The following is a 288,358-nucleotide window of genomic DNA, read 5'->3' on the forward strand; positions in this document are numbered from 1 at the left end:
CATGAGTTAAGAACAATGTTTATCTTGAGCTCAGTTGCTATTACCAGCAAGTTTCACAATTTCAACAGTGATTCCTAGTACAGTGTCACAAGGGTATGTTTGATGTCTTGACTTAATGGGTAGCTTCAATCGATGTTGTGCCATGTTTCACTAAATGATAAATCATTCACCTGATGTACTGAATTTTATTACAAGGACAACAATCCAATAATCTGTCTCTTAGAATCTGAAAACATGCTTTCCCTGGGCATCACTGCTTTTGTTTGGAAAAGAGCAAATATTCACTTCAACTAGGAAAAAGTATAGCTTATGAAACATTTGAAGTTCATTTTCCTGTTTTCAAAGGAAAAAGGAAAAAGGGAAATTGTCCACAGCAAAATATCTCCTTTACTGCAGCCTTCCTCCTAGGAATTACATGATACAACATGCTGGTTTGTTTTTTTTTTCTGATCCACAGAACCTTGTTTGGAGGCATGCACCAATAATTCCCCCTAGTTTATGATGTGATGGGAGTAACACAATAAGCACATCTTGTGTTTTGATCTCCTTATGTCTTATACTGAGACAGTGTTGTGAGTACCATAAAGTGAACCCAAAAGGGACTTCTCCCACACTTACCAGAAAATGAGCTATGAGCATAGATGTACACCACACCAGCCACTGCAAATTCAACTGCCTGCCTGCAATCTGATTTCAAGGTTTTAAAATGAGAGAGAGAGAGAGAGAAAACGTGTATAACCGTTCCCATCAAACTGCAGTAAAATGGTTAAAACCACACAGCAAAGTCTAAGTTTTAGGCCTGCACCAACAGTCAAGGCATTAAGACAAGTCACAACTATAATAAGAACAGCACCAAGAAGGGCATATGTTGTGATAGTTTGATGTGGGGGGGGGTGTTGTGGTGGCAGGAGAGGGGATTTGCTCCCTGTGCCACCAGATCTGAGTCCCATCCCCCTTGGGGGGCTGAGCCAAATAGGCGCCTCTGCGAGTTGCCCTATTTAAGTTGAGACAAAGGTGCGGTCTTTTGGCGGTCTTTTGCTCAGGAGCGAGGAGAAGGGTGGAGGGCGCTGCCCTCGCTCCCGGCTCCCAGCCGGGCGGCTGCTCGGGCCCGGGCCGGTGCCACGTGCTCAAGATGGCGCCGGGGGAGCTGCATGGGGGACTTGGGAAGCACCTTGCTCCCGGGGTGCCCGCCGGGCCGAGCTCCCCCAGAGAGGATTAAGATCTAAGAGAAAACAACCACAACGACCAGGTCAGTCAAGATGGAGCAGGAGGAGGTGTGCTGGAGCTGAAGCTTTCCCTTGCAATCTGTGTGAAGATGGCAGGCAGCCCCCCTGCAGCCAGGGTGTACTCGGTGGAGCAGAGACCCACTCGCGGCCCGTGGAGAAACCCACGTCGGGGAAGAGATGCCTGAGCCCAGGAGAGGTCCTGGAGCAGGGGATGCACGACGAGGTACTGTTAATAACAGGCATGGAATGCACGACGAGGTCGTGGAGGCATCTGGAGTCCGTGGGATGACCCACACCGACGCAAGTGGCAGCAGCTCCCTAAGAGGCCGAGACTGGTAAAGCCCGAACTGGTACAATCCATGGGGAAGGATTGCAATCCTGCGGGCAGGACTTATACTGGAAAAGTTTGGGGATTTTTTCCTCGTGAGTAGGGGACCCACCGAAGCAAGGGAAACATGGTGTAAGGACTCCTCCTCCTTTAAGAAAGGAGCGGCAGTAACAACATGGACGAACTGACCTGCACTCCCCCATTCCCTGTGCCCCTGCGCCGCAGGGGGGGAGGTAGAGCCAGGAACAAAAGGAAATAGGGGGTGGGGAGGCGTTGTTTTTAGATCTGGCCTTGTTTTCTCTTTCTCTTCTCAGGTAACCAGTTTCGTTCCCTTGTGTCTCTTGTTAAGTAACTGTTAATAAATTGTTTTGTTTTAAGAAGAAAAGCCTGAGTCATGTTTTGCCCGGGACCATAGTTTGTGGGTGCTCCCTCTCGGTTCTTGTCTCGACCCTCAGTCCAAAAACCACGACATAGGCGCAATAGGTTTTGCCTCAGGTAAAGCAGTGATACATTCCCCCATGCCAAAGCAAGCCAAAAAAGTACTAAAAGAAACTTCCCATCAACACATAAATGCTCAACTCCTGTTAATATATGTGAATGGGATGAGGAAATGCTTCTTCTAAGCATCAGGGGGAAAAAGGAGAATTTTGGTGATGCTTGAAGGATTATTTTTGTGACTTCTGTTTTTTTTGTTTGTTTCAAAGAGAGGCTGATTTTCTGCTAAACTCCAAGAAGTGGATATGAAGGATGACAGTGGAAATGATTCATTACTAATCTTGAACTCTTAGATTATTTGACTAACGAAGTTGACATCTTTATCAGTACTTACTATTTAACAGACTGCACCTGTATGTGCAAGTAGATTACATGTGAAAGGCCACAGCACTGATAGCAGAATTAATCAAATTATTCTGCTTTCAGACTAGAAAGATTCATTCCACAAATTACACTCTCCGTAATTATGCCTTTATGTCTGTGTCGTGATATTGCCCACCTATTCTTCAGCAAATTGATTGTAATAGTAGGGACCAAGATGCAGGTCTTAAAAGAGGTCCAGAAACCATAAGTGGTGCTAACATACCTCTTTACTGAACACAAAAGGAATTTTAAAGCACCTATAACAGTTTAGGGGACGCTTGCAAATCTCTTAGAAGGATCACAGACTTGATTCAGTTCCTTCCTGGGATACCCAAATATTTAATGCACCATAAACCATATCATACATCATAAATTCATATTCATATATCTCAAGTGTTTCATATATCATTAAAAAAATCCAGAAAATGGCTTTCCAGTGGGCACTTTCTTCTAAGCTACTATTCACAAAACAGTTTAATGTTTGTGTAGATGCCCAGCTAAACATATTGAGCTCATTTCCCAGCTATGTCGAAGGAGTGCACTACACGACTCCAGTAAAAGCATGCATGAGCATGCCAGCATGAGTTTTAACAGCTGAAACCTCCATGCTTCCAGTCTCTACTAAGTTAGAGTTGCTAAGACCTACATACATTTATGTAGCTCATCAAAAGCTTCAAGACACCTGTGACTCATCGTGCTACACACAGGTTCTCTGTCCTTCGATGGTGTGCCTACTGCCTTTCACAGTGCCCTAAGAGCCAGCACGACAGCCTTCCCTCTCTGGAAGCTGTCCCTGTGCTGTGTCTACCTCTATCACTCACAGAGCAGCTTTAAGCTGGTAGCATGGCATGAAGTAACTCATGCGGAGCACAGCCAACGGCTCAGGCCTCCACTAACAAATTTTTGCACTGATTTAATGTCACGTTGAACAAATGCGCTAGTATGGTTCATTAGACTGATAATGTAATAAGGAAGCTCAAAAGAGTCATAATATATGTAATCTAGGAGGAGAGCCAGATTGTGCAGAATTGCTTATCTAAATATAGAAAAGCATAACTATTTTCTGTAGGTTGAAGTCCAGCAATGAGACTAGGCCAACTCAAGAAGCCTACAAAATTGAGCATACCAAAACCATATTTACTACTGCAGTATTAGCAGGCTTTTCGTGTAGGAAAGCAGATGCTTATGTGCAACTATTAATCTTTGAAGAACTTGAGAAAATACATACATCTTTAATAATTGGATACTTCTAATTAACATCTGCCGATATAGCACATTCAAGAGATCTTGATTTAATACATGGTTATGGGGGCACTCTCAAAAGCTTAGAGAATCATCAATCATGACGGTGAATTTTAAGTACATTTAATTAAAGTGTTCATTTGTTCCAGTTTATATGCTCTGTCCTGCTCATATAGCACACACTCATAGACACCTTTCTTTCTAAAACCAAAACAGTTCAGCCAAGAAACCATTCAGGAAAATGACATATTTTCATCATGTTTAAAACATTTAATTTGCAAAGCTTGTGTTAAAATGAAGGCAGGCAAGTAATGATTCTTATTTAGGAGCTCAGTCATGGTCTGATAAATGATTTGATAGCTGCAATCTAACTAGCACTGGTGGCAGCCTCAGTTACAGTGTGACAGTAGCTGTGGCACATAAGTAGCAGTGTATTAAGCCAAGGACATTCTTGTTCCCTGAAAATCAATTTAAATACCATCACTGAAACTATGATTCGGTAAGAATTTACCTTTGAGTCTCATATGTTTCCTGAGGTCCCTTCCAACCCTAACCATTCTATGATTCTATGATTATAGATTATAGCTGTGCGGTATATAAAATACCAGAGCTCTGTCCTGTATAAAAGCTGTCCAGCCGTGCTACTGCACCTCAGCACTGGGGCTACAGTGATCCTAGGACTTTCTCTGCACTATGTAGATATACTCCCAGTGGAAATGAGATGGTCTGTGCAGTGAAAGAAACCAGTGCATCCCCATCTCAGGTGAATGCAGGTGCTGTGAAGAGTGGAGAGACATGAAGGTTTCCTCATGCTGGACCCAGTTCTTAACAACTGCCTGGTCCAAGACATCTTGTAGCTCTCAATGCCAAATCCCTGCACATCAGCCAAATTAGATATGTAATTGTTCTTCTAGAGACAACTGTAGGCATTTCTGCTTTGTATCAGAAAAAAAAGCATAAGTTGCATTCAGCACATTTTTACTTAGAGATAACGTAGCGAACAGCAATTCTTTGAACACCAGAACCAACGAAGCCCAATTTCCTAAAGACCAGTGTCTGATTGTTAGTACTGAATCTAAATTGTAATGTTCATGAGAAGTCTTTTCTATATCTTGTATATTTATAAGGGCTTCTCTGGGCTGAATTCTCCCGTGCCTAATAGCTCACACTGCAGCTTTTTCCATAGTTACAGACTTTTTTTTTTTTCCACTACCTGATGAAACCCACAAGATTTTCTTATAAAATTGGAACCAGCTGCTGCCTTAGGGCTTTTCACTCACTAAAGGATCATTCTGCTAAAAGGAGCTAAATAGAATAATGCAGATATGCATTACTCTGAGTGAACCTGCTTAAAATATTCAGATTGTGAGAACCATTAGGCATTTTCAATAGTAATAACTGAAAGAGATCAAGAATTTTCTGGGAAGCATTCTCCTTATAAAAGAGTTCAAATGTTGCCTCTAGTCATACTAAATAACCAGGAAGTTAGAGAAGAAAAGGACTGTGTAGTTATTGAGGCATCCAGTCAGAAGTCCAGTATTGTAGATTTTGACTTCAGCTAATCCACCTTCGTTTTCAACAAGTGTGGACTTTAAAATTATGTCTGGTTTACAGAATTAGAAACAGATCTCACTGCTCTGCTTCTTGTTCTGCTTGGGTTTATTCTTTATTTCAGAGAAAGTCAGTCTCTTACGAGACTACTATGAAAGCATGAGACTAGTATGAAAGTACTTTCCTAGCTTAGAAATTATGAAAATTTTCAATTCATCTTCGGTTTATAGAACGGACAGTTACGCCTTTAAATGATGGCAGGAATTCCTTTGAATAATGGACAAATTCTCTAAATAAGTGGTTCTTTGAGAGATAGAAATGTCCATTTGAGAATTACGATGAGGGCTCACCCCAAATACCCTAACTTGATTGCACAAGCTCGTGACGTAATGGTTTCTTGCTTGGAGGGTCACAGCCATCTATCAGTCTGAAAATGATGTATGTCCAGTTTGCAGCACCCATATGAAAACTCCTTACTGTCAGAATCTCATGTTTGCCTGCAAAATTAAAGATTCAAGTCCGAGAATGTGTTCTAATAGCTTAGCCACACTTTACGAAACACATCTGATATTAACATCTATCTTTGAGAATAAAAGAGAGTGTATTCACTACAACAGTCAGGAAAGCAGAGAAAAAGAGCTATATCCCCCCATAGCTTTTTTTCTGTCCCTCCACAACACATTCTGTGGGCAGATCAAGCTAGCAGTGGCTTGTCATAAGTCTTCTCCTTCTCCACAGTCACGTTCTCCACTGCCTCAAGTAGACAAACAAGCTTTAAGCATTCTCCATTGCGATGAGCTGAATTACTAGCATAGTCTTCTTATTCAAGTCTTCAATCCAGACCAATAACAAATGTACCATTTTCTCTATCACAAGGTTTCTCTTCCTCACAATTTGCTTTGGCAGCAATGGTGCGGCATGTTTGGTACTCTTATGAACCTGATCCTCTTATAACCCATGCACACAACAGCTGGAGGCAAAGCTAGCTACGTCCAGCATGAACTGCATGCTCACTACCACAACACGGCACATTTAATTTAACTTTCAAAGGAAATTTACTCGGCCTCTTAGCAACAGACTTCCTAGAATCATTCAAGGAATGCTTTGAACTTGTGATATGACTTATTTGCCCAGATGCTTTCTTGGTTAAAATCCCAGTGACAGTGGAAGTGAGTTCTCAATTATATGAATGCAGAGCAAAGGCAAGAGGGTTGCTGTTTCATAGCTACATGCAGTATGCCCTGTGCATTTCTACTAGCATGCATGACATTTAAGTATGGTGATTTATTGTTGAAGGGTCAAAATTATGGTACTGCAGACTACTGTATTTTCATTTGCAGCAGTTATTTTTACCTAAATATTACACTGGAATAAAACATGCATTTGCCAAAATACATGAAAAAGGCCATAAACATGCAGATATTCATGTGTCATCCATGAATTCAAGCACTTCCATGATGTCAACTACAGCTGACTGGGCACACTTCAATATGACGGGGAGTTTTTGATGGAAAATGGGTGGTAGAAAATTGAAGGATGGAAAACCAGAGTAATGACAGCAGTTAGCAGAGCACTCTATTGAAAGAGCAACAACAGAACATTGAAATGATGGACAGAAAAGTGGCAGAAAGCAGGGTGTTACAAAGCAGGGATCAGGTTGCCATTCTGATTCTTTGGCAGGTTTGAGAGTTGCCTGGTGAAGAAGTGAAATTATATTATGAGACCCAATGCACCCTATTTGTGTATAAAGTCAATAGCAAAGTATGAAGCCTGATTTCCTGCTACTTGCGTCTTGAGCAGTCGTCTCCATCCATGCAAAATGAAGGTGAGAGTTTTCAAATCAGATTTTGCAGAATTTCCCACCCTCTTCAAAGTCACTTTTCAGTAATAAAAAGGCAAGTATTCAGATGGCAGTGAGCAAGAGGCTCCACCAAACACTTCTGCCTGCTCAGTTCTGCATATGACAGCTCAGCCTGGCTTCCTAGGGAAAAAAAATCTGTGCCTTTGCCTTTCAGGTCCATTTTCCCTCCACAATCTCCTTCCCATTGCTTCTAAATCCATTAGCCCATTTCAAAATATCTTACCAACTTTCATAAAAAATAGTGACAGGAAAGGAGAGGAACCCACATTAGTGTCTCTGCTGAGGCTGCAATACACCTTTAATGTTATTTGCTTAATTTAGTGGAAACACTGACCTTTCAGCGCATACAGTTCAGAATCACCCCCAGCATATGTCACTAGCAGCTAGGGAATGGGAAACAATGAATGGAGGATACTCTGTGTACCTGTACAAGATATGGAGTATTTCAGGAGTGTGAAGTAGTGGAGCTTGTGAGAATATATTTCAAGTACAATTGAAGGTAGTTAGACATAAAGGTCTCCAAAACATAAAACAAGATCCACTCCAGAAACAACCTGTTTACAGTAAGAATATGAAGTTCCATGACTGTGCTTCCAGTCCTAATCAGCTTCCACATCTAAGTCATCATGTTAGTTCATACTCCATAAAACAGCGCATTTCATTGTGGTATTTATGCAGTATTTTTTGCATTCTTCCACAGATTTACAAAGGACCTATATAAGCAATTTAAGAAAAAGAGTTTTAGTTTTTGTTGTTTGTTGTTGGTTTGTTGGGTGTTTGTTGTTTTTTTTTTTTCAAATGAGAACAATGAGAAATGTGTTCTAGCCAATTTAGGAAAATGTGAATATGTAAATTTACACTTCCAAGATGGGGTTTCTTAAATATAATGCCAGTTATCCTATGCTACAGGAATTTATAAACCAGCTACAGTTAGTATAAAAATGTCTAACGAAATATTTCAGAAGAGATTATGACATGTAACCTGCCAATTGAGATTTGATATACTGCAGGGAAACCTGAGGACTTGACATGTAATTTTAAAAAAGTTAGATTTCCTTGACTTAAATAGCACCTCATGGTATTAATCAAACCGCACAGAGCCAGCATCTTCAGGTATGCAGAATCTAAAGCAGAGCAGCAACACATGTGTGCGCAATAAGAATCTCTAAAACTGTGCATCACTCAGGGAATTATTTCAAAAAGTCAGTCTCTTACTGGTTGTTATTTCTGAAGCTAGTTATGAACCTAGAGCTGTTTCAAACATTCCAGTAAAGCCAGCGTGTTAGTATCAAGATGCTCATTTAAATTTACTCTGCTTTAGTGAACTTTTATCACCTTAGAGCCTAGCTCCGAATCAACTCTGCTTCCTGGAAGGCTGCCTTGGAACCTGGAACCTTGTTGCTCTTTAAAGATCACTTCATCCAAAGATCGTCTAACCTGCCCAGGATCGTGGCTTGCCATGTCTCAAGCAATCTGCTTGGTAGGTCTCTGGAGTCCCTCACGCTAGGGCTGACCCCCAGGTACTGATCTACATTCATATAGCCCTGAGGCAGGATCCTGGAAACCTGGGAACCATCCACCTAATCAAGGCTTTCCTGCAGTTTTGCAGCAGCAAGGTGGAACCCAGCAAGAGCCCTCACTCACCAAGCTTTCAAGCTCATATATCTTGGGCTTGAAGCCTGACGAACCTCATATGGGCTCACTGTGCCGGTGTCCAGGCAGGGCTCACCCTCCACCACTGAATTTGTCTGCAGCTTGTGAGGGAAGCTGGCATTTTTGTTACTTGAGCTGCTGCCACTCTGGTTGGAAAAAGCAAGAGTTCTCATGCACAGGAAACTCTGCTCTTCAGACAGCTCTAAGGAAAAATATGGTTCTTTCCCAAAAAGAGTTTACAAATCGAAACCATTACCTAGTAACAACTTCATTATTGTTTGTCTTCAAGAAGGTTCCACTTGGGCTAAGTGCCCCACTTACACATCACTGCAGTACTCTGTTCCAGACATTACAGAGGATAAAAAGGCTGTAGGGAACTGTTGGGGTGAAGGCTAAAGAAGAAAGCAATTAGGTTAACTTATTACTCTATCAGATTCAAATACAATCCTATAGAAAAAAAAAAAAAGTCTGCATAAACCCTGAAAAATAGCCGAAAGCAATTTGTGGAGGTTTTTAGCTTGCTGGTTGTTTCGTGTTGCAAGCCAGGAGCAGAACTATGTGTTATTCACAGCTGGAGAAACATGGGCTTAATATTGGCTCAGGGTTTGCCAGTGATATCAGAACATTTCATTAAAAAAGGTAATGTCCGGAGGTTTTCTGCATCTCAGTCCTGAGATTTAATCCATGGGGAACAAGTTGAAAATTAAAAATCATGACGGGAATGAGAGCTCCAAGGCCTAACACTTCACTTGTGAATACAGCAACTTTAAAACAAATCATCCACATATAATTGATCATATTTATCAGCAGCACAAGCTTATCTGACATGTGGACGACTGTGTCAGTCTGGGAAGCTCGCTTCCCAGTTCCCGTCCCAACGTCAGAGCGGGACCGTGCTGACTGTGCATGGTGCAGTGCCCAGTTTGAAAGCCTCAAACTGTGTGTCAGGAAAATTAATCTCCCTGTAGTTCCCCCAAGGACCAGTTAGAGTACTAGATACAGAGGAAGCTCTCCTCCCAAATGCTGGGCCCTACCTCTCTGCTCCGAGTCTCTACCGTCTTCTACCCGGCTGCAGGGGAGGAGCATGGGGATTGCCCTTATAATTAGAAGCTTCATACCTCTCACAACTAATCACAGTCTGATCCTCCTCTCTCTGCAATTGGCTTCCTCCCATTGCAAAATCCTCTGCTCCTGGATGTTTCATTCTCCCTTGCTAATAGAGAGAAGTATTTAGCTGGTAATTCTGAGTGGCTGCTGAACATTCCTCCTTCCAGTCCTTGCTATTTTCCTTCAGCTTTGACCTGCGCAGAAAATGCCTTCTGCTTATGCCTAAACCATTGTGACAGATTTCTTTTAATTAACCTATCATTAAATCACATTTGACATAGAGCAGAAATAATTTGAAACGAAAAGCCTAAAAATCCTAACTCCCACTTCGCCAGACTGGAGAAAGGCAGACAGATTGCTGCCTGCTACATAAACCCCAGGCAGGTACTGCAAACCGTCAAAGGGGCTTGGAAAGGACGTTTTCCATAACAGCCCTCCTGGCAACAGAGAGCCCCCCGCTTGTGTGGCTCTGCCTCCACGGGGACGGGGAGGAAGCCGGGGCTCTGAGCCCTACCTGCCCGCTCAGCGCTACGCACTGAGCAGCAAGCAACTGCGAAAGAGGCAGTGGATGCTTCCAAAGACACAAAAGCCATCTCCTCGGAGATGGTATTTAGGGAAACACATTTGTGCACTGCAGAGCTTGCAGAGTTCAAAGCTAGAAGGCAATATTTGATCACCTAGACAAGCCTCGTGCTAAGTATACTTTCAGCTACAAGCATCCCCTGGCTCCCCCTATATAATACATTCAGGAAATGCCAGCTCTTTAGAGTGACAGGATTGGCTTTTATTCGACTGCTCTTTTGTCATAAACTTGGACCAAGCTACTGCAACTTCTAGAAAGAAATAGCAGAGCAAGATTAAACCAGGGATATACCCTACCTGAGACTCATGAGCAAAGCTGAATCATTTCTTAGGTTGTGACCTGGCATGGGGCCAAAATGAGGGATCTCAGTTTAAAGGTCTGTGAATAACACTGGATAACATTTTAATTCAGGTCCTGTTTTCAAAAGAAAACCAAAACTATGAAGATTACATTACAAAATATGATTTTTTTTTAAATCAAAACACAAGCTAAAGTAACCCATTACAGGTGGTTGAAAAAAGACTTTTGAGTTTGCAGAAATCATGGCCATCTTATGTTGCAGAAAGAAGAGCTCTATATCCAAATGCTGCAGACTGGAGCTCCAGGAGCCACTCAGCAGGCATTCTGTCTGCTTGACGTAAAAGCCAACCAGTAGATCTTATCTATTTGACTTCTACATATGAGGAGATGCCCAAATTTGAAATAAATCAGTTTGTACAACTCTGATTCAACGGTAATCATATTGACATGGCTTTGTTTAGTTCCAGTTTGGTTTCTATTTGTGTTCTGTTGTGTCTAAAATCGATTTTAGCTCTGACAGCAGTTACTATTCTCTTGTGCAGATTTGCTCAGAATAAAAAAAAAAGTACTAAATTTCCACCCAGAGAAGAAAGGAATAATGAATCAATTTTTACAAATAGCCCAAAGAACCCCTTCAAAACCCATCCAAGTTGTGGCTAATTTGACAATGGCATCTTGCCCATGATCTGTCTTTCCTGGCTATGTTCACGCTCAGCTCCATTGCTGATTTCGTGATACCCAGCTCTGTAAGTTTCCACTTTCTGTACTAGAAGGGAAAAGGTTGCCACTATTGCCCCTGTGTGCAGCTACACATCATTCCTAGACATGTCTATAAGATAGTCTTTAAACACTAGAGAGACTACTGTCCCACTGCATCCTCTGGAACTGCTGAAGACCTTTCCAGGAGCCCCTCTAGAACCCAAGACTTGGAGAAAGTGTGATGGATTCTGATCCGTGGCAGGAGGAATAGAAAACGTATTCTGACCTGGAGAAATCTGATAAAAGGAAACCAAAACCTGCAAAAGAGAAAAAACCACCAACCTCAAACCACTCTTTAGGAAGCATGGAAAGCTATTCCATCATTCAGGAAGTCCCTAATCCAGACCAGACTTGGTCTGAACTGCGGTGGGCTATGCTATTGCCAGATGCTGTTTCCAATGTGATTTATTTTTAAAGAATATTAGACTTGGCCACGAAGCTGCCTTTGTTTGACTTGTTTTCATCTAGAAGTCTTGGGTGATGGAAAGGGCTTTGGGAGGGGGTTTGCTCTTCTCGTAGAACAGAACCATTTTCTTTTTGCCATTTGTTTGACTCATCACTGGGAAATCAGGAGACATTTCCAGACCACCTGATGTTACATTTTGGTGTTGCAATAACCAAGAAGATTACACTCAGGAAAACAATCAACTATTTATTTAGACAGACCGACTTTGATGCTTTGATGACAGCAGTCCTCCTGTTACTGGTGCTTATTGTAATATCTGCCCCTACAAGTGAGGAATAGCCATTAAACCAGCCTGTAAGAGTGTCCTAGTTTTAGCTGGGACAGAGTTTTTGTTTTGTTTTTTTTTTTAACAGCTAGAAAAGCTCCATGTTTTGGTTTTACTCAGAGGCTCACTCTGAGAAGAACGCTGATAACAAGCTGCCAAGGACTTTTCAGTGTGCCGGAGCGCAGAAGCACGGCGGGATAAGGGGGGAGCATAGCTGGGACAAGGGGGACACGATTCCCCTTGTGATTTGTGTGGAACTTAAGACTGAGGGCCAAACTGGCCAATTAGTATTCCATATCATGCAGCGTCATGCCCAGTATAAAAGCGAGGGTCAGCCGGGAAGAAGGGCTTTTGCGCTTTGGCTTTTGCGCTTTGGCTTTTGCCGCTTTTGCTCTTGCTGTGTTTTTTCGCTCTATTGCTTTTCTTTTTTTTCTTTCCTCTCTCTCTCCCAGTACTCCCACTCTCGGAGTACTATCTCTCCCTCTCTGCCCCTCTCTATTTCGGGGCCTCGCGTTCGTCCGGGATTTGCAGTTTTCAGGACGAGACGGGCTTCGCATACGAGGGGGTGGTGAGCACCTACATTGTATTAAATCACCTGTATTAAATCACTCTTATCTCAACCCACGGGTTTCACGTTTATCCTTTAATTCTCTCCCTCATTCCTGGGGGTGGGGGAGGGGGAGTGACCGGCTGTGTGTGTGGGGGGCGGTTCAACCTAACCCACGACAAAGAGGATCATTCTCTTCTCCACAGGGGAGTGTCTCTAGTGCTGCTGCGGCAGGAACTGAAAGCCCTGAGTTGAGCTAAATGTGGTCCTGGGCTATAAGCAAGGATTGTGGGAGCCCCCAGGGGAGTCTGGGCAGGACTAGCAGCCTTGGTGGTGCCTTCAGAGGCCTGAAAAACACAAATCCACTCTTCTTTCTTCCAAAGGAAACAAATGTGTGTGCCACATGAGTTCACTGATGTGGTTGAGATGGTCAGCAGTGGTCTCAGAAGATAGTAACTTCTTGCAACAGTTAGATTGTGATTTTGAATGATCCTCCTGCTGTATATCAAGATTTAACTGTACCTTTCCAAACGTCTGCCCATCTTCTTTCATCTACAGCTTCCTCTGTCCACCTTCTCATCTCACTCCAGGGAGGTGTTTGTGAAGCACTGCTTCACAGAGGCCTATGGGCTCATCTATGCAAACCAGATGTGTAGTGAGAAGGAAGAGGTCCAGTGTATTCATAAGGTTGGTCTTCATAGAACCATAGAATAGTAAAATGGTTTGGAAGGGACTTCAAAGATCATCTAGTTCCAACCCCCCTGCCATGGCCAGGGACATCTTCCACTACCTCAGGTTACTCAAAACCTCATCCAGCCTGGCCTTGAATACCTCCAGGGATGGGGCATTCACAACTTCTCTGGGCAACATGTTCCAGTGCCTCACCACCTTCAGAGTGAAGAATTTCTTCCTTAGATCTAACCTAAATCTGCCCTCTTTCAGTTTAAAGCCATTACCCCTTGTCTTATCACTACAGGCCCTTGGAAAAAGTCCCTCTCCAGATTTCTTGTAGGCCCCCTTCAGGTACTGGAAGGCTGCTAGAAGGTTCCCCTGGAGCCTCCAGACTGAACAACCCCAACTCTCTCAGCCTGTCTTCATAGGAGAGATGCTCCAGCCCTCGGATCATCTTCGTAGCCCTCCTCTGGACCTCCTCCAACAGCTTCATGTCCTTCTTATGTTGGAGCCCTAGAGCTGAACACAGTACTCCAGGTGGGATCCCACGAGAGCAGAGTAGAAGGGGAGGATCACCTCCCTTGACCTGATGGCCACACTTCTTTCGATGCAGCTGCAAGCTGCAAGCTCTGGGCTGCCAGTGCACGTTGTTGGCTCCTGTTGAGCTTCTCATCACCCAGCAGCCCCGAGTCCTTCTCCTCAAGGCTGCTCTCAGTCCCTTCTTTGTCCAGCCTGTACTTGTCCTTGGGATTGCCCCGACCCATATGCAGGACCTTGCACTTGGCCTCATTGAACTTCGGGACGTTCACACAGGCCCATCTCTCCAGCCTGTCAAGGTCCCTTTGGATGGCATCCCTTCCCTACAGTGTGTCGATTCCACTGCACAGCTTGGTGTCATCAGGAAACTTGCTGAGTCTTGATGTAAGGTGTTCTGAAGGATATCCCTGCAATGAGGGCGAACAATCCTGCTACAGAAAGCTTAGTAGGAAAGAGATTTCTCTTTCATTCAAACTGTTTCTTTCTTCCTCTTATCTGATCAGCTGAAACAAAACTCTGAAGGAAATCCTTCCCACATGGTATGCAAGACACTGGTCATCAGGATAGCCATACATGTTTCACTTTTTTTCTGGTAAACAGAGGAACCACAAAGGCTTCCCTTCAATTTCCAAACACATGGATGTAAGAGCAGAAAATGAGTGTTTGTGAACACAAAAGCCCCAAGCCTAGAAAAGGAGCAAGCTAAGAATAGTTAACATTCATTTATGAAGGAAAATTAAATAATGTAGATCCAGTCATGTAAACATGTGTCTAGGTATGATAACATACCTCTATGTGCAAAAATTCTTTCCCAGAATAAAGATATTATTACTGTGGACTCACTAGCTCAATAAAGAAATTTGTATTCCAGAATAACTCTTCCTTTTCAAAAGAAGATCAATTGCTTTTTCTGGAGCAGTGTCTACAGAGCATGCACACGGTGTAGCCGGAGAACTGTGGGAACTCGCCTATCGACTACTCTTTCTCAGTTCTCCCAATGAGCAAGCCCTGTTAGTGCCTGGAGGTGTGTGTATGAGAGAGAAATAAAAGAGTCTCCCTTAATCAATAATAATGAAAAATCCAACATTAAAATCTCACAAAAACACAGCCTTCGAAACCACTCACTGCATCGTGAAAAGCTCCCAAGAACCTATTATTTCATGAGCATCTGAATGCATGAACTCTGTTTTCCTACAGCTCTGTCTCATCGGCTTCACTGGCTGCAATAGCTAAGACACAAGCTTCAGCTGAACTTTTCTCACTGATGTGACGTATACACGCAGATTTTGAGGTATGCAACAACACAGGAACTCCTAATGCCAACTTTGGTATGCTCTGGGCACAAAGGGACGCATTTTAGCAAAATTGTAGGAATTTAATTATCTTTGAGAGTTTTGCCCACCTCACATTCAGCTGAAACTCATCAGTGGGTTCAAAAATTAGTAAATTTTGAATTTTTAATTAGTTTTTTTTTAAAAAAATGTAGACGCATGCACACACAAGGGGTGGAACATATGGAATACACAGGTATCTACATTTCAATTGAGGAGTAGCTGAGGAGAGGAATGGGTTGCTATGGAACTTTTTTTATTATGTATAAGACACAGAAGGGAATTTCCCTGATTGACCATAAAGGTAGACTAGGCTGAGTAGCACAGGCACAGCTGTCTATGTCACAGATGTCCAGATTTCAGACAAAGTGCATTCTGCTGGTGGTTTCAACACAAATCCTTATTTCCATAGAAAGCAAACCTTGAAATCAGCACCACTTAGGACTTTTGCTACTGTGATACCCATTCAGAAAACTCGAGAAGGTAAGTTGGGAGAAGATGGTTGATCTTTCTTAAAATTCACGCATCTATATGTTCCCAAGCCAGTGGGGAAGGAAGTAAATAAAACGGGGAAATTAACACAGTAAATGAACGTTCGAAGTTCAACCTAATTTTCAGCTGGTTGTAATTGAAATCCTGGTGGCAATACTGCCCAATCTGTTTCTTGGATGGCTTTCAAAGAATTAGGAGGTCTTTGAATTAACAACAGGGAAGCTGATAGACGTTGTGTTGGAGAGCCTTCATCCCAGCAGCGAAATGTGCAACACTGAAGGCAGAGTCTCAGAGCTATAGGATGAGGTGAAGCCTGAGCAACACAATGCAAAGGGCAAAGATATGGAGGGACTGTTACGAAACCTGAGAAAGAGAGGAGGGCTTGAAAAGGAGAATAGCTTTCTAATCCAACACCTAAAATATAGAGGGGCATCATTGACTGAGGGAGAGAGACTTCCTCCCATTGTTGGGAATGATAAAGGACTTTCCATTGAAAAGCAATAAAGAAGAACATTAAACTCTATAGGAGGGAGGGAGAGGCAGCAGGAGTAGGAGAAGTCGTGATCACAGCCTGCTACCCCATCAAGGCCTGATGACAAAAGCGTGAGAGTCCCCAAGCTGAGAGGGTCCTAACTCCCTGGGCACTGCACCTCTGCCATGGAGTTTGGCCCTTGGCAGGCCCCCCAGCACGCAACAGCGAGGCTGGGCCGCGGCTGTCAGGTTGTCCACTGGACTCGGGGAACACCCACGTGTCCTGTGTTGTGTGCCTGCGCCCTGCCAGAGCGGGCGAAGGGGAAAGGAAAAGAGGGGAGGGGTGGTGGTGTGGGTGTACCACCGACCAGGAGAAGGTGGGGGGTGTGGGGGGTACCATATGGAAGCGTGTATGTATACGTGTGTGTGCATTCCCGCCTGGGAGGGAGGTGTGTGGGGAGTGTGAGGGGTGTGCTCATTCCCTGTATAGGAGTGTTAATGGGGGTGCACCCTTGTATGAGAGGGGGATCCCCTGCCTGGGGGGGCGGTTAGTGTGGGTTGTGTGTGAGCATGTGTGTGTGCGTGGGGGTGTGTGCACCCCCTGCCTGGGGGGGTTAGCGTGGGCTGCGTGTGTGCACCCCCTGCCTGGGGGGGTTAGCGTGGGCTGCGTGTGTGCACCCCCTGCCTGGGGGGGTTAGCGTGGCCTGCGTGTGTGCACCCTCTGCCTGGGGGGGTTAGTGTGGGCTCTGTGTGTGCATTCCCTGCCTGTGGCATTGAGAGAGTGTCTGTGCGTGTCTGCGTGTGTGTGTGTGTCGGTGCGTGTGCATCCTCTGCCGGGGCGGGGGTGCGGGCTGTGTGTGTACATCCCCCGCTTGGGGTTAATGCGGGGGGGGGGGGGGTGGTGGGTGTGTGGGTGTGTGCGCGCACCCCCTGCCTGGGCAGGGGAGCAAGGCGCGGGCGCGGTGCGCGGGTGTGCGCGCAGCCGGGCGGGGGGCGGCGCGGCGCGGGAAGCGCGGGGAGTGGGGGGGCGAGGGGCGCCCCGCGTGCCCCGGCCGGGAGCGGCCGTGCCCCCCCCGCCCCGCCGCCGCCGCGCACAGCCGCAGACACGGGCGACCGCGCCGGCAGCCGGCAGCTCGCATGCAGCCGGGGATTACAGCGGGGCGAGGGCAGCGCGGGCTCGGCTTTTATCCCCCCCGCCGCCCACCCCCCCGTCCACCCCCCCCGTCCCTCCTCCGCCCGCCACCGCAGCCGCTCGCCGCGCTGCTCGTTCGGCGGCTTTTCATCTCCGGGGGTAGGAGGGAGATGCCTTTGCCGTGGTTTTTCCACCTCCAGTCCTCTCCGTGCCGGGGGGGGCGGTGATGTGGAGCCGCGAATGTAGAGCAAAACCCTCCCCGGCAAGGAGCGACCAAAACAAACCTCTCGCCGTGGCTTTGGCGGCCGCGCAGTGCCCGGGGAAGCCCGAGCAGCCCCTGCCAGCGCCGGGGAATCCCTCCTCCAGCCCCCGGCGGTGCCCCGGGCGCCCGCGGAGCAAGGTAAGCGGACGAGCATCTCTCCTCCGCCGGGGGCTGTCTTTTGGGTTTATTTGTGTATTATTATTTTATTTTTTTTTTTAGAAACCGAATCATCCACGCCTCTCGCACTGATGGGAGTTGCAAGGGCGGCGAAAACTGCCGGCTGGTCCCTGGCGGGCTCCGGCGTGCCCGGGCCGGACGGGAGCGCGGTTCTCCGGCGGGGGAGCCCCGGGGTGCCCCGGGCGCGCTCCGCCGCGCAGCGGCGGCCCCGGGGCGGGGAGAGCCCCTCGGGAGACGGGGCGGCAGGCTTGGCGGGGCTGGACGGGCAGCGGGTTGTCTCTCTGGCTGCTTGGATCACTTGGAGGGAGAATAATGCAGCCCTCACGCTGGAGCGGTTTGCAAACCGCCGCTTGTGTTTTTGTTCCTTCAGAGCTGCTGAAGGGAGGAGGGGGAATGACATTTCGTAGTATTCTACCTCCTGCCGTGGGTGAGCTTTAAAGATAGAGGCTCGTCATTTGTTTCCGATGCTCTAATCGCGCTTGTGGGAACCTGATGATACAAAACATCAGCGTTCTCGGTAGGTCGGTGTCATTCGGATTACTCCACGTACCCGGGAACTGAAAAATCCCCTCTATCAAAGAAGAAAAACTGTGGCATTGTCCTAGTCTAAAATATACGGACATATATGCTTTCTGTAGATAATGTAGCATGCTGGCAGTCCCCTAGATTTAAAAACCAAACAGGCGTGTTCACTGCTTGAATTTTACAAACCATTCTGTTTCTTATATCAGAATTTCACTGCCAGGGCAAAGGTAGACCTTCGCTTGTACCCTGTGTATGTACTGTCCATATTTATAGTAGGTCTTGGACTTCATTCAACTCAAGTTACATAATGATTAAGATATAAATAAGCAGTATATTTGCAGTTTCTTGGACATTTTAATTCATTGCAGATGAGACCATCTCTAGCATCACTACCAAAATTGGCACTTTTTAAACGTTTGTGTAAAAAGGGAAGTGTCAATAGCATCAGGTGGAGGCAAGCTTCCTTAGCAAATACACAGTCATCAAGACCTTGCTATTAAAAGGCCACCTAAGCGAAGGATTTCAGTGACCCCCATCCTGTAGCTCTGAGGAGCTGCCAAGATTGGTTTAGAAGAGGAAGAATAGCAGTGCGGCTGGACAGGCTTGGGAGGGGGGAAAAGCCTGTCTGGTGAGGAGGTTTTGTGTTGAAAACACGAGGAGTTCAAGTTTGCTCAGCTGGCGAGTCGTACCCAAGTTAGTGCCGAGCTAGCACCCAGCCTTAGAGGTCTGAGAAACTAATTGTCCTACCAAGCCTGGGGTGCGATCCTTCTCCCAGGAGTTTTATTAGAAACTTCCGGGCGAGCAGGGTCAGTCAGTACATGCCGCTTGTGAGATTTGTTTGCTCTGGGATCACCTGAGATGTACTAGCAAAGCTCTGCAAATCTTTGCCGGAGGGATGAGGCGCAGTACACAAAAAAAAGTTTGTTGCTGGTTCTTAATGCCGCTGTCTTTTCCATTCAAACAATAGCTGATAAGCTGTCAGTTCCCTCAGCCTTATTGGAACTTGCAGCTGCCTCGTTGTGTTTTGTTGTGGTTTTTTTTTTTTTTTTTTTAAAAATGATGCTTCCACAGGCAGCTCTCACAACAGCGTTGGAATCGCTCTCACCTCCTGCTTTCTCAGCTGGACGCTGTAACCGGGGCTCAGCAGGTTGGCCTCATTCAGATGTATTCAGACAGTAAAAACGAAAACATCTTCAGCTGGAGATGAGGGAGAAGTGCTGTTTGGAGCAGCATGCTTCGGTCTGAGCATTTCCATTGGCTTCAGCATTTTGAAATGTCCTGTTGCCGTAACGATGCCATATCATACGTATTTATTTATTCATGCTCAGCCTTTTTTTCTAAGTGCAAGTTAATTGGCAAATTTTGGCTCGCTGTTCAAGGCAAGGCTAGGAGTCGAGATTCTCAGTAGCTTTCTTGCCAATCTTTGGGATTTTGCCAAACAGCTTGCTACCGTGACTTTTAGAAGAAAATCTTGGTCTTATGTGACTTCCTTGAGCTCCATGTCACGACATGTGCAGGTAAAATATTTTTTGTGGTGCTACTGTATTTAAAGCTACCTGCTGGAGGACATTTCACTTGGTGTTTTACTCCATATGTTGTTCTTATATAAACAGCACGTTGGGGAGGGGCTGTCTGATATCGAGTCTGCATGGTTTAGAGGAAAGGAGTCTTAGTGACTGAGAGATGAGGTGTGTGGTGAGGGGCAGTGGCTGGGAGCCCTGCAGAGCTGTGGGATCCTCCTGCAGACCTCTTTGAAGGCGTTTGGTCTTCCAGAGTACAGACCTGCTGCTCCCAACAGGCAGAGCCCAGGAGGGAGAGAGGGAAGCACTTAAAGTTGTCAGCCACTTCACTTCAGCTTCATCACAGCAGACATACCCGCATTCTAAAAGTGATTTTTTTTGGGTGTTTTCAGGGGTCATTTCTATTAACTCATCAGGTTAACTGCATAATCACTTCTGACCCAGCAACAACATGCTCACAGCTCTTAGAGTTAAATAACAATCGCCCCTTTTTCTATAGTATTGCTTAAGGATTTTTTTTTTGTCTTTAGAAATAAGTTTTTTTACTTAATAGGTGTCTGCATATTATAAACTTGGATGTACTATAAAAACAGGCCGTTGTTTACTTTGTTGGGTTGTGCTGTTTCTACTCTTATCAGGATGTGAGCACCCTAAGAGAAAATGTTCTTGATTTCTCACAAATAACTGGCATCTTTCTCTTACAGTTATTGCTGAGGTAGTGGCACTGGGTATTTAATCTCTTGGATTTTATAATCAATCTCTGGGACATGTTATCTTAAGTCACATTTTAGCAGGTATAAATGAGTGTCTACTTCCTAATGATAATGCTAACTGTAAATCAAAATACGCTTTCCAATTTTTAATTGCAGAGATCTCTAAGATGCACAACAGTGTTCTATGGGATACTGTGAAAATAAATTGCTTGGGACATTATAGACTAGATTTTTTCCTACTGTAAATGTAGATTTTTGTGCAATCCCATCGCTTCCTATGTTTATCTACCTATAATTCTCTGGCTATATGGAAAGCATTTGGAAAGAATTTCATTATTTTGATTTTTTTCTTGAGTATTATGCAATTTTAGATATCGTGTTGCATGCTATAATAAATAGATTGCTTAGTGATGCTCAGATTCAATCTAAGTAAAATGCATGTATATTAAATCATGTGATTAAATATAAAAAGTGAACAGAGAAGCTGAATAACGTGATTTTTTTATCAAACAGAACTTGAAAGTTTCTCATCTTGGTTAGCTATAGGTATAAAGACAGTCCTAGTATAGCTTCCCGAATCGCTAAATAGCATACAAGCCTTAGATATAATATGTATCAGTCAAGATATTTAAAATCTGTTAAGCTTAAAACTGTCTGTATTCTCCATTAAGGCTGGAAGGACTGGAGAGGCTACTCTGCTCTTTGTCCTTCATGGTGCTTGTTACAGCGCATGCAGAAATTTCAGTGCATGTTGCACATTGGCATCCTCCTGAAGTTTCACTTGTTTACTGTGCAATACATTGTTTTCTTCCAAGGCTGGACAGCTGGAGTATACTGAGGAGTTTTTAAACCGAGGAGCTACTTTTTTCACCAGCATGAAAGTATGCTGATCTTAACTGCATCATCAGTGAGCAATGAATATTATTTCGAATGTTCTTGTTCATGGGTTGTGGTGACTGCAGGAGCAATATGGAAACAGTAATGGAAAAGTCTTAGGCCACTAAAATCTGTGGGGTTTTTAATTTATTTGTTTCTAACGCAGGAAAGCTATATTTAGCCGTAATGGCAGATCAGCTGTGACTTAGGTGTCTGGCTTCTATAAGGCCTTATTCCTCCTCCGGATGACTATAAAGAGTAGTCAGTAGCATCACTGCTGGCAGCAGCAAGAGAGTCAGAACCAACAATCTATTAGCTAATAAATAATATATGTCACGCTGGCATAATGCAGCTCTGAGCATTTAGGAGTAGGCTGTGATAAGCAGCAATTGTAGTCTTTACAAGGAACAATGGCAATCTACCAATTTACCTCTCATAATACCATGACAGGGGGACCGCGGTGTGCTGCAAAATTGTGCGAGGGCAAATACGGTCCGAGCCCAGACGGAGGGGCCGAGCAGCTCTGTTATCACGGCACCGGCGTGCGACACAGGAGAAGCCTCTGCACTGGTCAGTGCTTCTCCCTGGGAAGTCACGCTCGCTGTTGCAGGGTATCCTTCATGCTGCCATCATATTTGGGTATTAGCTTGTTAGGAAATAAACATCAGCTCTTTAGGTAAAACCGTGTAACGAGGAAACGAATGCGAAGCCGTGCTGATAATTAACTGAACAAAGCTCTCAAACGTAATCTTCTTTGATGACACTGGAGATGAGCTTCTCCCCCTGATTGCCTAACAAGTTAAGAAATAGAAATCAGTTATGGCGGTATATTTCAAATGCAGAATAAATTTGCCTCAGAGCATTAATAAGACATCTCAAGGCAGTTCATAAAGTACTTTTTCACAGTACCTCATCAATAGTTAACTTTTAGAAAATTAACTGTATTTTAAATATATAGAGGTAAAAATTACAGCCAAACTCAACAACTCAAAATGAGGCCATAATGCTGCTTTCTACAGAGCTTTCAGTTGTGTCTTTTGCTCCCTTAAAATATGAGGTTTTAGTTTCCTTACAAGGTTGATGACCTCATCTCAGTTGGATGTACTCTCAGATGGCTGAATAATCCTGCTATAATTTCTGGTCATACGTTTAGTATAAATTTGAATGTATTTGAGACATCCTGGGACAGTTTGAGCAAAAAGTGCTGGCAGGCTGCAGGAGCTAGAAGAAACCCGCTAATATATTTACACGGACTGAAAACAGCAAACTGGCCTAATTAGCCTCGAAATCATAAAGCTATGAATGACACTATTGTATGTGCTCATCCAGTGGTTGCTGAGATTAATAGCACACAGAGCTGATCTACCTTGACATTAGTGCCATCTAGAAGGTCTCGCCTTCTAGAATATTTTCATCTCATGCCTTCTTCGTTCTCGTTATTGCTGACATGGAGCAAACTTCCTGCCTGGGTTGGCCTTGTGCTTGCATTTATACTCAGGACTAGCCTGGCTATCGATAGTTAGTTGCTTTAGTCTCCATTCAGGCATGTCGTTAAAGAAGTGCTAGCAGTGCTGGTATCTGCTGTTCACCTTGAACTAAAGAAGGCATGAGAAAGTGTTGTGGGGTCTGAAAATGAGGACATATTTATAGATCACCTAGTAGAAGCAAAAACGTTTGGCTTTTGTTCAGTAGCCTTGTGGTTAGGGTACTCACCTAGAAGTAGGAAATCAAGCTTTTAGGCCTTTCTTAGATTAACATGATGAAAACCAATATTTCACCTCTTGTAATTTAAGATATCCCCCAGCCAAAGGATTGCCCATACCCCTCAGCTACAGACTCGTGCCTGTTGCCTTTCGAGTGCAGGCTGCCTCGTTCTTGCTCAGTAGGAACAGGGAGGGTGGTGTCCATCCCTGCAGCCATCCTGGGGATTCCTGGTAGCAGCAGTAGCCTACAAATATAAACCACAGATTTGAGTCCTCAGGGATGAATGTGGTCCCTAGGTGAATGTTTAATAACCAGACAATTACATCAGTGCATTGCTCCCACCACCTCAAGATGTATTTTGGAAAGAGTGGACCTTGTTCAGTTCTTCTGAAGGACTGGTTTTTATGTGCCTCTTAGAAGAGGATGTTTCCAGACTTAGAATATCATGTGGGTGAGTTGTGTCTCTTTTGATCCTAACTATGCACTGGGCCTGTTTGGGAGTTCAGAGTGTCTTCTTTCTGACCGTGAAGTGTTGATCCTGCCTTAGAGGTTCCCACACCCTTCTTTGAACTTGAGTCTTGCATGTTTAGTATTAGAAACCCTGAACTAATGGCTCTGATGAAGCACATTTTTTTAAGAGGATGCTGTGGCTTTTACAAATACATTTTGGCTTGATAGAAGTAAATAAATTAATTTATAGTGGCAGTTTTATAAAAATTTCTCTTTTAATCTGTCTTGACTTCAGTATTACAGCAATAGTAGCTTGGGGTTGTGCATGATAGCGAGACCTCACTTTTGTCTATTGTCAGGTAAATTTGAGGGTCAAAAATATCACTACTCCTGGTGTCAGCTGCCTTTAGGCTTGACATTCTGCTTTCCAAAACTTACGCTGTCTCTACTCATGGTAGGTCTGAAAATCAGAATGAAAATGAAGTGTAGCTTCTTCTTTGCAGTGTGAAACTGGAGTTCCCAAGAGCAGCACTCCCTTACCCAGTCCCCAAACCAACTGTGCCTTTGTGCAAAATGTGGAGCTAAAACACTTTAGACAACATTGAGAATCATAGTTTTCTGCTTTTTGGATGACTGCTTCTCTCAGATGGGCAAAATAAGATGACAGGTTGTCATAGGCCCCGTTGCAACAATTCATAGTATTAGGTTGGGGCTTTTTTTGAGGCATTCCATAGTTTAAGACATCAAAATATTGAAGGGCTGCATTTTCCAGAATCAAACTTGAAATTTGTCTTAATTTTTAATGATGAAAGCTTTTTGTGAAGACTTGCTGATGCTGTGACCTTGAGGACATTTCCAGCTGCATACAAAGGTGCTTGTCAGAATTGAGTCACCCAAAAATCAAGGCTTTGATTGATTCCCTCCAGCTTCAGTTCTTCTGTGAAGCACCAGAGATAGGAATGTAGGCTCTACTGCTGGGTAGAGTCACTGGGTTGAGACAAGCATCTCTTGAGCAAACCTGCCCATCTCAAACTGAAATCTTTGGCCACGTCTCTTCCTGTCTGCTGTCTAGGTAGTTCTAGGCTTGCCGTTTTCCTTGAATGAATCAGCGAACAGTCCAGTTAGAAAGGGTTAAAAATGAAATTTTTGACAGAGGCAGAAATTGAACCAAAATGTTTTCATTTCCAAAGAAGTCACTTAAGAATATGACCATGCTTTCCTTGGTTGTAGATCTAGGATGGTGGGGTTGTATGTTTATCCTCTATTAGAAAATTCAGGCATTATACTAGGATTCTGGATAAAGTCCCAGAGCCAAAGTTTTGGATGCAGTTTCATTCAAAGAGGGGTAAAATCTGACCCTTCTGAACATGCTTCATTGCTTCAGATATCATCCTCTATGCATATAGTATAATATTGTATATTGTGTAATATTTCCCAGCCTAGAAAACTAGAATTATTTTTCAGTACGACATTGTGCAAGTTTTTGTTCAGGAGAACAAAAAGACATCTGTGAAGTTCTTCAGTGCTTTCAGCTAGTTGGCAGCAATGTTATTGGTAGGGAGCAGTGGAAGATTGAAGGGTTATAGAAGATAACATGTTTAGAAAAGCCCTAAACTAATTGTTTTAGGACAACTGATTACAATAGTGCCTCCTCAAAGAACAAATGACGTGTTGACAATCTCCTCCATCATCTTAATGCAGTGCAATGCAATTAGATAAAAAAAATCAAGTAGTGGATGAATAAATTGCAATTTAAAGTTCTAGTTTATTAACATTAATGTATTTACTATTATTACTGTCCTGTATATATAATATCTGTACATTCTCAAAGAATTGTATGGAAGCACCAATTAAAACTGTGGATCTAGAGCGCTAGCCGGGATATAAATATGTAGTCTGATTAAGCCCTGAAATGAGGATCTTACATAATCACATTTCTGTAATATCTGTTTGAAATTAAAGAAAATGATCTGCCATTCGTCCTTGTACTTCTCTGTGACAGCTCATCCTCTCTGAAATTTCCAGGGAAGGCTAAATATGCAGTGAAAGACAGTATCTTTGGTGAAAGCGATAACTCAGCCCCTAGCAACCGAGTGTAAACATAAATACTAAAGCGCAGACACCACAGACAATTACATCCTAAAGAAGAGATGCTTCAACCTGGGCTGCAATGGAGATGCAACTGGTTTTGTAAGCTGAGCAGGAACGCATTGTGATTATTTTGTAAGGATCCTATAGCCACGCTTGTCACAAGCACCAACAGCAGAACATTACTAATAAGGAAAGCCTAGAGACCTAGAGCTGGTCTGAAATAAAGGCTGGTGGGGATCTGGATTCAGCACTGGGATGGACTGCAAAGCCACATTCCTTGATCTGTTGAGACTTTAGTGCAGTCCGAGGGGATGCTCCAAACCCAGCTCGCAACTCCAGAGTTGCGGTGAGTTCCTACTCAAAAAGGCCACTTGAGTCCAAAATTCCATACGAGTCTTTAGGTAAAATTACACTGAATGCTGTCCAGAGTATTCAGCCTTCTGGTGTAAAGTTGTCCACATGACTTGCAGTGGAGTCCAGGGTGCACCTACAAGGCTTTGCCTTGATTAAGAGCTCCAGTAAGTAATTGCAAGTGCTGTTGGGGTAGTTAGAAAACTCAGATAGGCCAAAACTGCCAAGCTTGCGTGACTGCAAGATCTTACAAATGTTTTATCAGTTATACTGTCCCTCTTTTTCTGTCTTCTGTCTCCTTACCTATTTCTGTCTGGTGTTTCTTATCCAAGGCTTTTAGGGAATATATAAAGCCTCTGAGTCGGCTGCTCCGCGGTGAAGTTCAGCTCATCCATCTAAAAGACACTTCTGTGCTCAAGATGGTGAGAACAGGGAGTTAGCAGACAGACCGATTTACTTGATTTGAAAAGCTCATCTGTAAAAGGCCCCATCTTTTTTGAGTGTTTCCTGCAGATCTCTGAGGCTTTGTGCAGCCAGCATTAATTTTTCACATACCAGAAACAAATCATCTCTCAGGTCTGTTATGAAACATAAATAATCATCATTTTAGACAAAGTAACGCCCCAAGAGCCGATTTTGCAGGATTTATTCTCAAACCATCATCTTGCTTTCCACAGACCAAACCATCCATAGCTGTAAGCAGAGCTCTCAAGGCTGCAGGTTCAATTTGGTCTTAGCTCATGGAAGGATCCAGCTCTCTAATAGTCCCCGTCACCCATCAGTGATATATCTGACCATGGTTGTGGTCTAGCATGAGCCAGCCATTCCTTGCAGGGAAGCTCTGTCACAGGGCAGACAGGCTCAGACTCCATCTTTGCCCTTTCAGGCCACGTGGCTTCAAGTGGTTTCAGCCACTTGGCTCCGAGGACTTGAGCCTGCAGTTTGGACAATCAAAGCTCAGCTACTTCTCTCCTGTGCATGCATGCATATGGATGTGAATCTGAGATGTACACACGATGCTCAGGAATTCTTTGATGTGTTTCCTAACACTTGCTTCCTTCAGCTTGCCAATCCTTAGCTGTATGAGGTGTGACTTCTGTAAAGGTGGGAAATGGAAATAACGCTCGTTTGAGCGGGGTGTTTTTCTTCAGAGCTTTAGCTATCATCTCAGCCATTTTTTTAAAAACCCGAAATTAAGGGAAAATGCTATTAATAAAGATCCCACAGTGCACCATTGAGAAACTGCAGGTCTTCATATTTTGAAACAAAGAACAGACATTTAGTATCTGAGATGTGGTAGAAGAGATATAACAGCAAAGCGGAAGTTGGAAAAATTAGAATCATACAATCCAATAAGCTGACATACAAAGCTCTAAAAATCTGTTTACTCAGTAGAAATGTGTTAGTTTGTCACAACTAACTTGCTCTGTCTTTTCTTGATTAACTTGCTGTATCCCAGGTTAGAGGCTCTAAGAATCAGACGCTGAGGTGAGCATAGGCTTTCTAAGGCTTTTTAAAGTCATAGAATCATAGAATATCTCCAGTTGGAAGGAACCCACAAGGATCATCGAGTCCAACTCCTTGCTCTTTGCAGGACTACCTAAAGCTAAAAACTAAATCGTATGACTAAGAGCATTGCCCAGACACTGCTTGTGGTCTAACAGGCTTGGTGCCCTGACCACTTCCCTGAGGAGCCTGTTCCAGTGACTGACCACTGTCTCAGTGAAAAACCGTTTCCTAAGGTCCCATCAGAACTTCCCCTGATGTTATGCTTACAAAAACCTAAAGCTATTTTTTCCAGAAAGTGTTACATATCTGCATTATATACAGACTGCAGATCTGATTTTTGTCATGCTTTAGTTAAGTCATTTTTAATAGCCAAACAAGTCAATGCAACAGTTATCTCCCCAGATTTTTCTGGATTTCAGTGAGTGTTTTTTCCTGGGAAAGGAAAATATAGTGATCTTAGATTTTCCAGACCTGAAAAAAAATACTTTGAATGGGATCACCCAAATGATTTTATTTAATAATTTCAAAATGTCTCATTTTAATCCAGAGTTTTCTTAACCTTTAAAAAAAAATAAACATCAGTACATTTAGAAGCAGAAATCTAGATTTTGTTTAAAAAATGTTGAAGACAGACTTTCAACAAATTCCGAAAACTTCTTTCATTTGTTTCCAAAGTAAAGGAATGAATTAACAATCTTTCCTTGCAAACAACTTGACAAGTTTTGACAAAAGGACATCTTCTGACAAAAATGGAAAAAATTTGTCTCTTACAAGTCAGAACAAAGCAAATTTGCTCCCCTTTCCTGAATGCCTTATGATACAGACTTTTCTTATGTACCACATACTTTTTTCCTTGCAGTGCTTTCAATGCCCAGTGAGGACATGCTCCAACAGTAAGCATGCTCCATGTAGCGTAGCATCTCCACCTTCTTTGGCGCAACTTGTGTGGCAAAGATTGGGAGGGAAGTTTATGACAGAGGCGTGGAAAAGTAGCTTGGATGTGAATCTGTTTGGAGCGAGGTCTTGGTCGTGCAGGGTTACAGCTGGGCTGGCCCATGGATAGGGTTGGCACCGCTCGGGCCAGCTGGCACAGTGACCTCTGTGCCTGTGGTTATGCTCACCTAGGCTCCAAAGCAGATGGCTGTGGACAAACTACTTCTTAGGAGCAGACCTTGAACCATGCTGACTCTCCAGCCATCCCTGCAAATTATTTTGGAGAGTCCTAATTGTGCCATGCCTGGCAATGTGACAGCACAAGACAGCCGGGTTCCTCTGCCTGAGGGTTTGATCTGCTCATGTAGGCATGCCCATCAAATGTGATAAAAATGCGAAGGACTCTGAAAAAAAGCAGTGCTCTTGGTTTAAGCAGCCAAAATTATTGGATACTTCTGGCATCTATGACCTTAATTTCTCCATTATAAAACGATGGGAATAAGGGCCTCCTAGTGATGTTGAGATGGGAAACTCTGTGATACTCTGGAAGCTCCTTGAAGGAAATTCATCACTTTGTATGTAGCATTGGGTTTGCAGTAGGACATGATAAATAACATACGAGGCCAAATACTGAATGAGAAAGATGAAAAGAAATGGTAAAAATTAAAAAACCCATTCAGTTAAAGCAGAAGGGCTGTATGCAAATAGTTTGGGGGAAGACACTTAACCTTCGTTCTGACTTTCCCTAGCTTTTTGAGTAGTAGTCTTCGTAGGTTTGACTTTTATTGAATGCAAAGAGTTGGCTTTGGTTTGGAAGAGTTTTCTTCAATAGTACAGGTATTTTCCTATGAAGTCATTTTATTATTGCAAGGGAAGAAAATCGCTTTCATCTGGAGTTGCTCTTATTATGTATCTGTGGTTGAAATTTGTGTCTTTCTTTACTGATTGCTAAGCAGTGCTGGTGAGAAGCGGGCAGGCATTGCCTGCCTGCCGAGGGGTAGTCACATTTGTCACTAGCCCGTGGTGGGCAAAGTGCATGGTGGAGTTGCATGCAGCCAAAAGGTTAAGGCAATAAACTAAATGGAAAAATATTTTAAGCCTTCTCAGGACGAAAATTGCAATATCTGAAGAGTTAGATACTAAGTAGCTAAAATCCAGAAAGATTATTTAATGAACTGTGAAGGTAACCTCACTTGCATAATTTTGTTGTAATGAAAGATGTGATTTTGTGTGAAGTTTATAATGTGGATTATAAAGTTAAAAATATTATGTAGCTAAAGTAGAGGCTATTGATTACATTTTTGTTAAAGGCACAGTTGAATACAGGCACTGTAGTACAGGCTTGGGGAAAAGCTACACAGGAAGAAATTTTTTGAAATTACTGGCAGAAAACAAAAGAAGGTGTGAAGAACGGCACTTATAAAGCAAACTAAAAGAATATATTTTTTTTTTTTAAGTTATGTAGTCTGCTGCTTGTATATATTTCAATGAAAAGAGCTCTGGAAAAAAGCAAAATAGCCCTCATAGAATCATAGAATCGTAGAATGGTTAGGGCTGGAAGGGACCTTCAAAGGTCATCTAGTCCAACCCCCCTGCAAGGAACAGGGATATCTCCAACTAGATCAGGTTGCTCAGGGCCTCGTCCAACCTGGCCTTGAACGTGTTTCAAGATTCTTCATTTGGGAAAATGCTTTTTATTTTTGATCTTTTCATAGTGTTACATGTTCATCCCTTGGTATATACATACGTACCACCTTGGATCCAGTCATCTCAACACTAAACTTAATGGTGTCTCAGTGCTGACTTCAGTATGATCACAGTTAACCAGGATTTTTATAGCTTTTGAGAAAAGCCATGTTTTCTCAAGTAGGAAGATGCCACCAATAATAATTATACTGACAAATTAGAAAATGGTTTATCAGCTTTGGACCAGTCTTGGTGACACTATGATTTTGCATTGTTTAACAAATCTGTGTGGTAACTACACTGCATAAAAGGTAAAACAATGCATAGTCTTGCATATCTTTAGTTTTTGTAATCAGAAAAGCAAATGAGAATAGGATTAACCTAAGATTAATCAGATCAACTGCTTGATTTGTACTGTGTTTTGTTCGGTGTTGCTAGTATTAGGGAACACATATTAATTATAAAAGAATACATCCCTGAGATTCAATAGTGAATAAACTAGTGAACCTCTGTAGAAATCGCCTGAAGACTTGACTGATTTAATGGAGAATGACAGAACCTCTCCAAGAATTTCTTAAGTTCTTGTGTTTTGTTGTGTAAGACATCCTTCAAGGAGAAACATCATTGTGCATTAAAGTCTAAAAGGATTTTTTCAAAATAAGTTGTAAATATTTCCTCTGTGGAGAGATATCCTCTCATAATTGCTGAGTGTTTATGTGGTTGCCTCTATGTCAGAAGACTGATAAATGCATCACAGACCACTAGGAGATGCTTAAGTGAGGAGACCTTGCAAAGACCTGAGTCCTCCCCTTCTCAGAAGTCCTCCCATCATCGCCTCACGTCTAAGGCAATGAGGAGGAGGATAAAATCAGAGAAAAACATCAGCCTAAGGTGAAGAAGAAAAACAGCAAAACACAAAACAAACACAACAGAAGGGGATATATGTTATATAAACCTACTGATGTCAGGGCTTTGATTTTGAGATGACATTTATCTTTGCAAGTAAAGTTATCAGATTATCTTTTTCGTGAATGGAGGTAAATGTTACAGGCTTAAACTCTTATGTAAATAGGCACAGAGGTGCTCTGGGTTGTACAGGGAGATCAGGAGGGAGCTTCACTGTGCAGTGCTGGAGGCAGGATGGGAAGAGGCAGAATATTTTGTTTTTGAAGTAGCTTCAACTTAGCAGTGAAAGTGCTGATGGATGGTGTTTTGGGCTATTGCCATCATGGGAGTTAACAAAACAGTGAGTTATGCGCTCAACTGAAAAAAAAAAATGGGTAAATGTAAATATTATTCTGATGGGTAATTTTCCTTTTCCCTGATGGTTTTGGACATGGAAGTCTGTTAATACCTGTATCAGACATGGCTGAGCATTATTATTTCTTTATCTATTGGTGGAGGAACTTTTAAATTTTAGGTATAATGAGGCCTAGTAATTTTAATTTTATACTAGCAACATAGTGAATCCTGTCAAAAGCATCTCAGATGACATACTGAAATAGTTCTTTATTTTTCCTGGTACTTTTAGTAAAGGATTGTTCTAGATCCTCTCTGCTCTGGTGAGGATCTGGTCTTTGTGACCTTCTAACTCCCTTTCAAATTTCCATCTTTTTTCATGGTGAGTTTGTACCCATTTGTTCTTGTGCTGTCACTGTCCTTCAGTACAATTAGTTCTTCTCCCTCCCTGGTATTTACCCTGATGTATTTATAAGTAACAATCCCTTTCATCACAACCTTCATGCTTACTCTGCAGAGAGGATCAAATTCCATTCACATCAAATGCTTTTTTAAAGCTGGAGTTATTTCACTTTAAAAAAAAAAAACAAACCCCAAAAACCCCAGACTCTTGAATGGTTGATTTACAGAGAACAGGAGGAGGAGATGTCAACTCAGGGAAACTACCAAGGAGGACTTTCCTGCTTCGGAAGAGAAGCTTGTCTAAGCATTCTTAATGTTTCTCCCTTTGGGCCATGATACCATTGCTAGGTTATTATTTAAGCTCTGTGTCAGATAATTGACCATAGTAGAGGTGATGGGTGGGTTTCCTTCCCGTTTCATACTGATATTCCAAATTTGGTGATGAACAGCTGCACTCCAGAGTTCTCTGAAGCGCTAGGCACAGGGAGTGAGGGTGCGTTTGTGGATTATTAAAACTGAGATTGCTGATTGCTGTCATGCAATCATGTCCCTGCAGCAACTTAACAGGTCAACAAGTGGGACAGAGAAGAGCCTTTCCGAGGAGCCAGGGAATGGTATGCACAGCCCTTGCCTACGTAACATGTATTACTGTTCAGTTGGCTGCAGAATAGTTAGGATTCTTTTGACCTATTTGTAAAGAAATCAACACTGTGTGGTGCTAGAAAATTTGTCTTGTCAGGATGGCAGTTGAATTGTTTGGTGAGTAACATTTGACCATGAAATAATACGGCAAATCAAGCTTTGAGTTGGGAAAGGGAGGGAAGCAGTTTGGTTTCGCAGGAGATTTTTATATACTCTAAGTGTTTTATTCAATTTCAGAACATGTCTCGCAAATCTGAATATTCCCTTCAATAAAAGGAAAGCTAGCCTCTGTCTCACTTTTTCCTTATGGGTATCCCTACAATCTTTCCATTGGCACACCTCACAAATTACTTGCTAAGTAATCAGATTAAACTAACATGGCTGCATCAGAAACTGATTTTTTTTAAAAAAACAAACAGTAAAACAACAGAAAACCGAGTCCTCTGTACTCACTGTCACGGTTGATTTTAATGAATGCAGAAATTCCAGTGAATTTTTCCTTTGCTTAAACATGGTGCTCTTAGCTGTTCCAGTTGTTCCAGTGATTCTGTATACTATCACAAGAGTCTCACTGTAGAGAGAGCTAATTACCATCATTAAATTTTCATCTGCATATGAAAGCGTGGAAGGAGTGAGGCAGAGAGAGACTGGGGAATATATTGTACGTTGCAATATTCTAATTTTTTTGTCTTTTTTAGCTTCAGGAATGGAGCTGTCTATCTGAAGAAGACTCTGCCCAAATATTTGTAGTCTCCAAGCTCATTCTCCTAAAGACCTGGGTGTTAAAACTGAATCCTTTGCAGAATGGCTGAGAAGGCTCCACCAGGGATCAACAAAAAGTCTTCAAGGTCTACCCTTTCTCTGCCTCCAGAACCGGTGGAGATCATTAGGAGCAAAGCCTGCTCACGGAGAGTTAAAATAAATGTTGGTGGTCTCAACCATGAAGTGCTGTGGAGGACTTTGGACAGACTTCCAAGGACACGATTAGGAAAGCTCAGAGACTGCAATACTCATGAATCTCTGCTGGAAGTATGTGATGACTATAATCTAAACGAAAACGAATACTTTTTTGATCGACACCCAGGGGCTTTCACTTCCATTTTGAATTTCTACAGGACAGGGAAGCTACATATGATGGAAGAAATGTGTGCTCTTTCTTTTGGCCAGGAGCTTGATTACTGGGGGATTGATGAGATATATTTAGAATCTTGCTGCCAGGCGAGATACCATCAAAAGAAAGAGCAGATGAATGAGGAGCTGAGGAGAGAGGCAGAGACAATGCGAGAGAGAGAAGGGGAAGAGTTCGATAATACCTGCTGTGCAGAGAAAAGGAAGAAGCTCTGGGACTTGCTGGAGAAACCCAACTCATCTGTGGCAGCAAAGGTAGGATAAACAGTATGCTCTATGCAAAGACAATAGAAAATGGAGTCATGGCCCATGTAACTGACATGAATGAATCAACAAATTTCACTAAAATATTTAGAGAGAAGAAGAATCTAAAAATCTACATATCATGAAGTGAATGCACCCAAATCTGTCCTAAAACCCACTGAAATCAGCAGAAGGAATCCTGTTGGCTTCAGTTGATTTTAGGCCACTGCTACATTTTACTTTTGTTGTATGTAATCAGAAACATCTGTGTGATTGTTAATGGACTTCACATTAAACTCTTCGATGAAGATACAGCCAGAGAACACTACCTGCTTTTTGGTTAGAAAATCATTTGGTTATGAGAAACATACATTGTAGTATTGCTACTTGTCCTGTTACAGGCATTGCATAGGTGTGGTATCAGTATCTCAAAAGATATGCTGGATAGGTTATCAGAGAATAGTGCCAACAGCCGCTGTCTGGCGTGGTTTTATGTTGGGCAAGGATTGCAGTGTGTTTTCTCTTATACTACATTTTTGCGATCAAGAATTAGAGTGTTCTGTATAAAAGTCTTAAAATACTAAAGCACATAGGTGTACACGTATATATATATATGTGTTTGTGTGTATGCATATGTATATAAGCAAGTGTGTATTATATGCATACAGATATATATACACATGCATACATACATACACATATGTAAAATTTGTGTCAGTTGAGGTAGAAATGGGAAACATTGAGATGAAGCCTTGTTCCAGTACTGCTGCCTCCAAACAGGCAATCCGGCAAAAGTCTCACAGTGGGAAAGTTTACCCTTGTTAGGGAAACGGGACTGCACACACAGATGTTGGTACTGCCAGGTAAAAGAAAGATTCTCTTGCTTCTTGAGGAGCTTCATTGTTCTGTTTATGATGTGAGGTGCTATTTAATGAGAGGAATATCGTGGAAGCTTGTGTCCAGTTTGAACCACTAAGAGCAAAAATGTTGTGTTTAGATGTTCCTGTTAAACTTAACAGTGGCTTTGTTTTCTTCTGTTACTGATTTGTTATTGGATGCAACACCATTGGATGAAGGTAGGTATTAAACTGTGATGGTGAGATGGACAAAAATCAGGATCCTGGCAAAGATTTTTTCTTGTGATAGCAACTTCTTACTTTTGAGGTGCAATGCACAATTGTTTTTATTTTAGTTTTTCATCGTGGGCTGCATAACTGTTTAAGCAAGGACTTACTTTTGTAAAAACATGATTTATTGTGTCAGAATATAAGATTCATAACTGGAATAAAAGCTTATAGGAGAAAAAAAGAAGGTATTCAGAATATTTTAGAAAACTAAATGAATACATTTTCTGCTTCTGAGATACATATTCTGGGCCATATGTTTCTCTCCAGGAGAAGGAGCAGAGGGGAAGCAGATGGGCATAAGTTATGCCAAAAAGGGTTCAGGGAGGCCGTGTTACACATCGTGATCCCCTGGTGCAAGCTAGCATCCATCAGCCCCCCCAGCACTTTCGTGACACAGCTACTACACAGTCTGCAGGAGTCAGGGACCAGCTTCTCAGTCCTGCACAGCTTGAGACACGGCTGATGTGGTCTATAACAGAGCTCTCCTCCTCCCGGGTGCAGGCGGGAGGAGCAGCACGCGGAGCCCCGCAGCTGGGACGCGCCACGCACAAGCTGGGAGGTCGCCTCAGTTACATCCCGCACCATACCTGGCAGGCAGGTTGGAGAGGAGAGAAAACCTGATTGTGTATTTGTAGAATCTTTACTCATTTTCTTTTTTAATGTGAAGAAGACAGAAATTGGCTGCAGGGCTTGAGACACATGCTTAAGTAGTGTTTTCCTGCAACTAGGTAGGAGTCAACACAGTAAGATGGACAAGATGAATAGGGTGAAGCTATAATACTAATTCCTAGGTTCTTTGCCTATGACCCTGATAAGCATTTGATTATTCTTTCACTTGGTGGATAAATGCAGAAGTGTAGGACGGTTAAACTTGCAGGAGTGCCTGCCATTGACCAAACACTTCTCATAATTTAACAGTTCCCTGCCTTGGATTTGCTTGAAAGGAGTTAGGCCAGCTCTGAGCTTTTAAGAAAATCCCCCTTTGGCCACTCAGGCCAGATTTCTTCTCTGGTTTTGCAAATGAAAGTGGCCATTTCTTTTATTTCCCAAGATGTCTAAATATTTATTTACCTTTTTATTTCCCTTTTCCCTCATCTCCTGTTTGATTGAATGTTAATAGTTCTAAGCTTTCTTGCTACAGGGAATTTCACATTGCTTTTGTATACACGTTGCAATGGTTTTCATTATTTCAATTGCCTTGTATCTAAATTAAAGCCATTTTATGTTATTTCTGTGATTCTAGCAGCTGGAAGTCACCATATTACATGCACTTGCTTTCTCTCTCTCGTGACTCTCAGTCTGTAAATATACGTGTGAGCCAAAATTATAGTCAGATACACCCATGGCATCTCAAAGACGGCTGTAGAAACTTGGCTGAATGACACAGAGGAGAGCAAAAACTCACAGCACATTCAGACTTGGGGAACATAAGCAAACAAGCAGAGCTGCATGTAGAACAAGATATGCTGCAATCAGTTGGATATACTTCCTAGCAGTCTGGAGCCATCACAGACTGTGTTAGGCTCTATGGCAAAGTTTTATCTGAATGTTTAGATAACATCACTTTCAGATTTCTCATCTTTTGTTCCGTTACGTGTAAGTTGCTACTTTGCCCTGAAACAAGAGGCAGAACCTTCTTCTTTCCTCTGTAGGAGTGGAAAGGATGGTGGGATTTCAAGAGTGGAAAGCTGGGAACCAAATGAGGAAATCTTTCCATGAAGCCTTGAATTCAAATATTTGCTCCCTTTCGAACTTCTTTAGAAAGAGATGAAATCACGTCAATGTCTACAGCTATCCTACAGATGCCTGTTCAATCATTCAGATCCTGCGTAGCGCCCAAGCAGTTGACAAGAACAGCTTGGTTTTTAATCCCTTTCACGTAAAAGATTAGGAATGTGAGATAAACACTCAGGTGTGGTTTTGATGTGTGGCTGTGTCATGCCACTTCTTGATTCTATTAAGATCTCTCCTAGGTCTGATCCAAAGCTTACTGAACTAAGAGGGAGTCCCGCTTTGGATTAGGCATCTCGGGACAAATTCTGCTCCTTTCGAGGTCAACAAAGGCATGCCATTTACTTCATTTACAGCAAGGTGAGACACAACAAGGTAATAGTGTATGAGCAGCAGGTATTGTACAGGATCTGTGACAATAAATAGGAGAGAGCAAGAAGTATGTGTGACAAGAAATGAAGACTATGGTTGGCTAGTAAGAAAGCAATACTGTAGGTCAAGTGCTGTTGCATAATACAGGCACACTTTGCTATGTGAGACTTTTAGTTTTAGTAAATGCAAGCGTGCATCTCATCTCAGTCACCAATGAATATATTTTAGGCGCAGCAGTTCTTGCTTAGTCCTCACCCCAGCAAAGCTCTCTGTGAATTCAGTAGAGGTTTTAACTGAGGCATATAGGATTTGCCTCCATTTTCCCATGTTCTCATTCATAAGCTTTTTAAGTAGGATTAAGACAAAGATGTACAGAAGTTCGGCCATTTCAGACATGCACAGTGATATGAAATGAGGCATAGTGCTGGGAATTAGGAAGAATAGGATTTTTGTGTATTCTGTATCTCAAAGAAGTCCTAAAGCCACAGAGTTTCACGAGAGTCTGACATTGTTTGATTCAGAGTAACGTCTGAGTTTTTAGACCAGGCATGCATTTATATCCAGTATTTTGTGAAAACTCTGAAAAAAGTTATTTTACTAATTCGTAGTGAAAAAAACTTCTGATTAGAAGTCTGGATTAGATCTTCTAATAGAAAATAGATTAGATTAGGTCTTCTGATTAGAGTTGCTGGATCTATAAAAACCTCCTTAGAGCAGTAGCAGCTCTGACCAACGTATCAGTGGTAAGAAAGTCCTCAACGGATACCAGAATGAGCATTGATTTTGGTGGATGTGCCTTAGTGCTTACAGTTCAGCATCTTTCTGAACTGGGATATTAAGGATGAACCTAGCTGAGCTGATGCCTTTTTAGCTAAGTCTATGTTATATTGTTCTGTGCAGTGCACTTAAAATCAGAGGAGCCTTACTATGGAATGACTGTGAATCAAATGAACCCATAAATTTAATGTTTCTTTCAAAGTGGTAATGCATGAGCTCTTCCTTTCATTCTTGTTTATAGAATCTAAGAGTCTGATTCTTTTCTCACACTTGTTTTATATTGATGAAACTCATTTGGACTAAATCCTAAATAAATATGGGATGTTTCTAGCGCGGATGATCTACTATAAATATGGAGTGAATGAGGTCAGAAATAAGTGGAATATCTAGGAGAAACTGAGAGCCAATGTCTGCCTAAAGATACCGACTGAATCGCCTTTCAGCTACAAGAGTATTTTAAGTACCTTACAGTAACGTTATCAACAAACATCACTCAGATTTTCCATTTGGTATTTTATATCACAGGTTGGCCCTTTGGGTACCACTGGAGAGTAATTGCTTGAGATCGATTATACAGGTCTTTCTTGTGCAAGTCATTCTTTCTCATGTGATTATTTCCTTACAGCTCAGCGTGATTGCTAACTGATCAATTATAAAAGGTAGTATAAGTAAATTATTAAACAAATTACTAATCAGTAACACTCTGTCCTTGATTTTTTGCATAACCTCTGTTGATGTACATCCACAGAAGGTTAAAATATTGACCTCTGTGGCTCTCAACATGAGGTTTACCTTCTTTAAAGTTATAGGAAACGTAATGGTGTTGAAAGTGTTCTCTTTTAATTCTGTTTGTCTCACTGCGTGGCTCATTTGTCTTTATTTTATTTTGTTGATTTCTTTTTCTTGGGGTTTATTTTCTGGTCATTTTTTGAATTTACATTACTGACTGCAACATGAGTATCCCTGCTTTGTGAAAAGCACATGAATTTATCATCTGACTACTGGATTGTGGGTTACAGAAGTATAATTATCCCAAGTCTGACTGCTGCATTCGGTAACTAATCCTCCAGGTGAAAAAATTCCTTTGGAAAAGAAAAAAAAAGAAGCCCGAAAGGACCTGATTCTTATTTTCTGTAAGTCTGTTTTATATATAATTCACACTGACTCTCATTCTTATTTAGACTTTGTAGAGCAGCTTAAGAATGGTCTTGAGGTAAGTGCAAATTAACAGAGTCACTGTGCATGACTTCAGAACAGAGCAGTGTGTTCATATAAGACATTTCAGTATTCCTTTGCAAGTCCTTATAAATTATCTCTTAGATTGCCACAGAGTGTTCATTCAAGGGCAAACTCTTAATTAATGGTAAGCTACTGGTTCTTTTTGGGTTGAAGAACACATCATATATGCTCAGAGGACTTCAGGAAAACTTTTAGCTGGTTGGTTGTATTGCAAAGAGCTATCACACCTAAGAAAAGGGTCTGTCTACAGCTGAATGTTTGCACTAAGAATATTGAAGCGTTCAAGTGAAATAAATACTTTTTCTTATTTCTTTCAAGTGAAAGAAATACTTTTTCTTATGTTTACGTCCTTTGTTGTGTTATATGAGCAAAACACTCTGCTTGCTTATGTCTTTTTCTCAGTTTAGGTTTACATGTTCTGTGTCATCTTGATTTTGTTAACGTTTCTGCCTACAAAAGCTTATATTCTCTGTGCTTTCCCATCTAATTGTAGGCCAAGGATGAAGACGACAGAGAATTGTCTGTTTTTGAAAGTATGAAGAACGGCTTTTGTACTATTTTGTAATGACCTAGAGGAAAGCTGGAGAGGGACTTTTTGCAAGGGCATGTAGTGATAGGACAAGGGGCAATGGATTCAAACTGAAAGAGGGCAGATTTAGATTAGATATAAGGAAGAGGTTTTTCACTCAGAGGGTGGTGAGGCACTGGAACAGGTTGCCCAGAGAAGTTGTGAATGCCCCATCCCTGGAAGTGTTCAAGGCCAGGTTGGATGAGGCTTTGAGCAACCTGGTGTAGTGGAGAGTTTCCCTGGCTATGGCAGGGGGTTTGGAACTAGATGATCTTTGAGGTCCCAGCTCTAACCATTCTATGATTCTATGATTCTATTTTAATTCCCACAAGTTTTTGTATTGTGTATTGTATATATTATATCTCATATCTCAGGGCATGATAGCGTTCTTTGAAGATAAGTGGTGTTTTCTAGCTGACGTGTGGGTTGAACTTCTGTTTGACCTCTGGTTTAAACTTATTTTTGGGGGGAATCCTGTTATGACCCTTTATCTGAATGTACTGCCAGGAGTGTTACAGTTTGCGTTGTCACTCCCAATACTTTAAAGACTGCTGAAACTAAGTTATGGTAAAGCATAGGGGATGGTCACTGGTAATAAATATGTGTTTTCATCTCACCATTGTTTCTGGGCAGGACACTTATTGCCACTCTTTGCTTTTAAGGTGAGGTTATGTTTTGTGCCAAACAATAAAGTCAGTCAATGTGACTGTAAGACAGAGAGATTATATTTGATCCTAGTCATTCATATTTAATAACTAAAGTGTTTTAATGTTTGAAAGATAAGTGAATATATTGTTTTTTCAATAGATACTATATCAAGGAACACAGTAGACTGTCAGTAGTTAATTGATTTTGTTTTAAGAGCTTGTATATACTCACTGCTGAGTTGGTCATTAAAAGATTATTTACCTTCTTTCTACTTCTTATATGAAGTATCATGTAACCCATGATTCAGCATTTTCGGTCAGCCTAAGAATCATGGGAATAGAGCTTCTATCTGATTTGTCTTGCTCCAGAGGTGTTTAATACCTCAGTTACATACAGGTTCCCTCCAGCCTCTGTAGTGTGCTGAAAGGTCTAGCTGTAAACTTATTAAAAGAACTTACTAAAAACTACTGTTGGAATCAAATGTGTAAAACGTCCTTTGAACTGACCTGTTTATTATTGACACTTAATTCTCAGTAAATCAGATGCTTAAATTTTGGAAGCAGTGCCAGGGGCAAAGATGCAGTGAGTCATATTCAGGCAGTCTTACTGCTGGCTTCAAGCACTGGCACCAGAGAATATCCCTGTGCATTGTATGAACAGAGGGAAGGGATCTTTCCTTCCTGGGGCTGTGAGAAAGGGCTTCACTGACTCCGGCTTTATGGGTACATTAAGGAAAATTAAAGAGGATTTGTGATGAGTCTTGTTAAAGGGGGAAAAGCGGTGAGAGTAATTATATGAAAGATTGGAGAAATCCATTTGCAAATAAGATGTAATTCGTAACGTTTTGCAAAACAAAGTTTTAAAGCAGCGACTGGAGCATGCCTGCACTTATGACACCATTCACAGAATCACATGGTAGTTCTTGCACAGAGAAACGTGTGAGGATTTAGAATATACGAGATTACAGTCAATTACCAGCAGGAACAATCTACATGAGAACAGCTATTCTATAATAAAGCAGGCCCTTTGCTGTAATGGATAGAGAGCATTATTCCAATTTACTCCAGCCCCATGTGTGCGTCTTAAGTTAGGAGACCAATTTAACTCTGCGATGACTGCTTTTTTTACTTCTGCCCATATCCTTTTTTTCTACAGTTATTACCATGAATTGAGTATAGTCCAGCATCAATTGCATATATCTTTTAAAATATGTACTGCAGTATTTCTGGTTAGGATGGTAATGTTTTGTGCATTACAGCATGCCCCACCGTAACGTCAGAGGCATCTCGCAAGCTGGATTGTCAGCTGTGACATGTCACTTAAGCTGTGTCATGCCTGAGTGGACAGACCAGGGTGTTGTGCCTTTCCCTTCACCCAGAGGCAGATCATATGTCCGAAAAATGTTGCATTTCCGTTCCATGCTTTCATAAGCAGCTGCCAGTGCATTGTCTTCTCTCATGTAAGATATTTGGAAACAATCAGATGTCAGGGAGATACACTAATAAATTAAATGATGTGAAGGTGATGTTATTTGAAGGATTATCCAGACCAAATCCGTTGGAAGCTAAGAGTTGCACTTACTGTCTGGATGAACAGGCTCCATCTTGCTTTTGTAAAGCTGAGAACATAACAAATCTGTGTGATAACCTGCAAACTGGCCTTTCTGTTTGAGTCCCTGATTTTGTTGTAAGAAGTAGAAGAGCAAAAAACTTTTCCCAAGTGACCAGGAAGCCAAAGAGATTTTCGCATGTTGCTTATTTCAGAAAAAAAAATCAAGGTATTTATCATGAGCTTTCTATTTGATGAAGATATATGAATATTTGACGCGTAACAGTGAACCCCAAGTCCTTTGAGGGAATATTGAAAACAAGCATGTGACACTGGCACAGCTGTTTCAAAGTGATTTTGAGATCAAAAAAGTATCCCAGTAGAGTCTTTTTATGAAGCTAACACAGTCTGAGCTTTACATGCCTTGGTATCTCAGTCTTCGGGGATGCATGCAAGAAGGCCAGATTTTCAGGTGGGAGAAGCGTATTTTCATTTAGGTGTGGATTTGATTTGCACCAGTTGGGACCCCGACAACAGCCCTACGTTCGATGTTGTTTGTTTAAGTGTACAGTATCCTTTCCACGTGAATGTTACGGCGTCGTGAGTGAGTGAATACCTGTACTCCATGTATCATACCTGAGCAGGGTCTTCTAGCGTTTTTGAGCAACAGTGAAAAGGGGCCACTTTGAAAAGCACACTTAGGCACTGTTACTGTTTTAAGTCTACGTAGTAACAAACTAGCCCTTATTTCCAAAAAGTGCATTTGATGGTGTTGGAGCTTTTAGACATCCACATCCTATGTATAAGCATATATAATATTGACAGATGAGCCTTTTTTTTTTTTTGAACTCATAACATTGCACAATGAGAAAATGAGTGAGAAGGTGGAGGCAATCAGAGCAGTGGTTTTCTCTCGGTGCTTAAGCACCTACAGACTGCCTGAATCCTATTTGCTGAGTTTTCAAGTCCTCTTGTAGCTACTTGTTATAAATATTCATACAGGATTTTTTCTGAAGTGTTAGGAAAGGCGAGACCCAGAACATGGGATGCACACCTGAAGTCTGAGGAAATTTTTATCTGAATGACAAGGTGAAATCCTGAGGTTGGGCAAATCTTACCTCTTCTCTGAGTCTCAAGTTCATTCCTCACGGAGAACCTTTTATGCCTGCTGCTTGTGGGAAATGGTATTATGTTCCCCTAAGCTCCTGCCTAAAATCTGACCCTTCACTCAACTAATAAAAAAACCTTCTAGGATTATCTGAGCTTTTCTGTTCTAGCCTCTAAAATGCAAGTTAAATAAAAGTCCAACAGGAGCAAAGTTCTTCACAAAACAGCTCTTACAGGGAGATCTTTTTTTGGCCAAGGGCATAATGAGCTTCATTGCAGAAGGCACTTTTGTTATCCGGAGTTCAGTGTCTTCACTCATCTTTCATTGGGTCCCTCCTGATGCAACCGCAGGGGTTAGATGCTGCTTTAAATAGCTCAGGTATGGCACACGCCAGAGCTGTCCCAAGGACAGCCAAGTTGCAGTGACAGTTTCGGGTGTCGCTGGCCTCTTGCTGAATGCGCCATTGGAAGGGGTAGCTGCTGACGTGCTTTGGGACAGTCCAGCTTGCCTCGATTTAATGTGTTGTTAGAGATAGTATTTTTGGTGAACTCCTGAGATGGTCCCATTTTTTGTACTTCCTCAGTCAGTCAGGCTTCTGTGACAAACAACAGTGGCATCAAGTTTTGTTCACAAACTCATGTTTGCATAGGTTTTTTCCCAAGCACTATAATCTCCTTTTGGATTCCTCACTGAAGGCTCCTTGGGTGATCTGTCTGTTCTGCTTTACTGAAGCACGCACCATTGTGGTTGGCTTTGGGGAAGGTTTTTTCTGGAGAATAACGGATATTACTAAATATAAAGTAGTTAAGGTAGTTCTTTTGCAGACTGCAAGAGATCATCTAAAAGTGTTTCAGGCTTGTTCTGAGAAGAACTGTGAACTCATTTCCATTTCTATTACTTTCACAAAGCTTTTATATTTTTGTGTGTTAGCTTTTGAAAATTCTGATATAAATTCTTTTGTGAAGTTAAATGCCATTAGAAAAAACTGTTCCAAAAGGTATCTTGGCCTGTGGTCTACGTATGTATGCAAATACATTTTATGACATTATAGCACAGGCAAACTTGGCTAATGCCCCTGAATTCTGTCAAAATACTGGCATTGACTTGAAAGCGGTTTAGACCATTCCTACCAGTGTTCAGCACAAAAAGGCAAAACATCCAATGTGAAAAGAGTACATAGTTATATGGCTGGTCCTGTTTGACTGAACCCTACAGCCTTTATCAGAATTCAAGCAGGAGGGACAAATGACTGAGACATAGTTTAGAGCTGAGACTGTAAGTTTGAGCTGTATCTGATCAGAAGTCTGTTCTGTACTTAGCAGCCCTTCAGGCCAGCATGGTACAGTTTAGCCTCTTTACTGGCAATACGTAAGGTAATTGCAGGAATGGCGAGCACTTGTGATACCGTGGCAGGAATTATAACTAGCCACTTCGGCATCTCCAACTCAGATGGCTGGAATCCCACTTAAAGCTCTGGGGATGGGTAGGCCATGCTCATGAATCCAAAATGAGGATCAAAAGCCTGGAGTCATTCTGAGATGCTTCTGCTGTTTTCCCCTGTGTGCTGGCAGAACACTTAATAACCCTTCACAATGAGCACAGGTGGCTTCTCATGGCTCCCCTTTGGACCATGACCTGCGTGTGGTTGGTGTTTTTTTTTCATCTTGTGTTTCAAGATTTTCTACATCATCTTACAGTCTGCGGTGCAATTTGCTGTGTCTGACGGTGTTTAGCTGAGGTCAGGACAGTGGCACCAGGTCCATGAGAGAGCTGGTTCCTCAGGAGGTAAGCCATGAGGTTGAAGGTCCTGTGGATCACCTTGATGAACAACTTGTGTGTTGGGAAGAAAGAGAATGCTTCTCCAGACAGGATTAGAAATCTAGGTTGGTGTTCTGTTACTTTCATATTTGATATACGAAGGCTTGAAGTTGAAGACATAAGTATGGTGTGGTTTCATGCTAGAGTGAAGTTCACTATAAAAGCCAATGTAATCTGAGAAAAGTCCCAGTCATTTTTGAAAGAAAATAGAATAAGAAATCTCTACACTTCTACTATTTATTCTGTCAAAGGTCAATAAATGATATGGGAAACAAAGCTGAACAGAACTAACCAATTGTTTTAGAAGGTATATAAGCTGAATCCTGTGAACTGAATGCTAAGTAACAGAGTTTCTCTGTGTCTTTTAAAATGTTTTTTTTAGGTTGACTTAAAAGTGGATTTTTCAAAATAGTAAAGCAAAGAGAAAAAAAAAACTTTGTAAGACGATTTATAAGGCTTAGGATCACATATATACAGATAGGAGCAATTTCTTAATTGCTAGTTGCATTTCGTTCCTTCTGGTAAATACTGTATTTTATAAATACTTTTGCTAGCCAACATTTGACCCTCAGGTTAATTCTTGTACATGCATCAGGGAATCTGATATTAGTTTGTTGTAATCTGAATTTTAGGCGGGTATATTCCGCTACCCGATGGTGAGGTTAGTGTGCACAGATTTCATTCTACACTACATATGGGAAATTAACCCAAGATGCTGTAGCTGGTGCTCTAACAGTGAAATGGTGAATAATTCCTCTAGACTTTTCAATAGCTTCTTCACTCTATTGAATTCAGGAGGAAACAATGCAGTTTGTTACATACTTGTATGTGTAGTTTTGGATGAAGTAAGCGTATTAAAGAGAGAGTTTTTCAACTAGACTAGCTAACTGGAGATGAGAGATCTTGGACTGAAGGATAATCTGCTTGATGTGTGTATTATGGAGAGAATAGATGAGGGCTAGACATGCTCTTTAGGAAGGAATCTGAGTACTTGTTAACACCAGCAGTGATGGGATGGTGGGACAAGTCTGGTTACAATTTTATACACTGATGTTAGTAATGCCTGTATGGAAAATAAGCTATTCTGAAATGCTTTTCTTTTCTGAAAACAAATGAATTTCCTTTGAGGAGAGCTGGTGTGTCTGACTCACAGACATCCTTTTCTCTCAGACTGATTTCTGTCATTATTTGAAAACTAATTTTTCAGTTTATGAGGGTATGAAATTAAAAACATAAGCCTAATCTCAGAAATATCCATTATTGCACCGAATCCCTGATAACATGTCTGATACGTTTCAGCAAAACCACACTCACATTAATGTAACTTCAGCATTTGTAACTCTGTCATCATCTGTTTCCTCCCTAATTTGATTTAAAACCTAAACCTAAGCCTGGGTTCCTGAGAAGGAGGCTATGAGTGACAGAGAAGTGGTTAACACAGCACGGTTGCTAGCAGGGTTTTATTGCTGCCAATCTTTCATTGAGGTGTCCTCCCCCAGGGCTTCTCTGGAAAGGGACGGTGCAGCTGCAAAGGGCACTGTGCCGGCACAGATGTCTTCTGCTTGTGAAGTCAAGCTGAAAGTCAGCATGCAAGCTGCAGGAGAGCCCGTGTCAGTCATTGCGAGCAGGAGGCACAACTGCAAACCATTCAATGCCTTTCTCCCCCTCCCTTTTGGAAAGGGAAGATGGGAGGAAAACTTTCAAAAGCTTTGCACCTTTCTCCATATTCCAGTTATGTGGAAAGAAGTGTTATCCACTGGGAACTCAGCTGAACTCGAGTGGTCTTTCCAGGAGGAGCAGTGCTTTGAAGGCATACACTAATCAGAGGACCCCTGTGGCAGCTCAGTTTGCCAACAGAAGTGCACATGGTGGTTGTTCCTTGTTCTCACTGGATGATGATTGACAGCAGAAGCTGTTCTATCTGGTGCTTCCTCCACTTCTCTGTCATAGGCAGATAGCACTTATGGGCATAGAAATGACACTGAACCTGCATAGAGGTACGCGAGCAAAACTCAGAAGAGCAACGGAGGTTTTTTAATTGGATTTCCCCTTTTCATTTCCCATGTCTGTATAAATACAGTTTTCTTTTCCCTATTACACATGCATGAAGGGGCGTTAGGAAAGAATCAAGCAAAAACCCACACTGCTGTCTTTCTGTTTTCTTAAGGTCTGTATAGAAGAATCTCACAATATTTTTACTGGTTTTGCTAAAATATTTGCTTAATATTACCATAACTGTTGCTTTAAAACTTCTCTAAAGTGAAATCTCCACTCCAGAGGGATGTTCACCTAAGTCTTCTGAGGTGTCTGTAGCAGAAGGGCAAGCACTCATTGACTCTGGTGCACACTGCCGTAACGTTGATGTGGCGTGTAAGAAAAAAAGAAGATACATTTTTCAGTGGATGAAAAACCCTGATAAATTTATACAATGATGTCAAATACTTTGGCATTCATTGTTTGGTGAGTTGTCACAGATAAGGTAGATTTCCTAGGCTTAAGGGTGCTATTTTGAAACACAGTTGCTGTTAAAGGAGATTTACAGTACTCTGAAAAAATGAGAGTGGGATAGTAGATCAAAACGAAGAAGTAAAGCAGAGAGCCAGGTTGTGTCTGAACAGCAGAAGCAGTCTTTTCTTCCCCTTCTAAGTCTAAGTCACCAGATAATTTCTCTAAGGCTAGAAGAGATCATCAGAAAAGAAGATCAAGGACAAGGTAGGGAGTAAGGGAAAAATAGTCAGCAAGTATCTAAATGTGCTGAAGTCCTAGTGCTTTTTAGGGTTTTGACACCTAAAACTCATGGCAATATGACTCAATTCTTCTTAAAAACTGTTAGCTCGATATCTCACCTAACTTTTTGTTTCCATTTTCAGACCTTTTGGTCGAAAAGAGAAGGTAGTAGCCGTATGATTTCATACGAAGATTCTCCAGTTTACCATGTCTTAATTCATAGCACAGAACTTCAGAATAGTGACAGCTATCTCCTGAAAGAGAAGGTCTGACGACTAACCTACTTGTGAAAGCAAAGCAGTGTTTTCTCCCAACTGTGTAGGACAGAATTTTAAACTAAGCAGGGGACAGCTGTTCCCTCATGTTTAGTGACAGCTCATGTATACGTGTTAGGCACGTGTTTACAAAAGTTACCGCACAAAGGGAAGTGCTCTGCAGCTGTGCTAAGTCATATAAGCATGTCAACACACCAGCCCAAATCAAGGGGTACACGTTGTGCTTGAGAAAAATTTATTATGATATTGTGAGCTTTTTTTGTTGTGTACATCACTCTCTGTAAAGATTTAGTGTCACAAGCTCGCCTCTGGGGTGAAAACACATCTATTCAAGAAAGCGTGAACATTTTATAGGATTTGGGGAGTAAAGTTAATGAGCCTTGCTTACAAATTAAATGCAGACAAGTAGATGTATGTTCTCATCTGTCCCTAATGTCGTTGTTTTAGTACTGAGTGGCATGTAGTATTGAGTGACTTGAGATTTACAGTCGTTGGACAGAGCAGAGAAGCCCTGTTGTACAAATGTGGACCTGAGGTACACAGAGGCTACTTTAAAGTCACAGAAGGTCCATGACCAAGCAGGAAGCTGGATCCAAATCTTTCATGTCCTACACAGCCCCCTCCATCTGGACCATCTTTTCTTCCTGTAGAAATCTGGTCTTACATATTTTAAACTTAAGGCAGGCAGAGTTTATCCTCCCTTACCATTACTAATTAAATGATGTTCTCATTTAATAATACTGGCAGAGATGTTCAAGCTTACAAGCCTAAGGGACTCAGATGTCTTGTTTCAGTCCCTTTTAATGGAAAAGAAGCTATTTTAGCCAATATATTGTGGGTGTTTCTGCATAATGGTGTACGTGTCAGTTGATCCCAGAGTCTTTTGACATGTTTAGTTCAGTGCTATTGTTTAAAAGAAAATTTATAGATTACACTATACTTATGGAATTCAACTGCTACTTATCGTAGTAACCATTTGCCTTTGATCAGATTTCTACAGTGTAGCTTGAAAAGTGAATTAATATTTAATTTAAAGTCAATAAAAAAGACTTTGTGGGTGGGAAAACAGAAAGGAATGCTAAGAGCAGAGATAAAAGAGTGAGAAAATCTTCAGATGCATCCAGACTTTGCTTTAGATATTTATCCATAGTTATTGATTCTTAATTTCATCCTGGTCTTTTGGCTTGAAAATTGCTTTTGTTTAGTAAGCAGATGTGAAGCATCTCCTCTGAGAGGCTGCAACCTGTGTACTCTTCCAGTATACTTTGGAAAAGCTGAGTTCATGATCGGTGCCATCAGCCTCCTTTGGATTCAGAAGAACAGCATGTCCTTCAAACAGTCTCAGTCCAGTTACACGATTAAGCCCTAGCAGCTCATCAGATGGGGTCAAATGTTTGTTAAACTGAGAGATGCATCTTACAGGTGGAAAGAACCATGAGCAGAACATGTTTACAGGAATGAGTTCACTGGCATTTGACGAGAGGCGTGTCTGAGTGTCCTGGGAGGAGAATGAGATGAAGGAAAGCCCAAAAAATTAATATTCAGTGACAGAGAAAATATCTAGGAAATACTAAATTGCAAAGGTAGTCCAACTTTGGACTGAGAGGCATCATGGTTTAGTAGCAGGTGTCAGAAGTCTCCAGTCCTCAGCTTGCTGCAATTCTCAAACCTTTACTTACTTATCTTTCTCCTGAAGGTCATTTGTTTTTAGCTAAAGCGCTCTTTGCAGGACACCAGCCTTTAGGAGTGTATGATGTTGGTCTGATCTGTGGGGAGCTTGGATGCTCTTTTCCTGTGGCGGAGCCAGAGCCTGTTGCAATGTCTCTCCAGGGTCTCTCAAACTCAGTATTTTAAGCATGAGATTTGATAGTGATGCAAAAATTGCCAGCGTGAAGGTCTTCCCATTTCCCTCTAGCCACTGTTCCTGTAATGTAACAGTAATGGACCCATGATGTAATGGTAATATTTAGGTGTGACTGCCTAACGCTACCTACTTGTAAAGACATATCTGTATAGCAAAGCTGAAACTGTGGCACTCTCATTGTGAGGAGAGAGAGGAAGAAATTAATGAGATTATATCAGGCTCTTCTTGTTTCCCCTGCTCATCGAGTGTTTCCAGTGATGCTTCCTTGCACCTGTGGTTCCAAGCAGAAAATGTAGGTATTTTTATTGTCACAACTACCCACCAGAAAGACCCAGAGCTGCCAGCTTTTCCTTCCTCAGAGGGACATAACGATAATAAAACACAAGCCCTACAAGAAGATCTCTTTGCCTGCTGGTTTTGGAAGTGAAAATGATCTCCTATCAAGAGCATAAGCTTCCAGAGCATAGTCAACATCTCAGATGCCTTTGCTACGTTACTGGGAATGTTTTTACTAACAAATAGGTATCTGTGAATATAGAAAATGTTGAAGCAATTTAACATTCACTATGGAGGCTGATGTAGCTTCATTACATGCAGAAAGTGAGTCCTGTGTGTAATGTTAGGTCAAGATGTGGGGCTGTAAAATAAGAAAAATGAATTTTCTGAGCAGTAAGCCTACAGTAGTACTTAATAAGTGCCAAAAGCATCTCTTCCATGTGACTGCCAAAAGACGGAGGAAAGCAGTGAAATGAAACAATAAACAATTTCTATGGCATTTTTAGGATTTAAAATTTTATTGCAAATTTTCCTCAAAATTTGAAATTTTGAAATGGGACGCAAGGCAAAAATTCCTAAGCTAATTCCAGCTAGTCTGCCCCAGGACTTGCAACTGGTTTGCTGCATCACCTTTTGGTGCTACCCTCATATTTTAATCTTGGTAAGAGGTAAGGCTTATTGATTTGAATGCAGGGCCATGCTGACAACCACAATGTTGCTGTGTCTTGTGGATGGACCAGCACATTCAGTGATATTTGATTTCAGCATCAATTTCTGTAGTATCAAATTTGCATCTTCTTTGTTTAGCGTGTTGTGAAAGAGAAGAAACAAAGTTTACTGCAGTTGGACAAGGGAAAGTCTAAGGGTAGTGCATATTGAGTCAAGACAACAATTCTGACATTCAGAACAGTAAATAATTTGTCAGATCTACCCTGCTACTTGGATGGGACATTTGTTTCCTTTCCACTGTGACTCGTGATCACAATTAATCTTCATTACGGTAGTGTTGCAGCAGCCAGTAGAGAATTAGTATGTACACCACACTGATCTCAGAGAGCTTGTAGGTTGAGTAGGTGATGGGCAGGAGGGAGAAAAAACATGTGGGTGCAGCAAATGGCAGTTGAGCAGGGACGTGGTTACGAGTTGGTGCTGTTAGAACGTGCCAGCTGGGCTTCTGGAAGTTCAATAGCCCCTGACATTTTCTTGGACAATATATATAAACGTTCTGTGAATGGAGTTAACTTTCCTTAGTTTTATCTTCACCTTGTTCCAATTTCTCACTCTTGCATGGCTCAGAAAAAGGTTGAGCTGGGCATTCTGAAAAACAGAACTGATGTAGTAGGTAAGCTTGGATAAAGTCTTCACCTTACATTTCATTTAGTCATTCCTCTGTATCACAAACAAGTGAACTGAAGACATTATAGAATTTTTTTTCAGAAAAGTAGGAAAATATGACAGGTGAAGAAGCACACAAAATTAGGGTGATCATGCATTAGAGAGAACGTAAAAAAACCCCTCTTTCCTTAATTAAAAATAGGACAAAGAGAAATAAAAATCCAGTGCTGACAAAGTACTAATTAAGCCAGATATGTAAAACCAGACAGATCAATATATATTAAGGTGCTATGTAAATCATATAACTCTAAAAAAATAAAGCAAATGGAGTGAAATGCCTAGTTTTATTTGAGGATATTAGCCAAATAAGTGTTTAAGAGCCTTGATGGAAGGAAACCCATAAACCTGTAATATTAAGCTACCGAGTACGTATGAATGGCAGAGTAAGTCCCACCATTGGAGGAAAGCTCCTTTACATTAGAAGTTAAGAGTTCACACTATCAGGAGGAACCCAGAATTCCAGATACAAACAGAAAGAATGAAATCCTGCAGCTGTACTGCCCACTACTCCATCTGGGTGAGGACAGAGATTGGGAAAAGCTGTAGGAAACTCAGGAGGCTGCAAAGGCAAAAACCATATGATAACGTGTTATACAAAGAGCAGATTTGTATAACACGTTATACAAATGTATGAATGTATGTTCAAAATATAACCCTAGAAAAACTATTAAAAATGAGCATATTGTTTGGAAATTCGTCGTCACTTGCAAATCAGTAATAAAAAGGAGCCACTATGGAAATACTTAATTTCCAAATAAAAGATTCCCTAAAACGAAGGAAATTGGCTGGAAGTGACTTGAAAGGAGCAAGTATGGTGGTGATGGGGAAGACCTGGTGCAACTAGATTAGCACCTATTAAAAAAAAGTTATCCTACACGCTAGCATGGTAAAACAGCTAATTGAAGGGGTTTATTGCAAATAAATAAGCCTTCAGAAAGTGGAACTCATGTCCAAACCAGAAAAATAGAGACTATAAGAACAAGGAAAGATCTCTCAAATGCTGGTATAGGCAGCGAGACGGATTTAACCTTCAGGTCTGGAAGTCCCTAGCCATGGACTGCTGAGGTTGGGAGTACACATGGAGGAAAATCTTCCCCTGAGCTCTTCCCTTTTATACTCTTTCCCTGGCACTGGGCATTTTCAGACGTGCGATAAAGAGCTAGGTGAGCCATTGCTCTGCCCTGGCATGGACATTTTTGTGTACGTTCCTGTGGGAATACTCATCCTCCTTTTCATGTACAGCCATCGCAGTGTGCTAGGAGTTCTCTGAGCAAGAGGGCATTGCTGAGCGCCTTTTGGATATTTCAAGGTCAAATGGTCCCCGAGCTGAGTTTTGCGTTTGTTTGCTTGTTTCTGGTTAACAGTGCTATTTCGGTGGCTTGAGTTTATTTATTCAAGCCGTGTCCTTGTGCTGTTCGTACCCAAACAGTTGATCAAACAAGGTGTGACTGTAGGGGCTTTCTGTCACTCTGCAATGTGAAGGGGAAGCGGTTACCCAGCGCAGCTCGGAGATGAAGTTAATGAGCAGAAACATGGTCATAAAAAGGCACCCAAGGGACACGTCAAGAAAAACGCACCGTCCTCCCCCAAATATCACAGCAGCTCCCCTTGTTATGAGGCCGGTGACAAAGCACAGCTGGGGCTCGTTTCTGACAGCACAGAAGACAATGCTGTGCTGCTCCCTGACAGCTGGTTAGCATCTCTGCTATGTTGTTGGATCTGCACGAGATACTGCTGTTTTTCTTTTGGTAAAGCCAGGTTTTGATTTTTTGAGTTTGTCGTGTTTTCTTTTTTCAAATTTTTTTGGTGGCTTGAAAGCATTTTGCTACTAGGCTTTCTCAGGGTCATAAAATGTTTGCATTGAGAAATAAAGGAGGCTGGTTTTTCTTTTGAATGCTAGTGTGAATAATTGACAAATAGCAAAGAAATGAGCCCTCATAAATCATAACAGTCCTTGTGGAAAGCAAATATTGAGCAGGCGCATGTTAGGGAGTGTCTTGTGTCAGATCTGCTTTCAGGCAAGGCCGATGTGGAAGCCTTCCTTGTTGTGCTGTGCAGTAGCCCTCGTTCTGTCCTGTGGATGCTGATTTCATTAGGGCTTTAGCTAGAAACCAAGATTAATTTGGAAGGCACTTACCCCTTTGCTTCCATCCCTGCAGTTTGTCAGACGGATGTGTGAGTGGATAAAAGTTGACAACCATAGAGAATGAGTTCAAGACTGGAGAGGATATTACAGTCCAGTAATTTCCCCCTCTCACTCCCTGTACCACGAGTTTCCCTGTACTTGCATTTTTCAAAATTATTTCATCACTAAAATTTGGGGTTTTTTTTGTCCTGGATTTAGAATAGAATAAATCCTGTAAGTAAAAGTATGGCAACACTTGAAATACCATAAGTGGAGCTCATATTTTTATTATCTGGACTCTTGCATTTCAAATTTTCTTTCCTGCCACTGATTTCATAAAAATTCCATTCCAGGAGTCTACAGGTACTGAAATATGGCAGTTGTTAGAGGACTTCGTTGTATACTCAGCTAGTGAAGCAAAGGCAGTATGTGATTAGGAAATCTGCTAAAGAAAAATAATCTCTCAGTTGTTTGTCCTTTAGAGTCAATGTCTTCAGAGCAAATTTTAGTCCCTGAGTAGAGATTTTTAGAAGATCTAGTAAGAGAATATTTATTACCCAGTAGACTTAAGTATTTTAGTGCAATAAAATGAAACAGAACTCAAGGTATCAATCTAAAACATAAAAGAACAGTTTTTTTCTGTATTTTACGGCATTTAAGAAATGTCACTTCACATAATACGTGGTGGTTTGGTTTCTCCAACAATAGGAAATAAGGTGATCTGTTTGAAGGAAAATGACACGGTGTCTGGCTCTTTAGTCGAACAACTTGTGCAAATAAAAAGAGAATCAAAAGAACATTTCAAGTGTCAGCAGGTCACGTGACAGGGAGTGATCCTATTCATCAATATTTTACAATCTCCCAATGCCTAGAGACATTGTATAAAGCCAGAAAAACCCTCAATGAGATCTTATATATAATTTCAGGAGACAAAAGAGCTATAGAAGGCAGGAAAGGTTTCCTACAGTGAGCCCAGAAGCTGAGTGATAACACAGTCTCAGTTCTGCAGTGGTGCTGCTGGGGGTGGGCGACCTGACCAACACCCTGAGCAGCATCTCACCAGTGGCCCCCAGAGCCCAGCCCAGGAGAGAAGCCACAGCCCTGCCCTGACACGAGCTGTGTGTGCCCATTGGGTCCAGTTTTAAACCCGTGAGTTCTGTCTTTTTATACATGTGTATGTATATATTTGTGCTTGTATGTATGTATCTGTAAATATTTAGATATAATTGTTGTCAGCGGCTTCCAACACTTAGGGAGAGGACAAGAAAACATAAGCAGTTCCTTCAGAAATGTTTATGACATAAATCCCAACGTGTACCACTTTGTAATATTTTTCCTTAAGTGCTTGGTAGCTGGACTCCCATTACTCCAGCTTTTTCAGTTGCTGCTGAAATAGCAGGCTGTGGAAGGAGAGTTTCTTCCAAGGTTTGTTTTTTCACTTGTAAAAAAGTGTAAAGAGTGGAAGAGGAAGCAGTGAACCATCTAAACTCACCCTGAACTGTTTTACATTAATTGAATTTTACATAGGTGTCTAAATCATTTAGGTACTGAGCTTTAACTTTGAGGCATTTCGTGCATTTTTAGAAAACGTCGGCTTACTTGGATTACTCAACAACATTGCTAGAGAAAAATGTACATCAGCTAAGATTGAATTCAGCCCTTCTTTATGTCAGCAGGAGCCCTGTTACTCGGAGCTAAACTGGCTTTCCAGACCCAGTCCTGCTGCAGGAGAGCTAGGGATTCATCCCTTCTGCCTCCAGCACCCAAACCGAGGTGCCTGGGTCAGGAATCTGGTTGTCTCCAGGTCCATCTTCATAGCTAGGGAAAAGAGGAGCCCAGCAGGGCTGAGCACAGCCTTAGATAACATGCCCTTCTCCGCTGACTGCAGAAGGAGCTCGAGGCTCAGGTGGGTGCCTTGGTTCAGCAGCATGGACGTCAGGCAAAGCACTTGCATGACACGGATAAGGATTTGCCAAGTTGTCTTCTAGTACTGCATCACCAAATGCAACTCTCAAAAGTTTAACAGCAGCATACCTAACTTCACCAGAGGTAGGAGAAAGGGAGGACAAAGCAGGTTTTGGTGTCCTGCTCCACGTTCACGGTATTAGTTCAAGAGACCTCTCAATTTTCTCTTCCTGAGACAGCAAGGTCAGTTGTCTGCACAGTTTCTCCCGTCCTCTTCTGTTTGGATGGAAGCTGCAGCTTTTCCAAAATGCTGATAGGAAAGAGCTGGATTTGGCACAAAACTTTGAGGATTCTTTGCAAACAACATCTTCAATTTATGCTGAAATAAATGGGAGTTAGATTTGTCTCAGTGGACATCCATCATCTAATGGGCTACAACATCTTAAGTGCACAGCAGCAAACAAAGTGTGTTCCACAGAAACTTAGCCAGATACTGGAAGACAGCAAAAGAAATATTCATGCTTTGTTTATTTTTAATTTTAAACTGTCCTTAGCTTCTGAAAAAAAAGTTTGCAGCTAGTCACACAAAGGCATGCTCCTTCCTGAGAGCTGTTCCATTGCATTATACCAACAAAACAATACATTTGGTGTTCTGCATACCACATACCACTTCTTAGAAACTGTCATAGTCAATCTTCTTGAAATTATGACAGTTAATGTTAAAATTCATGATCACATTGTGTACAGAATAAATAGGGAATACCTTGTTCTTTTCATCACATTGTGTTACTTGTGGATTATATTTTGTGCATATTACTTGGTCTGAACTTTAGCATGTACATAACTGCAAGTCATCTCTTAAAATTCAGCATTTGAGTACGATGATTGGTTTGGTGAAACAGATGAGATACAGCACTTTTTTGTCTCATGATCCACCATCTGTAAAACAAGCAAATAGTGAACCACTTTTTTTCTAAATCCTCAAAATCTCACTTGGGTCAGACTCGCTTCTGTTGACGGTTTCATATCGATGTGATAGATTTTGTTATTCATTTGCCTTTAAGGTAAAAATGTTTTGAATTTCAAACAAGTCAAAACATGCTGAATTATTCTAAACAGGAAAACTCTGCTGTTAAATGGTCTTTATAGGCACAGAAACATAAATAGAAAATAAGTCAAAAAGTTTTATCACACTATTAGGAAAATTAGAAGAGATTCAAAGACACTGTGACAATGTGATAATATACATGTTATGCCTAAGGGAAAAAATGCCAATATACATCTTCATATGGTCTCTGGTAAGAATGGTGATGTTATAGTCTGGTCATTTTCGCACTGCTTCCTTAGGATCAGGAATGTAATATCCAAGCTTCATGTGGTATGATCAACTTGGGAAATGCATCTGCCCTACCCAGAAGTAGCTAGTAGGATATTTTTATAGATCAAAACATGGACTGGCAATGGAAATGAAGAAAATACTGTTTTCTTCTCATCAGCTACTACTCCAAAGTTACATCGCACGTGCTCCACGTAAGCAGCACACCTGTACAATGTTGCTGATTACAGCTGTTCTTGAAGCTCCTTGTCACAGTTAATGCAGCACTGTAAACACTTACAGAGTACAGCCAGGTCCTCCGTCCCCTCAAGTGGTTGACTTTGATTCAGTGACACAGAATCTGGAATTAAGCTGCTATGTTTAATTGATTTTTTGAGGATCAGGTTCGTTTTGTCTGATTATCTCCCTAGCAGTTGCTGCATTGTTGGGAAGGGAGCAGAAGCTTTTGGCATTGGCCATCTTAGAGTTTGCTGACAGGAATAATAAGGTAGCTCAGAGCCTGCTGAAATGCTGGTGGGATAGTCAGCAAATCACTTTTGACTGTTTCGAGCTGGAGCCAAGTGTTTCATATTTACATCATGTTCATCTGTGGAGAATTAATCTGGTACTCCAGAAGGGTGGAAACTGCTTAAGAATCTGTTACACTGGGTCCCAAACTGCCAATACTGTGGATGTCACGCTTCCAGGAATAAAAGCATATGTGCTCATTTTTAATTCAGAGTCTCTAAATATGTCTTCTGCTGTGAGAATAATTTTCTAGTCTGCATAAACTTTTCTATTACTGTTTCTGTTGAGCAACGTAGGGACAGACAGTGTTCTATATTTTTCTGAAGTGAATCACATTGCTATAACTTTATTTTATTAGCCATGAGATAGTTTGGATGAGACGTATTCTCGGCACTTCACACGTGCTGTATGTTGAACTGGCAGCATAAGGCATATGGAAGAAATGGTTCTGCTCCAACTAGAAAACTTTGGTTTGCTTCTCATGTTGAGACCTAACATGAGAAAAAAAGTACTGTGAGAAGGAAAATGGCAGAACGATGGACAAAGATCAAAGGACATCTGACAGGGGGAAAGGATGGCAGTTGGTTTGACAGCAGAAGAATCCCAGAAACTGTATCTTTTTCTAACTCTGGACAAAACTTACAAATTACTACATTTTGCAAGTTGTCTTATTCATGGCTCTTCTGACTAGATGAGGACTGGCCACTGACCTGATGTGTGTTGTTCTGACCTTGTGCCAGCCCCACTGTCAAAGGTGGGTCCAAGGCCCTGAATCACTGAGTCAGAAAAAATAGTCTTCATTGTGGACTAACGTTCCTATTAAGACTGAAAACAGCTAAACTACGTTTTGACTTGGACAGAAATGGAGAGAATTCAAGTCCAAACTGTTAAATGGGAGGAAATGAGAACTTTTTGCCAAGGTTTTCTGCAGTAAAAACTAATTAACCCTGCAGGGCTTGCCTTGTTAATTCTACTGAAAAGCCATTGCCATGAGCAATTACACACATATTTACCCATGCGCAAACATGCACACGCATGGCTGTAGATGTGTACAGAAATGATGCACAATTGTTATCTTGCCTATTTAGTTAATAATTCCATGGAGAAACAAAGGAACTACTGTACGTGGTCAACTCTGGCCTTGTGTTGACTGAAAGATAATGGAGAAAATACCCTAGAACAAGGAGAAACTACAACTTTACTATTCCAAAATTGGCCTCGTAATGGACTCTTACTGTATTCTGGCTTTTAAATGAATGGTTTTTGTTATATGCTCTCTGGGATAATAGTTGCTTTTCTTTATGTGGTATGTGATCCAGCCTCTGAGGACTTTCTGAAAACTTTCTTTAAATCCATTAAACTTATCTCTTAAGAATTTAGCACAGAAGTTTGAGCAAATGAAAAGAGCAGGTAGTTTTCGATATGCTCATTAGTCACCCTTAAGGGTGTTCAAGGGATGTCTTCAGCATCATGAATTTGTGTCACGATCTAAACCAGCATGCTTATGTTAGATCTGGAACATAGGATATCAGGTTTACGGCTAGACAGACATATCAGGTAAGTGGGAAAGTACTTTAATTTTTCAGGTTGCTGGGAAACAGGCATATGAAGGAAACGACAATATTTGCCATTACATTTTAATACTGCCTTGTACACATTTTTATAACATGAGCTCACTGTAAGAGCTCAGTGCTGGAAAGACATGGTGCAGCTGAGTGCAGTGAGGTAGGCGCCAAACCAAATAGTGCTAACGTGGGGTTTGGATTAGGTATTTACTTGCTACCTCTCTGAATTTACAGCCTATTGTAGGAAGCAGAGCTAGAACACAATATGCTGTGACATGCAAAGCTGTCATGGAAGGACAGGTCTGAGGGCTAGAACTGAAAATTGTCACTGTTTTGACAAATTCACACAACTAATTTACTGAGAAGTGGTGTCATTTACTGAGAGCTGCTGTTGCCTCCCTCCTCTTACTCTGTGCTGACTGTGAAGGCTCTGGGCTCTGAGCTTGCTTTAAGAAATATTGTCAACACAGTGAAGCAGAAGTTGTCAACAGAAGTTCAGGAAAATCAGAAAATCTATCAAGAGTTGCTACACCTGGCAGTGTTTTGTTATCTGTTAAGTAGCTGGCCATCTGAAAGTATAACTAGCAGGAACTAAATCAGCTCCTGCTCAGAGCCGCAGCGTGCAGTGTAAACTGGAGTGCAGGGGCTTACCACGGCAGTGTGTCTCTTAGCCCATCAGTGACGTCTGATAAGCATGGTCACACGTCTGTGCCAGCTAATACTATTACAGGACTCCAGAGCGGTTGAACGGCAGGCTGGCAGATACAGTAAATACCCATATGGTACGCGTGGTTACTTGTCCTTCCTCTCCCCTCCACTTTTGCTTTCCAGCACCTATGCTTTAAGTTCATTAAAAAAGTTCATTAAGACCTGAATTTTGGAGGCTGTCACATTTATTCCGAATAGTCCTCATCCTTTCCCCGTGTATGCAGAGATTATAGGTTTAAACTCCCACACCGTTCCTGGGATAATGACATAAACTCAAAGCATAAATGTGGACTATCTAATTTCAGTCAGGTGGCAGTAAATTTTCCTGCATAAATACACCGCGTCATCTTTTTTTGAGGAGGAAACAAAACAACTAAATACACTACTCACGTTAACCTCTTTGCTAATGCAGAACATCAGCTGCTACTTAAAGAAGTTTTCATTTTCTTTAGCTTCAATTTCTCTTCACAAGTATGAAACAGTGGTTACAGATTATATATCCAGAGCAGAGATACGTCCAAGAAAGAGGGCTGAAAAAAATTATTTCTTGTATTTTCCCCCCTGTTCCATTCAGTCCTGATCACATATTCTGAAATAATGCCTGCGCAATGGTAGAGCATTGATTTTTCTACTGCCTTAATGTGTATATTTATCCCTATTAATTTTTCTTCACCTGAGAAGGGGCAAGAACAGGGGATGGGAATGCAACAAGAGCTCTCAGCAAATCCTGCTATAATCATCTTTCCAATGGAAGAAGAAGTGCCTGTCTGAAGCAAGACAAACACATTTGTATTCATCACAGCAAATTTTATCCCAGGTGTAAGTATGAGAAAATATCAAGAATTATCCTGAGAAGTATGTGTACCTGTGTTACCCAGGCTCAATTTCTGTACATTATTTTATTGTGTTGTTTTGGAGTAATTTTACAAATGTGGGACCTTAAACAAGAACTGTGTAACTAAAAGTGGTATCCTGCCATCTGCATTCATACCTTACAGCATTGACATCAGCAAACTGCTCACAGAATAGAGTGAGAAAGAAGTAAAATCTGGCCCTTTTTGTATATCAGAATGAAAAAGATGTTTAAAACAGATTGTGTAATTATCTTTGAAAGTGGATCTTTTCTTAGTCTAACTGAAGGATTATGATGTATTTTAGAGAGATTTTGGGGTACAGTGAATATCTGACAGATAAGGTGATTTCCTTGCTGAATTAAGCTGAGCAGAGGACTCAGAAGACATGAACACTGTAAGTGGCTGTAATCTGCTTTGATGGGTTTAGAAAGTCAACAGACAAAAATAATACAAGAGGTCATTAAACAGCAGTGTGCAAGGTTTGGTGTCATCAAGATGTCTGATGCCATGTGCTGGATGTCCTGAAGTATTCACTGAACCTAGGTCATGAAACCCAAGGCAGGATATTGACAACAGAGTAAAGCTTGTAAGATCTATGTGGAGAGGCTTAGACACACTATGAGATTATGTTTGTCAGTTGAAAGAGCGATGTCAAAGCCCACACAGGCGTAATTAAACATTTTGAAGCAATATAGTAATTTCACAGATTCTCAAAATGTAGGATGGAATACTGGGTTGGTTTCTTTATCCTACAGAGTAGTATTAATACAGTCCAGAATACCTTGAAGCTCTGTACTTGAAATTGAGCTGGAAACTTTCTCAGAGAAGGAAGTTTCTGCAGATCTTTATTCTATCAGTGCTTTCGAATTGATGGTGAATGTTAAACAAATGATTATGGTTTCTCCTGTAGATAAGTGTCTCAAGATAACTGGAGGATGATTTGGTTCTGAACTTGCCAACTATGATCTAAGATTTCTAGGCAGATGTCCTTAACATGCATTTTGAAGCTGGCTCTGTGTAGGGAAAGCATAGCATTCGCTTCTTCACTGTTTTCAGTCACAGAACAAAAAGCAAGCACTGGATGAGTGGTGTTCAGAAAGAGACCTCCCATGAACCAGCACCCCGCTACGCATAGAGCAAACGACCGACCATTTGAGGGGCTTGGGAAAGCTGCCAGCTTTCATATTTATATTCCAGGGTTATATATTACATATTTGTAAAACAGGACATGTTAAGATCACAAGAAAGTGCATTTCTTAGTACAAAGAGGACGCACACAGCTTTTTCCTGTATTACAGAAGGGTGTGTATAGGGAAAAGACAAAGGAAAGTTAAGAAGTGAACGCCCAGGACTAGAACCAGTTCTGCCACAGATAGTCTGACCACGTCAAGGTCAGATGCAGATAGATCAGTACAAAATGTCCTATCAACTGCCCTGGGTTTTATTTTTGCATATTTTGACAGCCACTCATCAACTGGAAATAAAAATATTTTTCAATTTCTATAAAAGCATGTTTTCTGTACAAGTTACCCAGTAGTTATGAAAAGCTCAGAGATTTGCATGACAAAAGCCGCATGAGTAGTTAATAACTAGATAAAGCATATCATGTTACAAGGAGAAGGAGCAGGCAACTGAGTTTCTCTCTGTTCTGTCATTTTGTCTGCTTGCTTACTTGAGGTTAGTTATATGGTCACATTTTGTCCTTTGTAGAGACTTTTTTCATTATTTGTCTGTGTGTGTATTGAAGACTTCCACATACATAATAGAAATAAAAGCATATAAAAAAAGAGCCAAACATAGATATGGGGAAGCTAATCACAAACTTGGGCAGAACAGAATAATTAAGAAACTTTATAGGAGGAAGGAAGGAAGGGTAGTGAGACTAGTACAGTTTTCAAGTAAATTTTAAACTACTAGGTGAGTCTTAAATTGTGTCTTTCCTTCTCAAGCTGTATTTGTGCACAGCACAATCACAGGTTTTCCGCTCTTTGCCTGTGTATCTATATACACCTTAGTTAAAAGCTGTGGTCATGGCTGCCCTGATAGAAGTTAATGAAAATCTTCTCTGAGTAAGGTCTTCAAGGTATTTTTTGATACATTGCAATAAATTACTCTTGCCTCTCTGTTCTCTTCTTTTTACAAGCTTTAATGAAACTATAAATTCATAGACCTCCTTGCAACAAAGACAAAACCAGTGATACTAACATAAATCTCAGGTCTGTTCCTTTTATATATAGAAAGACGGTGTCTGAGGACCTAGACCTGCTGCTCTGCAGTATGGCTGGAGGCTGACACTAGAGTTGCTGACCTGAGGAGATTCATTCCGGAGTGGAAAGGAGCCTACCCTTTCTTTCCATTGCTCTGCAGAGGGGTGAGCCATTTGACAGTGACATTGTTCCTGGTGACCTCTGGTTGTGTATGACACTTTGGAGGCTGGTGGCAGGAAGCATTTCTATGATTTCAGAAATGTTCTCCAAGCTTTTCTCGGTTGCTCAAGGAAGTCCTTCAGAAAACAGGTTGGCCCGTGACGAGGGAAACACATTTTTTCTGGAGTCATCCAGAGCTGCCTTTTACTTCCTTGGCTCTCGAGTTACCATTGCTTTGTGGGCATGAATATGTACAAAAGGCAGAAAAGTGTGATGCATTTAGGATCTCCATGTAATCTATTGAATTTGGTTACACATGGGGTACATTTTGATAGGACTGAGGCACTGCTTTTCTCTTAGCAGGTGTTAACTGCTCTGGGGAAATATTTGTCTGCACATTTTCATCTCTGAGAAATACACTGCAAATGAAAAATCCCTCTTTTCTGTGACCCAAACTGTATGATCCAAATCCACCACCAGGAAACAGAGGTTTGAGTACCTAAATTTTGCTGTTGACATTCATATGTTTTGGGAATAAATTCTGCCTCCAAAGAGACGCCTGTCTTCCCTCAATTAAGCAGTATTTCAGGCTTCTAGAGCACTCTCTCACAAGCACCACAGATTTTATGCGTGCTAGTTTTTGTTTACCCGCTGTAAATGACAGATTAGCATTTAAATGCTTTTGTCCCAGTTATATCTGTTTTGGATGTCAAACCAAACAAGCCATTATGTCTCCCTCAAAATAACACTCACTGTTGTTCACAATGATTTCCTGCCATTTTCCCCACTCTACAGGAGCAGCTGAGCAGGGAACATTTCGCAGTACATATTGGAATCTAAATTTCTTCTGAAATCTATCATTCGTGGCAAATTAAGTCTAGCACGCATTCAAAAGGCAGTTGCATTCACTAAGGAGTCACGGAGGCATACTTGGAGTAGCAGGCATTTGTTAGTATAGTTTTTCCCTATTTTTCCTCTTTTTTCCTATTTTCCTTTTTATCCTGTTTCCTGACACTTCATTTTTTCCCCTCTTTCTTCAGGTTATACTGTCCTCCATCAGCCCAGTTTCTTGTCTTCCCTCCAGCACTGCAAGTCCTCCTCTCTTTGACCTTCTCCAAGAGTTTCCATACCCTTTTGATTTTTCCTCCCAACCCTGTGCTCAGTTGATTTATTCTTTCCATAAGTTCTTTGTCATTTATGTCTTGTACTCTGTCCCTGTATCATTTTTTATTTCCTGTCTCTACAGCAGCTCTATCACATCAGTAGATACAGTCAGAGATTACCCAGTCTTCTGATTTCTAGACTGTCATGACTAGCCCCATCATGCAGGTACATGAACAGCCTGACCTTGCTGGTTATCTTTATATGCAGGAGATGTCTGTGAGACAATCTCAAAGATTTCAGGAAGTCCCTTGTATTCAGCACAAGTAATTCTTGATAATTTTTGCTTTTACGTGAAGGAAGTTACTGTCTCATCATGCAGCCATTCCTCTGGCAACGTCATACAATTTTAAAACAACTACATGACATATTTAATCAGTTCACCACACTTTACATCTAACCTCTAGCAGGAGTTTGAAAAATACTTGCTTAAAAAGAGCGAGTGGTGAAGATGTGTGTTCAGAATTGGCAACAGCAGCACTGCGGGGGAGTCTGCAGCACCTCCTCACAAGGACCAGTGTAAGATCTGCGTGTGGTCCTGGTCCCTGTGAGTGTGTTGGCCCTCTGATGTTATCTGGGTTTGAAGAAAAACATCTAAGTGACATCAAAGCTGAAACTCCCCCGATGGTGGCTTGATTTGGCACCAAGGAAGGGCGTGCTGTGCATCTCTCATGGTGTTTAACTGTCTTCAGAAAGAGCTTTCAGAGTCAGGAAAAGACTTTATAAATGCAGTTTGATTAGTATTAGATACAACTATCAGATTTTTATTAGATAGGTTAGAGATTCCAAGACCATCTCAAGCCCATTTTTAAATGCAGTTGCCCTCCTTCATTAGTGTTTGCTTTTCAGCCCATTCCGTCACTCGCCCAGGGTGTGCAGCCCTGGTCTGTCACACACAGCGCAGGTTTGCCGAGCTGCTCCGGGCCTTTCCCACATCCAGTCCACCTTCACCTTTACAAGTGGACTGCTGTGGTGGGGAAGTGCATGGTGGTTGGTCACCATATCCTGCGGCATCCCTCCGAAGGGGCAGCGGGCGTGCACATGCCCCTGCTGCGGGATTTCCCCACTCCCCTGCTTTCCCTTCTCTCACCAAGTAAAAGTGTCTTCTCACTGAAATCTGTCATATTTTTCAGAGAGGTGTTTTTCAGAGGGGGTGGAACTAGATGATCTTTATGGTCCCTTCCAACCCAAACCATTCTATGATTCTGTGATTGTATGTTTTGAATCCTGCTGGTAGAGATGGATGGTCAACAAAATACAGTGATCTAAGACTCCCGCCCTGTCAGCTGGTAACAGCGCATCCAGCAGCCATGGGTGTGCAGCTGTCCCAAAGCCATGGCCAGAACGGAGCCCTGCCTTGCAAAAACGAAGCAACAAGGTGCTGAGGTCTGGTTCTGCCAGGTGACATGGCCATCCAGTCACCATGCACAACTTAACTCTCACAACTTAACCAGCAGACTGCTCACAATAAGTGAAGGAAAGAGGTATCAGCTGTGATTTTATTCCCAGGTGCCGAGTGGCTGGTGATAACAGGAGCGTTGCCAGAACTTGAGTTTGAGAAGCTGAGGTACCAGCTGCTGGAAAGGCACGGGGTGTGGTTATGTCTGACACGGGGCCGAAGGGTGCAGCCGTGTTCCCACACATCCGCTTGTGCTCACGCAAGTGATTTTGCTGAAGTCACTGCACTACTTGTACGAGTATGTGTTTGCCAGCGTCAGTGGCCAGCAACCAGGACCTTAGTGCTTTCCAGGGCTTCTCAGCCACCTTGGCGGTTTCCTGATGGGCTTTTCCCTGGGCTGTTGATTGCCTGCTCTGCTTCAGGTTTCCAGGCACGTCACGTTCCCAAAGGGATTTCATTTGTTTCTGTTGGTAAAGCCTGTTGGATTTCCACTTCAATTTCATCATAGGGTACCCAGCAGCCTCCATGGTGTGCAGAAAGGGAGTTTGCCCTGTTTCAAAATACCCTAATCTGTTCAAGTCTCATATTATAATTGAAAACATGTAAAACCGTGCTCTGAGCCTGACAGCATTTGAGCTGTGACTTATGTGCAAATTTTCAGGAAGAAATTTGTTTTGAAGAAACAATCATGCGTGCTTGCTCTTAAGCAGATGCATTACTCTCTGCTTCATATGTAAATAAATTCTTGATGTGACAGGTCACGATCTGAAGTAATAAGACTTGAAAATATTGTAAATTAGAAGCTTTTGGGAAAAAAAAAACTTGCTGAGGAGAAATCGTAGCCAAAATAAGAAAAAAATAGCATCATTGCTCGCATGTAGCCAGCTTTTTGCCCAACCTCACAATCTTTGTATTTGTGTGATGCCTAAAGCACTGCAGAGTCTTCAAAGCTTGTAATACAGTGAGAGACACAGCCTGTCAGGTATACATACTTTATTAGAGATTAGAAAAATCCTGGCAAAATATTCAATACCGTTTCTCTTGACAGGAAGGCAGAAAGAAAAAAATCCATTAAAAAGTGTATATATAGACGTATGTATTTAATGTATAAATCCATATATTACACATTTTAAAAATATATATAAATTTAAAATGTATAAATATTTAATATAGAAATACATTTATGTCTTTATTCAGGAAACAACACATCCAACACGCACACAGATAGAAACACTTCATTTCTGCTTAGAGACTGATGAAGCAAACCAAAAGCACTTATTTTAGGGGCAAAAATGGAAGGTTACTGCCTAGGAAGCCCAGAACGCTGACACTTCAGCAAGCACCTGGCCCAGGAAGCCCATAAACGTACTGGCAGCTCCCCTGTTTGTCCTGGGGCACTGGACATGGGCAGGGGTGCTGCACCAGTACTGCCCCTGCGAGGTTTGCTTAGTTAGGTGGTTTCCTTCCTAAGATGACTTACATTATGTTATAAACTTGACGAATTAATTAAATGCCCACTGACTGCAGCACTGATTCAGATAAACCTGAATGTCGTTGGCCGGCTGTGCGTGCCTCATCCTCCATGTGCCTTTTGGGAGGTGCCTGGCTCACCCTGACAGGGCAGTGGGCTGGACCCCGCACCCCAACACTGTCAGTCACCCTATTGAGGCAAGAAAGGTGGATTTTAGGCATTGCAGTACCCAGCTGAAGGCACTTCAGTGCAGGCTGAGGACATCCAGCCCCCTTCTGACAGCGGGTTTTCTGTACGCGCGGACTTCAGAGACTTCCTAGATGGGGATGGAGCCCATCTCCACTTACTAGTAAAGTGACACTGATGTTAAAGCCAAATTAAAGTTTGTAAGTTTTAAATATAATTCACAAGAAAAGAGATTTCAGAGTTTACAACCAGCCTAGTAAATAATGCAGTAAAAGTGAAAGATGCGTTTTAGGACAGTAATTGCATAATTCCCATACAAAATGTGCCATTTTCTGCATTCCTAAGTGCCACATACTTCTCTAGTCATAGCTAAAATGTCTCTTCAGTAACTATCAACTCAATTCTCTTGCTGAACTAAAGCTCTGTCAAGTTTTCAGAAATCTTCTCTGTCTCCCTTAGACTTCTTCCAACCTGCCCTGCAAATGTCCTCATTTCCTCTTTGTTTGCCACAGATGACTGCAATCCAATTTGCAAGGATATTTTCTATTAGGGAAAAATAATCACATTATAATATGCATTTTAAAAGGTCTGCAATCCGAGTAAATTTTTTAAACCTAATTAAGCCAAATATATACATGTACTTATAGTTCATTTCCCAAATTTTGCTCAATGTATATGTGATTCCTTTAAGACAACTGTGTAAAACTAGCCTTTTTGCAGATTCATGAGAACCATTTAAAAGCCAAGTTAAAACAGGCAACATAAAAAAATGGACTGTGCTAGGGTATTGTTTCAAAATGTATTTGTAATAAAAGTCTGAATTGCAACATGCAGCTATTCATCATTTTGTCATTATTCAAGGTTCATGATATCAGAGTCCAGGAGCACTGGGACATGAGGACATTAGATTTATTTGGGCTCCATTCAGACATATTTTAAGGCAGGCATGGAAGCAATTAGTGTTGCAAAACAAGCGAGCTATCCCTCACCAGTATTTTAACCAGCTGGGGAGCATGCAGTGGTGTGGGGAATGATTCCAGCCATCCCAGGTGGGAGGAGGGGAGGGCATGTCTTCTTCATCGGCAGCCCCAGGTGGGGAGGCAGAAGCAGTAAGATGCAAAGGGCGGGCAGCTCTGTCTGCAGGTCAGGAGTTGGGTCACTGCAAAATTATTTTTTTCCTCTTCATGGCCCACGGGAGCTGTTTGGGATCACCCCATGTTCACAGGGTGTTTGGCAGCTGGTGGAGGCTGAGTGTTTTGACCTTCCTCCAGCCGTCTCTGAGCAGCTCATCAAAACCTTGGTATTAAAGAGACTGAAACACTGTCTCCTGCAGGCTTATACAGATAGAGCTAAAAAATACGGACCTGACTCAGTCTCCACGGAAGCATCTCATGAAGTGTAGCATCTTCGGATGGTACCTCACTAGATATTTGAAAAAGTGCAGAGTTATATTTTTGGACAGTCCAAGAGATATATGCAACATACACAACAGGAGAATCTCAAAGGACCCAAAGATTCAAGTAATAAAAGCACAGGTGGAAGAAAATAATAGATAAAACTTCTATATTATAATTATTTGCACTCACAATGATTTTTTAATCTAATCATATTAAAGCATTCATTAATGAAATTTTACAGTGACTGAAGTGCTGTGGTATTGTCAGAGCTAGCCAAAACATTTAAAAGAAGAAAGGGGAAATGCAAAATGTCAGAGCGCTTTCAGACTTTGTTTTTCATAGTTCTTCAATAAAAATGTATTTTAAATGATCGTTCATCTTTTAAATACAGCTCTCGTATTCAATGGAAATGAGGAATTCTGTAAAAAAGTAAAATTATTAAAGTGCCTCTGAAAATTCTGCTAAAAGTTTGAAAATTCCATAGTATGGCAGAAGATTATGAAAACAGACAAATAGACTAACCTGTTTCCTGCAGCTTTATGAAAAGCAACATCAGTTTCCAAAGCTGCGTGATATTCAAGGGAAAATAACAAAATCCTTTCGGTATCACGTTTATATTTCTGTGGTCTCGCTGTCATTTTGCTCAGTGTAAAACTCCTATCTGCTATCTGAAAATCAATGGCTGGTTTCGCGTGGCCCTTTAATGTCAAGTTCAGCTGCTCTGTATTTTTAACTGAAAAGAAAACTCAATATTTATGACTTTTTAATTCCTTTTCTTTAAAATAAACTCCTACTATGGACCCAGGAGATGAGAGTTGTCAGGGAAAAAAAAGAAAAGCCAAGTGGTACAGAAGTGTGTAAAGAGGAAAGAAAAAAGAAAGAAAGAGAGAAAAACAGTGTTCTTTTCTTCTCTCTTAAGACATCTCATGCTCTTCTTTTTAAAAGGCAGGATCCTGTAATATCTGAAAAGTCGAAGGAGGTCTTCTCACTGCCACCTTGCCCAGCAGCACAGCGTATGCATCACATCTATAATGCAAACATTGGTGCTGCCTTGGTTCTGCATTTGATACCAGGTTTGTCTGAGGGTCTTCTCTTCGAATGCAAGCCCAACCTTGCAGAAGGAGTTGCGGGGTGTACTGGCACCATATGAGAGATGAGACATGAATCCATGTGTTCAGTTAGCCCTGCATGCAGCATGTCTGGGCCAGTCATGTCATGTACACCACATCTTTCCCAGTGCCTTGAGGCAGTGCGGTATAGCTGACATCAGACGTAGGTGGATTCATTCCCAGACAGCTCCAATACTATGGGTTTCCCAGCACAAGGGAAATAAAAGTACTATGTGCAACTCCATAACCATGCGTTGACCTTGCTGCAATGCTGAAGCAGAGGCTTGTGATGATGAGCACCATTCTTCATCTCCTAATCAACCTGCACATTGAGAACCCATGCACGCATACTGCAAAATCTGAACCAAAGCTTCCTCAAGTCCTACAGCAACATTTCCCTTGGCTCTGGTGGAATTTGAATCAAATCTATGGTCTCCTATGAGCTTATGCTGACATTGTATTTTATGGTCTCTAATAACCAAGAAGTAATATGACTGAATCTGCAATGAAGTTCTGTTCTTGGTGACTGCTGTATTTCCCCAAATATACATTAATGGTGGTCCTCCACGTACATATAAAGAGCTTAATTTTCTCCTAAGAAACTTTCTAGGTTTTTCTTGCAGTACGTCGTGACCGGCAGAAATATTTCAAGTCAGTCACTTTATCTTGTCTTAGTGTAAACAGCAGTATCAGGTGCTGTAAAAGAAAGACATTGTCCCTGGACTGAAGTTATGATAGATGGGTAAATAAAGTCCTGATTTCCACACAGATTGCTTTAAAATACAAAGCTGTAGACCTAGCTTTTCAGCTAAACAGAGAGATGGTAGCAAGGATATTTACTATGATTATGTTTTAGTCGTAATTGCTGCAAATGCAAATGACCAGTTAGATGTATAATTGGCCATTTGATAGTTCAGCCGTTATTACTGTATATGAAATCGCAGCCATCATATAAAATTAAATTCAAGTTTCTCATAGTTGATCTTTTAATCCTGCACATGCTCTCAGCTAACGTTTCTCTATGTGAAACGTTTTTCACTGTTTTTTACTTAAAAACATTTAACTTGTAAACGATTGGCATTGTTTGCTGAGGTGATGCTTTTGAAAAATATACATTGTATTGCATAGTACCAAGCTGGAGTGGTGGATTGTTCTCCCTTGCCTAGTTTGCAGTTACGGAAGCAGCAATTTACTCTGGGCGCTGAACTGCCGCTCACAACAAAAGCATTTCAGAGAGTATAAACCAACTAGCTGTAATCCACATGCAGATCTAGGGAGCTCCTGTGTCTTACACCTTCAAGGAATGATCCAAAGAATCTGTAGACTTGTGGGGGAGTTTGGGGAAATCCAGACATCGTGCTCCATACAATGTGCTCCATAAGAGTTGCCACATCTTCACGGTTGGTTGCAGACCGTATGATACTTAATGTGAAAAGCTCAGAAACAAGTGATAGTTAGGGTCTCTGCTCTAATTTTTAGGTTATTTTCTATCATCTGTCTTGTTTGTGGGAAGAAACTTAAACACATGACCCAAATGCACTGAAGTCAGAAGGCTAATCCATTTTCTTTAAACTGTGTTATTATTTTCTTTTTAAACTCATCTTACGTTTTCTGGGAGGGTTTGAGGTTGACTTGCAAGTTGATTTAAATAAATGGGAAAAAATGTGTCTCTTCTAAACTCAGATGTGAGCAGGAAATTATGATACTGATGATACTAGACAAGTTTAAGTTCTGGTATGTCTTCCATTCCATTTTCTGAGTGGGGCTTGTCTGCTCCTTTAAATAGGTTTCCTTTTCTACTGAAATAGGCTAGACCCTGGAAAGTCTCTGGGGAGAAGAGGTGGAGCTCTGTACAGCTTCCCAAACAGGACCTGAGGGACATCAGTTAAAGTTTCTCGTGGGAATAATGGGAGGTGTACTCAGAAGGAAATTAAATGAATATGATTTAAGATCTGTTTTATTTCTTTCTGTCATTCTTTCCGGTAGTTGTTTTAGAAGAAGTTTGAGAGGTTTGTCTGGAACTTTGTTTCCTCTTCAATATTAACCCCACATTTCCCTTTGTCCAGGTTGAAGCTGTCTTTGGTGGGCTGCTTATCTTCTTGTTTTTCATGACAATGTGATGACAATACTGATGTCATGATGATGTCATGATGATGACAATCAGTATTGATGTCATCAATACTGGTGATGACTGGTGCTGTCTGAACATCAGGAGACACTTTTTCACTCTCACTGTGAGGATTGGCCTGAAGATCCCTAGCTCATTCATTTATTGTAAAACTTTCAGCCGAGGTTCCAGTGACAGTGTACTGGCCCATGTTTTGTGGTGCACAACAAGACTGACACAAGCTCGAGAAGCTTGGTCCTTGGAGAACGGCAAGTATCCCTGCTCTTGATTTCTGCTGAATCGCAGACTCCTCTGGACTGGAGAGTTACTGCCTCTTAGTGCAGTTGGGGTGAGGGGGGACCTCCTGGGCGTTCAGGGGGCCCTCAGAGCTCTCACAGCCTTCTGAGTTTGTCAGCTCTACTTTATGTAGTACGTTAGATGGTTTCAGACATTTGCCTTGGCTTATCCGTTATGCATCCATACATCCTATGTCAGGACTAGGCATCAAATGCTAGTCCTGTGAGATATTTTCACCAATCGATATTGTAAGCTGACTTTTCTCGAGAAGCATTCCCCTCCACCCATCAGTCAAGCCTGATGTGCTACCTCTAGCATTTTCTTCTTTGGAACAGAAGCTTTTGGAATCGCCATACTAGGATATCCATCTTGTTCTTTCCTTTTCACTAAATGGATCTTACTAGGAATTTACAAACATGGTGGAACAGATTCGCATTTACATCGAGGCTATTTTACCTAGGGAGATTCACAGTGCTGATTACCTACGGTGATAAGGGAGATTCACAGTGCCTGGGAACGTAGCTTGTAGTAATGCTATAGGAATCCTTAACACTGCCGTAGTGGCAGAAAATGATGAGAATTAGACCCGTGATCTTGTTGAACTGAACTTTTTCTAGAGCGTTGTTTCTCTTTTCAGTGGTTTCCAAGCTTGGAAAAACCATTTCTGATGTAAACCACTTAAAGCTTATTATTGTTCTGAAAAGCACTTGCAGTCTTTCGTGAATAAATTTGTATAATATTAGTTCAGAATGATTTGCATGACAAAAAAATACTTTTACACAGTAAATTGTTTGTAGAAAAGCCACAGTGAAAAGAGCTGATTGGTGCCATTAAATTAAATAGCAGCAACCTGCTCTTCCATTTCTGTTCTTTGCCAATAATAAGCTCCAGTTTATTGGAATATTTATTAATTAAAATGTAAATATTCCCTGACTGCTCCTCTTAAGAATATTTTGGATCTGAGTTACAGCAAGCCTAAACCTGCTAACATAACGGAAAACAAATGCATGAATGCAGTACAAAGGCAAACATTTTTCTTTTAAAGCTTATTACTGTTGTGGTCAAAGATATAGTTGAAAAAGCCACTGCTTCACAGATACGCAATATGAGTATATAGGAGTCTTCTCATAGGTAATGTTATTATATCACACTTTTTGGCTATGCCTGTCTGGCTGCAACACATCTGTAACTGAAAGGTAACGTTGGAGGACACTGTTATCTGCAATACTGCACTGAAGTACCATGATGATCACAAATAAAATATTTTTAATCTGAGTTACTGCTTAAGAAACCTAAAAAGGTAGATTATCTTATGGGCCTTAGATTTGCATAGAACTAAAATGAGTTAAATGCAAACAGGCTAACTTTTGATTAACCAGGAACTGCAAGGACTGAAGAAGCAGCAAGTCAGTGCTCAAATTCTCAGCACTCGAGTTTCATCCAGCTTCTTGAATGGGTGTTGCCCATTTTGTGTCCTGTGCCAGGACCAGAGGCAGTGGGCACACACTGAAGCACGGGAGGTGCCATCTGAACATCAGGAAACACTTTTTTACTCTCACTGTGAGGATTAGCGAGCACTGGCACAGGTTGCCCAGAGAGGGTATGGCGTGTCCATCCTTGGAGATATTAAAAAGCTGTCTGGACGTGGTCCTGGGCAACTGCCTCTAGGTCTCCCTGCTTAAGCAGGGGAGTTGAACCAGTTAACCTCCAGAGGTACCTTCCCACCTCAATCCTCCTGTGATTCTGTGTTTCTATGCTTTGCAGCCTGGGACGGTTTTTGTGCTGCTCCAGCTACTCTGCAAAAGCCAATTCAGATTTGTCCCCACTAGCTAACACGGATTGCAGAGTATCCATAATAGGAATTTCCAGATGTTAAAGGAGAATTCACTGCCTGAGCATTCACACACTACTCAAGGAGTTGCATGCACATCACCCAAGGTTTTAACTACTAGGACTGGAGTCCCTTCACAGTGGGCAACTCCTCTCTCACACACACACACTCACTCTTGGATGCTTCTTCCTTCAGGCTCGACCCTAGGTTTCCCGTTGCAGATTCTCAGTCACCAAATCTTAAAAAAAATAATTTATTCAGATGTCACAGCCAGAAAAAAACAAAACAGAACAAAACCCAGCTTGAGCTGGGTGCCTCCAGTGTCAGACCCCCGCCAAAGAAATCTCTGGACAATTATACCCTTACAGTGTATGCAACTCGCCTCTCACACGATCTTCATGCGTTCTTCGCACACCCTTTTGGTCCAATGGTGATTTCTGGTCTGGGGTCTTCTAACACCTTACTGGATTCTTTCTCTGTCTCCAGACAGGCCGTTAACTGTTCTTAACTTTCCGAGTTGCAACCTCTGCTGGCGATTGTAGCCTCCTTATCTTCTGGTTTGTGCTTCTTGTGCACCTGCTCACTGGCGAAACATGGGAAACTGAGAAGTCCTAGACTTAGCATAAACGCTGCTTAGCGACAACCAAAACATCAGTGTGTTATCAACACTGTACTCGCACCAATTCCAAAACACAGCACCATACCAGCTACTAAGAAGAAAATGAACTCCATTGCAGCTGAAAGTGTATCTAGGAGAATAGCTTGTGGCCTAAGGCTTCAGCAAGTCTTGATACTAATGCTAAGCAATGGATTCCATTTGAGCTAGAAAATTACTACTACAACACCAGATATCTCCATGGATCTTCTTATATCTTAGTGTGTACAGTCAGGACTAAAGGGAACTATATGTTTGCTCACTCTGTCCTGTAGCAGGAGGAAAGAGGATGGTGGGCTCTTTGGCTCCTTTCCTTCTTCTTTTCTGACAGCTCATGAGATTGTAAAGGATTTTCCCATGAAACAGGGTCATCAGATCCTACAACCTCATTGAAATCACCAGCCCCAGGAGGTTTTGGATCCAGCTCACAGATTAGGAAAGGCAAATATCTGTGGGGTTGAGACAGCATTTTTAACACTGAGGGTGAAGAAAGGAGAGGGAAGGAGAAGGGATGGAATTATCATCTGGATTTACGATTGCTTTCCCCTTTCCATGAAAAATCTCTCTCATTTGATTCTTCCTGTATTTCTCTTGCAGGTATCCTCTTGCAGTTCCTCACCTTCCAACCAGCCAGTTAGGTCCCCAGGGACCAGGCCTTCCCACATGCAGCCCACATCATGAATGACTCTTCCTTTTCTCATTTTCAGTGTGGGCTTCTTCCAGTTATCATTATTTGCTTTTGTTGAGTGGGTTTTTATTTTATTTTTCTACCTCCTTGATGCTGTGAGTAGTCTTACAGTCAGAGGCAAGCTGGAACGGCTGCCAATAGTGTAAGAAACTCCTCCAGAGATAATGAGACACCAGAAATATGAAAGGCCTGTAATGAAACTTCCCCAACACCAGCCAGATGGGAATTTTGAATTGTCTGACCTAGGCGATAGTGGGAAATTGTGATTAATAATAACTTTCTTTATTAATAGGGAGATACATGTGCTCTGAAGCAAGGGAGGACACTTTAATCCATCTTTCCTACTTTGATCTCTGTGTAGTAGGGAGAATTTATGGGTCAGTTTGGTTTGGCTTTGCATTGTCGCAGTACACCAATGGTTTTTACTCTCCTGTTCTTTTTATCCAGATGGGCTGTTGTTCAGGACGTGGAGATGATCATGCATGACAGAAGTAGAGCTGCATGTGGGCTCCTGTTGCAGTACAAAGTCCGCTGGTACTGCTTCTGTTGCTCTAGCCAGCTGTGTTGCTGCCAGTCACTTTGCATCAAAACATGCCGTGTTCAAAGCTAAGAGGAGTTTTCCTGTCGTCTTCCCGTGCTCAGAGACTAGCACTGTGGTTAGGGATGAACTGCTTAGCATTTTCTGATGTGTGTCTCCATGCTTGAGCATGCAGATGGTTAAAATAAGTAACAGATCCAGCAATTTAGGAAGATATGTGAATTTTATGCTATTATTTCAGGAGTTTCCACTTAAAACTATTCTTTTGGCTATTAAATATATTCACTTTTCAGTTAATTTTATCAGCTTCCAGGCACTGTACTTCATTATCAGAGAGCACTTCTCAGGACCAGCCTCTCTTCATCGACTTTTGAAATGTGTAGCAATCGATACTGGGAGCTTAGCAAAAGCAGGTTCTGTTCTTGGAGTAAAACTAAAAATAAAACCATGGAATCATTTGTCATTTTTCTTTCAGACGCATCTCATGTAATCTGTCTTTTCTTGTTGGTTCTCAAAGGGTGGATTTTGCTTTGCCTGAGGTGCTCTGAATGCAAACTGGTAAAATCTTGGTATCAAGTATCTTTTTCTGTTATTGCTCAGATTAGTGTTCACAAAGTAGAAACCCTCACTTCAAAGTAAATGGCATTTTTCAAGCATGATAAGGCCTTTATTTCCATTTTCACTCCAGCTATTTAAATCACTTTTTGTCTGACTGGTGATAAATACGTCTGGCTTGATTCTGTAGAAAAGCAGAGGTGTTCTGAAATGATGCTGTTTGGGAAACGTAGAAGTCAGCCACGGTGCACAGGAATCTCAGTGTAAACCATTTTAATATCCCACCCTTTCAGTTTTTTTCTACAACACCCACGCATTTTGCACAGATGGAAGGATGTGACAGATCATGGAATTAAGAAACCAAAAGCTTTTTTGTTAAATTTTTAATCCACTCCTCCCACACTTCCATAGTTCCTTGATTTACAGTTTAATTCAAAATGAATGAACTACCAGTCTTTACTAGCAAGCATCTGTTCATAGCATGTGTTAGCTTCTAGCCACATGTCTGACCCTCTAATATTTCTTTTATTATTCCTTAAACAGGCGGGCCTACAGCAAGCAGTATTTATCACCAGACCATCACATCATCTGGGTATTATTGTATAAGCAGGCTTTGGCCAACAATGCTCATGTTTCTTTAAATCACTAATGGTACCATCCTTACTTGAAATGATCTCTATTTCCTTATAAGCAAGAAGGAATGCTTACTGGGAGAATGCCTTTGCTCATTTTGCGAAATGCCTAGAATAATAAAGACCACCGTAATAAGTAGGATAAAACAGATAAAATCAGAATTAAAAGACAATGTGGGCAGCTGTTTATAAGTGACAGATAATTATGAGCTGCATGGAGTTCTCACAGTCTGCATGCTTCACACCTCCTCTCTACCTATTATCTGCCTCACCCGACACAAGAAGGGGACTTAGAAGCATCTCTAGCTACTTCTCTCGCATTAAAACAAGTTAACTTTGGTCACTTCTCACAGAAAATAACATACTGACTAAATAGAAAATTTCCATCAGAGATGAAGTAGAGGAGCAATGAGCATTCAAAGGGAAAATAAGTAAATGTATTCATGTAGTGCTTTTAACAGAAAAAGAAAAAAGCTTGATTTCCTGACCAGTTACTGCCTCCGGTTAAGGACTTGCAGAAGACACTCTTGGGCTTTTGGTTCTACCTGCTGTGTCTCTCCTGTGCCCCGACTATCGAGATTCCCCACCAGCAGGAACTGGGGCAGGAAGGGCTTGACCAACCTGCCTTACTCATCTCTCAAACTCCTTCCACCACTTTGGAAAACACACATCAGTAGCTGAATTACTTTGTGGCAGGGAAGGAACTTTGTAATTAATTTCTGGACATTGAATTCTGACAAATGTAACCTGGTTATTAATGTATTTTTCTGCATTGATCCTTGATTTCTAGAATTAGCCAACTGGTCATTTAAAAGATACATTCATTTCGCAAAACAAAACTTAAGTATCTGCTTTTTTGGGTTTTCTTTTCTGGTTTATATTTCTCAGTGGTAGGATATGAAGCACCTACTTGAGATACTGAGATAGGCACTTCCCTTTTGGGGATGCTTCTTATTTTCTGAAATACAAAATGCAAATTAACACTTACTGAGTCTCTCTCTGTCTCATATACCTTTAATTTCCCGAGTTCTTTGCAACTCGTTTCTGAGCCCAGTTGCAGTTTTAGGCTCAGAGTAATGACTTTGAAGTAAAAATATTCCTACTTCTTGTTTGCACAAATACACAGGAGATTATGAACTAGTAAGGAAGTATTTCTATTTTGCAGGGCTTAAACCTAAAGGCAAGATCATTCCTCCTTGTAGAAAAGCCGCAAGGAAGTCCTGGGAGAATTTCAAAGCATGTGCTGTTCTGATCTGTGAGCCTAAAGGGTTTACTGCTGCCCAGAAAGTAAGGACTTCAGTCATACAAGATTATGTATCTACAGAATGAGTCATACAAAACTCTATTTCTGTTTTTTTCTGCTGGAAATTTTCCTGGTGGTCCCTGTTGCTTAACTTTAGGTAACACTTCAGCTAGTTCCTTAGGAAAGCTGGACTAGACTTTCCCTTCCTTCATGGTGACATGAACCCTGATCCTTCCCAACATATTTTGGTCCTTTCTCTCAGGGGGGCTAAGCTAAGATACAATGTGGCATGGGAATTTAGCAGGCACCATATGGATGCAGACAGGCAGAGCAGGATGTAGCTGCAACAGCTAGAGAATAAGGATTTAGAGGTGCCAGCCTGGAAGGGCTGTACTAATGTATGTCTAATCCAAGCACGCTGCTCCTTTGTTAGTAATTCTCTGAATTTCTACAGGACACCTGATATCTCCTTGTTCAACTCATTGTAGTGAATGTGACAGCACAGCTAAGAGGTATTAGATAAATTATCAGCAAGTAAAGTAGCTTGGTTGCATTTAATCTGTACAGAAATTAGAAACCTATTTTGAGAACAGTTTCCATGCTGCAGCATGGAATATTAGCAAGACAAATTGAGCAAAGTGCCTCTTTATCATCCAGGTAGTTGTAATCTTCTAGTTTTGTGTGTGCTGTAGCAGAGAGCTACTCTCCTTTGTGTTTCTGCCATACGTTAAGGCCGAGGAGCGGCAGAAGGATTTTGCGCTCCCGGTTTATCTCATGACGGTGGTAATGCTGTCTCAAGGGTCAGCCAGGCTTTTCAGTTAAGAAATAGCAGCTCATGTCTAAACTTTGATCCTTTTCAATTAATTTGAGCATCATAGAACTGTCTCCACACTAGATATTTGCCATTAAATAGTGCACGGCAGAGGGAATGAAACTGCTGTGCATGAGGCTTTGCTGAAGGGCTGTGCCCTTGGGGCTCCTTGTGCTGCAGGAGAGGTCCACGTGCAATACGGCCCTTCTGGGGAAGGGGCTTCTCAAACTGTCGGTGTCTGCACAGCCCCCTGAAACTAAAGAGAAAGGACTAGCCCCTTAGCTTTGACCTCTTCGTAGTAGGAGTCAAATATTATGTGTTTCTGCTTTCCACTCGACGTGGTTCCTGCTGTGAATTCACCTGTCCTTCAAGTCAGGAAAGTCAGATTACATGATCTGCCACATATTCAGGGAGTTTTCATCTCTTCCTCTTCCCTTTGGGGTTGCCAAGGCTAATGTTGTTTCTTGTCAGGAAGTTTTATCTGGCTCTTACTCTAAATGTTTCCATTCTTAGCTGCGTGCTATGATTTCTAGCATCACACCAACAAAATTCATCTCCAGAGTCATATATTTATAAAGTACTACAGGGTTCCCCACTCAGGCTGCTTTTAGCCAGCTACATGTTTAACTCCTCTGGTCTCTCCTCGTGAGTCAGCGCTTTCCCCCGCTTCTCTTCAAATATCCCTCCATTGCACTGAGTATTTCTGACAGCGAGCAAAGCTCGGTGCTGCCTTGCTGGGACAGCCACGTTAGGGGCTTATATAAAGGGAACACCACGGGGAGCACCAGGCCACCTCCCTTTCTCCTGCTGTCGTTCCTCTGCACCTCCAACACGGTTTTGCTGCAATTTTGCATTGCAAAATCATGTCTGAGCTACTGTCTATGGCATTTCCAGGCCCCTTAGCATTCCTGCCTTCCTGGCTCGCTCTCCTGCTGGCTTTTAGGAGCTTTCTAAACAGGGAAGAGCTGCCAGCGTAGCTGAAGAGAATGCAGAGTCCAGGAGACAGAGGTTCACAGGGGCGGCAGCATCCTGCTGGTTCAGCACAGGTGCTGGTGGCAGGGCTGCTGCCAAGCCTCCTCACCCAGGCCAGTGCCCAGCACAGCTGCATCCATTTACTGCATCCAGCATAACTTCCCTTGGGAACTGATTTTCTGGAATAAAAGTGACTTGACTTGAGAGTGAAGAATTTGCTTTTATTCGAGTGGAATGGCTGCACAAGGGACATATCCTGGTAGTTTTAATGGTGTAATTGTTCTCTGCAGCTGTATGGGCAGATCTTCACATGTAGAGAAGCCTTGAAGTACATTCCTATTTGTGTATGGCTCTGCATTTTCCCAGAGTAAATCGTAATTCACCATCAGTCTGTTCATGTTTCTAATCTTTATAGACCCCTTTGCGTTACTTTATTATCAACACTTGGATACTCATCTCCTCTCTGTTTTGCATTATGTGCACATTTCATTACCAGAAGTATTTCCTTTTTCTAATGGAGATACTCAGCAATAACCATGTCTTGCTCTGATTCCTGCAATCCTCAGTAGTCGCATTCTCTCTACGTGATACGTAGTCATTCATCATCACCTTTTGTTTATGTTTTCAACCAGTTTTCAATCCTCCTGATAGTGTTTATATCCAGGGTAATTTGTATTAATTAGGAAAGTAAGACTTGTTTGGAGAGACTGAGAAATGCATTACTAAAATTCAAATAGCATCTGCCATGCTCCCTTCCCTTCCCTACTGAATGCCTTCTTTGCCTCAGTCTATACTGCTGGAGGCTATCGTACTGCTGGAGGCTATCGTGATGATCTCCAGAACCCTGAGGCTCCTGAGGAAGTCCGGATAGAGGAGGGGTCTACCCTGGTTGATGAGGACTTGGTTAGGGACCAGTTAAGCAACCTAGCCATCCATAAATCCATGGGTCCTGATGGGATGCACCCGCGGGTGCTGAGGGAGCTGACAGATGTCATTGCCAGACCACTCGCCATCATCTTTGCTAAACTGTGGGGAACCGGAGAGGTGCCCGAGGACTGGAGGAAAGCAAATGTCACTCTGGTCTTCAAAAACGGCAAGAAGAAAGACCCACGTAACTAGAGACCGGTCAGCCTCACCTCCATCCCGGGAAAGGTAATGGAACAACTTATCCTTGGTGCTGTCTCTAGGCATATCAAGGATAAGAGGGTCATTAGGGGCAGTCAACATGGCTTCACTAAGGGGAAGTCGTGCTTGACAAACCTGATAGCCTTTTATGAGGACATCACCCAGTGGATGGATGATGGTAGAGCAGCGGATGTGGTCTATCTTGACTTCAGTAAGGCATTTGACACAGTCTCCCACAGCATCCTCACAGCTAAACTGAGGAAGTGTGGTCTGGATGATTGGGTAGTGAGGTGGATTGTGAACTGGCTGAAGGATAGAAGCCAGAGAGTAGTGATCAATGGGACAGAGTCCAGTTGGAGGCCTGTATTCAGTGGAATCCCTGAAGGGTCGGTACTGGGACCAGTATTGTTCAACACATTCATCAATGACTTGGACGAGGGAATGAGTGCACGGTCAGGAAGTTTGCTGATGGCACTAAACTGGGAGGAGTGGCTGACACACCTGAAGGCTGTGCTACCATTCAGAGAGGCCTGGACAGGCTGGAGAGTTGGGTGGGGAGAAATTTAATGAAATACAACAAGGGCAAGTGTAGAGTCTTGCATCTGGGTAAGAACAGCCCCATGTAGCAGTACAAGTTGGGGACTGAACTGTTGGGGAACAGCACAGGGGAAAGGGACCTGGGAGTCCTGGTGGACAGCAGGATGACCATGAGCCAGCAATGTGCCCTTGTGGGCAAGAAGGCCAATGGCATCCTGGGGTGTATTAGAAGGGGTGTGGTTAGTAGGTCAAGAGAAGTTCTCCTCCCTCTCTACTCTGCTCTGGTGAGGCTGCATCTGGAATATTGTGTCCAGTTCTGGGCCCCTCAGTTCAAGAAGGACAAGGAACTGCTTGAGAGAGTCCAGCGCAGGGCCACAGAGATGATTAAGGGAGTGGTGCATCTCCCTTAAGAGGAAAGGCTGAGGGAGCTGGGTCTCTTTAGCTTGGAGAAGAGGAGACTCAGGGAGGACGTCATTAATGTTTATAAATATGTAAAGGGTGACTGTCATGAGGATGGAGCCAGGCTCTTCTCAGTGGCATCCAATGATAGGACAAGGGGAAATGGATATAAGCTGGAACATCGGAGGTTCCGCTTAAACATGAGGAAGAACTTCTTCCCAGTAAGGGTAACAAAACACTGGAACAGGCTGCCCAGAGAGGTTGTGGAGTCTCCTTCTCCGGAGATGTTCAAAACCCGCCTGGGCGCGTTCTTGTGTGATCTGATCTAGGTGATCCTTCTCTGGCAGGGGGATTGGACTAGATGATCCTTTGAGGTCCCTTCCAATCTCTAACATTCTGAATCATGTCTGATTCATTCATTGCTTTTATTAATCTATCTGACAAAGTAATAAAGTCCGCCCAAGACTTTTTCTTCATAATCACATAGTACAATTCCACCATCCTCTAAATAAAGACTTTTTTTTTTTTCCCCTGTAAAATTACTTCTGTTAGTGTACAATCAGTTAATCTAATCTTAAGTAGTGTAAGGAGTCATTTCTCAGGTAACGCTTGCTTCAACCAGTGTAATCCAGTATAATCCCAGCTGACATTCTCTGTGCCTTAAAGGAGTCTGCTGTAGCATTCAGCCTCAGATGCAGGTGCTTTTCATGTGTAAGAAGGGAAGGAGTGTCTTAAATTGGCAACCCCGCCGAACCAGACTGCCATTGGGTTTCGTATGGACTCTCAATTGCTTGCCACCATTAAGGTGAATGAAACGCTGAGAGGATTCCCGTGAAATTGTCTTAGGGTCAGCCTTCTGTTCTGATACCTGATCTTCAGTAAGGAGAAGCTACAAATGCTCTTTCTACATTAGCACAGTTAAACTGAAAATCTGGGAAAGGTGGGTTTTAATTCCCTTTTCTTGAAGAAGGTTTTTGCATTCATGCAAAACATTGATATTAACTCGTTTGTGCTTCTTAACTAGCCTGGGAATTGAAGCTATTTAATTTTCCAAAGAACAAGGCAGAATGAAGCAGAAATCTTGAGACTCTGGTATCTCTCTCCTTCTGGATGGAGGAGTAAGTAAAAGAATTTGTTGCCTCATATTCAGTGGTCCACTGTAAAGGGTAATTTTTTCTAAAACAGAAATGAAATGCCCTTTGGAAGTATCATCGCTAACTATAGAGAAGCCTAGACAACTGGATGCCTACTCCTCAGAGGAGTAATACGTGAAATGTATTAATACAATTTTTCCCTGGTTTTGTCTCCTTCAGCTGCTTGTGACCTCATAGACCTGGAACTTCTCAGCAAGAAAAAATATGGGCAAACTCAAGACGTAGGGTTTGTTTCTAGATAAGCTAGCCTGATTTGGTGGTGCCACTATTCACAGTGTGGTTAAAAGTATTCTGAGATGATGATGCCCACAAAGAGAGCATTGCGAACTAGATCTGAAAAACTGGTTATGGATGTTTTCTTGCACAGGTGGTGAATACAAAGTTGCAGCATTAGGTAGGAGACAGACCATAAAAGCATTCACATTATTTAAAAAGTTTGTGCTGGAAATACCTATTTCTGCCTTTTACAGCCTGACACCTGACCCATCCCTCATTTTCTGACCGTTCTTTCTGAGTGACCTGCCCTCAGATCGACTCTCAGCAGTCAAGGAGTACTTGCCATGAAGTAGATATTAATTGATACTAAACTACTATGGGAGCCTATAGGATTAGATTTCATAGTCACATAGAAATTAAACTGAGCACGATTACTGGCACTACAGTAGGTACCAGAAGACATAATAGTCATTTGCTGTCTTGAATACATTTTCTATTGGTGCGCAGAAAATTAGGAATGCAAGTCATTTAAGCGATTGTTAATGGAATTTGTGTATCTAATTAATTCTTCAGGGTCCGCTCTATGGAAAATTGATTTAATTGTGTCATGGATTGCCATGTTGGTCAGGTGTTTGAGTGACACTGTGTGTAACGCTGTTGTTTTAATGTATCAGTTAAAACTGATGTTTAACTGTGCAGGAATTTGCAAAAGCAGTAATTACTTTTGCAGATTTGCTTACTAGGAAGGAGATGTTTAATAGCCGTAGCCACTATATAACAGAGCACCCAGAATCAAGAAGTCTGGCTCCAGCCATCTGCTTTCTCCATAATGCCCTCCAGGAGTGAGGACAATGTGTTTGTCTTGGGGAGACAGAAAGAAGCAATTCCTTGTATTGTAGTTGATGTTGTAGCTTGTTTCATTTTTGCATTCAGTGCCTGAAATAAACTACTGAACCTACTCTGTTAATGCAAACAGAGAAGCACAGGCTGAAGAGGTTAGTTTTGTTACTCATCTTGTCTCCCAGCTTTCGTTTCACTTCCCAAAATACCTATAGCTTTCTGCAGTATGAAGTTATTGATAGATGTGTGGTAAGAAAAGTCTCACGACAAATGTCATTAACACTCTAGGATAAGATGTAGTTTCCACCCACTCCGGCTTGGTGTCCTGCAGGATATCTTACTGCCCTCCTGCTAGCAATAACCACTCTCTTCAGTTCGGGGGCACTTGGTCTACAGCCAGTTATGTCCATGGTTGCCTTTTAGTTGACCTCCATGAAGGCTGAACTGGGTCCCAGTTGCCAAAGCATCCAGGAGAACATCTCCTGGTATCCATTTACAGGTTGCTGGTAATGAGAACATGCTCCATGGTAGTCTTGCTTTTTCAAAAGGCTAGTGCTGATTTTGTACACAGATGTCTATTCCCATGTTAGCCGCCTGAAAGAGACCAGACCTCAGGAGGCCAGGAAACAGCTCAGGTCTCTTTTATACAAAGGTGTGGTCCTGATAGCTCTGGCCACATGAGCACTGCCTGTGCCTGTCAGCTTTAAACTGCTGTGAATGAGCAGTTCTGAGAGAGGCTCTGTTAGATCTAAAGTGATGCTTTCATCCTGATGTAAGCTTAATATTGATAGTGTATTTCCTTTATTTCGAGTTGGCCATGCAATTGCTCCAAGATGTACTCTGAGAAAGAGACATGGTTTCTCCTGACTGTAGTTAGGTGAGGGGCAGAGTGGTAACAAAGATCACCCTTTTATTGTCCTGAAAGAGACAGGTAGATCTTTTGTGGTTTTGTGCTTACAAGTTAAAATTTCAGAATCAAATGTTTTGCCACCTCTGATTTTGCACCTAAAAATATTGGATATGTGTCCCCAGCTACTTTACAGTGCTTGGTGATCCCATCAAAAGGGATTCAGTGTGAGACTTACCGTGCAGTGGCACTGACAAAGAAATAAAGTGTTTTCCCATTTTAGCAATTCTGAGAAATTTATCAAATCTAATACCACCTGAGTGTAGGCAATGTGGAGTAGGAGATTATTCACAGAGAAGGAGTGCCCTCACCCTTTCTGAAGGGTACAAGAGGCTTCCCAAAATCCGGTAACAAGCAATATCCATATTAGGGTACAAAAAAGCCACAGCTACAGTACGCCAAAGCAAAATAGCACGAGGGATCATGTTTTTCTCCAGTGTGCTGTTTCACAAGGGTATTTATTTTGCCCACTAGATTATCCCATGAGGAAGGATTTTCAATATGTAATAGTGGATACATAGACCAACCCTACTGCTTACAGTACCATTGCTGCTCCCGTTATCGCTGGCCATCATGGCCAGTGGTTCTGGTAGCCTGAAATGTGAATGACATCAGCACAGTGTAGTCAATACGTGCTTCTAGCGTCATTGTCATAAGGATGCCCTCAACCTAGCCAGCAATGGGAAGCATAATTATCACTAAATTACACAGTTCAGGCACACAGATAGGTACGAGGCACAAGAATGCACTGAATAATGAAAATCAGCCTGCTTGTCTTTGCTGGAAAGGTTTTCTTTTTTTTTTAGTGAATCATGTTAATGTTGTTACATAATTAAAAACATTCAAGAAATGCATTCCTTTTCCCTTTCTCTGAAGGAAAAAATTGTGTCAGTACTTTCAAGTGTGAGAATCTTCATTAAAGAATTACTCTGTTATATGCAGGTTTAATTATGTCTAACAGAACTCCAGCTCCGATACCGATATAGATAAATACTTCACAAGGAGAAGATAAAGCAATGCAAGCTACTGAATCATCTGGAGTGCAAGAGATCACACTTCCAAAAGTCAAAGGAGAGGTTTTTGGTGTAACACTGACAAAAGTTGTCATTAACTGAATTTTTTGACCTCTCCTTCCCAGAACATCTTCCTCATTGAAGTATAGATATCTTAACTATTCTATAGGTTATTTTTTGTCTCTCTGTTTCCATTAAATGTGCACAAGAAAGCAGTGACAAATCAGAGAGATCGAGTGCAATATTTGAAGCTAGTTTGATTCTCTTAAATGACAGTCTTGCTGTGGGAAGGAAATTATTTCAGATTAATGAAAGAATCGGAAAACTAGTTTGAAATCTCTTTAATTTTCCTTGGTTTGTTTTTGGTGTTTTTTTTGTTAATGAAGCTCCCATTCCAAACTGACGCGACATTTTCAATCCTTGGATTAGGAACAAACGGGAGGAAATAGGTGTGCGTAGGCTTTTTACCTAGCTTTGAGATAAAAGCCCGTAGCCACCTTGCCCAGTTGGTGCGTGCATGCGTCAGCAAGGGCATCACATGCTGGGGCTGTTTCACAAATGACTTAGACACAGAAATAGCAGGCAGGTCACTGAAGGACTTCACCAGTGGCAGATCACTTAATCAGACTTTACGAGTCGGCTGCTGAACCTGTCCCTCCCCTGCCGCCCCAGCAGCGCCTGCCTCCACAGGCGCAGTCTTAGGGCTGGCTTATCCAAGGATTGAGCAACTCAGCCAACACATAACCAAGATTATTGGGCTGTGGAGGAGAACCCTTGTAGGTTACGAGGCTTTGGAGTTTGCACAGCTGTGATGTGCATGTCTTTCCATCGTTCCTGTCTCCTCTTTATTTCTGTTTTTTTTTTTCCCCCATGCAATCCAGAAACAGTTCAAGATATTCCTCAGAAATGTCTAAGCAGAAAGAGACATACATCTTGTTTATTTCATTGAGGAAACTCATTACAATAGGAAATATCACGGGAAAATAGACTGGATGCCTGAGTAATCCACAGGGTTATCCGTAGTTTGACTGTGACCTATTGTACTTATCCTACCAGAGGCTTAAGAAGTCTTGTTCTTGTAAAATACAGTTGAAAATCAGACAAACTGAGTCTGTTTGCTGCAGATTTGCACTTAGAAAAGTAGCGTGGCAATCACAGAAACACACAGAATCACAGAATGTTATGGATTGGAAGGGACCTCAAAGGATCATCTAGTCCAATCCCCCTGCTGGAGCAGGACCACCTAGATCAGATTACACAAGTACGCGCCCAGGCAGGTTTTGAACATCTCCAGAGAAGGAGACTCCACAACCTCTCTGGGCAGCCTGTTCCAGTGTTCTGTTACCCTTACTGGGAAGAATTTCTTCCTCATGTTACAGTTGTGCCATGTGATTGTTGGAATGACGTTTTGTTCAGTTTGGTGGACATACATGTGACTATAGCAGTGTGAAAGTATCCACATGCATTTGAAGACACTGTGTACAGTAACACCACGAAAATTGGCAGTGCTCTTATCTCAGTCAAGTCAATAAAATGCAATAAGTACAGGAGAAAGAACAACTGGATTCACATGGATTCACAAGCTTGTTTTCAGTGAATTATTATTTTATGCAATAATGCTCTATTATCCGCATTACTTTGCACATACATAATTTATATTTTTTGCATAGGAAATGCGTTTCATTCCTGGATGAGCTCCCACTTTTGTGATGTCTGCTATCCTAGCTTACCCTGGGAGCTAGAGACTCCAGAGCTATGGCTCTCAGTCTTTGCAGCTGCTCTCTAAAGAGACAGGCGTTGTGTCAGGGGCTCAGTATGTTCATATCTAGGCGTATTGCAAGCTCCAATCCACTGCGTGCCAGAACACAGAGGGACAAATAATGCCCAGTGATGAATGGGCCACATCCAGATCTCCTGCCGCATGCGGAGTGTTTCCACAGCTAGACCTTTTCATCACACCGCTTGGTTTTCCGCTTGGTAAATCAGAAATAACTCCGCTGCTGTACAGTTTGAAGAGACAATCAAACAAATCAAGTGTAATTTCTCGAGTTGTGAACCAGAATGAAATGCGTAAAGAAAACAATTTCTCTCTGAACAAAAAGAACAAGCAAGTGAACGAAAGCAGGAGTGTTGCATTGCTTTTTTATTATCTCAAAGCAGTGTAATACTGGTGATATATCTTTACCAAAATGTATTCAATTATGCATTGCTATAAATTGATGTATTTTATAATTTGTGTAGCATTTATCATTACACATAATTTGATTATATTTTGATAGAATCAGGAAGTCCGTGTAAAATAATTGGGCTTGGATGGATTTGGAATGATAAAGTTTTTCCTCATCCATGCATTTTTATCCATCTAAGGATAAAAAATAGGAGTGATGCACAATGACCAACATTTTATTTGCATTGACATAAACCTGCAAATTCACCAGTGAAAATAAATTTTATAATAAAGATTGTGCATTTTTGGCCCCATCCAAGTAAACGTCCTTGTATTCCCTATCAATAAATAATGTTGCAATTTACTTTGCTAATGATGATAACTAGGGCATATAAAATGCTAGAAAACTCACTCTCAAGATTCATTCAGAGAAACCTGAAAAAAAGCAAACCTTTTTTGTTTTCTTCAGTAGCATTAACAATGTCTTTATTTACTTTTTACTGGAAATCCTCTTCATCAAAAGATGTTCATGGAATTAAAAAAAAAACCAACCCAAAATGGTGTACATATTTTTATGTTGGTGTTTCAAAGGTAATTTGTCCAAGCCTTGATCTTGCATAGATATGTTTAGTCATTAAATCAAGGAAGAGAAACTATGTCTCATGACAGATGCCTGACTATAGCATCTGCTCCTCTACTCTGCTCTGGTGAGACCCCACCTGGAGTACTGCCTTCAGCTCTGGGGACTGCAGCATAAGAAGGACATGGACCTGATGGAGCCGGTCCAGAGGAGGACCACAAAGATGATCCAAGGGCTGGAGCACCTCTCCTCTCAACAGGCTGAGAGAGTTTGGGTTGTTCAGCCTGGAGAAGAGGATGCTCCAGGGACACCTTCTAGCAGCCTTCCAGTACTTGAAGGGGGCCTACAAGAAAGCTGGAGAGGGACTTTTTACAAGGGCATGTAGTGACAGGACAAGGGGTGATGGCTTTAAAGTGAAAGAGGGTAGATTTCAATTAGATCTAAGGAAGAAATTCTTCCCTATGAGGGTGGTGAGTCACTGGAACAGGTTACTCAGAGAAGTTGTGGATGCCCCATTCCTGGAAGTGTTCAAGGCCAGGCTGGATGAGGCTTTGAGCAAGCTGATCTAGTGGAAAGAGTCCTTGTCTGCAGCAGAGAGGTTGGAACTAGATGATCTTTAATTTCCCTTCTAACCCTAACCATTCTATGATTCTGTGAGCCCCTGTTATGTTCAGGGGTGTTTGTCCTTGAACATTGCAGCTATACTAGTAGATATGGAATTTAATCTCCAAAATTATGGTTTCACCTGTGTAAATTGATTCTCTATTATACTATGCAACTAATTGTATGACAGGGAAGCATTTCTAAAGTGGATGGGAACCGTCATACACCCTGAACAGCTAACTTTAGCTATAAAATATTTGGGCCACATAGTTTGCAAGCTATCCTTCACACAGCCCCATAATATTAATCTGGGCAGTTTTCTGGGGAATCTTTACAGTCTTCAACTTGACAGTCAATCTTAAATGCCAACTTTTTCCAAAATACCAAAGCAAGGCACATCGTAGTAGATACAGTATACTAAATTTTCATTAATGATGGCACCTATCAACTGTTTTTTGTCCCTCGTTAAGCTGTCCTGATTTGAAGCAGTCATAAAAGAAGTCTGAAGGATGCCAAGTCGTATAAATATTACGTTAGCTGGGACAAAGGGCTCAGTTACGGCTTCCCCATGAGCCCTGTTCATGAGGCAGGGCGTTGGATTACTACCCCAGATGCAGCAGTCACAGTTTGTTTCTGACTTTCCCTCCGTTCAGTGGGTGGCCTGGCTTAGAGGGCATGCTCGGGACCAGCTTCATATTGGCGGTGATGATACCTTGCACCCACGTATGATGAGACTGGAAGCAGCTACCGGTCCTTCTCCTGTGGGTGGCTGCCTGGAGTGGATGAGGGGAGGGGGAATGCATGTGCTAGATCTGCTCTCCCTGGCGTGGAGCCTAACCATTACCTCTGTCACGAGGTAGCAATGACCCCCGAGTCAATATTAGAAACAGTTTTCTATGGAATGCCACCGAAGTGTAAAATACAATGCCTCTTGCGTGCCAGTGCAGCTTTGCTCATTTCTCATCATGAGGGTTCTTGGCAAACAGATTTACTGATGAACATTCACTTGAACTTTAAGTCTTAAGCCAGTATTGGAGAGCATCATCAGATAACGAAAGTCATATATCGGCTTTCCTCATTGGGAACGCAATTCTGCGCTATGTCTATCCAGCCAAAGATCAGCAACCTGTCGTGTGGGCCCTTTATTTCAGGTAAAGTCATTCACATGTGGAAGAGCTAACCCTTGCAATGAACTACTTCAGATTAGCCGCAGCTAAAGAGTTATTTTGCAATGCTGTCTACCAATTACTTCAAAAAATGAAAACAGTTGAAAAATAGCAATCTGTTCAGGAAGGAAAAAAAGAGTTATTTTTTGAGGGACACTTTTTTGTGTACATAGCACTCTAGTGCTGTCTATAAACCCAAGGCTACACGTTTTATTCATTACAGTTCATTTCGGTTTCTTCTTTTAATTATTATGCGACAATTTCTTTATTAAGGGACATGGGCTTAGAATTTCACACTTAGTTAAACACCACTTAACCCCCTGACACAATCTGCATGTATCCTATTAAGTGAAATTTTTGCTAATACTATTCCAGTTAAGCAGTTGTCATTACCATTCACTATCATTAAGCTAAACAGGTTCTCTGGGACGTATCCTAATAAGGCACCATCCTGATTATGCACATCCTGATTAAGAGAAGTATGCACTATTACACTTACTTGTCTGTCCTGGGAGGAAAGGACCTTACATTCCAGAATGCATCTGACCTTAGTGTTAAATGCAAGGCATTCTTGGATCTGGTGAAACTTTGCTGAGTGGCAGCCCTTATTTTGTGCCTTCATTATGTGAAGTTGTTGCTGGAATTATCTTTCAAAAAAAAAAAAAAAACCACGTGTAGTTTGCTTCATTTTGAGTTTGGCCCCCAGCTGAACAAGTGGAATTGTCCTTCTGGGTGGAAACCATATTCTTAATGACACTTTAAAATTCTATCCACACCTTTAACCAATTGATTATGATCTAAATATTGTTACTTCGTTGTAACTGGTTACAGGGTTTAATTTCCTCATTGTTAATGGACTAGTCAATAGGAATTATGCTCTTCAATGAAAATTGTGTAATGCTTTTATTAGATCTTTCCAGTCCAGAGTTAATCTCAGTATTTATTTTTAATAGTGTTTGTGACATTAGCAAAGTGATAACTTGTTGATTGCACCTTCCAAATTAAACTATGAAATGAAAAGCAGTGGAGTTATTTTTTCAGGTTGGATATCTGTTCTTTTCATAATCTGAGATGTAAGATATATCCTTTCGTAATCTAAGGAAACACCTGAATGAGGCATATGTACACCGTGTGCTCAGTAATCTCAGTGCAGATTTTGTTTGACAAGAAGCTGATTACGAGCGCTCCACTCTGAACATCTCACGGTGCACAGGGGCTGCACACAAATGGATGTATGTAACTGGCATCCTGATAAAAAGCGCAAGGGTCCTTAGAAATAACTGGAGTCAATGCCATTTGCCTCTCTACCTGCAGGCAGGTAGATGACCCAACTTACTCTTCTCCGTGGCAGGTTCTTCTGATGCTCTCTCCTTTGAGTGCTTCTGTGGCGTAAACCTCAGACTCGGCTCATACAGCTTTCCTGGCCCCATAAAGCACCTGAACGAATCAGGTTGTACTTCAAGTCATTTTTACAAGGCTTTGTCACTATGTGCATGGCTTGGCTGCAAATTGCTTATTTCAAGCAAGTCGTGAAATAAAAAGTGGCTGTACCGAGAGTGCTGAATGCCAGAGCTGACTCTGCCTCTGTGCCTTAGAGCCACGTGTGCTTGAGACGGCGATGCACAGCACATTTCCCAAACTGAAACACAAACCTCTTTTGGCACGCACGTGCATCGCCACCTGAGTTAGCAGCAGTTCACCCCCCGCCAGGATGGGGACTGAAGCCATCTGCAGCTGCTCTTTCAGATACTTGTTCTTGGTCCTCTGCTCTGGAATTACCAGCATTTGAACTTCTGCCAGCAATTAAAGGTAGTTAGCAGTCCCCTGGTCAGTGGGAATACTTGGAGCCAGGAATTGCAGCAGGTTTTCAGTCCTGCTGCACAGCAGGAACAGAGATATTGGCTGAGGAGACGCTGAATGTGTAGCCTGAGGCCTGATGGCATCTGCTCTTATGACTTGCTGCTGCTGAAAGGTCCAGTTTATCTGACTCTCTTCCCATCCATCCTCTTGGCCATACAATCCTGCGTTTTCTATTATAGCCCTCATCAGACCTTATGGAGAGCCGATTCAATGACTCAGCCTGGAGGAAAGCTTAGTTTTATTCTGCCCCGTTATTCTACTTTCCTCCAAAAACAATGAATGAAATCAGCTTACAGTAAGGTCAAGTGAGCACCAGGCCTTGTAAAGAGAAACAGCAGAAGCTTGCACTCAGGAGCAAAAGAGGTGGGAAAAGAGTGCACTGGGACTCCACTTTAGTGATAGCAAGCTGTTAGATCAGCTTATCTAGCACGTCACTGTCTGGGGAATTGCAGAAATACAGATTGACAGTATCTACCTCTTTCCCTTGGAAATCGCTATCATATTCAGAAATGAAGCTGAAGAGAATTTAGCTATCCCCTGCTGAAGGATGGGCTGACTTTAATGCTTTGAAGGAATTACCAGCTGTTTTGCAAAAGAGTGAGTGGGAGCAATATTTCTTCTTTTGTCCCAGGTGAGCCGTTGACTCCTGCTTTGTAGAAACTTTTGGGAATTCAGTATTGCTTGCAAAAATCACTGGTTCGTCTTTGCTTACTCTCCCCAAAAATGGCATGTTGCCTGGTCATTAGTTCACTTGTGGTGGCTAATTTTTTTCAACTTCTAATTAGAACAGTCATTTAATTGGAGAATTTTGTCCTGATTGACACATGCCAACTGAAAAGGGTCTGTTCCTGTACAGCAGTCAGGATATATGCTAATTAAACTTCCACCATGATATGGCTTACTAAGTATTTTGTATGAGACTGGTTACTGTACTTTCTAATTCATGCTCAGTTCAGTGAGAAATATTTAACTCTGCAACTTACTGTCAATAGGTTTTCTTCTGAGATTCTGACTTTCTCTGTAGGAAGCAAGAACTCGTACATGTCCAACAAGTAAAAAGTGAAAATGGTTCAGGTTTCCTCTTCCAGGCAGACTGGAAACTCTGAAAGTGCTTTCAGTTATCCAGCGGTGAGGTTGGATAAACCTGCCTGAGTTCCCCTGGGGCAGCTGGATGAAGAAGAGATGCAGAGGACGTGAGGTGGAGATGCCCATGCGTTGGGTTACAATAGAAGACCTCCTAGTGTCCCTTTTTTATGGGATTACGCACCGAGGAATGAGTTAGAGGAGCACCACCAGCTCTGGTGTCTCTGAACATGGAGAACCCATGCAACAGGCAGGGGTCCTGGTAAGACTGCAGACTCTTTTGCCCCCAGCCTGGTCCCTTGGGCCAGCTGCAGTGGTTTGGTTGGGCCACTCAGTTCTGCGCGTGTGTATATGCCCCCAGGAGAAGGCAGGTGCTGGTGCTGTGCTGCCAGGGTAGGAGCTGTAGATGTTGCAAGGTTGGAGCTTGAGGTGGGACCAGATGAGTGTTTTTCACTCATGCAACTTGAACAGTGTGTTAAATGTCCTCTGAGGGTGTTACAGCCTCCTTTCCCGTAGCACCAATTCTTCATGCCAGCCATTTCATCCCACCCTCAGGCTGCAACAGCATCCCAGGTTTTCAAGTGCTCTGCATCCTGATGCTGTGTGGCAGCTGATACATTTCTATTACTGAACCTAATAAAAACAGTGGTTGTCATGGTTTACTAGCAAAACTTTAGTGCTAACTCAGAATCATGGCAAAATGCCCAAATAGCCTACGCTCTGCATTCTGTACAGTCTCAGAGTAGTTATTGGTAATTGCATCTCCACCCCCTCCCGAGCACGTATACTCCATGTACCATCCAATTCTTCACATTTATTATTCAGGGCACTTTTCGTTGGAGATTATTGCAGCTAACTTACCAAGAAAAAGGACAGTCAATGTCTTTAAAATACAATATTCTCTTTTGTTTATGTTTATCTTTCTGCAGTCCCACTTTGCAATGCCGTTTCCTGAAACTCATTGCTACTTCCCCATTCCATGGGGACTTCCGAAAGGTTAGCTGGTGTCACAGGGTCATATTTATAGCCTGATCCTATGCCTAAATATGTCTTGGACAGTCAACTCTCAAATTCATATGTACCTGAGCTCTGCTTATGTGACAGGAGAACACAGCTATAAATTAACAATTCTGTTTATATAACAAATCAGATTATTTTTCCTTACAGGCAAGAACTATATGGGAAACTATATGTGACCTCTGTGTAAAAAGGAACATCTGCTTCCATGAGCTTAGAATATTTGTGACATGAGATTAGCAGAAGCAGTTGGGGAGCAGGATCTCCTGATTCACAGTCGTCGTTCTGAAATCAAAAGCAAAAATGATAGACTGACGTTTACCTCTGGGTCAAGATTTTCCTCTCCGCTTTGAAATGTTTCTTTTCATTCTTCTAGAGTTCACATATGCACTAGCTTAGGGCTGGGGCTTTTGTTTGATTCTCACTCAGCCTCCGATTGAGAGGATCATAACTTAATACATAGTGAACACGTCTGCTTAGGAGCAATTTAGTGAAAGAAGGGGAAAGTATGTTGCTTTTGGGAAGTTTTCCAAAATTTACATTTCACTTCCAGGGAAGCTGGAATACTAAAGCTGTGACTGTGAAGGGGAATTGTGGAGTGAGGTATTTACCATTCAGTACTAACATTTCTCGTTAATCCCTCACTGTTAAAGATTCCTTAAGGTTGCAATCCATAGCACCTTTGTGCCTGCTGAAGCCAGTGAAGACAGCTCTGAACCACACAAGCCAGCGCTATAAAACCAGCAACCGCGTGGTGACTTGGCAGCTGTATAGAAACGGCAACTGTACAGTTATTTGGCAGGAGGCCTAAATGTTGCTGACACATATAAATTTGACTGGATACTCTCACCTCCAGTTCAAAATGTCTATGTTAGAGTGCGTCCAGTCAACTGCATTTCTGCATCTTCACAGAACTGAGCTGTTAATCTAATCTGGTATGCTAAATTGTTAAAATGACCCTATAGAAAGTGATATTCAAGGCTAGTGACGTGTAGACTGGGCAGAAAAAGAGTGCCTGGGGTAAAAACTCATGAAGGGTTTGTTAGTGTTTTGATCACAGGAAATGAATCTATGAAAATTAGGTCTTTATTTTATTAAATACTACTGAAACCCATAAGAACAGACTGTTCTTCACCTCAGAGAGCTGATAGACTGTTAAGTAACTCTGTCTTACCTTGATGAGGAGTTTGATGCATAATTTCTGTAAAGTGATATTGTGTACCACAATTCACTCCTATGAATGGAGCTCTCACAATATGGTGCAAAATAGATAAGGCAGAGAACAAGTATGAGAGGAGAAATATACCTGACCTCTTTACACAGGTGAGAAACTGAGACACAGAACAGTTGCAGAACTTTTAACAACGACCCATGGCCTCTGAAGCCTCTTGAGACCTTCAACGAGGTTGCCTCCATAGCAGATGCTGTAACTTCATTTTTGGGAGGCTGGGTACGCAGCTTAGTTCACGAAGCGGACTACAAAACTTTGTCTCATCTTGAAACTCCTGAACTCCAAAAGAGTTATGTCCCTGATGTCCATATGGAGTTGGTGGAGAGAGTGAGACATCTGGAAAAGCAATCCAAAATGCTTCCATTTTGAACAGGGCAGGATTTGGAGCTCATCAATAGGAAACTCTGGACCCTTGCATCAGTCATGATCCTCTCTGAAACTTCAGTGTCTAAGTCAGGGCTACCTCTCCATGAAGGAGTCAGAGGCCAAATCTTTTCCCTGAGGAGAGGGATCTGTGCCTGTTCTTTGAAAGGAAAAAAGAGTTTGATTCTTTTTTTTAAAAAAAAAGCAGTCTTAGGAGATGAGTCTTCAAATTGTAACCCAGCCTAGTCAGTAGTCTTGGAGTCAGAGACTTAGGTCTTGTGTCCTCTTCAAAAAGAGCAAAGAGCACCACATTCACATCAGCCCTTCAGCAGAAATCTAAATCCTGTGTAAGGCACTTGCACCCTTCTCAAGATCTGGCTCCTGACTTTCTGTGGCTATGGCAGCTATACAGGATGTGAACTGCTAGCAAGGTGAATCTTTCCACTTGCTAACAGCAGTGTGAACTTCCACAAAAAATGGGCCAATAATTCAACTTTTACATCTTCCTTTCTTTTAATTTTCTGTGACATGAGCAAAACTAAGACAAATATTAATTTTATTCTGTACTATAGTTCTATGGGGAGCATAAGTGACTGGCAATATCTAAACAGTATGTCTTTGGATTCTCTTTCCTTTCATTGCATTTGCTATTAGCTTTATAACCATGTCTTTACTGTGATGACATTTGGTATTAAAGGAAGCTTTTGGATTATAAATTAGATTTAGCTAGTAAAAGCCATGTCATGTCTTTTATTGCATTTTTCATTTGGTGTTATTATTTTATGAGAATTCAGGCTGTGTACAAGCTTCCAGCAACTGTAGATCTCCCCTTCGCACTCACATGTCTAGTGTTGTTGGGAGAGCGAGTAGGAATAGAAACGAATTACCATCGGTTTGGAAGCTACAGGAAAGTTCAGCAGGTCTCAGATCTTATAATTAAATTAAAAACCCTGGAGAAAAGGTTAGTCCGGGGCTGCTTTTGATGGTAATTCCCAACCAAAATTGCAGTCAGGGGAAGCAAGGTTACCCCCACTTTTTGCAAATTATCTAATATGCTTTCTGTTAAAAGCAATCACTGAATAGAAACAAAATAGTTGCAGCCATTTCTGTGGTGCCTGTTTACCTCTCAGCCAGACATAGCCCCAAACCTAAACCTCTTTGGGAGCAATCCCCTAGTCAGAGAGTACCCAGAATCTGACTTTGTCACCAGTTCTTCCTGCAGCCCATCTACTTCAGACAGGCAGGCACATACTAACACATAGCGACAGTCAATACTGAGCTCGTTAATTCATGCTTCCAGTTTTCTTGGTGCAGAAAAACTCCTACTGAAGAAGACAGCAACGCAGTTGTGAAAATCACTTCTGCAACAGTCCCTCAGAGTGTTAGGGTCCAACAGGCTAGGCTTTTAGCCTGAGGAAGCCATGCCGTGAACAAAGTGCCGTACCTGTCGTGTGTGTAATGGAGCACAGACCTTCAGGCCTTGTCGCACTGCATGGGGTCACACCAAGCTCCTGGGTAAACCGTGGAAAGGTTTTTAATTGCAAAGAAACCTTGCACAACAGAGCACAGAAAGGTGCGGAGAGAACTTCAGCCAAGCAACTATGGAGAAATCCAAGATGAAATGATATATTTCATGCACAGTTATTCAGGAAAGCTACACGGAAATATGTATTATGCATGGATTTCTAACATATACTTATTTTTTTTCTAGTCTGATCCTAGCACTTCTTAGGACAAGTAGCATGAGTTTAACATACATGTCTGTAGCATACAGGAACATGGATAAGTGCTCCACTGCGATCCTTCAGAATGTATGTGCTGCCTCTAGGTAGTAGAGCAGCTGGAGGAAGGTCTCTGCATGGCCAAAAAAATGGCAGAACTGTTCTTTTGGGTCCTCCTCCACCCAAGGCAGCTACACAATGAGAACAGAGAGGGGATGTAAAGGCAATGTGCACAGGGCTGTGCGCACTAGCTAGGTCATACCTATTGACAGAGGTGAGTGTGCAAGAAAGCAATTGAGGTTTCTCTAGTCTGTATGTGAGTGAGCTCTCACCTGTGCTGCAGAGCCCTCTAAAGCCTGCGTGAACAGAGACATCAGTACGTACAGCATTTTAAAAGAGGGATTTCCTTTTCTTCCACTTCCTGTAGACACAGAGCACTTATTTTTAACGGATTAAGTTCAGATATCTTTCTCTTTTTAATTTGCTAGAATGTCTTGAGGCCAAATTATATTTTTTTGTGAGTTATTTCTGATCAACAGACATCAAGTAGAAAACAAGACGATATTGCATGCATTGTCAGAGCTTGTTAGATCGTGGCTATGTTGCCAATATACTAAGGCAGTGTTCATTGGGCCATTTTGTTGGCTGGAATACATCATTTCCTACTGAGAGTTTTCATCCAGAGAGTTTTTTGTGCCTAAAAATGCAGCAAATGGTAGCAAAAGAGCAAGCACCAAATGTCACTGTCACCTTGCCAAGGTCTATCTTTGTCGCTTCTAGACTTGGTTCTTTCTGTATATATTAAAAGTAAATAGCTCCAAAGCTCGAAGTGCAGGATATCAGAGTAAAAGATAAAATACATGAGTTTACAGCACTGTAGTGGAGATTCTTTGTCTTTTTAAAGCTATTATAAATGGCAGATGTCATCTTGGCATGAAATATAAGGCTCCCCGGCTGCCAAGGAGAACCTGTTTATTAACACTGCAATCATTCAAGCTGACAGTTTTGCTTAATAATACCTAAAGTAACCCTTTGGAGAGTAAGTATATAGCATAGATGTCAACATATATTTTCCAAAGCACTGATTTTGCTGTCAGCCTGTAGAGCTCCGGTGTTCTAAGGGTTAAATAACTGTTTATTAGTTTTGATTTTCCTTGAGATCACCGTTTCATAGAATCATAGAATAGTTTGGGTTAATTTCATAAATGAATTACTTCGTGTAGGTTCTTTAGAGTAAAAAATTTCAAAGGCCACATTAGTTTCTTTTAGGCTTGTACAAGTGCATCAGCCTACCACTGCCCGTAATAGAACAGTCAAAAGTACTGTTTATGTTCCTGTAAGGGGAAAGCTTTTGCAAGGCTATTTTTAGGACTTAATGAAGTCAACACTGATGCAGGAAGCCTGAATAAAGCATTATGTATGTATGTAGGTGCTATTTACATATATACAGTCTATTTCTGAACATGCATTAGAAACCTTTGGTTTCGCCTGCTCAGTCGGTGTATTCGCTCCATTGCGATCGTAATTTTCTGCAGTCAAAAATAGGAGGTCAAACAAAAGGCATTATGTAGGCTTCAGAACTTCTGTATACATTGATCTGGTATGAACAGAATTTAGCTTCTTCTCTTTCTGTTTTTCCACTTTAGGCAAAAGTGTTGCCATTTATTATTAAGCAAACATTAGAATAAGAGTAAGGAAAGTTTATTACCTGAAACCTGCCTTTTCTTTGCAAAGAGATTGTCCATGATAGAATTCTGGTATTTCAGTCTCTGAGTATAAACATTCACATAGCATCAATCAGATGCCATAGATGCTCATATTTTTTTTTAACATAAAAATTTTAAGCAGTTCTTTACTATGAAACCTCAGATTACACTAACTAAAATAAATTGTTAATAATTCTCATTCATTTTCATAAGTTGTGCTTGTTCGAACTTCATGCAATTTATAAAAACATTGTCATTTTTATTCTTACATTGCCATTAAAACTCCAGCCGTACTTACTGAGTTTGCACTGGGTTGTTAACATTGCTTCTAAAGGCACCAACAGCAGAAGAAAATCTGATGACTGTTGGTACAATTGAAATGCCATATAATTTAGAATCATGTCAGGGAAATGATTGCACAGGTCCCCCTGTTTTAATGGAACTTCATCCCCACTTAAATGTTTACTTGTTTGTTCTGTTGTGCATCAAATATTATTCACAATCTTTAGTCATCAGCTCTTAAAAATCCTCTTCCACATTGTTATTCTCAAAGCCGTCAGTATTTGTTTGCTGTTACCATTTCTTTTTTTTTTCCCTAAGGGATATCTTTCTGAAGACTCACGTAGCAGGAAGTATTTTTACTGATTATATTGAGAATACTTGTATAAAAAATTGCAGGACTAGATCTGGAGATCCAAACCAGCAAGCACATGAGCACACACTTCCTTTTAATCCTGAGAACAGACTCATTAAATATTTTTCTCCTGTGGAAGTTGCTGAAAGACAAATAACTTAGTCTGTATTTGGCTAAGCTAGTCCTATTTACTCTTTTAAGTTTTCCCTTATAAAACAATCCCTACAGTTGAAATTGAAATTGAAATCCATGATAATTGTGTGAAGGCCTTCAGGGAAGACTATATGCCTTCCCTCGTCTGAAATAGGTTTTGCCTTATAGTTGTGGTTAGATTTATTCTGTAATTTAACTGGAATCTATTCTGTAACTGGAGTGACAAAGTGGTGCAGAAAACACGTGTTCAGAGATGGAAACTGGTGTAACAAATTATTATAAAGCCTCTTTTGATTCATTGAGGTTTCAAATCAATGGAATCCAAATAAAAAATGTCCAAGGACTTCTGGGGCCTTATGGTCAGATCAATATACATGTTTTAATGTCAGTACAGTGACTGGATGCAGCTCCTCTTTTTTATAAAATGAAGCTGTTTGTGGGCATCCCATACCCAGCTGAATTATTTCTTCCCAAATAAGAGATAGATAAGATTATTTAACACTTAAATAGAAGCAATAAATGTTAACTTGGCCCTTGACTATTTTGATTCACTGAGAAATTTGCTTCCAATATATTATTCATTTGAAATCTTACATTTAGTGTAGAAATGTTGTGTCTAAACTGTAAAGTATATGCTGATATACTCAAGACTGAGATTAAATAAGATAAATTTAAGAAGGACACATTTCCCTAGGGTAGGTTGTGGGATGAATGGCAGAGCTCTGCAAGTTAAGCATAAGACAATAAAAACGCTTATATAACAATTCAGACTACCAAACTCTTAGTTTAGAGACAGAAGAATATGCATATTTGCCATACCACTAGCTCTATTGCTGAAACAACTGGTCAGTCTGGTTGGAGTCCCAGCCACCCAGTCTTCACAGGACTCTTGAAGCAGAGCAGTCCTGTACTGGCTTGTGTTACCAGCTGTGTTATGGGCTGTGTCCCCTGACAAAATCTAGCTCTTGGGTAGCTGGTATGTGGCTGTTGATAGATGTAATGTAAAAAATAAAAAATAAAATTAAAAAAACAGGCAAATTTACAGAAAGCTGAAGAATTATAGGTAAGGAGAGCTAAAAAGAAGAGTAGTAAAATATAGATAGTATGTGCTGGAGATACTCAAACCCCAGCTGGACATGGTCAAGCACAACCTTCTGTAGTTGGCCCTGCTCTTTAAGCAGGAAGGTGTTGGACAAGATGATCTCAGGAGGTCCCTGCCAACCTCAGTGGTTCTGTGATTCTGTGGAAAGAAATCAAAGTACCCGTTCAAGCCAAATTTAGGAAATATTTCTAAGGCAAACATAAAAGGCTCTAATCTTCATACAGAAGCCACTCTGCAAAATATCAGCATTTTTGAAACTCATAAGAACATAGTAATTGTAAGAAAATACTAAGGTGGCTTTAAATGAGGTTCAGGTAGGGATTAGTCAAGAAGATTTAGCTTTTGTCTTGTTTACACAGTATATTCAATCCTTTCTGGTTTAAGGTATCACTTTTTATCACAAGAGAACATATTTGAATTTCCCCTATTTTATGAGAAAACAAGGCCGTGTTTCCTTTCCAGCGAGTCTCAGTTAACACTCTGATATCTGGTAGTACGATCTCTGGGCATGTCACTGTAGTCTGACTTTTGTTTACTTTGTGCTGCTCTTGCTGGCATTGACTGTGTAAAATAAACAGTGTGGAAAATTGAATGATACAAAATAAAACCTGGAATTCAAATTCCATTTGAACTTAACTGATTCTGTCACTGCACAAACATTTATTTGGCGAAAAACATACATAGAAACATAAAAGCTTTCAATCTCTCACACCTGTCGTCAGCTGGTAAAAACAAATAACTTTTCTTGGTGTTCCCTTCATGCTGAGGTTTGGTGTTCCGCTATTTCGAATGATGAAGCTTTTCAAATGCTACAGCTGCTGTTTTCGTGCATCTTAATTTGCTTATCAGCTCCTTGTTCCCAGTGTCATGCATCCAAAGCAGCACTATCAATGTCCCATCAGACCTATCAATGTGTTCTGCTCTTTTCATTCCTATTCAGATTTCTTGTTTTTTGTTTTTACCTTCTTGGCATTTACTCTGAAACACCTTTGGACAGTTTTTCTATGGATAACACTAATCCAATCAATTTATTTCCTAGACTGGGCATAATCACAGCAAGCTCAAAGCCATTATCTTCCAATTTGTATCCCTGTCTCAGATCTGAAGGTCAAACATTTTAATGAAGTAGTCAATAGATAAGGTAATTGAGAGACTGTTCTATGCAGCTCAGTATTCTGATGTCGGTGCTTTACAGGGACGTCCTCATCTTCCATGCTGACTCCTGTGAGTCTCTTGATGTAGGGAAGGGTAAACCTCATGGAGCAGATTGGTTCTGTGCAGCCAGTTCTGGTTGAGTCCTCCTGGCTATCTGGGGTCTCAGGCAGAGAAGCAGTGCCCATATGTGGCCAAGTGTGTAACTGTGCCCAGATAGGCTGCAGTTCAGGACCAAAATTACTCTATTGCAGCTTTCCTTCAGGTGACTGTCTCACTTTTTTAATGCCAAAGTAGCCCACATTAATGCCATACTTAAACACAAGCTTTTACGAAGCAAAATGAGCGACAAAAAGCCTTCACTTAAGCACAAATATGTGTAATGTGTTCATAAACCATAACAAAAGAAGTATGGAAGGTAATCCACTGCTAACGACCAGTAGGGATGGTATTATCAGTGTTTGCATGCATGTAGCCCAACGGCATCAGGTGTGTTAGTGCCAGAACAGCTCTCTTCCTGTTCTCTCTAGTTTTCACAAAGATGAATCTAAACTGACAATTTTATCTGTCCTATAAAAATGTCTCTTTAGCATTTTTAATTTTCACTCATCCAAGGTGCTGTGTCAGAGATGATGGACAGACATGAGAAGAAAACAAAGATGTCTGAAGGAAATCTCTCTCCTGTAAATATATATATGGACCCGTATGGAGAGGAGATAAAACATACTTCATCTCAGTAAGCATTGCTTGTTGGCAGACCGAACCACCCTTCTTCTAGATCATCTCATTATTACAAAAGAGGGCTGGGGTTGAAGAAACAGTAGTAACACCAGCAGGCTGGATATTATCCATTGCAAAAGATTAAATGAGAAAAGTAGACCTGGCTCAGATCAAGATCAGGTTAAGCCCCATACTGGGGCTGTGATCAAAGAGCTCTTTGCCAGACACCTTTAGCACTGCAAGCTGCTCACTGGTGATGGTGAGGTGGTCAGGAGTCTCCAGCACTGCCTCTCTCTTCAGCAGAGAGAGGCCACTGTAGGGCTAAATGCCACAGTGTGGCATTCTCTGACATTCAGGGTAATTGAGGGATGATGAGGGCAGATTTAGATTAGATATAAGGAAGAAATTCTTCACTATGAGAGTGGTGAGGCACTGGAACAGATTTCCCAGAGAAGCTGTGGATGCCCCATCCCTGGAAGCATTCAAGGCCAGGTCGGATGAAGCTTTGAGCAACCTGATGTAGTGGAAGGTGTCCCTGCCCATGGCAGAGGGGTTGGAACTACATGATCTTTAATGCCCCATCCAACCCAAACTATTCTGTGATTCTATGAGTCTATGATTTAATTCACTGTATCCCATGTAGCAGCCTTCAGTGGAGCTTTGCCAAGCAAAAAGAAAGCCTCAGTTGTTCCCAAAACTCAAGGTAGGAGTCCTGGAGCATTTAGTGTTGTAAGAAATGTCAGATAAGATCTTTGTTTGTGAGTGGTTCTGTTTGTTTTGTTTATATCAATATGAAAGATGTCCTAAAAAGCCTGTCTCTTATTCTCAATGGCAAAAAGCTTTCAGGGGATTACGCTTTTCTCCTCGACTCCATTTTTGGTGCAGTGTTTTGAAAAATGAAAACTTTTTTAAGGACAGTCACAAGTACTAGGGAGATGCAATGGCTTGCTTTGGACCAGATGATGATAGCTGGAAAAACTGGGCATGCTTGAGGGCAGAGCAGTCTTTCACTGCTACAGCACTGCTATTACTACTGCATTTTCAAAAAAAAAAAGAAAAGTAAAATTGGAAAAAAACAATAAGTAGTTTTTCCTAAACTTTCTCCAAATGGCTCATAGAACAAATAGCCCAGCAACAAAGTTTTAACTCAGACATCATGTTAGACAGTAAAATTTTGTTTTCTCTAGTGAATAATTAATAGACTATGAAAAAGAAAAATATAAAGAAGAACTGGCACAAGCCAAGCTTGCCTGCAGGACAGCAACACTTCTTAGAGCGTTTGGGGAGTGGTTTGGAACTGACTTTGCTGTTTCCACTTGCTCTGTATCCTGTTTTGGGAAGAGTATGTGACTAACTTCAAGGTGAACTACTGTCTCACTCATGGCTCTCTCTCGAATGCTGTGTGTACCGAACGGTGTACGGATGGGGATTTTATGTTTATTCGTGTGGTCAGTGGGATCACTAAGCTGGTTGGAGAAAGATGATCCAAATGGTATGGGTTAATATGCCTGAATAGGTAGAAGAAGAGTGCACAATTTATGATAAGCACTGGTCCTTTTTTCTCCTGGGTTATGATGAATGAGGTTTATATAGAGATATTTGAAGAAGCACAATGAAGTTTCTTAACAGGTGTTTATCTTTGAGTCATGGAGTAATAAAGTAGAAGAGACATGAAGAGAGCGCTTAGCACATCCTCTGGGCACAAAATCAAATACACCTGCTTTACTTCTGACAAGCTTCTGAATTTTCCTTAGACACCTTCAGTGATGGTGTCTTCACAGCCCTCCCAGGCAATCTGTTCCGATTTTCCTACGTGCTCCTTGCTGAAATTGAAGGCTGTTACATCTTGTCATCTCCACGGTAGATGGGGAGAGCTGACTGCAGCAGTCCTTTTTCACTAATCTGACATAAATTGCATCCTGCCATCCCTCAGCCTGCTCTCAGACTGAGCAACTAATACATATTTCCTCATAGGTCATGTTTTTTAGGCATCTGATCATTTGCATTGCTCCCTCCCAGCACTCAAAACTGTAAGACACACTAAGAGCACTGAGTGGGGGTGTGAGAAATTGCAGCCTCCACAGAACTGAGTGTAATGGAAAGGTTTTGAAGGGTTCATGGCAAAGATAAAGGATGAAAGTGTGCCTTTGAAAGCAGATTGAACGTGTTGGGTGTCATTGGCTCTGCATGTACTACTACATGTATCTACTGATACATGCATATATGTGAAAGTAGTAGTAGTGGATGGAGAAAGTCTACAAGACTTCAAGCAGGTTATGTTTCTTGTGTTGGGGAAGGGAGAGTGAGAGAATGGCTGTTAAGAGCCGATTAATCATACTTGAAGTGTTAAGAAAACCATTTCTTTGCAGTAGAACTTGTGATGTCTACCAGAAAAGGAGAGACTTGCGGGGTCAAAAAGGCAAAAACTTACATGCAATTCTGAGATATGAGATGATGAAGGCATAAAGTATAGATTTATATGTATGGATGAAGAAATATCAATGAATGTAGAGCTAAAGTAAGGAGTAGCTTAGAAAAAATTGTTCAAGTGCTTCTTGTCTGAGTTGCCTAAAGGCAGTCACGTTGCTTGTTTGTCTTTCTCTGCATCCTTCTCTCCGTCAGTCCTGTTATCCTCTCTCTTATTGCAAAGAAATTATGAACAAATTTGCCAAGGAAATAGGAGTCCCTGGAAGCTTATGAAAATCAGTGACTAGATAAAGAAGTCCAAGAAACTGGCCCCAGGGAAATATCCCTTGATGCTGGTTTTGGTTGTTTTTTAGCAGCGGGCTACGAGGTGATGGAGCAGGAGGTGGCAGAACCATAGGTGCTGCAGATGGGATTTATCTTTAATTTGAGGTTTGAGTAGATCTGTCTTTTAGGATGCACTGTCCATTGCTCTTGGAATGCCTGTCTCCCCATTGCTTATAGAGGGTGCAGGGATGACCAGTTCAGGTCAGACCTCTGTCTTTCAGCAGAGGCCAGGTGAGACGAAGTCCAGCTTGGACCCCCACAGAGGCGTGACAGGGGAACAAGAGCAGAGGGAGCAGATGGTGGTAAAGTTGGACCTGGAGGGAAGCAGACAATAAAAGCAGCCAGGGAAAGTGAAGAGAGCACAGAGGACAGCTGAAGGGAAAATGTTTCGTTCTGGTGAACTGGAGAGGAGTTGCAGGCTGAAAAAGGCCCTGTTTACAGAGAAGAAACCCTCAGAAACTCCCATTATTTCTCCCCAGGTCCTCTCACTGATGACCAATTTCCCAGAATGACTTCTCCAGTCCAAACTTTCTACCTTCTGAGGCTTGTTTACAAACAACATGGTACAGTATTTACAGTCCTTCTGAATTACATTTAACTGATGTTTCTTCCATACCACTGCATGTTAGTAGCAGTGGTGCCAAGTTCTGTAAAAGACTTGGTAGCTTGCACAATTGAGCTGCCACCCACACTGGAAAGCCTCCAAACATTTCAGTAAACATGGGAAGGTGCTGGCAGTTCTCTTTCAAAAAAGAAGCCTCAAAATGATCTCGAACTTCTCCAAGGGGACAGTGTACCCAATACATACACAAGCATATATTATGTATGAGAGGAGTCCAAACATAGGGACCAACTCTGAATGTTGGACTTAGAATTGCTTATCTGGTTTTAGAAGATGGGTCTTGTCATTCTTTAATGAAACCATGGGGAGCTCTGAACAGAAAGACTTCATGCTAGGGCTAGGAAGATCAGTTTGGAAGAAGTAGGAGTTAGACTGGACTCAAGCCAGTTCTCGAGCTATATTCTGTGTTTGAAAGGGCCTGCTTCCCATTTCCTGACTACTTACAAATGTTTTGCCTGTATTGACATCCACTGAATGACACTTCGTTGGGCCTTTGTTGGACCTAACTCAAGCTCGGGGTCATGAGAGCAGAAGCAGTAGCATCTGAGCAGAAGGATCTAGAGTAAATCATTTCTCATAGACCTTGAGGCAGAGAGCTTTCTAGGGATGAAAATCTCAGGAATACTTGAAGACCTTTTAGACACTATTAGGGCTCAAAAGGAGAAAGATAAATCCACAGCACCACATGAAGATTCCGTAGCTGGAGCCTTGTTGTAAATAAGGATTTCAAATGTGACAAATTAAATTTCTTTATCTATTTACATTTATAAGACCTTCAGCCTCAGTAGGCCAAAACCACCTCATAGATATGTTGGAAGGCAAAATTTGAAGAATCTCCATTGGAGACAGGGAGTGCTAGATGCTGTCCCAGGAATTCTGATGAATGTTGGAGCCCAGGTCCTGCTCTAACATCTGCTTTGCCCACCTTAGTTACTTTCATGTCAATGGACTCACTCCTGTGAGTAAAAAGATCAGAATCTGGCCTTGAGTATCTTATTCCTGCACTTTTAATTCTCCATCTTTAATAATTTTTAAATCAATCACATCAAAACAAATGAAAGAGACTTCCTGAACGGAAGCAATTTTTTTACTGCACTAAAGTCAGAACCGACAGGAAATTATTAAATAATGTGAAGTCATTACTGGACCCTGGTGGAATAATTCTGACATTAAGCTTTGGAAGACTTAGAATATATATTATTGGAAAACAGCAGGATCTTTGCATTTTAAAGAAGAAAATGGCCACATTTATAAAATTCAGTTCATGTTTTGGAGAAGAAAATTGTTCTCGAAAAGTCGTCAGCCTGGGATTGTTAGCATAATTACATGCAACGTCTTCTTATGTTTTTCTGAGAGAGGATGACAGATCTCTCAGAGTACTAGGCTAATAACTCATAAACATAAAGAATTGCAAAATGTAGTATTCACAAATAATCGGTCTACTCCTGGAACGTCTAGCTAGCTCCTCACAGAAGAACCCGATCTGTTACTGTGACAGTTGATTCGCAATAGGCGATAGAAGCTGTTTCCCGAACTAAATTAAAAAAAAGCCCAAAACCGTAAACCCACCTCAGATTCAGATTGTGCTTATTTAACGAGCTCCCCATCTGGATTCCTCTTGATTTGTAGAAGTTGAGCTTATTTCAGAATTTGCAGCTTAGTGTGGGAGGTTAGCTGAAATCCTCTGTAAAAGCCCTTTGATTTTACTTGAACTACGCGAGGAACATTCCTCTGCCTGACAGCATCAGTCACACATGAGGCAGCACAAGGCACGCGGAGGAAGCTGCCCCGCTGCATTGCTCATTGGGGGCGATGCCGAGTTGGAAGAATCATGGCTATTTCAGCTGCCTAAAGATCATACGGTCTATGAAAACGTTACAGCGAAGAGGCTAAATATAGGTACGAAAGGGTTTGCAACCCTCCGTGGAAATTAATTATCGATGCCTGTTTCAAATTGGATGAGCGCAGGGATTCAGATCCCGGCATCTCTAGTGACAATACAGAACAGCGTAGGAAGGTTGAACCATGAAGCCTGGTTGAAAGGAAACCTCCCCTTACACATCCCTCAGCATTTTGGTGGCAGGCTGTCATGACAGTACTGAAGCCACAGAGTGCGGGAGGATTTCTTCTGAGATATATTACTGGGTGCCATTGGAGATCTAACACTGGTAATAGTCCCAGAAAAAAAATGTAATAGAAAGCAGACCATCCTAATGTATGTTTTTATTCCTCCCCTCACTTTTTTTTTGCCCTTTTCTGCACTGTTATATTTAGAACAGTTTCCAACTTGACCTGCCACTTCCTCCAAGGAGGCATTGAACAAGCTGTCTGAAGAGGGTGGTTGTTTGTCACTGTGAAGTAAGACCCCTCTGCCTCTCTGAGACTCGGGTGTGAGATTTGCTTGTATAAAGATCACGAAGTGGTGATCACTTCGTTTCTGTCACAATCGGGCAGTGCAGTCGCTTTTTAAAGCCTTGACAGTTCACTGAAAATTAACCTTATAAAACGTCTGATTAAAAGATTCTGCACAAGTTTTCAATGTTTTAGGACTGATCTGCATTCAGCTTTCATGCCTGATGTTGCTAAATCACGTCCCCTAAAGTAGACAGTTGCTACTTATATTTTATGTCACTAGTGATACGATCATTCTGCTGGATCCATGTCTTTAATGCTGATCTTTGAGGACAGTATGAGATAACTGCAGTACAGGTCATTGCATTCAACCTGTACTTGTTATGTGGATAATCTCCAAAATTAGTATACAGTTTTAGAACCAACTTAACTTTGTAAGTATTCTTTTACCTCCCCTTTTCCTTCTTACATCGATTTTCTCTATTACTCTGATGGGTTGTAACCATTTTGATTTTTTGGTATGAACTTAGGCAAAGACGAAAATGTAAATATGATGTCTGAAACCCCTCTAAGCTTCCTCTAAGCTCCCCAGTGTGTTCTGTTTTCTTTGTTTTTATTAAAAAAGCTCTCTGAATTCAGGAAACAAATCCATTCTCTGCAAGCACATTGTCTGTACTTGTCAGCAAACTATGGTCCTGCACCAACGTATCCCAGCCTCGAGAGTTTGGAATTTGCTTCAGGCTTCCTTAATCATGTCATTTTAAGTTCTTTTTCTTTTTGTTCACCCTTAAGCACTTCTCTATTCCTAGGAAGTCCTGTATATATGGATATTTTTGCATATATGTGGCGTCCTGTATATATGGATATATATCAGGGCTAGCAGCCGTAACAACAGCCTTGGCTTCATGCAGTGGGCTTTTGAGATAAGAAACAGTGGTCTTTAGAGGTCATTTTGTCTGTGGAATTGAACCAAACTGGGGTGGATTTTGGGGAGAGAACATCTGTCCAGGGGAAAACAGACTCTTTTTCTCAATGATTATTTCACAGTGGATGCTCTCCAGGTGAACTGTTCAATGCTGAGGGAGGTCTGAGGTGGAACCGTGACTTTCACTGGCAGTGTCTTTGATTAGCCCGTATGTGTCATCTTGCTGTTAACATTAGTGATAAAGAAGCACTGCAGGGGAAAGCTGAGCTCCCCAGACAAAGTCTGCAGGATAGCTTTTTGCAGAGCATAATAGCGTGGGAGTTGAATGAGAAGTTTTTGCTTGAAACACCTGGTAATCGGCCCTGGCACACACTCGTGCTGCTCCATCTGACTTCTGACCATCAACCTCTAAGTCTTAAGCAGCACCTGACAGGGTTTGTATGCAAAACCCAGCAGCACCTCAGTGCATGAAATACAGCAAGTTCTGCCTGTGCCACCCCTGAACAGTGCCGCTGCCAGCTGGAGTAGTCATAGAGTAGGCAGCGCTCTCCTGCCCTGATGCAACAGTCGGTACGCCTCCGAATCCCATGATTAAATATGGTGGTTGTTCAGAAATAACTCCGGTTATTGTCCCTGTCTGATAACCTGGTACTTGTTTTGCAAAGCAGTAGGCAGTGCGGCGTGGGGAAGCGACGCGAGCTCCATCAGCATGCTCTAGGATAGAAGAAGTGGATTCTTGGCTGTGAAACCTTCTCCTGGCATTGTTAGAAATAAAAGCTTAGATTACTCTTAATGTAGCTTTTCTAGAGCTTGGGGAAAAAAGCCGTCTCGCTGGAAAACATCACATTAATCCTCTTTGCCACTCCTAGCTTGCGCTGTGGCCAGTAATCTTTCTCATTATTTACTCACAGCCAGACGGAAGTTGCCCATCCCCTTCTTTTATTTGTAGCTCAATAAAACAGCCTTTCTCTCAGACACCCACATTATTAACTAGTCCATGACTGTTGTGAATTTGCCCTTAGCATGAAAAAGCCTTGCTCTCAAGTCTGTTTGAAAGATCATCTTTTCCCTGGGAAGAGAGGAAGAGGGAGTAGATGTGAGTGTTTATTTCCATGTAACTTGCAGTCATGCTTTTTCTGCATGTCCACAAGGGTTAACTTTTAGCAAAAGTATACTCACATAAGCCTTTGGCTTTCCTACATCCAGTCACTTCTGGTACTGCATCACTCTCCTGGGGTAAATGGACTTATCAATATGAAATGGGTGCCTCTCATACTCTGGTCTGTATCATCCCATCATTACTGGTTCTCTTCCCTTCAGAGAATAAACTCCAGTCTTGGGAGTCAAACTGTGGAGTTCTGACTCAGGCAAAATTTCTTGTTGTTGCTATTATTTATTAATGATAATAAAATAATAATGCATCATTATTTATGTATTGGATTATTTGTATTTAGAGCATGACTGTGAATCTGCAAGTCTCTTAAATGCAGAATAAGGAAAGGTGCAGGTCCTGCTGAGTTGTATATCCTGAATTAAATGTATCTAGTCACTTGCTAAAGAAGATAGGGAAAGAGATGAGGCAGCAAGCTCTTAGAAGATAGCTCAAATGAAGAAAGCTTGAATAATTTCCTTTAATTTTATCCTTGTAGAAAAAAACTCCAAAGCATGTTACTTGAGAGTGTTAAAAAATAATCTTATTAAAGTTTCCTTTTTTTAATACATGGTAGATTATATTAAAAAGCCAGAGAAAATGAAGACTAACAACTTGTTTTCTTTGTAATACTATTTTGAGGTGAAAGGTACTTTGCCTCATAGTTCTGTCACTAAGTTTATGCAAGGTTAGAGAGCAAGAAGTGTCATTAACAGTACCAGTTTCAGGGTCACCTGGATCATCTTGCTGTCATTCGTCTAGGATTTCTGTGTTTACATTGAGATGTTCCATATTTGCCATCCTCAGAGGATACAAATAATAATGTATCATTTATTTCCTCTGTTGAATAGTTTTTCTACGTTTTTCATTTAGGGAAAAGTTTTATTCTTTGATCCACACCTCCTCATGGTTTTTTTTGTTTACTGCCACCACTGACAGCCTGTTCTACATCCTCGGTGTCCAGTGAGCTCCAACAATATTGTAGACCAGTTTCTGAAACAACCTTGTTTCTGGTTAAAAAATGGAACAGTCTTTATTTCTTGGTTAATACCCAGTAAAAGGGCCTTGCAGTACTTCGTCTGAGACACTGTTCTTCATGGTGGGTCCTTGACCAGGTGTGTTTGAGTTCTCAGAAGGAGGACACCTTTAGTCGCTGTATTTCCTTATTTGATTTTTTTTTCCTGTCATCATGCACTGTTATTATCTCATCTTTTATCATCTCTTCTTTCTGAACTTACAGAGTGGCTTATCTTAATGTTTTTTTAAGAAAGCATTACCTTTTAGTAAATAGCTTTTTCAGTGTAAAGCATTCGAGCAAACGATTGTGTGATACATGGCCTAAATGTCACATGAGCAGCACCTAGACCTCACTGACCTGAAAAGCAATAGGCCCATTGAGAACTGAGACTGAACCTGAGTCTCTTGTCTTGTTCTTGTGGTTTGCTTTCTGTTCTCTGGACAGTTTGGGTTTTCTGGTTGCTTCTTTCTAGCCAGTGGTAACTGTATACCAGATGTCCTCTTTCTGCCATGACATTAGCAGCTGCTGTGCTCTTCGTCATAGTTGTGTGATAGATCCGACCAATGTCAAGTACACGATGATAGAAAGAGAACAGGCATCTTAATCTTGATATTCTTTCTGGATTATTTAAAGAAACAAATATTTTTTAATAAATAATACAGTAAAATAAAGAAAACTAACCCCATGCTCTCTATACCTCCAATAGCAATAGTAGAATTATACTAGCCAACAATTTTGTCCAGTGAGTCACATATGTTTTCCTAAAGTCACCATTTAAATCTGCTACTAGTAGGTGAAAGCTTGGAAAACTAGCTTTGGTCCCAGATTTAGCAGCACTGAGGCTCCTCTTTGTGAGAAGCCAGGTTATACTTTTCACAATTTCTTTAGCCAAGAAGCTGAAGGGCAAGGCTGGAACAGAGTCCCACTGGCAAAGTCCTGGGCATCATTGCTCATTTGTCTCATTTGAGGAAAGGAGCCTCAAAGCTCTGCAGTGCCTCCCCCACACATCATCCCTTCGGGAGGGAAATAATTATGCTGAGAAATTAGACCAAAATAAGATTCCCTTAAGCATAATTTAACCCCAAGTTGTTGCCAGGAATGTGACAAGGAGACAGTAAGCACAGGCTGATATATATTTTTAATTCTTAGAATGTCTTCTAGTCTTGTGAAGAAAATGGCTATTCACTGTTTGTTCCTGCTTTTTGGTTCTCTGGGGATTCGTCTGGTTTTTGTCCTTCCCACCCTTTCATTTGCAGCAGCTAATCAAGATGCAGTTGTCAGGATTGCTACATCTCAGTATAGCCCTTTGTAGCTCGTGGCGAGCTCCAGCTCACAAAAGCATCAATGCACATGCACAAGGCCAGTCTCTGTTAGCATGTGGCCTTAGTGTGGGTTTATTAGCTTTAAGTATGGGCTTCAACTCCTCTGAAACCAAGACACAAACATGTTGAAACACTTTTCTAAATGGGAGCAGCCTACTGAACTGGGTCCTGTTTACAGACGGTTGGAACAGACTGTGCCTGGCTATTGAGCATCACGGAAGAGGATATGCACAGACGTAAATCCATCTGCAAAATTTGGAGGATGATTAAACATTGTCTCCCCATGATGAGCCAGCCTTGTACTTAATGATGATAGTGGTGAAAACAAACCTAACGCACCATTTCATCTGTTAATTTTGCACAGCTCATTGGAATTGATTTTATGACCCTGTCATGTCTCACAAAAAAAACGATGTCCAAAATGCAAATTTATGACTAAAAAATGGCTGATGCAAAGAAGCAATTGGTAAAAAAAAAGGTTTTGAGGGGATATGAGTTCTACAATGAGATCCGAAGAGGAAATATAGCATATGGCATCCAAAACATATTTTGTGTTATGGGTTGCTCAAAGGCACGTGTTTCCTTTTTGTGAGAGAAAGCTGGCTGGTGTCTCTACTGAACTTCAAGGTTTTTATTGTTATTCCTAATTATGCTATTTATCTGATGACCTAATCAAACAGAAAAAGTAAATCATACCTCTGACTTTTAGCAAAGTCATAAAATGCCTGTGTCCTTGAATTTAATATTTCCTAATTGCCAGTTGTCCCCCCAAATAATTATGTTGTAGATTTATTTTTACAGCCTGAAGTCCTGTTCTAGGACAACTTCACCTCTTGAATTTGATGTAGATGTTTTAGAATTTTTAAGAAAGATGGTTACTGTTGAATTATATAAGATTTCATATACTAAAGTGGACCATTTTATTCCCTGATACAATCTGAGAAGTTAGACAAGCTAAAGAACAGATTAAGTTGATTTAGGATGTCTGAATACTAACATGCTGGAATATCTGGAATTACCTTCTTTCTTTGAATATTTGGGAAAAGAATGTTAGAAATAACATTAGCAGTGTATGCTAGATAACCGCATTTCTCCAGATGGCGGTATCCATGGGCCCTGAAAGTAGACTTGAGTAAAAAAGATTTTCTAAATCTCTGTCCTTTTCACAGATCACATATGTTAAATGCAACACTGATTTAAAGATTTTAGAAATATACTCATTTATTATTCAATATTTTGTGTCGATGTTTAAAGCTCCTCACAGTGTTCCAATTTGTTTTGATGAGTTGTTTCACAATATCCAGGAACAATCTTATTTTTTGGTTATATGAGACTCTCTGATCTGTCTTCAGATAGCAAAATATTTTCTCTACTCGATTCAAAAGTAGTTGCCTTCTTTTCCTGGGCCTGGGATGTGGGTAATATTTAGTAACTCATTAAATCATATGACCTAAATAATTTAATCAGTTATCTAGCTCAGATTTGTGTAGTGAAACACCAGCTTGTAGAGCAGACTATCACAAGCATTGGCCAGAGGGAACTAAATACCCTGCAGCATAGCTGGAATACACTACAGCAAAGCTGGAAACTGGTTTCCAGTCTCTCTGCAGCAATGAAAGGCAGAGCCTCGGGAGCGAGAGGGTGGGCAGATGGGGACGGCCATGGAGGCTGGCTTTGATGAGGGTCAGCCCCACCGACTCTTCCTGCTCAGCTTGCAGACACCCAGAGCAGCACGATGAAAGGCGATTAAGAGACTCCTGTGGCCATCATCTTCCAACAGTGTATAGCGTATTTTTGGAAAACTTTTATGAAAAACGATCTTTTTCGTTTTCATTTTAGCAGGTAATCACACCAGACCCAAAAATCTGCACGCTTACTTCTGTTGCTTCAGAAAAGTCTCTGCTGGCAAATCAACCCTAGAAAGAGCTGGAGCAAGATACTGTCCCCAAACTTTAATCTATCTCTGTGCAGCAATTAAACAAACCAATATATGTGAAGCTGTATAGAATTCCTTTGTTGATAGATTTTTAATAAACAGAAAATGTTTGCCTTAGGCTGCAATTGACAGAGACATTAGTAATTTATCCCTTAGTGGCTTATCTTCATTAAAACATAAAAATGGCCAATATTTGCTGATCATGTTCTTTCATTTCAGTGTGAAGGTGTTCACAAATCAGGAATTTCTGAATGGGGTTTCTAGATAGCCAGTCGTACATTCTGGTTAAACTAATCTTGTTTCTTCCACATGGACCTGTTGGAGGTCCAGAGGAGGGCCACAAAGATGATCTGAGGGCTGGAGCACCTCTCCTATGAAGTCAAGCTGAGAGAGTTGGGGTTGTTCAGTCTGGAGAAGAGAAGGCTCCAGCGAGATCTTATAGCAGTCTTCCAGTACTTCAAGGGGGCCTACGAGAAAGCTGGAGAGGGACTTTTTACAAGGGTGTGTAGTGATAGGAGCAATGGCTTTAAACTGAAAGAAGGCAGATTTCAATTAGATGTAAAAGAAATTCTTCACTCTGAGAGTGGTGAGGCACTGGAAGAGATGACGTGGAGAAGCTGTAGATGCCCCATCCCTGGAAGCGTTCAAGGCCAGGTTAGGTAGGGCTTTAGTTAGTTAGTGGAAGGTGTCTCTGCCCATGGCAGGGGGGTTTGGAACTAGATGATCTTTAAGGTCCCTTCCAAGCCAAACCATTCTATGATTCTATGTTGCTCTCACTCAGAAGAGAGCAAAGTGACGTTTTCTCAGGGTATCTAGTTGTACAGAAGGGAACTGCATTTATTTGTCTTGTAGTCCTTTGGGACACACCAGGACAATTTCTGAGGGAAATTACTGAGACTAGTTTTGATCCCTGTGGTCTTGTCTGGTAACATTAGGCAATATTTAAAAAAACCTCAACCAAACCCTTGCAATGAAGCAAGTGAAATGATCACTTCTGAATTACTTGAAATGATTCATTTGCTATTGAGCTTCATGAGAGATGAGCAACTGTAGGAGTTGCCCAGAGCTTGGTTAGAAAAACATTGAAGTCCCAGACAATAAAACGTAACAGGCTATTCCTTTAAACCATTGGCAAGTACTGCTGAAATAGCAATTCTTCATAATGTTTCTACAGATTATTTTAAATGACCTCTGCCAGTTTTATTAGGTTTATAGTGACCTAGGCTGCAGCTGTTCAATGTTTAGTCACATGCAAGAATAATAGTAGCTTTCAGAGAGCAGAAAAGTATGGAATAAACTCTTAATTTCACCAATTTCTGTGTTCTTATGGAATCCATCTTCATCTCCTTCCATCTACCCAAGCAAGTGTGGCTCACTGGTGCCTGAATATTTTTTTCTGACAATAAGCAATGATGGTTTTCTGTCTTTCTGGCTAATGCCGTACTTCCTGCTGTATAGCTTACTAATTTGGGCTTTTACAACAAATACTATTTTTTTTCTTTTTAGTGGATAACTTTGGAAAGTGTTTGTTTTAACTAGTGCAAAAAAAAATAGTAATCTGAGGCATAGAATCTAAAAAGAAAACTTATGCCCTTAGCATGCATAGTCAGGATCCAGCTTCCTAATTAGTAACGCTTTACAAGCATATATAAATGATAGTCCAAAAGGTGGAAAGAAGAGAACTGTGCTATATGCAGGATTGCTGTATACAATTACATAATTCAAAAAAGCACGGGCCCCAATATAATAAAATGGATAAGAGTAACAATAAAAATGCTCAGATTTGACTTAGAATTTTTTTGTCGAAGGGTTTGAAGTGCGGTGTTTCTTGATTCTAGCTAATTACTAGTCTTGAAAACTCCCTTTTAATTTGAAAGGAGAAAACAAAAGGATTACAGATTCAAGTTTGAACAAAAGACCTCTGGTACATATGGTTCTGCAAAGACTAGGGTGGGATTGCTCAGATACGTCGAGACTGTAAGACCTGACCCAAAATTAGTCATTATTTTTGATCTTCCTGCCAGATATTTTGGTTCTGGTGTTTGAGAACATGCTGACAGTCTTCATCTTGTAGCTGATATTAGTGATGCCCTTGACTAGCTCTTGCCTCTGTACTTGTTCTGAGTATTTTAACATCAGAAGTAAGTTTGAGTAATGATTGATTTGCTAGATCAGTCTGTGTGTACTGTGAGACGGTCATTCATTTCATTCTTATGCAGAAGTACTTGCTACTCAGCCTTGTGGCCAGGTGATCCTATACTTTTAATGTATTTTTCAGTATATCTTTGCACATTAAGTTATAAGATAACAAGAACAGCAGAATGTAGCAGGAGGTAATAATAGTCAATGCTATCATAATCTCACAAGCAGGAGAAACATGGTAAAGCACTTGCATAAAATCTGGACCACTGCCCACCTGAAGTGACTTTCACCAAACCATTTCGTTTTCTGGTCCCACATATTGTCAGTGAAACGTGAGCAGTGATGCTGACATGCTTTGTAAAAAAGTTTAAAAGCCACTGGTGAAAAGTGTACTCTAAAATGTAGCGTTTTCAATATATTACACTGCAGAAGATGAGGAGATTATGGCTGTCTTTCCTAGGATTCAGATTGCTTCAGACTTGAGAGTCTTTGCTTGCTTCTGCTAAAACCAGGTTTGAAAGTCAAATATTGTATTAGGTGTCCCATTCACTGCATATTCACATTCCTAAAGTATTTTCATTCACATCCTCATCCTTAACATTATACAAAATAAAATGACATTTCTTCAACATACTTCCAACCATCTACTTTCTGTTCCCTCTCCTCCTTTAAAAGCTCGGACTCCATTCTGCATGAAATTCATTTTGGAGCCCTGGGTCAGTCTCTTACACACACACCCCAAATAGATGAGAGTAATGTCAGTAGTAATTGGGAGTGCATATTTCCTCAGTGTGGTCCCATCAGAGGCCTCCTCCTGGGGTCTATGACTCAAGGCTCTTAAATGTCAAAATGATGGCATGAGAAAGGAGAGGCTAGTGGGGTTAGAACCTGGGCAGACAAAGGCTCATTTAAAGATTGCATTGGGCTGGAGAGTGTTCCCAATGGGATATTGAAATTTGGGTTTGTCGTTGGGGAAGAATATATGATGTGGGATTCTAAAGTCCCTTCCTCATTTAATTTTAATTGAAATACATCTGGAGGCAGATGCTGAAATAAAAGTGTAGCTAAGACACCCTGAGAGCAGTCAAAGGGAGCTTGACCACCTCACTCTCCAGTTGATCACGCTTCAAGGGTAAACAGGAATTGCCATAATGTCGTGCTTTATTAAAGGCTAACATGCGCCTGATGATGTGCAGGCAGAGAAGGAGTGGGCATAAGTCAACACACTTGCATGCTTCAAATAAGTAGACACTATCAAGGATGCATCACTGTACCAGGATCATTTGAACCCATCTGGTTTTGTTACACACGTAGACAGAGCATTAAAGTCAAATCTTCTGCATGGAAATAATCCAAGGGTATGATACTTGGATAAGTATCATATTCTTTAGTCTCTGCTATCTGAAAGAACAAATAAAAAAGCAACTAAAGGGATTACAAATAAATCACACTGGCCTCTTTATTCTAAAGCCCTTTTAGCTGAATACGTATTAGTATTCAAAATTGCAGTAACAATTCCTATACTTACCTGGCAAACTATTTCACTTGACTAAATCAATGAATAAAGTTGATTAATTGCCAAAGCTGCTAAGTTTAGCACAAGCCACATTTTACTTCCTCTCTTTTGAGCATATACTATGGCCAAAAGCGGATTTTGTAAATCCTACACTGAGATTAATCATGTGTTGTGTTCAAAGACAAAACAGAGCCCCGAAATTACAGATTGGGGGAAAAAAAGTATCCTGTGTTCATTCATTAAACCTTATGCTGTTTTACCACAACTAAATAAGTCTTGCTCTCATCATAAGTAAGGGTGCTTTCTTCACTCTTATTTGAAAAGTTTACATAAGGTATTTATATCTCCAGGAAGACGTGCCTGAATCTAAACCCAGTTCCCTCTAGTAACACATGTTGACTGAGCCTTCGGTGAACAGAAAAGCCAAAGGATGAAATTCCTCATGAAAACTCCAATAAACGTGGACAAATAGTACACATATGATATTTACACATGGAACTGTCTAGGCTTGTGATATTTTAGAGGACAGATTTTTTTGTTTATTTTTTTTGTCAGAGCCTTTTTCATCTTAGTGTCTTTTCTCTCCCATTTTCAGGGAGTTATCTCTGGCGCTCTCAATCCCATGGATTCAGCGAGCCATGCATTTTACAGAGAGATACTAGAGCTCTTGAGAAAGGGAGGGGGTATTTTTCTGTTGAAACCATCCTCCCCTCAGTCTTCCCTGTTATTCATATTCTAATCATTCTATTCACACTGGTCCTCCCCTCAGTCTTCCCATCCCTCCAAAGCAGTATTAGACACTTTCTCAGATTAAAATAACTTGAAAGTAGATGTGATATTTCCACCCAGTGCTGTGACCATGCTTTGCTGCTCAGTTACAAAAAACAATGGAAGTCATCAGTGAAAAGCAAAATTTGGTGCAAGTACTTTTTGAAATAGTTTTATCTGTCATTTGTATTTGTGAATACGGTATATATTGTGTTACATACAAACACATAAATATGTTCAAGTCCCTCCATACTCACACATATACCTTTTTATCTCTTTAAACAGTATGGTTAGAGATCACTTTATATATAAACCCACATACATACACACAGCTACACGTGTTAAATCAATTTCAATCTTCATAAAGCTGTGAGTAGTACAAGCTGCATGATTTTCCAGTACAGTGCCAGATGTGATCCAGTAACAGTTTAACCAGTGACAATATATAGTTTTGGAATGCAATACAATGCAGCAACAAAAAGGTTAATGTAATTGAATGTAATGCAGAGAGACATGGGCCAGATTTTGATTTTTAACTCCCAGAAGACACAGGTTTAGCATCTTCAGGAATACAGAGTTTTCTGCACCCCAGATAACACAGCTGCTCCTCCTGTCAGCAGCCCCAGAGTAGCTGGTAGAAAAGAGTCTAAACCCTCTTCTTCTTTTGGCATATCCTCAGATTTCTGCTGTCCAGGTGTTTTCCCAGACAACTGGTTGTCTTGTTGTTTGAGTTCCTTCTCAGCGGTAAACCACCATAGGAAGAAGGGATTAGAGCAGGGAATTGAGGTTCTTATTGTTATTAGCACTTACCCCCACCAGGGAGTTTTTATATGGAAACTTTACCCAACAATTTCTGTCCCATCTTCCCCAGCTGACAAGAATGTTCTAATTAAACACAACTGTTGTTATAGTAGCTGTAGTGAGTCTGTCAGCCTGAAATTAACTGGTGGAAGGAAAACCGTATTTCTGTTGAAAACTCCTGCAAGATCTAAAAAGACAGTAAATAAATGGTAAAATAAAAGGATTAAAACTAATGCAATTAATGACTGGAATTTGATGTGGTTAATCCTGGTTTCTGCCTTTTATTGATGGAGAACATCATACATGAGAAGTTAACTGAATGAATTTTATTTCTTTATAGTCTTGGAACCACAAAGGAGAGCAAAGCAAAACTAAAATAAAATATTTCTCAAAGAAGAAACAAGAATTATTGGGATTTAAAGGACAGTAGCAAGAAAAGTCCTGGTAGGAAATAAAGATACATCTCATAACTAGAAATACCCTTGTTTCTTTGCAAGCAGGAATAAAAACAACAGGAGCAACTCATTTTGTCTGTAATACCTCTTCTTAGTGCATAACTTCCTGAAAAATGATGCTGCTTTTCCTCACATCCCTTTCTCTAGGTATAATCATCCTTTAAGTGTGCATTGGACTTGTTTATTTTCTTAATTCCTCCTATTGCTTCAGCTTTATATTCGACAGCTATCTTGGCATGATGGTAAGGTTTCAAACTTTCAGTTGAAGATCATTTTAAGTTTCATTTTCATTTTATGTAAGTAGTTAAATTAAATAGGAGGGCTAGAAAGAGAGATAAAACTCAATCTCCAAGTACATTAATAATTCTATATGAGGTATACAAAGCTCATACTGAAGCCTAGAAGAGATTTGTCTCAGAGAAGACTTTAAGACTCAATATTTATTTAATATGTGGTAGCTCATGTCTGGAGATGAATAACAGAAAAAAATACCTTTGTTTCAAGAAAAGAACCCAAATAAACTATTTATCTCGTGAATGAAAAAGAAACCAGAGCAAGTTGTTAAGGAGACAGAGAGTCCTGTTGGCTGCCATATTTGATTATAGCTCAGATAAATACATTATTCAGGGCAACCTGTGAAGGTCACAAGCAAATCACAGCTCATCCACTCCCAGTAGACTTAAAGAGATTAGAAAGAAAAATCTCAGAGAAAGAGAAGATTTCGGAAAGCGTTCCCTTTGGTTTCATCAGTCCCAGGTATCCCCTGCCCTGCATTGCCATTCCCCAAGAGCTGCAAACATCTCTGCAGTCCACGGGAGCCACGCAAGTGCTCTCCCACATAGAGCCCTGGGGATCCTGGGCAGGTTCCCCAGGGACTGGCAGGGTGAGTGACACATGCCCCTGGTGACCGGCATCCAGTAGTCCCATGAGATGACAGAGGAGCCAAGCAGCTTGTTTCTTTTGCAGTTGTAGCCACGTGGCATGGTTCGTTAGCTTCACAGCAATTAGTGTCTCCTCTTTGACAGCACTGCAGTTCTGCTGAGGTTGGTAAGTGTGTTGGGACAGGTTTTGCTTCGGGGTGAGTCTGGTGTGAATTCCTGCCTCTTCCCCTACAGTGTGGTGCACTTCTGAGTATCCACCCCAACGGTGGAGGGTGCAAATAACCCACAAAGAGGAACGTCTCATCACATAAAACTGTAGTTTGAACCCGTCACAGCTATAAGGTCACATGCTTATAGCCTGCTCGGGCTGGGTGTTATAAGTATCCTGCAGTGTGCTTTTGTGCTGACTGACAGCAGCCTTGATGACAGCAAAATGGAAATGCTCTTTGCAGCACACACTCAATATTTGTGCGAACTTGACCCTGGCCTTTTGTTCTGAGTTTCTTTCACTTGATTCAACAACAGTAGAATAAAAAAGAAAGAGCAAGTACTACACACCAGAAACCGATGGACTTACGAGCAAGTTCAGTATGAAATACGCTGATGGAAATGTGGAGGTGTTTTGATGACGTGCTGCTGTAAAACCACTTAATGGTGCAGCGAGATAGTTCATATCATTAACATTTACAGACTTATTAAGGAGGATCCTTATTTCTGTGCCACTCTGCGTCATAGATGCAATTAAAGGGAACATTTGCTTACTTCATTATTGCAGTAAACAAGAATTCATAGCCTTTCCATAATCGTCTTCTATAGATGTACACGGGTGTAAATGTCTTTATACATGTATATAATATAACTTCTAACATACATAATGTACTGACATATCATATCTAACATATATATAATACTTTGTAAAACAGATGCACCGTATACATTGTAGTAATGTTATCTGCATAATATTTATAGGCATATTATGTATTTCCAATTCTTCCCAATTACAGGAAAGTAAAACACTGCAGTGCTTAAAAACGTGTATAAAATGTGATCAGATTAGTTGCAGAAACCAGTGACCAGATGTTATTTCTATATAGCTGTACTGTAGAGGCATTTCAAGGAACAATACTAGTAAATGCAGTTCAGATGGTTAGAAAGGTGGGCAAGAGTTTTTGTTGTAGGAGGAACTGGCAGTTGGCGGTTAGAAGAAAGGATTTTTCTCGCATGGCCTGACACCTTCCTGCTGTCTGTAGCAGACGGCTGTCCAAGAGCAGTGGTTTTGCCGGGTCCCAGGAGGCCTGCAGAGAATGGGCTGCAAGCCCACAGCTGGAGCCAGCCGCCAGCTGCTGCGCTGAGAGCTGTGCTCCTTTTGCAGACAGAGCTCATGATAATCTGGGAGAAACACCATCCTGCATCTCCCATCTTTAATCTCAGCAGCATCCAGTTTGGGGATAGGTTTACCGACGGAAAGGAATATTTGCACCCCTTGCCCTTAGCACCACTGGGCTCCTTGTGACTTGCAGCATGCCTAGGGTGCTGAGCATCCTCTTCCTCATCCACATCTGTACTGCAGCTCTTCCTGGAGTCTATGCAGCAAATAGTCTGGAGAGCTGAAAAAAAACATAAACCGCAGGGCCAGATTATAACACTCCTGATGTAGTGTTACTTAGACACATGGAGGGAATTTGTGTATTCAGTGTCCCTCTTTGGCACAGTGCTACTGGAGTTGGGGGGAAGATATCCTTAAGCCCATCCTGCCCACTGGGACTAGTTGAAATTGTCCCCACAGTCGAGAGGCCAAGAATTACCGTGGAAACTCTTGCAGCAAACTCTTGTGTCAAAGCAAATATCTCAGTGTTAGTTAACAGATTTAAAAAGATGCTGATTGAAAGCACAGCACGCTTTGTTCCCTTTCTGAGGTCACTTAGCTAATCTGCCCAGTAAATCTGCGTGATGCACGTGTTGCTCTCTGCTGACCTTAAACGTTCTTGAAAAAGATGGATCAGAGAAGAGTTTAGAAATGGCACAAAATATTCTCAGCAGTGGCCCTGACTACTTGATATAGCTGTGAAGAACAGGTGACCCTGGCAGGGTTTTTGCTCTTGAAGTTAATGAAAACATGCCTGTCAGAACAGTTCCTGAGCAGGAAACTCATGACTACATGGTGCCATCTACAAGAGAGTCCGTTTGTCCTATAATAGCAATGTGATCACCAGAAAAAGCACCACATTGTGATCCTAGCTCACTGGCCTGATGGTGCATAGGTCTGTGTTCTTGGTGCTTCCCCTTGCTTAGGATGCAAGCTTGGATGAGTCACTTCATTGCTTGATGTCGCTGCTTCTGTCCGCTGTCTCTTTCTTGTTTGTAAAAATCAAAGGCTCTTCTACCTGTCCCTTGTTTTTGTTTGGCCGTATAGACAACCTGTGAACATAACTTTCAGCTTTGCCATATTACCTTTTGTCCAAACCCTGTTTTTTAACAATCTCAGTTCTTTCCTCTAATGGGATATTTTTATTCTTACCTAATGGACATTGCCTCCTATTTGGGCGTAATCAGCAATTTTTGTTAGTGTGCTACTACGTCTTGTGCCAAATTTATTAATACAATTTTGCAAGTTTGTTTTTAATTTGCAGATCATCCTTATCTCTCCTCTTTTTATTTTTTTCAGACATATTGCTTATAAACACTTGGCAGTGTTAGTGCAACATATGTTCTGACATGAATAATTTAGTAGTTGTACTAAACCACTATCATCTTGTATGTATCAGTCTGAATATGCTGAATATACTGAGTACTGATTAGTATGGAGACACTTGCTAGAAAACAGCACTGTGAGGATGAATCTAACACAGAAAATATTTCACATGCAAAATGTGTTCAGCTTTCACAAAAATATGAATAAATACTCTGCTTATTTTTGAATAAATACTCTGCTTATTTTTGAATGACTCCTTGTAAATGGTTGTTCTTTCACAAAAGTATAGCAAAACAGGATTTAAATTTACAAGTAGTACAATTAGAAAATTTGGCAAAACATCGTTTCATACAGCTCAAAATTTACATGGACTCAGATCAAATTTGCCAAGTACTTTCAGCTGCAAACATGTTTAGGTTGTTGAGGAGGAGACATCTTGACAGAGGGACAGATAGTGTCCTTTCTGCTTTTTCAGAGTTCAGTGATTCATGTTGTCAAGGAAGACATGGGAGAGCTATGTTCAGTACTCTTCTGCCTGCATTGATTTGAGCTATGATTCTCTCACCTCAACAGAGCGCATTAACCATCAGGGTAAAAAAAATTCCAATTTGTGTTTCCTCGATATTTACAGCTCTGAAACATATTTTTATATATACTAAAACATCAGCTGTCAAGAGTGAGAGGATGGCCCAGCTCAGTGGCTAGTTTATTTCGCAGGAGATGCAAATTCGAAGCCCTTCAGGCAGGACTTGAGTTCAGGTCCCAGAAGTGTCCCCGTCACTGGCTGTTCTGGGTGAAGGAGGCAGCAATAGAGGTGCAGCCGGGCCTTCATTCCCTTTTGTTTCTTGTACATCTGCCATAAGGTGAAATCTTTTGTTGCAAATTAAAGAGATGTTCTGATGCAAGAACAGTTTGATAAGAAAATTGTGTTGGTTTACTTTGGCAAAACAAAATGGGGGAAGAAAAAGATGTTGTTTCAGTTTGTTCTAAGTGGAAGAAAGAAAAAACCAATTTTTTTTTTTATTGGCACTCTTAATCCTTGTGTAGGTCATTGGTTTTAATGGGATAGCTGAACCTGTGTCTGTGCTGCTGCGGCTTAGCATGGAGCAGAAAAGATCCCTTCCTCCTTTACAGAGTGAATATCCCTAGAAAGAAAACAGTAGAGCCACAGTCGCCCCCATCCAGGTGCTCCGTCCCCTTCATGAGAGGCAGAGAAAGGCCAAACCATGGGTAAAAGAGGTAAAGAGGAGACTGAGCACTGGGGCAAGTAACTGGTTGTCCTTGGTGTCAGCTGCGACAGAGTTAGTTTTTCTTTTTAGCAGTTGGGAGAGCTCTGTGTTTTGGATTTACTCTGAGATTCGTTGTGAGAAGAATGCTGACAGCGCACTGATGTTTGTAGTTGGCACTGAGGTCTCAAGGACTTTTCAGCTGCCGTGTTCTTCCCAGTGTGCAGGAGCACAACAGGATGGGGGGAGCATGGCTGGGACGGGGGGTCCACAACTCTCCTTATGATTTGAACTTAGATTTAGGATTGAGGGCCAAATTGGCCAATGGAGTATTCCATATCATGCAGCGTCGTGCCCAGTAGATAGATGGGAGTTGACTGGGAGGAAGGGCTTTTGCTCCTCCGAGGGCTGTCACCCTTGGGGTCTCGGAGTGCTCTCTCTTTCTCGCTCTCTGTTTTCGGGCCTCTCGCTCGTCTGGGATTGCGGTCTCGGGACTTACCTGTTTTGGCATCGTTTACCGGGACAGGTCTTGGTCACTGGATGGTGAGCAATTACACTGTGCATCACTTGTTTGTATATATTATTATCATTATGCATACACATATATACACATGCATTATTGTTATTATTAGATTGTTCTTATCCCAACCCACGGGTCTCCTTTCCTTTTCCCCTTTAATTCCCTTCCCCATTCTCAGCAGTGGGATAGGGTGGGCGAGCAGCCGTGTGACGTGTAGTTGCCGATCGGCCTAACCCACATCACTTGTGGAAGGCTTGTGACGAAAAGAGACTCGACTCCAAGGTTCAAGCAAACGGTTTATTTGCACTGCACTGCGCTTGCAGGTTTAACTGTAAGGTTCAAGATAACAATTTACTTGAACCGCACTTGCAGATTCAATGCGCCGCTATTGCAGGTTTTTATGGATATAATGGAGGAGTGCACTATTCCAATTTAAAATTTAAAATTTAATTTTTAGGGTTCCAATTCCAATTTAAAAGCAAGATATACACTATTACAATACACTATCACAACACACAAAAGAGTCATGGAATGCACTATTACAGCACACAAAAGAGACGACGCACAAGCGCACTAGAATTAAAGCTGCTAAGTAATCACTTACCCCTCCAGGTAAGGGCTCTCAATCCCAGGGAAGTTACCTTGGCCGGCGTCCCGATCAAGGGGGGAAGAATCTCCTCACAGACCAGCTGTGTAGTTGGAGAAGCAGCTCCCGATTCCCAACCCAAATCGTAGGGCTTTTATCCCCTGATTTACGTGACTATGTAGGCACTATGCCAGAGGGGGTCTTTGGGGGTGTGACAGGGAGTTTCCCCTTATCGATCGTCTGAATACACAAAGTTGTCTGAGTACATAAAGTTGTCGGCTGAAGCAGAAACCTTCCAGCTTCCCTTTACCTTATCTCAAGCAACTGGACAATGGTTGGATTGAGATTCAGGGCATATTCTTTGTTGAGGGATTTCAAGGCTCAGATCAAGTTTTGGTTCTTTGAATAATGCAGCACTGACTCACCAGACACCTCAGGGCTGAGCGATCTACACAGCTCCCCGTGGGTCGTCTCTGCCTCAGTGGCTGCGTTGCTTCTACAAGCCCCCCTGTGTCACCTGTGTGCTAGGCATTGCCGAGAAACTTGATTTGGATCTATGAGCTGGATGATCCATACAAGACTGGAGCTGATTCCAGCTGCTGGCTGCCAGCACAGAGCTGCAGACTGGGCTGCAGGGAGTTTGCAGCCGCCTGGCAGCGCGGCTGCTCCGCCTGCCTCTGCCTGGGTCTCAGCTCCCCTGCAGCCCCTGGACAATTCCCTGGCCAGCAGCTCCCCAGCATGTTCCTATCTGCGATGTAACGAGAAGGACCTGCTCTTGTGCACGGCTGCCTATGCCTCCTGAAATGCGGGAAAATGGCCGGGCTCTGTTTGCCTCTCCTTGGAAAGTTGGTAGCCAACACCGCTGCAAGTCAGCGGCTGCTCCGGCTGTGTTACCTGTGTCCCTTTTGGGATTGCTTTTTGAGAAAGAAGGAAGTGGAGGGAAGCCCTCGGCTGCCGAAGTGCAGCCATTCAACTTGTCAGAGCCGCTTTCCTCGGCTCCAGGGCCGCTGGAGCGTGCGATGTGAGTTACTGCTTTTGACTCCGCTCGGTTTCCTAACGGCCAGTTGAGGGAAGGATCACCAGGCAGGGCTCCACCACCTCATCTGACTGTCACTTTGCAGCGTTTGTCATGAGGCCCAAGTGATGAGGGACTGACTCGCGTGATCCATCTCTCCAACTGCAGCGGGACTGCTCATCCAGCGTGTGTGCTTCAGCAAGAGCAAGAGTAGATCAGCCTTGCCCCGAGAGACTATGTGAAGGAAAATATCCTAATTAAATGTATGCAGGAGGCCACTTTTTATATAAGTGCCAAAGGAATTTTATTTATTGTGAGGGCTACTGTTTTGATCGCCTTGTTAAAAAAAATGCCAGCAGTCTAACATTGTTTGGCCTTGACAAATTATCTTTTCTTCTTCCTTGCTGTCTGTCTGAAATAAAAATGATGCCCACTTCTGTTTAAACTCTAAAAATACTGGTTCCCAGTAAAGAAATCAAAAGAGATATTGTGCCTTTCATGAAGAACAAAACAAGCAAAACGAGTAAAATTCCACCACTGCACATACTCATCAAAATGAATTTCCAGAGTGATAGAGGAGGATATTTCCATCCCATTTGATGCTTTTAATTGCAGTTCTTATGAATGGTCTGAATCTCTCATACCTGACTTGCAGCACACAGTGAGTTATTTTTAGCAGCTGTAGCCCAAAGCTACTGTTGCTACTCTACAGTGGCTTATCCATAGATACACTTTCCATCCTGTGGTTTCAGGCTCAGTAGGTAAATTAAGTGCATTACCTGATACAGCATCTTTAGTAGCAATTAACAAATATTAGACAAATACTAACTGAAAGGAGCCAGGAGGAAGATAAATGCAGCCAAAGAAATTGCCTCCTCTTGTTCAAAGCCTCTGTAGATACATAAAACCCAGAAAGAAGAGATTCTTTTTAAAGACAGTATAGAGGAAAGTACTTCGAGATTTACGTTTCTGCTAAATACACACAAAAGGAATGCCACTATTATTTACTTCTAAAGAAAAAGAAGTTTTTGCCATTTGCAAATAGAGGTTAAATTTTGTGTAGAAAAAAAATCTGTTTCTGTTTGCTTTGGGGATTTTCAAGGTTTTCAGTACAAAGCAGTCGGTTGAAAAACCAGTCCTCTGCTGCAATGAATTAGCTTCTCCGTTACAGAGCGCGTTTTCATTACGGCGAACAATGGAGGCTGCTGGGTGGATTGCGATGAGTAGCTGTACATCGAAGCTGCATTTATCTGAGGGCAATTCATGGGTTTATAATGGACAGCAGGGCCTTTGTCTTAGCCAAGAGCCTTCCTGTGAATAGCTCTATGATTCATAGCCAAATTATAGTTGCTTCCTACTCCCATGGCCATTTTAATAGCAAGGTTCACAAAAGGCTCTCTTCAAATGTTAAGTGGCATTAGTGGGCTTGCACCCATTTTTTTGCACTTGTTAGAATCAGGTTAAATAAATAAGAAGTCACATTTTTGATCCTTGTAAGGATTTCTTGTGAAAGATTAAGTTCAAAGCACAAGTATAATGTTTAGAATCACTCACGTTTTTCTGTCAAGTAAAGCACGATACACTAGAAAATCCATCTAATCAAGGATAAAAATCTCACAGATGTGTAGTTGCAGATAAGCAGTTAAAAACACTTAAAGGTTTCTGATGAATACTTTATAAGTATTTTGAGATCCTTCAATGCAAATGACTGTATACTCTGTGCATGATAACATCGTGGTGGTGCTAATAGTTGATAATCCAGACCCCAGCCTCCATAACAGAGATAGCTTTGGGATGAATCAAAATAAATATGTGTAAAATGATGTTCATAGTAGTAGTAAATGTTATCTCATAGTAGCATGGAAGGCCACCTCAGGATTGAGATTCTTTTGTGTTATGCATCCACCAACAGAAAAAATACGGTCTTTGCCTAAGATTGTATAGTTCCTGTTTAATTAACCCACTGTTTTTTCAAGCTAATTTGTGTAGCTTCTGAGGGCAACCTGATGTGTGACTAATAACTGGCTCCATAAGTTATTTGTCCAAGTTGTGCTTTAATTAAAAGTGAGCTCTGTTTGCCTTGGAATATACAGAGGGCAGGTATGATGCTGCAGCCTGACTGTTTGCTCAGTAGATTGGCAGAAGCTTTAATCTTCCAGTCTACCCAGAGGTAAACGGGATTATTGCTATTATATGCCACTACATGTATATATATATATTCTACCAGTGGATGAGTTTAAAGTCCCGTGATTTAAGCCTTTTTTAACTCAACTCATGCTGGAAGAAAGTGAGCAAGTTGAAATTTTTCAAACCTCCCATTTTTTTGACTGTGATCTACCCTGAAGAGCATGGCCATCAGACTCATTATTCTTATCCTGGACTTGGACACGAGGGGTTTGTGAGATGAAAAGAATAGAGTTTAAATCTGGTTTCAGTCAAATGAACACTGTGAGAAGTGGTTTGCTTCTTTCTAGGCTGCTTGGTGTGGCCAAGGGCATTCTTACAGCACAAGGACAGGATGAGAAAACTCAACACCCCACTAGAGAGATGCTGAATTGCTTCAGATGGAGAATTCATTTCAGGCTCTGATTCAGCCTGGCACTTGAGCACGTAGTTTTGCAGCAGCTTCAGACAAAAGTGTTATATGATGCTCTGGTCCTAACAGTCTCCGGTAGAATATGCACATGGTAGTTGCCACCTTGCACTTGTCCCCTGCATTGGGATGGAATGTCCTTCTGAGTTGCTTCAGTGGATGGGCACAGAAGGCCACAGTGAAATGATAGGTCAAGAGGTAATGGCTTTAAACTGAGAGAAGGTAGATTTAGATTAGATCTAAGGAAGAAAATCTGCACTCCAAGAGTGGTGAGCCACTGAAACAGGTTGCCCAGAGAAATTCTGGATGCCCCATCACTGGAAGTGTTAAAGGCCGGGTTGGATGAGGCTTTGAGCAACCTCATGCAGTGGAAGGTGTCCCAGCCCATGTCAGGTAGGTTTGAACTAGATGATCTTTGAGGTCCCTTCTAACCCAAACCGTTCTATGAATCTATTATTCTATGAAATGCAAAGCTCGGCACTGCCTGAAAGAAGTACAACTGTCTTTGAAGCTCTTCAAGCTTTTCCTACAAGTAAGAAAAGTTGTAAGTTCTCTTACAACTGTCCTTTGAAGCAGACAAGACCTGCTCTAGATATGCTAGAGGGAAAACACTTGAGTTCCTGTAGAAGAGGAAAAAAAACTTGGCTTCTGGGAGAGCAGTATTGGTTCTCCTTATGGATAAAAATGAACATGATTCAGAAAACAGTTATTTGAACTACCCAAACTGAATAAAGTGTCCTGTTTTTAAATCCTCCTGCTACTTAGTAGTGAATGAGTGAAAGTGAATACATCCAGTATGGCGTTCATCTGTTGTCTAAGAGCTACATAAGGTGTCTTAGTGTGTGAAAGTGCATGTCAGAGACTCCTTTCCAGTGTTCAGAAACAGTTAGAATCACAGAATCACAGTCTGTGATTAGATTTTCTGTGTTAGATTTTCGCCTTTTGGAGAAAACCATGGGGAAGCTCAGGAGGATCTCAGGTGAAGTTCAGGTGGTTCACAAGTTATATACTGGCCTCTGCTAAACAGTCCAATTTGTCTCTTCTTCAAGACACTTTAATGAAAACAGTTTGATCTGTTATTGACTCTGTCCATATTCTGAAAACTGGCCAAGTGATGCTGACTTCTGCTTTCCAAAGGGTTACAGTTCCACATAATGATAAACGACGGGGGAGCATTACCGGTAATAAACTGTCAAGGTGCCTGATAGACAAAAGGTAAATGAAAACAAATAGCTCATATTGCCTAACGAAGCTGGCACCATTTCAAAATTAATAGGGACATAAGATTACCTTTTCTTATCTGGCATGTAAGCTGTTTAACTAGATAGGTTTCTAAGATACAGATGTAGAAAAGACAAGTTCTACATTGTGTAAAGTCTGATTTTTCTTGTTCTTAGTGATTGTCAGCAACATGAGACTATAGCATTGTCATGGTAAGCAACAATATAAGTTTTTTTTACAATGCTGTTTTCAGTAGGAAAATAAGATATCTCTGCAGTCTTTCAGCACAAGTAGATGAAGACGATACAGGGTCAGAAAGGAGTGTAATTTTTCACAAAAAGATGTAGTGAATTAGAAAGACTTATAAGCAATAAGAAATTAAAAGACTAAATGAGAGATGGCAAGAAAGCAAACACAAATGGTTATGGTAGAGCAGCAGGGGCACAGGGTAGCATGGGAGTACCTGGCTGCCAGGTTGAGCCTGACAAGTTAAGAAAGGAAACTAGGAGCTCATTTTTACCCTTGGAGCCACAGACACAAGAGTATGGGAATATTTGCAATTGCAGAAAAAAAGTACCTAATGCAGGTAGATTTCCTTGGGTTATATACCCAAGGCTCACTGTTCATCAGTGAGAACAGTCCTGCTCTTCACAGCCCTCTCAAGAGTCCTGCCTTTGTGCAAGAAGACTGATTAATGTGAGCTGGTCTGAAAGTAGTAAGTGCTGTGCACTGTGTATTTAACCAACTTTGATACATCCAAGACTTTCTAGTCTTTCTGCAGTTGATCCATGCATATTCATCAGCTATTTGTCAGTCATGTTGAACAATCTGGCCTGTCTAATATTCAGAAAATTCTAAGTCTTTATGCAAAAAGCTCAGGCAGTCAATATTACCACAAGTGGTGCCCTCTCCTTTAGAGTGGAAGGACTGGCAGCCGTGACTTTGGACCAGATTTAGGTCCCTGTGGCTAGGCATCATGAATACTCCCCAACCCACAGTATCAAGGCAACATCATGAAACTGAAGTGGTCTTGATGTTGAAATGACACAAGCTTTCTTTTTGTTCAGTGCAGATGAGATAATTGCAAATGGTCCCTACTTACCTGTGAACATATTCCTCCATCAGAGGTGATAGCTTTCACAGTCAAGCTGGGCATTCTGAGGCAAAATCTGCAGCCAGCATGCACCAGCAGCAATTATTCTCTTTCAAGACTGTTGCATTAAGCCTCTTTCATTGTTAAGGCTCATTCTATGACATTTGTGCAAGTGCAACTCATAATCTGCATATTATCTGCACACGGGCAACTGAATGTTTGGACTGAAGTATTAGGGTATCTCACTGAAAAGTGAAAGCTGTCATCCCTGTAAATTATTTCATGGACAGATTTCATACAGAAATATGGCCTTAATAATGCACAGTAGACTAGACTGCAGTTGCAGGAGAATGGACATAATTTCATCCTTCTAGTTATAGAGGGCCCTGTTCAAAGCCCAGATGTTAGAAATTACTGGCTATTGACTTCAGTGAGTGTTGGAACCTACCTATCATAAGTTCTGTGATCTGGGGGACCATCTTGTTGGGATCAGAGGAACTATGCATGGGCACAAACTGAAACACATGAGGTGCCGTCTGAACATCAGGAAACTTGTTTTCACTATGAAGGTGACCAAGAACTGGCACAGGTTTCCCAAGGAGGTTGTGGAGTCTCCATCCTTGGAGATACTCAAAAGTCATCTGGACACAGTCCTGGGCAACTGTCTGTAGGTGGCCCTGCTTGAGCAGGGAGAGTTGGACCAGGTGACCTCCAGACATCCCTTCCCACTTTAGCCATTCTATGACTGTGATTCAGATTCCACCTAGCAGGAGCCAAGGCATCGGAATCTGGCCTTCAGTGGTTTTTATGCAGAGGAAAGTCATCCCATCTCTTAAAATGTCCTATCAAAAGGTACTCGTAATGAAATACATGGAAACTGAAATAGGATTGAAGTAAGTAATTTTGTCAACAACATTTAGAATATAACTTTTTGCACTCAATATGATTTCCAAACCAGACCTGGTTTGACTGAAATGATTATTCTTCAGGGATAATGGAATCTTTGATTTCAGGCACCACTTGAATTATGCATCAGAATTTTTTTTTTTTAATCTGGTCAAAAAAAAAAGCAATTGCATTTTTTCTTTTTAGGAACAATCTGGTACTTCTATCTTCAAAGCTGTTATTTACATATCAACAGCTTTGTTCAGTTCCTCTGTTCTTTGGCCAAGTGTGAGATAACAATGAAAAGCAGAGAAAGGGGTGGCAACTCAATCGAGTCAGATCAAAAGAGGCAGAAAAGGAGTAAACAGGACTATTAGGAGGAATAAACGATGGTAAACAGAGCACAATTACGTATTTTTGTGTTTTGTTTAATTTGGTTTCACATTTCTTTGTTAATTGTAAAATCTTCTCAGAAGTCTGAAAATAATTTTTTCCCCTCTAACCAACTTGGTCCTTTTCCATTTGGCAGATACACTGTTGGGTTTATTTTCTTCCCTCCGTATGTTGAATGGTAATAAAATAAATATATCTGTTAATGGTTTTGTGTAGGAACAACTTTTCCTGTATGCTATTCTCCTAAAAAGCTTTTGTTGCCCTGTGATGGCATCATGGGTAATAATAGCTTGTCGAGTAAACTTCTAATGAAGTAAAAATTAAGTATGTCACTATTTACTAGCAGCCAGTCATGTACCAGAATAGAATTCGGTTCTGGTTTGGTATCATTTTGGAGCTGTTGAACCAGGTTCAGATATGAATTAAGATAAAAGAAAAAAGAAAGAAAACACTGAGAAGTGGAAGACTGATTTAAAGAAGAGGACAAAGGCATGCCCATTGTTTTAAATGGCATGGCATCAGGCATCAGTGCACAGCGCTCTTTCCATGTTGAAACAAAGTGCTCTTTTTCAGAGCTTGTGGCTAAACATCTTAAGACACTTAATGCATTTAGAAGCAAACCTCCTTTGGTAATGAAACCAAGTTAAGAAATTAAAGCATTGAGATAGAAAGCTCTAGCTGGTGAAGGAAAAAGGGAAGGAGAATGACAAATCAAAGTGAAAGACTTAAAAAAAGAGAAAGGTGATGAATGGTAAGATCATTCTTGTATCACACTCTTATCTTACCCTGTGACTTTCCTCAGGTCCAGTCCCTGTATGCACTCACACATTAGTTAGGGGTACTAGCCAGTACATCGTGGTGACATAGTTTGCCTAATGCAGGGCTAGGCTGAGTAATAAGGATGCTGCGTTGTCCTTACTTCAGGTGGGATATTAAACATGAAAAAGGACCAAGAGAGATTTATTGTCTTCAGGAAAAATAATGTGTTTTAAAGTTCTGTGCACGTCTCAGTGACTGACAGCTGGTGCAGATGTGAGCTACTTTTTCAGGCAAGCTTACAAAGGGATATTATAGTGGTGTCTCTGGGCACAGGAGCTGGCAGTTATGTTCTTGAGCTCTTTTCCTCCACCTTATGCTTTCTCATTCTCATTTCTCATTTCTTACAGTTGTGGAAGGACTAGCTATCACGCAGGTGACTAGCTATCACGCAGGTGACTCGCTCTTCTGTGCCTCTCAAAGCTGTTTGCAAAAGAGAGTAAGCACTTTTACACAAGACACTCAGTAGGAAGCAGAGCAGAGTCTGAAAGAGCGTATGAACTATGGGTACAAGGACTGTTTCAGCTATCAGTGAAGTGCAGCTGTCTCTGAGGCTGGGTGCAGCTTTGAAATAATAGGCACCACCACTGTACAATGTGTCAGGATGAAGAGGGAATACATTGCTCCTCTGAAAAGAGAACTTCATACTGAGCTGAATGTAATTACTCAAATGGACGTCAGCCAGTGCACCTGGGCTCACTCACCGTAGCAAACCCTAATTCCTAAATAGAAATTCAGGAGAAATGTTCTGTGGCACTATACAAATTCTCAGAACTGTTTGTATAGTTTATATTTTCATCTTCACTTTCACAATGACACTTGCTTTTATCTCTGCCACCTAATGATCAAAAAGAAGCTTCTCTACAACTTTATCAGAACTCTGCAGCAAATTGAACTGAGACACCAAGATGACAAATACTTTAATCTTTTTACTTCGGATATGTCAACACTGGAAAATACAATGGATCACATACTCAAGTGTTGTACATTGACAAAAAAATATCAGCTTGGTTAATGTTGATTTTTACCAGCTGAGGATCCAGTCCAGTAATCTGAAGTGTATCAAATTGCTGACAAAATCCTGTTTCTTCTTTCTCACGGCTTGGACAGAGGAATCTCAGTCCCACAGAGATTGGTCTGGTGTATTGGGTTTGCGTGGCAAGGTTTTGGTAGGGGGAAGGCTACAGAGGTGGCTTCTGTCAGAAGCTGCTAGAAGCTTCCCCTGTGTCCGATAGAGCCAATGCCAGCCGGCTCCAAGACGAACCCACCGCTGGCCAAGGCCAAGCCCATCAGGTTCTGGGATAGCATAGTTAAGAAGAGAAAAAAAAAAGCTGCACAACAGCAACTGTGGCCGGGAGAGAGGAGTGAGAGTGAGAATATGTGAGAGAAACAGCTCTGCAGACACCAAGGTCAGTGAGGAAGGAGGGGCAGGAGGTGCTCGGCACCAGAGCAGAGATTCCCCTGCAGCCTGTGGTAAAGACCATGGTGAGGCAGGCTGTGCCCCTGCAGCCCATGGAGGTTAATGATGGAGCAGAGATCCACCTGCAGCCCATGGAGGACCCCGCACCAGAGCAAGTGGGTGTGCCTGAAGGAGGCTGTGACCTCATGGGAAGCCTGCGCTGGAGCACGCTCCTGGCAGGACCTGTGGCCCTGCGGAGAAAGGAGCCCACAGTGGAGCAGGGAAAGAGTGTGAGGAGTCCTCCCCTTGAGGAGGAAGGAGTGGCAGAGACAACGTGATGAACTGACCGCCACCCCCATTCCTTTTGCTCCTGCGCCACTGTGGCGGGAGGAGGTAGAGAAATCAGGAGTAAAGTTAAGACTTTACTGGGGGAGAAGGGAGAGATGGGAGGAAGGTGTTTTAAGCTTTGGGTTTATTTCTCATTACCCTATTCTGATTTAATTATTAATAAACTAAACTAATTTCCCAAGTTGAGTCCGTTTTACCTGTAACAGTAGTTGGTGAGTGATCTCCATGCCCTTATCTCCTTACCACGATGCTTTCGTTATATTTTCTCTCCTCTGTTTTGCTGAGGAGGGGAGTGATAGAGCAGCTTTGGTGAGCACGTGGCATCCAACCAAGGTCAACCTACCACAGCTGGCTGCTCACATTGGAGCAGGTGGACCAAAATGTTCCTGCTTATCCTCCACATTGGCTAAAAGGGAGCCAGCAGTAGACCTGAAGCCAGTTAAGAGCCGTATTGTGCCTATTAGTACTTTAGCGAGAAGCTAATAAATGTCCCTGGGAAAGGTCTGGCTGACATCTTCCTTGTTGGACGTATATTCTGCCACAAGACCACCAGGTTTCACCTTCTAAACAGTGGCACCCTGTGCTTTACCCATGGCTACTCTCTTTCAGTGCTAGAAGGACCTTCCAGATGGACAGGATTGTCTCAGCTGCAAAAAGGAAGAGTGTTCTTGATGGATAGGTAGGTGATTGTGGAGGTGCCTGACATCACTGCCCCAGCTGAGGAATAACATCAGGCCATAGCTCTGAAGTAGTCCTTCTGTCACATGAAGTTCCAATACTACTGTGCTGAAGTCCATTCATCTGGGGCTTCATTTTCAGGGCCAATTATCATCATCCATTGCCAATAAATTTAGATAGATGGCTAAGCCTCTAAAACCTGGGGCTTTAAAATCAAGCGGAAGAAATAGCTTTCTCCGGATATGACCTTAAATGTGACTGCAGTTCAGCCTGCTACACAGCAAAGGAAGGTTGAAAAGTAGATAAGTTTGTGAAATTTCCTTGTGATAGTCACAAAACTTAAAGTAGCTGCTTATTAGAGGATGTAGAAGATCTCATCCACTACAATGATTTGTAAGGTAAAGCACAGGACATCAACTCTTGTAAAAAATCTCAGAGTCCTGAAAGTCAGTTGAATGTCTTTTTGAGGAAGAAGAGGCTGTATTAGCCAGGGCAGCATTATCTCTAATGCACTCATTTCCTCCATAATTGAAGTCATTAAAGTACAGATATTTGGAAGTGTGCTGGAGCATCAGATTGGACTTTTAGCCTTTTACCAGTTTTCCCTTCATGTTCTTTCTGAGGATCAATCTGCAGCAATTGGCTTAGACTAAAATACCCTGCTGTGGCTCGTCCCCTGCATGGACCCTGTAAGCAATATTCCACAGTATTGTACTTTCATTGTATTTCCTATTACTATCCTAAGACTGAATATCTAAATGGGAAGGAAAAGAAAACAACAAACTGAGAGGAAGACCTGTCACATCTAGCAAGGCAGCCAATACTGGGCTCTGATAACTGTCAAAAGGAAGGATTCTGACCTCTGATGAGGTTTTATCGAATTTCTAAGTTTTCTGTATTTCATCAGCAGGTATTTAGAACTACACTTTATAGATGAATCATATTAGGAATTCCTGATACCGGTATGTGTAAAAGCAGTTGTATGTCTTGTCACTGTATTAAAAATAGATGTCCCAATTATTTGGAACTGGAGAATATTAGATGACACCAGTCTTTGTATAGGTATGTGATATTTGGATGTACTTTTCTGGTATATTATAATGAAATGAGACTACTATCTAGCGCTGAAAACTAAGAAAAATCAATGAACCTGAATCAAACTAATTCATTAAATTGGATGAGTTAATGCATTTCTTGTGGATGATGACAATAAATCAATTCCCATATAGCATGTTATGTTTTCACTTCAGTAGTGTTTCTCACGCAGGTGGATGCGCGTAGCAGCAAATTGAATTCAGATCATGATGGCCAGAATAGGATGTCAGTCACACCAGCCTCAGCCTGCCAGATTTCATTTACACTTTATAGAGTTCCTCCACCTTTAAACCTCTGTATCTGAAATACAATGGCCTTTGCTTTTCAGAGTCATTCTTCTTAATCCGTCTTTGACCCACTTCTGACCTCACAGCAGTTTTTCATTGTATTTTACACTATTTATATTCGGATTAACTTGATTTACAGGAAAGGAAAATGGAAAATATAAGAAAAGAACATTTTGTGGAGATGGCTTGACTCACACTGAGGTCAATCTCTGTAATTTTACTGAAGCTGGTCGGTATATTCCCAAATATATTTTAGTAAAATGCGTGCATTTACTTTTCTTTTAATACACAGAGCTTTCTATTTGGGAATTGTAAAACCTGATCTCAATATATTTAGCCTAACCAGTATTATAGAACATAACCTTATGTTTTTGTATATGTATTAATGAGGATTTACCAATTCAAGCTGGTGATGTAGCATTACGTACCCTGCACTACTTTCCATCTTAACCACAGCATCTCTGAGTGCTATTGATTCTTTGTGTTTTAAAGAAGCTTTCAACTTGTTTGGTTTCAAGGGCACAACAAATTTCAAGTAGGAGACTGTTTAAGGAAGGCCAGATGAGAATGTGGTTTCAACAAGTTCTTGTCAGAAGTCATATCTAATGTTTAAATTAAACTTTTTTTCATATTCGTACCCAATCATTTCCTCATTATCTTTGGTGACTCTAGCAGAGCCAAATATCCAGCATGATCTAGGCAACTATCTGAAAGCATATTATTATTTCAGTCTATTTGAATTCAACATTGTGTTGCAAAGCATCAGATAAATATGAGGTATCCAGTCTGGAATACCTCGTGCTGACAATAAGGAAAACCTCTTGTTTGCAGGTTGATACCGTTGTTCTCATGTCACGTTTTGTGCTTACCAGCTACTGGAACAACAAAATTGCAAACCTTATGTTAGTGTCTCGTGTTTTCAGCAGCCTTCAGGACCAGTCAGTCATATCAACTGGGTGCTTTATATCTCACAGGGACATTTTCTTCAGTTTGTCCTGACTGAGCTTAAACCAGTCTAAATACCTGTGGAATCCTCTCCACAATGGATGGAACAAAATCAAAGGCATCATATAGCCCTGATGTGGAGAAAAACATAGTCTCCAGATCCAAATTTTAAACCCTTGGTTCACCTCTGTCACTAGTATTCTGTGAAAGGTATATGGGATTCAGCCTACCCGACTTCAGAAAGCTAAAAACATCTAAGCCAGATGTCCATGGTCTCTTGATAGTCATCACCAAGAGATGGAAGGCTCCAGAGGGTCATGGACCCAATCCCACAACAGGTATCTCAAAGAGGTGCCCCTCTCTCTGACTGTAAGCATGGCCTCGAGGACTAGCTGGTACCATCTGCCTGGCTTCAGACAGTTGACATTAGGTAGGATGAATCTCTCCCTTCATCATTAAGATGTCTCTCACATGTCTTGATAAAAGATGAGTAAATTAGATCTGATAAAGAGAGCTGCCTGGTGGCAGCTGGAACAATAATTTATGAGTTTCAGTCCCACATGCAGATGACTAGGCTGTGCTCCCTGTCATTGCATTAGAAATCTTTATTTTTTCTAATAGATTTACTTCCCGAAGAAAATTATGGTACACTGGAAAGACTGTTTTGCATTTCTTATCTATGAAAATTAAGTTACATGGGACTTTTCAGGATTCACCATATAGAGTTTATGCTTCTTAATATGCTCATGTCAATAAAATATATAGCAGTCAAAGATGGCTCATGTAAGATACAGAATAATTAGTCATTTATATAACTCACCATTGTACAAACCAAATCAGCTTCTATATAAATGTCTAGACAGCACATTAGTGTTTTTCCTAGCCAGCCCAAGAATATATAACTAGGAAAGATAGAAACTCCCTGTTAGCACTTGCCATGCTTCTCACTGTCATTTGTATTTTAGTAGATAAACCCTAAGCGTTTAGGTCCCAAATATTCCAACCTGTCTGTTCAACATATGAGCTCTGTTCAACAGACAGGTTGGAATATTTCCATAAGTTACATTGAAATCAGTATTTGTGCAGAGTGTTGACCTCAGAGAGATTTCAGATGTCCCTCAGTACTGTGTAAAATTAAGGCCTGGTCTATTTACAGCATTGCTATTTCAAATATATTACTGACTAGTTCATAGTATACTTAACAGAAGACTGCTTTATGGGCAAGATACTTAGACTGAACATAGCATTTCATTATGTAAATGGACAGAGTGATACAGTTTGGGCCAAAAGCTTTTGTTGGAAACAATCAAAATTCTTGCTTTAAGCAGCTGTCCCATTAAGGGCTGAGGTGCACACGCTTGTTGCACACTGTGGAATACCTTATGAAATTTATCATGGGGAAATGAAGGTACTAGCTGAAGAGCACATACACGTGAGTGTCTGATTCAGCCTGAAGGACTTGCCTGTGTGGCATAGCACTGACAGCTTCACCCAGGGCCAGGATCAGATACCTACATTAACAGGGCTCTTTGCCTCTTAACGTCATTTATTAGCACGAAAGCACTGGCTCAACATGGTTAGCGTTAACCAGATCCTTACCCTAAATCACTGGCACCACCATGGATACTGTGGCATTAAAGAAAGTAAAAATTTAAACAGTTAGATCTAATCTTTGTTCACTAAGGCAACGTAACAATGGATATTTTTTTCCTTGTTGTTCTTCAGTGTCCAGATGGAAATCAAACATCAGGCAGATCAATATGGCAGATAGACGTTTCAGATCTTCTCACCCAGACAGAGTTCTTGGTTCCGTTCATTTCCAGCTAAAGGAAACACATATTTCAACTGAGAATGGAGCATGTGCTTTCTTGTGCTTGCCTTAAAAGCCTGTGGGACAAGAGGGTGGAGTCACAAGGGTCCTAGAGACAAATGTACTGATTTTACCCAAGAGCCCATAATTATGGTCCTTGCTCAGGATGACAGAAACTACAGTTCTGTCCTATACTCTGCCTCAAGCCCAATTTACGTCACTTCTGATTGTCCTTCTAGTAAGCAGCATTTTCCCTAATTTATTCTCCTCAAGAACACATTTTCAGGATTAATAAACAGTTTCACTGCATAGTATTTTTTTCAGTGGCAAACCAAAGAGAACAAAAACCAGGAAAAAGCCAGTAATCCTGGAAATAGTAAATATTAACAAAATATGATTGCAACCCAGGAAATGTTTAGCTACGCATCTGAAATTTTTCTTTACAAACTCTATTCATGCCTGCAATTTGCAGAACAGGGATCTATCGTCATGTGTCCTGCTATAAGTAATTAAAATTCATATGAATTAGCTTTTTAAATGCTTCTAAGACTCAGAGGAAATAGTGGTAGCTTTCTCTCAGTCTCTATATGTAATGTCTGTATCTGGCTTTTGGAGGTTCAGAGGTCAGAAATAAACTATAGCAGAATGTGTTCATTCTACTGGTGTTTTGAAACTTGATTCTGGATCCAAATTCTGTGGCTCAGTCCCATCTCTGTTCTTTCTCTGCAGATAGTTGGGAAAAAAAAAAGTTGGCTATTTATTGCATTGTTGCTACCCACACATCCTATTGCTCTTTTGGAAGGCTTCCTAAATTCATTACATGGCCAAAACTCCCACTTAAGTTATTTGTTTGCTTGTGCAGAGATCAAAAAACAGATCAGAGAACAGAATTGTCCATTGTTGTAAATATGTCAGTTATTGGCTTGCTGGAACTGTGTGTTTTTCCTCACTAATTGAGCAGAGTCCAGACAGATCGGAAAATTCAGGGAGAAGTTACAAGTCAAAGCCCTCTTGCATATTTAGTGACCACATCAGAATAACCAGAATTGCCAAGGGCCATCGGTCTTCTAGATTGAATGGGAAAAAAGAAAATGTTTATAGTGAAAGGAAAATGAATTAATCAGAACTTTAGCCTTCAGCTGTCAGCACCAGAATATAATGTCAATACAATGAGAGTTGCCTTTGACAAACCTCACCTGCTCTCATCAGCCCTATTTGCAGTGCCTGACGCACAGATCTTTACAGGAACAGGATGATGCCCACCAGCACGGTCCATTAGCTGTGGAAGTTGTTGCGTTGATTTCAGAATGCAATGCTGCAGCAGAAAAGGAGCAATACTCTGGTATCTTTGCTGTTGACTGTGCAAGGCTTGGTACTGATTTACTTCCAGAGAAATATTCATCTCATAGGGTAACAGAAGCTCATTTTCCTGATAAGTCTAATAACCTACTAGTATATTTAGGAAAACACAGTGTTCTCGGAAAGATATCACAGAAAATTAGCTAGGCTGCAGTACCAAGGCTGTGATTGTGATTCTTGAGCTTATAATTTGATTTATGCTCTTAAGACTAGGCAAGTATGAGGCTCGGGAAATAGTTCTATTAATGCTTCATGAGAGACAGGGAGCCAGGCTGGCAGCAGTCTTCGACTGCTCTAAGTTATTTGAAATAGAAAAAAGATAAATTTTATGCTCTACTGAGTTTATATGAGAAAGTTTAAAAAAATATTTTTCTTTTTAAATAGTGAAATTTCTAGAAGTGAATGGTAAGCTGCAGCTGCTTCATGTCGTCATAAATCTGGGGGTGAATATGTCACTTCAGCTGCTCTGAACTAATGAATTCAACTGGATATGCCTTGTTTCCGCATATATTGGAGGTCATACTTGGAAGCTAAAGATGCATGTCAAAATAGATGTATGAACAACACATCCCTTGCTTAGTGCAACTGGATGCCACCATGTTCCCCTCCTCTATGGACCATGAACTACATAAGATAATCAGGCCCTATATTAATTGTATTTAATACAGGATTTAGAATACTTTTTTCAAATTCTTCCTATTTTATATTTTCAATGAAAACCAGTCTTGTAGTTTTTGTCAAACTAGTCCTGCCAAGTTCATGATTTTGGCAGAGAATTCTCTTGGACTGTCATAAGAGAGTGTTACTTTGTGTTGCCAGTTACTCACATGGGGTCTCAAGTATGATTAAGATGACTGCTTTTGGTGTGTCACTGCTTCCGTCACTGCGAAAGCTGAGGTGTGCAGTGCATGAGGCAGGGGACTGCTAGAGGAGATGGTATGCTCTTATGGTTAAGATGACTCTCATCCAAGGAAATCGGACTCTTTCCTTAGTTCTTGCTGCCTTCTGTGACTTAGTGAGCAAGTCACATAAACCAGAGTTTGGACAGTCTGTAATGGTGGGTTTCTCAGTACTTTAGTGCCTAGCCTGATTGAGGCCTGGTTCTAATTTGGAGAAGTATGGGCAATGCCAACCATAGCAGAACTTAAGAGAGCTGTTCTTAGGATGTATTAAACACTGTACAAATGTTGCCTGTGCTGAAAAGTCAGTCCAGTCCTGGTGCATCTCAAAATGAGAGCTTAAAACTCGTAGATACTGTTAACATTAATCTGTATGTGTCTCAGTACCATCTCTGTAAAATGGTGCTGTTGTCTATCTCCTCACCTTACAGTCAAGCAAATATATAAATAAAATTTGCAAATCACTTCATGGTTCTGTGTGTACCACAGAACAGCCCAGGAGTGTACCTATTGTATTCAGGAGAGAGCTTCTACTGAAGTGTACACAATATATTGAGCAAGAAGAAAATAGAACATCAAGTGCTATTTAATGCATGCACTGAACAAGATAGGAGGCATATGGAAAAAATCATATATGCTCAAGTCATTAAAAACTATTCTAATGCTTGAGGGGAAGAGTAAATAAGGGCAAATGTTGAATAGAAACCACTAATTCTAGTATTTCCTAAGGTCTCAGTGCTTGATATCTTTAAATTTATTAAATTCTTTCAGTGAAGCAGGGAGCGAGAGTGTGCAGGCATGCCTGCTTTCCACATTTCATATTTCCTAACCTGCCCCATATTCCTTGCTGACGCATCACACGGAGACCCCACCAGCTCTCCCACTTTAAGGTAGTTGTGTTGCAGCTTGGATGGAGATTAGCATTAATTAACCACAGACAGTACTTTTGCTCATTCACTAGACCATGTTCTCTCTGCCTGCACCCAATTAACCTTCCTCCATGAGTCCAGAAAGCAGAGTAGAAGCTGTATTGTAATTCTTGGGTCATTAAAAAATCCCATGACATTTTTTGTAAGAGTGACTTTGTTAGTCTCTATGTCCTGGCCAAATCCCAATTTTGTTTAATTACTTGAATTATTTAAGAACTGGACAAATGTTTTCATTGTACATTTTACTTAAAATGTTATGGAACACATTGAAGAACATATTCAGAAATATATTTGTGAGTGATTCAGCTAAGTCTCTAAGGTGGGCATATAATGGCAAGAAGTTTTCTAAAGTACTGTAGAATTAGTCAAAAAAATTATCTGATACTAATCAACTGGCTTTTTTGCATCTCATCTATGAAATTTCCTCTGGAGTTCTATCTGAAAGGTGTAATATTCTTTTTTCCTTCTTCTCTAGCCAGTTCTGCAGTGTTGGTAACGTTGTTCAAAATAGATATGCTTATTTACATTACTCCTGGAAATGATACTTACCTGGGAATCTTACCAAATAAAATTTTCTTGCCTTTATCCTCCTTTATTCTATGAGCAATCCTAGTAATTGCATATTAATTCTTTCCTTTTAGTGTAACTCCCTCCGTCTCACTAGTTCAACAGGCTTTAAAGACTCGTGGCTTTAAGCAATGCACTGATTAGAAACTGAGCTGTCAATCTTTCCAAATCCCATAGAAGACCTTCCTTCTGTGGGTGAGCTTGGACAAACCGTTCATTTCTATACAGAGCATGAGAAGAGTTCCGGATCAAGGATTGCAAAGGAGAACCCATTTGCAGTATGCAATCAGGAGTTTCATTGATTTTACAAACCCCAGAAAATCCACTACTTATTCTTAGTGCTTTCTATTGGCATTTTATCAGTTAACCACTTGGAGATATATAGACATTGATAGAATTCTTTTATAACATGGCATTTGCCAACATTGGGTAATCAATGCACTGTGTTATTCCATTTTTATGTTTTTACAGACGCACTAGCAGACCTATTTTATGAAGGAGGAAAAATAAATAAAAATATTGATCCAGGCAATTATGTCGTATACTCTTGTACCTTCTTTCAGCTAGCAATCACAAAATGAGTTCTTCATCTCATTTGCTTATGGTGATGGTGGGCATAAATTACTAGAACTGACCAGCCTAAAATGAGTTTTGCAGAAGTCACTGTTCTGTGTAATTGCAATGTTCCATGTAATGATGTATTTACTAGCAGTGCTTGACTGAGACTTAGAGTAATAGTACTTTTCTTCACCAAATGTCTATAGAGTAGCATGGTAACATTCGGAGGCATTTTTTCTTCTTTGTTAGAAAAGATTGTCTTTATCCTAAACAATAGCGTTTTAAATGCTTTATCCTTATGTAAATATGTTGTCCAATACAGTATTTTAACCTCTGTGTCCTTTCCACTGCATAGTTATTTTTTTCTTAAGGGCCTGAGGTTTGTGCAGCCTGCTATCATTTTCAATGACAGTGCAAAATCATTTTCAGCTTGATAAGGATCGTTATATGGAAATTAAAATATACCATGTCTTTCATGGAGTCTTTGTCATTGTTCTTTCTTCTTGTTGGGACCAAAAAGAAATGTAACTTAAATGCCATCCTCTCTGAGTAGAAACTATTAGGTGCTCTTTTGTTGAACCAGGATTAATTTTTTTTCTTGCTACTTAAGAAAAAAAGCAATGGCACTTTATTTTGCAGGGATGTCTGTAATATACAGCTATGATTTTATGTAGAAAACTCCTGCTGTCATCAGTGTACATCCACAGGCTGTGTTGTTCGAATGGTTCCCCAAAATTGCTGTGAACAGGAAGCAATGTCCTTCCTTAGGATATGAGCATTAGAACTCAGCAGGAGTTATATTTGACCAGAAATGGGGCTCAGATATTAAAATTACCATATGGATTCCTTGGAAAGTGAGGTGTGGCGAGTTACGGACAACATCCTCCCTGTGACTGTAAGGCAGTCATTTCACAAGAGAATGTGTAAACAGAGGTAATGGATGTACCACCAACTGTCATGCAGTTTGTAAAGAGATTTATCATCTCTCTGAGTAGAATTTCTTTTTAAGATTTTCCTTCCTGTCAGCATTTAAATGCTTCTGGATTTCCTCCAGCCCAGTGTGCCTACCAGCTTCATTAGTTGCTGCTTCTGGTCATTACTTAGTACAGCCTGTTCAGCGGGGAGCTCTTCTGACCAGCTGCTGTAGATTATTCAGCCACAAAATTCAGCTGCCTTTGGACATTAACCCAAAACTGAGCAAAGTGCCCTAGGCCACACTGAGGGGTCACAGAGTAAAAGTCTGTGTCTAAGGTTTGATTCTGTCATCTCTGTGTTTGCCTCTGTCCTTTTCCATATGGTGACATGACAGAAGTCCAGCCACCGTGTTCTCGCGTTGTCCCGTAGCCTGCTGTCCTGGTGAGAGCCGCCATAGTATTGACATCCAGAAACTGATTTTTATATAACTTTGGGAGTGTAGTTAGTCAGTCAGTGACTTCAGTGGTTTAAGAAAGGAAGTAGAGAGTCAGGTCTATAGTTACTGAAATGTAACCTTCCTCTTCAGGCCAAAACTGAGGCTCTGGAAACGGTAATTCAGAATGCTTCAAACTCAAATTTCATTTTACTTACAAATTCCCAAGACACATTTGACCTGTGTGAGAGCCTCTTCCAAGAGCTAAATGAAAAATGCATTCTTGTAAATATCATTGAAATTGTTCTCAGGTTCTTCTCGTGCTCTCGGCCATTAGCCCCTTCCAGAAAATTATTTTCAGATTCTTTTTCCTTCCTTCCTACAGACATAACTGGTTTTCAGCCTCTGAAGATGTTATGAGCTGGCTTTATAAATCTCTTTAAAATATCTTGGCAAGTCATAACATGGAATTTCGTATAGTTGAAGAAAAATATGCCAGACCATCCTATATTAAAAGTATATGGGACTAAATGTGGAATGTGAAGGCTAAGTTTCACCTAAGGTTTTTTCCTTTGCATATGGTATGCACAGGGAGAGGTGTCTAAAAATAGCCTAATATTTGCTTCTTACCAACAGTAAATATATCGTGATTTACAGTCTCTAAAATGGAAGATGCTAGCAAGTCAAGTCATTAATGTTACGTGCAAAAGAAGTCTTCAGTGCTGATGCAAAAAGTTGCCTTCATGCTACAGAACAGACCTGTGGAAGATGTTTTTGTATAAGAACTTTTTGCCCATAGACTGGCAGATTATTCCTTATGTGAAGGGGAATTGAGACTTATTCCCCTGAAAAGAGGTAAAACAGGTAAGAGTTTAGAAAGATGGTATTCCTTCCAAACCAGGAATCAAAGATACTCCATGCTGGGATGTAATTAAATATACTTTAGGTGAGGTAGAAAATGGAATTTGACAAATATTTCTTTATTCTAACATAACACTGGTTTTATTAACATAACACTGAGTAATGAGAAAAGATCTGCATATTCACCTTACTAGGACTGGATTGTGATCTATGTGTCTATTTATACATACACACATACACTAACACCCCAGAGCCCATATTTTTCCCAGTATAAATTACTGCAGCCTAGAATAATTTAACCAAAGCTCTTGTATTTTCCTGAGGAGGCTTACTTAGCTTCACCAAATGATTACGTTACAGATGTTCGATTTTCAATTTACATATTCCATTTTGTATGCATCTATCTGATGACTTTACTCATAGAAGGGTCTTGATCCTGATTTTGTTACACAGATGCAAGAGAAGTTGACATCCACGTCCCATGTGGACTAGTCAGAAGATGTGGAAGAAAGGATGAACATTTTCTAGAAAAAAAAAATCTTACTTTCTCATCACTGGAAGCTAATTTTCCTTAAAAGCTGTTCGGAAAATCAACTAAAACCTTTCAGATTTAACTGGATATATGGTGGCCCCTCCTTATTAGCACATGAGCTACAAGCTCAGCATCATTCTCTCTCTCCATGATAACTGACACTCAATTGACCTTGATTTGCAATAATTTAGACAAAATTAGGCAGCTTCAAGAAGAAAGACTGAGGGAGACTCCTCATTCCCTATACTACACGTACAGTCTGATGGCTAGAGTCCTGTCTTCAGAGGACAGAGATACAAAGTCCAATTACTGCGCTGAATCAGTCAGACAAGATTTGAGCAGGAGGCTCCCATCTGCCAGAGAAATACCCTGCTCATTGTTGGAGAGCTTGAGTTATAGAGTGCAATGGTACCATGCATGGTTTGCGTAGCTGCGTCTTCCTTGGTGTTTAAAAGACCATTGAATCTTGTTATGAAAGTAGTCCAGAATTTCTTTACTTTCTGCATTTTTATCATAAGTGGCCCAAAATTATTACCATTCTCAAATATTCTTCTCAATTTCCCAAAGAAAACACATTGAAAAATGATGCCTGCATCAACTTTTTGCAAGGGCATATAGTAACAGGACAAGGGACAATGGATTTAAACTGAAAGAGGGCAGATTTAGATTAGATATAAGGAAGAAATTCTTCACTCTGAGGGTGGTGAGGCACTGGAACAGGTTGCCCAGAGAAGTTGTGGATGTCCCATCCCTGGAAGTGTTCAAGGCCAGGCTAGATGGGGCTTTGAGCAACCTGATCTAGTGGAAAGTGTTCCTGCCTGTGGCAGGTGAATTGCAACTAGATGATCTTTAAGGTCCCTTCCAACCAAAACCGTTTTATGATTCTATACTCAAATGAGAATTTTCAGTTGTGTTTATTTTTGTTCAGCTGTGCGTTTTTGACTCACACAGGCCCAGTTTCCATGGGTAACTAAGAATACTTGATGCCAAGAGCTCCTAAATATGAGATATCATTTTAGCCCTGAAGAAGTTGTGTAAGTTCCTGCTTTTCATTCTTTCATGCCCTGCCACTTTTTTTTCAGGCAGTAAAGCTTTCCAACAGTGACCACAACTCTGGTACTAAAGCCTTACAAAATGATTCAGAGCTTTTACTGTCCCCTTCAGATAGATTAGCTGCAGAAGAAGACATGCCGCATGATGCCTTCACAACTGTTTACTCAGCCTATCCAGCTGACAGGGTGCTAACTGGAACTAACAGTGCCAAAATGAGAGTTAATCCTCTGGAGAACTGTAGAGGAGACATATAGTGATGTAACTTGATTTTTTTTTCCTTGCAACACTTTGGTTGTGTTATGAATTATCCCTCTTAAATACAGCAGAAGGTTTAGGCAGAACTAGTGGAGATGAGACATGGATGGTGACACGGCATTATTCTGTTACTTCAGATGGATGCTTAAATTTGTAGTAGGGTTTTGGTTAGTTCTAAGCAAACCCATGTATCATCTCCATTTAGTATGTTCTGGTTTCGTTAGAAAAACAGTTTTGGATTTTAAATTTCTTTTGAGGAAGCTAAATTGGAAAAACTCCCTCCAAGTGCTCGTCATTGCATGCCAGCTCTGAGTCCAAAACAATGACTGGCCTCGAACAGCTTTGAGCCCCAGCGTAGTGGGGACTTTCAGACTCAGGAACCAGACAAACTCTGCTTCAAAGTAAATTCCTTCAACTACATCTGTCAAGGTTGTAGAAGCCTCAGCACCAAGTCTTTTCATCTACTGATCCACTCCTATCATGCCATGTATGTAAAAACATTTTCTTCAGTGCTCATCTGGTGCTGTGCTGGATTTGTTTGATACACAGCCATGCTGACTATCTGTAATGATACCCTACCATTTCGTTCCCTAACATTTGATGTCCATATTCATTTTTCCAGGGATTGTATCTGTATAGTTGCTTATGTCATCCACTGCCATTTTAGAATGAATATTAGCACAACATTAACTCTTTTCCAGTCTCTGAGTATCTTGAAAATTGAAAGTTAGTCTTATATCTTTCAAACAACTCTACAAGGACTCCTGGGTGCAAGTGTTTCAGGGCTGCAGCCTGAAAAATGTTTATCCTCCGTACATGCTGTTTGATACCGTTATCAAAAGTGCTAGACAGTACTTCATCATGCTCTTACAGTACTTCATTCTGCTGCCTTTTGAAACAGTACAGAATCATAGAATCGTTCAGGTTGGGAAAGACCTTTAAGATCATCAAGTCCAACTGTAAACCCAGCACTGCCAACTCCACCACTAAACCATGTCCCTAACCACCACATCTACATGTCTTTTAAATACCTCCAGGGATGGTGACTCAACCACATCCCTGGGCAGCCTGTTCCAATGCTTGACAACCCTTTCAGTGAAGAAATTTTTCATAATATCCAATCTAAACTACCTCTGGCCCAACTTGTGTTAAATGCTTCTGCCTACGCTACAGCATTATACACTGTCTACATAGAAATGGATCTATGCCAGTCCTAAATTTCTTCTATTCCTCTTTTTTATTTTTCATCACTTATCTCTAGATTTTTCCATGTATTATAATAACCTCCTCTATCAACCTTCTGCTATTTATTGTATACTGATTGTTTTTTTCCTTTCTGCTCTATTATTTTTACAAGTTCTATTCTGACTGTTACCTTCATATTGACCCTGAATTTGAGTGTGTTTTCAGCCAAAATTGTCCTTTACTAGAACTGAAGGTCTCCCTTAGGTTAAGTCTCATCCTCAGTGCTCAACGTCTAGAATGACAAAGTTACAATTACAAGCCAGTGCATTAGCAAACAATTTTATCGAAAGTATAAGGATTAATAATTTGCATTTTGTGTTGTGATATTCTGCAAAACACCATGTTCTCTGTAAGGATGAAAGTTAATTCTGAAAAGTCAGAAATGAAGAATGATGGGATTTTTTTGCTTTCCTATTGAATTCCTGTATTCATGAATCAGTGAATAGAAAAAGTGAATGTGTCATTTTTTGGTTTTGTAGGTTTTTGTTTGTTGAAAAATCAGCTGAAAAGAGAAGTGTTTGAATAAACCACATCTCGGTCTTTTACAAAAATGTCATTTTTCAGATGGTCCCTCCCTGGCTGTTCAGAAAGGTAGAAAAGAAACTGACATCTATCAAAAACTCATCAAATCAAGAAATTATTCTAATAATGAATATCACAGCCCTGAAGCATATACTCTCAATATCACTTAAAGCTACAAAACAGGTCTTACTTGCATCAACACAAGTATTGCTTGGCCTTGTCCCTCTCTACAGCTGATCCATCAGTCAGTCTAGAAAGCAACCAAAAATGCCACCAATAAAACATGGAAAAATTTTGAAGTAATCAGGAAGGAGAGAGTGAGCAAGACCACTGCACTGGTATGATGGCTGGCACCTGGCTGAATAGGGTCTCCTACCCCGTCAGAAGACAATTCACCCAAGTTGTCCCTGAGCTGCTCCAGTATCTGTCCCTATCTGCCTCCAGCACGTAGGAAGTGAAGTAGTCAATGAAAGCTGCTGCTTTTGCATCAGCCTTCACAGTTTTGCTGTGAGCCCAGTGAATTGAAGGAGAACAGATGTGCAAGCTCATTAATATCTGTTAGCTGTAGCAGATGTCACACACTTCATACGGTGCAACATATTCCCTTGCAGTCTAGCATATGCAATAGAAAATATGCAGTGAACATCAGTGTTTTAAGGAGCCAAATATCATGCTTCCTTTCTCAATACCTCTGCCAAATGTGTCAGTGGTCTAAGGTATGAATTTAGCTAGTGTTTTTTAAGCTGGTTGTATGTTGACAAACAGAGTAGGAACTATATTCACTTGAATAATAAGAGCATAATCACTGGAATTCACAGCTGCATAGTAGACGCAAACTCAAATCAGAGGCGGGAAAAGACAAAATATCTATTATAGTTGATAATCTTCAGATACCTTCTCAGTAATCATCTAATCACTCACAATAGAACAACTGTCTTCCTAAATCAAAGCTAAATGAATATTGATGCAATTAATGTGAAGAGTAACCAAAAATTTTTATTAATCAAGAGCCAGATCCCTCACTCAATACCTGAGAAAACTTAATTGTAGTTTCAAAATAGCCTTGACTATCCAGTTCAAGGGCTATTCTTGACCAAATTTGTTGCTCCCAGTTAAGGCAGTTAGATCCAGTTATGCCAGAGACTCACGTAGCTAAATATTCAGATTATTAGAAATGTCAAGCTGACAAAACTAAACTGAAAGAAAGTAATTAAGCTTTGAAACTAGACAACTGAATAGCGTTAAGTCTAAATGAGTAAGTGTAATAAATGCATATATTTTTTAATATTCACCTGCCACTCACTGTTTTTTTGCATTTTTTTAGCCTAGCATAAAGAAAGTTATTGAAATGATAAATAAGATGAAATGGAGCAGGAAATGCAGACTTTAACACAATTTCTTTTAATTGAAGTAGGTTTTCCCTGAGGGAGGACAGTGCCATTTAATCAGATTTTTCCTGACATTACATTTTACAAGACTGAGGTTTTATGGAGATTCGTGTCATGAATAACAAATGTGCTGTTTTGTACTTGTGTTTCCATGAAATGTGAAAAATCTCATCCTAGAGCTTATGTAGTTTAGTCATTTTCAGCTACATTAATATCTTACCTAAAAACTATTTAAAGCGCAGTGTTTTATGCAGGGTTTCTGTAATGAAGGAACCTTTTCCCTCCTGTGCTCCTCCTGTGAGAGAATATTACTTATGAGGCCAGGCGTGAGGGTGGAAAGGAGCCTGTGAGCTTTGTTAGGAACCAAGAGGCAAAAAGCGGAGGTGAGGCTTTTGGAAAAGACTGGTCCGAATGTGCTTGCATGCCACGGCTCCGCGCATGAGTGTATTTTTCTGGAAGCTGATTGCGGCGAGCATTCCTTTAGGAGCCCGCCGTACCCCAGCCCGGTTCGCGCTGGGCCGCGCTCCCGGGGGCTGGGAGCGGGTCTGGGCCTGCCGGGGTACGGAGCGCCTCGGCCGCGTATGCGTTACCCTCGGCCGCCTTCCTGCTGTCTGAGCGCGTTCCGAAAATCCTGCCGTAATCACTCTGTGAAAACCTGCTTTAGCATTCAAAAAAAAAACAAACCCCAAAAATCTCAACACGTTTTCTGCCAAAACATGGCGAGTTCCAGCTCTCCGTAAGCATGGGTGGGTTTAGCAGAGGAGAACTAAGTCATTTGAGCTGTATCCCTCCTCCCTCATTACCCCATCAGCTCTCTGATGAGGTCACCCCCTCTGTTGCCGGGTCAGGTTGCAGGCTCTGCCCGAGCTAGTAGCCCAGCAGCCCAACTTGTGGCCCAGCAGCCCAGGTCTTCAGCTAAAACAGACTGCCCAATCCAACTAGCTAAAACGTGCTGTAGCTCATTCGGCAGAGGACCTCTCGACAGGACTTGGCTGCTTGCACTCTCTCTTGCCCCTCTTGCGACTGAGCCCTTGTTCCTCATCCTTCCCGCAGCCCACCTGGTTCTGCTCCTTGATCCTTGCCCTTGCCTCCGCTTGCCTTTCTGGGCTCTGGGCCAGCGCATCCCCCCGCAGCTGCCAGTTCTGGCTGGCCTTGTGTTTGGCACCTGGCTCTGGTGTCTGTGCCCAATGGCCCGTGGGCTGGGAGAGGGCACAGCTCAAAGAGCAAATCTCCCTTGTGGCACTGATGCTCCCGGCTCACAGGGCAAACTTGCCTGGTGCTGCTGAAGATGGAGTCAGAGGACTTGTGTGCTGCCACTTTGCAAAGTATTTCTTTAGCTAATCTCAGGTGTGTTCCTCTGATGCTCAGAGCAGCATTTTGGTTCGTCTGTCAGAGTCAGTGGTCAAAATGGATTGAGGCAATGTCGTCCCCTCTGTAGCAAGCAGGGTGGGATATGGGCACATACACAGCAACAGAGCAGGGGCAGCTACTACCTTGTAAAATACCAACAAGTAGCAGGCAGTATTATGCTGAGAAGAGATCACTTCATTACTTTACTATAATATATTCCTATTAAATACTCTTCAAATGATGCTAGCTATTCCTATTGGATTCTGTTGTGGAAAGGCCAGGGAAATGAAATAAACACCAGTTAGAAGCTTGATCTTTTTTTCCCCCCAATACAAAATAGAACACTTCTGGCAGAAAAAAATACCAGAACACATGCTGTAGTGCTATTGTGTGGTCGCTAACCCTCAGCATCAGAAACGAGACCTGAAGGTTGCACTTTACCATTGACTAAAGCCAATCCATGGCAGTTCCTAATCTCAGAGCACACAGAGTTGCTCTTTTTGCTGTAAGGCTTTCTCCGTTACAAGCAGAACGGGACAGAAGCAGCACCTGAGGGGGATGCACCCCACAGATTTGCAGGGTTTTTGCTCTTTGAGGGCACTGCTGAGCAGTGGCAGCACCTGCTGCCTGTCACAGCTCATCCTGCCTCCCAGTCCGCTCCTCGCAGGCCACATGTTTTTATAGACTAGATGTGCTCCAAAATCTGAGGATTAAGTTGCTTTCCACATGACAGGTTAACCAGAGGACACCAGCTTATAAGAATCTTCATTTGTTTGATTTCCATATGTCTTAGGACTAAAGTCTTACTTTGGATATTCACTTAGGGAAGAAGTGAGGGAAATCCACAGCTGCAAAAATAATCCCGGAAAGATAAGTCACTGTGCAGAGAGAGAGATTTATTTTAAAGAGTACAGAAGTTGTACAATTTGCCTCTCGTACAGATCTTTTTTTTTTTCTTTCTTACGGCACCCAGATAGCTTGCAGCAATCTTTCTGAGAACCATGAGGACCTCGCCAAGTGCTGTCGTCCTCTCCTGAAAACCAGTGGCGGCAGCAGCAGTAGCTGAAAAGCTGCTACAACATGGTCTTCAGGAGCTGGCCCTGCTTCTGCTCTGGCTGGAAGCAATCAGCAAGGGACGACATGGGGAAGGCATCCTACCTTACCAAAGGCACTTACTCTGCCTTTGAGCATCGCATTTAGTTCTTCATGTGTAACACAGTGGCAGCATGAACTCAGAGCCTCACAAAACCCAGGCTTGTTCACTGAGCAGCTGCTGTGGTATGCTGCTTTCTGCCTTAAAAAACTCCTCTGACCCCTTATTACTGGGAACTCTATCTGTAGGTCTCATAGGCAAAGTTCCATCCCAATTATACTAATGGTAAGGGAAAAGGAATAGAGATAGGGAGATGAGCTGTTTTTAAGCCATGTGGATTATGTTACTGTAGACAAAGAAACAGTCACTGAATCTAATGAAGAGAGAAGGATATTCATTATAGATGAATCAGAAAAGAAAAGGCTGTGATGGAAGGTAAATATTGTTTGGGAATGCCTGAGTTTGCCTGTCTTGACTGTCACCTACACTGTTTTGGTTCACTTCTAAAAAATCGGGCAGGCAGCTGGTGATGTATCTGAAAAGTGTGTTAAATTTTATTTCTCTGTTTTATGAGAGAAATCAGTGGGCACAGACATAAAATTGATATACAGTGCAAATATGTAATTTACTGTGTTTATATAAATTATTGCAGGATATCACTTTGAACAAAGACATTATTTTAGCAGTAGTCAGAGAATTATTCATACTACAAAATCACTGAGTTTCAGAAAGAAGAAATTACGACCAATTGTTGTGACTCAGTGCTTTTCATATGGGATAATCCTGTGCTTTCCTTCCCCCTGCCCTGCTAAGCTCACATAGATTTTCGGGGCCCCAGATGTGGCCAGGCAGATGCAGTCCTATTGTGCCAGGGCAGGCAGTGGCTGCACTGATGGTCAGCAGCTCCTGAACACTGGGCCATCCCCGTCCAGTGCTACCACCACTCCTCCAACCCTGAGAGCCGTACAAAGCCGATAGCCTGCAGACCTAACATCAGCATGACGGAAACCTACCAAAGTGAGGGGAGTTACACCACAAAACCTCTCAGCAGCCTTGGAAATATGGTGGCAGTCACATCACGAGCTGAAGGTGACTGCCTTTCCCCCAGTGGCACACCAATCAGAGATGCTTTGACTGTAGCTAAATTCCTAGGGTGTTGATTTTGGTTGCCAAGGGATTATATGCTGGATTTCTAGCAGGTGTCAAGCAACAAAGCTCCACTGATCTACATGGACCTTTGCTGGACTTACATCCATTAAAGAGTCCCTTCCCCAACAGGAGCATTGGGTTTAATACCCAGCTCCAAGGCAGCTTTCTCTGTAGCTTGCACTGCAGAGCCTCTTTTTGAGCTGCTGAGAAAGTCGACTATCAGCAACAACTCTGAACTTTGCTTTAATACCTTATCATTTCAATAAAACTTCTGTGCTTCCACAAAATAGATGGGTTTTATACCACATAAGTATCAGTGTCTCTTACACTGCCAATTAGACTTTTGCATTACTGAGTTGAGAGCATCTCTACTGCTTCTCAGGATGCAGTCATACAAGATGTAAGAGCTTATTTCCACCAAAATTCAACAGATGAATTATTTTCCCAATAACCAGAGGTGGAGTTAATTCCATGCTAGGGTAGGATATAGCCCAGAACAGGCATTTGAACGTCTGTTCCCCTGACCCAGTGATATTTTTGTTTGCCTAGCATAATTTTAATTCTTTGTACAAAGATTTTAAAACTCTGTGGTACAAGGACTTGACCCTTGCTTTCCAATGTCCCAGATGAATGCCCTGACTGTGCCGTTACAGAGTGTGTTTCTTGCAATAGCATCTGTTGGAGCTATGCCATGTTTAAATAATTGAGTAGTTACTAGGGCACAGCAAGAGATACCGAGTCTGTAATCTAGTAGTCAGGAATCCCAATTGGGCTGCTAAAATAGAAATCTCTCACAGAAGTTGAGAGCTGAAGGAAGTTGAGGTGGGTTATCTTCCATTTTAGAGGAGAATCCTAACCTCTTATCATATCCTGACATTTGGGCTTTCACTGGAAAGGTCTTAGTTTCAACCCAGGTGGAATGGGAAAAATATAAAATCAGAAACTTTTAATGGACTGGAAAATTATTTTCCACCATGCCCTAGGAATAATCATAGTCAAATTATAAGGAAAGAGAGAAGTCATACATCAATGCTGCATATGTTTTATTTGAAAGAAAGAATTGCATGCTGCTTCAGTGTTTCACAGAAAGCCCACTGCTAAGTATCAATGAAGATCATGCATCACACACTCATCTGACCTGAACTGGCTGGTGGAGTATTGCCACTGGCAGGATCAGGCCAAAAGTTTGTCAATTGCTTCCACTTTTCTGTTTCAAGCTGGCCTTTGGTGTACACAATGCAGACAACTTAAGCAAGAGGCGAGATCTAGTCCTTAAAATACTATGTTAGCTGTGGTGATGTTCCTGCAGTCTGCTTCAGGTGGACATTTTGGCACTCATCTCTCATTCAGGTCCCCTCCTAGAAAATGCACAACAGAATGAGGAGCAGGGATTGTCAGCACAGTGATAGAGTCTTCTGTAATAGAGCCAGTTCAATAACTAAATCAAAATATCATTCCTTTTCTTAATTTAGTGCTGTCTGCTAATAATTTCCTCATTAACTAGGAATGCAGAGTAATAGGCAATGTGCTGCTCTGCATGTTAATGAGATTTCCAACTTTGCAAGCTGTTTTCTATTACTGTTCAAAGTGTATCAGCAGAGTTTCCTCACAGTAGCTGCCATTATACAAGGATGTTCCTTCTCTCAAAAGTTGAGAGAGACAATCTTGAACTCACCATGGTTGGCAACTGCCAGGATTTGGTCTCAGAACTAATCTTGATGGAAAACATTAAAATTAGTAGCTATGCAAAATGAAGATAATAAGACTTCAGCTTGTCTGCAGAGCAGCAGTGATCACCAGCACCCGTGAAGAAGACAACTTCTTCAAACTCACATAGAGAAACAACTATTCTGGCCAGAACTCATCCTGCTACACACTCAAATCATACTTATCTGAGGCTAAAGCACTAATGAAGTACAAGGGCTGAGAGATGAAATGCTTTTAAATCAGCAGACAAATATGAATTCAGCTGCAATGCAAAATCTGAAAGTACAACCTCAAACAAATCAAAGGTTTGGTGCTGGAAGGGTTTAGCTTCTGATTTACCAAATAAAATCCTAGAAACAGAGATGGAGATAAAAGGTATGCAGTATTGACTTCACATTTATTGGAACTTGCCCTCAACCTGACTTGTTCTTAAAATAATTATTTCTGTAGACAACCTTGGATTTTAAAAGAAGTAAAATGGATTTTCCTTTCCTGTTTCAAAAACCATCAAAATTCCACCTGCAGGGAGCTTGCCATTTTCAGTGGAAAATGAAAAAAACCCCATAATTTTTAAGGAAGTGGAATTAAAATACAAGTGATTTGAGCAACCACAGTATTTATTATGCTGTTGTGAAAAAAGGTAGTAAAAAAGCTTCTGCATCAGTGTCCTCCACATGACCTCTAGCACATCAGTACAATCCAGTTGCAATTGCTCCTGCAGCCAAAAGCATCAACAAGCATGAGGAAGGTAGCCAGAGCCTAGTCTCCCTGCTCACTCCACAGAGGACATGTCAAGTGAGATGCTTACATAGCTCTGGGCACTAACAGGCACCAGCTGGGTGGTCAGTGCTGTGAGGGTGTACTTTGCAGCTTTTTGGAGCTACAGCTGAAGTTACAAGTAAGTACGTTGCTACCAGCACCCTGGGAGGGATGCTTGGTCTAGGCAGAAAGCCTTCATCCAGACAAGCTGACGTTACTACAGGTCCCTCTTACCCACAGCTCCCCTGTCAGCCAGACTTTAAAACTGTCTATTACAATTGTCAGAAGCAGGAATAGTGGAAGTTGTATGTCTGGATCAATCATATAAGCTAGATAGGATTTGACAACTTTGGGAAAGATTAAATTTAGATATATCAAGTTAAAACACAAAACCACAACAAAACCAAGTTATTTTCAAATGCTTTGCTTCTTCAAGTCCTCTGAAAATTTCCTGTGGAGAGGGGTTATTCATCTGGTCTCAGTTATTTTAGATATTTGCTGATCTTTTTTAAAAAAATTGCATGCCGTGCTATTTAAACAGCAACCTTTAAGCTGTTTAAAGGAGGAGAGTGCAAAGCACTGGATTAATCTGCTTACAGCCCATATGGCCAGATGTTCCAAGGACTGTGGAGGAGCACAGGTCACAGTTAACTCGCATTCAAATGGCTTTCTCAGCAAGAGGGCTTTATTCCTCTTGATGAATCAAACTGGATGGCACTTGTATCTTTGTAATTGATTTCAATATTCTACTGTCAGGAAGAAAAATCAAGTTGCAGTATGCTATTCATGGGCACATCCTTGAGATGGTGGGGAGTTGTCCGGTAAATTATTACACTACTAAGTCAGGAGGATCTAGGCAGGAATGCATATTGTAGTCAAAATGTGAGGAGGAAAATAAATTTCTGCTTCTCTGTGGGAGAACAGGGTATACAAAACTGAATTTTCTAATCTAATGAAAGGAGGCAGAAGGGTGATGACTGAGGAGGAGTGTTATTATAAATTAAAATGAGAGCCTTTACAAGCTGATAAATAGAGCATAATGAATAACATTTTTAAGCATCAGCTAATTTAGGAATGCTGTTAAGCCTTCACCCCAGCCAATGCTTGTGACTTCCTTTTCTTCCTAACGGATTTGACCCATTGTGTATTGTTTTACAAAACCGCCTTCTTGTCAAGTGGCATCTTTGCTTTTTATATAATCTTATTTGTGTTATTCTTCACAGGCCCGTTCAAAATATTGACTACAGTCTCTTCCCTAGTATAGAATAAAGGGGCTTGCTCTTTCTGTGGTCTCTTTTTTTTTACGTCGGGGATAGAAACAGGCTATAAAAACTAGTATGTCATTAATTTGAAGATGGTGTAACACTAATACTCCTGGTAGAGCCTTTTAAAAGAAGTAGAAAATCAATACAAAGTTGTAATTTCTCAGCTTACTGGGCTTCACAGCATCCAGTATAAAATAGATCAACATTTGAGTTTGCTGTTGCAGGAATGTGGTGATTTCCAAGTCACCCAGAGGAACAGAGACAACATCCTTGCTGCAACCCTGGTTCTCCGCACAACTGAAGTGATACTGGCATTTTGCATACAAAATGGCTTTTGTGGCTCGGATTGTCTGCATTCAAAAAGAAACATTTCAAGCGTGGGGCAAAACCGCTGCGTATTGCTCATCATTGCGAGGTCCGTAATAAATGGCCCTAGTGTATTGTTACACAGTTAGTGGGGTTTATGAGGACTGCTGATAATTACTGTGGTGGCTGATTGGGTTCAAAAGGTTGATGAGTGAGCAATCAGTCGTGGCCAAAGGGATGAAGTGGAGGTGAAAGGACAGCTAGCAAACGTTCAATCAATGCGTTAGCGATCAATAAGGAGTTAATTCTCAATTTCTTTTATGTTGCCAGCGTGGGCACCCTACTGCTCATTTGAAGCTACTTGAGAAACTTTCATTCAAAATTTTAGACTCTCTGGATTTCTTTTCAGTGCTTGAATGGGTATTTGCAAATTGCTGACAAAGTGGCAATGAGCACTGGTGAAGAGTTGTCTAAGGATAAACAGGCTTAGCGAGGAGGTAGAGGAAAATTACAGCAAAGGCAGCCTGTGATCACTAGGTAACAAGGCTATGTGAAAATAGTCTAACAGCAACTTTTGGAAACCAGGATCAGGAAAGCCAAGGCACTGGGAAGAATTTTAACCATTTAATATAGGATGGGGGTTGCGATAATGAACCAGTACAAAGACATTTGGAAACTTTCAGATCATTTACTGGGAGCAATATAATTAGGAATCAATGTTTTCTCTGACTTTCTTCAGTATACTAGGAAATATGAAATAGTCATGCCATGCAAAATGTCTGTAGAAAAAGAGTACTAATTGCCATGCAATTTTTATGTACTGTATCTACCACTGGTGCTAATTAGGAAATTTCAGATAGAACATTTTTCTGGCAAAAAATACAGATTTAGCAAAAAAATAAAAGAACTCAAATTAACTTTTTAACCTTTTGGTAACAGAAAAATTTTCTATTTCAAAACGGATGTATTAATTTTTTTAAACTTCACACAATAAATTATAAAGTTAAGAAGTAGAAATGTAAACAAAGTGGTTTAATTCTGTCTAAATAAAACATTTCAAATGATGCTGCTATATTTATCAGCATGCAATTATAAAATCATAATACAGTAGTCAAGGGTATAATTAGTACTTTGACTCTGCCATTGATGAAATTGCTAGACTTTTACAGTTGACTTCATCAGCAAATACTCTCTGAAAACAAGGAATTTAAGTTATGCAAACCACCGTGTGTTAAGGATGTACACAGCATTTTCAGAATGGAAGACGTAATGAATCCCCTTGAAATCGCAATAAAATGCTTCTGATTTCCAAAGGGAGCAGATGTGGATACCATACCGTCCTAGCCAGGGTGTCGCAACATGTGTAAAATTGACTGAACTAATTAAAAGTTACTGTCATAGTGAGGTGATTTGCCTTTTAGTTCTAGTGACTCAAAATTTTACTTCTCCACATTTCTGCCTTATTATTTAAAAAATGCATATTTCTGTATATATGTTCTTTTTCCTTTCTGAAAAAAAATGCACTAAATGTTCACGATTAGCTCTATAATAGCAAACCAAAGGTCAAGCAAAATGAAACATTTTGGGTTTCATATAGCTGCAATTCCAGTTTTAACCTGGAATTAAATTGTAGCCTATTATATTCAAGCCCGGGACAAAATGCTTAAGAAATTCTAGGCTCTTTTGTAGCACTTTAACTTTGCATTGTTACCAAAATATCCCTTTTCACTGGATGTTGATAGAAATCTTCTCTCTCATGTAAGGTAATTACAACAGGATTCAAATCTCTTCAAATCTCTTCTCTAATGGTGTTCCTGTAAGTGCAGGGAGTGAGTACAGAGTGGTAAACTGTACTGTACTTAATGTGCACTTTTCATGATGTAAACAACATTTACTGGAACATTTCTAAGACTCTGCACCAAGTGAACTTAGTCATTAAAAACTCGTTATCTAGACAATTTACAGTATTTTGCACTCAGTGGAACAATATTTGCTATTTGTGTTATGTTGCTAAGTGAGATATACATGACATCATTCATTACAAGAGCTGACCCAAATGAATAATTGACCCTTGTTTCAAAAAAGATTATCTTCCCCCTTTTGTTCTTTTTTTCTCTTCATGATCCTTCAGTCTTGAACAACAGTCTGAGATAAGAAAATAATGAAACATTGAACAAATCCTTTGGAACTAGTAAGAACAATGGAAAACCAGATCAAGTCTTGGCAATATCAAGATAAATGTCAACACTCCCCTTGATTTTTAATGTTTCATTAAATGTTTGTTCTTAACATTGTCATTAAAACATGATGTATTACTAAATGATCTGTAGAAATAACTATTGTATGAAATGGTAACTATCCTTAGGCAAATACTTTTCAGTTATAGCAGTTCTTAGAGGCTGAAAAGAAGGTTATAGCAAGTCATTAGAAAAAGCATTTTTTCACTCAATAGCTTATCCTTTTTTTTCACACTGTTCTGGTTGATCTAGTAGAAGATGCCATCTCTCCGCAAAAACCTCTGTGCCATGTATCTTTACACTGTCACAGCTACAGTAGCACTACTGCTCTGTCATGTAATACATTAATAATTTCATGCCTATAATACCCTAGAATAAACTGTCCCAAGACAAAAAGTGATTTAGTGGTGCGGAACTGGGAGGCAGGGTGGTGACGGCATTCCTTTTTTGCTAGGAATCTAGATCATTTACTGGGTAGAAGACTATTTGGACTTAACGGCTGGAGGTGCCACTCCTTCCTGAATTTTTTCTTTTCATCATATAGTGCTACATCCTTTCAAAGCTCACTATCTGACACTTCCATTTTGTCTACCTAAAAGAAAATGTGAGAAAGTTACTGTTGCTAGAACCAAAGGGGTGGCTGGGTTGGGGGATTTTGGCTTTGGATGAAATCGTGCAAAGCCCAAGTGATCTTTGGAGGAAGCAGAAGTTAAGTTTTTCATTAAAGCCTAAAACCCCCTTATAACAGCTAAGAGTGCTGGGGCACTTGTGCAGTACACTGCCACCCTGCCCAAAGACATCCTGCTTTTCCAGGATTGCCTTTTGCTTTGCAAGGCAGTAATTTGTTAGCTCATTTGTTGGGGTGAGAGCACTTGAGGCTCTGTAAGTATAAGATGTCTTTTATGAAGACATCAGAGAGACATGTTGATCCAGCTAAAAGTCATTCAGCCAGGATTTCCAGGCATTTCCGTGGACACACGGATAATGCATTGGTACCAGAGTGCTTTCTTCTAAAAAGTTCTAGAAAATGAAGAATATCTGTTTTTTGGGCAGGTGTATTAACAAATGTATGAATTGCATCCCCAAACTGCTTGTCATAGTTTAGAAGAAGCAAAATCCCTTTGCTGCTGAAGCTACTTCCACAAAATGTTTTCAGAGAACAACAGTAGAACAAATTCCTACCTCTGGAATGTAAGAAGTTTTGCTGTATTTTCAGTCACATAGTCTATGGAGATGTAGCTTTCATAGCAACCATGTGGAATGAACTTCTCTTGTCCTGCTGCAGGTCTTTATGAGACAAACAAAAGGAAACTGACTTATTTTCTGATTCTTTACTGGGCCTAAAACCATCAGGACCCATTCTTATAAACCATATGACTTGAAATAGAGGAGAATGATTATTGTTTCCTGCCAGCCTTGGCTAATGGCACCCACAAAGCAGTTCAGATGGCCGTGGTATAAAGACATATTGAAAAATTAGTTTCTACAAGAAAACACACTGTAACAATTATTATGTTTTACAGTGGAAGAGGTAAAACCAACCTATTTGCTCAAAACAAGCGATTAATGTGATAGAGATGGCACAGATCCATAACTACTCTGTAGTAAGGATTGAGTACTACTATTCTCTTGTTATTGCATAGACTGGTGTAACAGGATCTCGTTATTATCAGTCCAAAATGCACATTGCTTTCTCATTCCTATACCTCATTTTGCTGCTGTTGCTACTGAGAATATTTGAAGTAAATTACATTAAAAATTCAATGATATTTAAATTAAAACTTAAACCAGCATTAGAAAAGTAAGGATGACTTGTTCAACAATGCGTTAGATCACAGGGCAGAAGTGTGTATTCTTAATGGAATACAGCGTCCCTGTTTCACGTGGTTGGGCTCCTTTTGATCACTTTAGATCCCCACAGCTGCTGAGAAGACTTTGATAAGGATTCACATAAAACAGAGCAATGTTAAAGCTGAAACCATTAACAAAGCAGTAGCTGGAGCCTGACTTCGAGCTGAATGTGGGTACTTTGAGCTTCATTCCTGAATTAGGTAGTCAGCTGTTTCATTGTCCCAAAACTCCTACTTTCTGCACCTTGCTTTATTTCTCCAGAACACATCCTCTCAAGCACTCGCTTCCCACACATTTGCTGCCTACAGACAAAGCTTCCCAGTTTCTGAAGATGTGCTAGCCCTCATCTGTGAACAGATAGATTTTAATATCAAGTGGGAAATCTACTGGATTTATAGACTCCATTAGATCTTGACTTCATTCGCCAGCTATATCTGTGAAGTCCACTCCAGAAGTACTTCAGAGGCTGCTTTCTATTCTATTTATCAAGCACTTTATCCCATCACTGACAAAAGAAGAGAAAAAAACAGTTTGTTATTGAATCGCAAAGGACACATATTCCTGGTGTAGCTCAGGCAAAATGCCACTGGCTATGTTATTAGAATAGACAATTTAGACCAAACTGAGTTCCTATGTTTGCGTTGAGGTTATGACTGATGTAGCACTATTGTGTCCTGCAAACTTCACATAATATTACTCCGAAGGATACAGAGCACTGTATTTTATGGGGACAATAATCATAGAATCATCTGGTTGGAAGAGACCTTCGAGATCATCGAGTCCAACCATTCACCCTGCACTGTCAGGGTCCCTAAACCATATTGCTCAACACCAAATCTACATGTTTTTTAAACACCTCCAGGGATGGGGACTCCACCACCTCCCCGGGCAGCCCGTTCCAATACTTCACAACCCTCTCTGTAAAGAAATTCTTTCTGATATCTAACCTAAATTTCCCCTGGCACAACTTGAGGCCATTCCCTCTCATCCTGTCATTCATAACGTGGGAGAAGAGACCGACCCCCATCTCCCTACAACTTCCTTTCAGGTAATTGTAGAGAGCGATAAGGTCCCCCCTGAGCCTCCTCTTCTCCAGACTAAACAGTCCCAGCTCCCTCAGTCGCTCCTCATAGGACAAGTTCTCTAAACCCTTCACTAGATTTGTTGCCCTTCTCTGAACCCGCTTCAGCACCTCAATGTCCTTCTTGAAGCGAGGGGCCCAAAACTGGACACAGTACTCAAGGTGTGGCCTCACCAGTGCTGAGTATAGGGGCACAATCACTTCCCTGCTCCTGCTGGCCACACTGTTTCTGATATATGCCAGGATTCTGTTGGCTTTCTTGACTGCTTGGGCACACTGCTGGCTCATGTTCAATCGGCTGATTATGATAAAAAAAACCCACTTTTGCATGGTAATGTAGTTCTACTTAAACTATTCACTGTAACTTCTGGTACGTTTGTAGGACAGGAGGAAGAAAAGCACTTTGTGCCATTTCTTCTACTTTCTCTCTCTCAAAACTAGACCTTTTTAAAATAAAGAGGAATTTGTAATTTACTTATGATGATGAGAAATAGAAATTTCTATAAATTGGCTCGTAACTCAAAACTTAGTTCTAGATCAGGATTTTGGATAGTTCATATTTCTTCAGATTTGATAATTTTCCAAAGTCCAGCTCAACATCACTGTAAAATAATGTTTCAACTTTTCACTTGACCCACCTCTATTCAGAAGTAAAAATGTTTTTGAACTTCTTTGTTTACATTACATTACTTACAGAGATCTAAAGAAACAGGTACATCTGTGCAGTGTACAGACTTACTCAAGAAAGCTAATAGTTTAAACTTTAAGTAGGGCAGTAGGTAAATATGAAAAAAGTAATTGTAACAAAAGTAATTCTTGATCTTGATTCTTTTATTGTTTTTTCTGCTCTTTCTCCTAGTAAAATGCTGGTGTAAGATAACTAGTTTTTCTGTAACTTTACATGTAGTGTATATATATAAAACATAAATAAAAATATTAATCAGACTATGCAGCAGGACAATTTATGGGACCTGTAGTTAGGGTCACACTTCTGCTTGTATTGTAATCACCCACAGACCTTGGGAGTCTTGGAGAGCAGCCAGGATACCAGGATGCAGTCTTGTATACACATGCAGTAATAAATATATTCTTGGCATTAATTGTCCATCCTTCCCCAGCAAATTAGAGACCATTTTCTAGATTTTATCCCTTCGTTCACCAGAGAAACATTTGCTCACCCTGTGCTCCTCATCCTCTGTCCTAATGCTTCATGGAGGGATTACCAAAATACCACTACCTAACCAAGCTGCAGGATCTGTGCTTTGCAGGCATCTCAGCTAGCATTCGTGCTGCTAGCTGGGGAGTCATGCCTTTGGTCTCTCTAGACTGCTGTGAAGAAACTCTGCTTGGGTAAGGAGTAAAAGCTGGCCACAGAAGCCCCATACATTGTTTGTTATCCAGAGAGCATCCAGGAAAAGCTGCTAATGCCTGCTGTTATCACTGCTGTAAATACTCTGTGAAGACGGGTCAGGTTCTTGAAAAAAGGATAAAGTGGAATGGAGAAATTGTCTTCTGCATGTAAGAAAGGAGAAGGAAGCCATGCAGTTCCAGAGCTGATGTCCATAAGTTTGTTTATAGCAGGTCTCTGGAACTGGTCAATGTTCACCGCACACTGAGGAACTCTGAGGTACCTTCTGAGCAGCTTCTGGGTAGGAGTGCAGGGAGAATGTCCCCGATAGAGATGTGTCGCTCCCTGGGACTGAAGGGTGAGAAGCCCTGTGCAACCCTCCGTTAGGAACAGTGAAAAGCAGGTTGGAGGTGAGATTTGTTGGATTCATTTCGTGTTACAGAAACCAGCATCCAGGAGAGAATGCCACTTATGTAGCAGCAATCTGAGGTCAGGTTGTGGTCACCAACTTATTACTTCAGTAGTCTCGGTCCTTTCATAAGACCGCTGTCTCACCACCCTGCCACCAGATTACACAGAGGGAAATCTAAACTTACCCAAACTTGATTAAATTCTCAAGTCTGGTTAAATTGAAGTCTGCCTTCTTAGCTCTAGACTTTCTCCCTGAGATTAAGAAGTAAAGGGGATTATTGTTTTCCACAGGCACGCTGTGTGTTCTGCAAACATGTTCCTGTCACTTCTTTGGGACAGCACATTATAGCTGTAACAAAAACAGTCTGTTCTTTTTTTGGCTAGACAATAGCCTTTACATAAGGCAGAAGTTTGGGCATTTTCTTTTTCTCAGTTTTCACTGTGGCAGAAACAGCATGTATATCTTCTCTAAATATGTCTTCTTTGCGAAGTGAGACATAATTTCTCAGGAATAGACATTTTAAGCTAATAAGTGAAGCAGTTCTGTTTAAATTATTATTTAAAATTATTTCTCATTTTGAAACCTGCTCATCTCTGCTGTTTAATCACTTAAACATGTATCAGCAAGATCCTTTTGTTATGCTTTGCCTATTAAATGATGTTTATTGCCTATTGTACTAGAAAGCTAATGACTCAGAAATTTAAAATGATAGTGCTGTAGAGATTGCATTTGTTTTTCATTTTCATTAATATCATATTACAGAGGAACATGTAACCTCTACCTTTCACCTGTAATAACCCTTTCCCCTTATAATATGGCACCATAAAAGATATTGCATAACTCCTTATTATAGCCGCATCAAATGTGGATTGTGAGTCTAAGCAGCCAGGTTGTAAACCATGGAAACATTTTACACTAAAGAATTTACATATATTAAATCCATGATTCATACTGCTCCCAGCAGAAAGGTCCATTCAGTACACCAGTCAGGAAAGACTAATACCTCACACTGTCAGAGCCTCAGGAAATTGCTATATTTAGATCCCTAAATTATAGAATGCTGCTATTAGCATGAACTTTATTATCATTAACAGTATGATTAATACTAAAAGTTAAAACAGCTGAAGAATTTAACTTACTCATTAAGAAGAGTTTTCCCAGCTCTAGCAACTGGATATATGAGTGAATTTGCCTACATAACATCCTGTGTCATGACATGGCATTTATAATGTAATTCTAATACTAGAGCCTCCACAACAGTGAAGTTAGTTATCTATCTTCTCTCACTCTTACCCAAGGCACTTCTTAGGCCTAAGTCATCAAGATGTGGAACAGGGATTATACTGTGCTTTGTGCTGCAAACTCCTTTTCTGACTGCAAAATCCTCGAGCAGATGCGATTGTGTTGCTACGTGCTCATAGCACCGAGCACCACAGGATCCGGTCCCGTCAGAGGCCCTGAGGCGTTTTCACAAAACAAAATGGCTCATCAGTCATGCCATATATCAGTGTCTATAAATATATTTCTTACTTCATCTCCATGTGTTCCTGGCACGCTTTCCAAAATGAAACAGAAAATTTTTCAGTATCATGTAGGAGTTACAAGGAAATGAGCTTTATCCTTGTGGGATATGATTCTGGACCAAAAATTAGTGATTTGACCTATTGTTATTTTGCCATTTGAAAAAAAAAATGCTATTTGAAAGTCTGTAGAGTCTGGCAGTAACCCTGCCAGGGATTTGTCCACATCATTATTTAATGTCCAGGAGCATAACAAAAAAATGTCTTTTCATTTAAGCAACATTTATCAGCTGGGGCTTGGTGACTGCCCTAGGCTCTAAAAGCTAGGAGCAATTCATGTTTAATCATGAGCATTATGCAGTATAAAAACAAATTGTATTTTTAAAGTTGACTTTATCCTGTGCTGCAGAAAGGGCAGCGTCCTGAGAAAGCATATCCTGATGTGTTCCTGCAGCCCTGATGATTATGTCCCCGTGACAGAAAAACTTCTAGATGAGAAGTTTGAACTCTTTATCCCTTAAATCCAGGCCCATGCAAGAGAAAGAGTGTCTTTAATCCAGAAACACTACCTCTGGACCTGCAGGGTATCTGCATAAAAAAGCCACTGAGGCCAGTTTGCATTTCCTGGGGTTCCCTAGTCCACCAAAATTTTGGTCCTTTTAGCACTGGATATCTGCAAGAAAGTATGTCCCCACTGCGCTCTTCTGTCTGGGATATAGGAAGAACAATGGAAATCCAGAGCAGCATGAAGCTGTCAGTGCTCTCAGCACAGAGCTCTTCTTGGTAATAAAAAAGTTTCTCCATTCTAGTCTTCAAGGTTAACTGTTTTGATCATCAGAAAGGACATGGTGTGGTTTGAGATGAACGCCTTGGAAAATACTCAAATTTTCATTTCTGAAAAGCTTTTAAGATCTTTGAGATCTTAAAGCCTTCTATTAATATTAAATGCGCAGGTTTATAAAAATATGAGAAGTCTACACAGAAGGGCTATGGAAGGGTGGAAAGCTACTGGTGGGTACCACGGGGTGGTCAGTGCCGTCTGAGGCACAGCCCGTGTCAGACTGAGTCCTGAAGGGCAGGGTCTCCAACCAGCAGACGCAGCGGGTCTGCCCATCACAGGCTGATCCCATGCAGCGAGGTGGGCACAGCCTCTTATCCTAAGCTTAATCCAAGAATGATGAAGAGTTAATACACCAGAGAAAGCCACTGAGAGATATGCCATATGTACACCTGGCCAGCAGCCTCTGAAAATTCATGTTCAACTCATATCCAGAGGGCCCCCGACTCCACTCTTCTCCGTTCCCCTCAATTTTAATTTTCTTTATACAGGAACATGATGTGGTTTTAGCCAAAGTTTTAGTGTTGTCCTGAGACCATGGACGCACAGGGGAATTTGTGAGAAAGTGAAATTTATTTCCTGGCCTCAGTTAAATGGCATGCAGTAACGGTATAAAAGCTTTATAATCCAGTAACGCTACTGAAGTGATTATCCACTGGGAACATTACGTGTTAAACCGTTTCCAAAATGAAGACTTCCCAAATAAGTAATGTGGTGTCTTGAGGAGGCTGAGCAGGGACAGGCAGGGCTGGCGGTGCCTCGTGGCCGTGACAGCTTTATTCAGTCTCTCTGATAAGGAAGAAAGTATGAAACCAGCAGAATCCAAAGTAAGCAAAGAAGTTTCATGGTCAAACTTAAGAGGAGGAGCCCAAACCAATGCGTTTCTTCAGCAGTCCCGTCCCAGAAGTGAAGAAGTCTGTATCAAATGGCACTTTCCAAGCCCATGAATACTGAGCAGTCACACCTCTGTGTAAGGGAAAATACAGTGTTTGCGTTCCCGCCCAGGTTTGCCTAAAGCCTACCTCTGTATTCCTGCTCCAGTAGGAGACGGTTTGGATTTTTCTGTGAATAAATTGTCTGCCAAGAACCCATCAATGAAATTGTAAGCAGCAAGACTAGACATGTTGGTGCACACGTAAAAAATTAATGACGTGAGCCTCAACTGCCTTGGGCACCATGATGGCATTTACACCTGGGGACAGGAGATGTAAGATAACACTTTTACAACCAGAGTTTTGGAAGCAGATCTCACTCTTTGCTAGGGTATAAAATGACTACAGATGCAGGGCAGTTGTACTTTCAGACCATATTTGTTTTGGCTGATATGAAACTAGACACCTCTGCTGTAACCTAGTCTTGAGGCAAAGAGCAGGAGAGGAAAAGCTTTCATTTCATATGCATCTACATCTTAATGTATGGGCTTCTGCAGAACAAACAAGTGACAATAATTTTCAGAGAATTCCCAATAGGAAGTTTCCTATAGGGCAACTCTGACATCCATTTCATGGGCATGGACTGGGTTTGTCAGAATATTTGACAGGAAAGCATCTGAAATTTTTCATTCAATTTTATTTTTATCATTTTGTTTTGACTCAAATCATACCTGTCCCTTTTGACTCATCATACCTGTCTCGTACATAGCCCATAACTTTAGTATCACCTATGTGCTCCACAAAGGAAACGATTGTCACCATAGTTTTACATACAAGGTGCTGGGAAACAGAAAACGAGACTTTTTGAGAGTTTAAAGTTTTGAAACAAAACTCTGGGATGTTTCACTTCAGAAGTCAGATCAAGCACTTTGGTTCAGATTCAGGGCAGTATGAAATACCAGCATCGCAGCACGCCCCACAAGATGCAACTCAGCCCTCTCATAGTAACTCTTTTCAAGAGAAGGACAAAAAAGCATAATCCCACCATTTCTTACATCCGTATAGTAGCTGACTGTCACTGTGTCAGGGAACGGTTTGCAGTGAAAAATATCCCACGCTAAATAAAGTTCTGAACCTGGGTCTTTTTCTTTCTAGTAAAAATGGCAGAGCTGCCAAGCTTCCAGCCTGGGTTTATTTTATCAACATTTCCAATTTCCCTTTCAGTCAAAATAAGACTGTGGGACCATCTGAGCAGATAATTATGTAACTGTGAAAGTTCAGAGCATGCTGAACAAAACAAAATATGTTTTCCCTCATTTATGCAGACTAAACATATTGTCAAGGTTTTGAAGCAGTCAGTCCAAAATTTTCACAAAACACTGCAGTTTCCCAAGCAGCCTGTTAGTGGAAGAATTGCACCAAAATTCTATCCTCTTTGTAAATGCTCATCAGAGAGAAGACTTCGCTGAATACTTCCAGTGCCTAATTAATTACAGACATCTGAAAAGTCACTTTGCACACTCCAGTATTGCCAGCTGAAGCATTCTGGAATCACTGGTGAGCTTCCCATAATTATAACAATTAAAAAATAATTATGGTTCTGAGAAATCTGGTTTGGATTCTTGTGCTTGCATTTTTTTCACACAGAGGACTCCATTCAGTAGCCTAAATATAGACATCTAGTATCATTTGAGATGCCCTGGGGGGTATCCAGTGCATCTGCATGAGTTTCGCAGATGTGACATTGGAGCAAGAGAAGACCTGTGCCCTTCTGAAGCAATAGCTGCAGGCCAGTCAGGGTCCTGTAGGGCATCCCAAATGACACTAGATGCCTGTGTTTAGGTCACTGAATCATGCTCTGACTGTCACATTTCCAAGATGTTCATTATAATTGTGAAGGTTGAAAGCCGGCAAAAGCTGACACTTGCATATATTTGACTGACACCAAAAGCTGCATCTTTACAGTGAATATCTAGAGATGTTTGATCATCCCTGCTGCTCAAAGCAACAGTTTCAAGACTGCTAGGCCCAAAAGCTGACCTTTCTGGAAAACTTTCTCTAACTATTCCTGTGGTATATCCATCACACACTTGCTTCTAAATTCTTGGATTTAAATGAGAGAACAGTCTTACAGATATGTTTCTGAATCAGGAATTGATGTAAATAGGTTTCAAATCTAACCCTGCTGAGATCTTTTTCTAAACCTTCATTTTAAAGGTTCATTTCTTGTACATTTCATGCCCAAGACAAAATCCCCTCTTCTGAATTTCAGAAGTCTCTTAACTGCAAGTGCAAGATGAAAGTGCTTGTACCTCTGAAAATTAGTGCTTTTTATGGGGGACTGAAAATATGCTTTTATACTTTCAGGTTCTAAAAGACTATATTGTTTGGATATTCCTGCCTTCAAAATGTCAGCCTTTCAGATGACTCTTGGCTTTTGCAGTTTCCATTGATTCTATTTCAACCTTTGTAAAAGACATAAGAAAATCCACAGTGGATTTACCAACTCATTTGCTTCCATCTTCCATTAGCCCTCTGGCATTCTGCTGAAATTAGTATGTTGGGGGTGGAGATATTCTGGAGATTTCAGCACTGTGTCTTGATGATCATTCACAAGATCAATTCCTGCTTTGTAACTTTTGCTTATATCTGAATTCCAGTCCCAGAACATCTTGTAAGGAGGGGAGCACAGGAAAGTGATGAAGGGGGTTCAAGGTCTTTATTTTCCATTTCTATTTGTTTATTCTGATAATTACATCTTAATCATGCTAATGCTTAAATGGAAATGAATGTTTAGTGAATGACCAATTCTGTGTTATACTGCCTTTCCTTGATGACATGTGCAATGTTCTGAATTTTATGCCTTTATGCCTCTGCTACATGGCAGAGTCCAGCTCATGTTCACCAAGAGGCCACTAAACAACCTTGAAGTTCATTCACAGTTGGAGCATACTTCTCAGTTGAATCTGTTACAGAGCTCCTGTTGGCTTCAAGTGTATCTCCTTCAGTCCGTATATATCATACTAAAAATTTTTCTTCCAAATTGCAGCCACTCAGTCAGCCTCTGGCTCATAGGATTAAAAAAATGGTAATTTTAAATCAAATTACATTATATTGACATGATTAGTCTCAGAGAAGAGAAAACTTTGTTAATTCTGTTATTCCTTCTCAAGTAGCTAATATAAGGTGGCATAGTCTTATCCTCGATATAGCTGATAATCATTGTTCTTAATGTAGCAAAATTGGCCTCATTTTGAACACTCATGGGCTTTGCCTTTGATAAAGAGGTAAGATAATAGTGATAGAAGTGATATTCCTTAAAGGATGTTTAGGAAATTCTATTAATATGGGGGTAATCTTTTCAAGGGTAAAATGTACCACGTATTCAGCTTAAGGACCTCAGTCGCAAGACTCTAATGAACTAACATTAGCACTTCTCTGAGCAATATTCTCTTTTATCTCTCAAGGACTTAGAAAAAGGATATAGATTTTCCACTAAGCCAAGCGAGTTAGAAATGTAAATATCAATACAGTCACTGGGACTTCGTGAATATATATAGTTTTTTTAGTTTAGTAGCTGTAGATTTTTAACTTTCATGTTTGAAAATATTAAAGTGAAAAAAAAAATCTTGAATGAAAGAGATGTTTCATTCATTTTAAAAAGACCTCTCTGTATACTTTTTATTATTTCAAAATGCAACTTCCAAATACCAAATTCAAGCATTTCCTTAGAAAATGTCAGAAAAAAAGGTTTTCAAGAAATGAAAACTAGATTTATTACAAAAACAGTACAACTTTGAGTATTTCACGAGTCCTGTTACTGTATTTCTTGGGAAATAAGAAAACTGGAAAAGGTATTTAGGCACAGAAGACTGTAGATAAATGCTTTGTGATGTTTAAAAAAGTGTGTGAACAAGTTACGTCTCCAACTAACAATTGCACTTGTAATGGATGCTTTTGAAAATTAGAGATTCATATGCTATTTTCTGCTTCCTTGTGCATCTACGACCAGGTCACTTAGTCAACCCGATTGTAGTATGAAGAAGCTTTAAAAAAAAATGAAACAAATACTTGTTTTCACAATGCATTAGAGATAATCTAAGTGTGAATCCCACAGACTCCAAATAGATCAAATGAACCAGGTCTTTTTGTTCATGTTAACTAATGCATTCTCTTGTGGAGCCGTAATTGAGGTACAGAGAAACACCTTCACCTTGATATTTTAGAAATCATATTAACCAGAGAAAAATATACTTGAAGTCTATCTTTGAGGACTTGAGGCAATTCCTTCATCTTTCACTGGGCTTTCATGGGATGCTTCACAATGGGTGTTGTTTTTTTTTAATGTTGGCACTTGATTAGTGCAGCCCTCCTAATCTCAACGTTTTTTATGAAAGAAAGAGCAGATTTAAAGCCTAAGGGGTTCAGTAGTTACCAAATGTAGGTAATGCTGGACGTATAACAACAGCACGCAGACCTCCATCTGCCTGTCCCTTCTATTAATGTGTTTTCCAAGAGGATCTTACATATTTATTATGTTAAATATTGTGAATTATACCTCAGAACTAATGCCAAGCCACAATAATTCCCTTTAAATAATAAGTAACAAAAATGCTTAGGGTGAATCACTTATTTTTTATCTAGAAATAGTCTTGGTAGCTGAAAAACATAAGACAAAAATGTGCCTCTCTCCTAGTGCTCCATCTCCAGAAGAATTTCACTTTAGTGTCACTGCTAATATTAATTGCCTTTCACCCCTGTGCTTTTAAATGAATCATAATCTCTGGTAATAGAACAGATTGCCTGAATATGTTTGGTTCCCTGGCAGCTGGTGCTAGCGGGGATGCTTGGGGAATTTCTTGGGGAGACTCCAGCGGTGGGTGAGGGGACCAAGGGTGAGCAGAGATGGATCCAGCAGAACCCCCAGAGCTGGCTGTGCTGGGCAGAAATGTGCTTAAGGCAACGTGGCTGCACCTGCTCCCTGGTGTTCCTGCGGCTTGCTGGTCCTACTGGTTCTCTGCAAAAAAAGCCGAAGAGCAGAACATGCCCAAATGAATGCCACTCTGAAATGGTATGTTCAGTTAATCTGAGGAAGAGTTCTTGGCAGCTCAGTTTTGCTGACATTAATCAAAGCAAAGAACTGGCTACTGCAGTAGAAAGCATGTATGTGCTAGCATGACAAGGGGGGGCAATATAAGACATTTCATAATCAGAAATATTTTCCAGCAACTCCATAGTTTATTCTTCTGCCTCACATAACTGGTTTCTATGTTTTTCCAGCATCTTAGGCAAGAAGCCAAAATACTTAAAGTGATCCTCATGAAGTGTTTCTGCTGCTTTTGGTTCCCCTCAATTCTGCTGCTACTTTCTGCAAAGCCTTGGACTGAAAAGTTTACTAAAGCTGGTTAAAGTTAGCCACAATGGATTTGAATGTGCCTCAGTCTTACCTGCCAGAACTAGACTCTCATCTTGTGCATCCTGAAGGTATAATGTAAGCTTATTGAAGTCTAGGGAAAAAACAATTTTTGTCTTGTGTACTGTTGAACTTGAATTTAAAATGTGAGATCATCAGAAGAGAGGCTGTTCTTCCATTAAAGCCATCCTGTAAAGCTTTTAACTCTCAGATTTTTATCACAATTTGGTGGGAGCAGGCACTTGGAATAAAGATTTTACAAGATTCCTGTTATTTGACTGATTTAACCTCTGAAGAATCACAGGTTCCTCCAAAGAAGTTGCTTCATGAATCAGTATAATTTTCTCTCTTTCCTCATTCATTCTTCAGTAACTGTTGCTTAAGGTGATAAATTCTTGTTGGGAAATATTCATCACTTTATATTTCATCTGTCAACTCTTCAGAGATGCAGAGTAATGCCATAGATCTTTCCAAATGGTGAGATACTGGTCTTTTCCTAAAAAATGTTGAGTACCTTTCTACACAGTCATATATAAGTGAATTAATGACCTGCAATAAATCTTAGGTGCGTTCACTGTCATTTCTCTATCAGTAATAATAGAATCAGTTTCTAAGCCTGCACTGGCTAAAGCCAAAGATCACCTTATATGCCCTCATAGCAAAGAGGACCAAAGCATAGGATTATGATCTGCTAAAAGCTCAATCCCAAGCTCGCAGCCCCTGGGCATGCTGTTAGATGGTCATGCAGAAGCTGGGGGTTTGGGAGGAATTCTGTCAGTCACTCGAGGCGGGGTGGGGGAGATAGTTGCCATCTCCTTAATTATCAAGGCTGGACCCTTGTAAGTACCATGGAAAAGAGGTGACTTATTTTTTCAAACAATTCCTTGGTTGCCTGTAATGCTAGACTAGCAATCTGTCTTGCCCTAGAAACAAATCACATTCAAGGTTAGTATGGAATTGCTCACTGTCCAGAGCCATATGGGCCTTTCTTATAGCAAGTGGACTATGCATTATGAAAGGAACAAGCCACTTTTAATAGAACTGTCTAACCAGAGATGGCAAAAAACCACCTACTTGTTCTTGGCAACTGATACTGAAAAACAGAAGACAGACATAGGTGATTTCTGCAGCTGAATATGGTTCAAGGGCACTTCTCCTCATTCCTCCCATTCCATGTTCTGCGCAGTCAAATGCTTCTTGCATCAGTGAAAAGAAAGGCTAATAAACGGAGAAAGCAGAAATGAGAGAAATACAGGGAAGCTATTTAAAAATGCTTATCTCAGTCCCTTGCTTCACCCTTTTTCTTCCCTCCCTGCCCTCCTCCTTCTCCATCCCAATAACTTTGCAGGTTATTTTCTTCCAAGAGTTTTACATCTTAACCTCCTCTCTGTTGGCTCTCTCTAGGTTTTCAGACTATGTTTATAATTGTATTGAAATACCTTATTATCTTGCTTTAAGCACTGTATCTAATACCTGACAGGCAGTGTTTGTTCTCCTACTCTTTCCCCACAGATAAAATGAGTGCTTGAGAGTTTTGTTTTGAAAATTCATATACATTAGCTAAGAGATGTCGTTAATACCCGTATAAGAAGACAAGGCAAAAGAAATGTGCTTTCTATTTCAGGTTGAAGGTGTCTGATACTCTTATTTAAATGTCTGAATGTGCCAGCCCTATTCTCTGTAGATATGAGCCTTAGCCATATTATTCCTTTCCACCTGAGGAGAAGAGTTGTCAGCTGTGGACTACATCCTCATGCTTAAGTCAACTTTTGAATACTGAATTTCAGTGAGGAGACACTTTGCAGACGAAGACTGCGACCTTCACTTGGTTCTGCATTGTGCAGGGACCAGCATAAAGCACAGCAGCCAAGCTTAATACGTTTGCAGTGGCTGTGATGCTGAGGAAAACATGCCTCTGCACCCTGCTTTAGCTGGCATCCTTCAGTACTAAAGCTTGTTATGGAGATATCAGGCATTTCTGTAGTCAGGACCTGTGGAGAGCAAAGGCTTGAAAGCTGAAGGTGTACTGTAAATCATAAGCATGGCACTTAGGTCTGCTTAAAAACCTGCACTGATTTAACTGAATAGCTTGTTGAATTAAGTCTGAACCACATAAAAGTATGTTTTTATCTTAAGATAAGCTAGCCCTTTCGATATAAGAAGATAGTATCTGTGACTGTCGTACTTCAATCGAGAGTTGGTTGATTTCTTCCATATACAAAGCTGAGAAATAAAAGAAACAAATTAGAAAAGGGAAGGACTCTCAGGATGCTGCTAGAACTGTGTGTGACAATTCTCTGACCCTGCTAGGCCTCTCCATTTAGGTACGTGGGGACAAAGTACGTTTATCTTCCTAACAGTAGGACATGAGGTGGAAATTTGACGTACTGCAAGCCTCAAGGGCTTTACCCCTTCCCTCCATTTCCACCTGTGTTGCTGCTAGTCTCTGGAAGAGAGGAGGAGGAGGAAGGATACATAATAAGTAAAGTACCCCAGGAAGAAAAGCTGCAGACAAGCTAGTCTGCTTATTTTAAAATAGTCTCTACTTAAAATTTCCAGTATAAACTACTCAGACAACTTAAGAACATGTATAGCTGAGAGGGTCAATAAGAGCCCCTTGTGCCTCCTCACCTCAATTTTTGATTGGTATACAGTTTTATTAATTATTCCTTTCAGCATCCTTGCGCTATAAATGAAAGACTGTCTGTCTGTGCTCTGCAGAGTGGGAAACAGAGAGTTTGGGTGGCTTGCCGAAAACCAGAGAGCTAATGCCAGAAGGGAACAAGAATAATACTTAGAGACTTCGGTTTGTGGCAGCTGGTCAACGAGATGAGTATAGTTTCTCTGTCTTGCTGAGCTCACACCGCTAGAAAACATTTCTCTTTCCCTCTGTGTAGCTGGTAACTTCATTCTGTAGGCTGGCAGGCACCTCTTCTAAGAATCTGGACATGGTGATGATTTAGCACAAGTACAGGCTGGGCGGAGAAAGGATTGAGAGCAGCCCTGAGGAAAAGGACTTGGGAGTGCTGGTGGATGAGAAGCTCAACATGAGCCGGCAATGTGCGCTGGCAGCCCCGTAAGCAAATCGTATCCTGGGCTGTATCAAAAGAAGTGTGGCCAGCAGGTCAAGGGAAGTGATTCTGCCCCTCTACTCAGCTCTCGTGAGACCCCACCTGGAATACTGCATTCAGCTCTGGAGTCCCCAACACAAGAAGGACATGGAGCTGCTGGAGCGGGTCCAGAGGAGGGCCACAAAGATGATCCGAGGGCTGGAGCACCTCTGCTATGAAGACAGGCTGAGAGAGTTGGGGCTGTTCAGCCTGGAGAAGAGAAGGCTCCGGGGTGATCATATAGCAGCTTTCCAGTACCTAAAGGGGGCCTACAGGAAAGCTGGAGAGGGACTTTTTACAAGGGCGTGTAGTGATAGGACACGGGGCAATGGATTCAAACTGAAAGAGGGGAGATTTCGATTAGATATAAGGAAGAAATTTTTTACATTGAGGGTGGTGAGGCAGTGGAACAGGTTGCCCAGAGGAGTTGTGGATGCCCCATCCCTGGAAGTGTTCAAGGCCAGGTTGGATGAGGCTTTGGGCAACCTGGTGTAGTGGAGGATTTCTCTGCCCATGGCAGGAGGGTTGGAACTAGATGATCTTTGAGGTCCCTTCCAACCCTAACCATTCTATGATTCTATGATTCCATATATAACCGATGTTGCTCTTTGGAAGAGGCTGCCAGACTGTTTCTCAGCGTGCAGCACAAGGGTACTTGGGCTCTTCACATAATGGTACTTTGTCCGGTCACTTGAGTGCCTGGGCTAGAGCATGTGAGCTGAAAGAGGGAGGATATCTTTATAAATAAAATCAATTACATCTTATTTTAGCATTCAAGAGTGAAGCAAGCTGGGACAAAAAACCTTCTTCAGTTTCTGTAGACTTTGGTTTGTCAATATCTTCCACATGACCCCTGCCATTTGGCAGCATTTGGAAAGCAGCAGTCTTAAAACTTTTTCCAGTCTTGTGCAGTGTGTCTCTAAATAGAGGGTGTAGAACACAAGCACCAGATTCCCCTTTGTACCTCTTGACTTTGGAGAGCCTTTGGACTCTCAGTAAGCATTTCCTTTACTTTTAGGCAATAGCCTGTAACAGAGCAATGTACTTTGGATCATTTTTATTTTATTAATTTTTATTACTACATTAAATTTATATGAAGAACTGTTCAGTTTAGTATCTGTTGCAGTTTTAGGACTTTTTTTTTAAAGTCCTTTTAACAGTCATATTAAAGCATGTATGAAGGTGCTTTAAAGGTAATGAGCAACTAACTAGACAGAAAATCAGAAGCAATGTCTTCTGAAAAATCTGAAAGACATTAAAATGGCCCTTGTTATGAATAACTAAATAGAGAGAGGTCAAGAACCTTGCAAAATCTGAACTGTTTATCAAAACGTATTTATTTTCAAGTGGGCAAAATGAGCTTTTCCAGTATTTGAATGGTTAAAAATTCTGGAGCAAATGCCTTTCCCTATGGGAAAATCATTGTCACATTTACTTCAGCTCAGTTTTTGCTGTAGGGATTAAGTTATTTGTAGTGCAGAAAGTGCTCTTGCTAGAATAATTAGCTTTTCAGGGAACATAGCTTACACCTTTTTGGAGCCTATGTAATTAGAACTGAGGAAATAGGTTCATCACTACTGCTGCTATTTCATTACCGAGTAATCATTTGTATCTAAACACACCACTCTTTGGAGAATGATTGTCTGTGGTCAGATATGCTAATTTGTCCTCTCTTTTACATTACAGTGTGTTTAGCAGCGTACTTTTTAAGATGGGCAAATAAGTGCAGCTGCATTTTTAATTCCTTGTGTTGCTAAGAGGTTGGTTCAGTTTAGAAAATCAGAGCCATAACAAGCAACCCCAAACCATTTCATCAGCTTCTAAACAGGAGGCCCTTAAGCAGAGAGACCACAACGAGGGGCACACGTTTGCTGCTTTATAGGGTTTGTATATCAGAGAAAATGCCTCTTGTTAGCATAAAGAAAAGCTGCCTGGCAGCTCTGGACCTCAGACTCAGCTGTGGGATGCAAAAGCACTGTCCTGCCCTCAGGTTCAGGTGCTCATCCCAGCTACAGCCTGGCTACATATCAGGATGCGACCAGAGTGCCCACAGCCTTCCCCCCCACTGCATCCCAGGTCTCCTGTGCCTTAGTCTCTACGAGAAGAAAAATTCCAGTAGTTCTCTCAGTCAGGGCTGGCAGAGAGGCAGGACAGCAGGGCACATTGCAACACTCTCATCCTGATCTTGCTGGTCTTAAGCTTTGGTCTGCTTAGTTTCTTTAGAGGCAGCTTAGTGTAGTGGTTCACACAGGGTCATTCTGCCCATGTGCAGTCTCTCCAAGGAGACTTTGAGGGGAAGACACTGAAAGAGTTTAGGTGCATCCAGGTAGTTCGTTAAGCAGTGTATTTTTAAAATAATTTTGGACTTCAGTGACTAATATCTACCTAAATCCAGTCATAGGTGCTTTATTTTGGCTCTGATCATGTGCTCTAATTCACCACTAATATCCACTCTCCTATACAGTACAACTGGGTAAAACTCATGAATTCATTTTACTTCAGAAAAATCCTTACATCCCACCAATTTGAGAGAGGCTTATGCACCTCCCTCACACCAGATGGGCTCAAGTGTATTACTGAATTGATACCCCATTAACAGTGAAGCACAATACCAAAGATTCTCTTAGAAATACATTGCACTTCAAGAGATAGTGACAAACTTGAGGCTTATGGTCTTTGCTACAACTTTGGCAGGTGTGAGTAGTTTAAAGAGGCTGAAAGGGGTATTTGCACTTTGTTTGGAGCCTTTATTCGTACACTGAGGTCTTTTTACCTAAAGGTTCTCTCTTCTATACTGGTAATATTGTCTACTGTGACACTAATATTCTACGAAATAGAATTTAGTATTCCTGATCCTTAGAAACCTTAATCTTGTCTAAAATAGTCAGCTTCACTGAACAGAAAACTTCTAAATTTGTCATGTACTGCAAAATATAACATGTACATGGGAGGTTACAGTAAGTAGGAAACATTTCCATTACAAGACACATAATTTTGGAAAGGTTTGCTTTTTGTTCTTCAGTATACTGTGAAGACTTCTCATGCCTTCTTCATACAATTGCTGATTTTCCTTTAAGAAAGACAGCGGCTAATTGTGCTATTTTTAAGACGTGGCTACTCAGCTATCTGTCCTGTGGGGTCAACTTTCACCAGAACTTCTGCTGCACCTGACTCAGGTTCATTCATCCCACTGAGAGTTTCCCGTTTCCCCAGTGCTCCTCTTACAGTGCTTTCTCACCTTGAAGAATACCTGCCTGCCATGGAGCAAAAGGGCAGCTGGTAACAGGGGCCAATAAGAGGAGACAAAGAAAGAGTCAGTTACAAGTGCTTCTTTCAAAGAAATAGGCACAGAAGATGCTTTCCTATTGTAGACCTGAAAGAAAAATGGCAAGCATGTTATCTTTTCTAACAGATGAGGAAAAGGCAGAAAACTGCTGGAGTTAGAAACAGGTTTTCAGGTATTTTTTAAAGCTAACGTGATACCATGATTTAACCAAAGAAGCAAATCTGATTACACAAAGTAGCTGAGAATGTTACACCCGCTAAGTAAATGAAAGCTGTGCTTTCTTACAATAGCATATTTCCCACCACCTTCACTAAATAATCCCCAGGAATCAAAAACTTACGTGCATAACCAGCCCAGAGCTTTGAATTTCACTTTGGAAGTGAAGATCAAACTCACTAATGAATCAGCTCATGCAATCTTGCATTATTTGTGTTTTCTTTCTTACAAGCAATCAGCTCTGTTCTTTCTCCACTCCGCTGGATAGTAGTACCTGTCAATGGAAAACTGAGGAGGTGGATAATAAGGCTGTTAAGGAACCTTACTAAACAAGCAGATTAAAAACCTCCATTTCTTTTTAGGCTCTAAATATGTGAACAGCAAAAACCTTCTAGATAAAAATGTTGGACACTGAAGATATGATTCCTTGGTCAAGCAAGAGTAATTGTAGTAAAGACAAGGAATGATTAGTGTTATAATCTGAGCACTAGAGAGCCTGTTCTATTGCAAGAGACTAAAGGACTTGCCTAGCTTCAAAAAGGCTCACTTAGCCTTCCAAATTGAAGACTATCTATAAGCAAATAACAGAAGTAAATACTCGGGAGGAAGACAGCTACTTCAACCATATTGGCACAAGAACCAATTGCTATACACTTACTAACAAGGAATTTAAACTGAAGAGTAGAAGATTTCTATCAGAGCTGTAGCGCTCAGAAATATCCTCCCAGCAAGAACAGTGGGAACAACGAATAAGATCTGCCTGACGTAGGTGGAGCCTGATCGCCTCATGAGGCACAGTCCCATTTGTGAGTATAGCAGGTGATCATGCTCTATGACTTTGGAGGTGTTTCAGTTCTGTAGTCAAGATTCCATCATCCCCGTGAAAGTCCATTCCAATCAGTCAGCCACTTCTCAATGCCTTAAATGCTATTTGTATCAGACTCTGAAGTTTTTTCTCCTCCTTCCTTCATTTCTGTTTCACTAGCTTCTATTTTAAGACAGAAATAAATGGAGTAGTGTGGCAGTCCCTCAATAGAAACACATGAATGTCCACTCCTTTACTCATTAATGTAACAAGCTGGTCTTCACAATATTCTCCTGCCTACAGGAAAAGTTGTGTCCAAAACCATTTTTTCTGAGACTTCAGGTCAAAGAAGTCTACAGAAATGCAGAGTCAGCAGTAAGTGTACACCTTCTGCCTGTGCAAGGGGAGAACACGATTTGGCTGGGACAATCTTCCTCAGCAGTGAGGAGGTCTCACCTTGCCTGTTAGTAGGTTCTGCACAACAGCATTAGTAGAGTGCCTGAGACAGCACAGGGCTAGATTATGGAGAACTGGAAAAGGGTCCTTGAGTTTTCCTGCAGTGGCTGGTTACATGACAGAGCAAGGTAAGCATTCATAAAGCACATGGGAGAGTGGAGGAAAAGGGGAATTGAGAAGAGCAAACGCAAGGACGGAGGTAGCAACTCTTCCTTATGTGTCAGGAGGCTCACCAGTACTTTCAGGGTTTGGTTTCTAGTTTAAACTAAGGATAAATGGTGCTTGTGGATCCCTGACCTTCTCCTGAAGCAACTGCCCTCGCTTGGCACTGGCCAGGAGGAAGAGGTACGAATAGACGAAGGCCCCACACAGCCCAGGAAGATCAACCCCATAAGAGAAGAACCTGTAGCCTTAATGATTTCAGAGCTAGCCACAAAACTATTTACTCTGCCAAGTGAAAGGTCCCCATCGTTTACTCTCACAAACAGGCCTACAGATTAAATGCTTGATTTCTGCTGCATCCTGTAAAGACATAATAAGAGCTTTTTACTGTTAATGATTGGGAAGTACTTAAGCACTATTAGTATGGAAGACAAAGGATTAAATAGAAAGGACTTTCTCTGCTGCAGTTTTCACCCTTAAAGCAGCAGTGTTTATCTTCATGGACTTGTTCTTACATATGTCTAAGCACACCAGGAAGATGGTAGCAGTGCTTTTCTGGATGCTCGAAACCCAGTCCTCAGGTCCTGATCCCTGCCAATGGATGAAGGTTGTCCATCATTTGTGTCAGTTCTGCCTTGAGATAAAGAATAACAGAGACCAGATCTGGGGAGAGAAAGCAGAGGGAAGCTTGGAAAAAGAACAGCATATTTTCTTCCAGCCAAAACTTTTAATATATATATATATATATAATGGGAAATTCTATGTTAGTTAATTCTCTTCTGCAAAAAAGTAATGATTCACCAGAAATTTACAGGTTATCAATTAGTACAAAAGTTGGCCCATTTTCAGTTGGAAAACCAATGCAACTTGCTGATTTACGGCTAATGTCTTCGATTTAAGTTTGGTCAGGCATGTATTTTAGCAACATAGCTTGCTTTTTGAAAAAGATATTAAACAAATCCCCAAGTACCTAAATAGAATGACTGAATTCAGAAGGAAGATTAAAAAAATGCAATTTATTGCCAAAGATCATATGACATTTTCTTAGCCATTAGGTTGGAAAAAGAACAGACTGGATGCCTGCCAGTTGTAGAAGTGTGGAAAATTAGATGCCATTCCACACACAAATCAATACAGTAAGTGGGAAATCTCAGGTCTCCCAAACTGTCTGCAAATCTAGCTGCTAATTGACTCAATTAATCTCTGATCCTGTTTCCACAAAATTATATGCTTAGAATAAGGAGAGACTGGCAGTGTTGTGGATGATTAGAGAATATTGCTTTAATGAGCCTTGCTCAGCCGTGAGCAGTTAACTGACCATTAATCTTCAGAAAGAAAAGGGACAGGCTCTGCACGTACAGCAAGAGGAAGAAAAAATTTTGGCAACAAAGACAGCTTTTAAAGAACTGCTAAAACTGTGATTAGATGCACCGATAATTATTATAACCACTATCCATCTGTGGCACGTGCTAATATTCCTTCACTGAAATCCACCTTCGTTCCTTATGCAGGCCATTAATTGTTCACAGATTTGCTTTCTGAAGGTATTAATGGTGCCTGACTTTTTTCTGAATGTTTTGTACTCCAAATGCGAGATGTGTCAATGGAGGATATTCTGAGCAACACTTCAGTTGACAAAATGTCAAAATAGGTACAGCATAAAGAACTGTTACTGCACATAGAAACTGTGAAACAAAGATGAGGATGGAGATGAGGATAGTACTCATTTGCTTGGAAGTGAACTATACGCTAAAAGTGGATTGGGATTACCTCTGCTTTCTGTACACACAAGACAAACCCTGGCATCTTACTTTATTTACCTATGGAGGTACAGAGGACACAGAGGAAACTACTACAGAAAGGCAAAGGACAGTTAAGGGTAATTGTAATAGGATTTCTATATATAGTAAGGATGTGAAGCCACTTTTAGCACTTACTCATTCTTTCCTGATACAGGATGACAAACCATCTGATGTTTTTAGAGCATTTTAGAAGAGAACCATTTTTAGGCTTTATTAGATTATTACTTTATTAAATGCCACGCATTAGATACTACGCCATTAAAACAAACACGTATCATGGACATGAGGATGAATTTTAAAAGTTCAAGAAACAGAGCCTAGAAGAACAGAGGTAGAGGTACAGCTAGAGAGGTAAAACAAGATTTCTGTACAGGTTGTTTTTTCTGTTACCCAAACCTGGAAATTAAGTTATTTATGTATTTACTGTCAACTGCTTAATATACTTCCTTCCACAAAGCTTAAAGCTTATCCAGGTTATGGTCTGATCATTGACTGTCAACAGTAATGAATATCTAGGGGCAGATTATGATTTTATAAAATTTAGCATGGAGAGTCCCATGCACCAGCTAGGGACTAGGTGATTTTTATTTATCATTTGTATAGCTCCAGGAATATGCGTGGAGTTTTCCGTGACAAAGGAAAAGGTCAACTGCTGATCTGAAGAGGCTAAAATTGTAATGAGGCGTAGCACCTTAAAGCCATGATAGAGTACAGGATAACAGAGCACAGGAGGACAAGAGTTTCACTGGTGTCAGTGCAGAGTATATATAACTTACTGACTGCTTCTATGCAAACACATGCAAAAATGCATCAACTAATGTGCTTGTGAATACTACTCAGCATTGGAGGGAAATATCAAAGGGAGTACTCAAAAGACATGAGGGGTGTGAATTTGTAATGGCATTATATTCTAGAGGATAATGTTTCTGATGCTGTAAGACTTCAAAAACATAGCTTATCAGTTTGGCGACTAACTCCTTGCTGCAGTTATGCTTAGTGCAAGCCTGGAGGAAATGAAGTCTGATCACAGCAAACGTAGATGCTATTGAATAGTAAAGATATTCTGTGAAACTAGAAGTGTCTTATATGTGCATGTCTATCCTTTCCATGACAGTGTTTCAGGATTGTTAATATTACATTGTTTATTTGTGCTTTTGAATAGCAAACTATATGGCATAGGAAGATCCATTTGATTTGCGTGAGCTGTCAAAACAGAATATGCTTCTATCAGTTGCCTGTAAATCACACAAAATGCCTCTTTGGTGTGCATAGTAATATGCCATTCCCCTTTCTCTCTCCGGTGTTGAACTGTTTGTAGCCAGTCAAGCTTTAAGTTCCAGACCTTCACAGGACCGTAGGGGTGCGTGAAACAACACCTGCCGCTGTTCAGAGGTCTTCTTGCAGAATAGGTAGCTCCCACTGCAGGGGTGCAAGCTGTGCACGTGCGCTGTGGATACATAGAGAGGCCTGGTGATCATTAGGCAAAAGCATTAGGATGAGTTCCCAATCGGGACTGCTCATTTTGGCTTGTAATCACAACTGATAAGAGAAACTAAAAAAAAAAAAAAAAGGTTGGAGAAAGCAATTAACTTTGATTTGTTAACACTGCAACCTAAATAAAATGCCAAATATTTGTGGCCTCTTGCTTTCCCTTCTGATCTCATCAGCAGTCTCACCAAGTCACCCAGGCACACGTACGCACACGACGCACAGTCCCTTGCACTCTATTCACTGGCTGCCCAACATCACTGTGTCCCCCTTCCATTCCTCTTTTCCTATATGCATTCTTTTATGATGGCTTGATGTGATAGATTACGGACTTGTATTTTTCAGAGATGCTGAGCTATGCGGAGCTCTCATTGAACCAAAGCTGCAAATTTTTTTACAAATTATTATGAAGGACCAAGTTTTGCTCCTGTTCATATCCGCAGCCTCTGTGCTGCAGCATGATTGAGAGCAGAACTTGTGTCTGTGTATCTGTATGAAACAGCCTTGCACAGCTGTACTCAAACTTTTAATGCTAGTGAGAAGGTTTTCTAAGCATGTCTCTTTTGACAAATGTTAACGATGTGCTTCAAATAGCAGTCCAAATAGCTATCAAGCCTATGAGGTGGCTTTCTGATTAATTAGTTTATCGTTCAACTCAGAGAGAGGAGAAAATCTCATAGGATTCATGTGACCCTTTCCTCAGATTAGACTTGGCTTTTTTGCAGACAATCCATTGCAAAAAATATGTTATCCTTTCTAATTATTTTACCACTCCCTTCCCACGGGGACTGACCTCTGCAGTGTATTGTCTCATGACATAGTTGTCATTCATATCTGAGATGTGCTATAGGGCATGAAAGTATGAGATACCTCCTGTTGTTGAAAGAATCAACCAAGAGGAGAAGGGTGAGGGTGTTTTCTCTGGGGTGTGTGAAAGAGAGTCAGAACCAGGCAGGATGACGGACAACTGTGACAAACCTATCTTTAGAAATTCTGATTGATTTGATGGGATTTCTCTACCACACACCCTAATAAAGTCTGGAAATAGATGTGAGCATGATGACATAGATTTCAAAGTGAAGCACAACGTTATATTTTGTAAAAATATTTTTTTAATGCTATTGACTGCCAAATTGTGTCACTAAGAATTTGCTTTTAAACCATCAAACCAAACATACGTGTACAATGATGACAAATTAAATCTGCAACTAAACATGGAGGGATTTTTCCTTTTGAAGCTGGATTTGTTGCTTTGGGAAGGCATCGGATTGATGGATCTTGAAGTGCTCTATTTATTCATAAAACAAGTGACAAGCTTCCCTTCATTGCAGCTTTCTTCGCATTCTCAAAAAGAGCAGCCCTGCAAATCTACTTACAGCAATGATAAATATTTAAGACACAAGGTCAGAAATACACTGTAATTTGTCTGGTGACAATGTTCTATTCCAGTAACTTTATATCTTTCATATCAGATGATTAATGACCTTGGGGCTTTAGGTATGTGCTGTAGAGTGACAGTCCTACAATGTAAATATATTCAAAGGCTCAGAAAATGAAGTGTTAGCTCCAGCCAATGGCAAGCAGGCTCATTTCTAAGTCCATATGCCATGGGGAAATATCATACTGCACCAATGACAGTTCGGAAATGGCAGTTAGTTATTTTTCTAACCAGAAGTTACTAAAAGGAGCTTTTTAGTGAATACAGCAAGTAGCTTTTAGCCCTGCTTCAAACACAGGATACTTTAATCAAGCTCCCCATTTTTCTAACAAGTCTTCTGTCTGTATCTCACAGAAAAATAGCATTTTGTTCTAAACGACCCAGTATCTCTGCCTCAACGTATCTCTTCCTATTTTTTTCCTCTTTTGAGCCTCATCTGTTCCTGGCTCTGCCCTTCAGCAAACGCAGTCAATCCCCCTGCTCATCCCAGGCTGCGTTAATAGCTGTTATCTGCTGGCGTCAACCACTGCTGCTGGGCAGCAGGGCTGAAAGGGAAAAGCTTCCTGTGACTGTGCAGAACCCAAGCACCCGATTCCTTCTTTTCGTGCCTACCCACTCACACAACCCCTCTGCACAAGCTCCATGAGCACAGCTCCCCTAGATCCCTGCCGCAGGTCTGTGTACTGGAAAAGTCTGCGTTCAGTTGATTTCCTCATTACTTTCTAAGTATCTTGTAGATACGGCCTCTAAATCTTTTCGAGGTTTGCCTATCACTGGTTTATTTCCATCATATCAATAAAACTTATGAAAAATGAGCATGCAAAAGTTTATTTTGTTATGGTAGGACTTTGTTCTCTTGTTTAAACTTAGAAAAGCTCAAAACAAATATTTGGGAAATATATTTTGGTAAAGAGACTTTTCATCACCTGATATAATATATTCTCCTTATCAGTTTTCAGGTAACAACAATAAGAGAAAGATATCTGTAAGAAATTTGCTAACAATCAACCTAGTACAGCGTGGAAAAAGTAATGAGAGTCTCAGGAAGTTCCAAACAGTAGATATTTCCTGAGTAGTCTATTTTATTTGAATTGTGTTTGATTCTTATTTTCACTCGGGCCATTCTGAGTTCCAGGAAACGTTTTCAATAGTTATTCATCTTACCTGCTAAATTATTTTGTTCCAAAGTGGGTTTGAATTTATTATCTGTATTACCACTTGACACACACACAAAAAAGAAATGGTGGTCTTCAGATACAATTTATAGTTATGATAATTTTGCTGTGGCTTTTTACTTTCTGTGCTAAAATCAATTTCTGCCATATCTAGCAAGTCAGAAGGTGTGACTTTCAGTACTTTGTGGTAACAAGATGTTCTTCTACATGGAACATAAAACTGGTCTTCAGAGCGGAAATTTTTCAGCACTAAAATAAAACCAAAAATTCTGGAAACTGCTTTCCGCGTATTATAGCATTTATTTATGAGCCACTCTCCTCCTTTTATCTGTTTATTGGGAGAATTCAGAAAAGTAGCAGAAGTTATTGTCGCATGTATAGAAATTGCTGGGTTTAGTCCAGTCAGTTCAGAACAAATAGCGTTGAAGATGTGGTAGTATGGGATTAGGTTTACCAAAGAACTAATCCTTCAAAGTTGCTGTGTATCCTGAGGTTGATATACCCACATCTTCGGCACAATGCTTCAGAGTGGATAAAAAAGATGGAGCCAAACTCTTCTCAGTGGCGGCCAGTGACAGAACAAGAGGCAATTAGCACCAGTTAAAAACCAGGACATTCCCATTAAATATAAGAAAAAAAAAAAAATTACTGGGAGAGTGGTCAAACACTGGAACAAGTTGCCCAGGGAGGTTGTGGACTCTTTATCCTTGGAGACAGTCAAAACCTGACTGTCCTTGAGCAATCTGCTATAGTTGTCTACAACCTACTTTGAGGGCAGGGGATGGTGGTAGTGGACTAGATGATATCCAGAGGTCCTTTCCAACCTTCTCTGATTCTGTAAAATTCTGGTTCTGATATAGGTTGCTGAGTTTTGTTTTGAACTTCATTTTGGGAAGGATTCAATAGTGGAAGCCATTGCATGTCTCTAGCCTGAGGATACTCCACTGGATAATACGAAACCCCTTGCAGTTAGACAAATTAATTGTACTCTTCCCATATAATTATCTACAAGCTAAGAGAAGGTTAATACGCTATGCTTGTTATTTAATCTTAATTTTTTATAGATATTAGCAAATCAGTCATTATATGAAGTATCAAGAAGTATCATGAACATCAGAATTCAGATTCATTCCACCTGAACTTCACACCCTTAATTTTGATGAACTTACTTCAAAGTGTCGTCACAATGGCATCCCCCTCAATCCAGTGTAGAGGGAAGACAGGCACTCTTCCTTTTGTGCCAGTGGTGGTACCTCCACGCCTGATCATATGCAAGAGCCCCAGAAGGTGACGTGCTGGACATACTGAGCCAGCCTTGTTTTCAAGCATTTGGGTATTACTTTGCTGTTCATTGAAACACATCACCATTGTGATGGATCTGTTAAACATTAGTGCTGAGATTCATCTACCTGAGGCGAAGTGGTAGTTAAATTGGGCAGGTAGAATTTGACCATTCCAGCAGGTGACTCAGACTGCTAAAGGCCACATAGTGATGCGGTACCCCCAGAAGTATACTATTGTTTTGTCCAGGTAATTAAGGCTCAATTCTTAGTTTCCAATGGAGAGAGTCAGAAATTTACTGTGTGAAATTTGTTTAGAAAAGCTTTTCCATCTAAATGAAAATCTTCACTTTTGTAATGGATATCTGAGACATTTAGTTTCTAAGAAATACTCCTTTTTTTACCATTAAAACAGGAAAAGGTGAGAGAAAATAATTTTTTCTTTTTATGGAGAAAATAATTTTATTTTCATTTCACTCAAAATTTTCCTTAGTAAATGCTTATCCATCTGTTCTACTGATCAATATTTATATTGATAAATATAAATAACGAACATTTAAGCACTGGTGAAATACTTCCAGGATTCATTCAATATTCTGTAGATGGTCCTAATTTTGACATATCAGTATTGTGTGGATATCTGTTTTTATACACAAGTCAGTCTTGAGACCCTTTTATTTTGCTTTTTCTGAAGAAAATGTCTAGTGTAAGGTCTAGTAATAGTTTTATTCTTTTCCTCTTTCTCTTGATTCTGTTAATGCTTGGCCTTGCTAAATTGGTATAAATCACAGTACAATATTACATTAAAAACGTTTCTGTGTAACTGAATTAGGAGCTGAACTGACTGTGTTAGAAGATCTCTATTCCATCTTCCTCACGAAGAGAACTGTTGAAAGGAGTTCAGGTTGGTGAAGTAAATCAGGAAATACAGTGAATCGATTCATTTTGGAAAAACACAACAGAACCTTGGGGGAGGATGTGGTGTTCCAGGTATTTCATCCTATTGAATGAACAAAGAATCAACCTGTATGCATTTGTTATACAAATATCTACCTGAAATCCTTAGAGCCTGTGGATTTTTAACATGGAACATATACATTTTCATTGTTATTTTTGAGTTTTTATTTCTTGCCAGTCTCCCATAGGTGGGATTCTCACAGGAATCTGTAGGGGCTGAGAACACTGACATAATGGGAAGTGCAAGTCTTGGGCAAAGCACTGTGCAGTAAAAAAGAAAGGAACCCAAGACAATACAATGCAGAAGAGATGTGTAACAAACCTGTATTTTCCAGTTGAGCATTTCCAGCCCAGTTCAAATGTCTCCTAACTGTATGCTCTTAATTACTTTAAAAAGCACTAGCAATCCAAATTAAGCTCCAGGAATATGATGCTTGACTCAGGCTTTCAGAGCTGACATAAATTCATTAAATCTTCCAAACCAATTCGCTTTGTTACTTTTGGCACATCTGCAATTTTTTGTATAATAAAACATTGCATAAAGTGCTTAGTAAATTGCATTTAGCACCATGGCAGCAATATATCCCACAACTCTAAATGCTCCTAAATTAAGCCTTTGTCTTTCAGATTTGAAGATGTTTAACGGGGATCTCTCCCTGTATAACTGGACATACATACATATATGTGTATGTATGTGTATGTATGTGTTTATGTGTGTGTATGTGTGCATATATATTTTACATACATGAATGATGACAAGTGCTGCATTTGAAATATAAGTGAAGATAAGCTTTACTTGTTCTTCGCTTCAAAAACAATACAAAATGAAATGGAGAAAAAATCCACTTCGTAACCAATTTCAGCTTTTGGAAATAATGTTAGAATCATATTGAAAGGATACTCATGAGGAGAGCAAAAAGAATTCCTCTCACTGCATAGAACAGAAATGAGTTAGAAAAGTATTTTCACCATCTGCTGCTCTCATGAAATCTAGGGATTTGTAAATGGCAGTTTTGTGTAAGAGTAAATCTGAGATTTGGTGACTTTGCTGCAGAGTCTGTAATCTTGAGACAATGTTCTGCTGTTGTAGATGTACGTTTTATACATTTTAGATTACTCTAAGTATCTAAAAGACTGTGAGAGGTAAGTAGTCTGAGCGGATATCTTTCTCCTCATCATCTGTACAGTACACGAATATATGAACAGCTGTGGAGGTCTGGAATGAAATCTTTGTACGAGAGAGTTGAAATGGTAATTGCAGGTAGTCACAGCCAATACTCCAGTCTCTTGCTTGTGATTCAAACGTTCCCTATCACTGCAAAATATTATCACTTACAGTGTAAGCAGATGTCTTCTAAAATTAAGCTCACATTGGGGGAATGTATTTTACTCTGTTACGAGAGGCTACCACAAAATCTGCTATGCTAGGTGGCTCATTATATGTAAAGTTCCTGCTTCTACACTGCATGGCCTCCTGCGTATGTCCTGCAGAGATGCTGCCCATTGTTCTGAACTGCACAGTTTTATCTGTTACAAAATACAAAGGCTTCCAGAAGTCCCCAAGTTTACTCTTCTCATGTACCATCTCTATGGTAATGCTGGGAGCAACAGCAGCAGTTCCCAGTCACATTTCTGCTCAGAAGGAAGCTGTTGGCTTCCCAGGTGTTATTTATGCATTTTTTATTGGAGTTGTTAGACAGTTTAAGAACTCCTGGACAAAGCAAAGTCATTTTACTCACTTCTATTCGTAAACTAAGCATAATATTTTTATTGCTGTTTTTATTGATAACCAAGCAGCATATGTTTGCATCCAATAACCATTTTTAAAGTAGGATAATCAACCCTAAAAATGTGCTAAAGGGAAACTGATACAAATAATGCATGAACTCTTAACTTCCTACCTAACCAAGACCTCTGATGGTGTGAAGCTGGTTTTATTCTTACCATGAAGTTTTGATTCTTACAGCCAGCGATTCCTGTTCCACAGTTAGGTGGGAACCCTTTCTGCTCTGAGCAAGAGTTAACTCCCACAGCTGTGGAAATTTGGAAAGAAGAAGGTTCTTCATGGAAGAACCTGAGATGCAACCTTCCCTAGACCTTGAAGTAGTACGGGCATATTTCATGGACTATAATGCAGCCCAGATCATTTAGGATTTGGTGACTGTTCCAGAGAGAAACTAGCAGAGGAAATCCGCTTAAGTGGCCATTAATATTTAATAAACTTTATTCAAATGACATCTGTCAACCAGATGAGCTTCATGGGCATCTGTTGTTCCCTTAGTTGGCATTCAGTTTGCTTTATGTGTCTGAGATATGGATCAGATACCAATACTCTTGGTTCACTCTTCAACACTATAAATAACCATGCGTGCAAGCAATTGCTTAAGCTTTCAGCGTAACATACGTGACCCTGTAGATATTTGACCTCTTGTCCATCAGCATAATATCAGCTGTTCTCACATGTTTCAACTCAGCATGCGGCAGATCAGCTGTAAAAGCCATTAATAAGGCATTTGTAGTGAAAGGATTCAGAAGTTCCTTTCCTGATTGCATTAAGGTCATTAAGGTTCCTGCTTTTGTAGATGCTGTGGTTAAGATAGATAACCACACACAAATACATGCACCTACAGATTATGTATGTCTTCATGTAAATTTCTGAAGGGGAAGCTTGTAAATTGGTAAACAGGATTTTTAATCAACTAACAACACGTAGTGAAAAGATGGTCAAGTGAGAATAACTAATAATGTCGGTCTTCCGGCTTGGCAGGCTAGTGAAGAGCAGAAGAAAAGGATGATTACTTGTTTTTCATTTCCAGTTTGTTAATAGGCTTTTCTTCAAATGAGATACTTACAGCTTCTTTCACCATGGAAGATGTATGAAATAAATACATTAGTCATATTTTCATGGTTTTGGCAGAACTCCTGCAAACAAGTGCCTTTCAGGAGGGAAGAGAAGGAAAGCCAACCATTTGTTGGAAATATTATCTGATATTTGTTAGAGATGTCGGAGAAAATGACCAGAATTAATATAAGCCACTCTGACAAATTGAACTACACAAACTCTGGACTCCTAGACCAGTTTACCCATCTCAAGCCTTGCCTTTATCTTTGAGGATTGTATTTATTTCACTGTGAGGAAATGAAAATTATTATTGTGATAATCCAATTCTCATTTAACCTAAGGGCACTTTTGACCTTTCTTACTGTTGCAAAAAGGCCTTACATATACATGTAAAACTCATGATCATTGAAAATAATAAGTTGTATTTTTGACCATGTAAAGAGCACTTATTGCTACACAGTGCCCAGAATTCCTAAAGGCCCTCATTCCTTCCAAAGGCACTCATATAAGAATCATATAAAGTAGATGATATGTGGTACTAAGCTTTGACCAGTAAAGATGGCGTCCCCATCTCCCTATCTTTCCATTTTATTTATTGTGTTCATTCAGTATCAAGTTTAAATCTAGATCCAGACAAGAGTCTGCCAATTGTCTGTAAAGAGCCCACTTAGAGGGAACTGCATTCTTCCAGCAATGCAATGTGAACAGTAGTAAATAAGGAGTTATGAAGAAAACAAGTTATCCAATGCCACAAAATCATGTCATGCGAACCAGTACTTTGGAGAGGTAGTGCAGTTGTGGTTAATGCTAACAGTTGGTCCAGTGTGGTGTTATTTCCAAAACCAGTTAAAAATTTGTAGTAAGAATGTCAACACAGATCCTTAGACTGTGGCCAGCACATCCCCGAGTGCCTGTGTGGCAGGACATGAACAACACTAACCCCGTCTTTTATTCCTGTGTAAGAAAGAGAGACGGCAAGATGCTATGATTGAAATGGGAACTGATCTCTGAAAGTTTATCCAATGCCAAACGTAATTAATTGATCCTTAGAAGACCAATGCAAAGTTGGCAGTCACTGCACAGTAGTTTTTATGTAGACATTTTGTACAGTAGGAAATTTATATCTTGGAAAAGTGAGGCAATAGACCTGATATTCCACAGCCTTCCCCTGGAGCTCTTTGCATTTGATTCTCTTGAAAATTAAACAGAAAGGCCTCCTGGTTTTCAATTTCAGGACGTAACTGTAAGTTTTGATAACTCGCAGGTCATCAAAGCTTAAGGCAATAATAATGCAGAACAACAAATTCCTTTCATAACTTTATTCCCATGAAACTTCTGATGTGTTTGATAAATAATAGAAAATGCTGGCATTTTGTGTAAGGTATTTATGCCTATATATTTGCTGCTTCTTTTCTAGCTTTCAATGTCTAAATACTATTTGAAGAAAAAATGAATGATGACTATGAATGATAACTGTTTAAGCCAGATATCTCACTGAAAAAAAAATTTGCTTAGTTACTGAATTTAAAATTGTACTGCTGCTGCCATAATACTAAGAAGTCAATTTTGAAAGGATTTTTTGAAAGATTTTAGTTTAAAGCAATGGGACTCTTACAGCTAGGATTACTATGGTGATCAGATTTTGAAGCATATCTTGATGTGTAAATTATTGATGAGAAAAATACACATTATGGTGGCAATGTTACACCCACACAAAAACATTCTTGTTTTCACTAGCTGGGTCAATTCCAGCATTGTCAGCCAGTAAAAGGCATATTAATTTATGTGACATTATCAGAGCAGTATACCATGTGCTTTAATAGGTCTTATCTACCTCTAACTTCTATACTTCAGTGCATCTAAATAACTTGAAATTTACCACTTTGTGCAAAAAAAACCTAGTAATTACTGTGTAGGAAAAGGGAAAACAACTAAAAGCTCACTCTTTCGAGCTGTTTTAAGATACAGCAAATTGAGGTAAGATTTTGAACCCTAACACCTGCTTTACCTGGGCCTTTGGTTCATGAGGATATTCCAGCTGAGTTCTGTGAATCTGGATAATGATTTGTGCACTGCAGAAATTATATTTGACCAGGTATAGTAAAGTCATTCACAGCAGGCACAGCATGCTGCAGTTTAATCTCTTGTCACCAATGGACCAAGGCTTACGTTGCTTAAGTGCTAATATGCTAATCCCAACTTCTGGTACCAAGAGGTTAATATGATGCCCCTGCTTTAGTAATTATCACTAAGACTGATTTACACATTAATGGAAAATAGATGAAACTCTTCCGCAATTGTAACGGCCTCTGGAAAAAATATACAATTCATTCTTAAACTGAATCTGATAAGCAAATAATTTAAGTCATTTGTCAAATTCAAAAGCAATTGGGAAGTCCAAAATAAATATTGCTTTTCTTTCCATCTACAGTGTTAGAAACTAAATGAATTTTAATAAAAGAACAATGCTTCGTATTGGAGAGGGGACTGCGGCTTTTTCTGTTTGACAGGGCATTTCAGAAGAGACGTGTTTCCCTTTGATGTGAAGGAAAAAACATAATCCCTTTCATCCCAGCTTGCAGATTTGGTGTGCAGCTAGTGACCCTACTAACACTGCTGACATTTAGCACTTTCAATGAGATTTTATTTGCACGTTTTCATGTTCGCAATCATGTTCATCATTTTGAAAGACTAACTGTAAGTGGAAGGATCAGACAATGAAAGTGCATCTGTTACTCACTTTCTCTACTGGCACCATTTTATTGTTTGGATCTCTGATTTCCACTGAGAGAGATTTGGAAACTGTATTCCCTTTTTATGATTTCACATGCCTTTAGGGGAGTTTCTTACCCAAATCATGCTGCTCTGAAACAAGTCTCCTGCTGATAAAAATCCATAGAAATTGCTTTTTATCTTGTTGAGTCACATACAGCGTGCTTCCCCCAACAGATGCATTAAATATGCACAGTAACATCACACAGTTGCTCTAGGAGTGCTTTCTCTCATAAATCAGATTCAGTGTCAGGTTGTAGCTATAATATGTACATTTGAAAACGTGTTTTTGACAGTGATGAAAACGTCTGTCCTGGCTCAGCCCGAGCACTGAGACAGGTCACTTTTAACAGTCCCTTCCGTTTTGGAAGTGTCAGTACAGGCACCTACAGCAAAAGGGTCCCCTGCAGAGGTGGAGGTTATGGGCAAATCTGGTCTAAACATCCCTGTTCGTGATTTAGACTTCAGTGTTTTGTCCACATTGCTCTCCTGGAGCATATTATCAAGAATATTGGTTTAATCTCAGAGAGAAGTGATTATCTGCTGCCAGAAAGAGCCTAGAAGTGAACCAGGATTTGGAAATGAAGCAGGGAGCTAATCATTTGAGCATAAATGTATCCACAAATGGTGATGGTAGGGTTGATGGAAGATGGTATATTTTCCTCAGTCACTGTGAGTTAATATAGTCCCATATTTCTAAATAATCCCAGTCTCATGTCAAACTAGATTCTTTTTGAAATATTACCATTAAGAAAGAAGATGAGATATTGTGGGTTCGGTTAGAGGCAAACATAAACAGGAGCTCAAAGATGAGGAGTGTTTTCTTAGATGCTGAAAAGTTCAGTTTACAACTCAAGATCCCAAATTTGGAAAGCAACTCAAATATTCCTATGTTTTGACTCCTTAATCTCCACATTACATGCATTTCTGCATCTTGTATGGCAGCAAAAGCAGTATTGCCACCTATTTGCTTTCAGACTAACATTAGATTTTCTGTCATAATGTCAAACATATTGTACTGAAGGCAACAAATCACCTCTCTCCCACTTCTTATCCTTCAAAGGAGTATGAGACAACTATAGGAGCATGTACTTGCCTGACTACTAAGATAAATCATTTTGCAAAAAAAAACCAAACCGCAGCCAAGGTGCCATTGCCGTGTTTCTATTAATAGCAGTGAAATACGTCAATGTCAGTTAGCTTATAGGTATAGTAAAACAGGTATTTTCCCATAAAAATGTGTTTCACATTAGATTATTTACAGAAAAATAATTGGGCATGAAAGACCCAGAATAAAGCAGAAGCAAATATAATCTGCAAGATCAATAATAAATAATCCTTTTGAAAGAACATAGCTGTATGATTACATATCAGAGGAATCATACATAACAGTATATAGTAATAGTACATATTTTCCTTATACACAGTGGTTCCAGTTTATTCCAGGTGTAACTGACTGGTGCCTGAATTAGACTCTCCTCTTTGAGTACTGCCATCATTCTCTGTAAACTAATAGAAGTCACATACTCCACATTAAAAGATTTTTCAAAAATATTTACTTTGTTTTGGTTAGCACTTCTGACTTAATAACACCACAAATTTTTGTCTTCATGACTTTCTCATGCAGTGCTATCCCTTACGATAAAGATCATGCAAAATAGAGAGTCACATTGCCCTTACAACAAATTTTTAGTTTTCTGGTGATGGTGGTTTTTTTAATGTGCCTTTCATGAAGTAGATGTAATCAGTGTGTAGATAGAAGCAGTTGTAAATACCCCAAAGCCTCCATTCCAAGTCTTTATTGTAAATTGCCAGATGCTGGTAGTTAAAATTAAAAATATATATATATATATGTATTATGAAATTCTCAGCTACGAAAGATAGTTCCTGAGGCATACACAGAGTATAATTTGTTCCATGTTCAGGAGTTCTTTGAAGATGAATCTTATTGTCCATAACCTTTCTGCAAATAGCTGCATTATAGCTCTTCATACCTGATAAATTTATTTTCAGGTTTATTTCTTGTCTTAAGCTTGACTGAGCTGTAGAAACTCTGCTGTATAGCTGCAGTCATGGAAACCTCTGAAGTTTCTGTGGCCTGGCCATCAGTTTGACAATCAGGAAGATTCAACAGACACTTTGGTCCTTCTTTTGCCACTGTTCAACGGTGATTTCCCCTTCTGCAATCAACTCCTCATTGTCCCTACATTTGAGAAACAGCTGTGTCTAGTAATAAGTCATTTCAGGGTAAGGCCTGATATTTCCTTCTACTACTTCATGTTCTGCTTGGCTCCTAGAATTGACCACCCTCTGAGGAGGTGGAACCAGTGACAGGGTACTAATGACTCTTAAAGACTGGCCATCTGCGCCTCTCATCACAGTCCATTTGGAGTATAAAGGTGGACCTGTGGCTCCACTTAACAGTAGGAGAAACAGCCACAGTGTGTGGAAGTGTGAACATACAGGAGAACTCTGTAAGACCTATTTGTCCTTGATGCAGTGCTCCTTCCAGCTGGAGATGTTCTGTTTCCAACATGGACTTGGATCTCAATGGCAAATAAAAGCTCCAACGTACTGCCTTAGTTCCGGTGGGCACAACTATCATCTAAACTGGGCAACATTTTTCTTCTCTAACATAATATGCTTATGCAACTTAATTAGTATGAGACACAACCACAAATCCTAACAGTTTCTGTAGGGATTTCCACCAAGGGAGTGCCTGACCAGGATGGAACAACCCGCAAACAAAAAGTTTTTTGCGGGTTGCCCTGATGCAGTTCAGGACTTAGTGCAGATCCAGCCTAGAGTTTTTTCTCTCTGATGAGCTAATCCAGGATCTCAAATATAAAGATACTCAGGAAAACAGTCAAAAAATTAGGTCCTGATATTAAATGTATAGACTACTGTCATAGGACAACAAGGATAAAGTCAAGAAACAATTAATAGAAGCCTATCACATTCCTAGACAATTACTAAAATTCAAGAAGTTATAGTTTCTGAAATTATGCATCTTCATTTTGTATATATTTAAAACAATAGAATTTGAATATAATTTTAAAACTGCTGATCTATTTTGTAAAGATCCTATATATTTCTCAAATGATGATGAGAATACATATGCCTGCATAGAATTGCATCACATTGATTTTTTTCAGTTAGGTATGAATACTTCAAATCATCTACATTATTACTCTTGATAGCTATAGATACAGAAATAATACTATCTTACACATTCATGAAGTGGAGAAGATAATTCATCTATCACAACTTGGAATGTCCTGAGGCACTGTGTAGAAATCAAATACTCCATGCTGTTCCGTAAGTTGCTTCCAAGAGCCTTTCCATGTGATAAAGCAAGCTGTACTAAATTTATTACATTTTTAGATGAACGTCCATAGAATCTCACCAATTCCTCTCTTGTCCTTTTAGAATCCTATAGGTCATTTCCATAAGGATGATTTTTAAAGTTGATTAGCAGCCAGAGCTCTCGTTAAAACTTCCAGGGGCTTAGGTCAGTCAGAAAATCAGCAGGCTATGCCAAGAGCATGAAGTCAGAATTTTTACATTCAAGTATATTCATTCCATGGGAAACGAATGGTTTTTACTAAACGTGTTGTGACAACAGGTATAGTGTGTCCTTGTCAACAACTGCGTGATAAAACAGAGACATCTACTGGTTAAAACACGAAATAGGAAAAATATCGAAACATCTTTTGTGGAACACTTGTCAGAATTCGTTCCTTTGCTTCCTCACTCCACTGCTGAAGATCCACAACCTGCTCTTCTTTACACAGCCAGCCTTCTTCCCTTGGTGATCAGCACATTCCAAATAAAGCTTACCAAGATACCCAATCTCCACTGGGCACTCTGGTTATAGGCAACAGCAAATTTCCCTGTGATTTCTTGAGAACAAAACCAGGCCCTGTGACGCAGGTAGACCATGAGTGTTTGAAGCCTAATAGACATTTATATGTGATTGGAAAAAAAATCTGTCTTTTCAGTAGAGCAGTGAATATTCAGCCCTTCTTCTGTTCAGTCCAGAATTTAGGAGAAAACAGACATTCCTTGAACACCCTGTTCAGCACCTGCTCAAATTATTTGCACTAAAAGCAGAGTCTGAATTACAGCCCTAAATTGGAATGTTCACATAACTTCCAAGCATTTTCCTACCTAGTATGCTGTTAGTCTGAGCTCACAGAAGCATGAGCGGTACATTTTAATAATATTTTAATAATAGATAATATATTTTGTGCATCAGATCTTTATTCAATTACAATTTGACCTTTCTAAATATGATGTAGGGACATTTATATATTCGTTTGGAGAGCATTGGGACTCTGTGGATGTGTTACAGAATACATCATACCTTAATAAAAGCTCAGAACAGGAGTATTATAGATGAGGTTTCAAAAGTAATTCTGGAGGGACATCTAACATAAGGAAAAGTTTCGAACCCAAATTCTGGATCTGAACTCTGCTGCTCAGCATCGAACCCGGTCAAAGAACTCTTCTCAATTTAATGCCTACCTTTGCAAATTTTGGCTGTGTAGCCACAGCAGACAGTAAATCTCCCAGCAGCATAGCTTTCAAAGCCACTGGAGAAAACAAACATTCTTACCACATGAAAGACAAACTTGAAAAGGAAGGTAAGGAAGTCTACTCAAAATATGTGTCCCTGCCCATGGCAGGGGGGGTAGGAACTAGATGATCTTTAAGGTCCCTTCCAACTCAAACCATTCTATGATTCTATGTAGCTCTGTTCCCAGATCCATCCTATCAGTCTTGTCATGGTAGCTCTACCAGCAGTGTGTTCCCATGAGTTAAAAAAAGTCCAAAATAGGAGCACTCCAATAAAGGCTGGACATCTTCTGCATCAGCTTTCAAAGAATCTGACTCCATTGTTTCCTGAATGTTCAGAATTCCAGGAGCTTCTGAAGTTGAAAGATTTGAAGTTAATAATCACTGGATTCACTACCAGTAATAGAGATAAGCTCTGATTATATTACCTGCTGACATTATCTGATAGGGTCAGGATGTGCAGGATGAATATTTATTTCATCTTTGGAGGCTCTCTGAATCTGTATCTAGTTTAGTCCTTTCTTAAAGTATCTTATTCTCCACCAAGCTGTCTAATGGAGACAGCCTGGAATGGAGTAGAGCATCTCCCTTATGAGGAAAGGCTGAGGAAGCTGGGTGTCTTTAGCCTGGAGAAGAGGAGACTGAGCGGGGACCTCATTAATGTTTATAAATATGTAAAGGGTGACTGTCTTGAGGATGGAGCCAGGCTCTTCTCCGTGGCATCCAATGATAGGACAAGGGGAAATGGATATAAGCTGGAACAGAGGAGGTTCCACTTAAACATGAGGAAGAACTTCTTCCCAGTAAGGGTAACAGAACACTGGAACAGGCTGCCCAGAGAGGTTGTGGAGTCTCCTTCTCTGGAGACGTTCAAAACCCGCCTGGATGTGTTCTTGTGTGATCTGATCTAGGTGGTCCTGCTCCGGCAGGGGGATTGGACTAGACGGTCTTTTGAGGTCCCTTCCAATCCCTAACGTTCTGTGATTCTGTAATACTCTCGAGTGCCATTTCAGCTATCAGTGGCAAAAACCATTCTTCCTGACAAAACAAAACAAGATTAAGGCAAAAATGTTATACAAGATCCATCATCCCAATGATATGTGTTAGGCTAACTCTCACCCAGCTAATTTTATCAGCTCTCCAGCTGCTAAGGGTCATGGTAGGGGAAATCAGAGATTGAGTTCCATGAGTTTATTCAGCTATAGCATTACTCCAAACAGCCCTCACTTGAGTTCTCCATCTGATTTCTGATGATGTTGATACTTAAGCTGCTTAAATATTTTATGTAAGAATCACAGTTTCCATGCTGCAACCGCTACATGGTTGGTTTTGCTGGCCTTGATAGCTCATTTAGAACTAGTCCAAATAGGGCTCCACTCCACCTCGGCCTGCAGTGTAGACATTGCCTATGAATACTACCTTTTACATTTACAGGATACTTTGGCTTTACTAACTACTTAGTTTCTTCTCCTTTGGTTTCTCAAGTTGTCAGCTTTGCTTCTCAGTAACATGTCTTCATGGTACTGAAACTGGTGGGAAATTTTTATAACACCAAAGCAATTTTCTTTATCGATTGGATTAAGACTAGAATCTATTTAAACTCCTGCACATTTTTTCATCTCCTAGAATTAACTTTCCCTAACACTGTATTTAACTTTTAGGGTTTTATTTAAGCAAAGAGATTCTAAAATTTAAAAGTTAATCAAGAGCAATATGCAGTGCACCACAGACAGAAAAAATACTTTAAAATAGCAGTAGGAGGCTGAACAATTAAGCAGTTCCTTCTTTCATAGGGAAGTTATGAATGGATTATTAAGTGATCATCATATTATTTGATGACTGTGCTATCAGTATGCTTGTGTAGTCAGAATAAATAAACTCACTATAAAAGAAATTAAACCATATTAAATATCTTCTTAATAAAACATACTGAAAAGAGACAATACGAATTATGGGGAATTGAATATTGTTTAATGGTTTATAACAAAATAGGCATAAAATAAAAATATTATATACCAGGACATGACTCAAAAGTTAAATCAATGTTCTTTTTAAGATATATTTGTAGTAAATTGTATTGATTCAAGGAGCTGAAAACCTCACAGAGAATTAAGTCCTTTAGCTTGTGAGTGGAAAATGTATAGATGGCAATGTCTCCCAATGGGATAGGATTAACTGCTTCCAAGAAATGCAAAAACCTAAAGGCTGAGAAACAGGTCTATTTTCTTCAGCTTGATCTCTGTCTTTCTTTTTCCTCCTTTTTTTTTCTTTTTTTTTTTAATTTATATTAAGTAATTCCATAGTCTTCATGGTTATAGGCATAGACTTTGAAGCATGAAATGAGCATAACTAATAAATCAATGTCTGCTAGAATTTGATAGCATCCTAAAATATGTGATATGATATGATATGAAGGGTTCCTATATTTCTGTTGAAGCTATAGTTAATATTTTAAATGTCATAAATGTGAGCTTATGTAGTTATGAGGAAAAGTACCATATTGCATATATTTCTGGCAGAAGTCTGAAATGGTTACAGGGAAAAGAGAGAAAGAAAGGAAGGTCACCTTATAGTTAGTACAAAAGATGACAGTTAAGATACACAGGCCTTTAACGACACATGACTGTATTGCAAAAGAGGAAACAACAGACTGTATTCATTTCACTAACAATTTCTCTGAATCCACAAGTGTGGGAAATATTGGCATAAGCTTTATATAAACCTATAGATTGATGTAGACATTTTATATAGAGCTGCAGTTCTGAAATATATATAGAAATTGACATGAAGCCAAGACAGAAAAAATATTTTAAAAGTGTGAGTAAAGATTATGTCTGAATTTCATGCCTGTCATAATTTCAAGTAAGGCTGAGCAGCAAATCTCTTTGATAGATAACAGCAGTCTTCAGGTGGGAGGTCATACTTACTGTATTATATTACTAAAAGACAATCTCAGTCAATGGTAAAAAGATGATAGAATGAGAACAGTTTAAACGATAATCTTAATATGGTTGTCAGCAAATTAGACTCAAGTGTATGGTCCTGGTTAATAATCTGAGGTCTCAGCTGTAAACAAACTCCATTAAAACTAAATGGCAGATACAAACAGTGAGAACCAAGAAACTTAATTTCTAATTTCCAAAGCATTTCTTTTTTTAAATCAGTTACATCCGGCTTTCTGGTTTAAGTTGAGTATTAAAATGAGTAGCATCAGAATAAATCTGTACATCAGGTTTGTTGATTCTCCCCATTATGTACATTCAACTATTGTAGCCTATACTAGAACATCTCAGAGCTAAAGAGTTGGTTTGTGATTTTTCATTCTCCCTGTTTGTTTAGCTCCACCAAGAATTTGCCAGGTGTTTTTAATAACTTCTTTAACGGAGACATTTTCCAGCCTACTTCAATGGTATTTTCCCTGAGGAACAAATATTGTGCCAGCATTACCTTTATTTTGCCAGTATTTTATTTATAAATTGTATACTTTCCATACCTTCATGTATATGTATTTGAAGGTATGGAACCTTCATATATATATATGGCTTTAAAATGAAAGAAGGTAGATTTCGATTAGCTATAAGGAAGAAATTTTTTACATTGAGGGTAGTGAGGCACTGGAACATGTTGCCCAGAGGAGTTGTGGATGGCCCATCCCTGGAGGTGTTCAAGGCCAGGTTGGATGAGGCTTTGAGCAACCTGATCTAGTGGAAGGTGTCCCTGCCCATGGCAGGGGGTTGAACTACATGATCTTTAATGCCCCTTCCCACCCAAACCATTCTGTGATTCTACGATTCTAGGACTCAAGGTGATGGGATAAAAGGGTTCTGCAGTGACGGGGTGCGCCGCGGCAGCGCGCCGCTGCGTCCCCGCCGCCGAGGGCCCGCGTTCAGCACCGGGGCGGGGGACAGCTCCCGGGCCCGCCCCGCCCCGCGCCGCTGGGTCCCGCCGCCCCTCTCCCCGCCCGCCCCCGCCTCGCTTCCCAGCTGCTGGCGGGAGATAACCTCCTCCTTTGGGTTTGGGGTTTTTTTTTTTTGAAAGCTGAATTCCAGGTAATGAAGCCGATGTTTCGTGCATGCGAGGAGCGCAGGACGGGTCTTGCATACGGTCTGCTCTGCAAAATAGCTGGAAACCGCAAGGGCTTTGTCATGACTCAGATGGAAATTTTGAAGACTCTGGTACGTTTGTCTCAGTAATAATAATCAGCTTTCACTACCTGAAAATTAGACAGCTAGTACAAAACACAACCAAAACATAAGAAGCATGCCAGCTGCGATCATTGAAAGGTTTAGAAAACTTCTGAATGAAGACATGCAGGGACTTCATTACAGACATCTCATTTATTTTTGATAAATTTAGCTGACTTTTCTTACACACATGGGCAAACTGTTTCATCTAACAATAATAGAGCACCTCTCCTATGAAGATAGGCTGAGAGTTGGGGTTGTTCAGCCTGGAGAGGAGAAGGCTTCAGGGAGTCCTTCTAGCAGCCTTCGAGTACCTAAAGGAGGCCTAGAAGAAAGCTGGAGAGGGACTTTTTACAAGGGCATGGAGTGATAGGACAAGGGATAATGGCTTTAAACTGAAATAGGGGAGGTTTAGATTAGATATAAGGAAGAAATTTTTTATCTCGAGGGTGGTGAAACACTAGAACAGGTTGCCCAGAGGAGTTGTGGATGGCCCATCCCTGGAGGTGTTCAAGGCCAGGCTGGATGAAGCTTTGAGCAACCTGATCTAGTGGAAGGTGTCCCTGCCCATGGCAGGGGAGTTGGAACTAGATGAACTTTGAGGTCCCTTCCAGCTCAAACCATTCTATGATTCTATGAATATTTAGGGAGCAGCCGTAAAGTTATTTTATAAATAAAGCCTTTAACATGACTCTTGAAGTTAATTTTTTGTGTTTATCTGTAATGAGCTAAATTTCTCCCATTCATACACAGCAAATAAAGCTTTAGCTAGATATACTTTTTATTTTCACTGTAACCTATGTTACATTAAATGATTTAATTGATTAAACTAGTTACACTATAATTTCAAAGAGGTACTAACTCTACTTCTGTCAATAATATGACAGACAAATTCATGGTTTTATTCAATTCCTAGTGAAAAAAATAAAGCAATTCACTTATACTCACTCTGGATCTGCCGTATCTTCTACATTAAGTGCTAGTGGGCAGTTTGCTATTTACCGTGAAGTAATTGATTTCATGTCTCCAGCTCAGATAGCCTTTTGCTGTTCAACAAAAAATATTAGTACTGACTTGATATGGATTTTAATCTGGTAACAAGCTCAAAGTAATGCTCATTAGCTTTGTGCTAAATAAACAGTATTCAGGGTTGTTTCCATTGATGCTGAACTGAATACATCTGCCGCTTTCCAAACTATGAAGATGGCCTTCATCTGTGACTACTTAAGGTCTCCCATCTTTGCCAGTCTAACAGATACCCCCAGTATCATCCTCAGCTGTGGCTCGTAACGAAGTACAGCAGATTTCTTCAGGGTAGTACTGAAGATCCAACTAATAGTCCCAATTGCAATTCATTGCCTATTACTTGTGCCTAGTGGAATTTCTCTGGTCTCCAAAATCTCTGTGACCACTTTTTTGTCACAATATTTAGTAAATACATTCTGAAAATTTTAGCAATGTTGTACTTGATTTTCTATTATGTAGTTAATGTGCCACTAGTGTTCTAATAGACTTTAATGGCCCCTGTGTTCAGATTTATAGAGACTCAGTCTACATTCCCAGGGTTCTCATTTTCCCATATTGTCCTCTGGAAGATTGCCTTGTACCAAGCCACCTCCATATTCAGCCTTAATCAAATGCTCAAACCCACATTTTACTAAATGCTGATGCTGAAAGTCCAGGTGGTACAAACCCCAAGGTCATCCATCCTTCCTTAAAGCAATCATCAAGTCATTAAGTAAATGCAGTTTGCCACCACAGGGTGCAGGCGGGATGTATTCTATTACTGTTATTCTAATAGCATAAATACAAAACCCAGTAATTTACCTGTAACAGAATGCAGGAGAGATGTATTTTATTACTGTTAATTTAAACTAGAGCATAAGATCCTTTCCTAAGCAGATTTATCCCCTCTGAGAGTCTAGGTCTTCTAAGGCAAATATTAGTCTATGGAATGGGAAGGTCACAAAGTGGAAGAGGGGTAGATATGGAAAGGCTTTGTGAAAAAAATGGAGTTCACACAGGGCTCTCATGCAGGAAGGATATCAGCTACACAGAAAGGCTTTATGACAGAATTTCTGAAGTGACAGATGTGTCAAGACAGTAGTAGTTTCTCAGGTCAGGTAAACCTACTGGAGCCAGTTTCAAAATACCTTGCTTAGATATAGCTATGCTTAAAGAAGTTTGAGTGACCTAGTGGCAAAATCTCAGCTTTAACTACCTGTTATTACCCCTCCTGCTAGACTTATCATCATTATGATTATGCTGATGTTATCACCATTAGTCTTCCATGCATACTGGAATTGGTATGCAGCAAACTACTACCTCCCCTGAGCCTCCTCAGACACAGACCTGAAGGACACCGCAGCACAGACGCAAAGGCAGTCTCTTTGACTGACTGCCCTCTGCTTCGATACTACACATATTGGCTCTCAGTCTGCGTGATCTTGATAGGCCAGCACATCCCCAGACATATGCCACTTCAGAAGTGACTACTTAGGTAGAGTCACCACTGAACTTCATGGAGTCATGAATACACATCTAGAAGTACTTGAAATCTCTAGGTTAATGGGAACTTGGATCTGTCAAGCTGAACTGAAGACAGAGCAGTGGCTCCTCATCTACTGATGAACTAGTAGCCACTTCTCATATCTAAAGTTATGATAGGGAATGTCATGAAATCTGTAGTGAAAACCTCCTAAATGACGATTTCATTTACAAATGGCTAAGCTTGTAAGGTGACATTCATCCCAGTGCCAAGAGACAAAAAGAAAAGACTGCATTAGTTAGGCACCAGATAAGTACAACACTAAGAGCTTAGCCTTCATATATGGAGGTTAATGTCAGGCTTAATGAATGTCCCTGAAAGATCAATGAAGAACATTCAAATTGAGTTCTTAAAAATATTAATAATAATGATCTAGGAAAAAGTAGAAATGAAAGGTCAGAATTCTAAATAATGTCATCAAGGAAGGAGATCAAGAGTAGCAGGAAGAAGCTGTTCAGTGATTACACATGCTGTTAGAGCCATTATCAGATGTGTTCCTGAAAGGGCAACTGTGATAGAGCTGTAAGCCGAACTAAATTTATGTTATTCTGTTAAATTATTCCCCTCTCCTCCATCTTATTTTTCAAAAATTAAACACTGTATTCTATGTGGAGCTGTGCCAGGAGTCTGCAAGGTTACGCTAAAGAGGTGAGAAGAGATGAAAGGTGTGCTCTGAAAGGGTAGATGTGCATAAGCAGTGGCAATTTTCTACTTGTAATGATGGTTTGCAGGCCCTATAAAATAACTAAAAAGGATGTCTGTTCTGAGACTTTATGACAGAATGATATAAATTTCTTTCTTACTACATCATGAAATTCTGTCTTCACTCTTGCAAGTACTGACTCACCTCTAATAATGACAAAGCGGGTGCTGAGGTCAGAGTACCTGACCCGACTGGAGGCTGATGTCTTTTCTATTTCTCAGTAAGAGTTTTAGGATATTTTTTAATTGGTACCTAGGTCTAATTTTAGTTACTGGCAATGAATTTTTCCATCACTTAACACAAGGAATATTTTCAAACATATACAATACATCTATTCTTACATAATTTTCAGTGTTGCAGAACTATTAAGATTGGTTAGAATCGGCACGCTTAAGGCTTGCCATAACTCCATCGTGTTCCAGTGTGGATCAAATCCAAGTGGGGTTTGTCACTATTTGTCTCCTTTCTCATGTCTCCTGGCCAAGGACCTTAAGTCAATAAAGAGCAATAGTCAGTAAGGGCCATACCCTGTTAGCAGTAGCAAAATGTCTTGCCTCTCTGTTGAACTTTTTCAGTGTGGCCTGAAACCTCAGATTCAAAGTTAACAGACTTCTAAGTCTGCCAGACTGTTCATGATGTGAGCTGTGACACACAGGTACACATTTTGAGTGCAGAATTGCCAGCAGGCAGGTGTGAGCTGAATACAGTCCCCTCTGCAGAGCAGCATAATGCAGAATCATGGGCCAGAAGCAAGAGGTGATGCTTGTAACTGGGAAGTCCCAGGAACACAATGAAGGGAGAGAATGAAGAGCCCAGAGATAGACATGCTGTCTCATGACCTTGTTCTGCAGTGTCTAGCAAGGAACAGTGGTGACAGCCGCTGAAGGCAGTGCTGTGGTACAGATAAGTGCCATTATTAGCTGGTAAAATATCCTTGTACTTATCCAATTTGTACAAAAGTAAAAATGTGCCTCTCCTTTGCATTGCTGAAGGAAAATACAGTGGCCTGTTCCCCTTAATGTCTACAGACTGATCTCCTGACTATCCTTGAAATTCCTCATGTGATAACGGTTATAGTTGGAAGGCAGCTCAATTTGTAGTGTTGTCTTTGCTGCTCCAATGAGCATCTCGTTTGGATAGTCCCAGGCATCAAGAACAGAGCACATGCAGATTTAGGCAAATGTACAAGACAGTGCTCCTACTGAGCAAAACTTCTCGTTCCAATCAGTCGTGAACTCAGTATCACAATTTGAAGACTGTTGGCAGTGAAGGATGCTGCTAATATAAACTGATTTCCATAAACTTCCCATCAAGCCTACAAATATGTCTTCCACTTTCATGGGCTTACTCCTCAGAAAACCTCCATGACATGACCTTCTGCTTCTGCCAGTGTGGTTGTGAGTCAGTGGATTGTCCGGGCACAAGCCAGGACCTCTGTGCTACAGTCGAAGGACACTTTCATGCAAGATACAGCTTGGCCTGCTGGCTACAGCACTTGGTAGCTCTCAGGTTTCTTGGAAGAACCTAGACCAACTCCAGCTATCTATCAGCCCAAACCTAGATCTAGACACCTCTTTCCCAAGAGCAGATGCTTCTGAAAATGTATAGCTAAGTGCCCAAGAAACTTGATACAGTTCTCCAGAAAGTGTTATCAAGTCTTTCAAAAGCTGAACGATGACTTTTTCTGAGGTTTTTTCCTAAAGTCAGAGCTAAAGATAACTGCCAGAGCACTTTATTTGAAGATAATATCATACATTTAAATGCAGAAAGAGAAGAATAGGTAACAGTCTAATAAAATTTCAGTGCCTATGGAGGCTAGAGGTTTGAAAAATAATGAGACTATATTGCTGTCTGTTATTTAAATGGTCTAGATCCTACCCTAGATCCCACCCTGGAACAAAAACTAAGGAAACAACACTGCTAATACAGTTTTACCTGATTACCGATTGAAATCTATATTAATCAAATATACTGCACTGGCTGTTAGATATGGGTCAACGGAACTTTCCCTCAGCAGCTGTATTTTAGTGTGAACCTAATGCATACTTTTTCTCTGCTTTATATAACACTGGCATGTCAATTATGTCAGAAGCCTTTTCACAATATCAGTTGTTGCGGATCTGCAGGAAGCAATTTGAAGCCTATTCCATTACACCTTTATTTTCTGCCTCAGTTGTATGCTCTTTCTATGCAGAAGTCCTCGCAGTGCTGGCAATAATGAGCAATGAGATGGGTGCACAAGACAAAAAGGCCAGTTTTCAGTGGCAATTTAGTACTGGGAAACCACTATATTTTCAGGAGATTGCTATCCCCCCCAAAAATCAGAAACAAGAGTATCTGGAGCAGCCTGTTAAGATTGCATCATTAACTCAAGGAATGTGTTACTATTCATTACATCAGCAGCAGATTCAAATGTCTCATATCCAGACCATAAGAAAGGAATTTAAATATATTCATTCTTATAGAAACATTTTGCAATTTATAAGGAAATATTTTTAAAGTTTAATAAGAGTTAGATTTTCATGTGTTTTTATAGAACCATAGCTAAATGGCTTAAGCTGATAGTATCTGACATTTAAACAGAGTATTTTTTATTTTCTGAAATGCAGATTAATAATAGTATATCAAGAATTATATAGCCAAACTGTGGTCATAGATCGATTACCTGGAGTACGTAAAATTTTCCAGGCCTTTCAGTCCAGAATACAGTTCCAGAAATGTGCCCAGAACACAGGAAGTTTTGCTGAAAAAGATTCACTCAGAAGGGGATTTTTTACTCTTCTGTATCAGCACAGGTAGCCTAGCAGATTGCTACAGGTCTTTCTTATAAACTCAGTGCTTCCGTTCATATAAGCTGCACCTGTTCTGTGAGGATTTACCAGCATACTACTACCTGCAAAGGGTTCTTTATGTAGACTCAGAATAGGGAGTCCTTTTTTTTTTTCTTCTTCTTTTTCTCATAGTTGCTCTTGTTCTTCCCAGTGATCCCCTGCCATTTTTTGCCTAATGAGTTGTAAAATCTAATCAATTGCAATAATTAAACCATACTGTGTGTGGAGTGATGCACAACTTTAATTACACAACAAAGTCCCAGATAAAAACTTGAGAATCTTATGGTAGAAGAAACCAAAATACTTTCCTTTGCTATAAATTTTTTCACCAAGAACAGACTCATGCTTATAGATGATGTGTATAGAACACTAAAAATTCCAGGCCTGCTATTCTGCAGATTTTATTCAAATAGCTGGCAGATTTCAGGCTTGTTTGTTACCAGAATATGAATGAATGGCTGGAACAAACAGATGGATGGTTTTTGTCAATAAAACACTCTGGGTGGCAACTCTGAACAGGAAAGTTTTGTATTCAAGACCTATAAAATGCATGGAGTTTTAGCATTTCACATCATGTAAGAGCGGGTGCTATACATTGACTCACCTCTTTTCCAGGATCTTTTGTATGCTGGTGAACATTTAGGCGTAAAATAAATCCCCTATGACTGACTGAAATGCCAGTGTTTCCTAATTAAAACCGGTTTGATGAGAATCAGGCAGATATGTTCTTACTATTTCATTTTTTAAGAACAATGCATGTCAAGTAATTTTGGCCTTGTATTGTACAGCTTTTTCCTATGCTGTTATTTACATTGTGATGCTGCCCCAACGATGAAGCAATCACTTTGACAGAAACTGCAAGCTCAATTCAGATCTGTGCCATGTTTATTTGTTCTATGAATTCTGAAAGTATAATTATGTTACTGAGTATGTTGGAGAACTCGAGCACGCATTAGTTATTTCACAGTAATTTCAGTGAAGTGGAGAACCGAGTATACTTTATTTAAGCTTCAAAATTTTTCACAGTGACATCTGATATAGGCAACTTTCTCAGTCTGAAAGACAGTTATTGCTCTCCAATAGTGTTGCCTCTGTCCTAGCTACAGGACCTCACAAATTTCATTTTTCAGCCCTGGCTGGGTGTTCAGTGTTATTGCCTTCATTCTTTACTAAGATTGGCTTCTTTTGCCAGTGTTTTAAAGGGATGTATAGCCCTTCTGAATAGGATAGATTAACCAGAGTGTGTTTTCTGAATGGGCCGTATGAAGGATGAGGACAGGTGGTCCACAACTCACTTGGCAAGAGAAATAAACGGATCTTATTCCTCCAATAAATATGTCTTAAAAAAATAAAAAGGCAGAAGCAGCACTGGCAGGGAGAGATACAAATCTGTTTGGAATACTTCAAAATAAGAAAAGGTGCGACCTGTTCTGTACTATTTTTAGCTGAAAAAGGGCAAAGATAGCACATAAGTACAAGATGACGCCAAATACAGACTCTCACACCACAAGCAATTTCAGTTTGTGCTCAGAGAGCTGAATTTGTGCTTAGTAACCCCTAGCTGAAACAGGCTTACTGCCATTTTTCTCAAAGTTAGAGCGAGGTGGCCTTTCCATCTCTGGAGCTGTTGTTACCACCGTGACCAATCTCTCCCCATATACTCCTCACCCCTGCATTCTGCTGAGCTGCACTTCACTCATCTTGGGTATTACAGCGATTTTGTCAGACTTAGCATGTCCTTGGAAGTACACCAGACATCCACCAAACGGATTTAATAGTACCTTTTCTGAGAAATGAGAGCAAATGCTTTTATGAATGAGCTTAAACTGAGCTTTAAAACAGAAAAAAAAAAACCAAAACTGTATTTCTAATAGAAACCTGGATTTACTTAGGACTTCTAACCAAAACAATATATTTTTCCCAAGTAAAGCGTTATAACAATTTTTGCATCTACTTTAAGACTTCGCACACTATCTCAAAGCTGCTCATAATCCTTTGAGTGTAAATAACTAAACTTTGTAGTAAAACCATTAGGTTCTCTGATAGATTCATTTCTTTTCTCATAATATTGGTTCTGTAAATGAGAATGAGCAGCTATTCCAAGCAAAATGGAAGTCTGTGAGGTACAGAAGTGCCTGAACTTTATCAAAATGAATGACAAAATACTTCAGAAAGCCTATCTCCTGAGACAGAAATTGAAACATTATGTGTAGGAAGCATTCATCTACTTACACGTTAATCATGATGAGAAGTGGTTTCACCTGCATACTACTGCTTACTTTTTAACATCTTGCTCTCAACCTAATTCAGGGTCAATACCTTCAAGTCTTGTACCTGAAATTTGTCTAGACCTGTCAGTTCGACAAGACTAATCTGCTGAAAAATGCTTCTTGTTTGTTTTCCTTAACTTTGGCTTTTGGCTCATAAATCTACACATGGCTAGGAAGGTGTGCGCTATGTAGTACTAAATTGACTGCTTACACACAGTATTTCCCAATCACTTCTCTGCACTGTATAAAGTTTTATATAATTACACTTAATGCAGAAAATTAATAATGTTCAACACATTAGCAGGAACTTTATATCCTTCATTTGGTAACTTCCAATAGGAAATACCACCTCCCATTGCAATTTAAAAATGGTGAGTCATGGCTTGCTTTCTGAAATGAATTGGCTTACTCCAGGCAGTAAAACCATCAGGTTTTGACCATGTCTAAGATGATTCTAATGTTTTCTGTCTTTGCAAAAATCAAAATATTAAAACAAAATAATGAATGCAGCAGCCAAAGCAGCTTCCACTGCTTTCCGAGTTTATTTTGCACACGTACACTCGAAAGGATTTAAGCAACCCCTGACAAACATACTTGTATCAGTCTAACCAAAGCACTGTTTATTTTGTTTTACAGATTTTGGCCATTGTGTCCATTCTGTTCATCGTACTGTCCACTATTGCTTTGTCTCTTAACACACTGCCAGAGCTTCAAGAAATAGATGAATTTGGGCAGCCAAATGACAACCCTCAGCTAGCACACGTTGAAGCTGTGTGTATTGCTTGGTTTACCATGGAGTACCTTTTGCGGTTTCTGTCCTCACCAAATAAGTGGAAGTTCTTCAAAGGCCCGTTAAACGTCATTGACTTACTGGCTATCTTGCCGTACTATGTCACCATTTTCCTCACTGAGTCCAATAAAAGTGTCCTGCAGTTCCAAAATGTCAGACGTGTGGTTCAGATATTTCGTATTATGAGGATCCTACGAATTCTTAAGCTCGCCAGACATTCAACAGGCCTTCAGTCTTTAGGTTTTACACTCAGGCGGAGTTACAATGAATTGGGCTTGTTGATACTGTTCTTAGCCATGGGAATAATGATCTTTTCGAGTCTTGTGTTCTTTGCTGAAAAGGATGAGGATGCTACAAAATTTACCAGTATCCCTGCCTCATTCTGGTGGGCAACAATCACAATGACTACTGTAGGATACGGTGACATTTACCCTAAGACGTTACTAGGTAAAATAGTTGGAGGACTTTGCTGTATCGCTGGAGTGTTGGTCATAGCTCTGCCCATACCAATTATTGTGAACAATTTCTCAGAGTTTTATAAGGAACAGAAAAGACAGGAGAAGGCAATTAAGAGGAGAGAAGCACTTGAGAGAGCTAAAAGAAATGGCAGTATCGTCTCCATGAACCTGAAAGATGCCTTTGCTCGCAGTATGGAAATGATAGATGTAGCAGTAGATTCGGGAAAGCCTGGAGAAGCAGCCAATCCAAAGGAGACACCTGACGACAACCACCTGTCCCCAAGTCGGTGGAAATGGGCCAGAAGGACAATGTCTGAAACAAGCTCAAACAAGTCTTATGAGAACAAATACCAAGAAGTTAGTCAACAAGACTCCCACGAGCAATTAAACAACGCCGCAGCATCCTCCAGCCCTCAGCACCTCAGTGCCCAAAAACTGGAGATGTTGTATAATGAAATTACTAAAACTCAATCTCAGCCTAATCTTAATGCTGGTTACCAAGACCAGTCAGCAAAGCCACCTGTGTATGAAGAAGAAATAGAAATGGAAGAAGTTACAGGCCAGAGAGATTCGTTGCCAACCGGACCTACGGACATCGTAACAGACATGAGAAGCACATCCAGTATCGACAGTTTTGCCAGTTGTGCGACTGACTTCACGGAAACAGAGAGGTCTCCAAGGTCTCCCCTTTCTCTGTTTCCTGGCTCTCACTTGCAAATGAGGTTTCCAACTGATTCTGTTAACCTGGAAGACAACCAAAGAGTAAGGAGTTCTCAGTTTGCACCATTCACAAAAGACAGAATGTTTTCTCCAACCGATGTCACCTTTGACTATAATCCAGTCGAGAGAGCTGTTATCAGTGATGGCAGTGGATCCCAAACTGTTTTGCACGGTCATTTGCATTTTGACACTGCCATGGAGAGCCCCAAAAGTTCCCTGAAAGGTAGCAACCCATTAAAATCTCGATCCCTTAAAGTTAATTTTAAAGACAATAGAGGTAGTGCTCCACAAACTCCACCGAGCACCACAAGGCCACTGCCAGTAATGGCAGGAGCAGACTTCACACAGGCCACCCCTCAGCACATCAGCACCATTCTCCTAGAAGAAAATTCACCCCAAGGTGAACGACCTTTACTTGGTGCTGATGCATCAGCACTTTGTCAGGGACCTGTTAAAAAGTCATCCCCTCTCTTTCCCAAACAAAAGGTTTTCAGTTTCCCTTCAAAAGAGAGAAGGAGCTTCACTGAAATAGACACTGGAGAAGAAGAAGAGTTTATGGAGTTACGTGGTATAAAACATGAAAAGCAACTGGATATCAAGACAAATTGCTGTGGGGATAAAGACAGTGATGGCTCCCATTTAACGGAGGAGCCACAGGTCAGCTCTTCACCCAAAAGCATGAGCCACAACTGTACCCAAGACATTTACCATGCTGTGGGTGAGGTAAAGAAAGACAGTAACCAAGAAGGTCACAAAATGGAAAACCATTTGTTTGCCCCAGAAATTCATTCAAGCCCAGGAGAAACTGGTTACTGTCCCACACGCGAAACTAGCATGTGACTAGATACAAAAGCAATAAAAATACCTTTTCTTAAAACACAGTTAGTAATGCCTATGAACTAAAACATGGAAAGCCTCAAAAAAAAGTGCATAAAATGTTATTTTTGCATGGCATGAAGAGTTGTTTAGTTTAAATACTGTTTAATTTAAAAAAAAAAAAGACTGCTTTTTGTAAGAAACGAAAAAAAACAGGAAAAAAATGATTCAAGAACAGTGAATAAAATAAAGAGAGCTCTGTTAGGAGCCAGTGTTCTGCAACATCTGACATTTTTGATCCTTTCACTTATGATTGTAGACAGATTTTGAACTCTTTTAACTTTTTTTGTTCTCTTGGTTACAATGAATTTTAGAATTTGCACATGAAAGGATGAAATGTCAATGCATGCATTCATAAAGATGTGAAACAAGGTGCTTCGAGCTTGCAAAATGCATATATTTGTAAATAGTTTGGGGTTGGGGGGAAAGCTACTGTTAACAAGGATTTATGGAAAAAGCATTTCCTAGGACACAGGTACTTCCTTCACAGCGTGCTGCCTGGAGGTGTTGTACAGACTTATGTTGCAAAATTGCAACTTCTACTTAAAGCATCTCACGTATCTTGCTTTCTGTTAAAAAGCTCATGGTATATCTGTTACTTAAGGACTACAGTATTTTAGTTTTTCTGTGCTGTAAATCATGATGGGTTTTTTTAATTCGCATAACTTTAAGGTATTGCATTTGTCAGTTTAATTAATGATCCTGTGAAGAAAAGCAAAGATTTAATGACCAGAACTTGAAGCACTTGATATTTTTATAGAAAACTGCCAACATTTCATAACTAAGAAAAAAAAAGTTCCATTTGAAAAGGAAAAAACATAGTTATTTCTGTGGCAATAAATAGTGCCAAATGGCTATACAGACCTATCCAAAAGTTCTCAATCTCTTACAGTATTTCTTCTAACTTGGTATTACAAAAAAAATATTACCCACATTCTTTTTTTTCTTTGATTAAACAATATCTGCTTCTACATGACCTCTGAGCTCTCCTTCCCTTCTCTTTACGTGCAGTGCCCATACTTCAGTAACGGCAATGTTGTTGAAGCCGTTATGGTGTAAGGACATAAGAGACAAGCTTTGTAGGGGGAAATAGTACCTTTTATTATCACAAATAATACAGCTGGAAAAAACAGGCTTCAAGTATATGTGACTTGCTGCAGGTCTTCCATGCCCCAAAGCTTGTGTTTTTCAGTTCAGTCATTCGGACTGACAGAAGGTATCACCTGACTCACCAGCTTTGCCTCAACCCATCCTCCCATGGCTGTTCAAAAGCGAGTATAGGTTTTCCTCTATACTTAAAACATGCATCCTGCCAAAGCATCTTTAGTTTCTCTGATATTCTCCAGCTTTGTAAAAGAAAGATGCTGAACCAAAGCCTTCATTACAAATAATCCATCTAACCATTGTCTGAAAAAAACTATTATTTTTTTAAACAGCTTCCTATGCTATAATATAAAAAAGCCTATAGATCGCTTTAATTCCCTAAATCATAAAAAGTTTATTCAGTTCGTTAATCCTAATCATAAGCAAAAGTACACTGCTACACAGGCATGTCCTACAAAATGTTATTTATTATTTTTTTTAGGAAAACAGACTACAAGTATTTTTTTACTGTCCTCTGATTTTCTGCTGAAATTGGATGCTCTCTTGCAACAGTTTTGTAAGAGCAGCAGCAGTCCAGCCTCAGAGCTAATAGCCAGAGGGTCCAGCCATTAAAAGTCTGAGGTGTTTAGAAATTCTAGCATCAGTTCCCTGCTGCTCCACGGGCTTGTTGCCGGAGATTGGGCCTCACACTTCCCCATGCACAGAAGGGAGCGGATGCTTCTTCCAGGTCAGTGCTGTAACAGCAAGGGTTGCAAAGACACTGAGATGGCAAGAATGGAAGCCTTAAAAGCACTTTAGACCAATAAAAATGTGGTTTGTAACAGCAGGCTTCTACTTCCCGTAGTGGACCTGGGTTAATTTTTACTTCTGTGTCATTTTCTGTTGCTTAAACAAGTAAAAGTCTGGCATTTAATGCATGTAATGTAAAAGAGCAAGCATTTTTGTTGCAACATTGCCCTCTGCTTGAAATGGCTGGGCTGATGCCACAGACCTCGCTCAAGCCTGGCTCATGATAAAGAGGCAAGTTTGAAAAGCCCCAAAACATGGATACTGGTGGCTGAGCCACACAATGAGCACAGCACAATCCTTCAGTTAAAAAAAAAAAAAATAATCTATATTTCTATAAGATTTCTGATTTCCATAAAAGATAACATTGAGTTGTCTCTTCAGCCATTTAAGAAACTGGGAGTATAATGTTATTTTTTTCAAACAATGTCTGGTCATTAATTCTCAAAATAAAAATTAATTTTTTTGTCCTTAGTTGCAGTTCATTGCAACTTGTTGCTACATTCAGTTTTACCTATTTATATGGCATTCTGCTTAACCTTTTTCAATCATGTTGCGTCTCACTGTTCCAAAACTTAGCTTTTGAGTATTTTACAGTCATTAATCTTCTATATTTTTTTTCTTCCTATATATTTTCAGTGACTAAAACTAAATGCCAGTCAATTTTTATATGCCTGAAGTGTTGGTCTGTATTTTCTATGTGCAGTTTTATGAAATCACATGGGCCTGTTCGATCTGCCTTTACATCCTAGTGAACTAATGAAGACCAAATTAAGTCCAAATGGGATCTGATCCCATGCTCTGGATCCACAGAAAAATCCCATTCAAGATAATGATGTTGTTCTGGCAAGACTGAGGTCTGTGTTGTGTTCCTACCGTGTGCTTTTTCTCCCAGGTGACCCTTGCACTTTGGAAAAGTCCCCTTAGATCTGTGCCACTTGGTGGAAAGGGAGGAGCCTAGCCGCAGGGAACGTATTGCAGGAGCAGAGATTTGATTCCTTAAGCTCTCCTGAGCTAAACTTTATGGGAACCTGATTCTGTCCTATTAAAATCACTAATTGAATAGCCTCAATCCTTGTGTGGATGAATTTTCCCTGAAATCAATGGGATTCTGATGGAAAAAGGGACTGACTGAAATATAAGTAAGGACAGCAAGAGCCTCTCTCTCTTGATTAAAATCAATAGGAGCTTTAACTGAATAAATCAGATGAGAAGACCAGGCCCTTATTGACTGCCGTATTTTAAATGTTTTCAGAGAAGAACATTTATTTTGAAATTGTACAAGCAAAGGAAATGCAATTCTCTTTACTAACAGATGTTGTATTTTTTTGAAATCTTGGAAGCAAAAGGATCAAGCTTTAGAAGTGCTTTTGGTATAATTCCATTATATACTTTTGACTATGCTGAATAATTTCCAGAAGGACAGGTTTAGACTTTTTGTTTTTTCCAGTCTTAACTGCATACACAGGATCCACTCCTGAATATCTAGCTCATGTGTAATTCCTGATCAAAACATTTACTTGAGCAGTTGCAAGTCTGGACCTGGCTTTCATTCCAGTGCAGCACGTGTAAGAAGTGCAGTCCAGGATCACTTCATTCATCATGAATTGCTATGTAGCAAATTATGCAAAATTGCCTGAGTATATTTTTCTGTTTTTCTAAAACTTTGAAGCCATTTCAGACTTACTACCCATTCACCACAGTAAGGGGAGGGTTATTTCTGAGTTCTGGAGTCAGTCTCCAACGGTTGTGGAATTTCAAAACAACTTAAAGAGTCTTAAGATGAAGTTACTCCCCTGTGCGCCTGAGAGGGGTCTGACTCTTCGTATCACTGGAAAATGAAGATTGTTCAGGGAGATAGCTTTGCAATCAATCTATTTTTTATATTTTATACTAACTGCAGAATCCTGAATCGAAGTTTTATTTCATTTTCAATAATGAAACCAAATGTGCACGTTTAAAAGATATTCACAGAGTAATCAGAACAATTTTTGAGTAAATAGTCACATTAATCCAAATCTGGGTGGGTGGGGGAAATAATAGATCGCACAAACTGCAAAGGAAGTTCATACAGGAAAGCTGTTTACAGGGGAAGCATATAACGTAAAGAATGTAACATGGTGTAGGAAGTTATTGCACTACAGAATTTATATAAAACACACTTTTTTAAATGAAAACACAAAAGGCCTTTTAATACTTCATTGTATAGAACATAGGAGCCTCTGTGCTAATGCAGCAATCTAATGCACTCTGTCCTCGCTTAAAAATTGGTCTCAAAATTCAAACATTAGTGATGTTAGAGAGGTGATGTCTGATCTAACACTAGAGCAACTGACTTGAAGAGCGTTTTAGCACAATATTACATAATCAAAAGTGGGTACAGAAAATTGTATTTTTGACTATAGTACACAAATCAAAATCGCAATTGGCTTCTTGAGTCTTTTCCTAACAGGTAGCACTGGGCAACATATTTTTATTCCTTGAAAAACAACTAGTTCTTTTGAAAGTAGGTCTCTTCCCCAAAGTGTACACTGAGCTCTGTTTCTTTAGGTCTATTTGAAACAAAGTTTACCTTCAGATTATTTAATTAACTCCTTCAACCTCATTGCTAAACCACAGTCCGGTACAGAAGTCAGGGTTTTTTTTCAAGCCCTATTGCAAATACAGTCAGCCTGGTAGAAATGTCCAGGGCCTACCTGACTGGTTTTTTCATTCATATATTTTTTGTATCACTTGGATAGAGAATAAAGTTTAACAGTTTGATTATGCAAAAAATATTTTAAAAGCAAAAAAAATGCAAGAAATACGTTTTTTTCAAAGTAGCCAGCACAGATCAAGCAAGAAATGGCAAGTACAGCAGAAGGGGAAGAAAGGCAGAAAATTGTAAGTAAACAAGGCATGTTTTAATATAGTACATAAACAAGAGATATAATAAAACATATATAAAATAGTCCTTCACACTTAATGAGGTAAAAATGTCAAGAGCAAAAGACTTAATTCCAGTCCTACCTCATCTTAATTTTTATCCTAGATGTTATTACCCACTTGCCTGCTACATGAACATCTGATCCACAATCGTTTTTCAGAAGACTTTCCTGAAAAAGAAGATACTATGTGTTCTTACCTGTGTTGATCTTTGGATCTCTTCATACTGCCCTTCAAACATCAACCTTCTTTTCTTCTTGGGAGCAGTTAGAACACAACCCACCAAACACCCAAAGGTGTGTCTTTTTTATCAGGAAAGCATTTTGGTAGACTGGTGCAAATGGCCAGATGGACTCTATTGCCTTTGAACCAAGGAGCAAGAAGAACTGAGCGTCATTTCTCTCTGTTATTGCTGCAGCTGTACCATCTCACAGCTTCACACGTTTTCTAGTTTTAAAATGTTCTCACTCCATTGTCCCCCTCAACCTGCAAGATGTTTCAGTGCATTTGTTCAGTGCTTTTGCAAGAGCTTTTGTAAAAGCAGTTGACTGCTAAATGCCATTAAGCGAGCCGTCGGTGTAAGCGTGAATATTTGTCTCATGTCCAATGCCTTTTTATTACTTAGTGGTACTCAGTTTAAACTCCAGCTGAAATGCTTTCGTGTTCTAAAACAGATCAGGTGTTCTGGGAGCCAAATCCTTCACGGCTACACTACTGGTTTCCTTAATGAAGAAAGCTTAGGTGACCGGCAGGCAGAGACAAAATTCTTTGCATCATGTGATGGTTTCTTGTTCAGTAATCATACACCATGTGGCATCTGCAGGTGGGGTTACATACTTGTCTTTGTATTTGTTCTGTTGCAGGTTTAAATAATATTTCTTTGAAATGTTGTGTTATGATATTTAAGAAGTATTATCCTTTAGTGCAATGGAGATTTCTTCCAAAACAGCAGTGATACTTCATAGTCCTATGTAATCACTGATTGCTATTTTTCTTTTATGACAACTAACACAGATCCAGATGGATCCCATTGTGGAACAAGGAAATAGGACACAAATATTATTGCTCTTTTTAATTAAAAGTAGCTAAAGAACATGCTATTAGCTAACATTTAATTCAAAAAGATAAGATTATCCTAATTATACCTATGAACCAAAGAGAACGGTGATATTACCTTAGACGTTGACTGTAGTCCTGTAGCTAATGTAAACCCTGAATCTAAGAGCAGTCTGGGTAATTAATTTCATTAGAGTAATTTTTTACCTCAAATAAGTATTTAAATACATATTTAACATCAGCGGGAATGAGGTACACTTCTAAATCTGGAAGTCTATGGCTATGTTTACACTGGTATCTTAGTGGAAATCAGAACAGCTCTCTTGATGTGCATCTCTCAGATATCCACGCTTCTCGTGCTTTGGTTCACATCACAGAGCAATCTTGGACCATCCCAACTAGATTACTTTTAGATAAAGTTGAAGCAGAAAACTTGTTCCATGAGCTGCAACCACTACAAAGCACTCAGGCCTTCGTACCAGACTAGAGTAGTCCAAAATAGGACCCCTGATACACATAGTGTAAATTGTCAGCACAAAGTGTTTTCCTCAACAAATCTGCTTCTATTGTGTTGTATCACTTGCTAATGTAGATATAGACTATCTCTACCATGGTTATTACCTCCAGTCCATGTAGTCTTGGCTAAATCTCTTACTCAAGCAAATTTTGCCATTGTCATCAGTGGTATTGCATAAAAAGAGCAATATATAGCCAAAAATAAAATTGTCCCCAGTGTGTTCTCCAGCTTAACCCAAGTGGAATCATCTAAACAATAAATTTGTGATAACCCTTGGATAGTTGTGGTTTGCAGTTTGGACCACACTCTTAAATACTACATATTTCTATAGTCAATGTACTGTAAAGGTGGTGTTACATTTGATTAAGACAATACAGACAGCACTAAATCAACTCTCACTCCAAAATAGTTTGGTAAGTGGAATGATTAACTGACTGCAAGTAGCCCTATTTCACTTAACAGTAACTGTTAGTTTATGCTGGTAAAAGCAAATGGCTGTGCAAATGGCTTAGCAGTGATGGAGAATCAGAAGTCCAGCTTGAGTATTTTGTGCCGATCTACTACGTCTAGATATCTTTCCATTTTGATCACCAGTTGAAATTTATAAAAATTGGGGGCTAGCAGGGTTTTGATCATGTGCTTATTTGCTGTGATGTCTAGGACATATCTTGTAAAAGGTGATGTGAAAAACAAAAAAAGCCTATTCCTTATCTTACTTTTTTTTTAACGATTTCGAGGTGAAGGATGTATGTCTTATACTGATATTTTTGCTCTAAGTTTTGCTCAGATAGCATCTCTCAGTGGAAGTTCAGAATACGAAACATTTATGCCTGTTCTTGAAGTCCTTAAGCAGAACACCAATGGGAATTCTGCCTGTATAGACCTGAAGGATGGAGCAATATATTGTAGCTTTTGGCAAAATAAACAGTTTCTAACACATATTACAAAATGAAAAAAAGAAAAAAACACTGTTGGGGACAATCATGGGTACTTCTGCTAGGATGCAGAGTTCTGGATTTATACCTCTAAATTTTCAAAGAGTTATGCAGAGTTTTACCTATATAGCTCTTTCAAAAGTCAAACGAGCCATGCTGACAAGCTGAAACATGGAGGGATTAGTGTACAAAGAACCTGAGAGTTGAATACATAGCCTGTTGCTTTAAGATCACTGTAAATATCAACTAAAAATATGTACTAATTCATGTTTATAAGTTACTACTGTGTTAGTTTCATAGATACAGTAGCATGACTATTATTAGTTTTATTGAGTTTAATGAACTTTACTTTGTATTCCTCTGTGAATGCTCTGAATGCTGCAAACAAAAAAAAAAGCACAACAGTATTTTTTCAAGTTCTCTTGGCGCGATAGCAGTGTCTTCACTATTGTTCAATTTTATAGAATTAGCAACATTTCATCATAAATTGCTATATTAACATATCTTTCTTTAAAAGAACTGTCACTAGGAGATAAAAGCATATGTGATAAGTCTTGTCTAATCTCATTCATCTGCCTTTACAAAATGCCCCAGACATTTTGTGGGAGAATATGCTGCTTTTGCCTCATGCATTGTTTGTATTTGGGGGTGGGGCTGGGGAATAATAGGGCATTTTGCAATGGTAATTGCATCAAACATGCTTTTTTTCATTATTATTGTATTTGTTAGAAACATTTTGATTTTCTTTTTGCAGATAAGACTGTTTGACAATAGCTTTATTTTTTCAGCTAACCATCTGATTCCATTAGACTAATAACTTCTCACATTTAGTGGTATTCGTATCAATGTCTCCATATCAGCTGCATTTTAACTTCATAAAAAAGGAAATGTGATTATTTTTTTTGTCATACTAGATTTTGCTGATCAACTAAATATTTCTGCACCAATCTACATATTAATATGCATGTTGTAGTCTGTACAATTGTTCAACATCAAAATATCTGTTTAATTTATGTCAAATGTCTGTAAAATAAATGCATTGTTCTCCATTTCAGTCTGATAGAATAAGCAGGATAGTAAATAAATGTGTAAATGAATCATCTGTGTCTCATTTCAGTTCTCTGCATGAAACCACTTTACATTGAACATTGCATATATACCAAAACAATAATCCATAGTGTCTTTAGATTTCATTACTTGACAATATTATACAGGGATCTCTGGCAGACAGTGTGTACAGAAATAAATCATTTGGCTATGCAAATAAAGTCAGAATTCTTTTTTTTTTTAAAGAAATATAGTGCTTGTAAGCCTTTTTTTCCCCCTCTCTGTTCAGCATTACTGCTAATTACTACTCACACTGTCATAGACACAAGACCTCAAATGACTTTACAAGAGTGAGTAAAGTTATGCCCTGCAGGATGGAAAGCAGAAGCATGGAAAGATGTAGCAGCCTTTTTTTTGATAGCCAAGCCTAGGTACCTCAGCCTAATATTCGGAGGTGGTGGATAAACCAATTTCTTGTTCAAATTGCTAGCAAGCAACAACCTAGCTTGGACCCCAGCACCTTTTTGCCTGAAGTGAACCGATTTTTTATAGCCCTAAAACTGTGAGAGAAAGTATAAGTTGTACTGGGAATTATTTTTCTCCTTCAAGATGAGTCATGGAAATTAATTTTTTTACAGGCAAAGTTTTGCTGCAAATGCAGCTGTAATAGAGCATCTCTAACATTCAGAAAATAAGGAATACGATTTCCGCATCTTCAAAATAGAAAGCTGTTTTTTAATTTCTACATCTGAACGGTATTACAATGAAATAAAAATAGAGGAACAAACTGAGCCCTTTGGTGGGCATGCTGATTATAGTTACAAATTGTGAGAGAGCTTAGAGGCACATTTTAGCTTCCCACCACCATTGTGCTATACATACCTCAAGACACTGTTCACTTCACTGCAGAACTTCTCCCCTTTCAGCTTTTAATCTAAGGCTTCCCTCTCTGCATGTGTAGCACTGTACATAAATCTAAATTTGTTCCATCTTCCTGTTCTACCTCAAACACATTCCCCACCTCCTCTTTCCTTAAAAACAAAACCCACATCCTTCTGAATGCTTCTCTCAGTCTCTTCTTCTTGGCATTGATCTGAATAATTGCATTTGAGAGAAAGGATTTTGAGTTTTATGTATTATTCGATATCCAAGCAGTCTGCATCCCACACATCTATCCATGGTACCTGAAATATCTCCAAAACTGCAGTTCTAGGTGCACATTCCAGCTGCCCCATGGTTCCACCCTGTGACAAGACTTGGGCCTCCTGTAAGTCCTCTGACCTTCCAAATTTTGGCTGCACAGAAAAGAGACTAAGCCACACAGGAGAAAGAGAGCGGGAGTGCTTTCCAATAATTGCTAAGTCTGGACAGTCAAGGGACCAGGATACACCACCATAGTTCAGACACAGCTAAAAATCTACTCGATCATGCTGTGAGATTAGGAGATCTTTCTATTCTAGCTATGTCATCTTTTCCCATCTTTTCCTCTCCCTCTATTCTTTCTTTTTCTTTCAAAAAAAATCTAGCACCTCAGCATCTTGTCCCAACTCCATAACAGCCTAAGAAAAGAATGGACTTGATGCTAGAAAGAAAATAAAATACAGAAAACCTCCACTATTTTATTGGTGCAATCTGACCTGCGGCTGAACACAAAGGCAGCTAGAAAGCAGGCAAACTATTTTATGCAAAGCTGCAAATGTGATCTGTGGTCAGGATTAGGTCCTAAAGAAAGAAATACTCCTGGCAGACCAGGAATAGAGCAGGTCATAGAGATCATACTGACAAATTACTGAGATGCCAGTAGGTCAGCATAAAAGTACCCCTCTCTGATCTATTCAGAGGAAAACTTCAAGCATCTCTAATACAAATATTAGGAAAGAAAACAACTTAAACAGACATGAAATCATTATGTTAAACCTTAATTTGCTGTATAAACTTAAATCACGTTTCTGCTGACTCTCTGCATGCAAATTTTCATTGAGTGTAGAAAAAACTAAATCAAAAGTTGAGTAAAACTTGTTCACACCATTTTTTGGTCTCCAGAAACCCATGTCCATTCTTGTATCTTAAAGAAAGATAGAAACTGGGGGAAAATATTAGACTCTATTGTATTATGTAGCGAGTTGGGTGTTTTTTAAGGGTTTCAGAGTACCTCACAGACCACAGATCTCAATTCCATCCACAGGCAAATGGTGAAAGTGTCTACAAAAAAATTTACTACTTACCTGTGATGACAGCAAGTCAGTTTCCAGGCCCTGGTCTTCTGAAAAGAGTTTGCATACTTAACCCTCTAAATAGAGCTTTCACCAAGTGAAATGTCAATTTTTAATAGATACATTCAAGACTGGTTGTTAATAGAGCTGACTCATTTTTAGACTGTCAGCCAATAAACTCTCCCCCAGTAAAATAACTCAAATTACCTTTCAAACAGCACTTTTAGTATTTACAAGTTTTCATCCAAGCACTGAAATACCAGCAGACTTAATCTACAGGCACCACAGAATCCACAACTGGAATTACCTTCGTAAATAAGCACTGAATTTTCAAATCAGTTTCATGTAAGTAAGCAGCCACCTTTCAATATTTCAGCACTATTTTCTCCACAGTTGTACACTGAAATGATACCAGCATTGCAAAATGTAAAGTTACTTTCTTTTCATCAGTTCGTGATGAAAACACTAATCAAAATCATAACTGTATCTTGCAAGAAACACAGAGGTTTCGACTCATATTTTTGTTCTGCACTAGAACAAAAAATGGAACCTTTGACATTAGCACTGAAAGCCCATAGATCAGGCATCAAAGGATATCCTCCAGTAATGCCCCTCCTCTAAGGGCTTACCTGGCTGTTGGCTGGGGTTGGAAGGGACCGAACCTATTCTTTTGTCCTCATGGATTATCTAGGGGGATATATAAGGCACTTAGGTCTTATAACTAGAAATCTGCAACATAGTGCCTCAACCAGAGGGAAGAACATCCTGACCTCCAGCACAGACCTGTCATTTGGGCATTTTCCAATGCTTGCTTTCAAAACCAGACTGAATTCTACTCAGTCCTTCCAAAGCCATCATTTACAGATAACCAACATTATACAAGAAGCCCTGATTGACTTGAAATCAAATCATAATGACTCGGTATCTATGAAAAATCTAGCTGCGTTATCCACACCAGGACTTTTTATATTTTGTCATTATGTGTTAATAAAATCCTACCACTGAACAAGGCACTGTGAGCCAATGAAGATTGAGAACCTGCTTTAATGGAAGTTTTGAGTATCTAAATGATTCAAAGTTGACCTCTACATTTACAAAATTATTTCTTTTCAGCTTTTTTGGGAAAAAGTACTGCACAAACATACTGCCCGTGAAAACATAAAACAATGGCATTACTGGCTCATGGCAACTAATTTATCAGAGGACTTTCACTTTTTAGACACTCAAAGTTACTGATGCTTGATAGAGTGAAAAATAGACACTATTAATCAGATTATGAGAAAAAATAGTCTGCAGTTTTGTTGGCCAACAACTTCAGAGGGCCCAGAGGGAACAAGAGTTTACTCAAAGCTGCTAACTTGGCTTAAAACTACAAACTGACTTTGTCTCAATGAGGATTTTATATGGTATTAGTTGCTACAGATGAACTAAGAAGTAGTTAAACGTATATTTGCTTCTCCCTAACAAAGACACAATCACAGGAGCAAGGCCAGAGACACAAAAATATTTGTTAATCACCAATGTGCCTTCAAATGCATTAATCTGTATCTTAAAAAGCATTTAACCATGTTGAAGTGCAATAACTATAAAATACATCTTATTTGCAGAAAGTAAAGACAAACCAAACATGAACAGCACCAAAAGGAATAAATTTTTAAATTAAAGCATGATTTGTTTTGTTATTTCTCACTCTTCATCCTCATGTTTTCTACAGATTATCATCCTTCCCACTCTGGAAATCAGCACATCAACAATTTATTGCTACTCTCTGCTAAATTACCACCTAGGTATTCCTACTGCAAAAAAAGAAAAAAATCAGGTTGAATTATGTTATCACTCACTGTTATTTAAATTACTAACAAAACTATTGTTTTACTTCACAAAAGAAATCTATTTTTATGATTTGCTCTCTTATGTTGAAGTTTTCAAATAGCAATTTGCAGTTATTCTTCATAGTCTCTTCCGTGTCAATTTTTTTCTACTAGATGGCGAGAGATGAGCTGTTGACCATGAAGTATCAGCACAGTATTCATATCCATGCTATCGAAGTTTAAAAAAGCTTCTTAAAAGATTATTACAACTTAGTGCATTCATTAAGGAAAAAGATTCAAAGTGAACTTTACTCCAATTAAACTCTGGATAATCCCCAGTGAAAAGAGCCATTATGAATGCCTCAACTGCAGGAAATGTTTCTACGTTACTAAACACTAAGGCATCCAAATACAAAACATAGATCCATAAAGAAGTAGAATTCATTAGCTCAGCCACTCAAGGAACTGCCTGAATTTACTACCTTTTCCATTTTAACATTTTAGTGGTTTTGGTTTAATGATTTCATTAAAATATATGAAGGTCAACCGTATCCTGGGCTGCATCCAATGAAGAGTGGCCAGCAGTTCGAGGGAGGTGATTCTGCCCCTCTACTCCGCTCCTGTGAGACCCCACCTGGAATACTGCATTCAGCTCTGGAGTCCCCAACACAAGAAGGACATGGAGCTACTGGAGCGGGTCCAGAGGAGGGCCACAAAGACGATCCAAGGGCTGGAGCACCTCTCCTATGAAGACAGGCTGAGAGCGTTGGGGCTGTTCAGCCTGGAGAAGAGAAGGCTCCGGGGTGATCTTATTGCAGCCTTCCAGTACTGGAAGCGTAGTGACAGGACAAGGGGCAATGGCTTTAAACTGAAAGAGGGTAGATTTAGATTAGATATAAGAAAGAAATTTTTCACTCAGAGGGTGGTGAGGCACTGGAACAGGTTGCCCAGAGAAGTTGTGGATGCCCCATCCCTGGAAGTGAAAGCAGCAGGCATAAATGTACCATTCTTAGAAAGGAATTCTCTCTTCAGTTCTGAAATCCCTCACCAGGGTGCTACATCTTGTAACTCATCTTCCAGTGACAAGTCTGACGACCACTTGAGCAAGTGACTCCGCATACGTATACATACAAACACCCATACACACACAGAGCACATATGGAATCTGGCACTGTCTTAGCGCAGTGGTTGTGCAAACCGAAACCCTGCAACACCTTGTATATGTGCTACGATACAGCTGCCATCTAAAGAGAGTTCTCAGTTCATCAAGGCCCAGCAGAAAGGAGGATCTCACAGTTCCCACTGCTCTAATTCACAGCTGAACCAAAAGAAGTTGTGTACCAGGACATAGTTTTCCATGCACACAGAAACTGGAAGTGTTAACAACCTGCACATCACTGTGATTGCTACGAGGTTTATATATCTGGCAGTAAATTAAAGTATACGTAGACTAGAATAGTTTCATTTGGGCATGAAATGTTACATCTCCAAAGCAAGAAGTTTCTTACAGCAGCAACAGTAGAACTACTGCTCTAATTATTACTCACTCTTGCTTCCCTGACCCACCTTCTGATCAGGACCATGTAAGCAAGCCCTGTTTAATCACTTCAAGCAAGCTCCACAAGTATGTTTACCTTAATAAGGACTGGAGAAAAGCTCTAATTTTTCTATGAAACATTTCAACACTAAATCAAAAGTTACATTTCTTGGGGAGGACAAAATAAGATGTCCAGTAAGCAAAAGAAAGAGCGAGCTTAGTAAATACAAAAAGATCAATTCTATAGTGTTAAACAGTAACAGGAAAGAGTAGCTGCTGGTTTTGGTGTCTAAGCCCTCATTCTCACCCACAAAAATGAACAAAGAAAAAACAAATTTTAAAAGAGACCACCGCATAAATATGCAGCTACCTCTGCCTTCTGTGAGAAAAGCTTCACTGCAGTATTTCTCCACAGTTAACAATGAAAGTGATTTTTGGATAACCAGCATGTCTTGTTCTCCTTGGAATTTCTAATCATGACTTCTGCAGAATTAAATCACGGGGACTGTCAGCAATGTACCCAGAGCTCTGAATGAATAAAATTGTAATTCCAGAGTGTATTAATGTTGTAAATTAATTTGATATTCATTGTGATATGCCTGAACAGAGCAAACTACTTTGTTATCGTGCATATGTTCAGAGGTATTGCCTGTCACAATAGCTATTTAAAACTTTGTTAGAAAACTGATGAAGTCTACCAACCTCCCACTTATAAATTTTAAACAACAGTAAATGATTCCCCTTTCATTTAGAAGCTTGGGTTGATAACAGCACCAGATTCAGTTTCACCACTCAAGTGAATCTCAAATTTTCTGTTTCTCTGGTATTAACTACAACTCATCTTCTCTGTCACTTTTACAGATATATGGTAAGTATGTCTCTTTTTAATATTTTCACAATATTTGAAGTTGTTTCAAGCCCATCCTCTTTCTCTCAGTCTGCTAAACGCATACAATGTTAAGCTAATCAACAGAGAACAGAGACAGAGAATACTATTTCATAGAATCATAGAATGGTTAGGGTTGGAAGAATCCTCAAAGATCATCTAGTTCCAACCCCCCTACCATGGGCAGGGACACCCTCCACTACACCAGGTTGCTCAAAGTCTCATCCAACCTGGCCTTGAACACTTCCAGGGATGGGGCATCCACAACTTCTCTGGATAATCTGTTCCAGTGCCTCACCACCCTCAGAGGGAAGAATTTCTTTCTTAGATCTAATCTAAATCTGCCCTCTTTCAGTTTAAATCCATTGCCCCTTCTCCTATCACTACACGCCCTTGTAAAAAGTCCCTCTCCAGCTTTCCTGTCGGCCCCCTTTAAGTACTGGAAAGCTGCAATAAGATCACCCTGGAGCTTTCTCTTTTCCAGGCTGAACAGCCCCAACTCTCTCAGCCTGTCTTCATAGCAGAGGTGCTCCAGCCCTCTGATCATCTTCGTGGCCCTCCTCTGGACCCGCTCCAGCAGCTCCATGTCCTTCTTGTGTTGGGGACTCCAGAGCTGAATGCAGTATTCCAGGTGGGGTCTCATGAGAGCAGAGTAGATGGGCAGAATCACCTCCCTCAACCTGCTGGCCACGCTTCTTTTGATGCAGCCCAGGACACGGTTGGCTTTCTGGGCTGCCAGTGCGCACTGCCAGCTCATGTTGAGCTTCTCATCCACCAGCACTCCCAAGTCCTTTTCCTCAGGGCTGCTTTCAATCCATTCTCCGCCCAGCCTGTATGTGTGCATGGGATTGCCCCAACCCACGTGCAGGACCTTGCACTTGGCCTTGTTGAACTTCATGAGGTTCTCACAGGCCCACCTCTCCAGCCTGTCAAGGTCCCTCTGGATGGCATCCCTTCCCTCCAGTGTGTCCATAACACCACACAACTTGGTGTCATCTGCAAACTTGCTGAAGGTGCACTCGATCCCACTGTCCATGTCGCCAACAAAGATGTTAAATAGCACTGGTCCCAGTACTGACCCCTGAGGAACACCACTCATCACTGGCCTCCACCTGGACACTGAACCATTGACCACAACTCTTTGAATGCGACCATCCAGCCAATTCCTTATCCACCAAGTGGTCCATCCGTCAAATCCATGTCTCTCCAGTTTAGAGACAAGGATGTTGTGTGGGACAGTATCAAATGCATTGGACAAGTCCAAGTAGACAATGTCAGCTGGTCTTCCCTTATCCGTCAATGCTGTAACCTCATCACAGAAGGTCACCAAATTAGTCAGGCAGGATTTGCCCCTAGTGAAGCCATGTTGGCTGTCACCAATCACCTCCTTATTTTCCACGTGCCTTAGCACAGTCACCAGGAGGATCTGCTCCATGATCTTGCCAGGCACGGAGGTGAGACTGACTGGCCCTGGGTCTTCTTTTTTCCCTGTTTTAAAGATGGGGGCTATATTTCCCCTTTTCCAGTCAGTGGGAACTTCACCAGATTGCCACGACTTCTGAAATGTGATGAATAGCAGCCTAGCAACTTCATCTGCTATTTCCAACACCTTATTTTCACCTTAGGAACAGTTTCAAAGCTGGTAGTTCCCAGTGCCTGGCACACTAAGCAAAATAAATAAACACATAAATAAATTATTACTTCTAAACAAGCAAAGTTTCTGAGAGGTCTCTAACAATCACTTCATGGAAATATGGCTGAAATTGTGTATCTCAGGGATAATTCCACAGAAAACAGTGCCAAGCGTCAGTCATTACTCAGCATAACAGAGATACCAGTATCTGGCCAGTAACTCAGGGACTCATTCTGCATATCTTTATCAGGCAATCTTCATTTACATAAAATGTAATCTATAAAGATCACTTAAATTCATTAAAGCATGTAAATACCATGGATTTGTTCAGCTGATTTAAAAGCCTTGATCTTAGCCAAGGAGAATTCCATATAACATGCTTCTCACTAAGGGGAGCCTCATGCACTGTGGTAAAACATTCGTTTGACATTCAGTGATGCAAATGAGCCAATGGACAAGGCTGGTGATAACGTAACCAGCTACGACGTCTTTAACCCTGTTCGAGTCTCTAATGTAGCTCTTCAGCTGCGGCCAAATAAAACACCCGTCAGTTCCTTCTCTGTGTGTGAATTAATCTCAGCAAGGGGGAGGAAAACCCATTGAGTTCATTTCACTGAATACTATAATACGTTTGTCTCTAAAACTGCATTACATTAACTGAGAATAATACAACCTTTATTCTTTCATACATATATTAGCTTAATGAGCTATTAAAATAGCTAGTATTTAAAGCATACAATGAGGAGATCTGTAGTTTAAGCTTCAGAGATCATCCAAATATCTTACGCATGCGAATAGCACACTCAACAAGAGAAATTTAGCCTTTTATTTATTTTTAAATTCCTCTTTCACTCTATTGCGTAAAATGCATTTATATACAAAGAAATCAGGAGAAATCATAGAATCATAGAACGGTTTGGGCTGGAAGGGACCACAAAGATCACCTAGTTCCAACCCCCCTGCCATGGCCAGAGAAACCCTCCACTACACCAGGTTGCCCAAAGCCTCATCCAACCTGGCCTTGAACAATTCCAGGGATGGGGCATCTACAACTTCTCTGGGCAACCTGTTCCACTGCCTCACCACCCTCTGAGTGAAAAATCTGTAATACTGAATCAAGTAATCTAAGTTAAGAAAGGCAAAATGGAAACATACATGTTGGATAATATGCTGCTCATGATCAGGTCCCAGGAAATTCTACTGATTTTCTCTTACACTTTCTCTAGTTAATTAATCAGAAATATCTTCCTTTCACACTGATCACAGTTCCATAAGGAATCTGTCCCCTTGGAAGCAACAGTATCTGTTCTCAAAGGGGCCATGTGGCTTTGCAGTGACCCCCAGATCTCCCAAACAGGCTCTCATACAGAAACATTGGGTTTAGACCTCACCATCTGAATTCCCCAGCACTCATGTGGCCTCCTTCTCTAGACAACAGAGTCATTGGTTCAGCCTTGCCACTTCTGCCTGCAAAGCCCAAACCATTCGAAACCACAGAAGGCGCATGCCCTGAGGATCAAGGAAAGACAGAACACAGTTGCAGAGCTATACCTATTTTCTATTGTGGACCAACCTCACCTATTGTGCTTTTCTCCTCAGAAATTTACTGCATCTAATTGCTTCTGTATGACTGGCTCAGAAACGATACCCATAAATCTGTGAAACATCTATATGCTATTATCCTTGCATAATCTTGGCATACTCATAAATAAAATCCTTCACCGAATGGAAAGTTACTGTCAGTAATTTCTAGACAGGTGTGATTTTTCAAGATCTGTTATTTTTCACAGCATTCTACCAGAAGTCTGGTCTGATCCTTTATTTCTATATACGATGAATAACTTCAGTAATATTCTTTTAACTGAACTTTTGAGGCTTTGTTACTTTGATTTTTCCATCATGCTATATTGGCTAACGATTACCACTGAGCTAATTTAATAAGGTATATTACAGTAGAGCAGCATTTTGGCAGATTTAATGTGTATCAAGAGTATAAAACCATCTCTTTCACCTTCGTTCCAAAGTAACTGCATGTAATACTATATAACAACTATTATAACCAAACGTATGTTTCATGGTTGTGAGGATTTTAATCTATCTCATTGTAAAGTCTACTGGTTTGATCAGTCTCATGGCTCAGCACTGCTAGTAAGACAAAAAAAAAAAAAAGAACCTGTGCTATAACACTCAGGAGAAATTAGTTTGTAAGCCAAGAAGTAGCTTTGTCATGCAACAAAAGGCAGTAGTACAACATGCCTGAAAAAGATCAGCAGCTTTGAAAGTGCATTTTTTAGGCAGAAAAAGACAGGTAAAGGGATAAAGTGGACTAAGAGCACAAAAAACTCTGTAAGTGAAAGAGGCGTTGGAGTTTTCGTTGCACAACTTCTTTTTTCCACCTCACTAGCTTCTCTGGTAAGTATTTTTAATAGGACTCTTGATTCTAGTTGAGGTTAAGATGAACATATGTAAGACCAATTCACAGCAAGATCTGAAAGGAAGGCTTTCAGAACAAGTAAGCTGCTGCTGTATTATTTGTGGAAAAAACAATGGAGAATGTTTTGGGAGGCCTCTAAAACTGCTTTAGTGCTAGAATGTATGCCAAAACACTGCATTTGGGGCAACAGTGCAAAATACCGATTAGTGAGGTAAATAGTAGTAAGAAATGTCACTGTTTTCAGCATATTTCCCAAGAAATAAAAATTAAAAATTAAAAAAAATCTTAATCTAATGCTGTTGCAGTTTATAAACTTTCACCAACCTGTCACACCAGCTCAAGAATCTCTGCATTCCAGTAGGGAATTCTGTCAGGCCTATTTAAAATAAAGTTTAAGTTCAGGCTACCCATGTCCTGTATTCATATCCTTCCATTCCCCACACTTGTTTCCTTCTAAAATTCAGAAAATAATTGTAGAAAATGCATGCATGCAACATTAATGCTGTTTAAAAACATGCAAAAGATGTATTCTCAGTAGGCACGTAGAGCACATGTATACAACACATCTACACGTACATATATACATGGCCGGCCACATGGATCACAGACAGACAGAGTAGTCACACGAACACTGACAGCACCAACAGCCTCATCCTGCTGCCCTCTGTGGATCAGCAGGATGGAAGCGCGTGGGGCTCAGGTGCACGTGCGCACACACACACGCAGAGCATAGAGAGCCCTTGCCCAGGAAGGAATCAGAAACAAATTTAATCAGCAGATAGGCCAGACTGCACCGATCTGGCACTGACAAGCCAATTATCTCCATGCAACCCTTTTATCCCCTAACGCCTCTATTTTTCCATACTTGGCCCTCCTCCATATCATCAAAATCCCTCCCTTCTCCTGCCTTTTGTTCGTCCCATAATAAATCCTGTGCAACCCCAAAATGCTCTTCCCCTTCACCTCATCATGAGTCCTATGCCTTGGCAGCACCTGGAAGGTGATCCAGAGAGCTGCTCTGGATGACTCATGGTGGTGGGTTTCACCACTGGACAGAGGGGGCTGAGGGTCTCCTGGGGCAGCCCTGGGTGAGGCCCGGATACTGTGTTTGTTCCCTAGGAGTCTGCAATTTGGGTCCCTGCCTGCTACCATGTCCTCTGCTTCTCTGGATTTGTGGAGATGCCAAGTTATATGGCCCACAAGGCAGGTGGAAATGTCGTAGTACCATTCTAAGGTGTAGAGTTATCTCAGCCTTTCCAGGTCTTAAGGGTGGAGATAATTTAAATACAACAATCCACCCATGAAGAAAGATCATAACTAAAGGTAAGCCACGCAACACTCAAGCATTCACCACAGAATGTAGCGCAGAGACACTGCACTGCTTTTCGGGTATTTCCTAAGGCTGAACAGGTCAAAGCGAGTACTGTGACCTCCTGAAGCACATTTTCAAGAAACCATCAAGTCTCTCTCTATTTGAACCACTGCAGTCAGAATCCTCTGGAGGCAAAGAGGACCTGCACAGGATTAATGCCAAAAAAAAAAAAAAAATCAACAGTTTGCAGGTTTGTTCCTGCTGTTGTTTGATCATGGTAATTTCAAGCTTTGATATACCTTCCTGCCAGTTTCTATCACAAAGCCCGAAAATGCATGCTCAATTAAAGATTACGATCTCATTTTTTATGTCTAAGCAGTTCATGTAATCACTTCTACTAACTCTAAAAACTTTGAGCATATTGTTTCCTGAGATTATCAGCAACCTGAAAGAGCTTGTCACGGTCTCAGACCGGCTGTTATCCTGAAGTACCATCAAGCAATATGGCAAATAACAGCAAATTTTCCCAGTCTAAAGAACTCATTTCCTTGAAGTTGTTATTGCAGGTGCACATGCAATGTAAGCTTACTACACCATAAGCTTACCACTATTGCCAAACATCATCTCTTTCACAGCGCAAATTTAAATCTTACATTCTATTAAAAAAGACATCCAAATAGATGATTTTTTTAAAGTTAAATTATTTATTTTCTTCTCTGTTTGACGTCAATTTATTTATGCCACACCAGACTGCTGCAGGTGCATTTACTGTGACCGCAGGAGTCAAAGGCAGCAAAGGCCTACCAGTTCGTTCATTCTGCTCTTTGGTATGGTACTGTACATCCCAGGAGCAAAGCTAAGCTGACATTAAAGCCTTTCACCACATCTACCAAAAGGCTACTTCACCTTCTGTCAAGTCTCAGATGGGAAAACTGTTCTGCCCTTCAGGACTTGTCTTAAATTCATCTCTTCGTAGACTACCTTCTTCCTCCTTATGTTTAACATTTTAAAATAAAAGATTGCCTTCTCAGATAGATGCGCACAAACTAATTCAGTCCCTCTTCACATTCCATTCCAGGCTTTATTGCCACATGGAGGCTTCCACTTCTGTTTCCAGGCTCTGCAACACCGACGCGTTCTCTTTCTCCAGAGCACACGTGAAAACATGCTTTTTATGGGAAGCCCTTCGCCTCGCACTGCACAAACACCTGCGCTTTTGTCTTTCAGTCTCCCTGAAACTGCAGGACACGTCAGATCTCGTGACCACCTGCTCCAAGCGGGACACTCTTTTAACTTTTCAGCCTCTGACACCAAAAGACATCTGTATTCACATCGCTACGCCACAGCTCCTCAGGACGCAGCGGGCAGCAGAAAGCAAGCTCCGCAATCCCCGGCGGCCAGCCGGGCCACAGCCCGGGCCGTCCGCAACTTTCCTGTCGGGAATGGGAACAGGGGTCTGCCACGCCTGAGGGGCTCCCGCAGGCTGCCGCCGCCCGCCCGACTGGCGCGTGGCGCATGACGTCACTGCCGCCGCCCGCCCAAGCTCCCCTCTCCCCCCAACAGAGGACCGACGGCCGCGGCCCCGCCCCGCCCCGTCCCGCCCCGCGGCGGCGGTGACGGCCGCCACGCTGAATGGCTGCCGCGCGGGAAGGGGCGGGGCGGCGCGGGGCGAGCCGGGCCGGGCCAGGCCGCGCCGCTGGCGGAGGCGGGGCCGGCGGCCGTTGGCGCGCGGGTTGAAGATGGCCGGGGCGGGCGGGAAGTTCATGGGGGAGGCGGACGGTGGGGGTCGGACCTGCTCCTCCTCGCTCCCGCTGCCGGCGGAGGTGGAAGCCGTGGCCGCGGATTGGATGCTGGAGTTCGCCTGCTACTGCCTGTGCCGGCACTTCGGGGAGGAGTGCGCGGCGGAGTTCCGGCGGTGGAGGGACGTGGCGCAGGGTGAGGGCCGGCGGCGGCGGCGGTCGGGGCTCGGAGGGTGCGGGCACGTGTGGCCCTCGGGCACCTGCAGCTGCTTGAGCGCGAAAGTGCCTCTGCGTTTGCTCCTCGTTCCGCGCGTGTTTTGTATACGCGCGTTTAGCCGCCCGCTGATGGCGGTCACTAGCGTCGGGGAGGTTTTCAGGGCTTTTGAGGGCTTCGGAAGCTTCCTGGAGTGAGACAATGTCGTCTGTTGGGGTGATTTCACAATATCCACAGTATTTGTGCGTAGTGGAAATAAAATAGTGCAAGCTGATTTTTTTTTTTTTTTTTTTTTTTTTTTCTCCTCCTAAGCCACTGGTATTTGAGTTTAGCGCTCTGCTGGAGTGTTGTAAGATAATCGCGGTTTTGGTGAATTTTGCTGGCTTAGTTAAATGAGACCAGGGAAGGAAGCAAATGGAACCGTCGCAATGAAGCAGTGGTTACTGAGGGGTTGGGGATTCGGTGAATACAAGCACTGGTGTTAATCTGTCGTCTGGAATCCCTGAAGCTTGAATGTGTGATATGGTTGAACAGACCACCAGCGGTTACCGAAGCTGAGGCCTCAGGCTACTGGAAACTTTAGGAGGATTGAGTGAAGAAATGCAAATGTCGTAAAACGCAGTGTAGAATAACTTAAGTACACTGAGTTTCTTGGGTTTATGTTCTAGGTTATGGTAGAATACTAGAAGTATTTCAAGGAAGTGTGGTCAGCAGACAAAGGTGGAATGAAGTCTAGTGGCTGGATTTTGAATGGAAAAGCATGTATTTAAAATGCGAAATATTTAAAAGTAAGAGAGTTAACAGTTGGAAGCAAATCCTAGGTCTCAGATAAATTTGATGGATTTGTGATGGTTTAGATGTTAAGAAATAATTTTCCTGAAGGTACCAGGTTAGACCTTTCGGGGTTTTGTTGTGTGTGTATGTTCTTGACTCAAGTAAATGTGGTAGTATGACTTGGTTAAATTTTTGCAAAGACCCAAATACAATAGCATGCAGAATGATTAGTAAGGACATTGATAGTATGTATTGTAAGAGGTAAAAAAATCTAAAGATAACATAATGAAGTACGTTGAATATGGGGCTGCTAGATTAAATTATTAGTGATGTTTCTTTGTGTTTGGCCTTGGGACTGTGGCTCAGTGGGAGAATAATACTGAACTTTCATGGAGACACAGATGGGAAGCAGAGACGCTGTCAACACAGAAATGAATTAGAATAGCTCCTGAGAAGAACAGGAAGACTTTTGAGGACCGTATTAGTAGAAGCAATTAATGAAATTGTGCATGATGCAAGGTCACATAGAACTAGGAACTAATAGCAAATTTGAAATTTATTCCTGCTCTGTTCAGCAATAAGGGAAAGAATTGGACATATTAGTGCTATAAGATTACAAAGTCGGAAGTGTAAAAACTTAGGTAAAAGCTAAGCGCAGGCATAAGACTGCATTAGAAAAGTGGGTGTGGGTTTTTGATAGAAATACAGAACTGTTATTTTTGTGTATTTCAAGGTGAGACCCTACTGAAATACTGATTCGCTGTCAACAAGAAGGCCAACTCAAACTGAAGCAAGTGCAGAAATGTGGAAAGGCTAAGGGAACAAGATGAGCTATTTTATTAGGAGATAAATAATATTTCTGTACAGCGTAGTATACTGCTAAGTAGAAATAGCTAGGTTACCTGGGATTAAGGATTTAAAGACAGCATGGCAAGGTTACGTGACTTGCCTACCTTACCCTGCCTTGACAGGATGGTGGTCTAAGAACCTGAACTAGCTTGTGTAGGTATCTACATGGCAAGGAACTGAGTTTCTCACGAAAGGCTAAGATGAGAAATAAACATTTGAGTGGGCATAGGGAGGAAAGCCATTTATGATTGAGGGCACTATTGAAAAAAGAAATAAGAGAAATTGCCTTGGAGGTAGGAAGGGAGAACAGTCTAGAAAAGACTACTAAGGCTATGTCTCCTTCTGTTTGTCTGTGTTACTTGTGAGTAATTGCTGACCAGGCAGTAAACATTTCAGGGTTTCGTTTCTGTTTGGAGTAGCTCCAAAGAAATTAAATTTGTGTACTCAAGACCACTCCATTGCACAAACCAAGCACAGGAAATTTGCTTCAAAAACGTAGCCCCGCTCTGAAATAAAGCACTAGTGTAGGCGCACCTTAAAAGAACAGAGAAAGCTGAAAGATCTCAAGCTACTTGCCAAGATGAACAAAGATGCCCTTTTGTTCTGTGGAATCATTCAGCTACAGTATTCTGCCTACTTCCAAAATTTCTGAGCTCTGGCTCCATCTTCAGGGCATGATGATGGTACTTTGCTCTGTCAATTGAACTCGTCCAAACTTTCTGACATTGAACTCTATTGTCTACTGTGGAAGATGCATGAATTTGTGATTATAACGAATGGCACTTTATTGCTGCTCTGAGCAATGTTCTTTTTTTACTTCCTGTTTTCGCTGCAGGAATTAAAAGCCCTTGTATCACCTATCCTCACTGAAGCAGTTGTAAATGTTTCTTCCAAGCCCAAATAACAGTATCAATGTGCTTGATATTAGCTTAAATAATCACTCGAGGCTATTTAATTACTTTGTAATTTCATGCTTATCCATTGTTCATAGGAGATGATCATACACTAATAAGCAAGTAGGCTGAGTACTTCCAAGTAAAACAATGTTATGTGCTTTAGTTGTGTCATAGCAAAACTTCAGAATCCCATGCTCCAGAATCCTGGCTTTTGCTAGGCTGACACTGAAATGTGCACATAAACACCGTTCCTGAACTAGGCTGTTCAGTCTGCAGCTTAGACAAGTTACTTGACACATTCTTCACTTTTCATTTTTAATGTTTCTGTATTATGCTGTGAAGACAAATTACTATATCTAGCACATTAAGACATGAACCTCACAGTAGCCAGCATGTTGGAAATAATCTCATGATAGCTTCCATTCTAAAATATATGATAATCCTTGTGACCTTCCAACCTTTCGAGGAGGATTTCCCTTGCAGATTTACATTTCTGACTAAGCTCTTCTTGTAACTTTTGCTGATTTCAGTCTGTTGGTTGCTCTAGCAACGTGTTACCAGTCTGCATGTGGCTCCTGTTTTGCGGGCATTCCACAGAAACGTTCTCTGGAGCAGACAGTTGTCTTTCATAGTAAGCTACTGAGCTTAACAAAACTTCATTTATTTGTGTAAGATTCTGTGATCTTCTAATTTGATGAATGTGAGCTTGTGATGCATCTTGCCGCTTCTAGGTTACTGTTGTGAGCTGCAAGAGGGTAGGTTTCTTTGGTCACATCCTTAAATATTATTTCAGCTCTTTTAACATGGGAGAATATTAACTAAATGCACTTTGTCAGTTTCCTAATAAATTAGAGATTTAGTAGATTGTTAAAGTCTGTTAACAGTGTCTAGTATATTTTTTGCCACACTGTGGCAGTGCTGGAGCGAGACTGACTTCACTTTTCTTTTCCAGCTCTTATTAATCACCTCTCCAAAATACCTACACATCAGAAAAAAACGGTGTATGTCTGTCAGCTTTTGATAAGAATTGCAAAAGGAAAAAATCTAGGTAAATACTCTGATTCTTTCTTTTCACTTGTTTAAATAGATTTGTGTGAACTTGCACAGAATTGTGTTAGATATACTTTCACATAACCTTCACCGTACATATATATATCAATAAAATGACTGAACTCTGTATTTTGGACTGTCTATATTCCACATGTGACTCAGCTGTATGTAGGACAAGTGTTATTCTGTGATGAATGATTTGGCTGTTTTGAGTTTGAATGACTATATACTTCATAAATTATAGGTCTCTTTTTGTCAGAATAGCATCAACAAAAGAAATATGCTGGAAAAGATTGACTAGCTCTTAGTGAGAAATATTTGCAAGTTTAAAGCACAGAATGCGTGTTTCTTTCTGCACACGTAACTCTAGAGGTTAAAGTAGGGCACAGTAGGAATAAGAATATGGATGAAAAGGATGACTGCCTTTGTTTCTTACAGAAGGCTGTAAGGCTTTCAGCTGGCAGCAGGTCCTTGGGACTCTTATTCACTACCGTGTCTCCTTTTGGCTGTATTCATAATTGACTGGTTTATTCAAGTTGATTTGTGCCTCCATGCTCGAGTTTCTGGAAGACTTAACTTTTTTTTTTTCTGCAAGTTTTCACTGCTTAATAAAACTCATTGGAATTTAAGGGCTTCAAAAGCAATCTTGCCAGCATGAGCATGGAAGAAAAAAGTGTATTCTAGCCTAGCAGTGCCACAAAGGCTTGTCGTCATAAAATGAAATTTCTTATGTTGCTTGTCAGGTAATAAGTCTTCTTGATTTAGTTCAACTTGAGAATCAAATTCTAATATTTAAAATAGTTCATCATAAAGCAATTATGAAACTTTTCTGATAATGCTTTAAAACTGTATTATTATATATAATACTTGGGAAAAGGACTTTAGTGTGTTTTTCTCTCTCAGTGCAGAGAATGACTTGTGTGGTGAGGAAGATTGCGTGTGCTTAGTAGGTATTACATCATATGTAGCTGTGCAATGTCCATGGAAGCTAGTATGTTGTGTAGTAGCTTTCCTGTTTTTTTCCAATTATTAAAATATTTGATCTGTACTGAGTCTTAAAACAGAGTAGGCTGTTTCAGATGCCAGCTCTTTGAGTTAAACATTTTTTTTACCATATTAAACCAAACTTAACATGAAGTGTCATATTAATTATTTGAAACAATTAGAGAAATACAGAGTGTTATTTTTAATGTGTATATATATATAATATTTAAATTTTCAGTGTTTGTCTTTTACTGAGCAGTTACCTAATATTTTTTATTTTTACAGTATTGCTTAAATTGTTTACCTTCTGTCTGAAAAATACTATAAGGAATGAGAAGATATTGACAGAGATGCTGCTATGATGTCACATAAAATGAAGGAATAAGTGAGGCTGTAGTTCAGTTAAGCTGGCAGTGCAGTGGGGAAAAAGCAGTCTTGTGCACCTGCTGGCTCCTACTGCATCTTTTACCTTGGCATACTTCTTTGTGCAGATGTGCAATGACCAGACTGGGGAACTGTTTCTAGAGTGTTGAGAGGATGGTTATTTGGCCGGGCCAGATTTCTGCCAGAACTGGTCGCTGATCCCGCTTGTTGGGAGTTTGCACGAACCTTGGTGTTGGCACAGAGATAGAGTGACATGGGAGGTTGCTTCTGCTTTTTCAGTGACACTCCTGTGTTAAGCTATTTGAATTTCCCTCTGTTTAACCCCTTCAAATAGAATGAAAAAAAAATAAACATGGAAATATAGTGACAGACTCAAGAAAAAAAAAACTTAGGATAGTGGTTATTTTACAAAAATTAAGAGTATCAATACCAAATGTTTTGGTATCTGAAGCCAAGCTTAATGTAAGAGTATTATTAATGCCAGCCCAAATACATGATGCTAAACTTAGCACTATTGCAAGTGGTGCCTCAAGTGAGCAATAACTGACAGACACATAATCTTCCTTAGAAATGCAACAGTAATGATATTAGCAACAGCAAGAAGAACCAGTCCCTCTGAAAAGAAGGCAGTTACTTCAGGTCTCTTAAACACACCTGAAGAGAGAGACTTAAAAATTATTTGAGGAATAAGAAAATGAAATTATGTATAGTACAGATTATTGTCAATAAATGTTATATATTTAGCTTTATCTTTTAAGTTTTTTAAAATATCTTTCTCCTTTGCAAGAATGCCGTTTTGAAAGTGATCAAAGAATTTCACCTTTGGAATCTGCTCTGTCTTTCTGGACTTTACTTGAAAGGGAAGAAGTTAAACTGGAAAAGCTTCATGAAGATATTCGTCGCTTGATTCAAATTCAGGTCTGTATGACTTATTCAGAATGCTTCAGGATGCTACCTATTCGTTCTGCTGAATCAGGCCTCCTTTTACAAAAAGCTTGGGCTAGTAGCAGGCTGAACTGAATTCTCTAAGTTTGTTGTATTTTCAAGTACAGGGGACCTTTTCTTATCTAAATTGGTTCCTGTTTCTCCTAGTTTAAAACTGTCTCAAAAGCAATTGTCAATCAAATTATCAATCTGAAAAAAATGAGATATCAATTGAGAGATCAATTTCAAAACACTAGTATCTTGAGCTTTAAAATATAAGTATGTTTTTTTTTCTTAAAAAGAATTCTTTGTATTAGAAAACTTAATTTCAAAGAGAAGTGTGTAAAAACTTGTTGACAGCTTCTGAGTGTGAAAGTCTTTCAGGGAAAGATGAAAGCAATATTTTCTAGGTAAGTATGGGACATTTTGCATCAATTACAGTCCTTTTAAATGCCTGATGGAGAGGTTTTGGCCCTTTTACATGAGGTTTACTATTACTTCAAAACTAACTTTGATAACTGTTGGTAACTCTTAAATATATAATCCTCTAGATTTTGGAAGTGTTACAAAACTGTAAAAGTATGACTTCTCTTGTTTTTTTCTGAATCTCAAGTGAAATGTATTTCAGCATATTTTGTTGTTATATTGGTTGTAGATCGTAGCAGTCCATATGGAAAGTGGATATTTCAAGGAGGCTGCTGAAGTTCTTGAAAGGTTATTTACAGACTCGGAATCAGATAAGGTAGTAACTTGCTTAATTTGCATTAAGCTTGCTCATTTTCGGAGGAGAAGGGAATGGGTTTGCAAAGCTAGCAAATGCTACCTGCATAGCTTCTTCCTAATTATTGCCTATACAATCGTTTACACGCTGGTGGCACTTGTAAATGCAAAAGGAAATTTGTGGCTAGGGGATCAATAGAAATAATGGGTGATTTGGGAGAGTAAAATGTTTCTAGCAGCAGTTGTTTTTCACTGTGGGCAGTGTCAGCCTGAACTTCATTCCCTCTTCCACTTCATATGAAGAGTGAAGTATCGCTACAGATTCTGGGAATTTGATATTGCTGTCTTTTCAGAGTAAGGACAGTATAAATATACTGGTAGAGACACAGTAACTCCCTAATAATCAGACTGCTGGCTTTTTCTGAACCATTGTGGTGCACTCTGTTGTCTTTGTTGATTGCGTTCTACAGACTGAAGCATCACAGGGAAAGAAAGCTCATTAGCATCTGTAGTATAGAGTAGATATTATTATGCCTTTTTCTGGAAACAATAACATGTGGGTCAGGCCACCTTCTGGTTTGATATTGACAATCAAATAGGCACTATTTGAGTGCCTGTCTCTCTAAAATAATAGCTAGTGCACACGCCTAAATTTGCTGGGGTGGAGAAAAGAGCAAAAGGACTGCAGGCAAAAAGATGAGGGGGGGAAAAAAACAGCAAAAATGCTGCCTGTATCTTCCCCTGGTATATTAGGACACATGTTCTATGTAAATAGTAGCATGTGTATAACTTCTCATGCAGATACACTCTTCATTCTGATGCTAGGAAAGAAGGCTGTGGTAATAGTATTCAAATTAATAAGAATGCAGCCTGTGCACAGAAGTTAATTCTTGGCTATATTGGTCTCTGTAAGGTTCAGAGTGGGTTGGGAGACAAAATGTGAAGTTGCAGTTATCAATATTGATGTGACCTTAGTGCTGCTGTACTAAATAGTCCTTTTCCTGAACACTGTAAACCCCTTTCAACAGTAATCGTTTTGAGGCAGCAAATGAGAAAAGACAACTCAGTTATAAGTGGCCTTTTGTGGGTGTTTTTGCTCCCTGCTTTAAGTGTTATTTCTAAAGGGAATGAAAACAGGGATCTCTGGAAAGTTACACTTAGAATCATAGAATGGTTAGAGTTGGAAGGGACCTCAAAGATCATCTAGTTCCAAACCCCCTGCCCTGGGCAGGGAAACCCTCCACTACACCAGGTTGCCCAAAGCCTCATCCAACCTGGCCTTGAACAATTCCAGGGATGGGGCATCTACAACTTCTCTGGGCAACCTGTTCCACTGCCTCACCACCCTCTGAGTGAAAAATTTCTTCCTTGTATCTAATCTAAATCTCCCCTCTTTCAGTTTAAAGCCATTTCCCCGTGTCCTATCACTACATGCCCTTGTAAAAAGTCCCTCTCCAGCTTTTCTGTAGGCCCCCTTTAAGTTCTGGAAGGCTGCAATAAGATCACCCCAGAGGCTTCTCTTCATCAGGCTGAACAGCCCCAACTCTCTCAGCCTGTATTCCCATGTACGGAGCACATAAGTCCTAGTATTATGTCTAGTTAACTTGAGAGCCCTTTCAAACTGTACCATGAAGTTGTATAGGCATATTTAGAAAACTATATCATCATCTCGTTTAGCTTTGTGTATGTCCTGTTTAGAACAGGTGCCAAGTTTACTGCAGGATGTATTTTTGTGTTGTGTAAAGCTGTGCTTTTCTTAGCCTTTAAGGGTGAAGCTGACAACGGTAGTTAAAAGCAAGGATCCGTATGTTCCTCTTCTCCAAAGCTTCAGTTACAATCTTTTGATAAGTAAAATCAAGGCTTACATTGAACTTTTCATGAAAGAAAATGAAACTAACTTCTTAATACAGGTATGTCAAAACTACTTTCAAAACTTATTTCAGAAGAGGTACCTGATAAGATTAAATACATTTCTATTTTCAAAGGAGTTGTTTAGGTAATGTTTAGTTATTGTATTAGATGAAAAGAAAGCTTTATCTTCCTTTGGATTGTCTTACTAATTAAAAAAAACAGTTGAATATATGTTTAGGAGAAAGTTAATAGGAATAAAACTCCTAAAATATCTTTTTGTGTTTTTTTTCTCACTCTGTTTTGATTAGAAAAATAGTTAGGAAAAAACGTAATTAAAATGAGGACTGTCATTAGTATATGTTTAAGAGAAGCAGTTCTGATCTGAGACTCCTTAAAAGATAATGTAACTATATATTTAATGTTTATTTTAAGTCTATGTGACTTCTCATACTAAAACTAAAAGATCAAGACCTGTTAATTTGACTAAAAGCTTTAGGAATGTCAAAGGAGTTAAGAGATAGAAGACTATTATTCCTGTTTTCCTGTAAATAAAAAAGCTGCTTACAAACCATCTTGCTCAAAAGCGATATAAAATTGGCAAGAACAACATTCCTCCTGCAGTTCATCTTCAGGAGGATTGCAAAGAATTTCTCTTATGTTTACTTCATATAAAAGGACATTGAATTACTCAATTACAAAAGCACAAACATCTAAAGGATGTAAATTTTAAATAAACAAACCTGAAGATCCGCTGGGGTTTTCATTTTCTTACCAGAAAGAGACTAGAGAACTTATTAAATGTATTCAAAGTATAATACAAGGAATACCTATTAATGGTTTCATTCAGCTGTCAGTTTTCAAGTTTATTTTTCAAGGCTATTTCTTTAAGTCTAAGAGGAGATGAAGGTTTGGAGGTGTTGGAGAAGGCTTGGAACTCCACACTAGCATACCTAGGCCCTCTGTGTTGCACCCCTAGTGCCTGCACATCTGTCCTACTGTCTGCACCAATGTTTCCAATCTTCTGAAATCTTTTTACCTTAGACTGAGTTACTCTGGGACATAGAGGAGAATCACTTTGCGAAGAGTTCCCAATTCTGCTGTGCAATACACGTAACTGTTTCTTGCAGTGTGCCATGCGTTCTCTAGAGAAGAACACCTAGCTTTCAATCCCTCTTGGAGGGAGGAGAGGTCAATCCCTCTCCTCTTTCTTCTGGTGCCATGTGTAGCAGTATAAGGTGGTCTACATTGCTAGACTGTTTTGTAGGCTGCTTTTTCTAGGGTTTTGTCAAGATTGGAATTTACAAGATTGTAGCTCCTACTGTTGATGGAGTTCTTGAAGTGCAAGAAACTCTTATAGGTTAACTGCCCTAAGAACAGTCTGCAGATAATGCATTACAAGGAAAAAAGGACCTATACCAAGAAAGCATTGATCTGAATACTACATAATGTTTCCTTACAACTTTCATTTCTCTTTCAAAAGAGTTATTTTTAGGGACAAGTAAAATTTGAAAGCTACTGTTAACTTTTAAAATATAATATGGTGGATTTAATTTTATTTTTTTAACTAAATCCTTTCTACCCATTTATCTGTATGGAAACATGCCTTCACTTTCACATGTTTTGCTACCATCAGCCACTGTAAAAGAGCCAGTATTTTGAAAATTTACAGATGAAAGATGTGGTAGATGGGGTAGCTATGGAATTTCTGACAGTTAAACGTTTTTTTTTCTGTGATTGTAAGTATTCTGTGACCAGAATACCTTCCAGTATTTTCATGGATGAATGAGTGAAATAGAGAATGTTTTTATGTTGTCTGACTCTTTTACACGTTAAGAGATTCTGAAAGCTACTTTGAAGGATAGGTTAAGATTTCAAGAAGACTGAAAATTGGATAGACTACAGAAAATTAATAGAAGGCAAAAGCAAACTCTGAAAGAAGAAATAAATGAAAAATGGGAATAACTGCCTAAGCAGAAAAATAATTAATATTGGGCCAGTAGTGAATCTGCCAACTCTGAATCGTTTTGGTATTTTAGTGTTGCAAAACACATCACCTTTTGGAATGTATAAGCAGTGTTGGGTGGAAGATGGCTGGCTCTGCTTAGTAATAGTGGTGCACAAACAGATTTTTTTTTTTTAATGGTTTGGGCAGTAAGTGTGCCTCAAGGTGTAAAGAAGGAAGTTCATAGCAAAGTGTCAAGAATGACTTCACGTGGACTAAGTGGTAGCTGTTTTTTGTTGTTTTTTTTTTTTGAAGGTGCTATTTATTATAGCAAGTAGGTGGGAGAAGTCTCAGGAAAAGTACAAATCTTATGATCCTCTAGACATTCTATAAAGAGAAATGAACTATTCCTTCCTCCTCTTGGGAATGAAGGAGAAATAATCTTGGTTTGTAGCTAAGAGTTTAGGCAGGGTGTTACAAAATTCTTTTGCTGATACAGGAAAGGTTACATTACAAGCTTAAAGTCTCATTGGACATACGTCTTTTGAAAGTGTTACAGATATTCTTAATCCTGCCATGCACTACAGAACTAGATGAACTTGTGAGCCCTGTCAGTTTTCAGTTTCTAATTAGTTATAAAAAAAGGACATTGGAGTACTTTGATAGTATGTGCAGTCTTGATGGATTTCAACTTAACACACTACAGCTGTTTTTGAAAGTACTTATTTTAATGGGAATACCTCTGAAAGGTCTGTGAAATAAGCACTGTTAGTCCTAATAGAGAGTACACATGTTAATCTTAGTGTAAACTACTATCTAGGCACTGGCTGGCTTTAATTTTAAAGTATCAATTCCATTTTTCACAGGCAGCCACAAAACAGATAGAGTCTAAAGGACTGGAAAAAACAGCATTGCAAAATGAAACTGTGAATGTCAACGAAAACCGCGAAAGTAATTTGGAAAAAAAACAAAGGTTTGTATGCAGCATTGTACTACTGAGGAACATGCTTGGAGAGTAACTTGAAACTTGTAGAATTAAGAGTAGACGGAAGGATGTTAAATTCCAGACTGCTATCCAATAGAAAATTAACTATAAGCACATATTCTGTTTTTAAGTTTTGGCTTTTCTATAGTTGTTACTCTTGGCATTTACATCAAATAGCTTGGCATTAAGTTTAAGTACTTGAAGATGCACATTTTTCAGTTTAAACAGCTGTCAGTCTTGTATAACAATAAAAACATCACCCTTCCCCCACCATGCTTCATTAAGCTCCTTTTAGTCCTGCCCATCTGATTTTAGGCTATACGTCCTCTGCAGAAGAAAGAGGATAAGGAAAGGGAATTAGTCCTTACAGCTTAACACAAGATTCCCATACTTAGTGATACTAATGTTAAGGAAAATGGTTATGTTGCTTCATGACTCTGGCAATGTGAACCCTCAAAACAATTAGATGCTTTTCTAAGAAATGCTGGCAGAACTTGCAGCCCAATTTCAGGGGAGGGGCTCTTTACATTAGTGATGGGTGATAGGACAAGAGGAAATGGGTATAAGCTTAGTCAGGGGAGATTCAGGTTGGATGTAAGGAAGCATTTCTTCTCTGAAAGGGTTGTCAGCCACTGGAATAGGCTGCCCAGGGAGGTGGTTGAGTCCCCATTCCTGGATGTGTTTAAGAAAAGAGTGGATGAACTACTTAGGGATATGGTTTAATGGGAGATTAGGGACAGTTGGACTGGATGATCTCTAAGGTCTTTTCCAACCTAGAAATCTATGAAATTTCTTCCCCTGTCTTTTGACTGTATTTTGAAAAATACTAATATTCTAGGTTTATCACTGCTTGTTTTTCACGAAGAGTAGATTGTAGTCTTTGGTCAGGATAGAGCTTGTGTTTCTGCATTTTTATACTTGGAATACTTGGCATCGTTTAGTTAAGGAAATTGACCGATGCGGGCAGAGTACACAGGAAGACAAATCATAAGATTTTTCTTTTTCAGAAGGACAGCTCCTGACACAGTTACATCTGAAAGGTATGATGAAAGACATGATCAAAAAACCTATGGAAACAATTCCTAGATTGTGAAGAAGTAAAATAGAAGAAATGCCTCATGTCTTCAACTTAAATGTGTAATGTCTTGTGTATTTCTCCTCCAGATATAGGGAGGCAAGGTTAAGAAGGTTTTGCAAAGGAAGAAATTACTTAACATGTGCGAGTTCCATGTCTTTCAAAGCCTTCAGTATTGACTAATAGTAGAATTGTGAACAAATGGATTGAACAGTTAGTGTTTGTATGCCATTGTTTCTGTAAAGAAATTTTGGAATTTTGTTTCATTTACATATTGTTGATTCACATAAATGGTAATTTGCTGCTTAGGAAATGATTATTTTTCTTTTTTGCTTTTGGTTTTTCAAGATTAATAAAAAAGCAACAGAGTATTACAAATCATTCACTTGGAGACATGAAAAACCCCACAATAAGGTAAAAATTTTGTTGTTGTTTTTACTCTTGATCATAGGCACTCCAATGAAGTTCTGTGTATTTTACTTAAGTTCTGTGTTCCTTGCAGGCCTCGTTCAGGACAGAAACAGCGTGTGTGCAATGTTCTTCAAAGTGAGTATTAGCTTATACTTACACTTTCAAAACAAGGTCATGTCAAACACTTCCCTTCCCCCTCTACCCCTGATAAATGGGTTGATGATTTGATAACTGCTATTCAATGTGATTGAGTTATTATTAAAATGATTATGGTGAAAAAAAAACCCTCTCAATTGTGTGTGGGTTTCTGCACAAATGCAGATTTGGGGTTTGCCATATTTAGGAAACTTAAGGTTCCCCGGCAACTCATTTTGTAAAATCATTCACCATTCTGATTCACTTGGAATTTTGTTTGCTTATTTGCTTTACTGGGATTTACAGTATTCTGTGCAGAAGAAAGCCACCAGAGGAGTACTGAAACTTTTCTCTTTCTGGTTTGGACCTAGAAAACTTTGGGAGGGAGGAACTAAAGAGGTTGGCTGATAGGAGGAGGGGGGAAAATAAAATTATAGTGTGAAATGTGCAAAGTTAGGATGTTCAGGCATTGTCCTAGTATTACTTTTTTAAAACTCGCAACATAGGTTATACAATATTTATAAGTAGGTTCTGAAAACCATTAGCATCCTCTTACCACAAAGAGATGACATTACAGTCTCTGCATGTGGCCATGTTGTACTTGAAAGGACAAACCCTTAAGATGCCTTGGATGCTTGCCACAGTTAGGACCTGGCACCTGTTCTGTGGAAATGATGGAACTTGTGTACAAAGTGTCATAACTCTGATGGCTGGTTAATTTCTGTTCTATGTAAAATGAGAGCAGTATGTATAGTAGAAGTATTTTTACCAACATAAAATAACAATGTTTTATTATTATGTACCAGTTCTTACTAATTCATAGTAATGAATTTGCTTCTAATTCATAGAATTCTTCTGTGAGCTCTATAGCATAGAAAATATAGTGACTTTTTTTGAACAGGCTATTTTTTGGGGTCCTTGGACTAAGGTCAAATTCATGCATATGTGTATATAAAAGAGTCTGTTTGTATACAGACACTGAAATTTTCCCAGTTTGTCAAAACATATCAAAATAGTGTATGGTATTGTCCCATGCAAATGGTAGAATGCAAAACTGTTTCCTTAATGTTGACTCCTCATTGGTCTGGATGTGTATTAATTGTCTTCTAGATCTGAACAGCTTGCAAAACGTGGAAATAAATGGAAATGCTTCGGCCTGCAGCCGAAGAAAACAGGTTTGTACCCATTTTCTAATCTAAACAGAGACAAAATAAATCTGCACTGCAAAGAATTTTTTTCCCAACTGCGTTTGACTCTGTCTCCAAAATGCCCAGGGTTGAGATTCTCCTTATTACTGGTGCTGTGCTGCAGCTCTTGAGACTGGTTTTTAAGTTATAATTCCTGTCTCAAATATTGTTGCTAATGCTCAAAAGCCTTTAATTTGTCAAAATAAACTGTTACTGAAGCTTAGTCTGAGTCTTTTTAAAAACACTTAAGGAATTTTTCTTTTTTTTTTTTTAAATTCTTTCCACTGTTTGGATTAAAGAACTCAGGATGCCATTTGTCCATAAGAGTTGTGGGCAAACATCAAAGGCTTTTTGTTTTCCCACTTAGAAGGTCAGAGATTTAGCAATTTTATAATTCAATACTTGGCTCATATGAGGTGAAAACATATATTGACTTGGGAAACTATTCTAGATTGTATAAACCAAATAATAAGAGTCTTTTTATAATGCTACATTTCAAATAGTCCTTTGCATTCTCTTCATGGGTAAGCCTACTTCATTGAATTACTTTAAAATAATTCTGCTATGTTCACTAATGCTACAATTTCCAATTGGTGGGAAGTACAGAAGTGTATGCCTTAATAGAAGGAAATTTGAAATTGATTTGATGTTGGGGTGAACTGTTATAAACTGATTTTTGCACATAGCCAATTTTCTTCAGGTATCGTGATAAAATGATAAACGCTTCTGAATAAAATTAATATTAAATAAATGTATTCCCGTTCTTCAGTTCCCCTTAAGAATATCTCTTAGGAAGCAATATGAAGTGTTTCTGTTCAGATAACAGAGCAAGTTATCAGCATGTGTTCATTTTGGTGTGAGCTGTTTCATTTTTCTGATGTTCATTTTGACACTTCATTTTTCATATAACAGGGAAAGACAAACCTGCTTATGTTTTTTTCAGACTGTCCTTGAGGAGAGTTGAACTTGTTACTAGTTCTGTAAGCATTTTTACTGAAGTACTGGTTGAATGTTCAGTTACATGCTTTCCTCAAATCACTTGAGGTCCTAATGAGAGTTGTTGCTGAGATACACCACCATCTATCCTTGGAGGTTAAGCCCCCTGCTACACATAAACAGTTTTTCACTTTCTCACAAATCTCAGGAATAGTGAAATCACTAAGAGCCTCCTTAAAAGCTGCAAAATATAACCAATGCCCTAAAAAAAAAAAAAACAAACCCACAAAAAACAACACTTACTGGATTTGGTTGTTTCCTTCAAAAACATAATAAAATTCAAACTTCGATACCTTGTCAGCCAATTGCTGGTCAGCATACGCGCTTCCATCAATCTTGTTTTCAACATCAAGATTTAGACTAATTGGACCACAACTGACACAGAGCTAATGACAGCTTTATATTCACCTGTTTTTATAGAATCATAGAATGGTTAGGGTTGGAAGGGACCTCAAAGAGGTAGTCTGTTATGGGTTCAGCTACAAGCACTGTATCGAGGTCTAGGGCTTGTGTACATATCTTGCCACAAAACAAGTAGATGTTATGCTTAATTCTGTTATTACAGTTCAACCTTAATTGAAACATAAAGACTAAATGTATAGGAAACTATGATAGCAGTGAAGAACTCACTGAAAAATTTATAGAAACCTGAAAGAAACTAAAACTTAGAGCTACATTTCTTTAAATACTTAAAAAAAGTATGTGTTATTTATGCCATACTGCCTGCCAGTGAGTCCTCTCATAAATATTGTATGGAAAGCAATGATATTGGCCTTTTAAATGATAAATCTACTCCTCTGCTTAATAATCTGGGTTATAAAATTGTCTGCATGCATGAAAGAACGCAGTGAATGTCAGAGCTGTTGACTTCTAGAACTTCCTTTTCCATGTAGTCCCTCTTTCAATGTTGGCATTGTTTCCTCTTGTTTTGTAAATGGCATTTCATTGCAATGGTTCAGTGCCCGTTTTCAGCCTTTCATTGCTGTGTTTTCAGTTAGCTGCATACAACAGTCTGCAGCGCTATTGAAAGGAAGTGTACTTTATTTTCTCTTTCCTAAATTAGGGGATGCAAATGTCACAGAATTTAGGGAACTGTTTGTACTCAACTTTTATATCCCGTGTATCTATGGCAAGTCCTGTGAGTTGTCTAAAATCTGACTGACAGTTTGCTTAAATAATGTGTCTGAAAATCTGAGTCTTCAGAGTTGAGTCAGACTTGTATGGAAAAAAATTCCATGTGTTTAAACTTAGAGGAAAAAAAAATCAGAGCAGAGTCCCAGAACACACAATCAAAGGAAGACAGGTTACTAGAGCAGAACTGACTCTAAGGGATAACAAGATCTTTAGATAAGTGAGGGTATGTCTACACAGTCTGTCTGGCAAATTCAGGCTTGCTCTGCCAGCGTTCTGAGCTAGCCAAATGTCACGTTGCTCCGGACTGGGCGCTGTGATCATGTTAGCTCAAGCATAGGGCTGCATTATGTCCAGTCTCTCAACCAGTCTTGCCAGCTTGTCACAGTGCAGTGCTAGAGTCTACATAACCGCCATCCCAGAGAGCATAGGCAGTTTGGAGGGGGCAAGTTACTGCTCCACACAGTTCCTCAGTGGAAAAAAAACCCAAAGGAGTCAGTCTCTAGTTCACTTGTAAGGCAGGCTCCTCATTTATATGTTAAACTGAAGAAATTTATTTTTTAAAAAAACCTCAATATAAGCAATTTAAAAGCAAAACAAGCAAAACCAACCCTTTCAACAGCAAATGTAATTAATCATTACAACAAATAACAAGTGTTGTGATTGTCTCTGGAAGTATTTAAATTATGTGGTGCTGTAGGTCAAGTGTAACTGTGTCAGTTGAATAAAGATTTTATTTAGGAGAGCTTTCTGGCATGCTCTGAAATGCGATGAACTAGATGGTTCCAATGGAATCTCTGGCCTTTTAATAATAGTAAAAAAAAAAAAAAGAAGAAAAAAAGAAAACAACCACTATTCACTGCTAGTGTTGCAAAAGATCTGTGGAAGTATTGGAAAAAGGAAGTATTTTTGATAAAGCATAGACTACTTTAAAGAAGTTTTAGGTTTCTAACTGTTCAGAAATGCAACTGAACTACTGCCACTCTTAATTCTTTCACTGCTTAGTAAAACTTATCAGTGACCATAGTTTCCTGAAGAGGCACCGATAGTTGCATTAAGCTGGAATAAGTCCAACTTTCAGATGAGAAGTTTGTTCTTCACATACCTCAGGTTGCACTGTGTAGATGCCAAATTTTTGCTTGTTGCAGAATAACCAGAATACAATTTTGATCAGGCTGAATGTTGCCTAAGTTCCTTCCCTCCCAGAGACACCTCCCCACTTTCACCTCTGCTGCTGCCGCTTTTAGCAGCTTACATTTAAGGGAAGGGAAGAACCATGCAGAATGGCACTCAACATTGTCAACTGGCCAGTCCCCTGGGTCTGAATTGTTGTTGCTCTTAAGGGCAGAGTCTTTTAAGGATCCTCAGAAGGGTTCCAGGTCATTAGGAAAGGAGAAAATTTTATTTTATTATTTTTTTTAACTTTCTTCATGGATAAGGGATTTATCTGAGCATCCTTGGACACATGGACCTCTTTTGCCACTGACAATCATACTCGCTGGCCCTGGATTGTCCTGCCCAGCCACCCCTTGTGCACAAGCAGGATGATAGGCATTTGTCTAATGACAGCAGCAATGAGATTTATGTTTCCAACGAGTGCATTACTTGCAGAGTTAAGTGATATTTGTTCCCCTGTAATTCATAGATTTCCTCTGTACTACTCAGTTCTACTAGTTAGCTTTATCAAGTTTAAACTGCTGTAAGTTGAGGCCGTTTCTTTGCAACTGCATTTCCTTTTCTACCCAATTTCTTCACAATTTTGAAAGTTCCAATTGTAAAGGTCACCCATAGCCTGTATCTCTCAGGTTCCCTCCTGTTTTATAACCAACATGATTTATCTATTTGATATCTGGAAGTGATTTGTTACTCATAGGAGGAGGTGTTGTGCATACTCTGGTAAACCTCTTTTTCATCCTCCAGACTACAAATTGTAGGGCTTCAGCCATTTACAACTCCTGTTGCTCTCCTAATATTGTGTAAACATTTTTTTTCCCCAATCCAGTTGTTCCAATTAACTTGAGGATTTATTAGTACAAGTTGCCTTTGGGAGCCCCTGTAAGGCTCTACAGATTTCGTTACAAATCTATCCTTGTAGGCACGTTAGCAAAGGATTGGTTCTCCCACCACATAAGGATTATATACGTTTAATCTTGGGCATACTCACAACTCAACCAGATCCTGCTGGCTACAAAGCTGTTAAAGGATGTTGGGAGTGGCCGCGTCCTCCAGCAGCCCCAGCCCAGGACCGCCCTTCCCAGCTGCTGGAGCCCAGCCCAGGGACTGAGGGTCCCAGCTCAGACTGAGGGATGCAGCTGCCACTTTCCCATTTGCAGGTTTGCTCAGTAGCAAAGCTGAGCACAGATCCCAGAGACACAGGACACACACACACAGAGGATGCTGACAGGGCTGGTCACACAGATTGCTATGGACAAGCTGCTGCCCTCAACAGCACCCGCATGCAGTACCCATGTAAGACAAACACAGGCAGCCAAGTCCCTGCCTCTTCTCTGTCTGGTTGCAGTGTGAGTTCACTGGTGAAAGCACACATGCCTTTCTAGGTTTGTAGGCACACAGATGTTTGTAGATGCCTGAGTATGGACACAGCCCCTCTGCCTTCATCCTGGCCCTCACACCTGCTTCACAGGTCTGCTATTGCTGGCTGGTGCAGCTGGATGCACCAAACACAAGCACTCACACACTTATCCCATGGGCACTCTGTGTTCTCGTTGTACTCCATTGTACACTTGCAAGATGTCTCACTTTCAGGAAAAAAAGTGGCATTTTTGCTCAGTCAAGAAGATGAAGGAAAGGCAGAGGGGGCCGTGCCATCTGGGTGTCAGCTCACAGTCATTTGCCAAGCTGACCCTCCAGCCCAACAGTAACTAGAGACTCAAAAGAAAAGCAACAAGTCACACAAGGGATCCTCCTGGTCATGATGTCTATTCTGAGCCCACTGTGCTGGTTGGGACTGTTAACATCAGGTCCTGAGGAAGCTCATACTGGAGCTGGAGACAAGGAAGGGGATAACTGGCAATCCAGGACCAAACCTCCACCTCTCACCCTTGCAGCTGAGTTAATGCCAGTCCCCGATGCGGTGGCTGTGTGTGGCTTCAACCCTTTCCTGAACCCAGCTTGTTCATTCCATGTTCATACCATGTTAATAGCTGAAACAAAGTCAAATTTTTCTGACCAACATCTCTTAGATTTTACTGGATACCAGAATTGCCTTTACCAGACCAGAATTACAGTTACCTTTCCCTCTTTTAGCCAGCCATGGGGCACTGGACTGACCCACATTAGAAGCTGGGATTCAGCAGCCCCCGCACACTGCAGGAGCCTACAGATGACCCTTGGCTGAAGCCCCAGCAGGAATTTCAAAAGGTCCTGTACCTTTCCAAGCAGTCACAGGAAGCTGCCTGCAGTTCTTATGAGCAAAGCAGGATGTATGAATCCTGTTCACAGCACCGGATGCTGTTGTGGAAATAACCCAAACTGCAGTTTACATCAGGTTAGAGCAGAAGCAGTTTATTGCTGGAGCAGCCACGGAGTTCTTGTAACTTTTACAACCTGTTTTTCCACCAAAACTGTGTCAGATAAGCAGCATATGGTACATAACAACAGTGAAACTCATCAGACAAGGAGGCTCTAGGCAGTTCGTCCTTTTACAAATAGTTCACTCCTTTGTCAATTAAATCATTCTGACTGGCAAGACCATTAGTTGCAAATGCTGTTTGACTACTGAGGCCTGCCTGCAAAGACCTATGAGACATTAACTATTTTGCTTTCACACACTGAACATAGGTAAGTAGTTGCACTGCTTTTGATCACTTGCCTGTGTAAATTTCAAAGTGCTCTTATGAATAAGAATGCTGACTTTTTTGCCATTTCAGAGCAAATCCAAAACAACTGAAGTACAGGCAATAGTTAAATGCAGAAAAAAGAGAGCTTCTTGGTTGGATTTTCAGCAGTCATTTGCTCATGACATGCACATAAGCACATGCAGATTTTGTCAAAGTCCAGTAAGTAATGATTTTTAATATGGAATCTGCTGGTGCTCACAGAAATGCCAGTATGAGACCAGTGAAAATTGACCATTTGTCTCCTTTCATTGTGGTCCATGAGACCATCAGGAGCAGCAGGACAGTGAAAGAAGCAGAAGTGAACACAGAAATTAAATGGAACAGCTACACAATACAATTCTCTGTACATCTCAATCTCATTAACATTTTTAAGTTTACATTTTTTCTGTAAGTTAAGTCTTTACATTTCAGATTTGGGGGAATAAATTTAGAAAGAACATGCTATCAAACTGCAATTTGAAACAGAAATTGATACTTACTTTTTAGAAGCAGTTTTCCTACACAGTTGTTTCAACTGGGGATCTTGTCCTGTATTTGCATAGATGATATGCAATTCAGTTTGCCTAAGGAGGTGTGCTGATTGTATATCAGTATGATTAGTTGTATATTAAGCAAGCAAGAAATTGAAGATGTTTGCAGAGGATCAGATTATAGCATAATAAGTAGTTTTAAAATAATCTCATATTAAAGTTGCTAATTGCTATTCCAGACTGAAAAAATGACCATATGTAATACACTTAAATTAAAAATGCAGTGGTTAAAAATAAGCATGATAGGATATATAGGATCTGTAAACTTTTGTTATATGTATGCATATTTCTATAAAGCTACAAAAAAAGAAAAGTTGATACTCAGGTCTCCCTCACATTTTACGGTATAGGTAAATTTTAAAAATAAAGTATATGATTTATTTTAAAATTCAGTTTTCTTTCACTCTGTGTGCAATTTTAGAATTGTTTGTATTGAGATATTTGTATCAAGAAGCAACTAAGGAAGAACCGGTACACTGGAGAACTTCATTGGAAGGGATTACTTACAGATGTATAGCTGCAAGTAATTTTTTCTCCTTTTATGAGAGAAAAGTCATCCCCTAAAGATTAAAAAGCTTGTAGGTCATGACAGTGAGACTTAAGTAGTGGGCTCAACAAATGGCCAAAAACAAATGTTTGGCTGTTACCTGCGGATATGGCTGATCTCACTTTCAAATACTATATGTATCATTTTGCTTGTCAGCTTTTTAAATATTGGGATTTGTTTTTTCTAAGCACACTGAAATTCCTTTGTTGTTGGTAGATGGTGTCTTGATTCTCAGTCCTTAATGTGTCACAAAATGCTTTCCCTTTTGCGATGCATACTAGGATCAGTCAAGGTGTGTCTTGGCTCAATTATCTAATAAAGTACAATTTTGGAAAGCATGTTTTGAATGAAGCGAAACTTTGCCCAATGTCTTTTTTCTTTTCCTCTTGTAACTTGTGAAGGTTGAAGTATGTGGTTTTCCTTCAGGGTGATGTCTGCTACTGTGTTGCAACACTTGATGTGGTAACCTTTGTTGTTGTATTTAGTGTCAAGTTATGGCGCTCAAAGGAAATCAAAATGACCCTACTGAGCCTCAGACATCTGTACTCCAATAACTACAGCTGTGTAAAAACTTGCTTTTCTATTTGCTATAAGCTTAGCTCTTAGATTAATACCTTTCTCTGTTCATATATCTGGTATTTTTCTGTTCTTCCCCTAGCGATGGACTGACAAAGAAGACTTGGAACTTAAATCGGGAGTAAAGGAGTTCGGAGTGGGTAACTGGGCTAAAATTTTGGTCCATGGTGATTTCAACAACCGAACTAGTGTCATGTTAAAAGACCGATGGAGAACACTGTGCAGGATCGAAAAAGACTAATTTGGACTACAGCAATCAACTCTTTTTGACCTTTGTCTATATAAGGACCTAGTCTAGCTTTTCAGAAAAATAACTTATGTTAGTCTCGGAGTGTCCAGTAATGTTGCTGTCCTAAGACAGGAAACATAAGAGTAATAGGTATAAAATGTTCATGGTAAGCTCACTTGCTTGGGTAATGATGGCTTAGTTTTAACGCCTGGCCTTTTATCTACACGCAGTAGTAGATAAATTTCAGACCTAGTTTCTGAAATGTGAAAATGCTTGCAGTGATCTAGGAAAGGTCAGTTACGTACCCAGGCGCATTAAATGATCGACAACATGTTTAGCTTGATAGAGGCTAATACAAAGTCAAGTGTTCTATATTTTTGAAGGGTTGTATCTCTAGTTGTATTGAGTTTTTTATCATTTTACTTTCTATTCTAAAGTGCTTTGCTTCACTTTGAAATTTTGATCAGACTCGTCGTCTCTGTCAGTAAGATATACCAAAAAATATGAATGTATTGGTATTGCTAATTTTACAGACCGATTCCTTTTTTTTTCAGTTTAAAAAGTGATAATCCATGTAATTTTATATTTATACGTAGTAAAGATGCTGCTTTTAAAAAAAAAAGAATTAAGCTTAAGTTCTAAGTGGAAGGTTATTTTGAACTTATGTATATTGGCATAGTGGCACTTTTTATGTTGCAGAAGAGATGGAAAACATACGGAAAGTAACAGTGTGATACTAGTTCTTCACAGCTTTTGATTATCTTGTGCCACCTACCTTGTCTTGAGAAATGGCTTCTTCTAGACCAACAGGAAAGGGAAAGCTCAAAAATAAGTGGCCAAAGTGGACCCCAGTACATGTCTACACTGACACTGATAGCACAGCTCTTGAGACGTTTCATCTGTGTGCAGTGATAGCAAGCAAAGATATGCTCTGACAGGGGTAACCAACTATCAAGGTGTCAGTTGGTCACTATAAATATCCTGCTCATGAGAGACTGTAACAGATGGGTGATGGTACTACGCTGTCTCTCTTTGTTCTGACTATGTGGAAAAAAAGAGTTCCGCAACCTCAGAAAACCCATACTTTCCTCCATCTTACTGGTGTGAACCTAGAACTAACATACCACAGCATTCTTTTATGAGTGAAGTCTCTTCAATTCAGATGTTTTCTGTACCCTTGTCCTTGGATGAGGTTTTTATTTTACAAGAACCTTACAAGGAAAAGCATCTGTCCAAATTGGTCATAATAAAATAAACTTCTCTGAGGTGTTTTTTCCTGACTACAAAGGAAGAGAGATATTCTTGAAGGCTGAAATGTTCGGGAAGTATTAAGATAATCTCTCTGCTTTCTGTTTTGGAGGCCCACTTGTATTAAGATAAAATGGTAAAGTACAGTTACAAAGGTTTCTTTCACACTCTTATTGTGGACAGGACCTCAGCCAGATCACTTTCCTCATTCTTGCCACCAGACGCTACGGTTTCTTCTTGCAGCTGCTAGAAACAGCAGCAAGCAGTAGTCCGTAGGTTCCACAGAGATGCTCCATGTCTTTAACAGTAGATTTTCTTAACCTTCAGGCATAATTTCTTTTTAGCAAACATTGTGAATTTCAGGATCTTGATAAAATACAGGCTTTGTCCTTCAGCAAGGAATGCTAGAGCAGCTGTAAGCCAACAATTCAAAAAAAAAGTCTCAGCAGGTATTTGACAAGTGAGAAAGCCTGCATATGCAGCCAAGGATTTGAGCTACCTGCATAGCAGTCTTGCCAGTGCTCTCATATTGCAGATTGCTATGTTAATCATTGTACACGAGCAGTTTTAACTAGTAATAAGTAATTTTTTTTAATGTTAGCCAAGGCTTTAGTCACAAAGTCTTGTTTAGGTTCGTCTGCCGTAGAGTTCACACTGTGTATTAGTGACATGAAGTTCTGAGCAAGACTACTTCCTTAACAGTGCTGACTGGTCATATGTCTTCATGAAGGTGGTTGAACATGAACACTGCCATGTAGAGGAAGAATACTTATCCATGTGTAGTATGAACAACTGTCTAGATGGCACTGGGAAGGAACAAAGGATCTAAACTGAAATCTGATTTTAGCTCTCAAACTTTCATTTTTATTCACCCCTGCTTTTTAACGATGACACTAACTATTCTCAGACTTGCAAATGTTTGACTGGCTCACTACTAAGTAGGAGCAGTGCCTGTAAACAAGACTGTGGCCAGTAAAGAACGAGAACTTTAGGAAAAGCAGCTACTACGGTTAAAACATTAGCTCTTTACTTACAAAGAGAAACATGGAAACATGCTTCTAGTGTTCTAATACAAAGATCAGTCTTAGCATTTTGTATTAAAGCAGAAAGAGTTTCCCAAAATGCTTCTTCCAAAGTTCTGACTCCTTTAAAGTTTGTTCAGGCTCCAGAAAACACAGCAGAAAGATGAGGTTTCTTGGCATTGGTGTTAATTTTTAATTTTCTTAATATTTTTGTTGGTGCTAATTTAAAGGTCTTTTAAACTTTTATGTAAAAATAAAGCTATGCACAAGGGGACACGAACAGTGCTCCAGTTGCCGAATCTTCTTCCAGGTTCCTTGGCACTGAGAGTTGCCAACTGCTTCCCAGTGTAAGATTTTACCTCTGAAATGTGACAATAAATGAGGAATTAAAACACTGAAAACTGTGTAATTCAAGTTACTAGGTTGTGTTGTATAACATGTCAAGATTAGATTTGCTTAATAATATAAGACTTTAATTAGCCCATCTAGCTCTTAAAATGCTTTCTGGACGCTATATTCCTAAGTGTAGTATACAGGATGGTGGATTGAGTAGCTGGTGGTACAGGTATTAAGTAATATGCATTTTAACAAAAGTACAGATCAAATAAAAATTTGTTCTGAATATTAAATGTCTGCTTTCAGAATTACTGTTCTAGAAACTAGGTGCATAGGTTTGAGAGGAGTACCGATCCACCACTGTTACACCTGAAATCAGATTTGGATTGTGGCAGGAGGTACCATTTTTAAGTAAAAGTGCCCGTAGCGATAAAAAGACCTCTTGCACTACAGAAGTTACATCACCCCTTCACAATAGTAAATATTGTGAAGTAAAAGCATTCAAAGTACTGAACTCTTCTACTGAAATTATCTCCCGATTTTGCCTAAGTTTTCAAAGCAATTTCCGTGACAACTGAAAGAGTGAATCTTCTGAGGCCTACAAGTGACAATGAGCTGTTTCATTTTTTAGGTATAATAAATGCAGCTTTTAATGAGACCTTGAGAAGTCTTAACCTCTTTACTGGGTTTTGCTACAGAAGAGACAGCAGAAAAATGGCTTTCTTTACCCATCTGCGTTATGGCCATCTCCAGAACAACGGTGCGTGTCAGTGTCCATAGCTGGAGGCTGGCAAGCTACGCACACAGTATGTCCTTCTCGCAGGTACTGCATCCATCGAGCATACGGCCGATTCTCCAAAGCACAGTGGTGTGAAAGAGATTCTGTTTTAAATTCCACACAATATCTGCTCAGAAGGAAAAGCAGTAAGTTAGTTATGATAGATGATGCACAAGCTAGGTATGCACCTTAAATATACTGACATATCATACAGGTTGTATTTGTGAAGTGCAAGTTAGACATCATCGTTGCTAACAAGACTATTTCTGACCCTAACCTAGTTAATGGATCTTAAAAACATTATGTAAATAATTTCTCATTCCATGCTTCAGTCCAGTGCTTTATATAGTGTTCCATATTCTTAAACTATATTGAAAAACAGATCTCAGTAACCCATATTTTTTCTTCTATGCTGCTAAAAGAGGAACTGGAAAAAGAGGCTTTAAGAATACCTATGGACTTTGTTGTTCTGGGGAAAGGAGCATAGGGCAAAGCATTATAAGCATTATAGACCCAGTAATAGCCTAATTTAAGCTTCATAACCATCTCTACTGGTGACCAAACAAAAATGTTACTGCTTGTGTCACCTAATGTTAAAAAAATGTTCTTTTGAAACTGATCACATTCAGCCCATTTTGTTTGTTCAGAGGTCTATGTCTAATGACTTACACTTAATGGATACCTTCAGCTTTGCTTTAGCATTATTTACTGTTTGCTTTCAAAAGCAGCTATCCTCAGATTTGCCATGACCCCAATGTCTAATTCAGGACAATTAGCAAGTAATAAAAAAACCACCAAACATCTAGAACATGGAAACGGACTGCAGGAGAGGAAAACAGTACAAGCTATAGCTTATTGTTTAATTATTGCAAATTTAATTACATTTTTCTCTGTAGTCAGCTATTTTCTATTGAACAAGATGACCCACATGCATATGATAAATAGATTACCCAGCTGCTTCTTTGTCTGAAGGCCAGAGAGAAGACGCTGCTCGTCGTTTTCTTTCTTTACCGTATTCAGAGGTAGTTATGAAAGCAGGGACTGAGGAAGAACACAGTTACGGTAAGGCAGCAAGACACAGTTGAGTCATATTTCAATTACTGTAACCGCGGATGAATGAATCAGGAGCTTGTGGATGGTGATGCTGACTGACTTCATTGAAAAAGTGGTAAAATATTGGCAACATCAGACCTCAACCTCATTCCCTACAGCTAAGCTCTCTTCTTACTCAGAAGAAACATATCTAGAAATGCATGCAGGCTAGTCGGTGAGGAAACAGGATGTGCTGGAATCCTACAAGGAGCTCTGTTTCCTTTTCATACTGAATTTGTGTTCTAACTTTGCACAGAGATAATTTGATACTTACTGAGGGGCTTAAATCAAGAATGCATGCAGCTTAGTTGTTTACTTAAATTAAGAAAAGCCTGAGTAGAAAAAAATATATAAGAATAGAATGAAGAGCAGTATGACAGTAGAAAGTAAGGTTTAAAATTGTGGTTTTAACCAGCTAGCTGCAGATACGTGTGGGATTTTTTTCCGTTCAATGACATCAGTAAATTTTCTGAGGCCCTGATGGGCACAGATAAAGCAAAAAACGAATACCATGTTCCTGGCCGCAGTCCTCTCCCTGGTAAGTCAGGTATTCCAGGCAGCCGGCCTTCTCCTCTAGAGCAGGACAAGGTTCCCCACCGTTTTTCGGTTCCTGTTGTACGTAGCGCCTACGTATCCGCAGGTGGGGTTGACATTGTTCTGCACAGCCACTCCAGTGACTCCACTCCCCCACAACACATGGAAGAGCTGCAAAGCAGTATTAAAACATTACTAGGTGTTGAGAGTTCTGTTTTATCCTAATTGGTCTCAGAAGCTTGAGTATTAAGACTGTGTCTGTTTTTTTCTTCCTTACATACTTTCATTTATAGGGTTTTAAATGCTCTTCTAGGAGTTTGCATCTTCAAATTTAACATTCAATCCTGCCTGCGGTGTTTGGCTCCCTATTCCATCCCTTGTCCAGAAAGAAACAGCTCCTCATGGAAACCTTTCACTACAGCTGTGGGGTTCTCCTATACCGTCTTCTGAAGAATACAGCGTTAGCCTCGAAGGAGACCAGCTCATGGATTATCTAGACCAGTGACTGGTCTGACCTACCTTGGCAGTTTCTACACCACCAGATTTGGTTTAAAGGCTGGAACATAAAGTAGCAGAATTCAGGAAGCCTTTCAGCCCTCTTGATTCCCCTCAGATTGATTTCTAACCCCTTTTCCTCAACGCTGAAAAAAGTTCCACCGCCACAGCTTTGTTGCCATGTTTTAACACAGGGCATCCTGCTCCACAGTCCTTGCTGCAAAAACAATTTTTGGTGAAAATTTTGGTTTTGTTTAGTCTCAGAACAATGCAGGGATGTGTGTAGAGTTGTTTTTCTGTCTGTGTAACTACTGATATAGATGGAGCTTTACAACAATACAGATATTTAAAGGTACTAAATAAAACGTATAAAAACATAATTTTAAGGCCCTCTTTCGTTCATTCCCAACTGTAGAATAGTCCTATGGATATTTGAATTTTACTTATCATGGATCACAAACTTCCTCTGAACTTGACCAAAACATTATGGGGAAAGTGTCATTATTTTGAAATTAAACTTCGAATCATAAGAAACTGCATTTCCCTCAGGCAGTTTAAATAGTACAGGTACCATATGCTTGTACCTTTGGTGTCTCCTAACCCAGCCTAATACTCAGAGGTACAAAGAACTTCATCTGTTAAATTCATGTACATCAGGTGAGATCACTGAAGGTCTCATATGAAGAAAGAAAAATTATTCAGTTTGTATTCTGTGGTATTTCTCTGGCAACTGCCTAAACCTTTAGACCAGTTATGGCCTTTGACACCTTTTCGATTAAAGAATATGCAGGTTCTTTAGGAAAAAAACCCTAAATTATCACATCATGTAGAGGATGAGCCTTATTTCATTTTTGTCACATTTTGTAACCTTTCCAGGGGAGATGTAAATGATACACTAAGCATCTGTTAATTTTGGTATTGTCTTGAAATTTGGAAATGATCAGATCTATCATATCTGTTACCCACTAGCCATTTCCTTCCTTATTTTATTCTCTGCAGTGCATCTAATAATGATGGCATGTTCCTTGTAGCTATCATTTATATTAAGCATGATAAGCACTTTTCTGATCTATACTTCTCCCTTCTCTTGCATTTCTCTTTTATATCCTGGCAAAGCAGCAGCTCTGTCTCAACCTTGCCAATGTAAGCACGGACAATATGCCAAATATACAAATAATCTACTCCGGAAGAAAAGGTTTTGGACCCTGATTCCCAGAATACAGAAACAGGTGACAGATATGTTATTCCTGAGTAAGAAGCTACATAACACACCAGTCCTCACTTTATTTGTCCATTAACACAGTAGGCAACAGTAAAAAACACACAACCATTTCATGTTTCCATGAAACTGAGCTTTCTTTACCCTCATCTAGAGGAACACCAAGCCAAAGGTTTTTAACACTGTGTGGCCTAACAATTCCATTTTTAGTAGTCAAAATGAATACTACACCTCTTCGAAACTGCACTGAGTGCTGACCCCTCAGGGGCTGGACAAGGATGACCTCTGGATGCTTAACCATGGAACAAACACAATCCTTCCAACAAGGAACTTCAAGTCTACACAGCCTTGGCAGGCAGAGCAGTGAAAGAACAGGTAAGAAAAACGGCTCACACATGTGCATCCATCAAGAGGAAGAATCCTCTGAGGATAAGCAGTCATTTCCCTACATGAGTAGTCCTCAACCTGTGGCCTATGAGGACATTTAATTTGACCAGTACTCCATTCCCTGTAGCCTCTTTTCCTGGAGGCCACCTGGTAGGTGCTCCAGGTTGGGCAGTCACATTCCTCCAGATCACTTCCCCTCTTGTCGGGGTGTGTGTCCAGAAGGAATGTCCTCTGCCTGGACACCCACGGCAGCACCAGCTTTCCTGTGTGTGCATGGTCTGCTGCTGGGCAAGCAGGGGATGGCCAGGTCTGCAGCTTTCCTCAACTGTGAAAGGAGACAAGCCATCAAAACACTGCAGCCCTGTATATGAGTCCATGCTGCTTTCCCTAGTATCATTAGCTGTTTTTTGTCCTCTGATGGGTTTGCTTTTTCAATAAAGTTATAATCGATGTCATGTAATTGAAATACTAGCACATAGCGTCTTATAAAAACCTAAAGGTGCCTATGTTAATATCAGTTTCTTATTCATATGGAAATCCCCCAGTTCTTCAAAGACTTGTTTTTACTGCACAGTGTAAATAGGCTTCAAATTTTCCATGTAGTGTGAATCACATTTTACTTGGCTTCTCCACTCCTTTATAAAGGCAGGTTTTCGATATGATAACTTCAAGAATGGTACAAAATATATGTTATAATCAATGGTTGGAGTATCTTGAATTGGTTCTGAATTGGTTTGGGTCATGCCACTCATTATCTAGTTAAATGAAGCTTTTTCCTTTCCTATGTGTGCTGTTTCCCATTAGCTTGTAATGGAACATAACACGTTTTCAATATTTTTTTTTCTATATTTCCTGATTACAGTTTAAATCCCCAAGAAGCTTTACAGCTTAACCACTAGTTACATACTTGTATCAGTGTTGTGGGAAAGTGATGGGACCAAACTAGTTTTTCAGGAAAATATTTTATTCCTTCTGGGATTCTGCCAGTACAAGACATTGGGAAGAACAAGTAAAACGTGATAACCTCTTTGGTGTTTGTGACTCTTTTCATAAGGCACAGAAATTGCTGGGTTTGCTCTGTCACTACATCTCTAATTTCTTGGACCACTACAGACATTGTTAAGCAGGTAAAACCCCAGACAGAGGCTACCTGGCAGATGTCCTTACTGCACTATTACAATTCCCCTCTTTTCCTCTCCCCGTGCACCTGTTCTGACCACACTTAGAATCATAGAATCATAGAATGGTTAGGGCTGGAAGGGACCTTCAAAGGTCATCTAGTCCAACCCCCCTGCAAGGAACAGGGATATCTCCAACTAGATCAGGTTGCTCAGGGCCTCAGGGCCTCAGTTGCCCCCTATTTGAGTGTCCCGACACCACCAGGCATACGAGTGGCTGAGGATGCCGTGTCCCACACCCTAAGGAACTCCACTGAAATGGTCCCACAGAGCAGCCTTGGGTTGACCATCCTGCTTAACCCTCAAGCATTCTCTGGCATTTTCTTCTACTTACTGATAAACACCGTCCCAGACAGCTCCTGGGTATGATTTGTAGAACAGCACTGGAAAATAGCATGGAAAAAGCATATGGTTCCCTTTGCCACACGCAGATCCCTGACACTGCACTGCCAGGCACTGCCCTCAGACCCGTCCACGTACCCCAAGGCACGCGACACAGTCTCTGCGGCTGTGAAGGCACCACTCTCACATGTTGCAGCACAACTCTCAGACACTCGTTTCAAGCATTTGAACTAGAAAAAAAGAAAACCAGTGATAGTAAAAATGTCTTAGACCCTGGCCTTACTTTATTTAACAGTACGAGCACAGGCTTTGACACTTCATCACACATCTTAATTCTACCTAGAGTACACAAAAGACAGTAAGTGTCATCTAGCTGGGTTTCCTTATCTGTTGACTCTCTTCCAAGTTGGCTGTAGAATGACCTGCAGAAGTAAGAATTTCCACATAATTTTAATCCCATATTAGCACCTTGATGTGCAGATAACGTCAGGTCTAACATCACATTTTCCATGCAGAAAAATCCCAAAGAGACTCAGCAGCTGCATAACGAATAAAGCGATGACTTCACGCCTTACTGGAATTAAACCAAGCTGGCAGTTAAATATTGGTCGTCTGCAGCAATACATGGCAATTTTATGGTCATCAAGATTTAGAACAAGAAGTATGAATTGCCTTAGTCATGTGGAATAATAAGAATATTGGGTTGCCAGAATGGAATTTAGACAGTGGGATAATAATGTCGCTCTTGCAGTCAATACCCAGCAATTATTAAGCGACAGTGCATCAGTTTTGTGCCTCATTGGAAAGATGTCAAATTGCCCAGCAAGACAGAGAACGGGTTCCAGAGCTGACAAAAAAGGAATGGTGCCATCTCTTGAAACACAGAAAGAAGTATCAGGGACCCATAGCTACATCTTTATGGTCTCTGTCTATGTTATTATTGGTCCAGCTTAGTTAACACAATGATGATCCATTGAAACAATGAGAAGGACGCAAGTCAAAGGAATCTGAAGGACAGGATTTGTGCTCAGGTGCCTACCAAGATGTGGAAGCTAATGAGACACTTGGAAGTTCAAAAATACACAGAAAAATTACATTTGCTCTCCTATGAAACACAGCTTGAGTGGTCACAACTTTTCCCCTATCCCCCCCCGATTTATAGCACTGTGAATCATAGATTTTTTCTGAGTCATACTCTATTTAATTTTTTCCCATCTCTAGAAAAAAGAGGATTACAGTATCTTCACTGAATCACTGCACAACATATGTTGTAATGTATAAGGATCTGCGGATTTTCTCAGAGTAACCACTTCTATTCAAATGATGAGGTCATTCCTTTTTCAGGCTTTCTCATTGTACAGTACGTTCTATTTTAAATGCTCTCTATGTACAAAAATATTCTTTCTTCATTGTTAGAACTATAAGGGAACTTATTTTAAAAGAACTGTAAAGAAATCTATTTAAAAACCCTTGGACTTAGGGTCAGCGGCCCATGGACTTCTGCGGAGCCATCTATTTATAAAGTACCAGACGTACTATGATTTTCAAGCAGACAGGATTTAACCATGGCATTGGCAGCTTCAGAACACCCCTCCTTTCAGTGGTTTCTATTATTTTTGAGCATTGTTTTTATATTGTTCCTAACACATTTCTTGATTACATATACTTGAGGATGTAGGCACTTTACGCTTTCCCCAAATACGTCGTCCTGTTAAATATTTGCAGTAGGATGAAATGTCATTTCAGCTGGTGCTGAAATCCTGAGTGGTGAATAGGCTGACAAACAAGCTGTAGGACAAGAACCATTGGTCACCTTTCTTCTCGTTTCTGTTTTAAATTTTTGAACTCTACATTCAAAGCAGTATTTTGAGTGAATTACTCCAGTAAAGACCCTTGGTGTCATTTAACCACATGGACAGAATTTAGAAACACTCGATGGTGAGACCTGAACATCCAACAGGAACAAAAATTATTTTAAAATTTCCAGCCATGCTTGTCTAAGTTGATATAAACTCCCACTGGAAGTGTTTGGAGTTTCTGTTTATGAAAACATAACTTACTGGCTGCTCCCAACAGAAAGTATCTATGATCATTTCCCTTCAAAAGAATGACATCTTGTGATCAGTTTTGTAGTTTGGGATGTATGAGTTCTAGGACCACCTTGCCAGGCTTCCAAAGTCCTGTCCTCCCATGCTACACCCATGCAAAGCGTCCTTCTCCCTTTGCTTGCACTAGCACTAGTGCTCACACAACCCGGCAATGATGCACTGCAGGGAGTCAAAACAGCCAGAAACGGGTAATATAGAAAATAGAAACAGAGTTTAGCTCCCTTAACTGGGCCACCAGAGACTGCCAAATTCCAGCTCTGGTGCAGGAGAGACACAGAGAGACTTCACTGAGACTCCATCTTCCCCTCTGGATCTAGGGCACCCACCCACATCCATGCAGGGTCCAAGACAGAGCCAGCACAAACACATCATGCCTTTTGAGGCAACCACCACTGAGCTTGAGACAAAAAATACCATCCCAATTAAAAATAAGGCAACGTCAGATGCCAGGAGTCATGGTAAGAAAAGTATCTAAAGTAGAACTTTTCAAGTACAAGTTCGAGCTTCTTTTTGAAAAGCATAGAATTTTTTATCAGATCACAGCTCAGTTTTAATGCTAACACTATGCACCTTTATTAGCTCTCTCCTGTTATACTTGAGTATTGAATATCATCTGATTTACTGAAAAGACACAATGTGCTATAAGACAAACAAGCACCTTGTCAGTTCTCCTCCCACTGATTTTCCTGACCAAAGGATCGCTATATAAAAAAATGCTGATTTTAAAAGATGCTACCTTCTGTCAGACCTTGTGGTACACATTTTTTCCCTTATGTTGCTCTAGGACGAAGGCAGTTTAGCTGTTGGAGAACTGACCAGATTTTCTCTAGAGACCTGGGGTCAGAGTTCTGCTCTGCTGAGCCTTTCTGCACAGCTTTACATCACCTCGGACAAGTCTACGCATCCGACAGTCGTACTCCCCCTTCCCAAACCAGGCAGACGTAAGCCAACTTGAGTCCCAAAGCTATGTGGCTATGTCAGCACGGCGCTAGCCTGCTAAATACACCCTAATTAGCAGGACTGTGCAGTGGAGACTCATGACTTTCTGGCTGTAGGCTGGCGTGCGTCCCGCCAGCTGGGAAGAGACGTTAGGCTGTCTGAGCACTAGTGCTGCACCTGTAAAGCGAGGGCTGTGTCCCTCCGCGCATACGGAGGGAGGGAGGACAAATTGTGAAGACCACGAAGGGTAGAAATACCATAGAAAGAGGGGGTATAAATACCTACAAGGCTGCTGGCTCCAGTTTGGTAGAACTGGCCCATTTTCCCCTTCTTGCCATTGCTCCCCTGGGAGCCAGGCCTTCCCCCGCTGGCCCTTGGCAGAGGACCCCTACGCTCATTTCAAAGTCCTTGCCTTGATGGTGGATCCTTGCCAATTCCTACCTTTAGAAACGAGGACAAAACCTCACCCTGGGAGTTTCTCCAATTATTTAATTGATATTTTTCTGGCAAGACATGAGGAATCAGCTCAGAGACACAGGTGGAGCTTAATGAAGCTGCCTGCTGTCTCTGGAATCCTACATCCCCACTGTAAGTGACGTGTGTTTGGGATAAGCGTGAGTGAAAAGTAAGTAGCATCACATTTTTTGAGGGAAAATAACTTCAGACTGGCAAACCCCAGGCACTGCACTACAGATGATCCAGAAACCTCGAAAACGTCTAGTCTGGGAAAAGTCTTCCCGCTCCTTTGCCTGCTGCTGCTGCCCTCACGCAGCCCCATCCTGGTCCCTTCTCACGCCTCCACCCCGAGCCTCGTGATACCGGGGAGGAATTTGGCCTTGCGGAGCCCCCTCACCGCACACCCCACCTCCAAATCCGCAGGCAAACTTCCAGCCCACGCAGCACCGGCAAGCAACAGGCTAACTATACCTGGAGAAAGGGCCGGGGGTGCCCGAGGGATCCCTCGCTCACCCTCCCCCCCCCCCCCCCCATCACCCCTCTCGGAGGGCTCGCTCCGGGCTTCGGATCAGCCCGACCCGACCCTCCTCCCCTTCCCCAGGGATGGAGCGGGGGGCGGACGCACCTACCCGGGCACGCCTGGCCGTGGTCGTGGCAGCAGTCCCCGGTTCGCCGGCACCCTCCGTCGCAGTAGCAGGTCCCGTAGCCCCCTCCCTGCCTCCATCCTTCACCGACACAGGCAGCGTCCCGGCCTTCGCAGCACTTCCCCGAGCAGCTCCCTCCGGCCCCGCTCCCGGCCCACAGCAAACCCAACCACAGCGCTCCCGACAGCGCCGCGCTGCCCATCACCGTGCCGCCCCGACGGGAGGATCCCGCCACCGCTCCGCGCCTACGATCGCCACCGGCACCCGGCGGAGCGAGGCGGGATGGGCGGGCAGGGAGCGGGGGAGCGGGGGGGTGAGGCGGGGGCGGCCGGTGCGGCCCTGCCCGGCCCTGCCCGACCCTCTGGGAGGGCCGGGCAGGACCGCGCCGGCCGCCCCTGCGTCTTGCCCCGTGGGGCCCTGGACAGCGGTGAAGTTCCGCGGCAAAGTTTCGAGGTGTGGGAGGTGAGGGAGATGGGGAGGGGATGAGTGTCCCCGAGGGTGTCCTGCAAGTTGGTGTCCCGCATGGGGCTGATCCTCACGGGATCCGCATGGCAGTGACCCACACAGCCGTGACCCACACAGCCATGTTCCACACAGCAAAGTCCTTCAGTGATGTCCCACATAGTGATGATCCTCGCAGCGGTGTCCTATACAGGGGTGTCCTACACAGCAGTGACCCACACAGCCATGTCTCACATAGCGATGTCCCTCACCGTGATGTCCCGTACAGTGATGACCACCTCAGTGATGTCCTATACACAGATTTATAGGATTCAGTGATGTCCTATACACTGCCATGTCTTACACAGCCACGTCCCATGCAATGGTGTCCTGCAAAGCAATGACCCACACAGCCATAGCCCTCCGATAGTGTCTCACACTGCAGGGACCTATACAGCGGTGACCTGCGATGTCCCCCACAGCCATGCCCCTCACAGCAACATCCCACATGGTGATGACCCTCACAGCAGAGTCCCACACTGCAGTGACCCCCACAGCCACGTCCCTCGCAGTGATGTCCCTGCTGCACTACAATGTCCTGCCCGGCAGTGTCCCACGCAGTGGTGAGCTACAGAACACGCAGCCGTGTCCTGCACAGCGGTGTCTCTCACAGGACTGATCTGCAGAGCAGTGTCCCACCCAGCGGTGCCCTGCGCAACAGTGGCCCACACAGCTGTGAACTGCACAGCCGTGCCCTGCACAGCAGCGACTCACTTAGCAGTGACCCACACAGCTGTCCTAGAGTGTCCCCATCCACCTCCACACAGCCCAGTGGGGGAGGATGGCCTGGGGCCACCGGATGTGGTTTATTGGTACAGGCACTTTCCCATTTCAGGACGCATCCCACACAGCCAGAAGCATTCGCTTGTGTTACATTTTTCATTTTCTTTCTTGTTTGTTTTTTTTTTTGTGTGTTTTTTTTTTAAGTTCTGTTTTCAGAACAAACAAAAGAAACTGTACTTGCAGGTGCACAAGGAAAGTGGGATGGATCCCCAAGTAGCTTCCTAAAACACGAAGATTTGGATTCTGGTTTTCAGTTATCTCCAGTCCTAAGAAGCTTTCGGGACTAATGGGACCTGATCATTTTAGCCAAAAATCAAATCCCAAAAGTAAGTAGTGAGGTGACTGCAAAAATATGTCAGCTTTGCACCCTTCATTTTGCAGATAGTTAGCTACTAAGGCAAGAGACATCTGGTCTCCCAAAGCTGCCTACAGATGGGAGGTAACAGTCTGTTACATTATCTGCTACATGTGGGCACTTGGACCCCCTGAGACAGCGCAGGCCAGCCAGAGTTTAATTTCTTTTAGCCATCACGACGTTGCTGTTAAAATGTTGTTTAAATCCCAGAGGATTGGGTCTGTGCTGTTATCCAGTGTGCCATTAATGAACTCGCTGGCACATTGCCAGCCTCCAACTTGAACCTGTGAATAGTGAACATTGGGGGAGTTCCTGCAGTGAGTGAGAGGAGAGCAAGACTTGCAGCCCGCCTTGGTAAACGGTGGTACGAGACCAGGAATGCCTCTTTATGTTTTCCTTTTCTTTATTGGATTCCTGCAGTTCTCCTGAAAGGCAAAATATTAGCAAAACGATGGAGAAACTACCTTTGTAAGTAGATAAATCGTGTGTGGATGACATGCTAAAAGGATAAGTCAGTAAAACTTGGATCATTTTGGAACATATTAAAGAGTATCTTTCTCTTAGTGGATATGTTTACAGAAAAAGAAGAAACTATGTCTGCAATGGTCTGGTAAAAGAAAATAGAATATAAATGAAAAAAGTTAAAATTTCTACTAGATGCAATAAAGCAGATTCTTCAGAGCAACCAGAAAAAATAATCTTACTTAAAGGAGAGGAGAAACTCACTCAGCTTGTTCCAGCAAATACTTTGATTTTTCTCTTTTTTTTCTCCCTAATTCCTCGTTATTAGGAGTAGCACTAGGTAACTTGTGAGTGAGAAGGACAAAGAAACTCAGCAAGGTGTTCTCAGGCAATGAAGCAGCATTGAAACCCTTACAGGCAATTCCAGCAAAATAGCAGAAATATCTTTCTAGTTTGACATGAAATGGTCCACAGAAAGTAGGTGTTGCTCATGCCCTGCTACTGGTTATGGAAGGGCATGGGCAAGGCTGATAGAAAAGACAAATATAGTTAAGCTTAGGGAATGGGCAGAGCTCCTGCTCTGTCTTCCTCATAAGCCATGGAGGAGCGTTGCATGGAGCAGAGGTCATCAGTCATCTGTTCCACACATGCCCTCGGTGCTGAAATACTTCTTAATCCCAGAGATGAGGAGAAATCTCAGGACTGTATTGTAGTCCTCTCAAAAGCGGGTGTTGCTGCTGGCACTGAGATTTTGAAAGCTGTGGTCTAGCTCAAGTTGTCAGCCATTTTTGTGCTTTTCTGCCATTTCTGCCCTATTTTAGCTTTGAGTACTCAAAATTCAAATTCCCAACTAAAGCACAACTGCAGTATTATATGGTAAGAGGGGAAAAGAAACCAAGGCTGTGAAACATGTTTTTCAACTAATTTCTCCAAAATGTGAGCGGTTCCAGTAAGTCTCATTCCATTGTTTTCATATTTCCAACCAAAGTGTTCCCATTGCCTTACATGGAATTATCCTTGGTTTATAATACCACGAAGACAAAACTGAGCCCAACAGTTCCAACAGTAAACTAGAAAGAGAATTAGAAAGAGAGCTAGTCTCTGTTATTTATCATGCTTACCAACTCTATTATTTACCATGATTATTTATGCTCTTCCTATATAAAGCATGTAAAGCACAGCCAAACTCTTACTGTCTGTCCATTCCTACAGTGCATGTCTACCCATAACATTAGGCAGAAGACTGAAAACACCTGCAACTGAGAAAAACTTCCGTCTGGGAACACAATATATGTTTGATAGTAAAATATCTCTCTTTTATTTTGCAAGTTTAACTTACAGCTGCAGTGACTTTGAGGCCCTGATATAAAGACTGTTCAGCTCAACTTCAAAGTCTTTTTCAAATGCATTACCTGTCAGCCTGCAGCATTCCACAAGCCCACACCTCCTCACAAGCAAACTCTCTGGAAGGTCCTAACTTGCACAAATACAGCTCATTTTTCCTTACTGCTAGGAGGTTAATCTGATGGCAACAAAATGAGAAGACTTCAAAGATCTTGCAGGGCATTTCTTTCTCTTTTAGACCCATGTTTGCACACAGCTCTATTTGTTTTACAGAAATACCCTTCCGAAAGCAACCTGCTTACATTCTACATTGAGACAACATGGTGACTGATGTGACTACAAAGGCTACAGGCTGTCTCCATCCTGCTACGCAGGATCACGCTTCCTGGGAGCACCACAGTCCGTTGCAACTTGAGTTTGTCGTAAGAGGCCCTTGTTCCCCTTGTGAAAAAGTAGACTTTCTCCTGATAAGAAAAAATCCCTACTAAGGTGAATAACCAAATCATGGTGTTTGCTAGTGTAGCTGACAGCTTAAAGCAATAGCAACATTTTGTATGTGAGAAAAACGAGAAGTAATTTGTCTTCACTAATGATCAGCCTGTATAAGAACTCAGTAGATGATACATAAAGGAAGGTTTCTATAGTTTCTGCTGTTACACAGAAAACACAATGCTGTTTCAATGACTAGCTTGAGCTGTTCTACACCAAATTGCTGATAAGAGAGCATGCTGAGTACCTGGCTACGTTTGACAGAGGTCATTTGCTGTGCAAACAGCCTTCCCCTTCCACCTGCTTTGCCCTGGCAGTGCTGTCGGGTGCGACCATGCCATAGGAGACACATTGACTTGCTGTGTCTCAATTGCAACCATTGATTTTGGTTGGGGTCGGTAATGACGCATGAAATTGCTTGAATTCTAGAGGTTAGTGGGAATATAGCAGAGCTATCCATCAGGATATTTTTTAGCTGATTTTTAAAGATTTTCACCTTCTCTGCAAGTTATCAAAGAAATGTCCAAGTACTGAGATGAACACAGAGTTGCTGTCAAGCTTCCATGCAGAAGAAGTCAGGCAAATCTGTATGCTCGACCTGAGTGGATCAGGGCAGGAAAACACCCTTTTCCTGTTTTTTTTTCCCGAGTTTCTCTTTTTACAGGTTCAGGGAGCTGAACTGAAGAGAAGCACCTGAGCCAGCACGAGGAAGAGGAAGCAGCCCAGGGCAGGATGAGCAGAGGGCAGCAGGACTGCCTCCACACACAGCAATCAACCATGAGACTGGCTCAGCTAGTGCACATGGTAGAACATTCTCCTTACTCTATCAGCCTACAACTACATCTTCTGCCTGAATAAACAGCCTATGGCTTGTGGAATAACAATATTGTAGTCATAAGTAAATTGTCTCATATTAGCTCTTATTTTATTGTAATTCAAAATGTTACTATAATCTAGAAGTGTCGTCATGATGTCATTCTAATTTTCAGTTGTCTTAGTGATGTTGAGAACAATACTCCCCAGGGCTTTTTCACAAGGTGAATACTCAGCTGTGTTGGAAGAAGAGCATTTGCAGCATAACCAATGATGCATGAAGTGACGAGTTTTCTAAGTTCTGGTCCTGGAAAGTCAGCCTGTTACTCAGACAACCTGTCCTGGGTCTTCAGGCCAAATGGGACACTTGTGCTTTCAAAGGCTTTGCTCAAATGTGAAGGCATCTATTCACGATGTGTGAGGAACACAACCCACTTGACTCCTGTTTGTCAGCTACCTTCCTGCAGAGTTTACCAGGTAGTTTTTCTTTTTAAACGCATATGATCAGTTCGAGTAAGAGAAGGTGGCAGTTTAACATAAACACTTTCCAGAACAGAACTGCCTCTTATAAAATAAGAATCCCAAGATATTATTCCACATACTTCCCTGTTTCTCCTACTTTTGGGTTGTTTTGTTTGGTAGTTACAGACCTCCTCTTTTCTGTAATCATGACTAAATCAATTACTTCCTTTCCTGATGGAGGAACCATTGTTACCATTTTAAAGAGAGGAGAAAACAATACTGAGAGATTAGGGCCCCTATCCAGCAAAACACCTCAGCACTTGCATAACCCAAGGCACATAATAACCTCACTGTAGGACTGTTACCTTGTTCCAAGTTATGCAATTTCTGAGGATTTAGTGAACCTGGGACTCCTGGTGTGCCCAAGGGCTCCCTGAGATGCAGCTCCCTTGCTCTCAGCTGCAGCCACCAGCCTCTCCTCCTGGCACAGCCCCACAGCATCCACGCTGTTCTGCTAGATTTACAGCAAACATCAGCCCTGATTTAGGCCCAGTCAGCTTCTTTTTCATCAGGATATAAACTCAGAGATGAATAGCTTATCCTTAAATTCATTATTTAAATTCATGCAAAAAGTGGCTAAAACTGTTTTTTCTCATTAACTCCGGATCAGATTTGCCCTGCTGTTTTAAACTATAAACAGTATTAGCATAGTCCAAAACTCAGTCTGTTTATTTATTTCTTTCTCAGTCATCACATCCAGTAGCAAAGATTCAGCATCTTGGAATTAGTGGATGATTTTGATGACGGTGCATTTTGCAGCTCCCCCTCCTGAAGCTGATGAATGCACTGTGCTAGGGGGAATAAACACACTTTTTTCTTTGTCAATTAAGAAAGCAGGAATAACAATGAGTTTATGAAATTAGGGCACTGAACTGTTGAGAAAGAGAGTCTTTTTTCTGATCATAATCCCACTTTTAAGAGCCTCTGCCAATCTTTCTACTGGTCTTATGAAAAGATGAATTTTGCTGACTTGAATAATTTGAAAATAAATGATGATTCTGGTGTACACTGACTGGCAGAGGAAACTGTTTATATAATTCTGGGCTTGCTAATAACCCTCTTCATAGCTCGAATTGGTGCCAGGGAAGCTGCTGGCTATGTAAAATTGCTTTCCTATTTCTTTGCCTTTATTGTTTTCTGTCACAGCTTATGGTTTTTGGTTTGTTTTTTTTTTTAATTAGTGCACGAACTATTTTTAGTGTCTGTAGACAAAATGTATTGTTCGAGCTAAAATGAGGCCAGGTGCCATGAAAACGTATTCAGGGAAAGACATTTGGAGCCAGAGTTTGTCTTTGGCTATGTGCAATGAAAGTTTGCGTGCTTAGCCCCATTAGTTACAGCCATGTCACTTCACGTAAGTCAGTGTAATTGTGTCAGCGTGCAGGGCAGATTTTGGCTCTCAGGCTGCAGAGAAATATTCTCAACAGCACACAGCTAGCATCTACAGCATCTAGAATATTCTGAATTATTTTCAAATTCCACACATATCTTGCTGTTTAAGAGCAGAACAATGAACAAAGCTTTTCAGTCAGATGATAGACTTAGGCAAATGTGATTTTTGATAAGGCACCTCTTTGTAACTCATCTGATCAACCCTGTAGGGATCTCAGAGTCCCTGTGTTGTAGGCAGACCGTACGCTACCCCAGGTTCTACCCATGTGTGTACACGCACGTGCTTGCACCATGCAAATAGAGGTGCAGCGAGATTTTGTGAGCCCTGATTCAGCCTGAAGGAAATAGAAAAAGCTTTTGTATGTAACAGTCTCATCTGAGAGGCAAGACATGGAGACCTATCATATCAGTTTCCTTCAGAATTTCAAATCAAGCTCAAAATCTTGACCCTTTTCTTCACGGTTGCCCAAAGCCCAGTCCCACACTATTCCTCTCCTCTAGACAAGCATTAAATTCCTCTAACACAAAGAGGGCTTCATTACCAGGGGAGAGCTTATCTGTGTGGAAGTAGTATCCATAATAAGAACTCATGGAGGAATCCACCAGAAATGAAGAGGTCTCCCAAAGAACCAAGTGCCTTCTGTATGCTGAGTAGTATCTCATTCTTTGATCTTACCTAAACAAAAAGAAGCCTATATGTTTACAAAAAATGACCCCCAAAACATACCAAAACAAGTCACTCTGATGTGCACACTTTCCCTGTTAAAAAAAGAAAGAAAAAAAAAAAAGACAAATATTACTCATGTTGTTAAACACACTTGTGGAAGTTTATCCAATACTATGGCAAAAAGAACAATACATGACAAGTTTAGGATCAGTCCTAGCTGCACCTATTAAATGGATCCTGGTACTCTTTTCACTAAAAGAAACCAAGTATTTCATAAAGAGAGAAAAAAATATTATCTCCAGTCATCTGTCATCTGTGCAATGCAGGCTTTTAACACTTCACCAGATAATTCCCATGTAGATGCAGATAGCTTACAGTTAAAGAAGCTCTACTTTAAAGTACCAGGCACTTTCAAACTTTTTCAGGTTACGTGTCCCTAAAATATTCCATCAGACGCACAGACCTCTGCAGAAAACTCACAACATCTAGTATACAAAAATTTACTTTTCTTAATCATCTTTGAAGCAGTCCATAGAAGAGCCACACAGGTCACAAGCCGATAACCATCAAAGCAGAGAATCACTTTCAGGAAGAAATCAGGCATTGATTTAGAGACTGGAGATAATGCAGAGATAGTGCCACCAGATCCTACAGTATTCCAAATATCTATGTTTTCATATATGTTCAGCCAGTTTTTCAGCATCCCACCCTCGGATCCTGCCAGCAGCATAACCACCAAACCTGCTGTAATCCACTAGTGACCTTCAGCTGGAGGGGGACAGGGATGTAAAAGAAAACAGAGGGTGAAAGGATGAGCCCCAGAGATTGGCTTGGTTGGAGGGTCTGCTTTAGACTCGCCATGGCCCACTCTGGTCTTTCAACACCAGAGGATTTGAGTATATTCTTCTTCTTGCAAGTACCATGGTCAGGACCTGAAGGTCCTCAGGAGATGTGTAGGTACTGGAGAGGGAAGCTCAGAAGTATGCAGTTAGTCCAGTCATTACCACTTTCTTCTTGTGTTCCAATCTGTCCTGATAGCAGTATCCTTTGACTGAGCTACCACAGAACCACAATGGGTGCATGTGGTAGAAAATGAGCCTCATCATATCAAGGAGAGAATCCAATTAACCACGCAGACTTACATCAGTGGAGGATCTACTCTGGGAACACCCCTCCGTTGCCACCATAGCCTTCAAGGCCTCTCTCAGGAGATTGTCTTCAGGCGTCCTCAGGACTGCATCACCCACTAAACATGACTTGCTTCTCCCTCCTTCTCCATTTCGCTCCTCCTGCCCGCAGCATGGCCAGGTGCTGCCCAATGGCCCTTTGTGCTCGCTGTACTTGCAGCATGCGGCAAGTTTGTGATACATGGGTGGAGGCAGCAGCTGAATTGGAGGACGTTTTCCACAGAGACCCCGAATGACTTATTGCCTGGTATACCCTCATCTCCAGCTTTGAAGGTTTTTCTCAAGGAGGTAAGTGGCCTCTCTTGGACTCTCAGAGGGGTGCACGTGAGGGGCCTGGCAGAGCGCTGGTGTGTTCTTAGCACTTACCCTGCTGGGAGGACTATTATGTGCTTCTTTTTTTGGGCAACCAGTAACGGATACTTCCTTATTTATAGAAACACTAACTAGAAGTGCAGGCAGGAGCGATGACCACAGAATCAAAAGGCCCTCTCACTGCAATGTAAATATTTTTGAGTGCTTTAGAGTCCCGTTTACAAAACCTGTGTATTGTTTTAAAGATAATATAAACTTTAAAGAAGAGGTCAATCCCTAGTCTCAACTGATGTCACTCCACGTGACTGACGTGGAAATGCAACACTGCACAGAGATCTGCTCTGCTGTGTTCACCTAGTTCATGTACTCAGAAATTCTCAGAGTGCTCTGCACTTCATAAAATGGCCCTGAATGAATTTATTTTTTTTTCCTGGTGTTCTTCCTGATGTATAATACCTGCATCTCCTCTCCCTTTTTCAAAAGGCATTTTCAAATATTATTGAAGAGGTCTACAGGAACCTTCTTCCCTGATGGTGCAGCAGCAAGCAGTGAATGAGTGAGGGTTACAACTGGGGACAAGCAGTAAGAAATCATCTTTTCTGCTGAGATGTTGAGTTTACCTCCAGTCCAGACTTTGGACACCGAATGGATGCAGGTCTTTTTACTGCTACTTCAGTAGTAACAGCAGCCACCCTTGTCATACAACTTCAAATGGAAACTAGCCAGAGTCTATAGCAGGTTCATAAAGTATTGAACAGTGTTAAAGAGCACAAAGAGCTACACAGCCTGAGACAAATTCTCCCTAACACAAGTTTACTATTGAGCCATATTTAAAACTTTTGTTCTTAACATCACAAAACTGCAAATTGTAATTTGGATGCAAATGGGTGGCACTTCATTTCCTTCAAGGGCACTTCAAATGAGATCTAAGATGGTAGTAACTAACTCCCAGACTCTCCCGGTGCATTTGCTTTCCCTTCTCATCCAGTTTTCTATGAGGCCTTGGGTGGGCCAGATAATCTCTCTGAATAACTACAAGATATTTAGGGGGCATTTTAATGAGCTAAATCTTTACATTACCGCTGCGTGGGTGGAACAAGAAAGAGCCAGTGTCTATGCAGGCAATAGATATGGCTAGGCTTTATATTCTGTTGGGGTGGATGGATGGCAAAGGCAGATACAGCCCTGATCTCAACAGGAGCCAACTAGCTTTGCCTTTAGCAGATGAAGCAGAACAGACATCTCATCAGCCAGTGCCAACAAGTGCGAGGGCTTTTCCCACCTAGGAAATCCACTTGTCCATGGGCCTTAATTTATCTCAATATCTCTGTGTTTAAATGTATGTGTGCAACTGCATAAATATTAATGAAAGAATTGACTTTAGGGGTACTTTATGTCTTGATTTGTTTATATCTTTCTTTTAAATGCCTTGTTTTGCTATCTAACTTGAAGATGTGAGTACTTCGGCTGCCTCTCTGGATTCCCATATTGGCTTAGTTACAAAGCAGGGGTCTCCAGGGCAGACGATACCCGCAGTTAGGCCTCTGTCTGAAATACATTTATCAATTCCTTGTGCAGTTATCTGCACATTAATTTAATTGTAGACCAGCACAGCATGTCCACAAGTTTGATGTTGACATTCTTTACATCAGTTTTGTGTTCAGATAGACATATAACACACCCATGGAGAGCAAAACTAGATATACTGCACTTAGTGCACATAGAAGCTTATATTTCAGCAAGAAGAGCAATTAGTTTTCTCATGGGATCACATTCCGGTTTTATCCACAACTCATGAAACACACAGAACCGTCCTCCTGCTGCACTGAATGTGTATCAGTGCAGAATGGGCTGCCAGCAGTCTGACAGTGGATTTAAATTAAATTGAAGAATTAAAATTTCTAAGTTTTTATACACTTTAACTATGTTAGCTCTGACAAGAATATAATGTAGAGACTCTTTGGCGTGACTTTCAAAGATCCTGAACACCTACACTAACTAGGCCACCCGTTCATAACTACGCTTTCTGGCAGACATCAGTAGTCTTGGAGAGATCTTTTTGTTCATCCAAAGCAGTCAAAAATACTGGAATCACTCATATGGAAAAAAAAAAAAAAAGCCCTACACCCAAGTTGAATGCCTGCAGATTTACAACATTAGGAAAAAGTTTGACAGCACCAAGTGTTTAATCTGTAAAGGGATTATCGTTATCTTCACAGCATGCACACATCATTAATGTTAATGAGAGCTGCACCTCCAAGACTCTCCCTAAAATGCTGGCTGTAAATAGCATCCCAGTAGGATAATTAAAAGCCTGATAGAAATACAGCAAGTTTCAGCAAACATTTTCTCCCAGGGTAAGTGATCAGAGAATTTGGAATTGAAAAAATAATCAGCAGTTTGCCTGAGATGGGCAGTGCATCAGCTTTACAAACAAGCTCATACACAGAGGCTTTTCCAACTTAGATATATTTTTAGTCAGTGTATTTTGTTCTGTGTTTCTTAGCCTACTTGTTTCTTGCTTGATTTCTCTAATCCTACTTGACCTGAAGTTCAATGCTGGCTGTGTTTGCAATCATTATCGTATCAGGATTGCCCATTCCTATTTCTGTTTCTCTCGTGTTCCAGACTACTGGGGGAAAAAAATGAAAACTGTTAGCAGACTTATATCTTTTTTCTCTCGTATTTATTTCTGCTCAGGCTTAACAGAAATCCATGTTTCATCACCGGAGTGCAATTGCTGGAAAAGAACATGTCTTCTGCCAAGATTAACTCTGTCTTCTAGAATTATTGGGGCATTGGCAGATTGGTACAACAAAACGGATCAGTCTCATTTTCCTGTTTTGCAAAGACTGATGCCAAAGATGAAACTAAGAATGAAATCAAAATAATCATCGAATACCCCATGAGGACCAAACTGCACTGCCAGAAGGAAACAGCCTAGAGCCTCTAGACTTGTAATGTCCCATAAGTTATCCCATTTTGAAATGACAATGTTTGCCCAAGGGACAAAGAAAGCTGTGGGAATGGTTTTCCTAATCCGCAGGGGTTTTAAGGTTTTCTATGTAACATTGTAGACCTTGACACATTCTCAGTTGATCTAAGATGTTCACACAGAGGCTCAGAGCTTATATAGTAACCTTTGATTCTCCATCACTGACAGCAAGAGACTTCAGACTTGGCCTCCACCATTTCCCTGTCTTGGCCTTGTAGAAGAAAATCTCCCAGCATATTCCTGTGCTTGTATGTGTAAATGTGTGCATGAAATGAGTCCCTTAGCACGGGATGTAAAATACTTGAAACAAAATTGCCTTGATTATTTATGGGGAAAAGAAAATCAGTTTGGAAGTGATGCCACAGGCAGCAGCTGATTATCCTGCAAAACATGAGTCTTTAGGCAGATTATTCTACTGTTTTTCTATAGGAAAAAACAGCTTCTTAAAATTGAGATTTTCAGCCTAGCATGCCTGAAAAGCCTCTATCTTCTTTTCTGCAAACATTTAAGGGAAAAAAAGAATGTTTCTTTGTTGTGTTACTTGGTTTCTTGACCTCCTTATGAATCATCTCCCACCCCCTCTGGAAGTGTCTTGGTAAGTTTGGTGAACGCTTTCCTTTAAGGGGTTTTCATTTGTCTAAAGAATAGGACTTAGTGTACACAAAAAGCAGATAATCACTTGTATGACTCCTCTGAAATCAACGAACCCTCTCAGTTAGAAATTGGATCAAAAAAAAAATTACAAAAATGAGGTTCTACTTCTTTATACATTATCAGATTTAGAAGTATGTGATCAATACTGCCCTGCACAGCGCAGTTAAAGGAGCAGGATTAAAACCAATCCTCTGAATGAGTAGATATGGATTTGTGGTGCACACAGAGAAAATGTAGCACAAACCAGTCCCAATTCCTGGTTGTGCCCTAAGGCCACAGTGTGGTACAGATAGCATGTTTGTTAACAGAACTGAATTATTGTCGGTGGTAAAAACCAAACCGACAAGCGAGGAGCCTCAGACCTTTAATGCTGCTACTGCAACACAGTGTCAAGAATGAGTATCTGCAACAACTGGTGCTGTGTAGGAGAGCCTGAAGTCTGACCACAGGCAAGTGATACAGCTCCCCAGAGCAAATTGGCAATCCACTTCACGGTTTGGGTGGCTCTGCAGGATCCTCAGTTCCCAGTAAACTCTCCCAGGCTAAGGAAAATACTATAAACAGCCATTTTCTGTCAGTCAACCCAAGTTTACAAGGGGTTTTATAAAGTTTGTAACAGGCTAAACGAACTCTTTACACAGCCCTCATCACAGTGTGAGCTACAGAAGTGCTTGAATACCATCTTGATATCAAAATGAACTGGCCTGAAACGAAAGAAGATCTTCATCTTCAGAAGAATAGAAGCAAAAACTACCAGCTCTGCATTACTCTACTACTATGGACCCAGATGTCATCCTTCAGCCCAGCTCTTCAGTGCTCCCACTGCTACCATGATGTGACCTCAATGACCTCATAGCTCTGGGAACCATCTTCTTCTTGCCTCTGGTGCCACCTGCCCCTCCAGCATCTGCCTCGCATGCATGCTGCTGCTCTTCTTCAGCTCGAATGATGTAATCCCCTTTCCTGAACTAAATCTCTGAGAAAGAACAAACACATTCTTCACCATGAGAGTGGTCAAGCACTGGAAGTGGTTGCCTAAAGA

At 40.6% G+C, this 288,358-nt stretch overlaps 3 protein-coding genes across 3 annotated transcripts; 2 read left to right on the forward strand and 1 right to left on the reverse strand.

Annotated features, from left to right (window-relative positions):
* The first annotated feature begins 33,265 nt into the window (after nucleotides 1-33,265).
* KCNB2 (potassium voltage-gated channel subfamily B member 2) lies at nucleotides 33,266-217,841 on the forward strand. Its single transcript, XM_086609399.1, has 2 exons — nucleotides 33,266-33,844; nucleotides 215,670-217,841. Exons 1-2 carry the CDS (start codon nucleotides 33,266-33,268, stop codon nucleotides 217,839-217,841), a joined length of 2,751 nt encoding a protein of 916 aa, XP_086465525.1.
* A 21,932-nt stretch (nucleotides 217,842-239,773) lies between these two features.
* On the forward strand, nucleotides 239,774-262,074 carry TERF1 (telomeric repeat binding factor 1). The gene is made up of 10 exons (XM_086609321.1): nucleotides 239,774-240,008; nucleotides 243,498-243,593; nucleotides 245,751-245,881; nucleotides 246,543-246,629; nucleotides 248,368-248,517; nucleotides 251,267-251,373; nucleotides 252,809-252,874; nucleotides 252,963-253,006; nucleotides 254,117-254,181; nucleotides 261,916-262,074. The coding sequence occupies exons 1-10, from the start codon at nucleotides 239,813-239,815 to the stop codon at nucleotides 262,072-262,074; spliced, it is 1,101 nt and encodes a 366-aa protein (XP_086465447.1). The 5' UTR covers nucleotides 239,774-239,812.
* Nucleotides 262,075-264,575: 2,501 nt separating this feature from the next.
* On the reverse strand, nucleotides 264,576-275,042 carry SBSPON (somatomedin B and thrombospondin type 1 domain containing). The gene is made up of 5 exons (XM_086609400.1): nucleotides 274,826-275,042; nucleotides 267,049-267,243; nucleotides 266,397-266,487; nucleotides 265,397-265,573; nucleotides 264,576-264,693 (listed from the first exon to the last, which is right to left on the reverse strand). Exons 1-5 carry the CDS (start codon nucleotides 275,040-275,042, stop codon nucleotides 264,576-264,578), a joined length of 798 nt encoding a protein of 265 aa, XP_086465526.1.
* Nucleotides 275,043-288,358: the final 13,316 nt, after the last annotated feature.

This window comes from Tauraco erythrolophus, chromosome 3, assembly GCF_009769465.1.
Source record: "Tauraco erythrolophus isolate bTauEry1 chromosome 3, bTauEry1.pri, whole genome shotgun sequence".
Taxonomy (NCBI): Eukaryota; Metazoa; Chordata; class Aves; order Musophagiformes; family Musophagidae; genus Tauraco; species Tauraco erythrolophus.

Excerpts from the sequence above, each read along its gene's own strand:
- KCNB2 (XM_086609399.1), top strand. The coding sequence starts at position 33,266 with ATGGCTGAGAAGGCTCCACCAGGGATCAACAAAAAGTCTTCAAGGTCT. Across the intron at positions 33,845-215,669 it reads ACTCATCTGTGGCAGCAAAG|ATTTTGGCCATTGTGTCCAT; the intron begins GTAGGATAAACA and ends TTTGTTTTACAG.
- TERF1 (XM_086609321.1), top strand. The coding sequence starts at position 239,813 with ATGGCCGGGGCGGGCGGGAAGTTCATGGGGGAGGCGGACGGTGGGGGT. Across the intron at positions 243,594-245,750 it reads TGCAAAAGGAAAAAATCTAG|AATGCCGTTTTGAAAGTGAT; the intron begins GTAAATACTCTG and ends CTCCTTTGCAAG. Across the intron at positions 248,518-251,266 it reads AAACTAACTTCTTAATACAG|GCAGCCACAAAACAGATAGA; the intron begins GTATGTCAAAAC and ends CATTTTTCACAG.
- SBSPON (XM_086609400.1), bottom strand. The coding sequence starts at position 275,042 with ATGGGCAGCGCGGCGCTGTCGGGAGCGCTGTGGTTGGGTTTGCTGTGG. Across the intron at positions 267,244-274,825 it reads CCACGGCCAGGCGTGCCCGG|CTCTTCCATGTGTTGTGGGG; the intron begins GTAGGTGCGTCC and ends ACTGCTTTGCAG. Across the intron at positions 266,488-267,048 it reads GGACTGCGGCCAGGAACATG|TCCCTGCTTTCATAACTACC; the intron begins GTATTCGTTTTT and ends GTTCTTCCTCAG.